Raw genomic sequence first — 288,358 nt, forward strand, 5'->3', positions numbered from 1 at the left:
CTGGCATTTGGTTGTGAATACAAATCGTAAAACATACGGGAAATCGGAAAGCAGTAGCTAGGTGTATAGTGGCGCTATGGGGCATGTTTGCTGCTGGAGAAGACTCACTTGGTCATTATTGATCCTCTTTTTCTTAATCATTGTCATGTTTGCACTCCTGAGGGAGGCTATAATTGGATGGACACTACCAGTCTGAGGGCAGAGGTTGTGTTTGTATGCAAGGCCCATTTAAGACTGGACTCTTCAGTGCAACATATGCAGATATTAGAGCAGGGTCAGAACTACTTGCACAAAAGTCAGAAGATGACAACACTGTCTTAAAGAGCTTAAACTTTATAAGTATAATATTTATGACCCAAAGGGGTGGCCCTAAATGTAAGGTTATTGTAATTAAAGGACTATATATAAGGTTAATTGATGCAGGCATGAAATATGCCTAAAAACCTGTTTGCCTATCTTTCAAACTGAAAATGGGGCATTCACTTTATATACATACTTTAATACATAAAGGCCAGGTCACACCAAAATTCAAAACTGTATAATTTTGCAACAAAATCTATTTATTACTATTGGTCAACAGCACACAAATGTGTTCACTGAATAAACATCAAGACAGCGCTGACCTTTGAGGGAATAGGGAGCTTGCTAATTGCCGTTAGAAGCTAGCTAGCTTGGAGAGCTTTTTTCACTCTTTATTGGAGGGCGTAAACATCACAACACAGAGCAATTAGTAAGAAGCTTGGAGAGCTATTGTGACTCAGTAGTGCACGCGTATTACTAATTTCCTAACGTGTTAGCCCTGCACATTGCCACTACATCAAGCATTTAACACCATCTGTAAGGAGGTGATGTGACTAGTGTTACTTTGTTTTTTTATATTAGAAAACCAGATGAAGTTGCAAAACCAACAATTAATGAATCCTTCTAACAAGTATTATCTGCAGCCAAAGCCTGATACAGCGTATGCCTCTATGTGCCGTACACCTCCATTATCATCCATAAATCATTGCATACACATAAAGAGCAGTAGCATTCATTATGACGGACACAGGAAGAGTAGTTAAGTCTTTCCAGTGTTTCATTTAAAAAATTAACTGCACTTGCTGTCTTCAATGTAATAAGGGAATAAATGGCTCTTGAATTTCTTCTTAACGGTGTTCCACAGCACAGAAACTACTGTGTACATCAGGCTGTAGCGACAGATAAAACTTGTTAGTAAGATTAATTCACTCTTTGTTTTGGAACTTAATAATGATAACCGTTACAATAACAGCAGCCATATCGCTTGGAGTTATAAACACATTAAAAACAATGTGACGCCCTACCTCCTCTGAGAATACAAGTGAGAAAGTATTTTTTGTCACTATGGCTGCATGTTTTTTTGTACAGCGCTACAGCACATATTGACAAAAGCAACATCACTTTACTTTGTTTTCCGTGAATGTACCAACACTGCTGTCACGTACTCTGCTAACTCGTTGCTGCAGTTACAATTATGGGATGTAAATCCCTTAAGAACATTTGAGCATATCCAGTCTTGATCCATAGCAGGGAGGCTGTGTGTATCCATGTGTAAGTCTCCTTCACCATCTCCATAGCTGTGTTAATCACCCTCGCTGCCACTCACTCTCAAGGTCTTAGTGGCCCTCCGTTTAAAGCTGCAGTCCACAATTCAAATAGAAACAGAAAATTGTGTTGCAGCCACATTAAGCAGCTCAGTGAAGCCGTAGTCTTTGACTGAAACAGGGCACTCTGATTTCAGAGGGCTAGGTCATTACTTTGCTAATCCTACTGAAAATTAGTTTATAGGGTAAAATTGATATTCAAGCTACAGGCCCATTAACGTTTAGCAGCAGGGCTGACTCATGGCATGAATGTACACAGGTTGAATTGGAGGATGTCAGTTCATCAGTGATGTCATAGGAATCCATTCTAGAATGGAATCCTGGACCTAGAATTCTAGCACCCCATCATGATGTGTGTTCACTTTCTCTCTCTTGACTCAAAAGACCTGTTGAGACACCTTGAGACAAGTCATCGACCATAAAACTCTCTTACTCAGAAAATCAAGATGAGCGACTGGGACGAATATTCACATATGTCAAGCTCAGTGTTTAATTATCTCCGTCTGGAGGGAGAACTTTGCGACGCAGTCATCAAAGTCGAGGGCGTAACATTTGAAATCCACAGGGTCATCCTGTGTAGATGCAGCCCGTACTTCCTGTGAGTTGGCGATCTGATATATATATATATATATATATATATATATATATATATATATGGGGGGGGGGGGGGGCTTGTGAATGTATATCCATCAAATGAGCAGAAAGTAACAGTTAATGATCTAAAGTCTGAGAGACTAATCCCGATATGTGATGAATTACATACGTTCATGGATCATTAGTGATAAAAACAAGTTTAACACAGAGAAGAAGATATAATGTATCAGCTACAATATTCTCTCAGGTCCAAAGTAATGTGCTTTTAAGCAGATTCATATTGATTAGTAGCATTGAGTAGTTTGTGTGTTCAGAAAAGTGACTAAATTAATTTAATGCAACAAAAAAAAAGTAATTGCACACACTTGACATGGTTAATTCGATGAATTGTAGATGGTGGTGAAACAGCTCCAGAGAGATCACAGAAAGAATACAAAAATAGCATACAAAATGTAATATTACATATTTGTGACATTTGTTTGACAGTGACATTGTTCCTGCTAGTTACACTCTGAATGATGTCCGGCGGTTTACATATTGTACAATTTCCCTTGAATGCAAAATGGTGTAATATGTTGATTTTGTGAATGCTTACTTAAAAACTTTATCATTGTTGTCAATGAGACGATGAGAATGAAAATCTGAAGTCTGTTTCCAATCCTCTGCTGTGTGTTCATTCTGACCCGCAGCGCTCTCTGGAGTCGCTGGTCACCTCCAGACAAAAAGGTCTTCCACATACCCGGCCTGTCTCCGGACATGATGCAGCTCATCATTGAGTTTGCGTACACCGGCTTGGTCTCCGTGACGGAGGAAAACGTGCAGGAGCTGCTGATGGCAGCCGATCAGCTCAACGTCATGGGCGTGGTAAAAACTTGCTGCGACTTCCTGGGCGAGCAGCTCTGCCCAAAGAACTGCATCGGCATCTTTCAGGTCACCGACACCTGCTTGTCCCCCGAGCTGCGGCTCAAGGCCTACCACTTCATCCTTGATCACTTTGAGGAGGTGGTTTCGTCCGAAGAGTTCCCGCAGCTCTCTGTGCAGCAACTCGCCGACATACTTGGTAGAGACGACCTCAATGTGAGCAAAGAGAGCGCGGCGTTCGAGGCCATCCTTCGCTGGATCGACCACGAACCTGAAGAGCGAGAAGCACACATCGCAGTGCTCTTGTCTAAGGTATGTTAACCTTCTGTCACCAGATTTAGTTTAGACTTGCATCTTCAGCATTTGGCTGATGGTGTTATCCTAAATTGCAGCGACGATCAATTAAACCACCTTGGTGGAATTCAAGTCAGAACCAAGACCAAGTCTAGTTTAGGGTGCTTTCATTAAGTTTGTGTTCAGACAGAAGTCACATGGACTGCCAGGTAGTTTTTTTTGGGGGGCGACTCACATCCTGTATCATCAGCACTACATGGACCAACATGGGAAAATGAGATTCCAAAGACAGACAGCAAGTCATGCTGCTCTTTACCTTTTTGTTTAAAAGGACAACGTCGGGCTTCCCACAACAAATTCAAATCGCACCAGTTGTTAAGTCCGCATCAGCGTTCGATTGACAGCTTTGTCACCGGCCCAAACTGAAATAAACTCGAGTACAGTCCATTGAGTTCAATTGAAAGATTGTGTCTTGTTTTTCTCTGTGTAGGTAAGACTGGTGTTGACGAGTACGGACTACCTGAGGTTCAATGTGATGTCCAATGAGCTGGTGAAAAACAACGCTGAGTGCCTGCACTTGATCGGGGCAGTCATCGAAACCCTAAGTCTCATCGTGAGGTTCAGACCCTTGCATCTCTGCAACCCTCTCGCCCGCCCTCGCCTGCCTAACGCCATCCTGTTGGCCTTTGGGGGCTGGAGCGGCGTCGATCCAACTAACAGCATCGAGTCGTACGACGTCAGCGTCGACCGCTGGATCGAGGTGGCAGACCAACTCGAGGGACCTCGCGCCTACCACGGCACCGCCGTCCTCAACGGGAGCATCTACTGCATCGGCGGCTACAACAGGGTCGAGCATTTCAACAGCGTGCGCAGGTTCGACGTGGGCACACGCACCTGGCACGAGGCGGCACCCATGTACCACCGCCGATGCTACGTGAGCGTCGCTGTGCTGGGCGAGTGCATCTACGCCCTGGGAGGTTTTGACGGGCACTCACGACTCAGCACCGCAGAGCGCTACAGGCCCGAGACCAACCAGTGGAGCCTCATCGTGTCGATGCACGAGCGAAGGAGCGACGCCAGCAGCACGACGCTCCACAACAAGGTGGGTGAAGTGAACTAGAGCAATTCAAGAGTAACAGTACGATGGTGACGGGAACAATTTGAAACAAGACTGCGATGTTGTAAAAATAACCAAATTATAAGTTCAAGTTCAAGTTACGCAATTAGTGTTTCTGTTTGAGGCTGTGTTGAAGTAACTGGCCAGAGAGTAGTGTCAGACTAAAGGTCCTCCGATTCTCCCCAGGTTTACATTTGTGGCGGTTTCAATGGGACCGACTGCCTGCAAACGGCTGAATTTTACAGCCCAGAGACCAAGCAGTGGACAATGATCAGCCAAATGACCTGCCAGCGCAGTGGAATTGGCATCGTTGCATATGCAGACTATGTCTACGCAGTAAGTATGAAACAGTGACACGCTAACTGTGTGACGTATGTAGAGATTTGGTCAGCGGTTGTTTTTAGACTCAGATGAGCGTTCTCTTTTGGCGAAGAATTTGGTTGAATCTCATTTCAAACGTCTCACCCTTCGTTTTCACTTTTCCTCCCAAAAGGTTGGCGGCTTTGATGGCTCCGTCCGTCTATCCAGCGCAGAGGTCTACAACCCGGAGAGCAACACCTGGCAACAAGTGTCCCATATGTTGACTCCCCGCAGCAACTTCGGTGTCGAAGTGCTCAATGACCGGCTCTATGTTGTTGGCGGCTTCAACGGCATCAGCACCTGCAGTAACGTCGAGTACTACGACGCAACGACTGACGAGTGGACGGAGGCTTGTCACATGGATATTTCCCGCAGTGCCGTGAGCTGCTGTGTGCTGTCCGGGCTCCGCAACATGGACGAGTACGTTTTCCCCCGTGACTCCCTGTCGGTTTTCAGTGTGGACGACGCGTCTGTGGACGCTGAAGACTCTGAGGAAAACTCCTGAACAGTGCTGTGTGCCATCATCCACCCGGCAAGACATAAAACATAAAATAAGGAAATAAATATTTCTTGTGCATTGAACTGCTGTTCCTCCAGAGATTTTCTTTTAACTTTTAACAACGTTTGTGCAACTTCTAAGTTGTATGTTCTGTGAGGGGGGTGCTGTGTCCCATCTGCAGACACACACACGGGTTAATCCAGAGTGCACCACTGCAACAATAACGCCTTAATACGACAAATACGAATTGTTCTGTTTCGCGCTTTCAGGTTTTCACATCGGCCACCGTATTTCTCCTACTCGCTTGGCACAGCTTGAAAAAGTTTAGCTGGTTGCAATCTTCATCCTCCCCGCTAGATGCCGGCAAATCAAAGGAGATTAAATGAGACTTTTCTGACAGTGACCATAAGGAAATAGACCCTTTGATGTTAAAGTGAAAACATCTCTACAAAGTTATTTAAATTACTGTAATCCTACAAGACTCTAATCAATTGCTTCTTCTTTTTTTCTCGCTGTTTTTGTGTTGGCTTTACTCAATCTTGACATTTTGTCTTTAGAGATAGCTGCTGCAAGATCATTTAAAGCGCAAAATCCAAACAATTAATAATGTAGGTCGCATAATTAATGAAATAACACAATCACCAGAATGTTCATTTTCATCAATAATATTTATTCTCTCGCTTTTGTATGGGCACCAGTATTGAAACACTTTCCAACATCAGACCTTTTTGTCGGAGAAGGGCATTCTGGGTATTCTGCTCATGGTACTTACAGTATACTAGCAGCTGTGCGCTCTTATTGGCTGCCTGATCAGAGACGGGGTTGTGGGCCCTGCAGCGACTCGTTGCTGGACGAAGCTCCTCTGAAGGCCCAGGTCAGCTGCTGGGACGGGTGGGAGGAGCCGGAGCAGTTAAAGGAGACGCTCGAACCCCGGGAGACGATGAGCGTCCCGTTGGACAGAGCAGTCGCTGGACCGATGGACACGGATCGATTTCCTGGACCACCTGAAAGGAGAACAAGCAGTGCTTTACAACAGTCTTTGTTCTCATCAATCAATCCTCTCAAGAGAGGGTAATGATACTTTTGGGTAGAAAAATAGATTACCTTTGTTATTGCTTGAAAAACTGTATCATTTTGTGATAAGTACATTGTCATGTTTGACATAAAAGCAAAATTACACTGTTTACAGTGTGGATTATATGCAAAACATAGCAACATTTATAATGGTTGTGCCACTTTGGTGAAACACCACTGTCAGATTGATGTAAAACGCAAAAAGAAAACTAAGTTACAGCAATAAATACTGCATAACTTTATGCTTGTATGTCAATCGTATGGTCTACACACAGCAATTAAAAGGTGAGAAAATAAGGTGGAGGAGTTAAAGCTAAGACAAAGGTTAGACTGTAATGTGCTCATAGGTTTGCACACTGTGTACATTCCCTTTGCAGACAACAAAGATAGAATGGCAGAGCTCCACTGAGTTTTACTTTGTGCTGAAGAATGAGGACCAGATCTTCCACTAAAGCAAACTTTGACAAACTTCATATAATAATATCTAATAGTAAGAGTATTTTGCATGACACCTTTTTGACCCTTCTTGGTTTAATCACTGCCTTTCAAAGCAAAGGCAGGTCTTTCATTTTTTTATCATTCATCGTTTATTATTAAGTTATTTGATAAAACCATAAAGCCACCATCATAACTATATCTGTTTCAATACTTGGCTCTTAAAGTTTCCAGTTTCACTGCGGGTAAACACAGTTTTACCTTTATTTTTTTAGGTGCAACCTGATTGAGCAAAGCATGAGAGAAGGTAAATTAAACACCACATTGATCGGCAGACATCAGACAAATCTGTTTATTTGCAGTGAATCCCACACGAAGACTAACAACGTAAAGATGGCAGTGTCCTCACATGTGTAGCTGCTTCTCACACTTATCTTGACCTCCTTAAGCCCACTGACACAGCACTTTTATTTAAATAAATGATTGCCATGGTTATCATTCCAAATACTCTCTTCTTTCAAAATTATCAACCATGAGAGTGTGTTGGAAAGGACCATCATTTCGTTGTGTGTTCATGTATGTGCATGAGAGAGATAGAGAGAAACAGACAGAGAGACAATGTGAGAGAGAGAGAGAGAGAGAGAGAGAGAGAGAGAGGAGCATCTGTGCACGATGATAATAAACTGGATGGGGCTGAGAGTAAGATGAAGGCAGGGCAGCTTTAAAGCTTTCTCAGACCATACTGACCTTGCTAACAAAGGCTTTCTACCCAAAGTCATTAACAATAATTGGACCTAATTATATGATGTATTAAAAAAAAAGAGGAGGAAATTGCAGAGGCGTGTTCAATTGAACAGTCATTACAAAGACTGGAAAATGGCACCGCAACAGGTCAAGTGGAACCAGTGCTCAATGTTTTGTGTGTGTATTTGTGTTAGTGCATCTGTGCATGTCTTTGGGTGTGTGCTTGTGCCACATGTCCTTTTACCTCAGGCTGTTGTAAAGGAAAACTTGTTGTAACTATTAAAGCTTAACAGGACCCACATATTAAGATATCAAGAATTGAATAACTGTCTGTCTGTAATTAATTTCATTCCAACACACCTTTGTGAAACTCTGATTAAAATAAACTCAAAATCAATTATTGTCATGCATTACAATATAAAATTCAATCTGCGAAATAACAAACACAGTTTGAGCCACTACTGAGTTGTGTCCCACACTTTTTTGGCATAGGTCATCTATTGACACAGATCTCACATAAAATACCCCTATACCAGAAACTGAATGTCTGCATCTGTAAGCTTGCAACCCCAAAATGAAAACCTCCTGTATAGCAGGTTTAATTTGATCCTAACCGAAACAATGAGGAGACACTCACCATGAATCTCTGTAAAGCCGAGGGCAGCCACAGATTCAGTTGCTAAATCTCTGTAGGTTGCTCTCTATGTGGGACCCCCCTCATTGTCACATAGTTTTCACATCGTCATTTGAAACATGGTCATTATAGGATTATACATTTTAGCTGCTTTCGGTGTAAAAATGTATTTCTGTAATGCAAAATATTTCCATATCAAAGGAATTCCCTTGAGATTGGTTGTATTTAATGACTGTACATTATATTTCCTGCTATGTGTTGAATATTTTTTCGGAAATGGGGTCCTTATATTTAAATTAGTGTGATGCGTTTATTTGTTGATGAAAGACCAGCTCTGGACTGGATTATTATCATTATTATTTTTTTAAAGATACAATAGCATCTATTATTTTCATCTATTCATTCCAACTCATTTCAAAAGTCTAGGAATGGGGTGTGTTCCCGGGTTGGTGGTGAGCTGAAATAGACAAAGTTCATGTTTTGCTCATTATCTTGTCATTCTATTTACTGACAGCAAAGCCGAGCAAAATAAAGCTTTCAAAATATGTAAAATAATAGATAAAAATATCTGTATATTATTGAATAGTAGTAGGATGACTGTCTTTGTTTGTCCATATATAAAGCCAATGCATATTCAGAATAATGAGGAATGAAAGAGAAACGGAGAAAAAAGGCAATGACTGTGTGATGGGGCAGGCACAGTGAAGGTGTGCAGGATTACCTTTGGAATATCAAAGAGCGCCTGCATCAGAAAGCAGAAAGGGTTAGGCCTTCCGTCATCAAGCATGCTCTCTTAATGATGAGGCTTTCACTCCTGCACTGATGAGGGAAAGAGAGAGACCAGCGGTCGGTTAATTGGAGTCAAATTCTGCATGACTGAGTGTGTGTGTGCACGTGTATTAATGCGTGTTTGTACATATGTGCACGTGAATGTCGGGGTGTTTGTCTGTCTGTAAGAGAGAGTGTGGAGTGTGTCTCCATTTCAGGCCGCTCCGTGCAAGGAATGCCTGATTTCACCTCATTTTACTGGGTTTTAAAAACACCTTTTTTTCGCCTGTCTCAGTCAGTTGACCTAAGGGGAGAGACAGACACCAAGCTAACAAGATGAATTTAGTCAGGGAAGCAATTGAAGGGCGACATATTGACAGACACCGAACACAATTGAATCAAATTAGTCCATGGTGTATTTATTTAGTCCAATTAGTTCCAGGACTAATGTCAGAAAAGAAAATTGCCAATAAACGGCTCACCTCCACAACACCTCATACCTTTTTCAGGTGAGCTAAAGGGCAAAGTTAGATGCATCCTCAGTCTGACAAATAATTGATTGTACCATTTAAAAGATCAAACACTGTAAATTCATTGGTTTTTCAACTTACTAATCACCCCACAAAGACAGTGTTACACCAATTGTCACACACAGATGGCCATCCCGGGCAGTGAGATTCAACTTGTGGACAGCCACCACAACCAGTTTGCGTACCGAGCAAACAGATCTACGGAGGACGCGGTCTCCATCACACTTCATACGGCACCCTAACACATACGTCAGGATGCTCTTCATTGACTTCAGCTCTGCCTTCAACACCATCATCCCCCATAAACTGGTGCAGAAACTCAAAAACCTTGGACTTTCTACATCACTCTGTTCATGGATTCTGGACTTTCTCTCAAACAGACCACAGAATGTCAGGATAGGGAACCTGACATCGACAACCACCATCCTGAACACTGGTGCACCGCAGGGCTGTGTGCTCAGCCCGGCCCTCTTCACCCTCTTCACCCAGGACTGCTCCCCCTCCTATTCCTCTAACACAATGGTGAAGTTTGCTGACGACACCACTGTGGTGGGACTCATCTCCACCAACGACGAGACACACTACAGACAGGAGGTCCAACATCTGGATGAGTGGTGCTCGGACAACAACCTGGTCCTGAACACCACAAAGACCAAGGAAGTCACAGTGGACTTCAGGAGATCCAGGAAGACCACACCCTCTCCACTCTACATACGTGGGGAGGAAGTGGAGAGGGTGGACAGCATCAAATTCCTGGGGCTTCACATTACTGAAGACCTCACTTGGTCCCTGAACACATCACACCTGGTGAAGAAAGCCCAGCAGAGGCTCTTCTTCCTGAGGAAGCTAAAACAAGCAGGCCTGCCCCCTGAACTTCTGGTAAACTTCTACAGAAGTGTGATTGAAAGCATCCTCTGTCAGTGCTTTACTGTGTGGTATGCCAGCTGCCCAGCAGAGAACCGGAGGGACCTGGCCCGGGTGATTAGAACAGCACAGAGGATTGTGGGAGTTACCCTCCCTGACCTGGACACTGTGTATGCTGGCCACCTCCAGAAGAAGGCCAGCATCATCTGCAAAGACATCACACACCCGGGTCACTCTCTGTTTGCTCCACTGCCATCAGGAAGAAGATAAAGGACTATTAAAACCCGGACGCACAGGCTGAGGAACAGCTTTTTCCCCAGAGCGGTTTCCTCCATCAGCCAGCCCACCTTTCTCACCTGAGCCAAAGTTTTGGCTGACATCACGGCAAACCCCCTTCACTTTAATCATCAGCAGGTGCCAAGCAAGCCATGTGGGTTGTAGCATTTATTCACCGACAAATGGTCTAAATTCTAGACTACAACGCTGCACTGCTACGTTTACAGCTATAACGTTACTGATTAACTTCATACATGCGCTCTCTCTCTCTCTCTCTCTCTCTCTCTACTAAACTTGCTATTGATATGCCTCACACAGCAGGTACTAGTCGTACCAACACATCAGTGGGCTGAACGGAGAGAGTTCACTAAATTGAATAAAATCACATGGCTACTGCTTTTTTAATTTGAAGAAGACTAAACCCAAAACCCTCATTTCGCCATCATTCAGAGCTCAGTTGCCTGTTTCATCATAGAACATGGTTACACTTGTCTTTTTAATTCAATCGTGAGCGGGGAACCCTGGGGGGGACCTCCCAATTGCCACCGGGTATATTTCACACTGAAATGAACACTTTTGTTTTGAAGCCGCAAATCAGGAAATCAGCAGTAACTGATGAAAAGTATTTACTGACATATTTTATGTCCTAAAATAAAACCTGGAAATCTCTTCAGCTTGTGTTAACCACATATCTTATTTCAGAAATGTAACCAAAAACCTTTTTAAGGAACTCTTGGAGACAAGGGAACCTGAAGTGCAAACATCCTAACTCATTTTAGGACCTTGGGACTCATTCTTGCAGCACTCTATGAAGAATAACGAGACATTTATTTACAATGCATATATTCACAACTGGATTTGCTATTCACAAGTGAGTAATTAACAGATTCAGACATTGCTGTATGCCGATGAGCTTTATCTTTTTGTGATTACTATGGGACCAGATTTGTCTATTTTACATAATTATCTGAAGAAGATCAGTGCTGGATGTCTTCTTAACAAAAAAACAAACTGAAATTGAAGTTGGCTTTGCCCCAAATTAGGCCTTCTAACTTGGGGTCAATTGTGAAACATTAGCTTATCTTTCAAACAAATCGTCCGTGGCTTTGCCTCCTTACGTCTTGACTTTGTATTTTCGTTTGAGCTTAGACTCAGTAGCAGTTTTACAATGACTTCAAAATTGTGCAGCACTATACAAACTACAACTCCACAGTGTTTTTATAATACCTTAGTGCTGGCTTCTTCACACTGACTCGGTGTGGAATTTAGGATTGAATTCAGAATCACTCTAGGCACTTTTCAGGCATTACACAGTTTGGCTCCACCATTTAAGCTGCTGTTCCCATACAGATCCACTAAGCCTCCCAGATCATCAGAATGAGGGCTTCTGGTTTTTCTTGCTTTGTGGTGTCTACGCTTTTGCTGTCCTGGGTTTCTCTCATGTGGTCAGGTCAGCAAACTCTGTTGAGTGTTTTTTTAGTCAAAGGCATCTTATTCATGATTCCTTGCCCTCAATTGCTTTTATTCAAATTCTTTTAGCTCATCTTTTATTTAAATGTTCAATCGAAAACCTTTTTTATCGTCTTTTTGTAACTGGAGAGCAAACTTGTTTTGCAAAGGGCTAAATAATTAAAATGGTACTTGTATTGTATCCCAACATGAAACCATTTGTCTGTGGGTAGAGACAAAGTTTTTTTTAATGATGTCCACGACTCCATCATCTTTAGGAATGTTGTGATTGGGAAGCATTTTTAAAAGCTGTGGCATAATTGTATACAGGTTAAAAAAAGAACACATTTCCTTTCATATTCTGTGGCTGCTTGTCTTTTTGTTTTTCTGATACTGTGGAGAAACATTGAAAAAAAAACATGGTTTTGGTGAAGACTGGCCCGTTTGTCATTTAGTGAGGATTACATTGGCAGATTGCCTGCATGGTTTAGAAGACCAGAGCAGAAAATATCTGAAAGTGGAGGAAATTATGCGAAAGACACAGCAGTTCTATTAAAAAAACAAATGGAAAATCCAGAGACTGAAGGCAGTGTTGCCTATAGCTTCTTATCCCAGATACATTCTGGATGCTGACCTTAACTTTAACATCACATCTCAAATATTACAGGATCATCATTCTACCACCTGAGAAATATATCAAAAATAAAAAAAAATCACATCACAAAACCGATTATGAGGTACTGGTGAACACATGAAATTACTGCAATGCTTTTTTCACAGAATTATTAAAACAGTCAATAAGAAGACTTCGCCAGAGTTCTTACCGGTAGAAAAAAAGCATAATTACATTTCTATAGTTAAATCCCTTCATTGGCTTCTCATTCAAGAACTCACTTCAAAATATTTCCGTTGGTTTTTAAGGCACTACATGGTTCAGCTCCACGGTATGTTTCTGACTTGCTCACTGACTAGACCCCATCAGACCTCTCAAGTCCTCAGCAGTTTGTGTCTCGTGTGAAACCAAGGCCTAGTCAACACATACTCGGGTATTTCTGTAAATGTAACTTTTTATATGCGTTTTGTTCTGTCGCCCACACCAAAATGACGTTTTAGGTTAGTTAAAAAATAGCTTTTTTAAAAGATCAGATACTCTGTTTTCAGTTTTGATGCGTAGACAGGAAAGACAGAGTTTTGGCTTGTAATGCCTCTCCTTTGTGAGGCATCACTAATGAGGCAACGTGTAGTGACAGGGCGGCATTAATACATCCATGAATAGCAAACGTGGCTTAATAATTCTAACAGGACGTTTTACATGTTTACAAATAAATGTACATTGAGTCTTCCACTATATTGAGGAGCAGAGGTGATGGAGGGGATTTCTTTTTTTTGAAGAAAGAAGGAGGAAAAACAGCTCTTACTGTAATAGGCCCAAGTCAAAGGTGAGTTTGTTACATGTCTTACGGACTTCACCAACAGTATTTGTAACTATCGTAGTCACCTGTCATTACAAATATGCTTATTTTAACCAAAACCACAATCCCAACAAAGAGTTGGGAGTGAGAACATGTTGGTACAAGGGCAGACTAGCGAGAAGGTGAGGTGGTGACTTCTGCTTAAATGAGAATTGTTTTTAGAAACAGAAATTAAATGCACTGGCGGTGAGTGATTTTATTTTATTTTATACAGGTCAATGAGAAAGCAAATGTATGCAAAGGTTCTTTTGGGCACTTACTTAGGGACACTGAGGACACGAGATCCACTTTTATAGAGTAGTTGACTGTTGAAAGGAAAATAGTTTGAGGAAATGTGCCTGAAAAAATCCCAGACTGCTTGAAAGTGAAAGATTTTCAAAAGTTGCCAGATGATCAAACCCTGCATTCATGTCATGAACGTCCTCTGAATGTGTTGACAGCTAGTTCAACCTGAATATGATACTTGAATTTGATATTAGCACTGGAACTATACAAATACAAAATTGTATTTCAGCTCCAACAAAAGTCGGAAAGAAAGGCATCGCTGGTGTTGCTGGTTGGCACGTAGTTCAGATACCTGCAACATGCATGGACCCAAATGCTGAGTTGTTTCTGTGCAGTGATGATTCTGTATATTTGAGTTGAAAATCAAACTGAAGGAGGATGTTTAACAACTGGAGGGAATGGTCCAGTTTAATTTGTAGTGATATAGGGCTGTTGCCCTCACATTCTGCATTAAAAACCAGCGAGTTGGCCCAGGTTTGTTTATTTTGAAACCCTTCAGGACAAATCTGTCTGAGGAAGTATGTCTACCGCCTGTGAATCACAGGCACAACTCAGCCCGATGACTGCCTACAAAATGCAGAGAGAACAAAACCGATCCACAGCATAGGTGACATGAAATAAACTCCACAGCAAGCAACAAATAAACTTGTAGAAGAAAGCAGGTTATTTATTGCCCAGTATGTGACTAGTAATTTAAAGCCAAAATCAGTTCCATGAGTCGACCAGTGTAAAGTACCTAAAGGTCTGTATTTATGGTGACTAATCAGTTTGTGACAAAACACTGGCTGAAGCAGTTTTTCTCTGCTGGTATCAGTGACAGCTCGACAAGGTTCTTTCTTATATAAAAGCTTGGACTTATCACATTTGCACATAGAAATTGGAGCTTGCTTTATCAATGCATGCATAATATACGTGTCTGCAGCTGAACTGGTGGTTTGTGTTTTACATAAAAGGTTTTCTGTCTTTCTTTATTAGGATTCACGAGTATAAGCATTGGTTATTCATCCACATACACTCGAACACACGTATGCACACTATAGCCACATAAACCCAACAAACAAAACAGCTCATCGCATTGAAATAACGCTGAAGTACAAAAAGGACCAACATTTCCATTCAAAAACTATAAATCAATCACAATTCCTCAGCTTTCATAGCAAAGCAGATTTTATTATTCTTCATATAAATGCAATTCATAATAGTTAATAGTAATTCTTAATAAATGTAAATCCTTGACTTAATGAATATGTATTCATCCTGGGCTTTCACACATTTAATTACAAGAAAACAGGCTATTATTAAAATACATTTCTCATTTTCTGCCAAGGTGCATTTCTACTTTCACCCAGGTTTACATTTCATACTTATAGCATTTATTTTTATAGTTTAATCACACACACACACACACACACACACACACACACAATTCAGTTATGGTTCCTGAAATGTTTGGAGATACTGCTTAATTTATTTTGGAAATTTGAACAGATATTAAATATTCTCTTGAACAATAGGCAATGACTTTTTTTTAAGCACACTTGTTTTAGCTATAAGTAGCATTAATCTTCTTTCTATCTCCAGGAGAGCATCTCCAACTAAAGTTAACAAAGCATATGGACAGTTAGCCAACTCAGTCTGTCATGCATGTTTTCAATCTCTGAAGTCTAAACAATGTTAATGGAATTGATCTTCTCTCCAGTAAACCTTCTGTCATGCATTATTTGTATTTGTTGGTGCAATGGCCAGTCATTCTCCTCCTCATGGGCTTTGAGCAATCTGTAATTCAAAACAATAAGAAAGGATCAATCACATCAGCTGCTGTTTATAAAAAAAAAATAGATTAACTATTTTTTAGTTTTTTAGTTTAAGTCAAGTGCTAAAATTACACAAATGCCCTTATCTAACCAACAACAAACTACTGATAATTATTGGGTTTTCCCTAAAGTGCTAGGAAGGAATTTGACTCCACATAACCATTATGATATGTGGCAAGAGTGCAAGATGAAAAATCACATCACATAGCATACAGTCTGGAGACGCGCCTACGGCCATCCATATTGCTTGTGTCAGTATAAAATGTTCACTAGTTAATAATGTTACATTAAGCATCGCAAGGATTTACAGATGTAAGCTTTTACGAGTCTTTAATCACAGAAATGTAACCAAATCATAATTTTCACAAGAAACAAATTGCCAGCCTGGCTTTAATGAACTAAATTGGTTTTCGTCTGTTCTTTTGCGTTGGGCCGTCTGAGCTGAACCGATGACAATTCACATGAGTTAAAGTTTAAAACAAGAATTATTTGTTCTGAATCAAATTGTTTAGGCAAAGTTTCCAATAATGAGTAGATAACCTGACAGCTCTCCATGGCATCATGGTCCTAAATAGAACATGTTCTTTGTCATTTTTAACCTTTTACTTTTAATCTGTTGTTAATTAAAAACATAGCTTGGTTAAAAGTACATGACATCACAAAGCCTTTGCATAATTGTGTTACCGAAACCATGTTTAAGAAAGAAAATACACCTTTTAATAATAACCTGCTGGTGTGGAAGTGGGAGACAGCTGTTTTTGGATAGCTGGTTGGACATTTTAATGGCACTGTGAGAGGTAATTGCTTTTGCTTCTGATGCTAATGGCTTGATCGGTATTTAGAGCTTACACTTACTTCTCTCACTTTATCAAATTAATTGCATTCTTTTTTATAGTGATATTTATTCCAAAGTGAGGCGTCTAGCATTCTCAAAACTCTTTTAGTGACTTGTATTATCTACATTCCGAATGATGCAGAGGTGGTGTTCTTTCTGTCCAAAAGGAATACATTTCATTTCATCTTGGGGAATATTCAGAGAATATGTGATATTATTTGTTGAAGGATGCTTATTTATTTAGTATGCCGTTAAATATAACTGATACCTCTTATTGAGTTTGTCAGTTTTAGGCATGTATTCAAATATTCAAAAAAATCTGCCGATTTTTATTTGAACCAAATATTGAGATGCACATCTTCAGACAGAGAAGAATAACTAATTGCTGTTTGCTTGGAGTCAACACCTGCCTATCTGGCTCATGTGAACCAATGAACAAGGAGCAAGGAGCATTTTGCTCTTTTTTTCTGAACTCCCAGGGGTGGGTGATGACAAAGCAATGCACCACAATGCTGTGGAATAATTGGGCTACAGTTGGGCAAAGCCTGTCACTCACCCCTGCACCTGAGAAAGGCTTGTGTCACATATTTGGCCTATGTCAAAATGTAAGTTTCCCCACAGTTTAAATTGCATGACTTTCCTTTTTCTAGTAGAAAAACAGAATACGATTGCCTCCTCTAATATTGATGTGCTCTAAAATTAGCTTCACCTTGTCTTACTTGTTCCCACAACCTGTAAAGAGGAACTGACTGGTTTTGTCAAGTACTATTACCGACAACATTAAAAACTGAATTCAGCTTAATTTTACATGTACTGTTACATGTACTGGTACTGTAATTCGATATGTGTGCCCAGGCACTACAATGTATTCGTCATTATCACCTTGGTTCCAGCGGCCACGCAGGCAGGGCACCAGCTGGGATGCCGCTATTGTGAGCTGTTGCTTTTTACAATCTGGGATTGTGAGCTGAGATTGCAGGACTATAAAGGTATAGTGGGAATCAGTATTCATGTTAGCAAGGTAAACTAACTAGCTTCCACTTTCAGCGTGGAATGTCGTGGCTCTCAAAGTAGACGAGGCGAAGGTACTTAAAGATACCAAGGCATTGCCGTGGTTTTGTATTTGGCGACTCACATCACGGCAGCTTTGTAAAGGTAGGGGTCAGAGGAGAGCTATTCATATGTTTGCAATCTGCTACCGCACCACTAAATGCCACTGAGCCAATACTTTTTTAAAAGGTAGAGAAAGTGTCTTGTATTTCGTATATATGTAATCACGCCATGGAGAAAATGTCGATCAGATTGTGTGGTTGGTTGCACATGTGCCCAAGATGATTATGTCAAAACCAAGTATCAGTGTATCATCTCCAAACTCTTCAAAGCCAATCACAGCTGCATATTAAACCAGTCATATTTTTCTGCCCTTTCAATCTCAGAAACGGGACCTTTAAGATCAGCACAGCAGCCGGACAGACTTGCTGTAGAGCTCAGCTGCAGACAGAGAGGGAGCAGTGTTGCCATTGAGGATTCTCTGTGTACTCAGGGGGATTGACGATATCACAGGGTTTTATACATATCAGCTAGGTTGTTGTTTTGTAGGCCTGATGGATGGCTGTTTGCAGCGGTCATTTTTTAGCCTTGGCTTTCACTCTAAAAGCAGCATATGTGTGAAGGCGCGTGTTTAAAGGCGGGTGTGTGAGATTGTGTGTACGCGTGCCGGCATGCTTCTTGTTTGCGAGTGTGTTAAAAGCTGAACGATAGTCCCCATGATTGATGCTACATGTAAAACTAAAACTGGCCCCGCCTGAACACTGTAATACATTACACTTGATGACAACAACGTGTCCTGAGATGACAGCAGGACGCGCCCCAATACCAATAAATCCATATTTCCCCTTGTACTCTGCTCATTTATTCCCTTTTCTTCATGCCGAGGCATCATCGCCAAGTCACACAAGAGCAGGTTTTATCCTGCTTTACAGAAGAGGGAGAGAGGGAAATCTTTCTGCAGGGATAGAGGGAGGCTCAGAGTGAGCGAGAAAGCGCTGGCGATATATCACGAACCAGGGCTCACTGGAACTAGTGGTTGTTCGATTTTTCACTTCAACTGTCAGTATTATTTACAAAAGAATCTGTCCACACCACAGAGGATACAGCAAAGAACAGCTTCTCTGACATAGTTTTGTTCCTTTTAAATGGGGGTCAATAGAAGGGCAGCTATATAACATAAACACAAATACAGTGCTGGTGTTACATTTTGGCACAAGCACAACTACCCACCAGATAATGCTGCTCCACTCTCAACTGGCAAGCTGCTGTATGGTCAGAGCGGATGCAGGTATATGTCAGCTCAGGCCACGCAGTTTCACGCTCGCCTATCTGTGTCTAAACACACAAGTTTAGTCTCACACTAATGGCTTATGGCTTTCTCAAATCTGATTGTGTCAGTATGCAAAACGAATACGGTTTTACCTGCACTCACTGTGTGCACAGCATTCTTTGTCTGCCTTTCTCTTTCATCCAGTGGCTCATTTGAACTGACAGCACACTGAGTGTCATTTGATGTCAAGCTTTATTCCGTCTATCTTCTTGCTGGGTTGCTCTTTTGTGCGTTAGAAACTGTCAAAATGATATTGTAAGCGTTGTACTTCCAGTCTACCCTAAAATCATATTCACACAGCCCTTTATCTTCAGTTAGGTCTGCTTGAGTAGGCAAGGGCCCTGAGCAAAAAACATTAAAGTACTGAGCTCCGTGTTTTCACTATAAACTGAGAAGAACTCAAACTCTTTGGACTTACTTTAAACTTCAGTACGTGAACTTTAAAGGGACATGACTAGGGCGCATTTTAAAAAGTTTTATTGTGACTTGGACTGAGAATCATGCCGAGCAGAACCAAAGTTTTAATGACTTGACAACAACACTTTACTGCCATAAAAGACTTCAGATATACTGGCAAATGGCTGTCTCTGAACATGCTAAAAAGGTTTCCTACGCAAACATACATCAAAGCTTTCATATCTACATGGGTGTAGACATGCAGGAACACACAGGTAAATGGAAAAGCAAAGCATGAAAGCCCCCCAAAACACACTCAAACACATCCAAATGACATCTTAAACATAAGCATACATTCACATGATAGAGGGAAGATTCCTCCGCGCACAGACACAGAAACACACTTACACACATGCAGTGATCTGTCGTCCTTGTTGTTGTTTTTCTGCCTTGCCTTTCATGTTCAAAGCTTAGTGTTTGATTCCTGCATCTCCGCTGAGGATAGAGGGAGAGAGCATAATCTGTGTGACGGGGTAGAGGTGAAGAAAGAGAAAAAGAGGTGGCAGAACGAATGAAAGGCAAGGGAAAATGTTTAATTGAGCAACCTTGGCGATCTCACATCCTCATAACATGATTAAGACTAACCTGGCATCTAAATATGGAAAAGGGATATGTTCCTGTAGGTACATTTGCCACAGGCCTCCATATTTAACATGATCATATTTCAAAATATTTGTTGATTGCTTATTCCACGTGGGTGGATACAAGCAGGGTGTTTCTGCAGCTGGTCAGACCTTCAACAGAACGAAACTGAGGCCACATCTAAATGAGAAAAACTCTTACCAGCTAAAGAAGACCTTTATGCACGACTAACAACGTGACAGGAGAATGTCCCAGCAGTAAAATGTTGGCGTAGTGTGGATGTGAGCGTTCAGTTTCCCCTCAGATTGTAGCCATCAACACAATCATCAGCAGAGATGATGGGTCAGGAGAGTCTGTGTGACCATAATAAACAGAGTCAGCGTGAAGTCGAGATGATGCCCGGCAGATATTAACAGCAAATAGGCTCCAGATTCATCTCTCTGTCCTCACTGACACACACACACACCCACCCACACACATTCACACAGACGCTCGCTGCTCCTCTGGCGCAAGGCCAAACTCAGCAGCGACGGGGTAGAGGGACAGAAGCAGCAGTTGACAGAATATCAGCAAATGGCAGCACGTGTATGGAAGAACATCAGTGTGTGTCCGTGTGTGTGCGCGCACGCATGCCACATGCCACATGCTACATTTGTATGTGTGTGTTTTGACAAAGACAGCTGGGCTTTAAACAGGAGTGGGCTGTTGGATAAATCAATGAGACAGTGGGGTGGCCACCACCTCCCCTGTTACTCAGCAGGAAGGACCCCTATTCCTGTGTCCAGGACACATCTCAGTGTGTGTGCGTGTTGGTGAATAACGGCCTGCTGAGTATTTGCCAGCAGGTGTTTATGGATCCAGCTGTGGACCGCAGCATAGTCCACTTTAAAGCGATCAGAAAAAACTATTTCTCGTCAAACTTTTTCCTTGTCTGATCAGCATCACTGTTGTTTTGATTGTCTTTCTGTTAATGTCTTCCCATTGTTTTGTTTGTGTTATGAACATTATTAGGAGAAGTGTTCAGGAGCTAGAACCAGAAATGAATTGCCAAACAAAAAGAAGATCTTGGGGTCTCTTTTAAAATACCTCAATTTTGTGGTTCTCGTAGATAATTGGGTTTCAGAGTTGAATAACATTGAGCAGAAAGCCTGTTCTCATATAGTTTTAACCTCAGTCCTAGGAGTGCAAATAATCCAATGTGAGGTTAAGGTGAGCACCAGTAGTACACTATCATAGCAGCACTATTGTAAATATAACGGAAGGGATGAAAAGGAACAGAGTCTGGCAATGTTCTTGAGGTGTTTGAGGGGGTTTTCAAAAGGTACATCTAGATTTGCAAAAGAATATCCTACTCAGAAAAAGGAGAGGTGGGTTATGCCAACTAAGAGAACCTCAGCCTTGTAGCTGCTGTTTTATCTGCACATCACCAATGTGGAGATTGGGGGAATTCCTAACTAGAATTAACTTGGTTTCATCTGCGTATAGTATGGGAGGACAAACCCTATCTGTCAATGACATGAAAAAGGTGTCCGAAAAGATGATGAGGACTAAATCCTTCGGAGCACATCGTGACCTCACCAATGTGAGGTTTATGTGACCGCTCAGGGAACATTTGCAGATCAGACAGATGAAAATGAAGTAAACCCGTCCATGGTACTGTAGTTCAATCTGAATTTCAGAGATACTTGAGCAGCATGTTATTGTCCATGGTATCAAAAGCAGCTCTTATTGTGTGTCCAGCAGAGCATTTTATTTTTTAATGTTTTTTTTTCACATTTCCACTTCCCAAAAATCTAAATGTCTTGTGATACAGTCAAAGGCACAATTTGAACTTTCAGGTTCGGGTTTTGCGGAAAAGTCTAGAGGGAATGTGATGTGTACAACAGGCTTTCAACAACAGTTGACTTTGTACAATTCTTTAAAGTTCATACTTATGCTGTTGAGTCATTTCTTCATCTATTAATCTTCTTTTTACACAGGGAACTATTGAACTTTTATCCATTTCCCCATCAGAAATGTACAATTCAAATTGACTCTCATTCTAACTTCCGGTGATGGACATGCATTCAAAAACCCTCAGTGATGTAGATTGTTTGTGCAATTTTCCTGTCATTTGTAAGGGGAGTATTTTCCTGGAAATAGTTTTTCTGAAATGCCGTAAAACATCAAAACTTAAATAGAACTTAGGTCTGTTTGCTTGGTGAGTAAGGTTCAATCAGACCCTGGTGGCGATCAAACAACTGAACTGAGACTGCCTGCAACGTCGGGTCTGTTTTCATCAGCAACGTTGCAACCCAATTGGGATAAAATAATTGGATCATATTGTACCTTTAGACTTTGCAAATGTTATTGGACGGAATCGATCACATTCTGATAATAGAACGGGTCATTTCGAGGGGCTTTTGACGCTCAAAAAAATGTATTCACTATTTTACAGCAACTTTCAATTATTGTGTATCCCATCTTGTTTCCCGGGGGCTTGGTGTGTCCTTGTAAAACCCATGTTAATAACAATACAAGAACCTGCTCGAAACATCGCCTTACAGCGGTGTCTGTTAACGGAAATCAAATTAGTTCTTCTGTGGTTGAATAAAGGAAATGTGCATGGACTGGAGGAAAAAAAGACAGAATGACTACTCTCTATTCATCCCATTTGTATGTAAATAAAACTTACTCACTTACTTTTCTACTGTCTACAAATCCAGGACTTATTTACAGCCAAGGTCATAGTATGTACATGTCATCACTTCAAAGGGTGACTTTGTATTACAGAATGTTTGCAGCTATAGTAGCATCTCAACGTCTTGCTGTGTAAAGTCATTGACGTCACACTACTTGCATGGAAATTTGAGTATTCTGCCATATCCTTGGCCAAACCAATGCAACTTCTTACAAAAGCGGGGTTGTTAGTCAGCCACCTGTTGCTATGGTAACATAGACAGACTATCAGATAGGTAGTATATTCAGAAATGCATTTCCTCTCGGCCAGCAGGCATCGTCTTTTTGTTTGACGCCAGCGACATTTCTCTCCTTGGGGAGATGATGAAAAGCAGATCCAAGCTGTAAGAGGATGTGGGGGGAAAGTGATGCAGGGTGCCACTGAAGAGCAGGTTAGCCCACCTCAACAGATACAGTATGGTTGTTACTACATTAAAGAGACACTCGTGTTGAAAGGCACATGTTTTCCCTCTGTAACTTGCTTGTTCTGTTGTGCCCATTCACAAAAAGATGTATTCTCTTTTCACACTCTTTCTGTCCTTCAACTTGTGACAGAGGAGAGGCTTGTGATGTGCCAGTGCTGAGGTCATTGATGTCACCTGCACTCTTCCTCTTCTCATCTTGGCTGGATCTCTCTCTCTTGTTGTCGCTCTCCCTCTGCCTCTCTCTCTCTCTCTCTTACAGTTGGGCCAACGTAAAACCCTCTCTAAGCAGTGTGATGTTCATGCTTATCTTTAAGTGTGTCTCTCCCTTTGTTTGGACACCTGCATGCTGTCAAGGACAGGCAAAAGCGACAGTGGCAGCCAGTGCTAAGAAACCAAAATGCTTTGATTGCGTGTCATGCAGACCTCAAAAGGTTTGGCGGACCTAGCACATCAAAGACACAGAAGAGCTATTCCACATGGTCCAAGTCAGGTGCCTGGGAACACCATAAAATAGGTTGTTTACTTTACCACTTTTACTCTCTGCCAGGAAACAGTTTCCTGTGTTACCTGGTGCTGTGGACAAATCTTTAATATGACTGAATCATGAATACAGGTTCTTTCTTATTCATGGTTCTATCTTTGCCATGCCTCTTGGACCACATTCATATGTTTTGAACACCCCCCCCATATTCTTATGTATTTATTATTTATTTATTTTTATTGAATTGTTTTGTTTATTCATCACCTGGCACATGTTCATCTGAAATTGCAACTTCAATATTTAGGTTAATGTTTGGTTACAATGAGTAAAGCTCATACGGACACTTCAGCCAGCTAAGGGGTCCTTTTGGGTAGGAAGCGAAGGGGAGCGTTATTCTTGCTTTATTGAGTAGACCGGAAAAGCCAAAACAATAAACCCCACATACATCAACATATACTCATTCATTACCATTTGCATATGGTTTGTATTATTTATTAATATTAATAATCCCTGATGATCAGTGTCAAGTTTCTTGCCAAAAACTAAATTACAATTTTAAATTTGAACACATCTTGAGAATATTATGATTTACCTTTGCCCAATACTAATTTTACTGAATAGAACTTGAAAGCATCATAACGTAACTCAATGCAATATTTGCACTGTTGGGATCTGGTTGAAGAAGGTTTGATTATTAGCAAACATTAATTATACATACCATAATACTTACTAAATGCATGTAAGCGGGAACATTTGGAGTAACTTTTTGTAAGATATCGTATGAACCGTTGGTAGCATAGGGAGTTGTCTGTGTTTTCGTCTTAGAATCCTTTAACAGTGTGTTTTCATTTCTCGAAAGTTTATTTTAATATTTTGGTTGGCTAAAAATCCCGGTTGCTGCGTGAACTTCTTATAAACATTCTTACAGCCTCTGGGTTACATCCCGCTAGAGTTGGTGATAATGGAAGGAGAACACACAAGTTAAACAAAGAGACGAGAAACAATGGGGCAACTGGTTTCCAGAACTCTGTGGCATGGAGCAAAGCTGAGCTATGTTACTGTACCACGCTGTAGTTGTGTGTGTGTGGCTTAGTAATAGTAAAGAGAATCCTAATTGCTGCGAAAAGACACAACAACTGTTTATTTTATCACTCACATACCCAGATTAACTCAGTTTCGTCGGCTGTGGCACTGCTCCTCTAACTGATAAAATGCAGTTTACTGGTTTTACACAAAACTAACACAGGGAGGGGCCCATGACCTGGGACACCACAATCAATGTAACATGTTAAACACAGAGACAAGCAGCAAGCACAATAATTGTGGTAGTCTCAACTCAGCATTTAACAGGACTCTGCGGCCTGTTAACTTCACAACACACAGTAAAGCTTACAGTAAAGTCATGGCCATGAACCTATCTCTTCCCAGACAAAAGCCTCTCACTTGAGTTTGCTTCGCATAGCAATTAGATGTGTTTAAGTCCGTTGACGTGTCCAGAAGTTTCCTCAAAATTCAAACACTGAAAGGGCCGTTATATCGTTAACGGCGGCTGGTTCTCGAATGGCAGCGGAGGAAAGCAGTGACAACTGAATTGGAAGAGAACAGGTAATATAAGTTATCCTTCTCTTACATAAAGAAGCCCTCCAGATGGCCAGTCCACCGTTGGCTAGTAATAGTTATCTTAGCATAATCCTTTCAAATGCATATATATTTGAAGTAGATGACATCTGTTAGAAAAAATATTTGACGGCTTAAATACAGTAATTCACACTGTTGAACTACATGTCACTCCTAGTGATGATGTCTACTCTGATCTCTTATTAAAAACTTCAGAATTTTGTACGCTTGAAGTATAAAATGCAGTGTTTGATTCTAACTTCCTTTAATGTAACGCCTTGCAATACTTCAAGGAGTTGTTTATGTTGAGTGTGGATGAACAGGTGGATCAGATTGAGTGCAAAAGCCTGGGGCCATGTTTTGTTATTCCCAGTCTGTCCTTGAAGTGATAATATAACCGAGTAGATTTTTTTCGATTATTTAAAGCGTAAAAGTCTAATAGTACACCTATTTGCATAGATAAATTGAAGTAAATTGGGCAAAACATGTTGTTTCTATATTAAACAAATTCAAGCGTGCAGTTGGGTTGCTTTGTGGTGGAGGTGTAAAATTTGGTGAAAATAACCACTGAATAATGCACAAACGCACAGACACACACACACACACACATAGAGTCAAAAGAATTGTTGTCATCAAAATGATACATACACACAAAAACACTATGCATCTCAGGAGAAATGTTTATTTTCAGAAACTGTCTTTTTCGTTTCCTCTCGCTCTCCTTCAAAGATCCTTGCCTCGCCCAAGCTGAGTGAGTCGGTGCCTTGCCACCATGGAGAGTTTGAAAGTTAAAAGACGGTGTTTATTGTTTCTAAAAGAATAAGAGAATACGCAGACATTTTCTGCCACTGCTGTCTTTTTGATGTGCAATCTTTGTTTATCTTTCTGCAGGGTTCTAGTTTACATTGGAGAATACTCAAATAGAATCCGCTTACGCTTTTGTATGAAATAAACATCAAATGTGATATGCTGTGCTCTCATCTTAATTGCACTGTGCTTTTTTTGTTTTAAATACATTGGACATACATAAAAACAACAATACACCGGATTTTCACAGAAATGCCAATAACACCAATTGTTTCACTGATCAAAACAATATTCCAATAGTGTGTTATCGAAAAACATTCATAAACAATCTCATAGGGTTCCCATTGATAGCTAGGGACTCACATGGTGAGCATCATGCTGTAGAGTTTTTATTCCAAAATTAGATATCGACCATCCAAAAAATGTGGCACATGGCACTAACGGAATGCTGCAAAAACAAAATAATGTATACTTCTTTTTTTAATATTATTTATCTCTTACTCGATAAAATAGTAACGTTATCAACTGGATGCTTGTTTTCTTAAAGATAGTGAACCCTGAATTTCAGTCAATTGAAAATACAAATTTTAGAGACTGCTAAGACCAACTTTTACAAACAATTGCAAAAATCTGTGTGCGAAATCGAAGTACTGTCTGTTCTCAGAAGGATGTTGGTATGGTGGCGCAGAATGTAACACCTGTGTTTCACGGTCTGTATTTTCACTTGTCAAATACAGGTGTACACATTAACATTAATTATGGCTGCACTTCAGAGTTACAGCCCTGGCTCAGTGTACTGGCTTGAATTAATCATTACGTTGTGAAATACACCTGTGCTTTTTACTAACAAATTAAAGTGGCTGCCTTGAAAGATGAATAATAGACAGGTTTGAATGTGAATGTGAATGAAGGGAGGCAGAAAACATATTGCTACAATGTAATGATCACAGACTGTATGAATGCAGAGGAGTGACATAGTGACGTCGAATACGGTTATAAATCAAGTGGTAGACTTCTTTTTGCAACCGGAGGAGTAGCTCCCTGCTGGTCAGAAGAGAGAATGCAAGTTTTAAGAAACTTTTGCATCGGCATTGCACGGCGGAACCGGATGTTGCCGCCTGGTCATGATATGATAATTTTCACCATTAATTAAATAAATGGTGAAAATGATGGGAAATAATTTTAATTTGTACATTTTTTGTTTTACATTTTTAAGGCAACATGAGTTTAGGCATAAGCCCAAATCAAGCACCGACATTGCACGTTGCACATTGCAAAGCACAGGTTTGTTTTTTAACCGTGAATGCACACTATGATGTTGCTTGGAAACACCACAAGGAAGAGAGCAATTCAACTAAACCAACAAAAAAATCAACAAAGAAAATCGCCATGGAGGCATTAAGACGAGATATAAAAGAAACAAAAGGTCAAACAAAAAGAAGCACACATATTTAAAATCATCAAAACAAAGTAAAATGAAATAATAAAATAGCTAAAATTGAATAAACAGATGAAATAGTAAACTAAAAAGTATAGTGCAGCTGCAGTACAAGATATGAATAAACAGAATGCTGCTTCTCCATGTTTAGTTTTGGCTGCTGGGACAGCGAGCAGACCTGTCCTAGACGATCTGAGAGGTCTGGACGCTTCATAATGGAGCAACAGATCCGAAATGTATCATAGCCCAATACCATTCAATGCTTTATAAACCAACAAGTCAATTCTTTGACAAGACCTGAGAACTGGAATGACGCTCTGACGCACCCGTTTTGAAAGTTATCAGCCGATTGAAACGGCATTATCAGTGGTTATCGTTCTATTGTTCAGACGGGCCACGCTGCACCTACAGCACAGTGAAAGTGAAACGTCAGTTTGGGAATTGAAAAAATAAAAACTTTCCAACAACAAAACTACTTGGTTAGGTTTAAAACATCCTAGATGTGGTTTGGGTTCAAATAAGTATGCTTGTTATTAACAGTTAGCAGGCCCCTTCTAACCCATATCTTTGACGCTGATAACCGCTAATAACGCCCATTCAATCGGCTGATAACATTGAAAGTGGCTGCCTGAAGAAGCTACAGCTGTCTGATAGTTTTTCCATAGAGAGCAGTTGGGCCTGCTGAAGATAAATGGACACATTTTTCTAAATCCTACTATGACATAAGTCCTTTAATTCTCGATATATTCTGAGGGTGGAAGTAGATGACTTTATAATTGTCTTAATGTGGATTTTTAGGTCTGAGTCGATGACTCCACCAAGTTTTCTGTGCTGGTTGTGGTCTTCAACGTTAGTCATTGGGGGGCAGCACTGTCTTTTAATTGTTCTTTCGATCCAAAGACAATTATTTCAGTTTTATCTTGTTTAATTGATGAAAAAGATTTGTTTGATGCACTTACTCAGTGCTTGTATGGGACCATAGTCACCTGGGTTCTAAGCCAAATTCAGGTTTATAAATTGCACAACATTTCCAACATTTCCGTGCATCATTATTACACATTTTAGGTTTTTCCCTTGTCATTTTATTATTTTATTTGTGTCATTTAATGGCATGTCGTTACTCCAAAACAGTTGCTGTTAACGAAACCACTTAGTTAAGTTGAGGAAAAACATCAACAAAAGAAGGTATTCTGTCCACAGAAAGAGTAGCAACAATGGCAGTACTGACGCTGTGGTGTGGTCAAAAGCCTGAGTGGAAAACATGGAAAAGCAGCATTTTCAATGACTTTGCTTACAAAAATGGAAGGTTTGATATAGGCCTGTAATTGTTCATTGGTGAGTTGTCTAGATTGTTCAGTTTTCAGGGCTTGTGGGAAATAGCCTGAAAGTAGAGAACTGTTGACTAGTTGCAATGGTTTACCCTGCGTTTGTCTGTCCATGGTCTGTCTTAAATGAGCAGCTTTATATTGTTTGCTTTTCCTCAGGTAATATTGCTAAGCTTTAGTTTGTCTTTGAATAAAGATGGCACTTCCCTTGAATATGTGTGTGCGCCTGAGTCATGAGGTGTGCACACTTATCACCTCCAGACATAATGCAGTTTGTCATAGGTTAATAGAGCTAGAACTGTGTAATATTTTTGCATTATTGTTGTGGGCTCTGGTGTCCGACTTTTGTCTGTGTGCCTTTTAATGACTGCCTGTATTATTTTGGCACAACTAGATAGACTTATCTGGAGCTGACTCATCTGGTGTGGCTGCTGTGAACAGGCTACAAGTTCTGTTGACAGTCACTGAAGGACTGTGTGTCTACAAATGAATGCACATTTGTCAGTGATATACTATGTTGGTTTCAGTCCATATAGCAGAGGTATTCAATTAAAATTCAACGAGGTCCAGCTCGATAGAATTCGTCATGCAAAGGACCGGAACATTACAATAATGTCTAACTTGCGCTATGATTTAGTGCCATATTGAAGTAGCCTAGCAGTTGTATTAACGTCTGTACGTAGTCAACAACTGACTGTCATTTCAAATATAGAAAGTTGAAAAATATCTCAACAATATTTATTGTCAGATTTCAAATTGAACTGGATGAATTATAAATAATACATAATCTCATAATAAAAAAATAATGTGGATGGATTAAATAAATAAAATACATAACAGAAATATTTTTTTTAAATGTGCATCTTCAAATAAAGTACTTCATTTTAGAAAAATGAACTGAACTAAATTGTCCCTCAGCTTTAAATTCAGTTAATTCAGGTGTGAAGTGATCAAAAAAGCCACGATATTATATTCTTCTCATCTTCCAAAAATGTGTGTGCAGGGACTTTATCTGTGGTTATTGAAACCGCTTGTTTCAGCTCTATTCCCCACTGTTAACATCATTGTTGGACAGTTAAAAATGTTACATTAGGATTCTGATCATATTGGGCACTCAGGTTTTTTTTTTGTGCCTTCACTTATGGTGTGAGTGGGTACGTTTGTTCAAAAATATTTGTGCTTTGTCTCATAGCGGCCCTTCACATTGCCACTTTTAATAATTGTCACAGTCTATGAACGTATGAGACACACTGGTTTTAAACTGCCCGTGGGAAGACTGAAAATGTAAGAGTCTCTCCATTCTTGGTTAAAGGCTCTGGTCTTGTTGTCCACTTTTCTCCTTTTGGAGAACGCCGTGGGAAATAACTTCTCTGACTCACGTTCTCTCCGACTGTTGGTTCTCTCTCCCTGTCTCTGCCATGTGGGTGTTTATCTCACTCGAGTTGAGAGTGATAATTATCGGAATTCACATATTTAATTGGCTGAGTAGCATCACGTGAGATGATTTACAACTCATGCAATTGGTCGGTGTGTTTCCTGGACCACCGAACGAGTGCCGTAAAGGCTAGAAAATCTGCGCCGGTTAAAGTAGAGGTGCGCTGTCAACATTTTATAATTCTCAATTATCTATCAGTTTTAGGTCTGGGTCCAGATGCAACGGTGTCTGGGTCCAGACGCGGACCGCGGTCTGCCTGTTCGTGACCCCTGCCATATAGCAAACTAAACACACATGAAACCTCCCGTAATGAAGCAATTATGTAAAACAATGATAAGCAGTGATGAAAAGATTCTTCCAGCTAAAAGCTTAGTCTCGAGCCTTTGATGTTGCCAAACTCCAGCCTCATTGTGCAATAGGCAATGACACCACAAATGAGCCACTATCTCCTCTCAAAGTACAAACACATTCACGCAAACGCACATAACTGCGCACTCAACTACAGAGAGAAATATGCAGGAACTGAAAATGCTCAGCATGCACACAAACACACAACCATGTTCTATCAGTCTCCTGGAATGGTAGTCATCCAGATTATTGCGAGACAAAGCGGAGACAGAGTCACGGGTATGAGCGCATGCACATCAAAGCCAGCTTGGTTGATAGTGATCGTAGCTCGTGGCTGCATGGAAATGTGCAACGAGACACATCACTCTCAGTGTGATATTGGTCCTTGTGTATGCGTGAAATTTGTCATCCAGCAGTCCATCATCCATCTATCCAGTTCACCGTCTTATATCTTACGAAGGACTCTGTCAACGACGTGTGCGTGTGTTTGTGTGTGTGGTGTCGCCAATGATTCCCCATGGTGAACAGGCCTAAGGCAAATGTGATGCACCTTGATTTCTTCTTCTCTCTTTGCATCCCCCTTCTTCCTCTTGACAGACATACAAATGTGCATATTAAACACATTCACACATTTTGCTGAGAGCTCGATGAAGAGATTGATACTCTGTGCGGTACATTTGAAGCTGCAGCCAGTCAGCTAAGCATACCAGCTCAAACCAGGGGGAAACAGTTAGCCTGACTCTGTCCTATGATAACACAATCTGCCTACCAGCACTTCTTTAGCTCACTAATTAACAAGTTGGCGCATGGCTATAACAGAATCCCCCCCCAAAAAAACTCAATTTGTCCTTTTGCACTTCATTATTTCACTAACACATTGCAAGTAGTTTCTGTAATCACATCACTTGTCCCAGTAACACAGTCGTATAAAGCACTGTAAAGGATATTGTTATGCTGCTGAGCATTTTGTCTCTTCCTTAATATTTTAGTAATTATTTTAGTAATTTTGCCATGACACATAGACTTCAGCAGTCAAGGTAACATTCTGTTGCCCTAGCTCATTGTCACTTCAACTGTTGGACACACATTTTTAAAATGTATAAAATGGCAAAGGAGGATGGATGCTTTTATGAGCGGAGTTGTACTCATTGAATTGATGTCACATCAAGACGGGAAGAGTACAGTGAAATGTCAGCTGGGTCACTGCCCAATGCAGTACACTCCAAAAGCAATCTGTGATAGCACTCGTGGACATGCACACTTCAATGTGATGTCAAAAGAATCGTGACTCCTTACGGATAATGGAGATAAGGCTTCACGGTCAGTTTTGTTACACAAATAAAGAGAGGTGTCAGACTGTGTAACGCAGTGGCAGGCCGTGTATTTTATACCTGTCTTCATTGCTGTCCTATTACAGTTGAACCTCCTCCTAATAACCTCATTATGACGCCACAGCTACGGGCTATTATTTGTTTCATGTAAAAACCGCATATTCACATAACACTGCAACATTTGACAAGTGAAACAACATTTTACATGAAGCTCAACACCTATGAGGGCTACAAATACACTAACTGCAGAGTGCAGAAACATGAATACGCGCATGAAGGGATGCTGCGTCATTAACGGACAAGGCATAGTCAAAATGTATCCAGCAAAACTGCAGCGCTAAAACACGCATTCCGTCACACAATCAAGAGCAGGGGCCATTCAATTATTATTAACATCAGAGGGGACAATATTAACCATATAAAAACGCTGCTGTTCACTATTTAAAGACAAAGTCCATCTTCCTTTCTTTGTTTACAAAGAGTTTAAACCCACAGTTGTATAGTACATCGGTGCGGTTCAGTTCCAGCAAGAGGTCCTTCTCGATTCATGGACAACAGTGATGACAGTCGAGCCTCCCCAGTTGTATTTCTTGAATACTTTTTAATGCGTTTGAGGGCTGAAAATGTCCGCTCAACAGAGGCAGTAGATATTGGGATTGTCAACGCCCAACATTCCACGCTAGTCCACTGACTAGATTCACTTGTAAGTCTGAAGGCCTCCAGGCAGATTTTTTTTACTTAGAGACAGCGTAGGGGCAAAATCTGATTGGATAAAAGAAGATTACTTAAAAATAAGCTGTGCTGGAAGCAGCGCTGGAAGCAGAGCAACTGAGGAAGACAGTAGCTATGCAATGCTAAATATTTAGAATACATGTAGTGTATTTATGATAAATAATTAAATTATGAAATAGCTATAACTTTGTGATTCTGTCTTGGCCAGCAGAGAAGGCCTTGCTGGCGCTGACGGCCCACCAATGGTATAACGTAAATACTGCTAACCATCTGTCAGAAATTCTGAGCTAGATACCAATGAAAAGAAAGCACTGCTGAAAAGTAGGACTAGTTGGTTTTATAAAGGTACTTAACAGTTTCTGAGTACTCAAAACTGGTGATTGACAGGTATCACAGAAACAAAAACAAGGTTTCTGCATTTTGTACGTGGATTTTTACCTTGAGAGAAGAGAAAGGTTTAGGTACAAGGAGTGGAGGGTAGAGGTTCAGAGAGAAGTAAGAAAGGGCTTTTAGAATGCGCTCATGGCTGCAGATGAGAGGAGGAGAGGTGGAAGGAAAAAATGAAAAGAAACCTGCCTTTTTCAAGGATAAAAAAATGAAGAGGGGAATATAGTCAAAAATATTAAAGACATTCCCTCCTCTGCTCTCGAATAACACTCAAGGTTCCTTTAAAATTAGAGTAAGGCCAGAAAAAGTACTACAATGAGGGGTGAAGGAGACCAGCAGTCATTGCAGTAGACTAACCACCACAACCTGTCATTGAAAAATGGGAGATGGACAAAAAAGATTATCACTGTGAAAGAGCAGAGAAACATCTAATCTGGTGCTACAGTATTTCATTTTGCCGCTGTTGTTTGTTGATGTATTCACAGTGGCAGAAAAGCATTTGTATTGGAGGAATGTTTTGGATGTTTTGGAAAAAGACTTGTATATTTGACTAAAGTTGGAGGAACTTTATGCAAAGAAGGAGAATGTAAATAGGGAATCGATAATCCTGTAAATGCAACAACTGAACATCAAGGGGACAGTGTGTATTTGAGTGTGTGTGCATGCGGGAACATGTGAGTGAAAAGACAGAGAGAGAGGTGAGAGAAAAAGCTGTGAAATCGTGAAAGGTGATTTTCACACGTCGCACATTATTCAGTGTCCTTTATTCATTCTTATTGGCACTGACGTATTGTGTGTACTCTTTATGTATAGATTCAAGTGTGTAAGTGTGTGTGTGTGTGTGTGTGTGTGTATCTTTGTGTGTTTGTGACAAGGGAGACAAAAGCTCCAATCTCCATTCATGGGCCGCATTCTTCGAAGGACACGGTGTAACCTTAGGAGAACCCGAGGACCAGGCTGTGCCCCCACCGCTTCCTCCCTGTGCTTGTAGAAGGGAAACTACTCACACTTCGGGAAAGATGCTAATTTTAACAGGACATAGTCACTATTAAACACACCTTTAGTACAAGAGATGTAGCTCAGTGCTTTACATTAAAAAAACACATTCAAACAAGGGCACATAGACAATAGAATTTGACAATAAATAGACAGTAGATTCTAAAATATGTACGTAAAAATAAAAGACAGAGACCATCATGAATAATACAAATTAGAGAATTTGTAAAAAGAAAAAAAAACAACGAATTAATTACAGCTGTATTTTAAAAATGTTCATAGAGCCGACATCACTCATACCTTTTGGTAAACGGCTGTGCTGCCAATTTTCTCGTGCGTATAATTTTGTGTATATAAAAACCCAGCAGTGGAAAACTTGAAAGCTCATTTAGGTTTTTAAAACGTTGAGTGTCTGCAATGTAGGCCGTACACAAACCATTAAGAACATTGAAAACAAGTCAAATAATCCTAATAATCCTCCTTTGTTTTGGATAAAAGGACTGCTGACGTGTTGTGATATGATTTGGGAGATCATAGGCCTTCGTCTGCATCATTTCAAATCAATAAAAGTTCTTTTTAGGCAAAAAAGAAAAAAAAAGGCGAACCTGAAAATCTTCAATTTGAGGTGTGTAACATTCGTTTCAGCATTTACCAGTAACATATACAATGATATGTACACATATTAACAAAGCTCACATTTATTTGTGTTATTATGACATTTAAATTATTCAAATAGACCTTGTAGTTAGAGATTTACACTCTCTTGACTATGGGTATGACATTTTCGAGCAGAGGTCTCAAAATAGGCCTTGGGTTTAATTAAGAGGTTAATAGTCTAGCAGCACAGTTCTGAATGAGTTAAAATTTCCCAATTTACTTTCAAAAGGCCAAAAATGGCATTGCAACAATCCAATCTAATTTGAAATAAAAGCAGGAATATGCTTTTCAGCATCTTTATATGATAGGAACAGCCATACTTAGGCAATGTTTTTTTGGCAACACCTTCAAAAGTTGATATGTTGAACATGTTAGCTGACAAATGTTTATTAAGACAAGTAGCAGACATGGAGAGCAACACTAACATGTATTTAAAGTTATTGTATTGGCCAACTGATGAGTCTAACCTTCAATATTCTTGTAGCTCTCTTCTGTTCTACGCTACTCTTTAAGAAAATATCCTTGCCTTCAGCTGCAAAATGCTCAATAATGCTAACCAACAGCTGGTCGCTAACTTTGTCTTTTTGCCGTTTGGTGCTGGACATGTAGAATATTCTGTCACTTTAGAGTTTTTTTTAACTGTCAATAGCTGCCTGATGTTGATGAGAGTGAAGAAAAACAGTTGTTGCCCGTAAAACCAAAACATGAAAAGGTGCCAAAAAGCTCAATCGAGCAGAGAAGATCTGTGAAGTCTGGTGTCTGGTGCACACCGTTCATATTACACAACAAATAAATTATTAGAACAGCTGTCATTTCAGCCAAAGCTAATATCAGCCCAAATATTAGCCAAATCAAGCCAGTGCATTAACTATTTAAAATCTGACTTATATTACTGTGCAAGAGGAAATTAATCTCAGTGGAGATGGCAGGGTAATAATTAGAAAAACGTATCTTTATGTTTCATCCTGATCTGGCATTGTGGCATATACTGTATGTTCATATATACATGTAGGCTCCAGGCTGCTTGTGATCTGTGTTGCTGCCCTGTGTCCATCTCCTGTTTCACTTTTACTCTGTTGTGAATTTTTAATGAGAAATCAAGATTTTGAAAAATGAGCCCTGTAATGGCTCTTTGAACCACACCGCTGCCTCTGCATCTTGAAGGAAACTTGCAGTAAACACATCTACCCGTAATTGCATAGCTAATACGCGCTTTAGTTGAATGCCAATTAGTTTCATCTGTGAGCTGAAAAGAGTTCTGACAATCAGCGCGTTCCTGTAGCATGAGACAGAAATGGGAAGATTTTCTTAAAGCTACAGAACACGAAACTGTGATTTATTTTTTCTGTGTCCAACGTTTAGCAGCATTAATCTTTACTCATTGTTTCATCATGTTCATAAGAGAAAAAAAAAAAAAAACATTATAATTTTCATTGACAACATTTACACTGCAGGCTCACTTTCAAACAGAGCACCTGTGGGATGCAACCAGGGGAGATGTGACTGAGGCAGTGGAGTGTGGTGCATCTGTCTGGGCTGGCATGCAGCTGTAGCTGGCATGCTACTGCAGTCGCAGCTGCAGGTAATTGGGTCGTCAGTAGTAATGTCTATTTATCTCTCCCGCAGTAATGCTGGCACGGCTCCCTGCTGATGCACTGGCAGAACATTCTCTGGACCAGCCGGCGTCATTGCACACCATTCGCAATTAGCCCCAGTATATAGTATATACAGGACAGCAACACAATCCAGGTGTAAATTCTGGACAGAATACATGTGCCTTCTGATGACCATCTGTCTGTCTTTTGACTGGTGTGCTGGCCTTGCCCCACTAATTTGCTTGCCTGCATGTTCTGCCCACCATTACTAACTACACTGACCATTTTAAAGACCACATCTGTTCTACCTCCTGAGTCTGCTTTTAGGTACCAGATCTGTGTGATCCAGTGTTACAGACAAGAGAGTGTGAGAGAGAGCGAGAGCAGAAGTTATTATGTTCAAAAGGTTAAGTCCAACTGGAATCAAACTGCATGTTTTTCTGCTACAGCCCTGCTTTATAAATACCACGTCCTGTCCTTTGGTTTGGTTCTATGGTGGTGTTCCCTATGTGCATATAGCAGTCAGCTGCAGTTGCTTAAAAACGTAAACTTAAAAACACACAATGCTTTTTGGCTAATGTATCCCTTGCATGAAGCAAATATGTTTTGTGGCACATCAGCTTGTTCAATTAGTTGCTATAGATCCACCAGATATTTGGTTAGCAGGCCAGAGACAGCTGTTGCACATTCAACAGCTTAAAAACTGTAGCTGCAATTGTCAACATTGATCAATTTAGATATTAATTGGTGTGGCCTCTAATGCATATATGAATGATTTTAACACGTTTTTCGCAGCCAACCTCACGTAAATAATAAAGTTGTGATTTTTCTTTCTTCTGCCAAATGGGAGCTGCACTGTAGTGCTATACAAGTTTCCAATACACTGTGTGGTCAATTTCTTTTCAGTGTTACATGTGAATAATTCTACAGTGGGCCATATGAAAGGTGAATACACAGCAAGTGCTTATTGAGTTACATGTTGTTTTGCTGTGTTGAGCAATAAGTAGATCAGTGTGCCCACATGTCCCTGAAGTGGACAGCTAGAAAGATGTCTTAAAACTGTCCTCATTTGCTTCAACATTTCCTCACTGACAGGTGTATGTGTCTTAGAGTGTGTGTGTGTGTGTGTGTGTGTGTGTGTGTGTGTGTGTGTGTGTGTGTGTGTGAGAGAGAGAGAAAGCTTCATTGTCCCTCACTGGCAGCTATTGATTGAGTCTGTGGGACAAGATATCACATAGCAACCAATCTCAGTTTGGATTATGTCCTCTCTCTCTCTCTCTCTCTCTCTCTCTCTCTCTCTCTCTCTCTCTCTCTCTCTCTCTCTCTCTCTCTCTCTCTCTCTCTCTCTCCTACACCTCTACTCTACTCTGGATTCCTTTCACTCAAGTGGACAGATCCTCAAGGTGGAAAGAAGCTCACCACACATCCCAAGATATTAAACTCCCCAGTGAATCACGAGCAATCATTTTTAGAGGCAGCCAATTATACAGAGGGGCTCTAAACTTTGAGGACTTCAAGGACTTTTTAAAAGTCTACAGTAATTTAAACTTGGCTCTAGCAGATATACAGCACCTCTGTAACATGTCATAAATAACCAATGTCAGAACTGGCTCCATACACTTTATGCTCTTGTTAGAAAATTAAAAGCACTGACCTGCCCTGACACAGTAAATACACGTACCTTTTGGGTTCTTTATGTTTTGTTTGCTTTGATGGAAATGCAAGCCTGCAGCCACTGTCACCCTGCAACCAGAGCCACATTGTTTATTTGTGACATCTTTTGCATTATATGTGTGGCCCCCTTTACCTCATATGCATGTAAAGGAATGAAACTACCATCCTATCCTGGCTGAACTTCATTTGAACTTGCGTGCATCTACATGATAGATGAGGCACTGCCACCACTGAGCAATTTGCATGTAAAGATGCAGCTGGACAAGTACCAACTGTAATTTGGTGGAAGCGTTCCTTTGGACAAGCACCAACCGTCCAACAGGCTTTCATGAATGAGTGAGTAAAAGCAATTCACGACAACCTTACAACCAACAATGGCAGTCTGCAGTTCCAAGCACTAAAAAACATAAATTCTGCCCTATTTCTCAACCGGCATCTTTACAGTACCACACAAATAACATGTATATGATGAACAATGTAGCAGATTCTGTGAGGTTGTACTTATGGAAACAGTGGTGCTTTCAGGTAAATGCTTACCCTAGTATGGTAACACGCTAAAATGCAGCTCAGGCGTAATGTTTACCATGTCCATGATCATAGTAAAGTGTGTTAGCATGCCAGCATTAGCTAATTAGCTCTCAACACAAAGTGCATAGGAGATATTTGTTTTGTATTTAGCTATAATGGTGCTAGCTGAAAGGTTAAGGAACCATCAAAGTTGTCACAATTCATCCTGAGGGGGATTTTGAGGTCTGCAATAGGCCTGTGACCCTGTAAAATGTTTATTATGACCCCTCATCACAGGTTAGCGCCTTGAAGAGTGATTTCTCCTTCTCAACATGATATTGTGTAGCAGATATCTTGTGTTTTCTTCCCCGTGATCCAACATACTGCAAGGTCATTGGAGCCCTACGTTGGGAATCACAGGCATACAGTAAACTGTTGCCTGTGATTCATACCAAATTCTGTGAACATATATATTGATTTAAAAAAAAAATGAGGAGCTTTGTTGGGAGTGGTGTTTTCGAGATGATTGTGGCTTCTTTTACAGATTGATATAGAGTTGATAGGGTGATAGATGAGTTGATGACCTGAACTGCATGTGAGTTGTGTCATGCTTTCCTGTGTCATACATTACATGCTGTTTGTAGCTCTTTATATGTATATACCAGACGTATTGACCTCTAGTATCTCCTATAAAGAGACTCTGATAGAGAAATGAGTCCCACGTGTATGCACTATAACCAATGTATACTACTGTATTTGTAATGTTGCACTGACATTAAAAAAACATCTGTGAGAATTATTGGTGAGACTGTAAAGGCTCACTGCCATTTAGTATGCTCTGTGATGTTAATAACACTCCTTACACGAGAAGAGATGTCGTTTCATGAACAATTCACTTGTAAGTGATGCATAACACACTGTTTCCTGCAGGTTTTTGTGCTCTAGACGGTGTTGCTGTTTCATGTTGCTTAAAAGCGAGATGTTGTTTGAAAAGCTGTGAAGAAAATGTGCAGAATATCAAATCACAAGATTAAGATTTGTATTATGGGTTGGGCATATAAGAAAAAGCATTTCCCTGTTGCGAGGCCTGTCAATGTGGTTCAGTCGTGAGGCAGAGGAGGTTTAAAGGATCTCTTCAGACCTCTCCCTGCATTTGTTGCGAGAGCATAAAAGACCACGCTTTGTATTAATGTCCAAAAAAAAAAAAATTGGGAATGAAAAATGGGAACAAGACAAGAATAGGAGGTCAGGTTGGAGGCGAATCTTGTTAATATTGATACATCTCTTTTCTTCAAAGGCTAAGCCTGCCGGCCTCATCAGTACCGCACGTCTCTCTCACTCTTTCACTCTGACAGGCAAGGCGCAAAGATATTTTTATTTGATCAAGATCTCCTCACTGTTTTCAGGAAAGGAGTTTTTTTTTTTTTACTTTAATAAGATTTCCTTGAATATTAAAAGGAAAATGAAGCTATGTTAATAATATAAGGGAGCTTCCCTCTGCTCATATGTGGCAATAATTAAGTCCCCGGAGTGGTGTTGGGGAAAATGTGTGTCTTTGGGTGTGTGTGTGCATACTGTAAGCACATGTTTAATAAGGTAATGTCAGTTGTTAACTATTTTTAATGAGTTTTGCACAGAGCTCTTCATCTTCTCAAAATCACAATTCAGCCTTCATGTCTATTACACAGAGAGTCATTTCCTGATGACGACAGTGTGTATGCTCAGTTGCAGCAGCACCTGCAATTAATGGTAATCGATTATGAGACTGCAATGGGAGGAAAGTTTCAATTTAATTGCTGTCTTGGTAACAGAAGGTTTCCACTGGTCATAGAATATTTAGCCTAATATGCAGACTGCACTAGCAATGCCAGCTCCAATGGCAAAAGCAAGTACAGGTACATGTCAGATTTAAGCCCAAATTAACCGTGAGCTGCTTATGGATATGGGCCCCACTTCCAAAATTAGGATAAAACTGGCCATGCATAGGTAATCCTACCTTAATTGGGGTTTGGCAGAAATGTAATATGGCACACGTGGTAATGATCTGGGGGCTTGATTGTGCAGACAGGGTCCAGTCACGGAGTGAACAGGATTTTTCTAACAATGTGCCTTTGTGATGTGATAGTCCGATATTTGTGGATGCCATAAGCTGTGAATTTGGCCAAAATAGAGTAAATATTATTATTTTGGATACTTCCCAGTAGAGTCCTTGAATTTCAAATATCCTAACTGTCATAATAAATGTATACTTATAAAAATGCCACTAATGTAATGATTTTAGGGCAGGATCATTTAAATAATGTTATTCTAAAATATCGTTGTAGGCGTTGACATTTACATTCTGATTGATCTCTCTATACAGTAGCTTTCACTGTTAGTGGCGGAGTCCGCCATTCCCATGCTGGATTTGAATTGAGAGATTTCTCTCTGTGTTTTTGTCCAGGCTTTTCTCTCTGGTTTGGAGTGGGCATAAAAGATAATGATGTGTCCACATTTAATAACATTATTTGTGTCTGTATGTGTCACTTGCAGTATGGCTTTCCTATTAGATACTGGTCTGCAGTATTGGATATTTATTGTTACAAATACTGGTATAATACAAGTACCGATCCCCAAAAGAACAGTAAATATTACTGTCCAATGCTGGAAATCAAAACAGGCTGAATCTGGACGCCAAGTGGGACTGGAATGATTTACAGCTTTTTTGAATGTGGCTCTACACAGTGCATGAAGTTTTGCTTTGCAATACACACTGAAACCATAAGTGTAACCAAGCTTGGTGAGGCGCTAAATGTCGAAAATGAGATTTTCCAAACTTATGAAGAGACATCCAACAGTGTCCTAAACTTCAACTCGCATTTCTACAAGTTTTAACACATTTTGCTGGTTTGTGAAAATCTGAAATAGTTGTTTGTGTTTATAGTGGACATATACTCATATTCATACTTTTAGTTTGGGTTTCTACTACAACATATTTTCATGCCTTAATGTGAAACGTATATATTTTTGTCATGCTGTCTGTCTGAATATACCTGTTTTAACCCTCGATCCGCCTGTCTTTTTTAAGCCTACTCCGGAAAAAAGCCGTACCTGCTCTGATTGGCTTGTTGAATCATATATTTGCAGATCTAGGCAGCTTACAAAAATTCACTGGGTAAGTACTCAGATACCCAAATGTATGTGCACATTACAAGCACTGAAAAGGCAAGTTTTCACGATGTCCCATCAAATTAGATTTCCTGCCATTATATACTGAGCTTGGATACCGATTTGTAATTTTGAAATACATTTTTAGTGCCAACACTTGCATGCGCGATTAACTGTTTTTAGTCCCTCAAAGCTTACATCTCTTTCTTTTTTCTGAGTCTTATTATCCCAGAGGGAGAGAGGCTGTTTAATGCTAAGTGCCAATTACTAGCACTCCAAGGTTAGCAGGCCAAGCTACCCCACACTCCGTCTGTACTTTCTGTTCAGCAGGCCACAGCCCTCTGAACCAGGCACACTCTCCCTGTCTGTCACTCTGTCTCCTTATCTCACACTGTCGTCCGTACTTCCTTCCCGTCATTCTCCCTCTAGCTCGCTCACATGATCAGCTTTTATCACGCTTTCATCTGGTAGCTATCATACTGGATCTTTCTCTTTCCCTTCTGGATGATCCCTGTCTCTTTCTCTCTGCCTAAAAGATGAGGATGGAGAGTGTTCATTTAAACGCACTGGAGCATTGCTGTAATAGATTAGATCCAGCAACTGAGCCGAGTTCCTCCACATGTGCGCATACGTGTCTCTGTGTCTGCCTGGGTCTTTGTTGGTCTTTATGCATGCTGCCGGTGTGGTGTGTGTGTGTGCATTCAAGAGGATCTGACATATTGCAGGAATAGCAACTTTCTCTTCCCTCTGTGTGTGTGATACGTGTTACAGGTCGTATGCTTCCCCTCAGCAAACAAATCAAATAAGCCCTCATCTCCCAGTGAAGCTCATGCAAAAACGACAGGGGTGATTGACAGGTGCCGTGGGCGCTGCATGCACACACAGACGCACACAACCAGAACTCGGATTTATCTGTCACAGCGAGACAAAACAGCATGGCTGTGAGTTAGATCTCGACTTGGCTTGCATTATGCATCCAAGCATGTGTGCACTCGAGTGCTAAAGAGAGGAAGGGGACCAGCTCTAGTTAGAAGGCGTGACATCCGTGATTTGCAGCAGTGGGATCCAGGTCTCCTTCCGACGAGCATGGCCTTTGTTTCCTGTTTCTCACTAGACAGGATATGACCTTGTTCAAGGGAAATTAGGCGCCTTGCCCTCCTGGTAATAAAACAATATTGTCACGATGTAGGTATGAATACACACGGGCACGCACACATCTACACACTCTTACCAGACCAAAAAAAAGACAACTGCGCCAGTGTGAAAGTGTGTGGGTGTGAAGTGAAACAGAGATTGATAAAAGCTCCGTGCTCTGCTGAAAGAACATTGAGATAATACCTCAGGACCTGCATAACCATCAGTGTGTGTGCGTTGGAGGGTGGAGGTCTTTCCACTTTCACAGTGGGCATCGAAAACAACATAATTCACCAAGACACATGAGGTTTTCTCGTGTGTACCGCATGTAAACGCGAAAGTACAAGGGAGGTGGAGTAAGAGGAGTGTTCCTGAAAGGAGGGTAGGGAAGCAGGGATTATTGGGAAAAAACTGATTTTGGGTGATTCAAAAATTAGATTTAGGTTTAACTTAAACCTGCAAATACTGATTATTTGTGGCCACTTTGGGGCAGCAGACTTTGTCTTATTCAGAGACAGCCCCAAACCGGGTCTGAAGGGGATACTACCATTTCCTCAGAGCGATTACGTAGCTAATGCACAGCATTGGGCAGGTAGATTATTTCTTGAAATATTATCCTGTGACTGTATACTTAATAAATTGTGACCTCTCAAAATATGAAGTCTTTTTTATTGACTTCTCAGAGAACACAGATGGATGTGTTTCAAACGTGCAAACATTTTTTAACATGACAAGAAATCTGAAACATGTTTAAGTCCAGAGCTGTATCATTAATGTCGGCTCTTATTGACGTAAATAGTTCCCACATATACATCTGAAGAGGTTACTTACCCAAACAAAAGACACAAGCGAGAACAGAAGAGTAAATCATGCCTCCATGTGTGTTTTCTCAGCAAGAGTAACATTAAATGAGAAAAGTTAGTCTACTGCAAAATAATTATTTGAAAGCAACACAGAATGCCTGAGATCCATCCTGTAATCTATTCTATATGTTGAACTGTCACCTGCTGCCGGAATTTTGTGTATAAAGACATTTCAACCATGAATTGGTGCATAAAAATCAGTAAGTCTTTGACTGGGAAGTTGTGAAATGAGATCTTTTCTGTGATCCCTGTTCTTGGAACAGAAAATTCAGGATTTTCCTGTATTTTGGTTAAATCGTCTGTTTAACTCACTAATCCTTCTTTCTGGAGTGTCACTCTAACCTAAATCTCCTGGTTCTCCTCACTTATCTGCTTTCATTTTCCCTTTCTATCTGCCAATACAGACACTTTTGTGCATTTATGCCCAAACAAACAAATAAGCACACATGCAAACGTTGGTGGTGTTTTGTTGTTATCCAGCTGCCAATGCTGTGTTGTGTATATATATCTAATGACATAGCTATGAGCACTACCATACAGTTAACTCAGCATGTGGTCAAGTAAAGGGTGGAATTTGGTGCGCCGTGGGATTTATTACACCGGCTGTGCCCAGTTTGTCAATGCAACAATATATAAATCAGTAAAAAAATCGCCCACCACACAAAATTTGAAAAAGTTAGAATAATTTCACAAAGGCTAGCTCCAACACGTATTGATCGTCTTAATTGTACAGCCCCCTGTCTAAATCGTTGTGTTATTTTCATTTTCTAAAGCACATCACTGAATCCTCCCCTCAGATCTTTGCAGGATAAGATAAATCGTCTAGCCTCACTCTCATTGAGTCATTTTCAAAACAGAAAACATGCAAAGAGCATTGCGATGCACAAAGAATTTGACTCAGTATGGCACTGGTATGCCTTTTAACTCTCCTACACAGTGTGGCAGAGACTTGGCCTACCTGGGGGAATCATTGATCTCACAACTGGAGGTTGAGAGAGAAAGAACAAATCAGTGTGTGCGTGTGTGTGTGTGTGTGTGTGTGTGTGTGTGTGTGTGTGTGTGTGTGTGTGTGTGTGTGTGTGTGTGTGTGAAAAAGGTAGAAAGAGAGGCTGAAAAGGGTGAGGAAGAAGGTAATTCTCTTTGCAGTAGGAACAGAGAAAAGGAAATATAAGAAAGACACGAATAGACAGAGGCTGAATAAACAGACTACAGACAAGTGAGGAAGGAAAAGAGGAGCAGGGGTTTTCTTCATGCAGCCTGGTCTAATAATGATACACCCATGCAACAAAACAGCATTGTAAATTATGTTTGTCGTGAAACAAGTTAGCTCCCCAATTAAGTTTGCTTTTCACAAACACGTTTGTAATCAGTCCCGCGGAGGCGTGAGTAGGGAGGAGGTCAGGGTGGTGGGTCAAACACAGGGCTTTTACACAGGAAGTCCACCGTTTGTGTCCCGTGTTAAATCAAAAGTCAAATTTCACTGACTTTAATTTACATCTGTAACTTAAATAACACAGCTAACAAACATACTTACTTTAAGCCAAACCATGGTGTTTTACTAAACATGTTTACTAAACAAACCAGGTTTTATTTGTGTTGCATAAACATGACCAAGTAATTGTTTTGCATTTTTGTTTAACTTTAACCACTTTAAACTGCTGCCACATTCAAGGGGAAAATACGTTTACCTCGAAAGACTTTGTGAGTCACTGCAGCTGGTCCAGAGGCAACCTACAGTATAACAGGCTTAGTGGGAAAGATCAGCAGGCAAAACCTCAAAACTGATTCGCTCAACGGCAAACTTAACTTCCCCCGAAAAGTCCCCTCTCACTGCCAAGGTGGGTGAATGGGATACTGTTTGCAAAGTTATACAATGATTATGCAAACGTTTTATCCAGAATTGCCAGCCTGCTCGGAGCCATCTTTATTCTCCAGCAGAGTGTGAAAGGAAAGGTGTGGGGCAGGTGGAGAGTGGCCAGGTGTAAAGGCCTTAGTATTCTACGTACAACAGCAGTATCTGAAACCCTTTTCTGTTAGTGGACTCAGGAGAACTGTCTCCGTCATTTTTTGTGTCTTTCTGAGAGAACAAAACTGACAATCACGCAGACTGACAGCACAGCGTGAGACCGCGCAGACTGAAAGAGCGTGGCTTTTCCACACAGCATGAAAAAGTTCTGGATTTAACGAATGTTCAGTGGTAGAAACCGCCTTGTTTAGACATATAGAGGAAACTTTGTGCAAGTTAGAAAAATCAGGGGAATCAGGATTCTCTAATCCCCTACAGAAAACCAGGTTTCTCATTTACATGAAGTGTAAGAAATCAGCTTACTGGAGAAAGTCGACTGTAACCCGTAAACACAATGATGGACAAGCAGAAAGTGGCCAGGTGTGCGGAGGAGGGAAAGTCAGCAGGGTTTGATCTTCTCTCTCAAGTTCTTTCTTCATATTTGTTTGTAGTACCAAGTCAAATACTGTTAAAAAATAAAATTTCAATTCATTTTGAGATGAGGCTTTTGCCACATGCACGTCTCTTTGTGTTGTGAAGACTCTTGAAAAGCACAGAGTGCCTATAGAAAGAGTATGTGATGCACCCTATGATGGTTATTCGCCCTCCTTCAAATGTGGCCCTTTGGAAGAGCGTCATTGACAATTTTACTTGAAATGTGGTTCGAGAATATCGTGTGCGAACTAGTCCATTTGAATCATACTAAGACAGTATGGGAACTGCTGCAACACTGATCACATAGTAAGGCTATCATCATTAGTTTGTCATCAATTTAATCAGCAGTTTGTTCAGTGCTTAAGCTCAAGGAGGACGCTTACGTCAATGATAAACCCATAACAGGACCTAGCAAGTCAGTTAACTCATCCTTGACTGTTTTGCCTAGTGGTGCAGCTGAAGAGGGCTGATCCTAATTTGTTGATATCAAAGATGCATTTTTTTTATTGTCGTGTGCTCATGTAATTTTCTATTCAAGGAGATTCCAAGATAAATGGTTCGGCTTTTGTAAGCCTCAATGTGAATTGTGTGTTTCCACTGTCATCATTTAACCATTATGAGCTACTCTACCAGATGTAATACTGTAAGAAAGTGACAGACTTCTAAAGGTCATTTGCTCACAAGAAAATACATGTTTTGCAAAGGTTAAAAAACACAAATATATAACTATATGAATTGAAAATAGTTGTTCCTCCCTCAGATCCTCCTAGATCACCTCATGAACCCCCAAGGCAACCTGAGATTCTGCTCTACTTACTATGGTAAGTAAACCCTTTTCTCACTACTGAATAATCTATAGAGGCAGCGAGGCCATACATGATAGACTTTGACTTCCCCTTTACTGGATCATTGTGCGAGTATGACAAAGCAAAGGAAATACACACAGAAGACTCAAAATACCGGGTTGGTGAGTGGGAGAAGGGGTGGCGGCAGACAGAGGAAAAGAGTCATCCAGGGCAAATGGAGGGAAGCAGAGGCCTCCCTTGTCACCATCTGTAGTCTAGTGGAGAGCATAAATCCTGCTATCTGTGTCATGCATACTGTACCGCTGCTGCCACTGCATGAGAGATCATCAGCTAACACACAGGCATTCACACACGTAGACACTTTCACACAGACGGACACGACACACTTAATGTCTTCCACCCCTCTTAGCCCCATCTGTCTACGTCTGTTCCCCTGCTCTTCTCTTTCATGCGCACATAAGCACTGTTGTCACTGTGACAGACACAAACAAACAGGGAAATACACAGCAACCGAGCATATCGATGCACACACGCACACACCTCCACACACAAACATACAGGAACATACTTTGCCAGCCTTTATGGTATTCAGGCAGAATGTCTTTTTCATTTTGGTGTCCAATTTTTTGTTTTCCTTTTTCCAAGCCGTGCTTTTTTTTTCCTCATTCATCTCATCCATTGTTTGATATTTTCTGGCCTGATCATCGTCAGCTCGTAATCGGCACTTTTTAAGTCTTTTCATCATCCACTTTCTCCCCATCTCTTTTCACCCGTTTGGTAATCCTCCCTCGGAGTCCACCATTCTGCCACATTCAACTAATATTAATTTTGCTCAATGACCACAGGGTGAACTTGTATCCTGTGTAACCTACCTTTGGCTTATTGAAGTGGAAAGCATGGCATAATCCCTCTCTGTTTTCACTTTTCTCTCTCAGCTGTATTCTGATTCATTGCTCTTTTCCATTCAGATCATGTCTTATATACCTCTGACATTTATTTTCATTCCTGCATTCATTTTATGCATTTCCTCCTTAACTTGCCTTGTATTGCAATCACCCTTTTATTTTCCCATCCATTTCCCCTCTCTTTCTTCGTGCCTCCCACTTCCATCATGTTTTTCCTTTATCCTCACCATAAACATCTCTCTCTCCTAAATTGCCCGGCACCCTCTTCCTTCCTGAACCATCTTTAAATCCAACTCTCCTTTTTTTCTCTTCCTCTCTTCCTTTTCCCTCATTCCCATCCCATTCTCACCTCTTTTTTCCCTTTGCAACAGCGGATCAGGGAGATTTACATTCAGCACCACGGTCAGCTCCTCACACAGCGACAACAAGGAGTTGCAGTGCCACCTGTTGGCTGGCTTTAGCACTGCATATACATGACGATAGTGGAGGGAAGTGATTGTTTTACTCATAACACAGGACAGATAACTTCCACATGCTAATACATATGTGAATAAGGCTGCAATACAAGACTGACCTGGGCCCACAAAAGTCAAGTTAGAGAGAACAAGCTCTAACTCTGAATACTACATAGAGGAGATTCTGCTGGGAGATCTATGAGAGAGGTTAGGCTGGCAGGCCTTGGTGTAATAGCAACCATATATTACCCTGTAGTTTCATTCCATTACATGTCGGGGCTCATAGATGCAGTGCAACTGCGAGGCGATTGAGCCAGAATGGGGATCTCAAGTCTCATTCCGTTCAAGGCAGCCAAAGGGAGGAAACAATAGCATCTGCTCTCCTCAGAGACAAGGAATTTAATCACAAGCATAGCCAAGGTAAGATTTGAATGTAAAGTAGCAGAGTGTCTGTGTGTGTGCGTATGTGTGTGTTAGAAAGTGTCTATAAAAAGTAATAGAGATGTTTATGTTGGCATTTAAACGAATAGCAAATGTCAACAAGGGAGGTGGATGATACTTGTTGTGCGTAAGTGTGGGAGAAGTGGATGTGTTTGTGCGTGAGCGCACAGTCATTATTGACACCAAAAGTTCAGCAAGCCTCACACAAATCAACACACACATGCACACACACACATTTGTCTACACAAACACACACACACAGGGGCACTGATCCACTGTAGGGATTACCAGTGATCCATGACTGGGCTCACACTGGGCTGTACTGGTTTGTGTCTCTGTCTCAGGGTCCCATCCAACTGGGATACCAGTGTGTGTGCACAAACAGTTTGTGCTACGGTGAAGTTGTTTGTGTGTTGTGTTATCTGTGGAGGTTTTGAGAGAAAGAAAACGTGGAAGAAGACAGGGGAAAGGAAAGAGGGGGAGAAATCAAAGCAGAGCGGTGGCAAAGAGGAAGCAGAGAACAACACAGACAAGAGAATGCGCTCTCTTTCTCTTTGTCTCCATCCCTACCTCACTCGCCCACACACAGTAGTAAGTACAATGATCACAGAAAGGTGATCTCAAAGCTTAGCCAGTCAGAAGACAGTGAGTCGACAGAGAGCCACAAGAAAAAACAGGGAGACAGAAAGGGTTTTGGATAACCATTCTCCAGTTTGTATGTTTATAGAAATGAGCAGTTTTAATGGGAGCAAGGAAAAATGCATTTTGTTTTGCATTGTCCTCACCCTCAGAGCAGCTATTGGTTTTCTTTTTGTTTTGAACAGCTGACTTTCAGTACTCGGATATCTGAGCCTGCTGCCAGTACTTGAATATCCCAACCCAGACGATTCAAATAAATACATGCTTTTAACTGTTTTCATGCAGTGAATATATAACTTTGACAGCCAAATGCTGGTAGTCTCAACCATTATAGAGTCTGGAAGCTAAGAATATATATGTGTGTGTGTGTGTGTGTGTGTGTGTGTGTGTGTGTGTGTGTGTGTGTGTGTGTGTTTGTCTTACCGTACTGCACAATAACAGTAAGAGTTATTATTGGTTTAAGGTTTTACTAAAAATATTGCCACATTTTCTAACATATGAAATAATAAAATGTGGACACGTTATTAACCATTTTGGCAAGAAATCTTAGGATCCCCAGGAAAGAGTAACATATTCCTTGGAAGTCATAATTTTAAAATATTTTTAAAAAACATCAGCCCTAATTAAGGCATTACGTACTGTCTCTGCCATCATCCAAGCAGACATAACATGAGATATCTAACTCTCGATTGAGAGCTTCCAACTGACTTGTCATTATTGTGGGGGGAGTGCATTTTGAATATGTGAAGGGGAAGAAACAATATATATATATATATATATATATATATATATTGTTTTTTTTCTCTGTGTGTTAGTAGTTATATTTATTGGTTGCTGTTGTAATTAGGAAAAAATCTAAAATCCTATTAGAAATGTGAGGTTAGGTTTGATGCAAACTTTATACCGCTGCACACTGGTAGGTACAGTAACTCCATTGGTCGGGGCACCCGGCAAATCAGCAGGAGAGAAGAAAAAGCGTCTGAAAATCCATTCAGCCACCTTAAAATACGACTTACACACACAGCTGTGCACAGTGAGACCGACACACTCTGAGGGCAGAGGAACTCTGTGTCGGCCTGTCACAGAGCTCTGGCCACAGTGGGGCTCACACACACTCACATCTACGTGCACCTTGACCACCCATCACTGCCCTCTGATTACCACAGCTTCCACAGCCACCCTCACTCCTTCTCTCCATCCCTCCTACACACTCCAATGATTCTCCCTTCTTTCTCTGCTCGCCCACGTTCATCCACTGCCCCCCTCTCTCCACCCCCTACCTCCCTAAACCCCCCCCCCCTGTCCTTGCCCAGCTTCCACCTTTTGTTACCGCTGCTTGCTCCCTCATTTCTTTTCACACCACATTCTTTCCTAACTTTCCTCTCGCACACATTAACATATAAAATGCCTCAACTGCTTGCCAGGCTTAAGTGCGTAGAAAGCAGAAGTGCTTGGTGACTTAATCAGTCAGATGCATAGTCACTTACCTGCTCATTCACTCACTTGATTAGTCTGCTGCTTGCTCACTCACTCATTTACCTGATTACTTTCTCAGTCGCATTCATTTATTGAATCATAAACTAGACTTTCTCACTTACTCACCTGCCTGTTCAGTTCGTGTATTGACGTTTTGTTTGCATCGGCCACCCAACGTTTGCTAAACCCCTCCTCCAAACTGATTGTCCAATCGTAGCTCAGTAATCGTAACTAGGCCCGTTTGGAGGGTGGAGTCATTTTCCTAACCTTCGCAAAACCATAAACACAAAAGCAGGATAATAAGCTGCAAGCTTTAGCATGTCCAGCTATCTGTCTTACTACCTGCAGTATTATGTAAGAGTTATTTCCAATGCCAAGGAGCACATTATTAACTGACTATATTAGTTTCCGGTAAAAGGCCTGTTCATGACCAGCACATCCACTGAGTAGTGAATTCCTCAATGTGTGGAGGCTGGTCCTGCATGCTATCAGAACGTAGGGGAACGTAAGCAGCTCTGCACTGCTCTTTGTTGGACTGAGGGAAGTGTGTACCTCCCCCAATGTTACGTAAGACAGCGAACATTTACCAAACACATCAGTTAGTCCTTATCCTAAAAGCCATTGTGAAAAGGGAAAACATATTGTTTGAAAATTTAAATAGATATGTAAGCTAAGCTGCCAACCAGGATTATGCTAAAACTAAATAATAGTCTGAGCCTACATTTTTTTGTTATCTTACTTGCAACGCTAGCTCTATACCACAATGCAAGATGCTGTTTATTTATTTTCATGTCTTCCATGTCTACGTGGATCATTAGCTGATCAGCTGGGACACCTAGCTTAACCGCCTATATTTTTAATTCCCCCCTGAAGGAAAGGGTGTAATTTTGAAAAAAAAGTTGCAATTGTAAATATGTTTGCTACTTCAGCACAACGGACAGTGCCGTGGATTCATCAATACGCAGCACAGTTACTGATATTTTAGAGCCATGGTCGGGGCCATAGATTCTAACTGGCACAAACCTCAGTCGGATAACGAATCAATGAGTCAGGCAGAGCTGACTAACATATTCAACTAAATAACCCCTCTGCCCTTACACTCTCTCTGCTACTAGGGGATGGAGGAGGGTGGCAGCAGGTTGACAAGGGGCATGCATTTTGGTCATTTTGCATCCCTCTTGAAATCGTCCACTGAATATAGCTATACAGTTATAGTTAAATAAAATCTGTCGGCAACAATTGTAATTCCAGCGGGCATAATCTAACACTGTTTGAATTAATAGTATTATAGATTCATGAATATATTATTGTGTCAAATATTATTTAAAGAAATTTGAGTGGTGAATCTGCCACCATTATTATTGTTGTAAACCGTGTAATGCAAGTGTTGGAAATAATGGACAGTCATGGCAGCAGTATAAGGGGTGTGTGGTTTAGCAAACAGCCAGTTGTTGGCATAAGCTTACTTATGTGACACACACACAAACACCTATTTCAAGCAGTTAAAACGGCGGAGTCACAGTCAAAGTCCTGGTTTTGTGAGTAAACGTGTATTTGTGTGTTTCCATGTGGGTTGTGAGACCAGCACCCCGGCGTGTGTGTGTGTGTGTGTGGCCTGGTGTGTTCATCGATACATAAACAGAGACACACAGTCACACTAAGATATGAAATGTTTTTCTTCCCCTGGTGCTCTCCTCGGGGTGTGTAAGTGATTAATCTGTGTATGCTGTGTACACAATCTTTAATTGCCGAGGAAGGGTTCCGACCTAAATTAAAATTCACTTTTCAAACCTCCCACAAATACACTGTCACTCAGTAGATGCACATGCAGATTGAATATTTAAATAAGACACCCAGGTACACTCACTAAAACAAAAATGAACGAAAAGTATTCAAAGATACACATGTCTTGAACTTCAGAGCGTTTATCTTTTTCAGTGTGTAATTAATCACCCAGCATTTATACTACCACCATCTTGACTCGTCTGCTGCAATGCTCTGCTTGTCAGCTTGTCCATCAGTGTAGCGCATAAACTCTCCGATGTTTGGGCAACTGTTCAACAATTTTGGGATCTTACGTTCGTCCTCACTGGAAAGAAAGACAGAGAAGAGCAAAAACAAAAATGACTGAAAAGACAAACAAGTAAGCGCACTATATCACAGTGAACGTGGGAGAGCAGAGGCATACAATACAACAGCATCCACTTGTCCTGGATTGTGTGAGTGCATAAAAAGACATTGTTATGCACGCTGGTGTGATCCCATTTTCAAGATGGTCTCTAGTTTATGACTGTATTTTTTGTTGGTCAGTGTTTTTATGAAATGTCTCTGAAAGCACTTTAGTCAGCAATTGTTGTAATTAAATGTGCTAAAAAAAAGCTTCACTGAAATATCATCAATTTAAAAAATCTTCATGTGCTTCCCTCTTCTTCCATTTTTCAAACAGTAATGTAAAACATAATTAGTCCTCATGCTGAGCTAATTGATGTTACCATAGTTCAAACAAACAAACATTCCTCCAATTAGCATTTCTAGCCACTGCTAAGCTGGTAGGGCTGCAAAAGACATTTCAACAAAATGTGAAGATACATATTCAATTCTGGGTTGGACAACTTGAATTAACTTTTACACATTTACAAACAGAGCATTGCTGCTCTCCACAAGTACTGAAACACATACTACTATTTCTCTATCAACCTAAGTGATGAAGCACTGCTCTCCAGCAATATTTATTTAGAAAAAAATCTGAATAAAGCAGGTCTGTTGAAATGAAGTACACAATTGAAATTAAGGTCTATAATGACCTTAATTTATTTTACCTGGTGGTTAAATATTGAGTTAACTTGCCTGATTTGAGTTCAGGGATCATCAATTCTGCGTATCATCAATTAAGCAGTACACTTTTACTCTTGTGCAGTTAATGAAAATGTTCACTGGATCTTAGTGTTGAGGTGAAAACGCAAAATACACTATTACACCTCATTGCTTTTGTGCAGTGAAGCAGTGGATGGATGATACGGTATCTGCTTGTCTATACTTCTATGAAATATAAGGGTGAGTTTTATCTGCTGAACAGGTCGAAGGACTTGTTGTTCTTCTGTTGTCTTCCTATTCATAGTTTATTGCTAGTATGGTCTTTATATTCGTCATGCTTTAATTAAAAGTTAAGAGTTAAGCATCTGTGGACAATACAACACAATGGGCTTCATTTTGGGTCTTACTGCGACAGAAATTATTTAAATGTTTTTTTAATAATATTACAGTAAGTTCTCATAGTTTAATGAATCCTCAGTTGCAGCTGTGTCAGTTGAAAATCAGTTTCTAGAAACTTTTTTTCAGCTGACAGGGCAGACCTTGTTGATAGAGCTGTGTGGGTGTGACATTTACACAACTTGGATGTTGGCGATGTCAACAAACAACATACTAAAAGAATGTTGGATCCTGCCTCACACTCTGAGAGGTGAGAGAAAGCAGCAGACACAAGGAATATGGGAGGGGGTGTATGAAAGGAATACAAAGAGTGACAGGGTGTGGGGGACAGTGTAAAAGACACTGGGACAGCGAGAACAAGAAAAGCGATGACAGCTGGTATTCAGAGTGATATGTCAAACCTGACAGTCTCGATACTGTGAATGTCCGTGTTTGTGTTTCTGTGTGAGCGCATGTGTGTGTACGTGACTGAGCTTACATGCATGTCGGGAGTGGACAAAATATCAGAAACATTTGTAGTTTATCAAAAAATGATGGCCGCTGAAGCTCATAATGTGCCATTGAGGTATTCAATGTATATAGATATCCATTAATGCTAATTGTTGATGTTTTAATGCTGTTTATGTGGTATTTATGGGAGAGGATCCAAACATGAAGCCACTTGTTATCCCTCATCCAAGGTGGGGGACCACCGTGTGGACATGGACTGTCGGTAGTACAAAGAGGGATTTAGCACACTCAGATGGGCGCATGTAAAGGAATTTTTAAGGATTTTTTACTAATTGCAGGGAAGATATTGGTAAATATCCAGTTAATTACTTGCACAGCAGGTCAGCTGAATATGCGCAAAATATGAAATGTGTCTTACAAACAAACAATTTAATATTTTCTAACAAAGTTTCCATTAATAAATGAATCATGAATATTTACTTAGATTAAAATGTATCTTAACAACTGGTGCTAAACTCAATCAAATGTTCCACATAATTAGTACCAAATGACATGGTTCATCGAAAGATACGTCCTTGGGAAAAGACGAGGGAAAAATAAAGATATAGATACAATTTTGTGAGTTTTGTTTATCATTATTATTTATTTAATGTTAAATTCCGTCTGTAATCCCTGCAAAAAATAAATTAAAATAATATAAAATGAGAACAACTGAAAACAGCTATAACAATATAAATGTGTTTACAACATGATATCATACTGGAAATATGAAGCGTCTGGTAAAAAGCACATTGCCAAAAGAGATAAACACGATAACTGTGTCTAGCAGCTTTATCTCCTCAGGCAAGGAATTCCAGATTCAACTGGGCCTCCCAGCGAAAATCCGGTCATATTAAGTCCTCAGCGTGGACTGCTGGAAAGCCAAGAAGGCTCTGCACAGGGATCGCAAGCTGTACTATGGTTCATAGAAGGTCAAGAGCACAGACACATAGCTACTGTTTTTACCAGCAGGATTTGTGGAGTCCTAAAATATTAAGTCAGTCAGGTTGGAACAAAAACAGACAAGCAGCTATTGTAGAGTTTGTGGTGGATCTCTAAAATTGTATCTCCTCACCCTTACAGCAGAGCTACTTTTCCGATTCAGGACACAATAAGTTAGTAAATTAATAATGGAATTAAAATTGTTTTAATGTTTTGGGGATTGTAACATATGGGGCACCGAACAGCCTTGAACCCAGAAGCATGACAAAGACAGCCAGAGGTGAGCGAAGGTTTTTGTCAGCTTTAATCCAGAAACAGGGAAGCTTAACCTGGCAGGGGGCAGGCAAAGAATCATCAATTTAGAAACAGGCATTGGGTTCAGGCAGACAGAATAAACAAGGTTGGAATGCTAGAGCGGATGCGAACTAGAAAAGCTGATGTACTACTACTAACCGCCATATATACTACTGGGCTGATTAGGGGAAGTGGGAAGCAGGTGAGTGGGTGGGGAAGCTCAGGTGGTGAAAATGTCAGGAAATGGGTTACTGCCGGGCAGGCAAGAGTGGCTGGTCCTGGAATAACAGAGCAACAGAAGGAATTGAGTTGATCCAACGCCTTCTCATGGGAAGGCGTATATATATAGCAAACCAATTTTAAGGACATTTTGTGCCTCATGTCGATGCATTTTAGGGTTGTTGTGCGTCGTTTAAGCCCCATTCTCATTCTCAACTCGTCACATACGGACGCACGATCACAGGTTTTTATAATGTGGTTAAAGTTGGACATGCAAACAAAACTACATATAAGAATGTTTGTTACTTAAATTAATCTACGAGCATGAGTAGTAAAGAACTGACAGAAAAGCGGTCGGTCTTGCTCTTTATAAAATGTCACCTGACTTCCCGGAGCACTTGCTCTAAAGGTCTAATATTGCTGCGGAGTGAAATGTGAACTGATGACAAACAAAATGACAATTGGCATGTTATTCATACACTATTTGGTTATACCAGGCTGCATTATCACGCTGGAATTGTGACGATTATTGGTTGCAAAATTCTTGGCAGCAGAGTTTCCAGCCTTTCACTCCAGCTAAACAGTCAAATATGGTGGCCAGCTTAATGAGGTCACTGAGCTTAACAGGTACAATACTGAAAATAGAGGCAGGGACACTGAACAATGACCAAGAGCAAGCATCATAACCTGAAGTATAATGTGGTCCAAAAAATAACTCCATTAATTAATACCAAGGTAATTTACGCAACATTGTAGACAGTAGTAGAGAAGGAAAAACACGTTTAAAAGTGCAAAAGATAAAAGGTAAGAAGAACTTTTTTTTTTTCAAAAAGAACATTTTCGAATGCTTTATTTCTCATCATCCTTGAAGCTCACTTACATTATCTTTTCAAATTGACAGAGGTCCTAGGTGTCAGCTAATGTAGCTTTTTTGTAAGCTTTCTGATTAGTTTGAGGGTCAAGTGTGTGTGCTACTGCCTCTGTAACATGTACTACCAACAATGTAGTGCTACACTACCTAAAAAAGAGAAGGAAGCCATCAACATTGCTGACATACTTGGGAGGATAAGAGTAGAACGGGAGAAAGCTGTTTTATAAGAAGGGAAATACATTAAACAGGTAATTGAGGTAAGAAGAAGTCAAGGCAACAATTTCAGGGTGGAACCACTTGCAAAATGTCTAGTGTTTTGACTTCTCACTTCTCATCCTTGTAGCTAGATCAGGCCATTTGTAATTGACAAATGTTGTGGCTATTTCTGCCTTTTTCTGTAATCATTTTGTTTGATTCAAGTCTTTGGCTCATTATTTTAGTTTTGCTGCTGGTATCCTGGGTAATTTTGTTCTAGCTATATATAGTGCAACAGTACCTGAAAGCAAGTCAACGTTTGGTTTAAATAATAAAGTAGGGGCCTATCAAATATTGACACGGCCAGAAATGTACAAGCTAGATGAGAGCAACATTGCTGTCCAAGCAGAGATATACTGCTTTTTGGGTGAACTCGAGGAGAGCAGGAGATAGCTGTTTCAAAACTGAAATACATAAATGTGAAGTGAGAAGAAGAACTCAAAGTAAAGTGAAGTTCAAAGAAAACTCAAATAGATGAGAAAACGCTCAACAGGTACTGTAGTTGACTCAAAAACTGGTTGTAATACGGAATAAGACTCAAAGAAACCTATGCTATTCCACTAGCTACTTAGTACTGTGTGATAGACTTAAGATTTAAGACGAGCAAGGAGTCGAAATGTCAGGCTTGGCAAGAACGTGCTGAGATTGAGATTCACTGCCATCCTTTTAATCACAAAGTCATACTGAGTGGGACACTGCCAAGTTGTGTACGTACCAGTGCGAGTGTGTACTCTTGTGTATATCATGAAAAGAGAGAGGTACCTTTAATGGAACCCCACATCCATCTTATCGCCGCTCAAAATTTAAATGAGACATTTTCCCTTCTTGCCTTTTAGCGATGAGGCATATTAATAAGCTGAGAAATGATGCTTAAAGGTTAGACTACTTTTTCTCTTTCATACCGGGGGAGACATTGCATGTGAGTTATTTAAAGCGCTGGAAGGCTTTAGAAGTAGTGTGTGTGCGAGGTGAAGCGGGAGGGCATCAGAGATTATACCAAGTTGTGTGGATCAAGTAAGAAAGGTTAATCAAACACTAGTTAGAAGTCCATTCCAGTGGTGACAGTTTTAGCAGACAGCTTCTCTATGAAGTATTTCTATATGCTTGAAAACAGCTTGGCGTCCGATCCAGTCTCTTGCTCCCTCCCCTCCCTCTCCTCAGTCTTTCTCACATCTACCGTCTCTCTTTTCATTACACTCCTTCTCTTCCTTGCCTTCTCTCTTTGTCTCTGTCCCTCCGCTTCTCTCAGTCCTTATCAGAAGGAGACAGAATGGTTTCGCTGCACAGCTCAGAATTACTCCGTAAAGGCCACGAGCGACTCGTTTCCCTTTTCAGAGAGCGCTTGTCGTTCCTTAATCTCTTTTAATTCTCATATTCCCTCATTTGCAGGTGGGAGCGGTGACCTTGGAAGGCAGCATTACTCTCTGATCTTGTTGTCACTTTTACAACAGATCTCATTATCACCTTGGCTCAGTGTAATGGTGCCTTACTTGGCAACTTCTCACACACATGATTAAAGCTCCTGTGTGAAGTGTGAAGCTCTTTGGTGAGTTTTACCGTGATGATGAGACGGACTCATACCTGTGTGCAGGTGTATATTTTCATGTCCATGTGTATGTGTGGGCATAATAGTGCACCTATCATGTGTGTATTTGTGTGCCTGATCATTTATATCCATCCAAGGCTAAATCAGGTGGGCATCATGTCAAGTAGCTATACTTCAATCAGGCTATTCAGCGCCAAAGCGCACAATTTCCCTCGTGTCTAAATGTTAACTGTGATTTTCAAAGTGGGAATACTGCTAGATATATATTCCACTATACAGCTACTTTAATTTGATCTTCTTCCATTGCATTCATCAACTGTGTCTTCAACTTCAAAACTCTGGGCAGGTCTCCTTTCTCTTCATGAATCTGAATGATCACAGACCAGGTGAATAGACCCGTCTCAGAGACTTTGTACAACTGCCAGTCAGGAGATCAAATCACAGGTGCTTTTGTCATAAACCCATCTGGCATTCATGCCCACAGGAGGAGCCCAGAATTTGTTCCATTCTTTCATCTACGCTAACCTCTCGAGGAGCCACCGTTGTTGTTTTGAATGAGCTGTTGCTCTCCGTGTCTCGCCACACACACCGAAACCACGGCCGTAGCTACCAGTAGCTCCTCACAGGACGCTGATGGGTCCATGCTCTGGTGGTCCAGACACAAAGACATTACTTGAAGCCTGACAAAATAAATTAAAACAGTAAAGAAGCGAAGAGACGAATATCTGGTTATTTTTCTAAAAGCGCCATTAAAAACATCAATGAGTCTGTGGCCATGGCTGTATATAGAGAAGTCTGTGAATCCGTGGATCTTTTTTGATGTACATCAACTTTCTAGTAAGAACACTGAAAAAGGCCTCATTTAAATAATGATGTCCTCAAAGTTTTAAAATTCCCTAATAGCTGAATCAGACCCACGGGACCACACCGCAATGCAGTCTAATATGACATGTCCGATTCTGCCGGTTTCCTGCTATCTGCTACTTTTCTAAATTCAATGTATGACTCAAATACTCAACTATTCGGTTAGTCATTTGTTGGGAAGGTGTTCCTTTTTACATTTTGGAATTCGGATTCTCATTTAAAACACACCAAACCTTTTGGAAAATGCATATTATTCAATAACAATATTGTAGAAAAACAGAAAGCATGCCTTTAATTGTCTGACTGTAAAATGTAAAGTTTGCCCGCTTTGTTTCCCCATTTATAGCGGATGCTGTGTGTTTCAACTCGTGTAGCTTTTTAAGTGCTTTAGAAAGCTCAAAATGTAATTGCAGACTGACGAAAAAATGATCCTGGACATATTTTGTGCAACACATAGTTGCTTTTTGAATTTTGAAAGCTGTCTGTCTGTTAACTGTCTGATTTTGTCGCTATTTTGTGCTACAACCGTGCAACATGCAGTCACAAAACTTTACAGGTGTGTATTTCAGATCAGAATAAAGGCTGAGTTTGAATTTGGGTTTGGTCTGAGCAAGGGTGCCAGAAGTAGAGCATTAGGAAGTGGGGAAGGGGCCATTGGCCCCCCCCTGACTTTATGCCCCTATAGCCCGATTTGGCATTGCAGCTGGTGTGATCCAATAGCAAGACTGTCTCTAGTTATTTGTTTGTATTTTATTTTGTTGTTTGTTTAAAGCTGTGTTTGTTATGATGTTATCAAGATATTTTATGCTTATCTTACCAGCTGCGACAGCAAAGCTAGAATTGTTTTCACCTGTGTGGTCCTGATGAAACCTGGGAACTACACACAGAAGCAATTTTCATTACTTTGCTCGGTGTTTATATGTATTTGGACAGATTTTGAAACCGCATAGTCTCACAACCGTGCAAGATGCAGTCACAAAACGTTATAGGTGTTTAGTTGAGATCAAAATAAAGGTTGCGTTCAAAGGTGGTTGGGATCTGATCGAGGGCGCCTAAAGTACGGGATGGGGAATGGTGCCCCGGCACCATTCGACTGGTGTGATCCCATTTTCAAGATGGTCTCTAGTTTATGTCTGTATTTTTTATCGGTCAGTGTTTTTATTAAATGTCTCTGAAAGCACTTTGGTCAGCAATTGTTGTAATTAAATGTGCTGAAAAAAAACTTCACTGAAATATCATCAATTTAAGAAATCTTCATGTGCTTTCCTCTTCTTCCGTTTTTCAAACAGTAATGTAAAACATATTTAGTCCTCATGCTGAGCTAATTGATGTTACCAGAGTTCAAACAAACAAACATTCCTCCAATTAGCATCGTATTTCTAGCCACTGCTAAGGTGGTACTCTCAAGATATCAGCACATTGCCAAGCAACGTTGGTGTGTGCTTGCACATGACTAGCCTACACACACATGTGTATCTTAGACACGCATATATTTCTGTCCAGTTCATAATGTTGGAACGGCTTTATCTGTGCAAGCTGAAAGGGTGTGAAAGCAAAAGCAATAGGCAGATAATTATGCCTCTTCCACTTGGAGAGTGAGGTGGTATTAGGGAACAAATGACAAGCTGTGAAGAAATTGGGAAGCAGAGGGGAGCGGAGGAAGGCAACAGAGAGAGAGAGAAAAAGAAGTCAGTAGACAGAAGTGAGACTCCCATGCAAGAGACTTCTGTGAAGTCTGTGCCTCTGCTTCCTCGCTTTTTCATTTATTAAAAAAAACTTCAAAAACTGACACATTTGAGAGAGATCATTTATTCCACATGGCATTATGAATACTTTTCTCTTTCTACACAATTTGACAGAATATTGAATCTACACACAGCTCTGTGCCTGCTGTTGAAGAGACTCTAACGATGATCATCACTAATATTGATTTTCTCTGCTTGAGAAGTCTTTTTTTAAATCACAGACGATCTTTATATAGGGCCCTATCCCATCCTTTTTATTCAGTAAAGACATAACTGTCTAATCTGTACTCCGGGATTTGGACCTATTGTTTTTACATGTACACACACACACACACACACACACACACACACAGACACACACACACACACAGGCAGTAGTTGACAGAGTTAGCAGTGGCATGGGATTTCGGTAGAATGTGGTGGGGCTCTGCGAGAAAGCTTTAATGTGATCCTCAAGAGATGATGTGACTGAGACTCAGCTGTAGAGCCGATGAAAACAAAGACAGAGAGAGTGAAGAAGCGAAGGCAGAGAAAGAGGTTAAATGTTTGTTGAGACAGATGCTGTGAACTTGTGCGTCTTGAGATATATAGACAGATAAAGAGATGTGTATGTGCAAAGACTGACCCAACTGTCAGAGAGGATGTGTTAAGAATGAAAAGGAAGCTGACAGAGAGACCTATCTCAGCGAGGAGGATTTAATCACAGTCCCAGCAGTTAACCAATAACACCATCATCCTTTTTCTCACCCTGTGTCTCGTTTTCTCCACCCAGCTCTGCGGTTTTTTCCCCCTGACACAGACTGTTGATTCCAGGCAGCTTCCTCCTTAATGGAAAACTAAAGGTGCTCTGGCTCACTCCGCATTTGTCTGAGTCTAATGCAATGACACTCCAAACGGAGCTTGTTATTCCATTATCACCGGTGTGTCTCTGTATCCCAATGTAAGGTTTTTTTTTCCAACCATCAGAGTCACAAAGGATGAGTCAGTCATGGTGTGAGAGCTAATTCGAAAGACACGTGTCAGACATCAGCTCTCCTGACCAAGTCCGCCTCTCATACACAGACCCTGAAGCAAGACCCTCAAATAAGCTTGAAATATTCCCATCAGAGAGTATTGCAAGAATTTCTTTCTTTGGAAATATGTGTCAGTAGCTCGTAGCAAGACAGAAAAAGGCATCTGTATCAAGAAAATTACATGTGATTTTTCTGCCTTTGCGCTTAAAAAAAAAACATTGTTCATGATCTCACCTCATTGTCAGATTAATTGGTTTTATTTGTGAGCATTTTAAGACTGAGTAATAAGCGAGGTGGTTTGAACCAGTGGAGAGCGACACACATGAGTAAACAGTAAAACATGAAGGTTAATTGGAAGGAGTGAAGGAGGGTAAAGGCATCTCATTGGCGTTTGATAGAGTTAATTGCTCTTTCACAGGGGGCTATTGTTAAAGTAGAGGGATGTGTTATGTATAAGGTTACGTAAAGTTCAGGGTCAAATATACACCCAGGAAATTACAATTATAAGGTTTGTGAGACAAATAAGTCCCTGACACTCCAAAAGAAATATTTCCAATATGATTTGGACTTCTTTGCATTTATGGTTGTATGTGAATGTGTTTCTGTATATATGACTTTCTCAACTAATGTCCAGTGTTCTCAATTACTTACCTGTTAACATATGCAATGCTAAATATGTCAGTCATTAGTAATCAGTAACATGAAGCATGAATGGCTGGCTTTAATGACTTTCTGTGGCACAGAAAAGTCAACAAATGTGGATGTTATTATATGAAATTTATACTGTAACAATGTATAATATTTAAATACAGTAAATGTCTTTCCATTTCACAGACTTTTAGAGCCCAGAAATAACAATGTAAATACTTTAATATTTTAATTGTAAGGCAAATTAAATAATCAGGTTACAGTGAAACCAAACATAAAGTGTCAAAATACACTGGCAACAACATTGTTTTTATGAGGGACACATTATAGTGTAATGATATGGTCATAATAGGAAATGATAGGACATTGTGTTATTAAACAGCTGTTCTTCTGTGAACTTTTGTATATCAAGTTGTATCTTATTGTGTTGAGGTTTTGCATGGCTGCTATCTTGGCCAGGTCTCTCATGTAAAAGAGATTTTGATCACAATGGGACTAAAATAAAGTCAAATATATAAAGGGAATAACAATTTAGTCATTTTGAGGAATGTAAGAATGAATTATGGACTATAATGACATACTAAAGGGAAGCATAGCATATATTACACAGCAACAAGTGTTTAATTAGCCAATATCATACAGGACCATTTACGTAAAAAGTTGGCCACCATTACACATTATGTGCTTTGAATTGGTCACAGTTTAGTTTAGTTAGAGTCCATAAACCCATATGCGTATTGCTTTTAGACTAGACATTGTGCAATTTAGTCTAACATTAAATAATACTCCTGGAAAAACACACCAGCAACACAGCTGGAAACTTGTTTTGTCAGCATCTCCTGTAGTTAGTTATTGGTAAGAGACACGCTTTAGTGTATCAGTTTGGGGTATCAGGGTTTGAGTTCATCAGCACTCTGCCATTGCATGTGTTGCTTTCTTCTGGTCTGGCCAGCTTTTTTCTGTAATGATGCGAGAAACAAAGAGTCCATCAATAATGAATATGCTGGGCCCCTTGGGGGGCATACAGACTCCTGACGCTCTTCCACTAACCAATATGACTGCCTCCCTACAACATTCTGAAAGAGAAGCAAAACTAAGCCGTCATCAGTTGAACTCCACTGGGACTGAAATCTCATGATAGGAGAATGTCAGCTTATGTCAGGCTTCACATATATTTTGGCTTGGTGCTGTACTACTCTTTTATTAAGTAACATGCACAATCTCTACTTACTTGAGTGAAGCTGCCACGCGTAAAAAACATACAAAACCATGAACTTGAAACAACCCTAATAACCAGTACTTTCCAAACACCATGTTCCTTTTTTGTTTATATTTCTTTTAGGTGAATTAAGGGCCAAAGTACGAGCCTGAGGTGAATCTGATGCTGTAAAAGGTTTATCTTTGTTCAAAACAGTCCATTATGTAAATGCTGGAATAAAGTCTTGATTTCTCCAATCCAGTATTAATGTTCCTTTGGAGTGTTTGAGGCAAAACAATCCCTTTACCAGCCAGCCAAAACACATTGAATTATTTCCTCTTACAAGGCAGAGTTTATATAATATCCTCACTGCTTGGTACAGTTGAATTTATGCACTGAGAGAAGCTGTGTTCCTCTGTGTTCCTCTCCTCTCTTCTTCTATCCTCTTCCAAAGGCAGAGTCTGTTCATCTGGAGGAAGATAAAAGGATGACATTTGCTCATTGATATAAATAAATGGAGAGAGAGAGAGGAATGAGGCGAGGCCGTGTAGGAGGGATGATATCCTTGGGGCAAAAGAAGGAGTAGGAGAGAGGGATGAGCCGACCACAGGGAGGAGAGGAGGTGGAGGGTTAGGGTGAGATAGGAGGTTGAGAATGAAGGGTGGATGTGCATGGAGAGAGGAGAGAAGAAAGAAAGGGAAAGAGCAGCAGAGGGAGACAAGAGAAGGCATGAAAAACAGAAAAAAGCGAGCGAGTAGATAAAGAAGCTAGAGGAGAAAAGAGTGATGGCGAGAATGCACAATGCGAAAAACAACAACCTCATTTTGTGAAAATTAGATTTTCCACCACATATGATTGCAACTATCATCAAAGGGTTCATGTCACTGAGTGTGTATGTGTTGTATGTGCAGGAGCATGCATGTGTGTGTTAAAAAATGTGCACTTTTTGTTGCTGCCTACACGCTTGCATATACTGTACATTTGCATCCATGTCTTTGATTGTGCTTGAACGGTCTGTTAGCGTTTCTTGGTTTTTATGAGCTCATCTGTCATCTTTACCTACAAGCCTGCATGTTTTTATGTGTGTATTATAGTATGTGTACTGTATGTGTGTGCAGTCTTTACCTCCTCCACTTGTGCTTCTTGAAGTATATTTATATGAAGTACCAGTTAACCTTTATTTCCTGTCCAAAGCCATGGCATCTTCACATTTTATTAACTGTGGCAGGTGATATATTACCACACTTCCCACAGTACGATTAGATCCCCCCTCTGTTTACTCCCCTTATTCCTCTTTCCCACCACTCATCCTTATTCTTCCTCTGTTCTACAACCTATTCTCTTCTTCACCTGACACCTTTTTTTATTCTTTCCCTCCTCCTCCTCCTTCCTCTTCAATGCATTTCCCTCCTCCATCCTACATAACTGTATCCACCACAGTAATTACACATAAGAGGATGGTGGACAGCAAGGAGGAAAAGAATGGAACAAAAGTGCAGCGAAAGAAAGAGAATATCTCATTGTAAGTCACTTTTTGAGAGACACAAGGAGAAAGAGAAGAGACTTCCGAAGAGAAACCGAGAATTGAAAGCGACAGAGGAAAAGAGCTCAAAGGAAGGGAGACAGGGAAGTGGTGTGGTGGGGTAAGGGAGGATTTTAATGCTCTTTAGTTTGCCATGGAGCTCCCCTCGCCAGGTAGGCTGCCAGTGATGGCTGTGTCAACATGGTCTCCAAGACACATTGAGGACTTTAATGATAGCAGAAAGAGGGAAACGGAAAGATGTATAAGAACAGAGAGATGCACTTACTGTTGCTATCATACGGATGAGACATGGTGCTCAATGTTCGGCAACATTATTTCCTCTCCGAGGGTAGTGTGAGTGATGAAGGTTCGAGGTGATGACGTCTTAAGGGACGGATGATGGCCTCGTGGCAAAGATGGACGGATAAAATGGAAAAAAAGACTTGAAGAAAGTATTTTGTGCCGTAAGTCACTTTCTGGTGTACCTTCTAACCCAGAAGTGTGTTCTCTATTAACTTCAGATAAACAATATGGTGTGTATAAAACATTACATATTGCATGACTCATTTTGTAACTCATGAACCTCAGGGCATGTCTCCGGGGGCGGTTATGGCCCCCACTCAAATCACAAAGCTGCCTGCAGCCCAAAAACTAAAAGGCTTATATGTCTAAGAAAAAGCACAATACTCTCTCAAGGACAGAAATAGAATATTTACTCAAAAGACAACGGCATTAATCATTTCTGTCGTCAGGTAAATAATGAAGGTTGCGGGATCGAACGTCGCGCCTTAGTATCTTTTGAATTTATTTTAATGACTTTGAGAAAGTGTTTTAAAAGTCTTCTTTTATCGCACCTTGCTCAAAAAACAATATGTCATGTGGCAGCATTGCATTATAGACTTTTGGTTACTCTCAGTTGAGAAATTGGTGTCTTCTCAATAACTTCTAGATTGAACTTATTTTATTAAAGCTACTGCCAACTAATATATACATATATATGTATAGTTAACCTGACATATTTTCGCTGTGTGAAAACAATGGATTTTAGAATTGGTACTTTTTTGGGACCCCCAGCACAGGATTTTCTTGTTTTACTTTTCTGATAAACTTTCAAAATTTATCGTGACAGATAGACAACAAATAGAGAGGAGTCATGCGGTCGGCAAACTGACTCATGAATTTCAGTTACACAGTTACACAGCTATCTAAAGTTTGACATTATCTTACGTTAGACACCATAAGGTATTGGTCATACCAGATCAAGTAAGGCTATATCAGCAAAATACCTGGGTGTAGTAGATTGAGCGAGGATGCGTTTTTCTGCTTATGACTTCAACTTTTCTAAGAGGAGGGTTTTGTTATTTGTTATTTCAAAAGTTGCATAGGGAAGATAAAAGGGAACATATTATGAGAACTTACTTTTTTGAATGCATGTAATGTGCACATACATCTGGAGTGCCTACCAACCCCCAAAATGTAAAATAAGAAAACCCAGTCAGTTTTTTGTTGCCTGGATCAGCAAATATATGATTCAACAACCCATTCAGATTTGGCTCCCCTTGCTATGTCACATGCAGGCTCATTAGAATATGCTGCCTCTGTGAACTTACATGTTTAGTAACCTGAAAATGAGCATAATATGTATCCTTTAAAACTGGCTTATCTTTGAGTGGATTTTAACTTTCAGGCCGAATGTAAAGTCACGTAGATGAACACGTGACTTACATTCACATGAAGAGCAGAAAAGGGCGTGTAAGGCCATTCAAACTCATAGCTGGCAAGTTGCTTGCCCAGCCTAACTGTTGGGAGGGGCCTACCTATCACACTAATTTGACAGACAGGTTTTGGATGGGTTTTGGTCCACTGAGAGTCGGCCGCTCACTTGTCCAGTCAGTCACCTTCATAGAGTCTGACACCAGACTGCTTTCTGCTAATTCAATCTTCACATCCAATCACTTTTCATTTTCTCATAAATCCTGTTAGATCCCGCCTCTCTCCCTGTACTCCTATTAGCTGATTGTGTTTTAATTCAGAGCAGCGAATGAGCTATTACCAGTCGCTGACACGTTACCCATGTAACGCTGGAAAGGAGCAGAGCAGCTGTGACAGTTTATGCTCATTCACTCACTCACGCATTGAACCCCGTGCGTGCACACTCGCTAACGAAATTAAATACATTTACTTTTGGAATTGTGATCAGCCGTGCTGCCCAAGTCTGACTCTTAACAGAAACGCTGAGAGACACAACACTGAGCAGATGAGCGAAGCCATCTTCTCCTGCTTCTGTGATGGCAGGTTCAAAAGTGTTCCACCGCTCTGATCAAATATTCAGAAGGTAGCTCAGAGTGAGAGTTTCTCTCAAAATGCAGACAAACAGCTTTTTTTTTTTCGTCTGAGGGGAGACACAGAGCTTTAGTTAATTGCTGTTGGATGTCAGAACATTATCAGTGTCTGCTTGGCAGCTAGATAGAAACCTTATCAGCATGATAAGAAGAGAGAAGAGGATGCAGAAATGGGGAGAGAGAGAGAGAGAGAGAGAGAGAGAGAGAGAGATGCAAGAGGAGAAACAGAGGCGGAAGGAAAGAGTGAGAGGACATGGGAAACAAAAGTTGGAGAAGGAGATAAGTCACATGAAGAGGGTAAAATAAAAGATATTCTAGTTTTGTCTTATCTGTGAAAGTGGAGATGTAGTAACTCCTTCGCTCATCACCAAGCTGCTTCTGATCAGCAGTTTGACTGGTTGCCAGCCGGCAAACATCAGCAGTGATGAAAAATAATATTAGACTGAAATAAAACAGCTCTATCGGCCTGTTTTCCGACTGTTTGAGTTCCCTTTTGTAAACCTCCCCTCAGTCCCAGTAGAATCCTGCATTTGACTTTTAGCATTTACATTCTCCATCTTCTGCTCTTTCTCTTTAAGCTTGCCCTCTATTTCTCTCTCCTGCGCAATTACTTTGTCTTAGGCAAGTTTTCTGTTTCCTGCTTTTATCTGTTTCCTATTTTTCCCCTTTCCGTGCTGTTTGTGCTGTTTGATTTGCTTTTCCTCTTACCCATTTCAACTCTTGTGCTTTATATTATTCTCTACCACCTCTTTGTATATCCTCTCATCCTTTGCTGCACTTTGCTTGTACTTCTCCAATCACATTCTGATCACATCTTTATTTCAAAGATGCCAACCCTCCAGGAGGCACTACACTTTCATGTGATGAAACTTGCTTATAATCCTTTCAAAGCTGTAAATCCAAGGCTGAATATTAACCCTCCACATTATGACCTTCTACTTACACAACACTTCTTTGTCAGTTTTCTGACTCGTAAAGTACTCACTGTTCTTGGTTTACCAACTACAAGCTGCAAAGCAAACACCACTAGAATTCACATTTCCACACGAGGTCAACAGTGGAAGTGAAATGGACACATTGTCAACATGATGAAAGTGCTGTATGTGAAGAGTCCAGTATATTCAAATAATTGCAGCGTATACTATGCAGTGTGTACTACCATCCGTCTCTGTGACCCAGTTTATGAATTAAGTCTAACTTATTTCTTAACAACTGAGCAGGTTATATACAGGTCAGCAAGCCTTTTATCCTACAGCTTTCAATCCATCACTTCGACTTGTTGATAGTGCATTTAATAGCTGTTCTAGTTGCCATGGTTGCAGTCCCAGGTATTGTCCAAGGTACTGTCATTTACAGTGACTCCACTTCCTATGATGCTGGAGAGCCTTCATTGTAAGGATGTCTTCTTTTACAATTCTCTGTCACTTTCTTCTTGTTTTTTCGCGAATAATCTTTTTCTCTTTTTTTTCTGGAATTAGAATTATCGTCCATTGTCCTGATTGTGGATGCCGGCTTGATGGAAGACAAACGTCTGTTATGCTAGCTCTGCTGTCTTAAGTCTGCCCAGGAGACTGTCCAACATGCCACCACCATGCAAACATGTGGCTATATAATAAGAAGTGAGTGATCCCTTTCCTTTCACACCGCCCATATGAATGCATAATATAATTCCTTCCTGGTGTACGTCATATGGGGCCATCTCTACTGTCACTTTGTGCCCCAGATACAGGAGAGGGATACATTGCAGAGTCTCTAGTTATGAGTTAATCCTCTCTCTCTCTCTCTCTCTTGCATTCATGCGGTTCTGTGGTTGCCATCTTCACAAATTTTCATTAGCATGAAGCCCCGGTCACACCAGTAAATGTCAAAACGAAGGTCATCTGTGTGTGTGTTCATAAAATATTTGGAGACATAGTGACTGCTCTCAGGGTTACTGGTAAACTATCGTAGCTGCTGAGCTAACGTCTGACAGATAGGAACATGATAGCACCAGCCAGTCATAATTAGCTCTGCAAGCCTTCATATTCACTGTACATATTAAGATTGTTATCTCTTCATGTAACTCTCAACAAGCAAAGTGAATAAGCATATTTAATTATACTATTATACTAGTGCAGTCCTTGTTCAAAACAGACCGGGCTGAAGGCTTGGCCTGTGCTCTTGCTACTTTCAGCTTTCTCATACAAACAACTTCACTCTCAACACTGTGCTTCCTTGGGTCGTTAGCAATACACCTGCCATGACATAAATGTGTCACCCACTTAAGTCACAGCTACTCACGGTCAGTGAGCAACAGTGGAACACTCTGATTCACAGGAGAAAACAAGAGAGGCAGACTTTGCTGTTAGGTCCCAACTAAAGGGTCCCCGAACATCTATATGTTCATGATGATGTTTAGATATGAAAAGTATTGAATTATGTTACTATTCTAACTAATTCTACTGCAGATGAAACCTTTGCAGCGCTACACTCACCTGAAAGAGAAATGTTACTGGTCACGTTGCAGATTCAGATTTGACTCACAAAATATAACAATTCAAATATGATGCATTTTTATTCATTAAACTATCCAGCATCATAATAGAATTGCAAGCTCCACGTTGAACAGAGGTAAATACATTAAATACATTGTGTTGATATTGCCTCTCTTCACTTGAAATAAACATTTGAATGCAGGATTTTACAGTGCAGATTTGCAGAATTAATAGTTTTACTAAGAATTGTCAACAGGATGTAATTTCCAAATAAGCAAATTAGTCGCTTGCTTTGAAATAACCACTGCAGTTATTAAGTAGAGCATAACATTAATTAGTGGAGGTATTTTGCTGGCAGTCAGTAACGCAATTTGGGACTATGGCTCACGAAACAGCACAGAAAAGCCAAACCTAGTCTGACTAAAAGCGGTGATCTCCGTCTGCATCAAATTGATTTAGTCAAAACATTTTCGGAACGGTTCAGACTTTCGGAACAGTTACAGGAAACTCTGGCAGGCTATCGTCAAGAGTAGCGTAGCTCCTTTTAGGAATAACTCAGTGCGTAGTGTTGGCATAGTGGGTAGAGTATGTGTGGTAGAGAGAGAGAGTGAGAGAGAGACTGATGTACGCGCTCAGAGCAGACAGATGTTACCGATTGGAGCAGAGGAGAAATAAGTAGTAAAATTGTCAAGTGGCAGCACATATGTTATTTCAGTTTGTCTAAGCATGTCTTATGAATTCCTGTTTCTTGCTCCTCATCCGCTGGGTAAAGCCCCGCTGAGCCCCGGAGTGAGCATCAATGTTGGCCCCGGAGGCAAATTACAGTCTCCCCTGTCCTGTGCTTCCCGACCATGGTCTGGAAACTAAAGCAGGAATTAAACTGGAAAAACACAACCAAATGAGCCCTGGTGGCACATGAAAATGTGTCAGAGATAAATTATAATTTGTCAATGTTGGCACATTTTCAAAGCAGAATGAATTCTGTTTTCATCTTGGTTGATTTCCTGTTAATTTACACTATTCTCCTCATAGATCTATATTCTAGTGAAATCAAATCCTATAATCACCATAAGGCCACAACAGTCTACGTTCTGCATTCGAACACATTCACTTTAAATTATACCCTTCATCTCTTTCATGCATGGTCTGCTCTCTTTTGAAAGTGAGTTACAGGTGTTGAATTGCTGGAAAGCATTGAAAGTATAACTTCAGCCTTTTATCTGTTCATAATGCAACGCAGGCAGCCATGACACCTAGCCTAACCCAGATAAATACTATAATTATCACTCACTCACCCGTCTGTTGATCGTCTGTTGTAACCATCATGCTTACTCAAACACAGGAATGCACACATACCAGCACATACACACTCACACACACACACACACACGTGTTGATGTGTCACATCTGTATCCATCATAGCAATTCAAAGTGAGATTTAGTGCAGCGCCCTGGCAGGGTAACCGCACTGTGGGCGAGTCCATATTAAATTGTCTACTGAAGTGAGCCCTGGTGGCACATGGGGAAAGGAGGAGACTAAATGTTTGGTTCAACGACTTTATAAAGAGTCATTTAAAAAAAAAAAAAAAACACAAAGATAGATTCTGAAACTTTTCAATTATTTACCAAGAGGTCCAGAGGGCCCGTTTATAAACTAATCAAATGCACGTAAAGGGAAACGCAGCTCACGTAGATGATGATGACAGGATGTAAGTATAGTTCTTGAGTGTGCTCACATAATTGCAATGTTAAACTAACCGGATCAAATGTATCCAATGTAACAAAAGAGCAAACCTTGGTTTGGTCCCTTGTCTCACAGGATATCAATTGTCTGCCCTGATGCATCACTGCATGGCTAACTACTACTGTACGTCAAAGTTCATATGACAACTTATCACCCTGCTGTGGAGTACACAATAGAGTTGTTTCTATTCACAACTGCTGAACATTTAAGAGCATCCGAGTAACATATGGTCATTCTTAAAATGAATGGCATTTTCCAGTAATAAGAGGCAATTAGGGCATCTTAGTAAAGTTGTCACTTAGAAATGCACTTTCTTCAGTTGCACTGATTGATCTGCTTAGTGAGAGCAATAGAATTAATTGAGTCAGAGGAGATAAATGGCTGTGCACTGATCATCCAGTGACTTTCAAACCATTGATTTGTCCCTTATCTTGGCTAATACGATGCTGTTAGAGGACAGGGTGGCAGTGGTTATTTAGACCAAAGCCACTTAGTGTTGCCTGTTTCTTTGGCTGCAGCTGATTAAACCAATAACAATTTAATTATCAAACATAATTAACACCAAGATAGTTTGTTAGTTGAAGCATCAGTAGCAGTTGTCAAAGCAACAGTATCTATGTTGTATTTTGGATCATTTCCTCAGAGGTTATGGATAATTCTGCCCAGTGGCAATGTGACAAGGGTTTACATCCCAGCATGCATTGTTTTTGGGGTAACATTTTCCCAGAAAGATGGGGGCTTGTTAAAGCTGGAACTGTATTACGAGTAAGAAATAAACGTTGGATATTGATATTACTGGATAATCTAAATAAGCAGTTGTTGGCTCAACTTAATGTTTTAAACGTGTCTACTTTGAACGTTTAAACCATTGTTAACGTTGTTAACCTTGAAACAAAAAAATGTGGTTCGACAAAACGTCATTTTACATTTTAATAAACCGAACAGAGGTATGATTAAACTAATAGTATCACTATTAGTAGTATTAATAGTTTCCTCAACTTCTGTTCATAATAAATCCATCATGTGTAAACTGAGTGGCTTCAACTATCTGTTGGTGTTTTTTGATATAGGGACATATCTCGTATGTTTGATCAAGTGATCATGGTGCGTCTTCTGTGTCCTCTGCCTGTGTGCTTAATGTGGCCATCTTGCAGATGGATAGGCCTGCATGCTGGTCCTTCTGTAGCCCTTCTAAATAATTTGGGAGCTGAGACCCAGTCTTATCCTTGAGGCATGTCTATGCTTACCTTTTCAAAGCAGCTGGAGGTTACGCAAGAATTGCAGGATCACAAGATCAAACATTGACGTGAAAATCCATCTTTGTCCGAATCAATAATGGTTCTGTGAGGCGCTTTTGGAAGCTACGGGCGCAGGTTAGGTGTGTGTGAAGCGAAGTGGAGTGCACTGTTTGTTCAAAACAACAATGGTGGGCTGCTAAAGAGGTTAGCGTAGACGCTGCAATCGCTTATTTCTTCATTGTAAGAAGAGCAAAAAAGGAATTCTGTCATTGGAAAAGTTGTTTTCACTCTTCTCTTCTCCTGACTGATTTCGGCAAGAGTTTGATTTACCTGCTGCTGGTCTGGTCCAATTTAAGTGTGCTTGCAGCTGAAAATGTGTCAGAGATAAATTATAATTTGTCAATGTTGGCACATTTTCAAAGCAGAATGAATTCTGTTTTCATCTTGGTTGATTTCCTGCTAATTTACACTATTCTCCTCATAGATCTATATTCTAGTGAAATCAAATCCTATAATCACCATAAGGCCACAACAGTCTACTTTCTGCATTCGAACACATTCACTTTAAATGATACCCTTCATCTCTTTCATGCATGGTCTGCTCTCTTTTGAAAGGTGTTGAATTGATGGAAAGCATTGAAAGTATAACTTCAGCCTTTTATCTGTTCATAATGCAACGCAGGCAGCCATGACACCTAGCCTAACCCAGATAAATACTATAATTATCACTCCTGCCTCTCACAGCTCACCCGTCTGTTGATCGTCTGTTGTAACCATCATGCCTACTCAAACACAGGAATGCACACATACCAGCACATACACACTCACACACACACACACACGTTTTGATGTGTCACATCTGTATCCATCATAGCAATTCAAAGTGAGATTTAGTGCAGCGCCCTGGCAGGGTAACCACACTGTGGGCGAGTCCATATTAAATTGTCTACTGAAGTGGGCCAGATTGTGTTTGGCAGTCTACCCATTCATCTACGCTAATGCCCTTTCTGCCTCCATCCATTTCATGAGCTGAAGGGGACTGGAGAGTAGAGGACAGGGCCCAGGAGAAGAACATCGGGGAAGAGGAGAAATGAATGAAAGTGGAAAAGATTTTAAAAAGTAGAATGTGAAAGGGGGTAAATAATGATAATGGACTAAGTGGAAGAAATGATTTGTGGACTGTGACACCTAATGACACGATTATTTTTTTGTTCACTTTATGTGATTAACTATATTGTTATTTCAACATTTGTCAGTGTTTTAAACGAGCAAGCCCGCAGCTCCTTCTGTAAGAGCAATACGGACAAAACAAGACCTAATGGAATGAAACGGCATGCCATGTACAGTACATAGCAGCAGCTGTATTAACAAGGCTCTCTAGTAATGAGCTGGAGGGGGTGAAAACACATGCATGAGTGGACACATGCACGTACACACACACAACAATGTGCTGAGACACTATCAGCATGCTCTCATTTTGCCATTACCACTTTTAAAGTGTTTGTTACTATGGCAACAGTGTGATTTATTTCCCAATTAAGAGTTAGTGAACTTGTTCACTTTCGGCCGGTAATATCAAGCTGCACATAAATTACCTTCAAGCGTAAAGCGGTCTATTTGCTATTAAAAACAAAGGAATATCACCATTTCTTATCTCCCAAACAAGTAAACTTCTGTATCAAGAGTTTATTTCTTTGTGAGTTTATTGTACAACAACAAATATTCTTTAATAACTCGGTGTCACATCTAATTGGCAATTAATGTGCTCGCTAAAAAGGATGGAATTCAGCGGGTTTCACATCCAATAACAACCCCTTTCATCCATCTAGCTTAAAATGAAGATAAACAATGCACGGATGGACGAGAGAGTCGGCAGGCAGGTGGGAACGTAATGGAATCAATTAGGCAAACACTCATGATTTATATTCTGTGTTGACAATAAAGAAAGCTTAATTTACTTTCTTTCACGCTCTTACTGATATCATTTGTTTGTAATGTTTATGCGATGATAACATATGAATCCCATTCCCCTTTGAGACAAATAAATCGAGCAACAGTGTTTGATGGGAGTGCATATATGTGTGTATGAAGCTGAAGTAATAGTTATTTCGTACTGTAAAATATGAATGCATACGAGCAATGACTCATGAACATAAAGGCAATTTCTGTATGGATCTGGTTGGAATAGATTGTGTGTACTTTCTGTTTGTATGTGTCTCTCTGTGTGTAATTTGTCTTCATGTTGACCTGAACATTTTGTGCATGTCTATCAGTGTGTGGATGTGAGAAGGAAAGAGCATTGCTGTTTGCAAACGTTTGTCAAGCATTCTTCTGTAATGAAACCCCTCTGCTCTTGTTTCTTTTTTCCCTCATTCTCTCCCTCTCTCTTCTCCTCCTCACTGCAGTGTTTTTGAGAACTAGAACTCGTCTGGCCCTTATTAATGTCCCTGGCATTCGCTTGGCTCTGCGTCTCTCTTTTCCTCTCCCCAGCCTCTTACAGCTTCATCCCACATTCTGCCCATGCCATCATCGTACACAGCTTCAACTGCAATTAGCTGTATCATCACGCATTCACACACACACACACACACACACACACACACACACACACACACACACACACACACACACACATACACTGCATAAAGCATTTAAGTCCAGATCTTTGTTCATAGCACCGCTCTTCCCATCCTTCACCCCCGCAGCCCTCTCAATAATGATGGACTTGTTGGACAATAATTAGACATTCAGTTGCTCAAGAGAAACACTGGAATGTCATAATCTCTTCCATTGGGGCTTTATTGTAAGCCTATTCACTTTAACCTTCGTGGAATACTGACACAGCTGTTGGTGTATTTCCATATTTTACGACTGGCTTTGCCTTGGTCGCTGTGGAAAATAGATTGTTGATAAGGTTGCCTTCAGTTTATTTCTTTGGTGATTAAGATAAAGTCCTATGTGAACACTGATCAAAGTTTGCTTCTGTTCGTGCGATGTGGTATATTGGAAGGCAGCCATATAGGATTGTGTACTGCACAGTGTTGATAAGTTCTATCTCTCTGTACAATCTGATACCGTTTTTTGGCCTGCAAAGGCTACGAACCGTCCCAGTATCTTATTAGCTTCAGTATGAATCTTTTATTTGCGTCTCTATTCCAGAATCCTTAAGATAAAGTCATTACCGTTTTCGCTTTTTCAATCTTTCCCTCTTTTCACGTTCCCAGATCACTCCCGTTCTATTTTTCATCACAATTTTATTCTCATTTCATACCCTCAAACACTCTTTAAACTTGGAAGAAATGAGACCCACGTCTCTTGGAGAGAGAAAAAAAACTAGGTCTAGGGTGATCACCAGAAAGTTTCTGACACGCAGAATCACCCTTAAGCTGGTGTTGAATGTTTCAGAGCAGGCTGGTCTCTTTTTTCTGAGGGGGATAAGACGGCTCTTGTGTCTGCTTGTCTGCCGGGGCTTTGGCGGTAGAGGAGAGGCAGCTACCTGTTCTGCTCTCCCCTCTCATCTTTTCACACTAATTAGAGGGAGCTGGGTTTAAACCTTAGTGGGGACACACATCCTCTGACTGCACACAGGTGGGTGGGTATAGTCATGTATATTCATCAAAGTGTTTCATGAAGATCCTGTTTCATTCTTAGTGTCCAGAAACATATTTTTAGGTCATTTTATTAATAGGCGACTGGTGAAATCCAATGTGCCAACTCCATGAGTGTGCATGCATGTGAATAGTGCGCAGTGCAGTGGCAAGGCACCGCAGGCGATCATAAGGAGGGGGCTTAAGCAGTGGGCTCTCTAGGCCTAATCACGGCACGCATTTCAAAGGCGAGAATGCCAATTAAAACTGATAGGGCTCACTGTGGGCTTTTGGGTTGCCATTGCGAGGAGCAACACATCAAATATGAAAATCGATCAGTTCCCCGGCTCCTGGTCAGGGGAAGCGGTTTGCCAGCCAGCGATCCAAGAGGAGCTTCTGATAAATACACAGGCTCGACAAGGCGGTTTAGCAGGGGCAAGGGGGAAAGACATGCAGGGTCATGGAGAGAAGACAGAGATTTGTGAGTCATCAATCATCATGTGTGTGTTGAGGATCAGAGGGCCTGTGATCTCAACTTTACTCTAAAAGTAGGTGGAAAAGTAAGTGAGGGGGACTTTGATATTTGCTATATAAGGGGGGATGAACTGCAGAGTGTCGGGATGAGTCAATTTAATATTCCACGCAGCTTACTACTATTTAATTTGATTTGTCATTAAGAGTCCAAATCATACATGATTTGATATAATGAGAGGCCGTATATTCCACAGTTGGTCAAGTTAAAGGAATAGTTTGATGCTAAGGTGACATTTCTCTGCAGAAAGAAAGTTCCCTTTGATACTTAAAATACATTAAGGCAACACGACTTGTATAATGTTTCTTAATTAGTAGTTTGAATGAAGGACTTTTACAAGTTATTTATTTATATGTTTTTTTACTCGTACTTTTAAGTAACCTCCTCTAACTTTCAGCAAGAAAGCAACAAATAATATTTTCAAAGTGAAGGTGCATTAATTTAATGGAGAGACATGAAACATAATCAACAATTGCAGAGGTTCAATTTCACATTTATGTACCTAATATATAATGACGACTATAATTATTAAGTTTTTCTATAATCCTGCATCAGAAAAACAATTACATTACAGTCATTTAGCAGACGCTTTTATCCAAAGCGACTTACAATTCAGATTCTATCACATTCATTCACCGTAGGCACAGCTACGGGAGCAATTTCTGGTTAAGTGTCTCGCTCAAGGACACATCGACATGCGACTAGCGGAGCCAGAGTTCCAACCGCTGATCCTCTGATTGAAGGACGGCCCTGCTCTCCACTTAGCCACCATCGCCCATTAAAATGACATTGAGTCACAAACAATTTCAGAGAAAAAGAAATGGACAATATACTTCATCACCGATATGTAATCAATATGTAAATGTAGATGTATTTAATTGTAAAGGGCATTCAATAAAGATAGTGAAATGGTTCCAAAAGGATCTATACAGAGTGCAACACTAATTGAAAAGCTTTAGAACGTATCTCCGAAGAACAGATTTTTCATTTCAATGTTGTGCGTGTTATTGGTGGCGTGTGTCTCTTAACAGGCAAAGATTCCCACTGCTGTGGTCTACCTCACTGAAGTGAAACGCACAGGCTACACAGGAGCAGAATGTCAAAGCGAGCATTTCTTGCCACCATCCACAGTATAACTGCTGTAGGTCACACTCTGCCGAGGCAAATTAAGGTGACGTCAAATACCTTGTGATGCGTGCGTGTAACTGTGTGGAAGGAGATGTGTGTGTGTGAAGGCTAATATGCTCTGACAAGCTGATAACATATTTCTTGTCATATCGTTTGGCATCATTAACTAATAAAGATTGATTGCCCTTTGTTTCCTGTCAATGAATCTTTGTACTATTGCCTGGCCACTGTGGTGTGTGTGTGTGTGCGCTAAAGAAAGACAGAAGGAGAGAGACAAGGGAGTGTTTTTGAAAAGCTCAGGGCTTTCCTATCCACAGATCAGACTCTGGCTGGATCCAACCTTCTCCCATGATGCTTTGCAGGCGGAAATTTTGGAAATACTCCAGGCGGTGGCTAAGAGATAGAGGGAGAATTTAATATAGGATGAGCAAAACTGTCACATACACACTTGCACATTCATACACACATATACTGCGTATCTAATTGTGAGTGTAATTACATAGCCAGTGGTTTGATAATAGTTGACTAATCTAAAAAGTGAAAGTTGGCCTGTTAATACTGTGGCATCCAAACTTATTTTGGTCCGACTGCAAAATATTAAAAAAAAAATCAAAGGGGCAGTCCAACGATTTCCCACATAAAGATCAGTTTACTCATCATGAGAAGTATAGCTACGTCTGTGAAAACCTGTTGTATGTTTCTGGCTCTATTCTCTGCTCTAAAATCGTTGAAAGATGTGAACATTTACCAATAAGGGGAAGTCTAACGAAAGAGACCGCAGAGTTGCATTAGGGGAAATGTAGGATCCAGTGTTTTTGGAGCATGAGCCACACTAGGGACGGAAAGATGGGATATGTACACCTCTGCTGCTTTGATTTTGACCACTCTTTTATACATTTGTCTTTCACAATTCCCCCAACTTAAGAGAAAAGTGCGATACCAAATTCCTGGACTACCCCTTCACAACAAAACACTATAACCATAAATAATGTCTGTGTGCATGACCTCAAACAACTGTACTCATAGGAATCAGCATACTCACAAGTTGGGTTTTTGGCCTTCCACTATCTCCTCCTTGGGGATGGGGTAGAGAGCCTCATATGTACGCTTCTCTCCTGAGCCATGAATTGCGTAGGAGTTCATCTTGTTGATATTGGGAGGTAAGTACGACCAGGGGAGCAGAGCCTCACCCATCCACCTGTCCCCTGTGATCGTGGCATTAAACACCATGGGCAGTTGTTGCTGGAGAAAGAAGGCAACAAGACAACAATAAGAAATACTTAAAAACCTAACTCAAAGTACCACTGCCCCGTTCAATAACTCCCTCAACGTCTGCCTACCTGGAATGCTTGGCCAACTCCCGAGAGCAATAATATCAGGTGCTGTCCATGTCTAAAATGAAAACACAGTTTGTATGTTCGTTTGATTTAAGATTGTCTACAAACATATGGTCACATGGATGTTACAACAGCTTAGCTCTGTACTCACGGACAAAACTCCACTTCCAGGTAATTTTCTGTGGTACTGTCAAGGAAGAAGGACTCCACAACTGAGGCGATGAAGAAGATAGACCATTGAATCAAGAATAATAACAATAATCAAATAATTTGCGTCATATATTTTGAGTTATAACTTAACAATACTATGTAAAAAAACTAACAGAGTCATGTACTTTCAAGTAAGATATGAAAACAAGCACACCGGCTAACATGCTCATTATCTCCCTAGATTATAATGGGGTTGGTTTCCAATCTAATAAGTAACATTAATGAGGTCAAATATGTGGGGCTCATTAACCAGAAATCGAACTTACTTCAGGTCAATTAGATAGGATTGTTATTACTCAACCTCATTACAGGGTTTAATTGCTGTGTCACCATAATAATGATAATTCAATCACTATTATGGCCTCATAAACAGAGGTAGTCTGTAGCCTCATTGGACTATAATCATAATTGTACAACACCTTTGAGACTTGCCTCAAATTGCATCATACAGACTAAATCCCTAAATCATGACTGCAATAACAATGTTATTGTGGGGTGGGAACCATAACAGCGACACCTGTACAATATTATCCAACCTCTTACAATAGGCCGTAAATGTCTAGGAAGCGGTGTAGTGCACTACCATACATACAGCATCACCGGAGCTCCATACCTTCTCACCCACCTTCATAATCCCAGAGTCCAGGAAAGGGCTGACTCGGGGGACCTGCAGGGGCTGCTGGGTCATTGAAGAAGGGACCAAACATCTCTATCTTCAGCCCTCCTTGTCCAGGAGAGAAATTGATCCTGATAGGGTCATGATTCACAGGATTGCTATCCCAAGTGTGCTGGATGAAAAACTGCATTTTCTTAAAAGGACTGAAAGAAAAATTAAATCAGAATGAGAATCAGCTATGCAACATAATCACACGGTGGAGAAACACCACTACACACTTACAGAGATTCACAGCATAGCAGAATGTGGATAAGTGTCAGACACTGTAGAAGAGCACCAACTACCCCCATGTTGTCAAAGCTCCAGTAGTGTGGACTCAAATGTGCTCCAGCTGGGCTCTTTGTGTCTTAATATACCCTGCTCGGCTCTTTAAGCAGTTTATTATCAAATTAGGTTATTGTGAAATGCAGTTCTGTTACTCAATAACTTGTCAAGATAGTAAAGTTGACTTCCTGATATGAAAAAAAAAAAAAACTTACATGGTGTCCTTGTAGTTTCAGATTAGACCTTTCAATTCTTAACAAATCAACAAACTATCGAGAGGACGTTATTTACCATCAGAGATTCAGTAACGTAACCAAACTCAAAATGTTGTAAGCTAATCATGTGACCAGTTGGCCGAAAGCTGACGATATCGAGCAAATCTTACGTTGTATCAATGTTACCAATGTTGAAAACAATATCTATTTCCACTTGGTGGAAAAGTCCAACAAATACTCAAACTGAAACTAAAAGATCGGATTTCTTGAGTTGACACAAAAATAAATCCTACTGAAGCTTCCTGACACAGCGTGGAACTGTTCTACCTTCCTGTCGTACAGACGGAACTATTTCTGCGGTGCACATCTCCATTGCCATTGGCTGTTATTTGTTTGCTTCAAAACGCACGGCGCAACCGAATAGTAACGTAAACAATTGTGGTTTTGTGGAGTTTGGACTATAACCGGCAAGTGACAACTTTCTTTGCTATAGTTTTGTTTTTAAGCTAGCCATTTGTTTAACAGACCATAAGCTTAAGTTAGCAAGTTGTTTTTGTTTTAAGCTTAGCGTTAGCTGAGATTGATTAGCTGCCCCTCAGCTAATGCTAGCAGCACAAGGTAACGTTAATGAGAACGCAAGCTACCTAATATTTACCAGCTTTGTGAATTCGTTAGCGGAGTGCATGTGTTTTGAGACAGTTCAACTCCCACACAGCACTTTTGCCTTGAAAACAGCAGTGACATAATTAGCATAATTAGTGCATCTGATTCTAAAATAACGTTAATGGCACGTTTACATGATAACGTTAAGGGTATACACACCATATCGTTTCTAACTTGCCAATGCAAACTGTTTTGATTGCATCTAGGCAGCGCCTTCACCATGGAAGCAGAAGTTGAGTTTTTACGTGATCAAGGTAAGGACAAATCAGGGAGGACACACACTAGCAGGTTGTCTGCTCCATCAGAACCGTCCAGCCCAAAGCCGTCTCAAAAGATTAGTCCTGTTCCACTGGAGCGTAATAACAGCCCGTACATGCAACATGTGCCATGACTTCTTTATCATTACTGTTTGATGTCTACTTACACGCACACTAAATTGTAGATCATGAGTTTTTAAGTTAATGTTAGTTTAATGTCAAGGTGCTTTTGTGGGTTAGGGTTAGGGATACTCAACTCCAGATTAAAATGTCTGTTTTGCTCTTTTTCTACTTTCTGTTATTCTGCTAAGAATTATTGCTGAGTGGTATTGTTTTAAACTAGGACCCCTTTCATGAAAATGTGCCTTTAGTTTTGTGGAGAAACTTCAGCTCCGAATAGTAGACCAACGTGTGTGTGCGCTTGTTTGTTTGTTTGTTTGTTTGTTTTCAGTCCACAGACTAAATTCTGCTCTCAGCCAGTATCAGTGTGGACACCGCACTCAGTCGACACCATCTCTGGTACGAAGACATCTGTTAATAACTGAACAAACTGACAAAGTTTTGGCACATTATTTGGTATCTTCAGTGAACAACTTGTATTCAAGTGACTTTTACTTTGTCGGGAAATTATTTGAAAAGATATACCGTGTACATATGGAATTTTTGATGAATGAGGATTATTTAGAAGTAGAAGTGAACACTCCATGATGCTAACTCTCAACTCCGGCATCTCTGCTCATCAGGCTGAGGAAGCAAGACGGGCAGAGTCTCCTTCACCCTGGATCTCGGATAGAAGGTCAGGTGCAATAATTAAAAGTCTTTCTTGTACGACATATTCTTGTTCCAAGTCAGAGTTATGAGGACAACAGCCGTCTATGGATATGTGCGCACTGGATAGCAAGTACTTTTTGTTACACAAGTGGCATGATTATCCATCTGTGTTACAGTATAATGGCTCCTCTGATAGCGGAGTACGATCGGCACATGGGTGAAATGACTGAACAGCTGCAGAAATACCAGGTGACATAACACTTAAACAGTGACACACAAATTCAATTCGTACAGGGAAATTAAATATTGTACAAACTCACAAACATATTGAAGATTGGTACTTCATCTGTGGGAATATTATACATATACTGTTGATATATACTAAGGTAATGGGATGAATTAGTATAGCTCTTGAAATGTGCTTAATTAAATAGTAGATAGCTCAAAACTTTACATTTTGGAACTGGGTGATCTCTTGATCTGACCCTACATCCTAGATATCGGTTTGCTTTAATGAGTAATATATATTTTTAGGGAAGCACCCTGATTCTGAACACAAAATTCGGGAAAGCACAAATAAAGAGATGGAAACAGCTATTTTTTCTTCCCAGAGTTGGCCCTTATTATTTTGGGGGTAAACATGCCATGATTGATACAGCTGTGCATCAGCTATTTTTCTTCAAATCCATTCATAACATCGTGGCCACAAGATAAAAATGGACTGTATTATGGTGGCAACACGTTCATTTCACCAGCTGGTTGTTTCATTTACTACACATTGTTGAAAAGTGATCGCTATTATTTGTCTCCCACAGCCTCCCACATTTTGCTGTAAAAAAATATTCCATGTATGTTTATTTGTACATTGACAACTGTTAATATGTATTCCGTTAACAGAAAAGGTAGGATCCAACTCTTGCATGTTAGAGTAGCATTTCATCAGCTAAAGGATTCCACTATGAATAGCATTTATAGCAGTTTGACATTCTTTATAAATGACAGGAAAGACTTTAGATCTGAGAAATCTCTCTCGGCTGAGAGGTTGAGCTCCATCATGTTGTAAGTCTGTAAGTTTTGTTTCACTATTGTGATGAAAGCTTAATAAAGTAATATAAATTGTAAGCCTCCTATTTTTCCAAAAGTATTTTGACGAATGAAGTAGATTCTGGAGTTTCAAATATTCTTTTAACCATTTTAGTTTGAAGGTATAGTCCTCATCCCCGAAGTTCAGTATCTCCACGCCACCTTCGCCCCTCTAACCTGCTAAAATCTCCTTTCTAAATGATGGTATTTTTTTTCCAAAATGAAATTAATAAAAGCTTATTCATTTCTTTACAGAGGGATTTTTGGATAAAAAGAGAGGGTAGGATAAACAGACTAGAGATACCACCTGTTTTACTCTGCCTAACAAGGACAAATCCCTTTGAAGCCACATATTGAATGTTTTTTTTGTTTGAAATCATATTCCTGCATTCATTAAGACCCCAAAAAAAATATGATTTCTCAGGTATTTAGTACTTTTTATACTGGTGTATCACATATTAAAGTTTCTCCAGTCTTATACTGACAAAATATTTCACTTTTTGAAACACTGACTCTTAAGCCAGATGCCAGGGAGAAGGACTCGTATTGATTTATTCTGATCGTCCTCACAAAAATTCCTAGACCATGAAAATGATAACAATGTAAAATATGATTTGAGAGAAATTCAGCAACTATAAGAAAAATAACCAGAGAACTTGGGCAACCTTGGCAGATTGATCTGCAAAGTGAGAATGCTTTGGTGGAAATAGCATGACACAGCTACTACTACTGTGTTCCGACAATGGTGATGGATGTCTTACCAAAGCCAAATGTTTGACTTTAACATGAACTGATGCTCCGCTTTGTCGAATGCCTTATGAAAATCCCCAAACAAAGTTAAAGCATCCGATTCTGCATATTCAGAGTAATCTATTAGTTCCTGAATAAGCTTGATATTACGCTTGATTAGACAAGAAGCAAGTTTGAATTTCATTTATGATTTCACTGAAACCTTTTCTGAAGCATCTGGCAAAGATTAGAGAGAGCATTTCATAGGCTATATTTAGTAATGTTATTGGTTTCCAATTATCTATCAAAAGATCATCTTCATCTGGTTTGAGAAGCCGTGTTGTAATACATGGAAAATTCCGTTTTTTGCTTGTTCGAGGTCCCCCAGTTAAAGTGGGATAGAGGTGGCGTTCAGACGGTTCATAAAACATAGTTGAGATGTAAAGTGCAGTGTGAGGATGTGGCAAAATATTTCATGGATAATTCTATGTCGATATTAAATTCATTTGATGCCGTGAAGGTGGAAAAATTGCATTGCCAATGCATATTATGTTTGACAATACAACATTTGCCAGATTCAATTCCATGTCGGGTAATAACTACGCCCACGTCCGTTCTGCTATCTGAATACAGGCACCGAGACGGATCATTTTGTTGGTTGAACAGATACCGTCTCTGTACACCTCCAACATTTTCTCTTAAAGACACTGATCTTTGATCTTGTGTTAGTCTTGCATTACTTTTGAAATGTGCAAATCCGGACTAGGATTGATTCACAGGTGCCCTAAAATGTGTGAGGATGTGTCTTAACTAATTCATAACAAAGTGTTGGTCTACTTGTTTATATCAACAGGGGCTGATGTTAGATGTCAAAGTGAAGTTGGAGAGGGTTGTCAAGGAGAACGAAAGGTAGAAAAAGTTCCACTGGTTTTAAAGTTTAGAGAGTAGATACACAAGAGGAGATAAAAAGCAGTCATTTATCACATCAGTCAACGTCAACCAAGCGTTTCTGTCATGGCATATATCCTTGAAGAATGTAAGATATTAATCGGTTATCTATAATTATTATACAGTTGAGTGACTGATTGTATTTCTTTGTCTCACCAAAAATGTGTTAACAGTGAGATAGTAGAAGAAGTAATAATGCTAGTTTAGTTGTTACTTCTTTCTTTGTTGATAATCAAGGCATCTTGACCGTTCACGTTACAGCCAAATATAGTGTTCTTGGTCGGCTGTAATTAAGGTTGTGGTGTTTTATTTGAAATCAAGAACTATCTCTCATATCATTAGTTTTTAATATCAACCCCTACCTTTGCCAGGCTACATGCAGAGCTCAGGGAGTCTGTTGAGAAGCAGCTTCAGGCCCTGCCGGTGGCTTCAGGAGTGGAGGGCGGCGTGCTGACGGAGGAAGCAGTCATCAGAAACCTCCAAGAACAGGTCCAGCTGTGTGAACAGGTCAGCATATGGCTATGACTAAACATATACTGCATGTAGATTAAGATCACATTTAGTTTGCTGTCGTACTGGGAGTTGGATGAGAAGAACAATGTGTATATGTTTTTATCTCTGTGCATTAAGTTGTTCTTTCAAGGTGTGTTAAAAACGACACTGTGTAACTGCCGTCAAGCATTTATCTTAAATGCTAAACTAACGCTACAGTAGCACAAGTGGAGAAGAATCAGCAGGGTGACCCAATAATGTGAGTAATTCAGACATATTTACCTTATGTTTGGTCATACGCAGACAAAGTAAGGCTGTAATAGCAAAACCCCATTCATTTGTAAGACCATGAATGTCATATTACTTCTTTCAAAAGTGACAGTCTTGCTTTAAATGAATACGTTAATCTCGCTTGGTATAAGAACTGGAAGCAGAGGGAAACACTCATCCTAGCTCTGTCAAAGGTGCTTCCCGACAACTTAAAACTGTCATATTCCCATGTTGTTTCTCGTGTGTTTTAAATGCGTAGCAATAAAAAACAAAGACATAATGGTTTATTGAGTAGTTGACTCATGCATTGGAGTTGTTAACTGCCAACAACAACAGTTGGTCCCAGTGGCTCAACACTGCACGGCCCTTTAATTTAGTAGTGACTCGCTTGCTGACAAGACACATAACATAAAAGTAAGACAATTTTGGAGCAGTTTTACAGACTTTAGCAGTTTTCAATGCTGTTAGTGTCTGTCCTCCGTTAAGTTATCGTGTCCTGATTCAGTCCTTGAATGCACGGACATGGATGCAACTTGTAGTAAGGTAGCAATTACTTTCTGACACGCATTAATGCCTCCGAGTGTGTATAAACGTGCAGGCATATTTTTGTGTGTAATTGTTTAGGAGCGGTTGCAGGCTATGGAGCTGTGGCAGACAACAGCCCAGGAGCTGGACCTCCTCCAGCAGACCTACCAGAAGACTGTCTCTGATGGACAGATCCACCATACTCACAGACAGCAGCTTACGGTTCAGTATTTCCACATAAGCATTCAGGCCTTTTGCCACTAGATGGAGCCATTATCATACAAATGAGGTTAATTAGAGCAGCTTGGCCTCAGTTAATGCTTGATATAAGCATGAGGTAATTAAAAGCAGTTAACTTTTATTGAGTGCCTCTTTTTTTTCTTTTTTTCTGTCACAGGATCAGCTTGTTCAGTTCCAGCAGCACACACACCAACTTCAAGTGGCCAATCAGCAACTGGAATCAGTAAGTGATGGTTAATTAAAAGCTTGTTAAATTATGGCCTCCTAATTAGCCATGGGATCGAAATGCTGCACACTGCTTCAAAATTAACCCTGCTCTAATAATTAATCTTGTAACTAAGTGAATCGGTTTTCCAAATCACTCTGGTAGTTATCCAGAGCTGTCGTGTTGTATAATGGACTGTCCACTCGCTTGGTAATCCTCTAACTACTAGCACATACTGTTGTGCACTAGTCTCTCTCTCTCTCTTACCCACAGTCACATATAAATACAGTCAGAGTCACTGTTTAGACTCTATTTAGACAGTTATTGGAGATACGGCATGTTGTGCATATATTCATTTACATACATTACAAACCCATGAACACACATACACATGCAAGCCTTGTGCTTACTTAGGACAACATACAGTGTGCAGGGAGAGGGTAATACTATATCCCTCTGATGCATTTTTAATGAGAGGGCTAACCCTGGGCTTCCCCATCTCTGACTCCTCACACAAGCAGCCTTTTTTATTCGCTGTTTGTAAGAGCGATTGATCTGTAGCCATGAATCTCCTCTGGGTTTGCTCGAAAATCACCAAAACAAATTTGAAGAGATGTGTTTTTGGTGAAAGTTGTTTTTTGGGATAAAGTTTAAGTAGTGTGTTTGGAGTCATGCCACACAAATGGCAGTCTTGTCTCTCTTGCCACACACAGACTAACCAGCAGCTTCTGAAGACGGTGACGGAGCAGAGCACGGAGATGGAGGAGCAACACAGCCAGCTCAGGTAACTAAATACATCAGAGATTGAAAATGACTGCTGCCAGCTATCTTGCTCCGTGAATGTGCTCTATGAGGTAATTTTGACCCCTTTGACAACAATCAATTTCCCTCTTCAGTTGTGGACTTTTAATACCACAGGTTGCACCAGTGGAAATAATAACTGTAGGACAAATGGGTACATGCAGGATGCGCAATTAGTTTTGTGTGAAAGAGTCAAAGTGTGGTTGAACCCCTTGCTGGGAACTACAGGTTGACCATATGTTCCAAAATAGTGTAATGTGCATTATACTTTATGATCGGAAAAGGCCTTCACTTCTAAGTTAAAGGAATAGTTTAGGAGTCTAGCAGTGTGCAGGAATAGGGAAATTAATTATTCGCTTTTTTGTTGAAAATATTGATAGCCCTCTCATGTATTTACTTTAATATATAGCTACAACCAGCACCCTGATAAAACCTGGAAAAACAGCACAGCTCTGTTCAAAGGTAATTAAATCCATGTGTGAACACCACCAATGATCACAAGTGAACACGTTGCATCTCCTTTGCTTAATCCAAGAAGAAGGTGAATGCGTTTTTCCAAAAAAGACCAACATTTTTTTGTAATAACCAAATAACGTATACTATATATTCTCTAAATGCAAGATGGCAGTCAGGTTTCTATGTTGTTACACTCTTGGACTCTTGTTCGCTCTCTGTCCTCCTGGTGTAGGCAGGCCAAGGCTGAGCTGAGGACTGCCACGGCCAGAGTGGATGAGATGACCAAATTGCTACAAAATATCCAGGACCAGGTGCAGAGACGGGTGAGAGAAGATAAAAACTAAATCTACAGAATAAAATTTTACTGCAGAAGAAAATTGTTCGTTCCACCAAATGGGAGTAGGAAAGGTTGTGAAGAGATACTTGATCAGGAATCTTAAAGGTGAACACCTAAATGTTATTACCATGGCCTAGAAAAGTTCAATCAGTACTAAGAAAATGTAACCACATACTTGGGAGCATTCCCCTGGGTGCTTTCAGTGTCATCTTTCCCAAATCACTGTCTGTGGAGCTATCTTTGACTATCTTGATGACATAACACATTTGAGTTTTCGCACTCTAGTTTAGGGATTGTGGAGAGAGTCTTGGACCCTAAGAATTGTGTGTGTGTGTGTGTGTGTGTGTGTGTGTGTGTGTGTGTGTGTGTGTGTGTGTGTGTGTGTGTGTGTGTGTGTGTGTGTGTGTGTGTGTGTGTGTGTGTGTGTGTGTGTGTGTGTGTGTTTTTTAGGAGGAAGATGTGGCAGAGGCTCAGGGCCGAGAGGACGCAGCAGACAGACGACTCCAACAGCTTCAGGCGGCCTTGAGCCAGCTAGAGGCCAGGTGAGCGCAAGTCAAACCGCTCCTTTGTCTGCAATTGTCCTTTTCTGTAGAAGAGTTTCAATAATTTATGAAACGTATGCACCATTGTGAGATCTAAATTCCGATGGGGGCGAGGAAATTGTATAAAATCTTACTAAAGTGTTAAGAATTTCAGCATATTTTACAAATGGCTCACTAGACACGATCACACCACCTTCTGTTTTTTTTTCCATTTGACTTGAAATATATAGCAGTAGCCCAAAAACAATTTCATAAAAAATAGAGCTGTTGCTGAGCTTCTGGAAGCAGTGGGACGTCAGAATATTTGGGAATCCATGGAGTTTTACATCAAAATGACAGTGCCACAGAGCAGTTCCCTATCTTTTCCCCTGCTGCTAGTACTCACCCGTTTTTCTCCTCTGCCAGACTAAAAGCTGCATCTCACGAGGCTGAGGCAGTTCGCAGAGATCAAACTGTGTGGGAAAGAAAGGTGGGGGAACTCCAGGCACATTGTACCACCCTAGAAGAGGAGAAATATGAGGCCCTGGCCAAAGTCCGAGAGAGTGTTCAGGTGGCTGAGGAGGCTGCGTTGCAGAAGGACCAGGTGACTGCAGTCATTGTCTATCTCCTTCCAATCTCTATCCCTTCCCCGTTTTAAAAAAATATTTTTCCCTGAACAAGCCTTCCCCTCGATCTGTAAAGCTGCAACATCCTTTGACAATCAATCCTCTGTGTCCACATCTGTTCAGCACTTCGCCCACTAAAATGTGTAGCTGTGTCTCTTCATCCTCTTCCCTCAGGCCCTGTTAAGAGAGAAACAGAAGACAGAGGAGCTTGAGAAAACAAAGGAGGCCATCAAACAGTTAATCCAGGATGCTGCAGTCCGCACCAGAAAAGAGGTGCGGAGTTACTGACTGTCTGTGTAGACGTTGAAATAGTACTGAAACGTGAAATAATGTCAGCTGTCTGGATTAGGCTTATTTTACTAAATGCCCTTGATTTAATTTGCTCTTTGTACGACTAAAATCAGCTTTTATCATACCAAATGTATTGCATCATTATTAAAAACACCGGATGGTGTCAAGATATTTGGTGCCAACTCTATACTTAAATTATCAAAGAAATGAATATCTTTAAAAACTACAGCAACCCCAGAATTTCTGATTCATAATTAGCCTAACATGGAGGCACAACCTCTGACTGCACTGATGTACTAAGCCAAAAGCAAAGCACTGCTCTTTCCCCCTGCCTAACCTCAGTCAGAGACATGGTGATTAATGCTCAATTAATGGGTCTTCCTCATCAAGCCCTTAAACTGTTTAATCCTGTTAATGCAGCCTAGTATGACTGCAGCACTGGCTGTCATCTTAGTCTCTGGCTAGACTTCAACAAATGATGTCATTTAAGAGAGTAACTGTTGATGTGTTTGACTTTCTGTAAATTAGAGACCTTCCCTTGAATTTGCCCTTTTAACTTCCAGGACATTTTCTTTTGGAGTTAGAGGTTGATGTTAAACATGGCAGCCAAAGCTAAAGTTGTTGCCCTTCATTTTCCATCCCCCTCAAGAATTAATCCCAAAACTTGCTTACGTTGGTCGACCGACCTCAGACTTACCTGAGGTTTTAAGTACCACTCGGGCAGCTATGCGTGAGGGTTTGAGTTTCCCAAAATAATGGTGTTTCCAGGCTTATCAATTATTCAGCTTGCTTGGAACATTGACCACGGTGTTGCCACAAAAACAAATACCAGGCGCTATCCACAACTTTTGCGAATAGAAAACCAAAAAAGAGCCTGTATATTGTAGCCACACAAGGACGCTTGTGCATGTGAACAAAAGAGACACATGCTGCAGATGGTTTCGTGCTATTCCACTGATGGACAGCTGGTGAATGTGATGTGCTAAGAAATGCAGCAATATGTCAACAATGCAAAGGAAAAAGTAGCAAGCAAACATGGATGTAGACAATGAAGGGGAAGGTGAATGAAGGTGTCAAGGACTTTCTCTTCAGATGCTTTATGAGGAATTAAAATGCATTCAACATTAAGTAGGTGTCAAGGATACACACGGAATGATTGTGTTTTCGTTACCTTTAGAATGAGCCGTTTATATCTACGGGTCCTCTTCACAGAGCCAGCTGCCATGTTCCTACAGTAGCCCTGAACTGACGAACCAAACACTTGCTCTAGATAAGGCCATTTGCATTTGTTTTGTTTTCGCGCCGGCCACCGTAGTTCTACTACTCACTTGGCACACAAGTTTCAGTTGGTTGCAATCTGCAACCTCGCTGCTGGATGTTGCCAAATCCTACACATTGCACCTTTTAATTCAGATTGGACAAGCAAGCCATACGAAGATTTTTCATCTCCTTGCAAATGCTATGGGTACATGCAGCAGCCTACTCTTTATCTGTCTGATTTTTCCATTGCCTCCGATCTTTAGTGTTAAAGGAAAATGCTTGGTTGACACAATGGAAAACCTCATTCCTAAATGTTTTGGTCCACACAAGAGAATCCTCACAGCCTCAGTGCGTTTGACTGGTTCATTTCAGGTGATTTTAATCATTTGAACGTGCTGCCCAAAGGTTTAAAAAAGCACAGTCAATGAAAAAGTCTGAATATGGTAACCTTCCGCACTCATGTTTTGACTTAACTTTTGAGTTAAGTCCCCAACTCAAGTACCCTTTTTCCATCTAATAAAAGTGACTGTCTATTGGATATAATTGCAAAGCGATCGCACTGCCCAGATCCCAGTAATCATGCCCATTTTGGAACTGTGTGACACTATCTTTAACAGGTGGATAATGTGCGTAAGCAGTGCAACGTTCAAATCCACCGTATGGCTGAGGAGCTGTCTGCACTGCAGCTGGTAAGAACGTAGCCTGTTAAAGACAAATCCCTTTCAACATTACATTAAGTCCTTTTTTTTCAGACTCCACCTGTCTGCTCGTGTGTTTTCTATTTTTTTTTTATTCCGACTCTCATTGTTCTCTCTTTCCACCTCTCTTTAGGAGTGTGCAGATAAAGAGTCTCGGATTGCAAAGTCCCTGCGAGAGAGAAAAGCTGTAGAGGAGGAGCTGGAGATGGTATCAGTGAAACCACAAGAAAGACGCTACTAAACTAATCTCCCGAGTTCTGATAGTGTTTGATTGCGTGATTGTAAACACGTTTTTGTTTTAGGTTTATAAGGAGGGCAGGGCAGAGCCAGAGTTCAGGAAGATAGATGCCCTTCACCAGAGGTGTCTAGATGCAGATAGGATGAAGGAAGACGTGAGCCTCACTCTGCAAAGCACACAGAACAAACTGAAAAAGATGGAGATGGAGTAAGTGTAGCTTTGCATTGTATGTTTGCTCTTCACTAGTTCAAACTCAACATATTCTTGTCAGGAAGTTAAGCACTCCACCTTTACTCCATTCCTTCTCACATCCTCACAACACTCACAACAGCAGGGGGAGGTGCCCTACGTGGCTGCCAATAGTGATGCATACAAAAAAAATAAACCATTTTGTCCTCTTCTATGTCTCTCTCACTTTTTCCTTTCTTGATCCATCTGTGCTTGTGTAGCTACAGTGAGGAGCTGTTACGGTGCCAGGAGGAAGTGCGGCGGCTGCAGGGCTGTCTGGCTGCAGCCCGGGACGACTGTGTGGGTGTAAGCGAGGAGCGGCTCCAGCTGCAACAGGAGAACTTGCAGCTCCGCAAGGAGATGGATGAGCTGCGCAAGGCTACCTCGCTGATCCAAAAGAAGGCAAAACAACAGGTAACCTAATGATAGATAGAACGGGAAGGACATGGAGGAAGAGGGGCTCTATACCAGAAATGCAAGAAAAGAAAAGTTTAGATAAGAGTTAAGTTGGATTTTTGCAGTAAATGAAGAAAGGGAAGGAAGTGACTCTGCAAGGCAAACATGTTAAAAGAGTGCTCTCCTATTAGAACGATGAACAGGAAGGATGGAAGAAGGGGGTCAGTGGAAGGGACATAAGGGGATTAGAGGACGGACAGCGGGCTAAAGGGGAATTATTTACATAAACAGTAATTTAGTATTGCTCTTCTATAAAGATGGCACTTCAAATGTTCTATATTGCAAACTTCAGGCACTCGCATGTAGTGGAGCGGGAGTAGTGCAAAGCAGCCACTTGCGCCACACACACACTGCACTGTAATCAACCAGTTCAATAAGGTGCTGACATTTCTTTCTTTTCTGCATCTACTTAAGTCTGTATTTAAAAGCATGGTATTCACAAGGATAATACAATTTTGCCACACAATGTGTAAGTACTACACAGGGTTTCACACTCAAATCAACGTTCGCACGATACACGATTGATGCTTGATACACAAGTATCAATCTTACACTTTTAGCATAAACGATGCTGGTATTTGATCATAAACCAAAATATTGGACAAAATTCATATTTTGACCCGATGATGACGCCAGATTTTAAAGTTATGGGTTCACTCTGGAGACCATGCATGTCAGTGTAACATTTTGTGCTAATCCATCTGATAGGTGGTAAGAGAAAACTTACAGGACAATTCAGGGGATCACCAAAGTCAGTAGGATTCCTTTGAGGAAGAGGAATGTCTCTACACATTGTCATGTCAATCCATCCAGTAGTTGTTGACGTTTTCCAGTCTGTACAAACCTGGTCGACCAACAGACTTGTCATTCATAGAGGCCCTAGCATGGCTAAATGCAGCAGAGGCAGAGATAGCCTTAGTCCTGAGCCCCTCGATCCTACAATACCATTAATTCAACTCATTAACTTGTATTAACTTCTTTAGTTACACCATACCTGCCTGTCAATGCCCACATCTTTCATAACTCCCCACTTTCAGTTTGTAATCAGCCTTTTATTGTACGAATCTGTTGTCTCAAAGCCCAAGCTGAGATAACACTGAAGACTTTGTCAGGACTTTTTTTGCAGACGCATAAAGCTCCCTGATGACATTAAACAACTGTTACAGACTGTTTCAGGCTCAGAAGCAGTACTCACGAACAATTAAACTAATTGTTTAGTTTGAAATCAGTGGAGTGCCCTTTTTAAAGAGATAGTTTGGATGTTTTGAAGTGAGGCTGTATGTGGTATTTACACTCAGTCAGTGTATTACCTTCAATAGACGGCAGTCAGCACTCCCCCAGTTTGGAGAAACAGACAGGTGTACCAGAACGGCAGCAAGTCAATGTACTGCTGTGGATATAAGCTACCTAATAGAAAGGTTCACCTAAAAAACATCAGTTTAGATATATACTATGATTAAAACATTTACCATTCTGGAAGCTATTACTGCAAGAAATATTTAGAAACTGGCAAAAAAGGTGATAGGTTAAGTTAAAAACTGTAAAACACTGAAGATATAATACATGTTGCAATACAACACGTCATGCTTACATAGTGATACAGGCTAATATTATACAATGATAACACGAATATCATGAATTTTTATTGTGCATGCGTTTCTTCTTCATCTACTGAAACGATGTTGGACCAGCCAGGTGACCTTATACACCCCACCTGACTGTGCTGCGCTCCCTCTAGCTCTCACAGATGGAGCAGGAGTACAACCTGAAGGAGCAGGGACTTGACGCACGCGTGCAGGAGCTGGAGGAATGCAGCCAAAGCTCCAGAGCTGATCTGACGCGCCTCCTCACAGCACAGCAAAAAAGTACCCAGCGCTGGAAAGAAGAGGCTAAGAACCTTGTACAGGCCTTCGAGACTAAAATCACTGGCCTCAAGTAAGAACTTGTGAAGATAGATTTAACTTTACAAAACGTGCACTGAGAAATGTGCTTCAGGACTAAAATGTTGCCTGTAAAATCCTTAAAAGAAAGGGAATGTAATAGGCCTACTCTAACGATATCTGTCAGTGTGGTGTGTTTTCCTTGTGTAGATAAATGTGAAGCAATGTGGTGCACAAAAAGAGCTGGCAGGCTGAGCAAAAGATTTCTGGTCAAATAAAAGCGTACGATGATAACCAGTCGAATGGAAATTAGTGGATTTCTGACAGACTGTGACAACAACACTGTTCCGATCCCATTATGTTTCAATGTACATCAATTTTTACTACAAAACATGCAATTCAATACTTTCTTCTGATACTGCCTAAGGATAGCACTGGACACACTGGATAAAGGGCAAAGCAACAGCTAAAGTGAAGCAACGAAGATTTCGATTACAGTTGAAACAAAAATTGCCCTCAGCAACAGCTGTTCTACACTGTCAAATAGTGTATGTGTCGAATGTAGAATTACTTTATAAAAAGCATTATTAATGTTTCATCTCTGTGATAAAATAGTTTCTCTTTTTACGTCTATTTCAGAGCAGAGCTGAATCGGCAGAAGCATCGTTCACACGAGCTGGAGATGCAGCTTGAAACTTACCATAACACTGTTGCTGAGGTTTGTGTAACACACACATGCACACAAACATCCATGCAGCTTAATTTTCGCTACAAGAATTTCTGAGAAAATTCTGGTCGTGCAAAAAGAAAATGAATATATTTGTCCTGCATTGTAGGACGCCATCCTCTACATTTGTAACAGTGTGCTCAGAAAAGCAGCTACAAGAAGCAGGAGGCATTTTACTAGAAGCCTACAACATTAGTGTCAGAAGTACCAAGCAGCGTTACAAAGACAGTAGGGGAATTGTTTAAATTCATGCAGTCCATCCTATGGACTTCAACACAATATTGGACTGTCACACATCTACTAACAGCCTAAAAATAGTCTTCTACAGTAATGGTTAGTGATAATCACACCATATGTTCTTTGGCACTTCAGTGCACAAAAACCTTTAACATATTGCATTTCATTAAATAATTATGGTTTGACTCTAAGTAACTAATTGGTGTGTGTGTGTGTGTGTGTGTTTGTGCAGTATGAGAGCCAGCTAGTAGAGTATCAAGAGAAGACAAGTCGTCTTCAGAGACGACTGACACAAGCTGAACAAAAGGCAACTACTGCGACACAACAGGTATGGGTACTCTTGAGTCTGACATGGAGAGATGTGTATTTACCAGTTTCTTATCTCATTTAATACTGACATTAATTTATTATGCTTTATGTTTTTTTAATTTTATTTTAACAGCTGAGTATGTTAGCATCACAGCGAAGGAAAGCAGCCATGGTTGATCCAGAGACTGTATAGCAGTGACTGTCACCGTGCTATAGGAACAACAGTTTTTGATAATATGATATCAACATTTGGCCAAAGACATAAGACAACAATTGTGTTGTCTGTGAGCTGGTTATTTGAAGGCAATGTGTTCTAATGTTATGCACTAATATTCCATGGATTGAATGTGTCTGATGTGTATTGTATGTAAAACAAACTCTTTTACCACTACAAAATAAACACCTCCAAATACACCCTGGTCTTTGTTGTGTACACAGAAATATGGTGAAATGGAAATCCAATGCTTAGGGTCCCTCTATGGCATGGCTTTTTATTTTGTGGGGTTAAAAATATTACACCCCAATTTTGGGGAGCCTGGGGGTCCCCTGATGATATCAATCATAACATGTGTTTGTTGTCTGAGGGTTAAATGCTTCTTCGCATTTGTCAAGCTGCAGAGATGCATAGCGGAAGAGAATTGTGCTGCTAGGATACCGTAAACCGAGCAGCTCCGGGGCGGCAAAACGTAACGTTACATAGTTAACGTTATAGATAGTTTTATCTCGATTAGTTATAGAAGCCATACCAAAACATTTCGTCAGAGCTGAATATATGATACGGTAGGCATGTTTTGATGTTTGTTTTTATTTTTTTAGGCATGTTTGAATACCTCGCAGAGATTTTCAGCAAGTTCAAAAAGTTTAACTTAACGTTACCTTTTAACGTTAGCGTTTATGAGCTAACGTTAGGTTAGTTAATGTTATCTTTGACAACAGTTAAAAATCCAAGGCATTTTACTAGAATACGCTGTTTTATTCAGTTTTCAAGTTATTTTAGATCGGTGACACAACTCTTTATTTCTAGGGCAGGTTATCGTTTCAAACTTTACAGACAAAAAGGCAAAATATGACTAACTTAACGTTATATATGAAGTTAGTTGTGAAAATAAAATAATTTGTCTGATTAAAATAACCTTTACTGACGTTACTACTTTACTAAGTTTATAACTCCTCCGTCCTGCTGTGCCTCCACCGTCTCAGAGCCTGTAAGGACACATGCCATGGCCTCACCAGACCCTGAATCTCCGAGATCTGGTGAAAGACGGGAGTCCAGAGGTAGGCCCACCTAAGACAGGGCGCTTTAGGTTTTATGAAAATGTGTTAGTTATGTCTGACGTGTTGTATTGAATAAACAAGCTCAAATTGTGACAGCAAGCTATAGCACTGACACTTCCTGTGGCAAGCTCAGCTGAAACGACTTGCCCCGGCAGTTTGTTAATTTACAGCCGTTTGGGAGAGGTGCCCCAGCAGTTGCCGGTTTTAAGCCTTTATTTTGTAAGTTATTTGACAAAATGTGACAATACATCAAGGTCCTTGAGAGTATGACTGCTCTTAGTTGTAATAGTTCTCGTTAAAAAATGCCGAATATTAGTATTATAGCTAATTGTTTGTGATTAAACTAAGCTAATATAGGCTAACGTTAGTTGGCACTTCCACTGCCTGAAAGTGTGTATCGTTGCCATAGCAACAAGTGCCAACTGACGTTACCTTATATTAGCTTAGTTTAATCAAAACGGTTAAACCAAGTACAACTACCAACAGTCGAACTCTAATATGCTGTCACATATTGTCAAAATACAAAAATGCCCCCCCCCCCGACCGTGGCAACCGGTGCGGCAAGTCACATGGCAGCTGAACTTGCCACAGGAAGAGCCACTGTTAGCGGCCGCTGCCACAACTTGAGCCAGCTCCAACTTGTTAATTCAGTGTCAGTGGTAAACTTAAATTGCGATTGACATACTGTCCCAGAATGGCTGCAGCTCCCTAAACTACCGAGCGCCACCGCCATCTCACCAAGGCCCCCAGTTGTTCAAGACACACAGGTGAGGCTTGGCAAAAATATGATCAAACTGACAATATGAAACACCATCTCCTGCACACTCAATGTAGTACTTCCTATGTATTCATGTAGAGTCTATCATCCTTAGCTCAGTCAAAAAGTATTTACGGTATGTAGATGTTGGACTTTTGTAGCTGTCACTTTCTTCGCCTTTATCTAGGCTGTGCTGAAAAGAAGATGGAAACAACCCAGCATCCACCACTTAAAAGACCGTGAGCGGATGTATTTTCCAGGCTGGGACACTCAGTTGCCTTCATCTCAACAAACAGAGCAGCCACACAGGTGGCGTGAGAAATTGCATGTTCACCTACCTTCTCTGAAAACCAGGACCAAGGTCAGTGACGGACATGTTTAAAAAGAGAACAAGCTTTGCTTGAAAAATGTCCATATAGTGCATGATAGACAGATTCCTCAAAAGTATCTACACTTAAATTGAATCATAAGTATAAAATAAAGGCATTGCTAAAACCCAAGACTACAATTAAAACTGTGGCAAATGCATCAAGTTTCCACTTATCAGTCAATAACTGGTGACAAATTGTAGTGTAATGTCAAAATGGTCTCGGATAAATGAGGCTCTTCAGGCAGAAGCTTGACAAAGCCTTTGTTTAAGCCCCAATTAATTGATCATTGACTTTGAATAAACTCTGTGCAGGAGGAAATTAATTTTTCATTGTGTCTCTTCTCAGATGTCCCACAATGTGGTGTCAACCCCTATACCCCCCAATTTGCCCATTTCTCTCGAGAAATACTTGATAGGGGTGGAGAAGGTTGACTACATCAACAGCGAGGATTTGGAAGAAGAGGAGAAATACTTCTACTCCAAGCTGATCTGCATCCCCTTCTTTGCAAACTTCAAAAAGTGGAAACCGTTTTACACCTGGCGCACCAACGTTCGCATCAAGAAGTTTCATACGGTCAGGACGTCAATCCAAAGCAACTTGTTTATTTTGAATCAGGTATATGACAGTGTGTATAAATTGAGGTCTGGATTTTCTCTTAATCTGTGTTAATGATCTTGAGTATGGAATTTCATTCTCTGTAAATTTGTTCACTGAGCAAAACTCTTACAGGTTTACAACATTTCATTACTTAATTAACATTTGTATATGCAATACAGTCTCTAAGTCTTGGACTGATGGACATCAGGAAAATGTGTCATCAAATGAGTGACAGAGACTTGTGTCCCATGGAGAAAGAACACACTTACACGCTGCAGGAGTTCCAGGACATCCCGTTAAAACATCTACAAGAGGTACAATTGTACATCTATACATAAATTTGTACAGATCTTTGAAGTGTGCTTCCTCAGCTGCTCATTGCCCGTATTTGTTCATTATTATCAGGTGTTTAATGACTTATGGAAGTTCCGAGACCTGGTGAAGGATCTGACAGCTTGTGCATTCCGAAACTGCTTGACGGAATTTCAATCTAAAAGTTCGTGCACACTGTGCATTTGGAGACACTGGAGTGTACATGCCTAGACCATAATGTTAATAGTTTGATTGTATGCTTTGTGTTTCACAGTGTATTATTGTAGAGAGACGTTTGTTCCAATAGCCAAAAGGTAAGTCGTTATCTTGTATTTGTTTATCTTTACTTCTCTTTGCTTTCTGTATCTATTTGTGTACCAGACATACCTGCTTTTTAAAATCACAGTAAGCATTTCTACATGTCACGGTCAAAAAACACAAGTGTAAAAAATGAAATGAACAATGGCTGAATTCTAGTTAACTGTTATGGATTACTTGGGCACTAAATCTGTCAAACAGTGCAGTTGGTAATGTTATTAGTAAAGCCGGTTATTCTCCTTTGTGACACATCAAAACGTTTGCTGTGAAAAAGGCCTGTGACACATCCATCACATTAACCCAGTTAAACCCTTCTCTGCCCCTCACCTACCCAGCTTCATCCGTATTGTTGAGTATATGGTTGCAAACACCTTGAACTTCATAGTTGCAAATACAGTGGCCAACATACTGGCTGTGCTCCAAGAGAAGGTATGTGGAACACCCAGCCATGCCATTATTCAGAGTTGGAGCCTGAGATCTGAGGTTGACCCTACTGAAGAAGAGATGAGTCAGAAGGTAGGGTATTGTTTAAATTCCAACAATGGTAATTACTATATCCATCAAATGGGTTTTCAAGCACGTACAGACCAGTGTTGAGTTTTGGTTTTGGTTGGTGTGTGTGTCTTAGTCAGAAACATGCTGTGGTCAACCTATGTTCACCTCTGAGCTGATGCTGGACCTGAATGCTTTGACCTACGAACCCTCTGAGGAGGACTTTCAGGTTAGTTTTCCAAATTGTTACGAACTGTTATGTTTTACGCCATTTAGTACCCATTTAATACCCTACAGTATCTCTTTGAATTCCTACAGGAGACTTTTCAAGAGATGGTTGTTTTTTTTATGAAAACAGTGTTGTCAGTGAAAGGAATTCAAATAGATCCTGTTTTACTGAAATGGACATTCCCTGGAGTCTTCTGTAAGGTAGTAAAAAAAATCTCAACCTCAACCCGACAGCCCTGATGTGTATATTCAGCATTGTTCTGAATGTTACTGTGGTTAATATGTCAAAAACATAAAGGTATTGCTAGACTTTACCCTGTAATTGATCTTTGATTTGTAGTCAATGTATGAGTTTATATTTGCAGTTGTTGACTTTTAGAAAGCGAAAGCGAAATACATGAGGCGAGATAATTCCCGTTTGGAATCAATGATAGCGAAGGATGACCAACTTCAGAGTTCCATCCAGAAAATCAAGGTCAGGTTTTTACTTTGCATATAGGTTTCTATCTCTTGAGGTTGCACTTTGTCTGTACAGTAATGTGTATGTGTATGTATAGGCCTGACTTGTTTTTCCCCTTAGGAATCATTCCAATTTGCCTTTGACGCAGCAGAAGTGTACTCACAGACATTCGAGCGTTTTCATCCGCTCTATATAGAGAACCAGAATCTGGATCTGGATGCATTGCAGCAAAAGGATCACGGTGATGCACTTTACATCAACATAAACATTGTTTTTGTTACAGATCCCACATCGAACACAAAGAGCTGGTTTCTCATTTATAAAACAGTGCATAGGACCCACACTAAATGTCTCGGGTCTGTGCCTTTGGTGAAGTCTAAATAAAAGTACACCTCTTAGCTTTCCTCTGGCTTAAAGATACCTCATGGAGTTACATTAAGTGTTTATCACCAAAACGCATCAGTGTGTCTATTTACATCTATTGTTTGCTAGCCCGCAGTATTCTTCTTCACTTCCTTTGTTGGGCACATTGCTACATTTCTTGATGTGCTACGGTCACCAATTGGCTATCAGCAGAATAACATCAATCTGTTCCATCAAGGAAAAATATGTTATACATTTCGCATAAGATCTAAATGTGGACACATTTATGTCAATATGTTTGCATCTTCTAAATCAGACTTGACTTGGTCACAACAATAAAAGAAAATACAGACATTCAGCAAGCAAACATACACACATTGTAGTTGGTAAAGCATGCAAAATAGCACAGTTCTTTAAACCGTTGGATGTTGACTGCTTTATCTCACAGATGTGTCCTCTTTTGGAAAAGCACTGGAGTTATACCACAGTGAGCTTAAGGAGTTCGCAGCCATCCAACAGAAAACACATCTTGGCTCACTGCTTGTGGACAAAACACTGCTCAAAGAAAAGCTTGTGTCTTCCGCGCTCCGCTGTCAAGAGGTGAGGACGAGCAATGTGCAAACACATACAACGCATCAGTTTATGGTTAAAGGGTTATGGAGCTTTTGATTTAAACAGAGGGGCAGTGAGGCCATTCTGTATTGATACAATCTCACTGAAGTGAAAACATAAGCAAGGTCCAGGGCCTCGGTGAGTGAAAAACTTGGGAGAAAATATTTTCTGACAAAACCGGATATTCAAATAGCGCTACTGCAAAAATCTTGAAGGCATGTAGGAATCATTGTTCTGCTCTGAATCTCTGCTCCAGGCCATCCACCAGAAGCTTACCCAGAAGGCTCGGATGAAGCTAGATGCTACCATTGCTGAGGTTTTTGAAGTGAAGTATGAACTAGAGTCCAGTCCCTCCACCACAGCTGAGTTAGCCAACTCCCTCACACTCTTGGATACGATTTGGGAAAGGGTAAGACACACATTTAACATTAAAAGCAGTTTCTAGTTTAGCAAAATCAAGAAAGTTAATTTTACATGATGTACTCCTCAACCAAGTATCCTCTCTCCTCTTCTGTCCCCTCTTCTCGCCTCTTCTCCTTTTTGACTTTATTCTACTTTCTTTTTCTCCATTTTTACCAGATTACGGTGCTTGAAGCGGAGCAGGAGACATTATGTCAGATGTACAGTCTGATTAACATGTACTCAGTTCCCGTGCCAACTGAGGATCTGCTTGATTTTGCCACCTTGCAACCCTACATTAACGACCTGTACTTCATCATCAGTGCTGCATTACTAGAGAGGGGCTCCATCGCTGACAAGCTGCGCAGCGCCCTGCAGAAGGACCTCAAGGAGCTGAACCGTGAGGTCATACAAATCAAGCTTAAGTCACTGGTACGTGGATACGTTTTAATCATTTTTCTATTAACCATAGTTTGGTTTACTCAAGGTGTGTAAATATGTTGTTGATTTATTTGTACTTGTTTGCCTTGTGGTTTCTCATGCGTAGGATCCGCAACTCCTTGACATCAATGCAGATTCCTCCCAAGTGCATCTGCTGCTGGAAGGCATCCAAATGTCCATAGACAAACTGCAGGCCCAGGCCCACGTCTACACCTCCTACCAGAAGACATTGAAGGTGCTGTAATTTTTAAGATCCTTCATTCATCCTTCATTCAAAATGATTCTAGCAAAAAAACATGTCTCAAGTCGAAATGATTTTATTTTGTTTTGAAAAACTGGGTCTAAAGCCGAAACTGTCATTTTGTTTTAACTTTACCTGCAAACAAGCCAATTTACGCTGCCCAAATTAGTTTCCACCCTCTACCTTCTGATAAATAAAGGTGGAGGACACCAACTTTGACACCCTGGAAGAGCTAATTGCAGAGTTTAGGCTGAAACAGCTGCTGTGGGACTCTCTCGAGAAATGGGACTCTTTGTCAGATGGATGGAGGGAGGTGAGTTGTACTCAACACACTGTATCTGAAGGCCTGGACACACATATGCACAGACACATGTAAATAGCTCTTCCTCTCTTTTAAGTTTGACTGTGTCCTTCCATATTCACCCATCTCCAGAGCACACTTGAGGAGCTGGACCTGGAGCAGATTAGCTCACAGATCACAACATACAGCAAATACATCAACCAGCTGGAAAAGGGCCTGTCGAGCAACAATGTAGTGCCAATTCTTAAGAAGAAGGTGGAAGTCACGAAACAGAGGGTGGGTAGCTGTGACTGATGTGTGTGTGTATTGTCTGTAGTGTGTGGCATAAAAAACAAAATGAATGTTATTAATGTTGAAATGATGTCATAGTCAAATATATACTGCAGAAGTTGAATTGGTTCTTGAGTACAGCTTTATGTCTCTATCTAAATGATATTCATGTGTTTTCCGTCAGCTGCCTGTGATCACTGATCTATGTAACCCAAGTATGAAGCTAGAGCACAGGAAGATTCTGGAGTCTGTTGTGGGGATCTCCCTGAATAGGAAGGAGTTTACCTTGGCTGCTTTGGAGAAGCTCAATATCTTCTCCTATGGCCTGAAGATACAGGAGGTAACACATGCTTAAAGGCTACATAATGACCTTCTCTTGCTTTAGTTTTGGGACCACAGTTATTGCTGACTATTAAAACTATTAAGGAACTTTAATTTCTTGTTCACTTTGGCGGTCCCTGTGGAAAAAAACTGTCGTGTTTCTGAGGTCAAGGATAGAAGCACACAAGCTGCTTGTACTTGATATCTTGTCTGTGTATCTTATCTGGCCTGGATAAACAGGAGTAACACATCCCTTGACTTTTAGGTGTCAGGGCAGGCTTCAGGAGAGGCATCAGTGAAGACCATTTATACAAAGGTGCGGGGAAAGGGAACTGCCTTCCAACTACCTGAATATGTATATGCAATAGAAGTGTAGTCTCTACCTTCCTGTCTGCTGAATATCATTTGATTTTAATCATGAGATTTTGATGCCCACACAGCCAATTTGATGACTCATAGTGAATGACTCAACGATTGCATCTTCGCATACAGAGGATTTAGCTTTTTGTACATTTGCAAAGATGCTCCTTAGTATCATATAAAGCTTAATCCATATTTTTTTTTATAATTAACACTTGTGACCATAAGTGCAGTGGGTGTGTCATCGTAACTTTTGAGGATTTTGTGGCTAGTGCCTAGTGGCATGTTATGAGCTGATGGTTGCAACATGGTGCGATTTGGAGTAAGTGGATATGGGAGAAGCTGGCATTGATAATAGCCAATTAAAATCAATCACCAGCTTTTGTTTTCTATTGATCCTTGCTGCTACCATGCAGCTCTAGTCTGGAGTTGTCCACTATTCAGGTTTGATACTTTAACTTCAACCTTTACCCACTGCCCTCTCAATGAGCCATGTAGGTGACGGACATTTGGTGTAACACGGCGTTCACTGTGCTGTCTCATGGGGACTCTAAAGACGTCTTCATCTTGGGAGACACGGATGATATCCAGGTGGTAACATGCAGCACACAGTCTTTTGTAGCACACTAGTAGTGTTTCGGTACTAATTGTGTGTGTTTTCATGTTTGTTTTACTGTGAAGGTACTCCTGGATGACAGCATCATCAATCTAGGCTGGGTGGCATCTTCTCGCTACGTAGCTCCCATCGAAGATGTGGTGAACATTTTGCTGGAAAAGCTGACCCACTTCAACCAAATACTGGTAACGGTTTTGAAAAGAATGGAACATAGTGATCTTTCGTTTGGCTCCAAGTGACTCTTCTCTAGGCTTCTCTCAATGCAAAATGCAAATTTTGACTTTGAATTTGGTCTCAAATGTTACACAGTAGCGCTCCCTAGTGGCTGCAAACGAGAAGACAAAGTTCTTTTGCTTTGATTATATTTAATGAGTGCTATATTCTGGTTTATGTAAGGCGATACTAACAGTATTACTATTACATATCACAATTGGCCTTTACCTTTTAAATTCTCTTTCTTCTGCTCACATTGTTTTAACAGCCCTCTGCCCCTCTATTTCTTTCTTCTCGCTCTCCTCTCCTACCATCCTTGCCAGGATGAGTGGCTTACATGCCAAAGGAACTGGCTTTATCTAGAGAGTATCTTCATGGCCCCAGACATCAATATGCAGCTGCCTGCTCAGTCCAAGATGTTTTTCAAGGTGGACAAGTCTTGGAAGGATATCATGGCAAAGGTCAAACTGAGGCCTAATGCCCTTAAAGCCGCCATGCAGCCTAGTAGGTTCCCATAAAGCATTGATGGAAAAATAAGACAAGAAGACATGTATATGTGGTAGGGCAGACAGAGTCACACAATTGCATGTGTACTCTGTTTATGCTATGCAGATCTGTTGGAGACTTTTCAACGCAACAACACTTTTTTGGATAAGATACAGAAGTGTCTGGAAAACTACCTGGAGTCCAAGAGATTAATCTTCCCAAGGTATACACACATACTTGGTTTGTTACATACTAGAACGGGGCTTTTACATCATACTCTATATTCTTTTTTTTATCATCCTGTTTTTTCTTCCCTTTCCTGGTTATTTTTCCCTGTGCACAAACTACATTTTAAACATATGACTATAATATATACAGTGTGATTCTCTGCCTGTTCTCTCTTGACAGGTTACCAGTTGTTACTCTAAACATCTCTTCCCAGTGAACACTGGGTGATAAACACTATGATCTGGATCCTGATGTGTTGTGTTAAATGCCCTGATAATTCCTCTACCCTCGCAGGTTCTACTTCTTAACTAATGACGAGCTGCTAAAGATCTTGGCCCAGACAAGAAACCCCCAAGCAGTGCAGCCCCACCTTAAGAAGTGTTTTGATGCCATTACACGGCTAGAGTTTGCTTTACTGCCCGAATCTTCTGAGACCAATACAGAAACCGTGCTGGATGTTGGAAAACAGGAGACAAACTACAGCAAAGTCATCCTGAACATGGTTTCCCCTGAGGGAGAGAAGGTCAGGTTTGAGCAACCTTAACACCTTTGGTCATCATGCTCTGTTATATATTCTGTAATTATCTTGTTTCAGTGCTTGCTGAGAGCACGAGTTAACAGAAATACATTCATGTGCTACCTTCCTTAGTCTATATTCTATAACAATATTTAACCCTGTCAGCCATCTCAAATGAAGTTCCCAAATTGTGCCAAAACTTGTGTGAGCAGTAATTAAGGCAAAAACTGGACATGTCAAATTCTGAAAATTGTATTTATGATATAGTATTGTTTTAGAAACTACAAATTTGTTAAGAATTTGTTGGTTTGAGAATTTAAGTACTTGACTGGTCTTGTACTGCTGACTTTTTTCTGCTCTGCACTCAGATTTCTTAGTACCCACATGAAGACTAGCCTATCCTCACCTCATTATACCACAGCAGTCGTTGTGATATAATTGTGGTTGACATATCAAATTCTGTAGGAAGGATGTTGAATTGCTCTGATTGCCGAGTTGCCCGCTATATCAGACATCCTCATTGGCTGATTAAGAGTGTCTCTTTGCAGCTGTTTTGCCTCTCTTTGTAGTCTTTTGTGTTTTTTTTGTGGTGGTTTTATGTTTCTTTGTGGTTTCTTTTACGGCTTGTCAGTCATGACCACAAGGGGTTATAGTCACCATTGCAGTCCATTGATCACAGAAGGCAAATGAAGGCTGTGCAAATTGACACAGGATTCCCAGTGAACCCGTAATAAAAAAATGACAACTGACCTTGTTCTTCTGTGTGTAAGCTTAGGTGGGTTTGACTAAAGGTCTTAAGGCACAAGGCAATGTGGAGGATTGGCTTTGCAATTTGGAGGAGGCTATGTTCTCCTCACTGCGACGCCTCAGCAAGGCTGCCATTGCTGACTACCAGGTGAAGTCTCGAGAGGAATGGGTGGTGGCTGGACATCCATCACAGGTACACATACGCAGACACACACGCAAACATTAAATGGATCAGTGCTTAAGTAATAGACATTTGTTCTATAGTTCTTGGAGTATAACTCTCCTTGGGTTTGTATTGCAAAAATATAAAATCATTGTGATGCAAAGTTACCAATACATTTCACTTTTACAGAGATATTATTTTCCTAACTATTAGAATTGTTGTGATTTTTCCTTTAACTTACTTTCAGGAGCTAACAAGATATTAAAGGGACCGTGTGTAGGATTTAGTGGCGTCTCACGGTGGGGTTACAGATTGCAAACTACTGATTACCCCTTCGCTCACTCCTCTCTTTCAAAGACTGGTATCATGAGCCGCCGAGTGCAAAACCTTTGTAACACCTTTCACCTTGGTTTGTCCGGTTCGGAGTACTGTTGAAACATGGCCTTGCAACACAGTGGACTCCATGAAGAGGTCCCACTCCAATGCTACACACTGGTCCTTTCTATAATTTCAGGTGACGCTTAGTCTTATACATTTGTATGCGGTGAATTAACTTCAGTTTATGTGTGTGTCCACCAGGTGGTGCTGACCATCTCCCAGATGATGTGGTGCAAAGACATGGATGCTTGCCTAGATGGAGACCATGACCACTTTGCTGCCCTGCAGGAATTTGAACTGACTAACTTTGATGTAAACCACACCAATTAACACTACTGCTTGCCTTTTCCTCAAACAAATCACTTTAGTTTGCTCCCTTTCTTTTTACTTTTCAGCTTAACAGTATTAATAATACTTGTGTGTCTGTGTATATTCCAGAGGCTGAATGCCCTGGCGGCATTGGTCCGAGGACAGCTGCCTGCTTTACACCGTAATATCATCACTGCCCTCATCACCATCGACGTCCATGCCAGAGACATTGTCACAGAGCTTGTCCGCCAGAAGGTATAATAGGACAAACCAACACAGAAACCACCAATCAGCTTAAATCAATGTCTGTCCTTGGCTTTGTATGTAAGGTGCAGGTATTGAGGGAGGATTTTTCAGGTTATGAGAAAATGTTTGTAACAACTCACTGCCTTAAAGTAACTTCAGTCCTCTATTTCAGGTGGACACCAGGTGTAACTTTGAATGGCAGAGACAGTTACGCTACTACTGGGACATGGACCTGGACAATTGTGTAGCCAAAATGGCCCTGTCCACTTACATGTATGGCTATGAATACCTGGGAGCGTGTCCTAGACTGGTTATAACACCACTCACGGTAACACATTAATACACTTTGATACTGAGACACACATGACTTATTCTGTCCCAACATTAATTTAAAGGCTGCATAACACAGAAACCTTTTCATGCATCGTGTTGAATGCTACTGCAGTGAGCTCAAACTGGGAACACATATGTTATCCTCAGTTACACAAGCCTCCACCAGCTGCAGGGCTTCATAATAGATCATTTTACTTCATTCAGATTGTTTGTGAAGCCACAGACCGGTATGGAAAAGACACAAACAACCAAGCCACAAGCTAACAAACAGAGCTAATAGTGTAGCCTAAAGAATGTGTGTCTTCTAGTAGGTAGAGCTGAAAATGTGACACAGAAACACTGCATATTGTGTGTGTGACTGTTACTCAAGCTGTCTTTTATCTCTCACCCTGCTCAGGATCGTTGTTATTTGTGTCTGATGGGGGCTCTCCAATTAGACCTTGGAGGAGCACCAGCCGGGCCAGCAGGCACGGGCAAAACAGAGACCACCAAGGACTTGGCTAAGGCCCTGGCGATACAGTGTGTGGTCTTCAACTGCTCTGATGGACTTGACTACAAGGTCAGCCATGAAGTGTATTCTTCTGTAACCCACATCCTTTTTATTACTCGTTCTGCTTCCCTTCTTTGCTTGTTGGTCCACTCAGTTCTGAATTATTTGTTCCTTTACTTCTTTAACCTCACTCTGACTGTACCTGCTAAGTGGTACCACTAGAGGGCACTATTGCAAAAGCGGTAAAGTGCCAGTGCCATTTAAATTGCAGATACTCTGTTCGGAGCCTTGTGTGCTTCTAAAAGATTGCCTTAAACCAGATTCAATCCTTTCCTCTATGTTCTTAAAATTATTCTCTAATTTCCGCCTGTCCCAACAGTAGGTGTTTGAGAAACATAGGACAGTTGCATGCGATAGTATGATAATAGGTATATCCTACTGTATCTGGCTGATAACAACCTAAAATGTGTTATTAAGGTGTGTTTTTATTGCATTAACAATCTAGTTAAAGGCACATTCAGTGTTTCATATGTAAATAAAAGGGATGCCTCATCAAAATTACAATCCCAAGATTGGAATCTGCTATAATTCTGCCAGTTTTCATTCATTATGTTTAGTTGACAAACATACACAATGCTGATATTTCATATATTAGTAATAACCTTTACTTATATATACAAATATCTGTACTTTATAAACCCCCAAACTTCAGATTAGGACTATGAGACACATTGTACATTTCAATTTAATGTTAAACAGTACTTTGTCTTGCAGTGCAGCAAGGTTGGAGTCAGTACAGCTAAAAGCACACGCTGTCAAGACGGCTGGAAAGCCATTCTCTCTATGTCTGCTGTTTATTTGTTAGCAAAACATCTGTGTGTTGGAGTTGGAGAGGGCTTTGATTTAGCCAGGCTGGAATCAGCCAGGTTTTATGTGTTAGTGCTTTGTTCAGCTCTGCTCCACTGAGGCTGAGGAACATTTAACTTTAACATTTAATTCTGCTGTTCATGAGATATTAATAACTTTGAATAGTGTTTTTTGTGTCACCCATAGAATTGAATTACAGTGACTACAGTGTCTCACATGATCTTAAAGGAATAGTATGGATTTTTCTAAGTGGGGTTATATGAGTACTTCATAGTCGGTATGACCGGCAGCAGATGGCGAACACGGGAGCCCGTTCCGACAGGGAAACTGAAGCCGTTATATCTATCTATGCTCTCTTCAAAGCCACTGAACTCCATTGACAAAAACTGTAGTTTTACCTTGCAGAACATGGGGGATGTTTCTCTACCGCTGCCTTGATTGGCTTGTTTTTTTGTGTTATTTTCTGACTTTGGTTAATCCGAACTAACCATTTTAAACACCGAAGTTACACAACAGCACAAACAAACTAACCGATTGAGGCATCGGTAGATCAGGAACTCCCGTGTTCTGCGAGGTAAACCTGCTGTGACTTTGAAGAGAGCATAGATCGATATAACTGCTTCAGTGACAACCCAAACCGGAATTAATATTTGACCAGTAATTTGTTTCTCTTTTTCTCTGTCTTCCAGATGCTGGGGCGCTTCTTTAGCGGTCTTGCTCAGTCGGGTGCTTGGTGTTGTTTTGACGAATTTAACCGAATTAACATTGAAGTGTTGTCTGTCATTGCTCAGCAACTCACAACCATACGAAACGCCAAAGCTGATAAGGTACACACACACACACACACACACACTCATACACACCACTTTTGTTAAGACACTGCATACCTTATATGGAGAAGAATTTAGAACATTGTTCTGCTTTCCTAAAATTCTCAGTAACACCAAAAGATAAACTTTACAAATCTCAGTCATTCACTTGACGTTTAGATACTTGATTATATTTATAGTAATATATTGTGAAAATTCAACAATTGAGCTTTATTTGTTTTCTGTGATTGTTAACAAAATACCTATAATGAGATCGATCAATGGCAATGATTTCAATGGAACATCAAACAACACGATAACCTTTATGTTGCATTTGATCACACAAAACTCCATTAGATCAGGAGCCAGCACATATTGCATACATTAGAAATGAATTGGGTCCATAAATCACCGCCACACACAGAATTGACTTGTAGAGGAACCATTGTGCCTCACTAGGGACATTTTAGGTGAGTTAATGCATATGGTATACATTCTATTATGTTAGCCTTTTAACCTATAGTCCTGGCTGCAAAAATATAGTTTTAACTTTTTTCCACCAGATTGAGCCAGTTTGTTATGTTTGCCCTATTAGGCAAATACATGTTATTTCCTGGTTTCCACTAGAGTTATTGCTGCTGTATTATGGAGCACTGCAGTGTTGATATCACGATAAAATGCATCAAAATCAATCTTGTTGCTAATCAATGACATATCTCATTGTGAAAAAATCCCCTAGCATTTAGTATACAGAAAATATTCACATTTTTGTGGTGTCTTTTACAAAAAACAAGTGGCATTATGGTATTTAAAGTGTGAAAATTAACATATATTTGTTAGTTCTCCGGACTGATCTTGATTAAAAGTGAAAGTGGGAAATAATGTTAATATATAATATTTTTAAAGCAGTTTGTTTATCTGCCGCATTCAGAAAATAATTACATTTTTGTGTTTTTTTTATACAACCTTGGCTTTATGTAAACGTACTGGTATTTAAAGGGTTAAACTCTGATAATGAATAAATATCGGTAAGCGATGACCAGGGCTGAACTTGGTGAAAGAGGGGAATAATATTGATGTATCAATTATGGCAGTTCTTTTAGACACAGACATTTTTGTTCTCTAAGGACACCGGGGCAATTTTTGAGGCAAAAGTGAGGCACAGTGGTTAAGACATCACACTTGCTCATGAACGAGAGCATTTCACTCAACTCTGTGTTACGCAGCTGTCAAGGTTTCAATTTGAAGGCCGGGAGATCAAGCTGGTGAGGACATGTGCTGCATTCATCACCATGAACCCAGGCTGTGCTGGACGAACGGAGCTACCTGACAACCTTAAAGCTCTCTTTAGACCCATAGCCATGATGGTGCCAAACTACGCCCTCATTGCTGAGGTAACAGGCTCTTTGCGTGTGCGTCATTGTATTTGCTTGCTTATTTTCCCGTCATATCTTTTTATCATTCCCTTGTTTCTCTCCCTCCCTCCAGGTGGTTCTGTACTCAGAGGGATTTGAGTCCAGTATGATACTAGCGAGGAAAATGACCCAGATGTACAAGCTGTGCTCTGAGCAGCTGTCCCAGCAGGACCACTACGACTTTGGCATGAGAGCCGTCAAGTCCGTCCTGGTCATGGCTGGGTCAGAGAGCATCACACTCACACATACACTGACACACATGTGCATTCATATAGAGACAAACAAATCATTCACCTGCATAGATGCACTCTATGCAGAGATTGTTGAGTTCAAATGGATATGTTGCTGAACAACACATGTCATGTTTCAGTCCATTGCAGAGACAAAGTCAGGGTGCCCCCGCGTCCTGAAAAAAAAATAGGAAAACAGTTGACCAATTTTCCAGTCATAGGAAACACATTGAAAAATGAGAGAAATACCTCAAATGTCCTGGAAAATCGTGTGTTGTCCTGGAAAATGATTTACAAATGTTTCCCATTTTTCTTTAGCGGAGAATGAACTACTAGGGCTAGGCTATCCAAAACTATAGTGTTGCCATCTGAAAGGGTTAGGTTATATTCAGGATCATATTATCTTTCAAAAGTGAACATACCCCCAAGTCACATGAAATGGTAGCGCATGCAGGTTGGGTGACATTGCAACTTAAGTGGCCCAAACCCTGAATAATGTAAGCTACAGTATCCTTCGAATGTAAATATTAGTCACTGCTGCCTGGTAACTGTGGTAGTTTTTATTATTATGTCATTTTATGATCAATTTGTCACAATTTCTAAGCATTTGACATTTGATTTCATAGATATGTTAAAGCCATAGACTGCACATCTTCCACAGAGAGGAACATATTAGTATATGTCTGTGATACAAGCTAGATCATCACTGAAAATGTCCTGGAAAAATTATTTCTTCAACAAAGTGGGAACCCTGGACCCTGGTCATCCTCAGTGAGGGCATGCTTTCTGCTAAACTCTCATATATTCAGAACATATTTTATCAAATGCAAAAGCCTTAAATGATCAAATACTGTACCAGTGATTACTTGAATTTTCGCCTTTAATCAGAGTGAAAACGACTCATTTTGACTCTGATGAAGACACCGTAGTGTCAAAATGTTTGTCTGTTTGCACAATTAAAGGCTGCAAATCAATCAGTGCACTCCAGTTCCCTTGGAGGTTTGCTGTCCTAGAACTGAGGAGCACCTGATTCAGCTCCAAGCTGTAAGATGCACAAAGAACCTCGTTTCAACTAGATTTGAATGGATGTTCTCGACAACTTGTAGTAAAAGTCATGCTTAATTTGCCGGTTGGTTATTAGCTGGAGCTCAGGGAACTGTAATTAGCTTGTGATTCATTGTCTGTCTTTGCTTACATATTACTTCTGTGAGTCTGCTTGCTCCTCACTAAGCACACATTCATTCATCTCCCACTCTAATGTCTCTAATTGTTCTACTATGTTTTTAACAGTCTTCATTGCTTCTATATTTGTAATGAGTCTATATCCATTAATGCCGATAAGATAATTTCTCAAATATTATTGATATTTGTTTTAAGAATAAAAAGCATTTTTTTTAATGAAACTGACTAGTTAATCAATGTAGTTTGTAGTGAACAACATGTTAACTGAGGATTGTTCTGCCATATGATCAAGATATCGTGTAGGATGAAGAAAATAGAGACTAAACAAACAAGTAAACAGGCGTTAGGACCTAAAGAAGAGAACTCCAGGATAAAGCAAAAAAGGCACAGCACAATTTTAGGATTGCCAATAAAATATAGCTCGTCATATTGCGTAACAAGTATTTGTAAAATGGCAATGACTTGATGCCTGATGTATACAGTAACGCAATTGATGTGTCTGTTCTTAGGTCTCTAAAGACAGAAAAACCCCACCTCAGTGAGGATGAAGTTCTTATCAGAGCCCTGCTGGATTCCAACCTGCCGAAGTTCCTCACTGATGATGCTGTGCTGTTTGGGTATGCCTATCTCACATGTTGGTTAGGAAGCACATCTTACTTCTGGTGCTCCAAATCCACACATACAGAAAAGGACACGCCATTAATATATTACACCAGCCTGCCTGCACAATTAAGATAAGTGTGTTTCTTTTTCTACGTTGTTACATGTGAAAACCTTACGTGTGTTTTTATTATGCCAACAACCCCCTCCAGTGGTATCCTATCTGACCTCTTCCCCGGTGTGAGTATTCCTGAGCATGACTATGGTGTGCTACACATCGCTATCCAGGAGTCTCTGGTGGAGCGAAACCTACAGCCACTGGCTAGCATGACCAAGAAGGTACAGTGGGGGAAAGTGATCTTCCTTAATTTATTTATTTTTTATTTCCTTATGAGTATTTTTAATTCTGTAAAACACTTCACATGAAGTATGTACATTTTAAAAGATTAGGCTGGTATTATTCTCTATTTTTCTGAACATGAAGCGGCTGTGGATCAATAGGTAGAGCAGGTCATCGTTAATAGAACAATAGTTAGGCCAGTGCATGATAGCTTGTATATATGTTTTATAATAGTAGTTTGACAACATTTTAAGTCTATGGCACAGAGAAATCAAGCTTTGGCCACACAGGCAATAGCTGTAGGTTAAATTCTTTGTCTTTGTACTATCTTCAGATTTGTTAAAATGATAGATTATGGCCAGTCGTCCTCAAAACCTGCCCTCATTCCTCCTTTCTTCTTCTTTTTATACGACCAGGTGATCCAGTTGTATGAGACCATGTTAGTGCGTCATGGCGTCATGTTGGTAGGGCCTGCTGGTGGAGGTAAGACCACTGTCTACAGCGTCCTGGCAGACGCACTGGAGAACCTCCATGGCACAAGGCACGCGGCTAACGACCCCTTCTATCAACATGTCAAGACCTATGTTCTCAACCCAAAATCTGTCACAATGGGAGAGCTCTACGGAGAGGTACGGCAAACAATCGAAAATATTAAATACACAACAGCTTCTTTACTTCGCTCTCTACATTCATCCATTATTTTCCTCAACCCTTCAGGTTAATACATTAACACTCGAGTGGCGTGACGGACTGATGGCACTGAGTGTCCGTGATGCGGTCAGCGACACTAGTGCTGACCACAAGTGGGTGGTTTGCGACGGGCCAGTTGACGCCCTATGGATTGAGAACATGAACACAGTGCTGGATGACAACAAGATGCTCTGTCTGGCTAACGGCGAGCGAATCAAGCTTACACCATCCATACATATGGTGTTTGAGGTTAGAGCTGACCATAGTGAATGGAGAGTTTCATGTTTTGTCCATTCAATAAGCAGTTTTCTATTTTCATAGTGTCAAAGACAGGTCCAAGAATAAACAGCTAGAGCTTGAATACGAGTTTGATGCTTTCTGTTTTAGGGAATATATACATGGTTCCACAGAATTTTGTGGTCCTAGATTATCTTATTATCTTTCTTTTACTGTGTTTTTCAGGTCCAGGACTTGGCCGTAGCATCTCCAGCCACTGTCAGTCGCTGTGGGATGATTTATATCGACCCAAATGAGCTCAAGTGGATGCCCTATGTCCAGACATGGATCAGTGGTCTAGAAGCCGAGGTTGTACATGTTGTATCTCTGTCATCTTTATAACACTATTTGAAATTGCAAAATGTCTTTTGGAAGTGGCTAAAAGCACGCTTATTGTAATTGAGGATCTAATCTAATTTTGTGTTGTGAGACTATGACTGTGTGTCCCTGACTGTTTGTGCACTGGTATAGGAATGGTTCTGTGCTTTGTTAGGCATTACAAGGAGAGGAACTTAATAAGCTTCAGCATTAAAGTTCATGACAGCACATCACATCAAAGTTAATACCTTGCAACATTTAGCCCTGAGCCTTTTAGCATGACTTAACACCACAGTGAGAGTGGATCTTCTCTCCCCTGAACTTTTGACTCTCACTCTCGTTCTTGTTGTACATCTCTCTCTCTCTCTCTCTCTCTCTCTCTCTCTCTTTCTCTCTGTGCCAATGTCTAATTGACTGAGACTAGTCTGTTTGTTGACATTGTATTTATCTGAAAATCTGTCATATGTTTACTTTCTTGTGCCTGCCTTTTCCTATTCGCTCTCCACATTTATCTCCCACCTTTGAGTATTTGAACCTCTTCATTACGATACTTCAATCGTTTTTTTAAAAAGCAACATATTTTGGTGAAAGTGACCTTCTTTTGTGTTTCTGCATTTTTGCTTTGTCTGGGATAGCTTTGATTACACAAAGACATTTGTGGATTTGTTAGAGTTTATTAGAGTTTTTAATTTGTTTTGAATTGATTTCCACTTAGATATTTTAACTGAGGGAGTCTGTCTCTCTGTGTCTCTTGGGGACAGGGAGGGCATTTGGCTGTCTTCTCTGTCTAACACTCTGCTACAAATTGGTAGCGTTTATTCAGCACCTGCTCAAGGAATAGTTCAACACATTTTTGAAGTCAGCTCATCCCATTTCTTGCTCATAGATGAGGAGATTATTACCACTCTCATGTCATGATGTGCCCCCTTGCTTACAGTCTTTTATTCTAAGCTCAGCTAACTGTGTCCTGGCTTTATTTAGCAGACAGATATGTCAGTGGTAAGGGTTTTCTAACTCTTGGCAAGGAAGTGAACAAACATTTTCCCAACATGTCCAACTATATAACTCTAAGTCAAACTAACCAGGTGGCCTCAGTGGTTATAATGTAGATAAAAGTAAAGATCACTGCATAACCTTACCCTCCTCTTACTGCATCAATCTCTTCACTCCATGCTGTCTCTATAGCTCCCAGGCCCAGTGAGAACATACCTGCTGGAGCTGTTTGAGCAATACGTGGAGAAGGGTCTTCAGTTCGTTCTGAAGTACTGTACCCAGGCAATTCGACAGGTGGACATCAGTAAAGTGACCACTCTGTGCTCCCTGTTGGAGGCACTGCTGCTGGGCAAAGGGGGGCCAGACCTTCAAATGGTACATTAAACACAAGATTTAACTGTCACTTTAGTCTATTTCAGTTCTCTCCATGGACCTGGTCTATTAGTGCAAATGAGGACGTTTGCACCATAACTTAGCACTTTAATAACAAGATTCTGTTTTGTTGTGGGCAAGGTCAGATGATAATATCAGCATCTGCACAAACCACACACAACACTAATACTTTATAGAGTGGACCACACAAATACATACAGTAAATAAAGGTTATACATAATTAGAACCATACTGTTACTACTACTTATTACCATACAGTTTCTTCCCTTTTTCTATTTGTCTGTGTGTGATCGTGCCAGGAATCCAAGCACCTCAACAGTATATTATGTCAGACCTTCATATTTTGCTACCTGTGGGCAATCGGAGGAAACCTGACCATTTCTCACTGGGATGCTTTTGACACCTTCATTCGAGAGCAGTTTCAAGGCAACAGCAATGCTAAGGTATATACCTGTGCACACACCCACAGATACATACAGATATGGATTTACAGGATGGAGGGTTTTTGGAATTATACATATCACACTGAAAAACATGTCCAGTGTTGCTGTTAAAACTCTGACAATCAAAGCATTTTTGGTAACATATGTCTATAATGCATTTTAAACCTACTTATAATGTATTATAATCTGCTGTGTCTGTACTGTGTATAGCTTTAAGCACTCATATATATTCATAATAAAGCAATTTATAAGGTCAAGTATGACAATATATAAATGCCGGTCACTCACTGACATTGTTTTCCAGGATCATAGTGTATTATAATTCCCATAATTGTAATTATTATAATCTTTTTATAATGCATTATAATGTGATTATAAGTTGCTCTAAGTGATCAAAGTTGCTTTAAGTTAAGTGGAAAAAAACAGCGTTTGCTGGTATAAGCATGAAATATCTGAAAAGGCCTGAAGGTTAGCTCATATTGTATTACATCAAAGTACTCTTGTCACAGGATGTTCCTAGCTGGAGCTCAGCTAGTCTGAAAGAGGATTGTGATATCAGTCGCTCGTGTGTCATGAAAACATGAAGAAAAAGCATCCATATTGTACATTTTAGTAATGCCTTGAGTGATTTACAAGGAACATACTGGAAAGGTAAACCATATCATGTTATCTTGTGCTCGGTTATAAAAGGCCCTTGCATATCACTATCGTACCTTGCCAGCTTTGTAGAATTATGGATTGGTCGTTATAGAATAGGCTTTAGGCTTTATTGTCCCCGAGGGGTAATTCATCTCCACAGCACTGTAAATGTCAGTCAACAATACATACAACAGCACACACTCAGTTCCATTCAGGCCCTGCTAAATAGACCTGGTTTTAGGATCTGAGGTTGACCAGTTGGTGGAAGAGTGCGGTATATTGGAATGAATGATGGTCTGATACAACAACAGGTGGAGGTGGCAAGATAGTTAACAAATGACTGATAGCCTTTGGTGGTTTCTTTTCGTTCGTGTGCTGGTCGGAGCTGAGTCTATTGACCAGTTGAGATTGTCAACTGTTTGGTTATTGATGATGATGGAATGCTGAGTTGAGGAGGGACCCATTGTGATTTTCTTTGTCTTGCTGACATTGAGGTGAAGATGGTTGTCTTCGCACCACTGGGTGAAGTGTGCAACTGTGTTGTGATAGTCCAGAGCAGAGAGGTTACACTTGAGATGGATCATAAGATGGTGCCTTTGAATGGTGCTAAAAGCAGAGCTAAAATCCATAAAGAGGATCCTAACAAAGTTGCCTGATGAATCCAGGTGCTGGAGGCGAAGGTGAAACAGGCAGTCCACAGCGTCCTAGGGCGACAACTGGCAGAATGACGTTCAGCAGCATCTTCTCCAGGCACTTTATTATAATATAATGGAGGAAGGTGGAAGCTAGTGTTAGGAGTTCTTTAGCCTAACAAGAAATGTAAAGTTAATTGTTTGAGAGGTTTGTCTTGGTTGGTAGTAGTGGCAGATGATTGAGGGTAGGAACATGACTCACTTACCTGAAGGTGGGGTTAGCATGTAAGTGAACAGTTTGTGAAGGCGAGCTGAGTATCATCTGGAACATCTCACACGCTTACACATCCTGTTCATCTCTCTGTGCATAAGGAGCTGATGATGTTGTTTTTTGTGGTGGTGTGTAAATTTATTTAGGTCAGAGAACTGTTTGTGTGTATGTTGTGTGTGTACCAGGAGATGAAGGCCATGCAGCCAACTCCCAGCTGTTAGCTTGATGTAAAAGAAAAGGCACACACATGCTCACACATCAATAACAGCAGCATTCAGGGAAACAAATGGGACAAAAAGTAATTCACATGCCGCAGGGCTACAGAGACTGCAATCAACAACAGAGTAAAACAAGTTTCTGAAATGCCTGTTTTCTAAGGAGGTTGTATAGTCATTACACTATATTTGCCCAGTTTCATGTGTGTCAATTAATGTGCATTTATGTGTGCCATGTAGCTCCCGAAGCACGACACCTTGTGGAGTGCGTATATGAACTTCAACCAGAACCGTCTGGAGCCATGGGACAACATAATCCCTTCATTCAAATACAACAGGGAGCAGCCCTTTTATCAGATGCTGGTCCCCACCACAGACACTGTCCGCTACGGCTACCTGATGGAGAAACTGTTATCTGTGCAACGTTCTGTACTCTTCACTGGCAGCACTGGAGTGGGGAAGGTAAGGATTCATGGATACAGTAGGGACATGAGCAACACCGGGACATACTGTACTTTAAAGGCCAGTTTCTTTACGTAATGGCGCCGTTGTTCTTTTATTAAAACAAAACGCAAAAGCTTGACTATTTTCTGTAAAATACAAGGTTTCTATTTTTTTCACAGCCTGGACTATGTCAATGATTAGCAACAATGTTGATGTTGATGCATTGCATCAAACACATAATACAGCAGAAATAACAATAGGCATAACCAAGAAAATTGCATGTATTTGCTAGTGTACCATTAGACACCAAGAACTTGAACACCATAGGAAAAAGTCATTCTGTGATTTGGTATCTAAAACATTTTTTGGCAATAGGATGGCGATCTGTTCTGGACACTGCTTATAAACCCCCTTATTGACAATATACCTAAGACAGCCATACATCCTCTGAATGTCCAAGGTTTGTGGTTGTAAAGTTTCAAGAGGCTGTAATTACAGGTCATTTTATACAGTGAAGTTTTAAAGAATGGTCTCACTATGTTAAATGGCTATTATGGGGACTAACAGCATCACACATGAATACAAGCTCATTGGATCCACAAGAGTCTCAGCTTTCCAGTCATACCCAATAGGTGAAATTAACACATTTATACTGCATGCAAACACTGCATTGGTTTTAAAGTGTGCATGTCTGTAAACGGGATACTTGTGGGTACCCATTGAACCCATGTTCATTCTGATATCTTGAGGTGAGAGGTCAAGGGACTCCTTTGAAAATTGCCATGCCAGTTTTCCCTCGCCAAACTTTTGCCTATGTTTGGACCGTTATTCAGCCCCCTTCATGACAAGCTAGCATGAAATACCAATTAATTCATTAGTTCATCTTGTTTGATATGATACTAGTGTCTTCACTCTAGCTTCAATAGACAGCTACAGCCTCCAAAAGACAGAATGTCAAAATCTTTTACCACACCTATTTAGATCAATTTTAAAATACGCGAAAAACAGTGGACGTAGAGATGATTTCAAAATCAATATGTAATACCCCTAATATAGCTTTGGTACTGAGTTTCTACTATAGGGCTGTATCATAATAGTGCTAAGCCATAGATCCGCAAAGTTTGGTTAAGAAAAAAATCTAAAAGAATTGTTGAAAAGCTTTTGAAACTGAATCTTTCAGTGTCACTGGTTAGACAAGAAGTTATCTGTGTCAGTGTTGGTGATGTATTTTAATGCGTCCGTCCCTTACAGTCAGTGGTGGCTCGGGGCCTGCTTAACAGTATTCAGGAGCAGGCAGGATACCTCCCGGTCTACATTAACTTCTCGGCTCAGACCTCATCCGCCCGCACACAGGAGATCATTGAGTCCAAACTGGAGAAAAAGAGCAAAAACATTTGGGGTATTGACTCGCAGTTGCATTACCACACTCATATACTGCAATGTAGAAAGTCTGTGCTAAAACATTTATTGTTATTGCCATTAAATGGGATCTGTTCTTCTAGCGATCCATGTATCTATCTGTTCATACAAAGTGTTCATGATTCTGCTTTTTCAATCCATCGACATACATTAACATCCTTTCTTGCCATTTGTCCATCTTTCAATCGGTACATCTGTTAACGTTTTCCTCCTTCTCTCCTCATCCTTTCCTTTTCCCTCCCTGTAGGTGCTCCTGGTAACAAGAAGTTAGTGGTCTTTGTGGATGACCTGAATATGCCTAAACTGGACAGTTATGGCTCTCAGCCCCCTATAGAACTCTTGCGTCAATTCCAGGACTTTTCTGGCTTTTATGACAGAAACAAGTTCTACTGGAAGAAGATCCAGGTATTGATATATCTATAAATACAGTAAGATGAGGTACAATCATAAGATGCCTTTGACAGTAATGAGTTATGTATGTACATTCATCTGACTTTGGCTGCATATCAGAATCAGAATCAGAATCAGAACCGTTTATTGCCATGGTATGTTGAACATACAAGGAATTTGACATGACGGGAAGGTGCTTAACATTTAACAATCAACAACAACAACAACAATCAGTGCAAGTATACTTCAGTAGATGGCTGTTATAGAGTCCTGCGTATAGCTTGTGGCTGAGTCTAATTACAGACGAGTAAACATGCTCTTCAGTATTCAGTTAGGAAAACTTGTTTGCTGTCCGGTGGGAGTTAGCTGTCAAATTTAACCAAAAGGATAGGACCACTGCAGTGCTGCAGTTACTGGGCTCAGCTGTTAATTGGCCAGACTACAATCTAAAATCTAAGTGCTTACTAAGGCCCAATTCAAGTTTCCTGTTTCTACAAATGTAAACACAGAAGATACATCCTGCAAACAAAACAGTTTTAGAGTTGTTGTAAGACAAAACTAGTTTTTCTTATTGTTTCCAGTCTTTATGCATAACAAGGCTAAACCGCCCAGGAGCTGTACTCTGTACACACGGAGCTGAAAATGATATTAATGTTCTCATAACTCTGGGGAGAGATGGCAAAACAGCCGTTTTCCCCACATTCCGGCTTTACATAAGATATACAACTTTCGATACACACACACACACACTCACAAAACTGATTGTACTTTAGACTGCATGTGATGTCTGACAGTTACATTTAGATGAGTGTGTGTGTGAATGTGTTGGTGTGCATAGATGATGTTGGAGTTGCACATAAGCAATACATTCAGGATATTGTGTGTTAATGCACTGCGCCACTTTGATCTGGAAACAAACTTATTATTTAAGTCATTGCACTTGTGTTTCCATTCACACAACATTCAACTAATTTATCCTCCCTGTGCATGACATGTACAGCACAAGACACCTAAAGAAGGAGAGACTGCATTTTCAATCTTGCACCCGCCTGCCCTCACAGGCATTCTGCCTATTTCTGTAGCTCCCACTGATGCTTCATACGAGTATTTTAATTACACTGGCAACATGCAGCTTACTTTTATGGTGCCCTTATTGATCATTTTAATCTAAAGAAATGCTAATATAGTTACTTAATTATCTACTGCTTTCCAGATGCTGAAATGACAAGTGTCATAGTAGTAGAAATATTGTTATTATTTACCAATCAAATTGGATTAAGGGGGATCCTTGTTTAAATGAAATGAATATACCTAAAAATAGAGAGAAAATGCTGTTTACTAGAAGGCTATTAATTTACATTGATCTCTCCAATAAAAATTGCCTCTCATCTTTAATGACTGGAATTTCATCCAGCTAGATGCTAAACATCTGCTACGACGTGCATCAAAGTACAACTAATTAACCAATAGATTAGTATATGAAAATGAATTGATGCTGATAGTCATTAAATGGCTTAAGTAATCTTTCAAACTATATCTGGTTCCAGCTTCTCAAATGTTTCCCATGATTTCTTATGTTTGATGTCATTGTGAATTTAAATTGTTTTAAGCTTTGGACTATTGGACAAACCTTTTTATCTTTCCACTCCAGGAAATGACCATTGCCGCAGCGTGTGCTCCTCCGGGAGGGGGGCGCAATCAGGTGACCCCCCGATTCATCCGCCACTTCAGTATGCTGTGTCTTCCCACACCGTCAGAACAAAGCCTCAAGCAGATCTTCAAAGTGAGGAGACGCATATACACATCCACACACAACTACTCTTTTGAGAGAATGAGCTTTAAAATGACTTGGATTGAGGATACATCACACACTTCTACACAGACAGGCTGTTACTTTTCCAACTTATACACACCGCCAGGCCGTCGGTGAGCGTCAGTCGCTCTAGTTTTTGCAGTGTGTCCCGTATTATGTACATGTACTTTTTTCTATGATAACTGACGCTTGCTCTATCACTCTCATACATCCAACTCACCCAACTCCCCACAATTAATCACACATTAATTCCTCCAGGTCATTCTGAGCGGTTTCCTGAGTGAGTTTTCCCAAGCGGTGAAGAACTGTGCTGGTCAGATTGTGGATGCGGCTGTGGAGATTTACACCCGCTTGAGTGTTGATCTGCTGCCTACTCCAGCTAAGTCCCACTATGTCTTCAATCTCCGGGACCTCTTCAAGTGTGTCCAAGGTGAGACAAGCACAGACACAATCACATACAGATCATTGGACACTCACAACTGCTAACGACGACTAATAGCCCTGAGCCCAGTTCATGGGCTGGGCAGTTGTGGATTCCCATATTGACTTCTCTTTGGCAGCTTTGCGGTTCATAACTTGGGCTCGCCAGAAATCTGGCCACATTCGATTTAGTTGAGAACATATTGATTTTATATTTTAGCAACGGAAATATGAGAGAGAAAAGGATAACATGCGTACAACTAAAACACAGGAAGAGTTATAAGGCGTTAAGCGATTAGTTATCACTAAAGGTGCATTTTAATATTAGGTATGCTCACACCTCTCTTTTCCTCAACAGCACAAACTAAGCCTTGCTGAGAAAGACTGACAGATACAGAGAGTTTTTTAGTCTTTGTACCTCCACAGCTTGAGGGCATTACTATGATTTCTCTCTTCAAGCCACATTAGCAACATTTATAAGCTCTGTCTCAGCCCCATGCTCCCAAATCGTCTGCTCCATCACCCCCCCTGCCTTCTTTCATCCATCCCTCCCGCTCTTCCTTTACCCAGCAGGCATCATTACGGCGCAAAGATGAGCTGAAGTGACTTCTATGACTGCTTTCTGTACACCACTTGTTCAACATTGCTCGTGTGAATTACTCAAACACACAGTTCCCCTTAATAATGCATGCTGTTAGTGAGCAGTAATAAACTGACACCCACTCCTCCCATTCCACAGTTTGTTTAACAGTATGTTACACATTCTTTAGAAATATACTGTAGCTTTTTCAGAAACACTTAATTCAGAGATATACCTGCTTTTTAGTACGTGTTTGCGAATCCTGCTTTTGTTTGGAGCGATGGTTGTGGATCTTCTCAGAAATTAAAGCTGCGCATCGGCAAGATGCAATACGCTCATGAATGGTAGGGCCATTGGAGTGGCAGTGTGGCGATGTGACATGATCAGGGGGTCAGTAGGCACATCAGTAGCCTCAACAAAGAGCGTTAAGTTTTGAGGACAAGCGATTAGACAAGCGAATATTATCCACATCTGCACAGTGACATTTAAGCTGCCTTCTATACGGTCTGAGTTCTCTGGTGTGGCCTCTAGTAGAATCCTCCAGTAAAACTCATTGAACAGAGGCAAGTACTTGAACAATTACGTTCACGGCAGAGCCAGGTGTCTACATGAAGGCGTGATTAAGAAGCAAGTATATCTCCGACCTCATAAGACAATACAGTATGTCTGTATTTTCCACTAAGCCCCTTGAACTTTTTGGTCCTGTGTATTATGCATTAAAGATGAATTAAACTGAACAATTATCCATTCCATATATCTTCTTGTTAACCTCTCTCGATGTTCAGGTATATTGCAGTGTGAGCCGATTAAACTGAGACACAAGATCCAGATCTTACGTCTCTTCTGCCACGAGTGTCAGCGAGTGTTCCACGATCGGCTAATCAACAACCAAGATAAAACCTGTTTCAACACCATCGTCTCTGAAATAGCCAGTAAGAACTCACTCTCAAAGACCATCCCAAAAATAACTCACTTTGCTAAAGGCACGAACTGTTTGAATGGTGCACATGTTCGACCACTATGTGTCACTCTACCTGTTTTCTACTTACTATGCATCTTTTTCAATACCCCTCCTCTGACCCTCTCTTCCTTCCTGCCAGGCAAATATTTTAGCATTAACTTGGAGCCATCATACTTTGTGACTCAGCGTATCATATTTGGGGACTTCATCAAGGTCAGGTTCTCTCTTCTTATCAAAAACGCCAGATGAATTTCGATAACACCGGATGTCTATGTTAACACCGAAATACCTAACAGCCTGTATTTATTCCCATTTCTCTCTATCTAATGATCCTTGTAGGTGGGTGCAGAGAAAGAAGATCGTCTGTATGAGGATCTGAGAGATATGGAAAAGATTCAGGCCGTTCTCCGGCACTACCTCCGTGATTACAACACGACCTTCTCCAAGGAGACCAAGCTAGTGTTCTTCCAGGATGCCGTCGAGCATGTTTCCAGGTGTGTTTATGGGAACTTGCACCACTGAATTGACAGATTTTTTTGTAAAGTGACTTCTTAGTAGATAGTTAAGGGATTTTAGCTGTAGGTGGGGCAAACAGTGAGTTGAAAATTACTTCATTGGAAAAGTTACACTAGAGAAAGAAATATCTAGAAAGACAGTGACATGCTCAAGTATTGTTTGTCTCTTGAAAAACTACTATGTAGTGCAATTACAATTTATTGTTTTGAATTAGGCATAGATATATTGCATATGTCGCTACTAAAATGTTTAGATGAGCTTTGATGATTAAGTTGTTTATTTACGTAAAATGTTTGTACATCAAGACTGACAAAAGCTGTTTATCAGTAGTATTGTATCTTCTTTAAAGGTGTAATATAAAACTTTTCTGCATTAATTGCATCATTTGTCATGTTTTGATTTAAGGACACCCCTCATGGCAGAAAATGACATGTTGTTCTTTTAATAATAAAAGTGAGTAGTGACTAGGAAGAGTTACAGGGTCTTGCTGGAAGATTGATACATGGCTCACATGACATTGAACCTGTGACCTGTATATATCTTTACATTACACAATACATAACATTTCCTGCTTTTTTGTCTGCAATTGCTGATTTGTTTTTCTTCTCTTCTAGGATTTCCCGTATAATTCGCCAGGAGAGAGGCAATGCCCTGCTAGTGGGGGTGGGAGGTACAGGCAAGCGGTCACTCACTCGGTTGGCATCCCACATGTGCGGATACCGCTGCTTCGAGATCCAACTGAGCCGAGGCTACAACTATGACCGTTTCCATGAAGACTTGAGGAGGCTCTACAAGATGGCAGGTGTAGAGGGCAAGGATATGGTGTTGCTCTTTACGGATACTCAGGTACGACGGAAGGACTTGGCTTATATGAAAATAATAAACATTTGGATCCCTGCAGATTATTTTTTTTTTTTTGCACATCCAAGGATGTTGTTTACTTTCCTGTTGTAGATTGTGGTGGAGGAGTTTTTGGAGGATATCAACAACATGCTGAACTCTGGCGAGGTGCCCAACCTTTTTGAGAAAGATGAGCTGGAACAAGTGCTAGCGGCCACCCGCCCTAAAGCCAAAGAAGCTGGAATCAGTGAGGACAACAGGGATGAGGTACACCCAGACACAAATGCTTACTGACGAAAACATACATCATTCTGGCACTGTATATCTACAACATGTGCAAGCAATGGGTTATGTGCCAGACTATCATTTGGCCTGGCACAATAAGACAAAGGGTCCTTTTAGAGAGATATGGATGAACTGATCTAAAACAATACCAGATATGCCCATCCAATGTTTAAGATGTTCAGATAAAATAAAGAGATCATCAGTATTAAAAGCTGTCAGTAGCGAAAAGAAGATAATTAAGGAAGTGCATAACATTTCAGAAACAACACACATACACAGTGTTTCCCACAAAGGGCCAAAATAGCTTTAGTCTGGCCAAGAGCAGTGAGTTAAAGTCAGTGCCCCTGAGGGAGCTGTAAGAAAACATCGGCCCTTAATGTTATCTGTCTGTTGAGACCAAACCGCCGGAAATTATGGAATTTCTGCATGTCTTTGTGTTGCCCTCAGCTATTCCAGTATTTCATCTCTCGTGTACGAGAGAAGCTGCACATCGTGCTGTGTATGAGTCCCGTGGGCGATGCCTTCAGGTCCCGATGTCATATGTTTCCTTCACTGGTTAACTGCTGCACCATCGACTGGTTTGTGCAGGTATGTTGAGATGGTCCGTTTGGTTAAGGTTGTGAAATGAAATATGATTAGGTAATTATTATCCATAGAAGGCCATATATATGTTTTTATGACTTTCATATTGCTGTTCTGTTGAATCAATGTGCAAATAAACAAAAGCTTAAATAAAAGATAGTTCTGAATAAAAGAAGTTAGTTCTGGCTGCAATCCTTATCTAACTCTTTCCTCTTTTCACGTTATTTTTTGTTACTTAGTGGCCCTGTGAGGCACTTCTCTCTGTCTCTCAGGCCTTCTTCCAGAATGTGGATTTTGGCAGTGAGGAGCTGAAGCAGAGCGTCTCCGCCATGTGCGTGGAGATACATGTTAGTGTCACTGACATGGCTCAGCGCTTCTACTCAGAGCTGAGACGCCGATGCTACACCACACCTACATCCTACCTGGAGCTCATCAACCTCTACCTGTCCATGCTAAAGGAGAAGAGACAGCAGTTAGTTCTTGTAAGTCCAACCAATACAGTGCAATACACGCAATTATCACTACAAGTGATTACTTGTCGTGATACATTTTTACTTGACTTTGAAGAGAAAATAGCTAGTTGCTCTATCTTATCCTTAGTAGTTGTTAATTTTTGTCAGTGTTTAGCTTCTTTGTTGTTGTGGCACTACATTTTTTTCTTATTTTTTGATCATATCTCCATGTAAAATATAGATAATCTAACTTTGGGTTGGGGTTTTTATGCATAGGCCAGGGATCGTGTGAAGAATGGTATGACCAAGCTGCTGGAGACCAATGAGCTTGTGGACAAAATGAAAGTAGACGTGTCTGCTCTGGAGCCAGTCCTTAAACTAAAATCCATGGATGTTGATGCCCTCAAGATGAAACTGGCTGTAGTCCAGGAGAGCGCTGACGAGGTCCGTATGTGTGCTTGCGTACGTATGTTTGTGTGAGAGAGATTGAAGTAGTACTAACACAGAACTTTCAAAAGTGTGTCTATTGTTTCCTATAAGGTGCTGAAAAAGCATGATACCCTTTTCTCATTGCTGGAGTATATGTGTATGTATCATCCAGAAAAATATCCATTCCATAGGTGCGTAAAGTAGTGACAGAGGATGAGGCTTTGGCCAAGGTCAAAGCTGAAGACACCCAGGCCATAGCTGATGATGCTCAGTGGGACCTGGACGAGGCTCTGCCAGCCCTGGAGGCTGCCAATCAGGCTCTTAATTCTCTCGACAGCGCACACATCTCTGGGATCAAGGAGTTCACCGAACCTCCAGACCTAGTGAGGACCGTCATGGAGGCCGTCTGCATCCTGCTCAGCTGCGAGTCAGTGTGCTTTTCTCTCACTTAAAGAAAGTTTCTTCCTCAAATAAGTTTTATTGTCTGTCAAACTTATCATTACATTACATTATTACAAACTTACTTCTCACTAACTATGTTACATCCTAATAGTGGATACCTAAATTAGGGATGGCAGGTGCCATTTGATAGGGCTTTTTCATAGTAAAGTCAAAAGAGCATGGACCAGACATTAAAGGGATAGTTTGGATTTTTTTTAAATGGTGTTGTATTAGATACGTACATAGATAATAGATAGATGGCGGACGCCACTCCTCCAGTTTGGAAAAACATGGGAGCACAGCGATGTACTGCTATGGACGGGGGAAGCAGCAACATATACTTGAGACGCCTAAATGAAAAACCCACTGAAATAAATCAATATCTGTTTTAATTTATGCTATATTAAGGAGTATCTTTTATTGCTTTGCCTTGCCGTCAGGCAGCCCTTTCCGAAGGGGAACTTACAAAAACAGTAATTTTACCTCACAGAACACGGGAGTTGCTGGTTTACCGCTGCCTCGATCACTTACTTTGTTTGTGTTATTATGTGACTTTGGTGTTTTAAAGGGATGGTCAAGATTCAGCCACACAACAACACAAACAAACTAAACAAACTAGCCAATAGAGTTAGTAGTAAACCAGTAAATCCAATGTGCTGCTAGGTAAAAATGTGTCAGTGGAGTTTGTGGCTTTGAAGAGAGCATAGATGGCTTCAGTTCCCCATCAGAAGATATTTAGACTCCATCTGAAAAAAGTGTCTAAATCTTTTGGATCAAAAGTGAATACTTGTATGCATACCCACTCCAATGTCAATCCAGGATAAGAAAGAAAGAATATCAAACAGGTAGATGTATTCAACCCACTGCCTGTGTCCCAAAAAGATTGATCAGGCATCCTGATTTCATCCCATAGATCACGATGATCATTATAATCACAATGTTCTCTGTTGTTTTCCAGTCACTGTGACAAATGTTTTTCAATCCCACATATTTTTTCATGACTCAGTATGCATCCCTCTGTCAATCCTTAAATGTCATCAGTTATTAATCTGCTGAATTTCTGCACTAATCCAATCCTTCCCAATATCCCACCTACTTTCACCTTTTAACACCCAATTTTTGTCCCGCAGCAGCACTATCTAGAACTCTCACTGACTTAGCACGATGACAAGTTACGTGACTATGATTGTGTAATATTTCTGTTGATAGAATACACTCTCCTATTTAGTTTCTTTTTGATGTGGGTTCTGCTGTGACTCGTTCTGTTAAATGTGATTTATAATCATAGCATGTACTGCATGTCAAAGTTGAATTCACACATGTTTGTTACAGTATCATGACTTAAAGGAGTTTGCATTACAATGTGCTTTGATTATTTGTAATTAGTGGTTCATTCTTATATCATTGTTAGCAATGACAGTTCCAGGTTGGGTTCGCTAACTAATGCACCAGAATCAAAATCAGTTTATATCATTTTTAACACGTGTATCTCCTTACAGATCGGACTGGCTCAGTGCCAAGCAGTTGCTGGGAGATTCCAATTTCCTCAGTCGTCTTACAGACTATGATAAGGACAATATCAATCCTCAGATCCTCCTGAAGTTGCAAACATACATCAACAACCCTGATTTCATACCTGAGAAGGTCTGTTTGGATTTCTTGACAAACACTTTGACAGAATTTTTGATGGAATATATTGTCAATAATTTATGGAACATAACACAGAATATCTGCTACTTGGTGAGATTCCTTATTGTGTTACTGCCGTTAGGTGGAGAAGGTATCCAAACCCTGCAAATCAATGTGCATGTGGGTCAGAGCCATGGATCTTTACTCAAGAGTCCTCAACGAAGTAGGCCCCAAGAGGGAAAATTTGGCTAAGGCACAGGTCAGTAACATACAGTAGAGTGCAGTATGCATACAGGTTTCAATCATATTACAATTTAATGGAATGTGCTTTACATACTCTTGCATTAACTCTCAATGCTGCTTATTTTTGTCAAGTCTATTACAATCAAAGCGTTCTTCCACTAAACACCAATCCATTCTCTGTACTTTTACAATCTCACGGAGGACTTTCCTGCATACATTGGACCAAATAATAACAATAAAAAATTGACAACATTTCTCTAAATAATCCATCAATGGTATTTTCCACCGTCCCTTTCGTCCTCTATTCCAACCAATGCAGGGAGAGCTGGATGTGACGATGGCAACCCTGAGGGAGAAGCAGCAACAACTTCAGGAGGTGGAGAGCCAGATCAAAGTCCTACAGAAGCAGTTTGACAGCAGCGATAATGAGATGGAGGATTTTGGTAAGGGGTGTGCCCAGTATAGTTTACCACTTAAAAACGCTCCCTGAGTTTTAAAGTGCCCAGCTACTGTATATTTTAAATGGACTAATGTTTTAAAATCTCGAGAGATGGAGGACATTCTACCAGGAAGTTCTCAACTTTAGATATCTGCCGTCTTTTTCAGATTTTAAGGAGGTTTTATTACCCATTTGAATTGAAGAAAATAAAGTCTGCCAGAATTTACCTTGCTAATATTATTTTCTCTCTCTCTCTCTCTCTTTCCTTCTCTCTCTATGACCCCTCTGTTTCCCCAAAGTTAACACCATGGCTCTGAATCAGGCTCGACTGACCAGATCAGGGAAGCTTACTTCCGCTCTCGGTGATGAGCAAGTACGCTGGGAAGAAAGTGTTGCTTTGTTTGAGCAAGAGATCATCAACGTGGTGGGGAATGTCTTCGTTGCAGCTGCTTGTGTGGCCTACCATGGAGTGTTTACTTCTCACTATAGACAGCTGGTAGGTATAGTGTTAAGGATTACTCTGGTATGCAGAATGGACAACTTGTAGGTTCTGTATGAGAGTACTATAGAGTTTACACCTTAAAAACCCAATTGTGTCTCATTATTATTATTATTAACCAAAGACAAAATGAATGCACATATCCATGTGTGTGTGCCCCCTCTTCCCAGCTAACTGACCAGTGGATAATACGGTGCCAGAAACGGAACATCCCCATCAGTTCCAGCTTCAGCCTGATCAACATTCTGGGAGATCCACTTGTCATCCGCCACTGGAACACAGAGGGTCTGCCTCGTGACACCGTCTCTACGGAAAACGGGATCCTGGTGACCGAGGGCCGCCGCTGGCCTCTCATGATCGACCCGCAGGATCAGGTGAACTACAAACTTATTCCGTGTGTTTCAGGCGTGGATCGATTTCTTATTAGTTGTGATTGGTCAATTAATCAGTTTTAATATTTGTGTTCCATTTTCCATTCATCTATTTAAGTGTCACATATTGTGTCATGTTACGATCATATAAATGTTTACCCAATGGGTTGAAAAAAAAAAAGTGAATAATGTTTTATTACACACATTTCTTGGATCCCTCTGGATTTCTTGTGAATTAACACTTTGATTACATGGTTGCGGTACTAATGTAAAGAACGGAAAAATCGAACTTCTTGTCAGACACGATCACAGAACATGTACAAGATGGAAATAGTGTTACAGCTTCTGTTTTTTGGCCTCATTTAGCTTACCCGTTCTATGTCTTCTTGGCCATTGACAAGTCCAATTTTCTCTCCCGTCCATCCCTGTAACTCTATCTTTTGTTCTTTTTTAGTACAACTGCTCTTTCTCTCTTTACATAGAGAGAATGAAGCAGATATGGGTCTGACGGATATTCAAGTTGTTTGTGACCATCCATGTCTGAATGTGCCTAATAGATAGATTATTCACTGTGGATGACTATACACTCACACAACATTGAGCTCAATCACATACTGTGTGATGGTTTTATCCCGCTGCGTTACCATTGCTACAGTCTCTCTTTGTCACTTTAAGTGCTACCATTTATTCTTATTATATACAAACAGTGTAAACAGGCCATCTTTTTGTCACATTAAATGAGGGTTATTTCTTTCACTCTCAGGCCAACCGATGGATCCGCTCTAAGGAGGCGAAGCATGGTCTAAAGGTTATCAAGCAGACAGACCCGAGCTTTCTCTGTACCCTAGAGAATGCCATAAGCATAGGCATGCCTGTACTGCTAGAAGAGGTATGAACACACAAATAATAGCACACATCATTTACAATTTTGGCATGTAATTGAACTGCCCATTTACCTCCACTGATTAAACATAGATTGAACTTTGTGACCTTTACTGGACAATCTTGTTCATTAAAGTTGTATTAGTGTGTGCACATTCCTGCATTCTTATATTGTGTGTGAATAGGTAACGGAGACTCTAGATCCAGCTCTGGAGCCCATCCTGCTCAAGCAGACATTTACTGCTGGTGAACGGACACTGATCCGACTCGGAGATTCAGATATTAACTATGACAACAACTTCAGGTTCTATATGACCACCAAGATGGCCAACCCACACTACCTACCAGAGGTAAGGACAGCACAGACACTCCTCCAAATCTCCACATTAGTTTCATCTGGTATCAGCAGTTGTGCATCAGAGACGCAATGAAAGTACACTATGGAGTCTTGGATTAGACTATCACCAACACACCTCTACTGTTTGCCTCAAGATTTTTTTTTACAAAAGAAATTCTAAGCATTTTTACTGCTATGGCACACAGCTGTTTATTGGCTTGCAGAAATGCGTTGCATGTTTTGTGGACTAAGAGAACAGTGATACAAAGAGCCTGTGTGCCTGGGTACAATTAGTTCTGGCTTCAGGTGTGTGTGTTCGTTCGTTCGTTCCTGTTTCCCTACAGGTGTGCATCAAAGTTACTATTATCAACTTCACCGTGACCAAATCTGGCTTGGAGGACCAACTGCTTAGGTACATACATGCACAGACACACATGGCAAAAAAAAGATTGCAACCTTCCCAAACCACATGGTCCGCATTTACAAACTTCTATACAATTCTATGTACCCCAGTAATGACTATTTGCACTTTGCACTTGCCATAATCTCTGTCTTTTTTTGACTACTGTAGTGATATTTTATTAATTTTCTTTCCCCCACATTCTTTTCTCTACTCTGATCTTCCTGCAACCTCTAGTGACGTGGTGCGTCTAGAGAGTCCACATCTTGAGGAACAGAGGAATGAGCTGATTGTGCGCATCCACGCTGACCGCAGCCAGCTAAAAGAGATCGAGGACCGCATCCTCAAGCTTCTCTTCACCTCTGAGGGGAATATACTTGACAACGAAGAGCTAGTTCAGACTCTTCAGGAGTCAAAGGTAAATATCATATGGATATTGTCATCATCTACAAATACCATTTCAACTTTTGTTTAGATTTGTACTTGTTATAATCATATTGTCCTATTCTGTTTCCCTCCTTTCCTCTACCACATCTGTTCTGTTCTTGTTTTGCTGCTTTCCCCCTCTTTTCTTGTTTGCCCTGTCCTCCCTTCTTTCACCATTCCTCAGGTGACATCAGAGGCCATAAAGCATCGTCTGGAGGAGGCAGAGGCCTCTGAGCTGATGATCAACTCTGCAAGGGAGCGTTACCGACCTGTGGCCACCCGAGGCTCAGTCTTGTACTTTGTTATTGCCAGTCTTTCTGAGATTGAGCCAATGTACCAGTTCTCCCTCAAGTACTTCAAACAGGTGAGTGAGTAACCAGGCGTCATTGTACAAGCCACAGACAAATCTCCATCTGATTTTATTTTTAAGCTTTTGTAAAGCACACATTATCAAACAACTTCAAGACTGCCTTTAGCATACTTATGTTCCTCTTGTTCAATATCTTTCCATCCCATTCTTAATGTTCTTGACTTTCTCCACCCTCAGCTCTTTAACTCCACCATTGAAACGTCAGAGAAGAGCAGCGTGTTAGAAGATCGTCTCCAGATCCTGCTGGACCAGATCCTGCTCAACTCCTACATCAACGTGTCCCGTGGCCTCTTCGAGCAGCACAAGCTTATCTACAGCTTCATGTTGTGCATAGAAATCATGAGGCAGCGTGGGGAGATTTCCGATGCCGAGTGGCAGCACTTCCAAAAAGGAAGTGTCTCTTTGGAAAAGGTGAGGTGGGAAATCAAGTAAAAAAAAAAAACAATCATGCTGGTACATTGCTGGTGTCAGAGGAGAATCTATCGAATGGGAGATGGGGTGGAGACTCAGATGTGTTCATCGAACTATAAAGCAAGCAATCTCTGTCTGTCCGTCTTTCTCCCTTTCTGTGGGTATGTGGGTATGTCTTTAGCATATCTCAGGAACCATTCTTCCAATCTTCTTCACACTTGGCAGGTATATTGCTTTGGACCCAAGGGAGTGCTGTGTCTAATTTGATGCAGTTTGGAGACACTGCACGTTCAATATTAATTGAATAAACAAGCAAACAGCGCTATGTGCAGCAGCCGGGGCTCGAGTCAAGCAAGTCGTCCACAATTTTAATTTAATCTTAGCGCAATGCTACATGCTAACTTGGATTTGTTTGTATCTGTTTTTACAAAGTTATAGCATAATTTCCCCACGAAGTCCAAACTAAGCTACGTTTGAACTTACACATGCACTTGGTGCGACAGGCTGCAGAGTTATTTAGAAGAAAGATCAGCTGAATAGCTGAACTACATCAGTTCAGTCCATACCAGAATGGTCAACTGTCAGTAAGGGGTTTTGACCACTAAAGCCAGAACAAATCATACATTTTGTTCTGACTTAAGTGGTTAAATTGCCTGGAGGAATAGAGATATAACATCCTGTTTTTAACTGCCATGAGCTGTAAATAAAAAACAAACAAACAGGTGTTTTTATAATTAGACACAAATAGAGAATTAGCACAGTTTGTTGGCAGGATCCTCTTAAATGTGGATAAACAAGGTGCTTTTTTCTTTTCTCCTTCTATAAATCCCCCCAAGTTGGCCTGTAAGCTGTGACTTCACTCTCGCCCCCTCTTCTTTTTTGGGGATTGAGTTGAGAGTCCTTTGTCACAAAGTGTCTGTCAGGTTCTCTCTCTCGGCCAGCTTATTGCTGCTGAGACTGATGGAAACACACACAGTAAGCGACAGACAAAAAGAATATATGAGAAAATCTGTCAGTGAAGAGGTTGACAAAATAATTATGTCTGTGGAAGAGAGATAAGAAAAGACGAATATCTGTGTTTCTCAGCTGTCCTCACAACCTGTAAGTAACATGCTAATAGTCCTTTGTAATCAGTGCAAGCGTCTTAGTAACTCAAAATCTGATCTGAGCTTGTTTACATTTCAATGTTTTTCTTTTCTATATATTTCTATGTAATCATTGTCTTCCCTCTCAAACCCCTGTGAGAGTCAGAAGGGTGTGCAGCTGAGGCACCATTGGTTTGGGCAATAAAGAAGGTCAAAGGTAGAACTGAGCAATGAATAGAAGGCCCTTTGAGTATTAGCTAGACACTTTTGTGACCACAATGACATGGGATACTTTCCCACTTTCATCCACCATTTGTTTCTCATTTATGTGGCATTACTTAGGCTGGAGATGCTGCCTGTCAGCCCTTGTGATCCCTTCCCTCTCCTTCCACTCTCTGTCTTTTGTATTGCAGCTTCAATACATCCATCATCTTTGCTTCTCTTGCTAATTTTGAATGCATCTCAAATTTGTCAAATCCCCTTCTCTTATCCGCTACATACCTGCCTTGTTCTGAAGCATTCTGTCTTCACACTTTTATTGACATCCTTTAAGTCTTCTTCACTGCCTCTCTACTCGAGGTCTGTCCTCCATTTCTTTCCCAACTCCTTCCTCTATGGCCGTCATCGTCTCCTGTTCAATTTGTTCTTCTTTCAGGACAATGCAGAACGTCCAGATGTGCCATGGCTCAGTGATTTTTACTGGCACACGTGTTGCGAGCTGGAGGACACACTGCCTTGCTTCAAGGGCATCTCCAAGGAAATCACCAGAACCTATATCCCCATCGAGCTAGGTAAACCCAACCCAGCTGTTATACAATCAGCATATTAGGTGCATAATGTTTCTAAAAAGCATGTTGTAAAAAGCTAGAACATTTGACCCATTAACAAAATCACATTTTTCACTGTCAGGCTTAAATATTCTTACTCTTGGATATTCTATCATTCTTCAACCACAAAGTGATTTATAAAGAAGATTTGTGTAGCATTAAATGACGCCGCTCCTTTAGGACGTTTTCAAGCATCTATTAATCCAGAGACCTGGGAAGGCTATGTGTCAGAGTTGCGTCCTCTTGGGGAGTCCAAAGGAGTGCAGCAAGGGAGTGGGATCAGAGGTCACTGGAATGAAAGGTTGGGGGCCTTCCAGAAGCTAGTCCTGATCAAGAGCTTCATTGAAGGAAAGGTGAGCCTCGATGAAATCTGTGGAAAGATATTTTCTAAACCTTTCCATAGCTTTTTTCTGGCCCTTCTTTTCCTGTTGTTATCTGGTTGACTTCCTCCCCCCTCTTGTCCAGGTGGTGTTTGCAGCGACAGAGTTTGTGATTGTCAGCCTTGGGAAGCAGTTTGTGGAGAACCCTCCAGTAGACCTGGCAAACCTCTACAATGACATGTCCCCTTCCACACCACTGGTCTTCATTCTCAGCGCAGGATCTGACCCTATGGGGGCCTTCCAGCGCTTTGCAAAAGAGAGAGGTTGTCTTGACAGGTAAAAAAAAACAACTCAAAACAAGATAGACGGATGATATATCAGGTTGGGGTGTTGTGACAGAATTGAGTTGAATATATCCAGGCAATGGCGAAGGTGTTTACAAATGAACACAAGGGTCTTTTGTCTCTCAGGGTTGAGTCCATATCATTAGGTCAAGGCCAGGGGCCGATAGCAGAAAACATGATCCATGCAGCAATGAAGACTGGCAAATGGGTCTTTCTGCAGAACTGTCATCTGGCTGTCTCCTGGATGTTAGCCATGGAGGAGCTCATCAAGACCTTCACTGAGCCTGGTATTGTTATATTAAAACAGTGTTTAAACACTTACAGCATGTAACTGTGCACATGATCACACAAGGGCAGAGCAGCGTGACACCTATTTACGAAGTGACCCATTTGTGATTGCATTTTGCCCTGTCGCTCCTGTTTAATGCATGGTGGCTGAAAGTCCAGCTAACTTGAAAAGAAAATACAGGAAACACTAGCAACACAACATAGCCAAGCTTTCTGGGACTAAGTGATTGTTTTGTTCAATGCATGTTACTCTGTGTAGTCACAATAACACTCACTATGTATTTTTTTATTTTGTTTATGGCTGTGAACAACATTCCCTTCTGTTCCTGTGCAGACGCATCAATCCACGAGAACTTCCGTTTGTTTCTCAGTTCCATGCCTACCAAAGTATTTCCTGTTACAGTGCTTCAGAACTCTGTCAAGGTGAACACACATACACACACACACATACACACACACTCTGCTACTGTATGATTTCACATTAGTTTACTGAAATTCGTTTGAAGATTGTCTGTAGTGGTCTCCATTGTTGTTATTATTACTCCAAGGTACTGAGGCTTGACATCATTATTTGACCCGCCCCTGGCGCTGATTGGCTAATTGTTAGTTTGTTCCCCCGCTGCGTTTATTGGTCGATTACCTTTTAATTGAGATACCACTGTTACTTATCACGACGCCAGACAAAATCAGTTGATTCAAGCTCGGTGGAGTGGGCAGATTCAAAGGTGTGCAACCAGGCAAAGAAACAAACGTCCATGTATAAAACATACCGGCACAACCAGGATGATTAGATTGACCCAAGCAAGGCCCCAGAGGTTATGGCAGTCCAATGTGGTTTTCTCTATCGCAGCCATCGAGCCCTGTGTGCCTCTGTGTTGTTGTTGCCAGGTGACTAATGAGCCTCCTAAAGGCCTCCGAGCCAACATGCGACGGGCCTTCACAGAGATCTCCAGCAATTATTTTGAAGACCACATTCTGGGACGCCAGTGGAGGAAGATCATCTTTGGAATCTGCTTTTTCCACGCAATCATCCAGGTTACACACTGTTTCACACACCTCACACATTGCTCGATTGTTACGGTTCTGTGTGCCTGTACATGTTTTACTTTCTCGTATTCTGTTGTTTGTGTTTGCGTGGGTATGTGCCTGTGCTTCTACACATATCCTTATTTGTGTCTTGTTTTGCATGTGTCTTAGGAGCGGAAGAAGTTTGGTCCTCTGGGCTGGAACATTCGCTATGAGTTTAACGACAGTGACAGGGAGTGTGCTCTGCTCAACCTCAACCTCTACTGCAAAGACGGCGCGATCCCTTGGGACGCTCTCATCAACATGACTGGTAGGGAAGCTTTCACACAGGGATACGTGTGTGTATTTGTATGCAAGTCTATCTAAATGCGTACACAATTGTATTTACAGTCAAGCACATGTTGATGTATTAGGGGTTGTGTGTGCTTTTGTTTGGTTCTCAAAATTCAACATTGTACAGTGCAATGTGCAAAGCATATGATGGAACTTCAGATTGGTTGGATCACTGTTGTTTTGTCAACAACAGACACAGTATTAATTCAGTTGTATTATTGTCACATATACTGGGCACACATATGGACACAAATGAAATTTAAATTTTATTTAATTATGTTGATTTAATAGTCTTTTTCCTGGACCTTCATAGCAGACGTCTTTATAGTTATTATAAAGAAGAGGGAAGGATCCCTTTCATTCGCAACAACTCATCATATCGCTAAAGTTAATTTGTTTTCCTGATCTGGTTTTCAATTACACCTTCAATTCTGTACTGCTCTCAGTCTCAGTGGAGCGTACCACTCCATAATCTAATTGATGTCTCTCATTGTTGTTATCACACTACTGTGTTATTAGTTTAATCCTTAATTCTAACAGTCCTTGTGTGCCAGAGCTACACACTATCTGAAGGAAAGAATTTGGGCTCAAACCAAGCATTCTATTGCATTTCCTCTTTTAGAAACAGTTCCTCTACAGTGCAAAAAGAAGTCTGCCAGCTTTACCACGCCTGCAGCTTTCTAAAAGCTTCAGCAGAGATTTGTCTGATTATTCACCCCCTTCCTTACTTTCCTACATAACTGTGTCTTCGAGAAAGTCTGGATTTTAAGCGTTGGATTGTTTGTGTTGAATATAGTTGATATAAACGTACTTTTTGCTCTTTGGTAATATTTACTCTGCATGGCTGTCTTTTCACTATTCCTTCCTTCGTCCAAACCATTCCCAGCTTCCTGAGTTTGTTATTTCAAATGCCTGTGGTGTACAGATAATGGGTACTTTGGCCTCGGTAGATGTTGATGGATGGTAGCCAGCTGATCAAGATGAAGGACAAGGTGTGAACCTGCCAAGCTGAGGAGGGGTCAGGAGAGCAGGACAAACAAAAGAAACAATAGACTTGGCAGTCTCAAGAAAAATGCTAGTAATAAAAATGAATAATTTGAACCTTCATAACTTTAACATTCAAATTCTAAATTTAACATTCAAGTGGGTTTTTTTGCATGTCTTTTCATTCTGTTTGAACCCGGAATCTTTGAATAGTTGCAGATGGTAATTAGACAACGTTTATATCAATATTATACTATATGTAGAATTAGGTTCCAGTGGGAGCTGCTTAGGACTGTTACCAACTCGTGGGATCCAAACATTTCCTTGGAATGGTAGATGACACTCTGATTGGTTGAATTCATGTTTCGCCTAAAATGCACCTATGATTAAATGAATGGACTGAATACAACCCCTTGGTCCCAGAGTTGGAAACGCCCTAAATGTACTTGTGCCATGTTCTTTAAACCATGTGCTATAGCACATGCATATATCACTGATGGAGACTGATAGCATTATGTGTTCGTTGTGTCTGTGTACCCAGGTGAAATCATATATGGCGGCAGAGTGACGGATGCCTGGGACCAGCGCTGCCTCAGGACAATCCTCAAAGGCTTCCTCTCGCCTCAAACCCTGGAGCCTGGCTACGCCTACTCCGCCTCAGGTATTTTTCCATCTTAGGGTCTCTCTTTCTTTTTCTTTGTTTACATACAAGGCATGGACAAAATAACAGGAATACATAACATATTATAATATAATCAATATAGCAGGTGTGCATTTTGAAATGTCCATTTGTCTCTGTGCATGCTCATATACTGTATATTTAGTTTGGTTTAATGGTTTTCTATCTTGTGTGTTTAAGGTATCTACTACGCCCCAGATACAGAGGAACTAGAACAATATAAGAAATATATTGAGAGTCTTCCAATCATAGATGATCCTGAGGTCTTTGGCATGCATGAGAATGCCAACCTGGCCTTCCAGGTGAGGAACAATAGCATTGTCTTACAGAAAGAACGACGTACAGATCACAACCTTTCTCATATGAGCAGCTTATGTTGTGAACTAATTGACCCATTTTTTAGGGTAATGTGTTGAATAGCTCATTTTAACCAGTGAATGCTATCATTTATTGGCTGATTCATGATTTTATTTGGAAAAAAACATTTCTATTCAGAGAGCATGAGAGTGCAACTGTGAAAAATCAGTAACGTTTCACTGTGGGTGTATTATGTATTTGCCTCCAAAGCGTCAAGAAACCATGACTCTAATCAGCACCATACTTGATGTAACTCCTCGCTCATCAGCCCACCATGGAGCTAAAAGTAACGATGACATAGTCTGCAAACTCGCTGAAGCCATCCTAGCCAAGCTACCAGGTACACACACAAAAACAGACATGCCACTCATGAGATACACATGCAAAGAACCACATTACTTTGTGTATCTTAATAAACTCCTTATCTAACGCAGTGTTTTTCCATATATATGTTTCTTTGTGTTATCGGTTTGTCTCCCTGCTTGTCTACCTGTCCATGCAGAGCTTCTGGACATGGATGAGGCGGTTGAAACTTTGTATGTCCGAGATGAAAACGGCCGCCTTAACGCCCTGACAACTGTGTTGGAACACGAGGCAGACCGATTCAACCACCTGCTGAGAGTGCTCAAGGTGACTCACTGCTAGCTCCCAGAAACACAATCGAGCTTCCTCTAGCAATGTTTGCTATATCTATCCAAGAGGAAAAGTGTTTGTTGTTGTAAACTTTTAAATTCTTTTAAATGGAGAACTTTTAAATTCTCCATGCACTCTTAAGAAAAGATACATGTATAGTGTGTTAGCAAGTTTATGGAAATTAAAACTCACCTTGAAGGAAACAAGAATGCTTTTAGTCCTATTTAGAAAAGAAAAGAAAGCTTTTTTCATCTGTTATTACAGATGAAAAAACAAAGAAAGTAAATTAGAAATATTATCCTGGCAAAGGATAAACCTTTTTACAAGTCACTGGAGAGGAAACAATTTAGATCAGACTTGGAAAATGGATTACCAGAATTATTTTTGTCATTTTCCTCTCAGGGCTTCTGTAGTAAAATGATCTTAGAAAAACAAAAACTAAGGATGCATCGATTTTTTCAGACAAAGTACAAGTACTCACATTTGGGTACTTGCCGATACCATATACTGATATGAGTACATAATGATACCATTTCAGTTGATTTTCCTCACTTTCTGACTAACAAATTGTTGTTACAACAACATGATGCTGTTACTGATATATATCAAAATGTCCAGATTGCCTCTGTCCTTTACGCCACCTCATTGTGATGTATGATTTTGTGTGTGTTTCCCAGATGTCTCTTATCACTCTGCAGAAGGCCATAGCAGGACTGGTGGTGATGTCAGAAGAGATGGGCCGCATATACACAAGCTTCCTGAACAACCAGGTTCCCGCCCACTGGGCAAACTCTGCCTACCCTTCTCTCAAACCCCTGGCATCCTGGGTCAGAGACCTGGCTCTCAGGACCTCCTTTATCCAGGTTTGGAAGAGAAAGGAAAATCAATTCTGACACACACATATTGGCTCACTTATGCACTTGCTAAGGTTGAGTTGTATTAAAATGTTGTTTTAAGCCATTTGTTTTAATAACGAGCATGGAAAAGCAATAAAACTAATCAGGGATTCAGGATTCAGTTACTTGTCCTGGTTGAAGTCTCTGTATCACCGACTCATGCACACTGACATGACAGAGAAATCTCACCCTGCATTCTGGTATGTTTGTGTGTGTGTTTGGCACAGTGAAAACACTGATAAAACATTCTGCATTCTTCCCTGAGGCACATATCCTCTCTCTCTCTCTCTCTCTCTCTCTCTCTCTCTCTCTCTCTCTCTCTCTCTCTCTCTCTCTCTCTCTCTCTCTCTCTCTCTCTCTCTCTCTCTACCCTTTCCCCCTCCCCCCCAACCAACCAACCAACAATGGTTGATCTCCCCTTACTTAAACTGTTCTTCCGTGAGACTGGTCGGAACACACTAAATTCACTCACAGACATACATTAGTTTATGAAGTGATGTGTAGCCGCTGAGTCAGTTCACCATGTTCACCACCTCAGAGGAGAGAATCCGCTTCACTACCAGCCCAAGTTGAGTCACTGTCAGACTCTAATAACAGGACGCTTGCGATGCACCCTGCGTTGTTAAACAAAACGCATATTTAAATTATTTATAGATATGCAATTTTAATTAAATTTTTTCTTGCTAGACTTGGATCACACGTGGTCAGCCCAAATCTTTCTGGATCTCAGGATTCTTCTTTCCTCAACGCTTTCTTACAGGTAAATGACTGCAACACCAAAATATCTTCTGTTTTAAATGAACTCCAGCAGTAAGGGGACATAAACATAATATGTTTAGTTTTTAACTACTCAACAATATCCTGATTTGTTGCTATTTACATGCGTTAGATGTTGCGTAAGAACATGATGAAATATGTCTTGTGTGCTCCCCTCTGCCTTTAGGGGTGCTTCAGAATCATGCCAGACACTACAATTTGCCCATTGATGAGCTCAACTTCCGCTTCAACTTGGTGCCGGTGTACCGAGACCAGGTAGCGGTCTGTGAGGCGCTACGCACTCTGCCTAACATCACTAAACTGGACATGGATGATGAGGTACTGAAGAGGGGGGTTTATTGTTAAATGTTTGCATGCCTTCCCCGTGTTGCTACCCCCTCATTTCCTGTCATCTCTTTAAGTAGTGGCTAATGCCCCCAAAAGACATGATCATGAATAAAAAGAAAGATAATTTCAACCATTATTGCTGAGGCAAATAATGGGGCAGCAGACAACACCACTGGGGATGGGAATAACAAATAATACTTAAAAAATAAACTGGTTGACCGCAACAGGAAACACTAAAATTGTGTCTTCTGGTAATACAGTTAGCGACAGTTTGCACATTTCCTTAAAATCACACAATGCACTGTAGAATTTACATTTGCAGTTGTTTATGTCCCTTCATCCACATTTTACCAAAAATGTGTTCTTTTTTCCCCCTGAACTTCTTTATCTTTTTGTACTAACACAGCTAAATTGAAAGTGCAATTTGTTAACTGATGGTTGTGATGTTGTTTTGTACAGTCACGCACAAGTCTTTGCAGGGAGTGTGGATGGGCTGTCTAGTCCCAAAGCAGAGCCACCTAAATGTACTTAAGTCTGTTGTGTACTTGTCTTTACCCGGTGATTCTATATGTGTCTTTTCTAGATCCATAAACCAAGTCAAGTCAGTCACTATAGTTATTTTGGGGGGGGGGTATATAAAACTAGTCTTCAGATTTGTTTTCAGCTTAAATTGTGATTCATTCAATTTTCCTAACAAAAAACAAAGTTTGCCAGGCAACCAGCGGAGACCCCAGAAAGTCACTGCGCCCAGGCAAGCATTAATCAGCACATACTTAAGCTCCTGTTAAACCATGTGTCGTTTTGACACTTTGGTATGTAAGAATAATGAAAGTAAAATCCTTACAGCTTCAGTAACATAGCTGTATTAAGGCAAAGACAATATAATATGTTTGTTGGTAACTCAGCCTCTACAAGGAGCAGTGACGGTCAGAACAATTGTGAGCGTGTGTATAGTCCTTTGCTACGTGCTTTTACTGTGAAAACACAAGAGGCAGCAAAACAGTAGAATGATTGATGACCCTGAATTGATATATTTCACTTACCACTGCTCCATCTCATTGGTGGATACAACAGTTACCGGAGCCAGAAAACGGTGTGCTCGTGCACGGCATGTTCATGGATTCCAGTCGCTGGGACGATAACAACATGGTGATTGAGGACGCGTTACCTGGAGTGATGAATGCCATGCTGCCGGTGGTGCACTTTGAGCCACAGCAGAACTACGTGCCTGAGCCTGACCTCTACCACGCTCCTCTGTACAAGACCTCAGCCAGAGCTGGGACTCTGTCCACCACAGGTACATACTGGCTCACACACGGGGACTCTCATTTACATACTGGTTTAGATTGCACTTCATGTTCTTACATTTTTGACATTTAGCTGACACATTTTAATATGATCAGACATGAGGGCACCTTACCAATTTTGGTGTCCAGAATCTCTTTTACCATTCAAGCAATGTAATAGATAGCTAATTTGATTTGACTTATTCCTTCACCCTTAATTTCTGTCTCCATCCAGGTCACTCAACTAATTTTGTTGCAGCAGTAATGCTTCCCTCAAATCGACCAAGCGACTATTGGATATCAAAAGCCTCCGCTCTGCTGTGCCAGCTGGATGATTAAGTTTTTATTCAAGGACAAAAAGGAATTTAAAATGTGACCGAAACGTTTACTTATGCACAACCTTGAATTGACACTGAAGCTTTTGTGGAATTATTTATAAAGTTTCTTTCAGATATGATTTATGCTAAATGTGCACTTACTTTAAATACAATGTAATAAACACCTCCGAGCTAGCCCTGACTGATCTATCTGCTCCCTTCATACACTTGTGTACCCGTGGAGATTAATATCAGTTATATGCAGCAACAAAGTCTAATCCCGCTGGCACTTAAAGATAAGACATCCGGTGTAAACAACATATAGTAGAATGCCATAGCGGAGAGATCCATTCAAGCTGTTTGGTAAGTCATTGGATGAATGTGCTTACTGAAAATGACGGTACACATGTAGCCTCAGGGAGAGAAAAGATGGAGGGATGGATGGCAGAGTAGATACAGGAGATGGATGAACAGAGATGTGTGGCCGGACACAAATGTTAATGGTTCTCAAAAATAACAAAACAGGGAATAGAAAAGTGGGGTCAGTTGAGACAGAAGGAGTGATGATCATCAAATGATGAAATGTTTCCACCACAATCCCCACACACATCAGCAGCCTATTTGTGTCACTTAGGGCATGCAGTGCAAACACATAAAATATGGCTTTTCAAACACATTAAGTACACCCACTGCAGTCCTCGGGCAGAGTGCAGACACACTCAATCTCTGTCACGCACACTGCCTGACCACCTTTTACAGTATTTGCTGCACAGTTTCACAACAATTTGCCATACGCGTCACAGTAAATGCTGTGTTACTAATTTTGCCCACAAAAGCCTACACGTAATTGAGGAAAATAAAAAGATATTGATCATAAAAGGTTGTGCATCATTCAGTAAGTTTATAAGAGCCTATATAATATACTATCTCTTTCTCTGTTTATCATTCCCTCTCACTTTCCCACTATGTATACACCTGTACAGACTACAATGTACTTTGAATATTAAACTTAATCCGTCCGGGTTTAGATCTGTTGCAGGGTTAAGGGTCCCTTAAGCTGTAAATGGTGATGAATTGTCTGGCTTTGTGGGGCATTATCAGGACATCTTAGTTCAGATGTGAAACCTTTCTATTTATTAATCTCACCTTTATACACGGAAAATGAAAACAGACAGATTGTACTTGCTGCCCATGAGAGTGAGGTTCTGCACTTTTGTTTTTTTTTGCATTGGGAAAGCAAAGTTTAATTTACATTTCACCTGATCAATCCTTTTATGAGTCAAGATAAGGCATTATAAATAACAGTGAATGTACTGGGCCTACTGCTGTCAGGTTAGGTGTCGTAATAAAGAGGGAAATGACTACATTAACAATGTTTTATTATCACAAACACTCCTCTGTGGATCAGTGGGGAGAGGACACGGCTGATGTTTTCAAAAGATCAGTCCAAAGAGAATGGAGGTGCTATTTTTTAAGTGGGGAAGAAGAGGCAGAGAAGGGGGAAAAAATGATAGAGAGTAAGGTTCAGACATAAAGCAAACATTTAAAAAATGTCTCTCCGGACCAGCGGTTTACATGAATATTTCACAACTAATCGACACGTTTGTAATGATGAAAAGCAGCCTTGTGCTCTCACTGGAGTGATTGGACGTTTAGGCTATTCAAAGCCATTGATTTAATTGAAAGTTCCACCACAGCAGTGATAATACCACTCCTGCGTCTAATACAAAGCTACAGCCAGCAGCTTGTTAGCTTGTCTTAGAATAAAGGCAATGAACAGAGACTCCAGTACTGTGAGCAACCAGTACTGGATATCCATCTCATATCCACCTGCTCCTAAAATGTCTTCATTTGTTTTCTCTCAAATGATGGCTTCTTGATGTATCAGTGCATGGACTGATAGTCATTTTCCAGTTTTTCAGTGTTCCAAGACTTGAAATACCGTAGCATTTGGGTCCTGGTCTAGTCATGATGGTTCAGACACATATTTATGTTCTGTAAAGCAAAATTCACCAAAATTGCATAACTCAACACCCCGCGCGGTCTCAGGACCAGAAAAAGCTCTGGGACACTCTACAGGGAGGGATGTACAGGGGACACTGTCAGCTCAGCCTGTTGACAAATGGAAGGTGTGTGTGTGTGTGTGTGTGTGTGTGTGTGTGTGTGTGTGTGTGTGTGTGTGTGTGTGTGTGTGTGTGTGTGTGTGTGTGTGTGTGTGTGTGTGTGTGTGTGTGTGTGTGTGTGTGTGTGTGTGTTGCATACAGTGTGGTACAATTCTAGCCAGCAACAGCTGTCTGTATGTGCCCAGTAAAACTGAAAATTGGATATGATCAATTTGAACATGTCATCACTCTGCTGAGAAGCATTTGGTGAGTGTGTGCGTGCACACGTGTGTGTTTATGTTTGTGCATGAGCTGCTTCACAACCAAACGAATATCAGTCAGGAGATTGGATCCCTCCTGACTTGACTCTTACATTTTCACATCTGCGCTCACGTCAACCTATCATCTCTGGGTGCAGAGAAGCTTCAAAACTTTGTATATCATAATTTAGTCCTAAACTTGTCCTAAAAGATGCAATGTGTAGGATCTAGACATAATTATAGTTTAATTAAAACTATTGACTATAAAATATGAAGGGAGTCTCTGTGACGTCACCAATTGGTTTCTGGAGAGCCGTTGTAAAGCCCAAAGTTAGCTAACGGCGAGCAACCTGAGACTGCACCCACCTGTCACTCAAAGCAGCCATGCCCTCAATTCTGCATCATTTTAATGGGATGAGCAAACTTTCTGTTGCTGCCAATAGACAAGTTAGACCCAGCACTCCACCTGCCCCCCCCCCCCCCCGTTACTCCTGGCTCGTCACATCAAAGCTGCCAACTGAAGATCCGTCTCCCGGAGCAACTGCACATTCCCATACTAGTGAAGCAATCCCCTGACTGGGGAGGACGAAACAAAAACACAACTAATTCTCTTGTCTGCACTTAAAACTCACCTATTTAAATCTGATTTTAACCTGTGAAGCTAGTTATGACAAGCGTCCGTCCAGTTCCATTGACAACATCAACCCTGTCATAACCCACGACAAGAAAGGAATGAGGAGGGTCACTACTTTGCTGAGTGAAAGCTTTTTTAAAGGTATTATTTAGGTAATTGTTGCATGTCAGCCATTCAAATGCCAGTAATGATCACATTGCTCCTTTATTTTTCTCCAAATAGTCATGTACAGTGGGCATTTACGTACATCTTTTGAAAGAAGAATGAAATATGCTGAGCAGAGAGGCACAGACCACAAAGAAAAAGACACTCAAGTTGACCAAAATACAACACTGGTGATAAAAGCAATAGCATTGCGAAAGTAAACTGACATATGCTCATTTTGAGTTTCACATTTGCAACACAGCTGTTTGAGCCAGTTCAACACAGCTTTGATTTGTCAATGCAGAATGTCTTTTACCCAGAACACAATATCCTCTTTTCATATTTTCAGTACAGTCCCATTTGTGTTTTTATCTTTCTTCAACACACTTTGAACATGATCAGTGCCATTAATGTGACATGAGTAACAATAGAAATGGGGTCAGGTTATCTCACAAAGTATCTACATAAGTTAGTCCAAGTCAAATAGAAGACACTTCTCATATGAGTCATTACGTCTCCTCTGTTCATATATTCTCCAAGATGAAACAGTGATCGAGGTTTTGCATTATTCGTCAATCTATTATAACATTCTTACAGCGACCAAGACCCCTCTTACCACATATGTTACATGAACTTTGACAGGCAAGATGACATACCCAGCATGGGTTTCCTTAAAGAACAGCTTTGTCCTCTCGGTTCATCAGTGCTCATCTGTCAGTCTTCACCTGCAGCTTATAATCATCACAATGTACAACGATAAATGGACCAGAATAGTGCAACCATTCAAACGTGTGTGGTATCAATCTCCTCATCTGACTCACTACAAGAAACCCAACATGTTGAGCTATACCTTTATCATTACAACAATGGTGTATCTCAAACAAAAACTGACCATATTTTAAATGTTTAAACCAAATAAATATCACATTCCTGGCAACACATTTAAAGCGATGTAAAGATTATTGAATCCTGATCAAATTTGCAAAACTGAATAAAATACACAGAGTACTACTAAATATGGTAATTTCAGGCAAAACTGTCTTCCCTTTTTCCTGTCTGTCCATTATAAGTGGATATGATATTTAAATGCTTTGCAGTTTTTGACTAATAGTGGGACATGAAATGTAGTCAATGGGTCTGCACTAGGCCCATTGATTAACTTTGACGGCATGAATTCCATTTCAGTGATATTTCTGCAGCAGTTGCGTACTTGAAAGTAAGTATTCACGCCTGTCTTACCACTGAGGATCAGAGGGGACGCTTCAGTGGTGAGACGGTTTAACACGGATCTGTTACATAAGGTCACCCAGTAATCCTTGTTGCATGTTACTAGAGATTAAAGAAGAAAGTGTTTGCCTTTCACTGAGTATTAGAGAGTGAAAACACAAGGCACTCGGCACTACAAAAGATTAGTACCGAATGCATCTCCACTGGGGTGATGTCCCTTCAGAATTCATTTAAAAATCCATCAGAAGAACAAATATTGTCTTTCAATCACTACTTGCGTTGATCTTCTGTCTTCATTGTAAGTTTTGCTCTAAATTCGGCTACACATTGTGAAACTAGTCAGTTAAACAATGAATAACATGCAAATTAGGAATACATTTTGAATTAATGTGAGTGATTTACTAATAGACAGAGTGTATCATATACTAACTAAATATCGTTGAGTACAAAGGATGGCAACAAGTAGACATGTTGGTGGATCCCTCCAGAAATTACTTCAAGATATAATAAACGAGAAAAGAGCAGAACTGTGTCTCTCATGTCACAAGTATGACTTTTACTGGCAATATTAAAAATAATCTTTTCACATTTAAGGATATAGAACCTGGGTGTAAGCTATACAAAAAGGAAATGAGAGGATTGGTGGTATAAAAAAAAATGGAAGTGCAAGGAAATAGTTAGGATGACTTGAATGGCACGAAAGAAAAGAGTGGTGAGTAAGGATCAATTCAATACCTACGAATGTGACAAGCAGGAGATGTTTAAAGCGTGTCAATAAATTCAGTAGTTACACAAGTTAATTGTCAACCATTTTTTAAACAAAGATTAAAAACAATCACTATTTCCATCTCCTCAAATGTGTTTTATTGATGTGTTTCTTTGTTATATATGATAGTAAATTGAATATCTTTGAGTTTTGAACTGCTGGTAAATAAAACAAGCAATCTGAAGATGACAACCTGGGCTGTGACTATTTTCTGACATTTTTCAAACAAAACAAGTAATTGTTTAATCAAGAAAACTGTTGGCAGATAAATCTACAATTAATGGTATATTATTTGCAGCCTTAGTTTAAAGAGATGTGAGGTGCACAGTGCTGTGAGTTAGTAGCTCTCAATAAGTTCACCAACCCTAATAAAAAAGATTTGATGTAGTAAGTAAGATGTAGATGTATTTACAAATACAAATAGTATTACTAGAATACAGGCCTGAAAAAGCTTTACCTAAAACTGTTTTTGAACTCTCGCAACTGTACTATATGTAACTGTTGAAGACATTAAGACAATTGTATATATGAAGTGCTACTGTTGGGAAAGTAAGTGAAAAATAATTAACAGACGGGAACGCTTGAAGGGAAGGAGTGTTAACAACATATTCTGATTAGACATGGTCCGGTAAATGATGAGGTACAACAGGGATAAAGATGAAACCTATAGATCCTTTAGATCACTAACTACTACATGTGGCCTCAACCACCTCCGTGGCCTACAGTATGTCAGGTGTTGGTGAGGAGAGCCACTTCAAATGGGAAAAATCGCATCATCAATAACCATATATTACTGATAAATATGTGAAGATAGAGGGAAAGGTTTACTTTGTACTGTGACTTGTAACAAACCCTTTAAAATAACTGAAACTTGTGTGGCGTCACATTGTTGTAGCAGGGAGGCTTGTGCAGCACAGTTTTTGTCGTGTCAGGATATTTAATGTTAACTTTGCCTTTCTTTTTCTCCGCTCAGAGAGGGAAGAGATCAGCCTTATGTGAAGTCTTTGGACACAGCCTCAATGAAATTGGGAGCTGACATGAGGATAGTGACGGTGCAGATGATGGAGAAGAGCGAGAAAGCCACGAGGCATAACCGATCCACCACTGCCGCTGCAAACTTCCACTCACTGCAGATCGCCTCTCCCGCGTCATGATCTCGAAAGCGCCTGGCAATGTACTGCACTTCCTCCAGGATCCTCGAAATTTCCGGAACCTGCTCCAGCAGCAATGTCCGCGTCTGTTCTGAGTGGATGTCATGTGGGGAGGAGACGTTAAGATGATCACCGCCACCGCCGCACATCACCACTCCTGAATCAGTGCTTGGTGGGAATGCGTGGTTGTCTGTGCCCATCGAGTGGTAGCCAAAGTACAGGTTCATGTTCCCGTTGGTCGTGGTTGACTGGGTGGGCGCCTGCCCTGGTATGGTGCTCATCGCAATGCTGCTGGAGCTGGTATGGTGCGGAGGATGGTGCGGAGGATGGTGGGAGTACTTGTAGTCTGCGGTGCAGTTGGAACTCACAGCTGTCTTATTTTCCTCTCCAGGTTTCTTCATGCGGAGAAACCAAGCGCACCAGTTAAGTAGGACGACTCGGACCTGGATGAAGAGATGAGATAAGGCATAGAGGTGGAAGACAGGACAGAAGTGAAGGAGAGATCGGTGAGTCATAGACCAAAGTATGAGCAGTAAAATCATATGAAAAATGGAAAGAGAGACAAGGAGATAGAAATACAGAGAAATGTAGAACTTTTACCCTGAAAATACTTCTGTGAAGATGCACATGTGCCATGAGGTATACAATAATAATCTTTAGGTTTTCCTTCCATATAATTCATTACTATTTAATAACTGTGGATAATCTTTTAACAATTAATTACTTTTGTGTATTTTATCCATAATTACGGGGGAATCCACTATTAATCGAGAGCTTTGTTAAATTTAGAATAAAATAAAACCTTAAAGATAAAAATATATCCATATATAACTGCACGGTTATAACAAAATAACTGTACTGTTGGTGAACACTCTTGCTTATGATGGCTTATTACAGACAGTTAAAATCAAGTGTTGCTAACTCATACGTACAGGTAACAACCTAGATGGGTATTAAATGTACCAATATGAATACGTTTTGTGGTTATTTGAAAATAATCCACTGGCTAGAGCAATCAGAATTGGCTGATGATACATTTTGGGATTTAAAAGTTATTTTTAACCTACCCATTTCGGCATTTTCCCTCCATGGGGGTCATGGTGGTGGAACTGCAGTACCAGGACTGTTACCATCACAGACAAGCCCACAATCATCATGGTGCTAGCAAAGTACTGAGCTGGAGAGGAGAAGAGCACAACAATTTCCATTTGGAATAGAAAACAATTAATACAGTGTATCAGTGCCATTTCAAATGAAAAGCCCATGTATCTGCCATGTATCAAGACAAAACATGAGAGGTAGGCACAGTAGTTTGGTAGGACTGTTGCAAAGTCAGTCGGTTGGCTGGTTAGTCAGTGGGGAGTTTAGCCCTTTCAACAAACCTGAGGATATACCACCACAGGGGCTGGTGGAGGGATGACTAACATTTCACATCCCAATGTACACACTAACCAAAACACATACACATGCTTGTGGGCATTTGAAGCCACAGGAACAACAACATGTATCACATATACATGTAGTCAAGCACGCTCCCCCATCCACACGCACCTTAATACACTTAAACATATGACAGATTTCCCTCTAAAAAAAAAAAGAGAAGACATTTTTCCTTTTTGATCCGGTCCATGTCGAAGTATAATTGTCAGAGTGAACGTTAAGGAGTATTCTGCTTCTTCTGCAATGTGTTAATATGTCTACTCCAATAAAGGCAAATCTGCTAATGGCTTCGTTTTACATCACTGAGCTGCCAAATGATACTGAGCAGCATCTCCGTCTGCAGCCTCCCCTCCCATCTCATGGCCGGCGGCCTTGTCTGTTGGGGCTAGTATCAGTATGGTCTTTTACAATGCAACTCTGTTGCTCTTCTACTCTGAGAATAATCGTCACATCTTATGCAATCTGCCACGTCCAGCCGCTCCAGGCTGCCTGGGGTGAATAATATGAGGTGTGAGTATCTCGTCAGTAAGTCATTCAACTGTTTTAAAAGCCAAAAAATCTGTTGCAATGCATAGCTCTCCCCCCGATTCTACATAGTCTCATTCCAATTTACCAAACTGGTTAAATGTACAGTTTTAAAGGGTCAGTCAACATTTTTGGGAAATGAGTGTATTCATATTCTAGCAGAAAGTTAGATGAGAAGATGTATACCACTCTCAAGTTGTGTTCAGACAGAACACAAGGAAATCTTTTGTATGTGGCGCAATTACATACAAAGTAAATGGGATGACATTGAACATGTTTCCCAAAGGAAATTGTGCTTATCGCAGGGCTAAATGTCTCATAAATGTGTAAATACAAGAGCAAAAAGCAAAGAGACAGGAGGGAATTAACAGAAAAAAAGAATCAACACAAACGCACTCACTGTGACGTGTTTCTAGCTAGCTTACAGCTAACGTCTGTACATCGGCAAATCAACATTTATTGCACATATCTGGATGTTGGTCAAATTCACAGGAATGACCTGAGAAAGAAATTTGCTGAGGGAACATGGGGCTGACCCCTTGAACTCCCCTTTACAGACGTCCTTTCAATATATAGCTGGAGCCAGGAGCTCAGCTTAGTATAGAGACTGAAAACGGAGGAAAACAGCTAGTCTCGCTCTGTCTGAAGGTACACAAAGAAAAAGCCTCAAGTTGACGATTTAGATTTGTTACTTTTCAAAAGAGCCAGTCAAGCCGTCAACCCGTTTGCAGTCTTTGTGTAAGATAAGCTAAGGGTTTACAGGCTTCTGGCTATAGCTTTATACAGACCAAACAGACGAGTTCTCCACTCCTGACAAGAAAACGTGTAAACGTGTAAATATCACATCACAGATAGAACTGTTTGGGAGATAAGTTGCTGATCATTTTGTGGTAAATGTTAATTATTTGTCTTTCTTTTTCATCACTTTGAAAGTAAGAAAATCACAATGAGCTATAATTGGAGCAGAAAGGTGCCTTACCAATCAGAGGAACGGAGTCTGAAGTGGCTGGCATGATCTCTGCTACCAGTAACATGAACACTGTTAGAGACAGCAGCACTGTGATGCCTGGAGAAAGACAGAAGAGCAGAAGCACAGAGGAAACATTCTTTCATCACCGTCTCGTTTTCTCTTTCATGGTGACTTGAGAGTACTTCAAATAAATGTAGCTGGTTGCTTCAAAATAGGTGGAAACAGCTGTGGATTTATTTTGGAATATTCACTGTTCTACTCTCGAGGGACTACTGGCAGTTATATATTTACTTGGACCCTGTCTCACTGAATGTCATTTTGACATTTTCAGCTCCAGGTGAAACACTTTGCTGTGTTTATGATGGAGCTTTTATTTATCTGTTAATGAGTAAAATCCAACTCAAAGGCAAATTCACAGCCAAAATGTCAGCATTAGCGTAGAGCAATGACAAATAAATGGGTTAGCAATAGCGTCAGGACTTGGTGGGCTGAGATCAGCAATGCAGGGGAGAGAAATACTGTTTTCTATGCATGTATGATTATAATCATGACTCATTGTCCCTTTGTGTTAGTGTGAGAGAATGTGTGTGTGTGCAGTGATGTACGCATCTGTGTGTGTGTGTGTGTCCTGTCCTGTACCGAGTGATATCTTCTCTCCAGAGTCAGCAGGGAGCAGGAAGACTAGCAGGGCCAGACCAGAGATGAGCACACAGGGGATGAGCAGGTTGAGGCCGTAGTAAAGTGTCCTGCGGCGCATAGTGACCGTGAACGTCACATCGGGATATGGCTCCTTACAGCAGTCGTAGTACAGCTCATTACGTTTAGCCGGCACACCTGGAGGAAAAATGAAAAGGTGGGTCATGCACACAAAACTATAAAAAAGGTTCAGCTCTAGGTTCTGCTTGGCTGAAGAAGACCTTGTAAAAAAAAGCTGTTAATGTGCAGCTGTGGCTGCTGATTGAGTGCTTGGCAAAGACAATCAGTTAACAGTCATTATTTATACTTTTTTTTTAAACACTGTTTGAATCCTTGGAAGAAAAAAATGGAAGACAGAGTGAAAATTAAATGATTATTAATACTCCCCTGTCCTTGTTATTTTGTATTGTCAGTTTCTCCATAATCACTCAAAGATGCCACTTAACCAACATGTTCTTTATCTGAAGGTTTCGACTTAAACCAAGCACAGATAAAGCCAATGCTGAGAATGTAGAAAGATTATGATTTTACCATTAACGTATTGTTTTTGTGCCCATGTGGAAAGCAGCTTGTCGCTGAAAAAACAGCAAATGCACTCCTGCCTAAATTAATACTGTACATAATACAATGATGTCCTGATATAATCTTTTGTATAAAGTAATAATCATCCAAGAACAGTTTCACCTTTAGTATAGCAACATATTTTTGCTGGTCTACAATCACTATAAAGCACAGCTTATTGTGGTTTGTTGTCGGACGGACAGACAAAGCTCCCAAGTCAAGTGATTTCAATCATAAGTAACGTGTTTTCTGAAATTTACAAATTTCACAATTAACTGAATAAGACAATATATATTAAATTTCAAAACCAAAGCAGGGACACAAGTTAAGTTATAGACAGCAGAAAACAGGCAGGTTCCCATTTTCTTAAAACAATGTTTGCCCATATGTACATTGAAAGACTTATTGATGGCTGTATTTGTTCCTCCTGTTCATATGGCTGTAGAGATCCCTTTCCTAAACCGTTTTTTGTGATTGTGAGTACAGTGGCTAAAAGAGTACTTGGATTTGAAAATGAAATGCAAAATCAATGCAGCAGAACCAGAGGCATCCTCTTTTTTTTATTCCATCCTTGTCAAACTTGGTGCCTACATTACCCACAATGCAATTTGACCACAACAAGTTTAGTTGGAGATTTGTGTGTGTTATGCTAGTCGGGGCTAGTGTAGCCTCAAGCCGCTAGCCTAAAGCGGAGCGGGCTACAGAGGTCTGGTAAACTCACTTCTGTCTAACTCCACACCCCCGTACTCTTACATTTTTTTGACTTGTATTCTTCGGACCGAACTGACACTGACTCAAGTGGCAGGCATTTATCAGACAGCACCGTCTGGAGCCACAAAAGGCTTTAGACATAGTTCTCCTCAAGACCTGCAAACAGACTTTGATGTGAGAGATCTGTGGAATTTTCCTTTCAGAAAGACTTGAAAAAATGTGAGCCGATCCTTCAAACTCAGATTTTAATATTGTCAGATTAGGGAGAATGAGGGAGGTCCTTCTAGTGAGAAAAGGCTCCACACATTTTGTGTTTACCTGAGGAACAATCCGTATACTAGTCAGTGTACAATCAGTATCGCAAGACCTAAGTACTTGTATGTGGAATGGATGAGCATAAATTGGGCAGGAGGAACAATCAAGATCTATGTCAACTTGAAATTACCCCACTACCCCTCCAAAAACAATCCTCAATCATTGTTTAATCCATAATGCTCATCCGTCTTGTTGGCATATTCACATTATGCAACTAATCTGCCTTGTCCATCAGATTAACAGAAAGACAATGTCACCTTGGTCAAATAAATCCCAAAACGTGTGTGCATTTGTGCTTATGAGTCATTGTGTAAGAAGATGAATAGTATGCATGACATTGGTTTTGATGAACACAATTATTTCAAAGTGGACTACAGTGTTAGCTTTTCTCCTTGATTAAAATTGTGTGTGTGTGTGTGTGTGTGTGTGTGTGTGTGTGTGTGTGTGTGTGTGTGTGTGTGTGTGTGTGTGTGTGTGTGTGTGTGTGTAGGTGTGTGTGTGTGTGTGTGTGTGTGTGTGTGTGTTTATACGTTGGCATTGGGATGGGAATGTTCCGAGGCACCAGGACAGTGTGTGTTCTTGGCCAGCTTGCAGGCTGGCTGTGCCTGAATTAAATGAACCATCCCTCGGCCAGCTGTCACCACACACGCCCATAACCACTGCCCTCCATTCCCCCAGCCAGCTGGGTACACTCACTTTGTCTATGTGTGTGTCTGTGGGTGTGTGTGCGTGTGTGTGTGTATTCGGTTGGTCTCTGATTAACACCTAAACTTGAGTTTGAGATGATGTGAGTTCTAGAGAAAAACAAAAACAAAAAAGGAAATGAGAGGAGAAGAAAGCGATACAGAGAGAAGGAACCGCTTTGTTATCAACAGAGACAAACAAACTGAGAGGTAGTGTGGACAGAGTTAGAGAAACTCAAAAAAGAAGAATAATAACGGACATAATTGGAAATAATTGAGCTGCAGAAAATATAGGAAAATCCTGGTTTTGTAAAGCTGTAACGTTCAAGGAATAGTTTCAAACTTTATAACTTTAAAAAGGGTATTTGCTCTCAATACCACTCTGTCTGTTTGGTAAATATGACGCTGGATCCAGGAGACAGTCAGCTAAGATGAGCATAAAGACTGGAAACAGGAGGGAAAAAGCTAACCTGGCTCTGTAAGGTAACAAAATCCTCTTAGCAGCACTTCTAATGTTGCTGCTTAACACTTTATATCTTGTTTGTGTAATTTGTGCAGAAGACAAAGTGTAAAAACAACAGGTTATGGGGGTTATGTGCCAGACTCTCTTCAGAGCAGTCACCTCCTGGATTGTTGTTGACACCATGTGGTTGCCAAATAACCAGCAAAAACTTTGGCTAGTCCCATTACAACACAAATCGTCGTTTTCCCCTTTTTCCGGTCTTTATGATAAGCTAACTGGCTGCTGGCAGTTTTATTAAGCCTACAACACAGACACAGGAGTGGTATCAATTTTTTCATCTAATTCTCAGCACAAAAAGCAATATGTGTTTACTTTAATAAGCCTGCTCAACGGTTCTTCTCTGGGCTGGTAATTATACATTTCCAAATGAATCCTGTCGGAAAACAAGACAATTTAAGAAAAGCAATGTAGTTAAATATGTTTTTATAACCAGGCAGAAACTCTATGGCTATTATGTCCCGTTATGTTTTGAATTATCTCATAACAATTATAATCTTGGTAGTTTGTCATTACTATTGAGCTTCCAGGCGGCACTCAAGTAACATTAAAAACATGATATTTTCGTAATTCTGTTTTCTTTAAAAGATAAAATACTTAAAAAAACGTGCAGCAGCAGCAGCAGAACACCATCATACAAACTATTAACTGCTATATCTCTTTAATATCCAATTCCATGATAACAGATTTCAGCAAATTATACACATGGGGACGCTGAACAAGTCTGTAGCATTTGATACAATTTCACCTTTAAATGGCAGATTTCAAAAATTGCTGTTGTAGCAGCAGTTTGCAGCTGGCAGAAGCAGTTCCTGCGAGCAGCAGCAGCAGCAGCAGCAGCAGCACAGCTCTAGTTTGTTTTTACATTTGTTATGCACCTGAATGTGTTTTAGTGTGTCTGTCTATTTTTCTTCTTACCAACAAGATCCCATTCCCCGTTGGGTATGTAGGTGGAGATGTCCACGTCCATCATCTGGAGGTCCAGCAGCCAGCCATTGTGTGTCCAGGAGCCAAACTTCAGGTCACACTTCTGCACATCGAATGGGAACCACCGGACATCAATGTAGCAGGTGCTCTTCAGGATGCCTTGAGAGAAGCACTAGGCAAAGTTACTGTATGCACTTTGCTCAATTTGTTTCAAATCTAATTGATGCATCGCAAAGCAATACATCAAATTGCTGTAAACAAACCTTTAAAAGCGTAATTTTTGGTGTTTTTTAAAAGAAAAATATTAAATGGCAAATCATACACCAAAATACCTTCATTTTTATCGATACATTTTCAGTCACTAAAAAATCTTTATTTTAAAGGGAAAAAAGGGAGGAGTTTTTACAAAGGATTAATTGAACTGAAACATTTGAACTATAATTAATTCATAAATAACATAAAAGTAATCTGAGTAATCAGAATGCTTTGCTGATTTTTGGGTATAACAATCTATGGTTAAAATAGTTTAAAAGGTGAACGTTTTTAGAAGTATAGGTCACACATCATTTTCTTTACATAATGGAAAAGCAGTAAAGTTTGCAAAACTTAAAATCTTGTTTTTATTTCAAATGCAGCATTGATGGTACCTTATTTGTTTTTTGTCACATATTTGTATGGCACAATTGTAAAGGCCCTCTATGGATTTAATTACAGACTGGTTGGCCTGGGACAAGGCAACCAAACCATAGGACGAATGTGACAATGTTATTGAATTTGGGAACAGCAAGGCACAGTCGGTTGTCAAGCCATTTCTTAGTATCTTAAAACAGCTAAGGATAGCCTTAATGTTTGCAGTCCTTTATAATTAAACTGAGTCTACACTTATTCTCACATTCAAGGGTTTTATTGCAGGTAGCTTTAAAAAGAAGAAGAAATGGCATCAAGCCAAGCTGACTGGCAATGATGATGATCTCAAAAGTTTTGATGTGAAAAGGTGTTCACTTTGTTGAGGATACTCTAAGAACAACCATAAACAATATTTATCCAGTGATAAGAGATATTTGACAAAATGAAATTGAAACTGGGTTATTAGTGAAATACAATATGTAACATTGGATATCTCACCTGGTGGGATGTACTGGCAGGATCCTGAAGCATTTACGAGCACGTTTGTATGGAACGTAGCATCAAACCTCTCATCAGCACTGCAGGGAGAGACAATGGATCATTTAAAGCATTTTTTGAAAAAAAGTACCAAAACTAGGTAAACGGGAAGACTTCTATGAAAAAGACGAGAAAGAGGAGTAAACGGGCCAGAGGTCATGAAGTTGGAAGTTAACAACCAAAGCAAAGATGAACAAAAAAAAAATGACAATAAACTGCAAGTAAAATGAAGGTGACAGAGATAGGCAGAGACATGGGGGATTAGTGTAGATCCAGACAGACCATTTTACTTATTAACTTGAACAAACATGGTTGTCTGACATGTCCTTCAAACAGATTATGGACACCCAAAAACCAAAGTACAGAGATCATATTCACAAAATTATACATTTCACACAAGAACAAAAACACCCCTGGAATATTACAACATTAATCTTTTTTCTTTAAGAGAGTCAAACCGAAGGATCTACAGATCTCTACTTACAGTATCTGATAACATACACATACAACATAAAGTGTCCTTCTGCATTCATGGCAAGACACTTCCAAAACTGCCATTTATGGCACCGCTACCTCCAAAGCAATTCATTTTGCTAAAAGTATAAACTCACAGCAGTCAAGAGAAACAACAAAAGCAAATCCATGGTAGAAGTGTAATAACCTGCTTAACCCATTGACAAAATTAATATCATTTTGTAAAATGACTTCTGGTGACTAGTAGTTCTCTTGAATACCTATGTTGAATACACTTATTGTAAGTCGCTTTGGATAAAAGCGTCTGCTAAATGACTGTAATGTAATGTAAGTGTGTTGCTCCATAAAAACAGCCCTACAAAAGATGTTAGTACAGAATATACTGCTTCAATATACACTGGCTCAATGAAATGGCCTTGGCCATCATGGAAATTCATGCCTGCGGAATCTTTTCACAAGTGAAACGTTAGTTGCGTATTGTAAATCTGGATTTAAGTATAGGCATCGCCCTATAAGATCTGTGCTGCGCATGCGCAGTAGTGAAGATTCTTTTTCGCCCCTGCATGGGCCTCTCTTATTTCCGCACTTGAGACATATATTAGCGCCGTGTGACCATTGCTCTGCTCCCAATTTAAACCAGCATTTCTTCAGCTGGAGTAGGCGGAACCAGAGGGATCCACAGCTTAGAGGGCTCCACTTTGTAACTAACCTTCTTTTTTTTTTATAGGCTTCGCCCCCTGAGAGCTTTTGCGACTGGGTTTAGGGCGAAGCTGCTGTAGTCCATGCCCCACTGTGAAATCATGTTCCAAATGCAGACAACAAACACCAGATAAAGAACTGTAGATGCCAGGTAAATAAAGGAAGGGGAAGGCACTTACTGTGCCTGGGTTTAACACAGCCCTGTGTGTAGAACTCATGGCCGTTTTAATTTTGTTCTGAGGGCCTAACGCTCGCTCTGCTGCCACACTGGAAACTGGACTTACCAGGCTCTCTAAACATGGAATTTCCTGATCCTGCAAGCACTCGCTTCACCTGGAGGAAAATCCCACAGCACGGGCTCCTTCTGCACCCGTGGCACAGCTGCATCGGGCATCGCTCTGTGACCCTGTCAGGTCTGTTCACAGACGTGCTCCAAGGCCTTCAGTCCATCAAAATGATAAACATGCCTCCAAATGTTTCCGTCATTGTTAGAAAAATTCAGTCAGTGGCCTCTGGCACTACCTGCGGCTTTTTCCCCACCAGAGTTGACATTCCACGTCCACAGAGCCAGAATTTTTTCTGTTATCCAAACAATATCACGTCTCACCAGGCAAAAAATATTGGAAAGTTTTCCTGGTGTTCTTTTAAAAGTACTCTCACAGTTCTGTTTTTTTTCTATTTAAACATTTTCTTTGTCCCCGCTGAAGTCTTGCTACTGCAATGGCCTAATTTACAGATGGCGATCAGTAAAATGTAATCTTATCTCATAGTTTTAATCTCTCTTCCTGCTTGCTTTCTTGCTTCATTAAAACAGAAATTAATGACTGTAATCATGATTTATAATGCATGCATGAGGAATGTCAGCTTCAATCTGGGTCTGTGTCAGGACTATATTGTCGTTATCGTTAGCGATCACTGATCCCCACTGTGAGCCGCTTAATGTTCCGTAACATCCCTGTTAGATAGCCAAACCTTTCCCTACTCTCTTTCCGTCATGCATGCACCCCCCCCCCCCACACACACACACACACACAAAGGAATCCTCAATCACCTTGAGATCAAGATACAGCTAAAAAGCCAACGCCATCAATCAACACGCCATGTATCGCGTTGTCTTTCCCTCTTTACAAGTGTGATTCTTTGGGTGTGTATGTGTGTTATTCTAAGGAGTCGTGAAATGGGTCAATGCAATAAAAACATCTTACTCCCCTGTTAAATACCCTCTCTTGGAGCGTGACAGTTTAATAATGTTCAACAATCACAGAACCTTTCTCTCGTGGTGCCTTTTACAGTAAGCAACTCTATGAAAAAGCTGTTTGACTCACATAAGCAAAACAAATACCACTTTGGTTTTTTTCTCAAGTGGTATTCCCTTGCACATCAATATAATTAATCTTTTCTAAGGGAGGTTCTCATTCGAGTAAGAATTGCATTGCATCACTTTATTTACTGTATACAATGCTTGCCATTGCAATAGCATTATAACAGACTGTGTAGCATCTGATTTTCTTCCAATTTACTGCATTTTATTTAATGTATTTGTTGCAGAATAAAAAATGGGATGTTCTAGAGCCAAACAAGTTAAAAACACAGAACTGCCGTGCAAGGTAAGCATGTTTTATTCTACTTCATTTGTTTGACAGGCCTTAGGCCTATTGTCCATTTGGACACTGCGTTCCATGATTAGTCTATCTGTAGTTTTTCAGCAATGGAGTTAGATCACTGATATGTACAAGACAAAGTCAGGTGATTCCAATGGATGTACCACATAGGGGTGCATTTTTATTTATTTTTTTCCAGTGAGTCACAGCTGTTTAGTAAGAAGGTAAATGTTCCGGATGCCATTTGTTTACCATGTAGGCCGCCGTCTGTGAATAATGTCAGCAGGTGGCTTGTTTTTGAGGACAGAATTGGACATATTCTTTTAATATGCACAAACGCATGTACACAAAATACACTGGTCAATCAGCTCAGTGGCAAACTGGAGAGATCCTTGAATTGTTCTCAGAAACTGGGCAGGTATAGACCACATTGTGAAAAAGGAGAGACATCATTTATTTTCTCTGCCATAAATGAAAGTCCCATTCTTTAGTATGAAAAGCTCAGAGCTCAGCCAGATAAATGTTTCCAATTAGAACTGTAGAGTTTAAATAAATAACTAAAATATTGGATAGAAATAAAGGTACATTACAGAAATCTCTGTTGACATGTCCAGCCACCTGGCACAGTGTTCTCAGTAGTCTAATTCCCACAGCCCATTGCAGGCAACAGATGCAAAGCCCCATGGGAGTTATGGTGTACGTCCTCAGAGGGAATTGGCTCAATCACCTCATTAAACGAGGCTTTAACAAAGAGTGAAATATCCGTCGATATAATATAGAAAACAAATTCATAAATGGAGGAAGAAGAGAGAAAGAGAGCACAGTAAACAATTTGTAAAAATAAGGATTATGCAAAATATAATGAAATGGCAAAAGCCATACTAATGTGACATTAAAAATTATTTTAATTTATTTCCTGAACTGGCTAGCTTCAGATGTACAAAAGTAGTATTAAATAGTATTTAATCAATACAACTTTAAAAGCAACTCTCACATAGCAGATGTATGAATGCAGCAATTGGGTAGTATTAGGTGGGAGGGAGGAATACAAAACAAGGATAATGAGATGAGACTCGGCAAGTTGTGTGTGAGTATACCTTACCTGTTGTAGAGGAGGATATCTGGGACCCACACCAGATGAGAAGGGAAGCGCAGATTCTGAACCCCAGGGTAGCTCTCTTGATTCCATGAAAGGTAAATGTCTGTCCAATACTGAAACAACAATAGAGAGAGTAAATGAGTGAGACGGTACGGTGAGGGCATTGTCACCAGGACAAAACACATGACAATGAAAGATATGTGAGCAAATGACAGAACAGTTGAGACATAAACAGATGTTGAACAAAAATGAAAAGAATGCCGAATTCAAGACTCATCTGTTTTTGATTTGTAGTCCAGACAGGAGAACCAAGTTGTTTTGTTTTTTTAGTATAGTGTTGTTACAATGCCACGCAAACTGCATATATATATATATCCTATAATGCTTTCCTCTTTTCATGACTTTCAATCCATATCAAGATGATGTGCTAGATGTGGAATGGCATACATATGAGCGTGTGTTTTAGCATTTAAGCACATTCATATGCGTTTGTTACTGTTGTCTCTCTCTGTGTGTGTGTGTGTGTGTGTGTGTGTGTGTGTGTATATAGCAAATGTATAGAAGTCATATAGATGTAGTCACTCAGATGTTGTAGCCAATGGGCACATTCTCTATGGCGCAAACACAGTGCCATTGCTAATGTGTCCTCTGTACACTGGGCACATCTGTTTGCATCTATAAACGTGTGTATGTCGTTGTGCATGCATGGTCATTTGCATATGGATAGTGTGCAATGTGTATTTTTGTGTTTGCATGAATGTGCTCTTGGGATTGTTAATGTGTGCATGTTTCCGTGCACATGCCTATGCATATGTGCCTCTGTCCATATAAGCGACTTTAAAATAAACAAAAATCCTTTACAGATGGTGTCTGACTTGAACAATTTCAAAGAGGTGCCATCTATCTAAAGTGGGCCTGCTGACATATGTCTCCACTCACGCAGCTAATGACTTAATCACTACACTTGTCATCTGTGGGCCTTGGCTGTGTGGTGCTACAGAGCCTTCCTTTCATGTTGTTCTCGTTGGCTTGGAATGCACAACTACCAGCCAACAGAACAACTTACAGCGCACGAACGTCGTAGTCTTCAGGAATAGACAAGGAGGACACGAGGCTACGTAAGGTAACAGCTTTCTAAGATTAGGTTTGGAGTTACATCACAGAAATTTAAGAAAGCGTCACTAATTTGAAACAACTAGGTTCTCATTTAGAGAGTGTGCAATTCAATGTCTGAATGCAAGATTTAGGATGATACATTTTGGGTGGAGGATGCAAATATGCAATGTATTTATCCCTCTTCCAAGACAAGGATACAAAATAGTTGAGCAGATAATTAAATATAGGACTGTGCATATATATAGTGTGCATGTCATATCCTCCCAACAAAGCTGCTGCCACTACAAAGCCTCCTTAGATAATTTGGATAACATAGTGTGCACAGAGGATAACAGTTTTAAGTTTTTTCATGTTACTACATATAAATATAAAATGCATTTTATATATACACACACAACATTTGCATTTAAGTCATTTCTGGATTAAAACCATGCCGATGGTTTTGGAATTCATTGCCCTGCAAAAACAATGGAGGATTTTATTTTCTGGTGCTCACAGCAACAAGTACATGTGTTTAAAATGTTTCAACAATTACATAATTTTCCATAAACACTGTCCTGGTCACTCTAAATAATGTACAGCCCTCACTATGAAAAGTTGTTAAAGGGACTATTTCTTTGATTCAAAGTAGTTCCAGTGAATACTGTTGATCTGTAGATTAAGATTCACAGCGACTCGGCTCCTGGAAAGATAAACTACTGACACAATTTGATAACCAAAAACACAATTCCATTTACCTTCATTATATTCGGATGCAGGCAGAGTTATCTGAGATCAATATATTAAAATCTGGGGAAGACTTTTTTTTGATAAATTGGGTGAACTGACCCTTTAAATGTCACTCTTCCAACAGCCATAAGAGCTGGCTATAGAAGAGAAGAGAAAGGTAACACCAGTTCTTATAAAACTTAAGCTCATTACAATTCCCACAGTTAAAAAACACATAAAAGCCTATCCATTCGGATGTGGGCCATTCAACGCCAGCATAAACCTGTAATCTTAAAATCCTCTGGGATGAAGCGAAAGTGAACCTGGCCCTTCTCTGCCTGTCTGTGAGCTTCTTAATGTACTTCTCAAGTCTCCTTCAAAATCTGCTGCATCTGCAAAGCCCCCTTAAGCCATCACACCAAAGTGGATGCCCGCATTAACGAGGTGGCTTCCTGAATAATTGATTCATTCATAACTTGTAAGCCAGTCAGCAACCAACTCAAAGTGAATGAGTGTAGGCTGTGACATCCTTAAAGAGCTATTCTGACTAGGGCTGCTGTGATAATGAGGCTGTTGTACCTACTTGACTGACCTGACATTTTCCGGAGCATTGTAATGTATATTTCTTGTACCGTTAACTTCATTTCACCTTTACATAATGGGATAGTTGAGCTGTAGCTGAGCTAAGTAGCTTCATTTCCACATGCCTAGATGGCAGTACTTGATGCTGTTAAGATTTGACAATGTAATGGCGTATTCACAAAAGTATTGTACTGCTAAACTTGCACAAATAAGAAAAACATAAAAAAACATGTATTTCTCAAAGCTCCAGGAAAGGGTGAAATGCACCAGTAACTGCGCTGCCAAGCAAATAGTGTCTTAGTGCTCCTGTGCTAATGAGCGTGCGTGGGGGTGTAACAATACTCTGCATTAAAGAGTTTGGAAGGTTGTGCCTTTCCAAAAACAAAAAGACAAAAGAAAAAAATGTTGAGGATATACTGACTTCCTAGAACATGGCTAAGCCTCTTTTAAACTCTTTTAGCACAGTATCATTTACATTTATATGGCCATAAAGTGCATAGGCCTATTAAAAAGGCCTTTCTCGTTTTAAAACGGGTCAGCTGTAAAAAGTCGGAGGTCAACCAGAGATATCGCTGTCTACCAACTCGTGAAGATAATGTGAGCTTAATTAGTTGGCCACTGCTAAAAAAGCAGCTGTCATTTCAGCCAGCAAATTCAATGATAATTTAAATCTGGAGGAATCAATCTGCAATGTTATTTTTGGGCAGAACGGAACACTTGGGTGCATAACAACAGCAGCCAATATAATATATAAAGTCTTAACAATACAGTGTCCTGAGATAATATCTTTAAAAATGTGATTTGTTGACTTCACAAGATATTTTCCTCCTCGTTTTCCTTGGACAGGATGATGGCCTGTTTATCTTGCTATTATGAAGTATCATAAAAGAATAGATGACCCACAACATATCATTTTTGACAGAGACCCGTAGGACACAAACAACACAAAAAGTGCTTGAAGAGGGGACATACCAGCTGCAGCCAGGCATTTGTGATCATCACCTGGTTTTTTTCATCCTGCAGGGGAAAAGGATGGAAGAGATAAGGAGAATAATCAGCATGGAGGAGACATTGCTGTAGACAGATAGTGAGGGGAATTATTCTGCAACGTGAGAGAAAAAATAAAATGAAAACTACACGAGGTGAGATTATGAGACAGATCGACAATAAAGTCAAACTGCAGCTCAATAGACTCAGAGCTGACATGCTCTCTGAATGACAAATGATGCACTCGGCTTTTTCTCTTTTACGACACTCTCGTGATTTAAGGTAGAAGAAGTCGTGTTTTGCCAAAAAAAAAGTAAGAAAATAGGACAAACTGCAATTTGCACAGGATTATTGAACAGAAATGGTGTGGCTCTTCAACAAAGAGATGCGTTTACAGCCATTTCTATCTACGGCGTGAAAACAAAACAAATTATCAGACTCTTCCTCCAGCTGTATTTCATGTATCCAAGGGTCAGTTCATGGTCAGATGGCCGGAGAGAAAATAAAGGGGAAAACATGGACGGAGGCTTGGGGAAAAAAGTAAAGAGAGGAGAGTGAGAGGAATCAAGAGTGAAAGAGAGAATCAGAACAGATAGAGGTTGAGATCATGAGTCAGCAAAGAGAGAAAAACAAGTCAGAAGTAGAGCCACAAGGAAGAAGAGCGAAGACGTTTAGTGTGAGATTGGACTTCTTTAGAGTCTGTTTAGCACAATCCTACATGACAGCGACAAGTTTTACTCCTTGTTGCACACTGGGACGCTGTGTGTCTGACGGATTACCTCCCTCTTACCTCTGGAAAAAATGTGGAAACTGCTCAACAGCATATTCTATCTTCTGTTTCTTCATGGATTATTCATTTTTCATTTTTTTGTACAATCACTTAAGGGATTTATCTCGTTATCCTCTACGCATGGCTCAAGATAGAATTACACTGCAAGTTCAACCCTTTGAAAACTTTTCCTTTATTGTGACTGTAGTAAAATCAAATCACAAAATAAATGAGCTCACTTTATTTCTTTCTATTTGTCATCCCACCTGACCTGATCTAATGTACAGTTTTCTTTCTTTGCACAGTTTCATACAAATCTTGCTCGTTGCAGCCTGCTTCTCTTCCCTCTCCGGACACAATTTTAGAGGTGAAACCTGAAAAATGAAACTTGTTATGTGAGACAGACGCAGAGGAGTGCGCTTAGATTGGATCTTACTGCGCTTAAAGTAGTTGAATAACTAGTTTCACAGTCCTTTAAAGAGGAGCAATGCTTTCAAAATGCCATTGAAGTAACGTTAAGTATGCACAATTTCTAATTAATTAATTAATTAGTAAATGGGATAAAAATGGCAAAGCCACAAATATAGTCCCTTTGAAGGTGTTCCCGAATATGTGTACAGTATATTTACAGGTTTTTGTACATGACTTGAGTTTTTCCATTTCATGCTTTTTTTAAACTTCTACTCCACTACATTTCAGTTGCAGCTTTTACATGTGAGAATGTGAGATAAAATACACGTTTTGGGCTTGTAACCCACCACAAAAAAAGTAAATAGGGGCCCTTGTCACATTTCACATGTCCAGCAGTTCCACCAAAGAGTGATGCTTGCTATCGCTACCATCAGTGGAACAGCATGAAACCCTTTGCAGGATGTGAATCACGCCGCCACATGCTTGCCCGTTTGCTTGCCCGCTTGCACAATACAAACAAATCAGGGACCCACTCGAAACATTGAGTGCTACAATTGGTCAAAAACTTAACAGGGTACCCTTAACTCCAGATGCATTTAAAACAGATTTAAGTAATTGAGAAATTCAAGTTGAAGACAAATCATCATTGTTCAAATCAGCTCAACTACAATTTTGTTTGTCTCTCTCCCTCAGGTTTCTCTCCATCCTCCACAGAAAAAGGATTGGTGATGGGATGGATGAGTCAAACAAGCACCAGCAGACCGCTGTTCATGCCCCGTCTGAAACCAAAAGTCCACACGATGAGTTGTTTGAAGCTGTGTATGTAATTATGTTAGCACGTAACCACGTCACATATGTCACGTAACAAACGCACACAAACCATGATCTTTTCCTAAACCCAACCAAGTAGTTTGTTTAACAACATTAACAACGTTAAATAGAGCGATGATTCATGTCATTTTGGGAGTTATTGGCATACAACCTATTCTGTCGTTTGGTTATGAGGACGTGTTGCTTTCAGTAAATAATTCCATAATTATTCTAAAAGGAGGTTAAACTCTGTGTCATCATAGACAAGCAAAGCAAACATCGCTGCTTTTTCTTCTTGTTTCGTGAAAAACGATTTTCACACAATCTCCACTCCTCTCATCCCCGCCTCCTCCCTAACTCCCTCCACGCTCCAATCTTATCTCCCCCTGTATGTTCTGATCTGTCCCTTAAACAGCCTCCTTTCGCTGCTGCTGAAATAGAACAGCCTCCCATTGTGTGCTTCACAAAGCACGTTGTTCTGTTCTGTTGGTGTGTGCGGTGCGATCAAGCTTCTTTTGTTGTGATTTGTGAGATTTTGGATACTTTTGATCCGAGGCCTGGCTTTAGTCATTTTAACTGCGATTGGTCTTTCTAACTATCCTATGAAGCAGCGCAACAACAGCTGCAGGTGGAGGAGGTGTGTATTAACCACTGAGCAGTGAACAAAACACTAAATGGGGAAAATCTATTGCAAGATATATTATGCAAGATAACAACTTTAAAAAGTGTTGTTTTAGTAAATTCACGATTTGAGTGAAAATATCTTCCTCTAGAGGAGGACCAGCATGTCTATATGTTATGATCTTGACTGAACATGCTTTGTTCCTAAAAAATATACACATATCAAGTAATATACCATTAAAGATAGTATTGGGTATATTTAAAAACATTGTTTTGAAAAGTTGTTTGTATTAATATCAACAGTCACTCAACAGATGTTTGTTCTTTTACTTATTTCTGATTAAATGTATTTGAGACAAATAAACAGAAAGAGATATACAGGTCAATCTAACGCACACTTTACCAAAGTTTAGTTGTCAATTCAAGTAGCCGTATAACTTTGTTGATCCTAACTTTCTATACAGCGCCATCATCAGGTCTAAATTTGTATTTGTCTGATTTGGTTTATGAAAGCCCCATCAGCCTCCACTGTGCAGCTAATTGACTGAATGTTAGCATGCTAACATGCTAAGCTAAGATGGTGAACATCTTAAACACAATACCTGCTTAAACATGTGCTAAATATGAGATTAGGTGGATTTCTACAGTCTCTCAACATGGAGACACAGCTGATGTGTCTATTAATTATTTAAAATTGTGGGTGTTTGTTTTCTATCTTTTTGTTGTTTTTTGTGTGTGTGTGTGTGTGATGGTGTGGGTGTGTGGGTGTGTGGGAGTGTGGGAGTGTGAGAAAGAGAGAGACTTTACAGCCTGTTTTGCAATTGGAACTGGGTTGGTGTGTTGGTGTGTTGGTGTGTTGGTGCGTTGGTTGTTGATTGAGTTCTTGGATGGCAGTTTGTGACAGTGTGTAACTGTTTACCAGAGGGAACCCAAATGCGCTCAGGGCATTTAAAATGAAATGAAACTCACTAAAATAGTTTACAGGCTGTTCTGGGTCAAAAGGATTAAAATATATTTGAAAATGTTATTGAAAAAGTGTCACAAATGTTGCAAATCTGCATCACTGTATAAATAGTTTTAATGCAAAATGTTGGCAGGTGAGTATTTTGCATTTTCGTGTTGTTAATTCCTAACGCCCCTGGTGTGTAAAGACACAGGTAAAATGTCACCCCGGATGATGAGTTTAGTTACAGAGCAGCAAGGTAAATATTTTATTCACCACCTCTAACAGTGTATTGTTAATCCTGTCTGAATGGGGCTTTAGATGAGGAGATTGATGCTGCTCTCATACTGTCCATTTAATACAAAGCTGTTAGCTTTACTTAGCACTGGAAACATGAGGGACACATCTAGCCTGGATCCCTGCAGCAAAGGTGACTAAATCCTACTACCAGCACCTCTAAAGCTTACTAATTAACATGTTATATCTCGTTTGTGTACTCCTTGTGAAAAACAGAAGTAAAAATGACAATCCTCTGTTTCATGGGGGTTTTTGTGATGGACTATTTCTTGACTCTGAGCAGTTGACAGGCCACCAGCAGGGACTCCAGGAAGTCACTGATGGGTTTTTGCCGATTTCTGTTACCTTTCGAACAGAGACAGGCTGTTCCCAGTCTTTGCAGTTTTTGGCAAATTGTAAAGCATTTTGCGTAAAAACACCATATAATTGCAGCTATTTACTTATATTTAATTCCTGTGAGTGTGGTACTTTTATATTATATCATAAGATTATCAATACTGATGTACTAATGCGTAAGTAGCATTACAGTGTTATATTTGACTAAAGTTACTGAACCTTGGCATCTTTGTTAGCTACATAAGGCACATGGTGGCCCTTCCCATACTGGATGGTGACCAGTCCTGTGCTCGTCTGTCAGTCTGCCTGCCATTATTCATGGTGATGAACTCAGTTTGCGGCATTAACCTGCCCCAGTTCCCTGGTTAGAGAGTTACCCAGGAGCAGATGGAGGAATCAAAGGCCACATTACACACAGACACACAAACACGGGAACCAGCTTTGCATTATTTACAAACTGTCCAGTGAGCTTATCCTTTATGTAGCGATTTTGCGAACAATGTCGTTAACAACAATATATAAATAGCAAACACACTCAATCGCATGTCAGCCTTATTCAACAACATACAGCAGATTCAATATATTTATGTTTTTTCTTTGGTTTCTGTACATTTATGGCTAACGTATGTGCTTCGGTCATTCGTTCATCATAATTCAAGCACAACTTTTTGTTATAAACTTACAAAAAGCACTAAAGACTCTTGTTACATTGTTTTGGAAACGCGCCATGTGTTCTCTCTAGAGATTGCTTCGCCTCTTGACTCTGTGTCTCCAGTCTGTCGCTTGCAAGCTCTAAGAATACATTAAAATGTTGTTTCGTATGGATGCTGCAGGGGACTTACCCGTATTAATAATAGAATGAGAATTGTATATTACAGCCCAGCGTATATGGCTCTTACCACCATGTACTTATCATATGGAGACGTACACGTCTTGTGACAGAGCCGGCTCAGGGACGTGACGGAGTGTCGGCTTGGGTTTTTTGGATGAGTGCTCCGTATGTGTGGTGGAGCTTACAGGCAAGAGGTTATGTGTGGGTTGGAGAGGGGTAAGGTGCATGAGACGGGGAACAGGAGGAGGCAGGGCGAACAAAGAACAAACAAAACATAAAATGAGATGCGACAGAGACCAGAGAAGTGTCGGTTTAAGAGCCGAGGGTTTGACATGGAAAGAAATGAAGAGTGACAGAGAAAGAGAGGATTGTGGCCACATTGAGCTACATTGGGTTTCTGTGTGTTTCTGTGTATGTTTGGCACCCTCCAGACATGTTTCATAAGGGTGGCCAGATGGGGCAACTGAAAATCAATAATAATAATAATAATAATAATAATAGGCCTTATTGATGTTATCCTATGTAATCAGGTTTAATAATATATATTTCACAAAGACTGACACGTATAATGTCCATAGCATAACATCATCTAATGCACTTGGAAATGATGGGTTCTGTATACGTTACCTTGACAGCAGAGCATGTTTACCCCTCTATAGGCTACTCACCATCACAAGAAGGTTTAACTGCTGAACCTCCCCAGATGTTGTTTTTATGTTCGTTGTCTTTATATTCTTCATTTTGTTTGTCAAGAGGTCACTATTTTGTGAGACCAAACGGAACAATCGAGCAATTAAAAAAATTAAAATTGTTCTGTGAAGTTATCAACAGAATTATGAAGTTGACATTTGAGAAAATCTATTGATCGCTTGAGCAGAAGTCAATATTTTGTTGGCTTGTTTTCATCAGCATCCGAATTTTCGCAGGTTTTGGAACGGGTGTGAATAGGCTTATAGAGGTTTATAGTGATTTATTTGCCCAACATGTTTGTGTTTGCTCTGAAAAAACAAAGGAGAATATTAATATCACTCATATATGTACAATAAATATAAGGCTAGAGCAGCAGCAAGTTATTTGTGCTAATCCGGTGAAGAAATGGCCAATGACCAGAAAGACAATCTGTATGACTCAGCAGGGCTAATGTATGTGCCATTTTCACTGGTGGAGGCGGAGAACACCATGAACTTGATCCTGTCAGCATTTAAACTAGCCTGTGATTCAGGAGAGACGATTAAGAGCATCAAAGGCAGACTGAGGACGAGTTGGGGCCTGGGTTGGAGTGGAGCCTGGGGCATAGCAAATTGTGTCATCAGCAAAACAAATTATATTTCAGTATTGATTAGGAAGAATTATGTTATCTTTGTACAATGTAAACAAAAAAAGGACTAAAGATAGAACCCAGAGGCAACCCATTCCTGATGGTACGCTGGCTTGACTGAATACCATCAGCAACAGTCTGAGCTGTAAAGTCAGAGTGGAACCAATTAAGCGTGGCGTCATTCAGACCTAAAGAATGTAGTTTGTGGGATTTTATGATCAACTGTATCAACTGCTTTTGAGAGGTGAATGAAGAGGGCAGCAACAAATATCATGTTTTTTATCAAGGGAGAACACAATGTTGTGACCTGTGTTAAGTGGATTATACGCCTGACTTTTTGAATGCTGAACCATTTCTGCAGTTGGTGTTTATTCAACCCAAATAACCAATGTAACAGTGATGGTCAGAGACGTTAACAAGCAGAGGCTCCAGGGAGTCATTGCACCAGGCCAAGATATAGTCCTTCAGTCTTTCTGCTAAGCTAAGCTGCTGCTATAACCTTATGATTAACAGACAGATATGGAAGTGGTATTTATCTTCTCATCTAACTCTCAGCAGGAAGGAAAAGGGGCCTATTTCCAAAAAATGAATTGATCTAGGAGACGCATTGTTGTGAGCGGAATGGGAAAAAGCTCAAAGCAGGAGGAAGACTAAGGAGCAGTGTGTAAGAGCATATCTCAACACTGAGATTAAATTGTCTTGTTGAATGAAAGAAAGGACTGAGGGCCTGTGGTGCCACCAAATGAAAAAGGATCGAGGGGAGAAACAAAGAAGTTGCTCTTTCAAAGACGAATAGTCTCAGTTTTAACTTTAGAGGAAGAATTGTGTGCATCAGCATCGGCAATACCTTTAAAATAAACAAGACAAAAAATCCTGAAAAAATTATTAATAAGAACTTTACTTTCTTTTTTTCACTGTTGATTTTAAAATAAATTCCCCACGCATCCTTGCTTTCTTTTTGTCTCTGCAAACATTCTCTACACCTTAACCGTGCCGAAACACACACAGGCGCACAACACTCACCACGTCAATGATTTGTAGCAGTGTGAGGCCGAGTTCCACAACGATGGGTGCAGAGTCATTTTGGACGGGTCTTTCCAGACGATTGTAGTTTACCATCAGGTCGTGGTACAGCTTCCTTTGGTACACACCACCATGGCAACCTGGAGCAAAAGTAGGATTGAATAAGAAAGTGGACGGAAAGAGTGAGAAGGATGAAAGAGAGGAAGGGGGTAAAAGATAGAAGTTGTCATGGGTTTTACAGGAGGAGAGGAGGGAGGAAAAGAATAATAGATAGTGGAATTATAGGAGTGAAAAGGGAAGAGTAACAGGTGCGAGGGGAGAAAATGGATGAATGTCATGGGTATAAAATCAGACAGGAACTGACACATTTAAGTTCTACTGTTTACGTCTTTAACAGACACTCAATCAGCCCAAACACTTAAGATATACTCCCACTTATTAATGCCTGTAATCTAATCAACACTATTATTGTAATTTGCGGCTCCAAATCCCTCAAGAAATCCTGATTATGTCACAATATGCTGAGCGTAATGAGGTCATTATCAACTCAGTGAACTTTAACTGTGTTGACTGTGCTTTCTTTGTGTCTTAGACCACATCGGGAGGTTTACACTGAACAGCGAAGTGTCCACCTTGAACAGGAAGGAATATTACAGGGCAGTCCCTGAAGCAAAAGAAAACCCAGTCAGTGGTGAAGGTAGCATGTCTTCTTTTTGTCACAACACTGCTAGCATTGCTTCCCTTTCACCAATGCTTCTGTAAAATTTGAGTTAGAGCATCACATTAATTCAATATTAATCGCGGTCACAATTCTGGCTTCCCACAATTAAATGAACATGATCGACTGCAATATTGACGTTTAAAATGCGTGGGGCGTGCAAAACTCTGCTGCATATCAAGTCAAACTCTTGTTAAACAGCCAGGGGACGATCAATATGTTTTGGCTTCACTTTTGGAGAGCTGGAGCGTGGCAGCCTGTGAAAACATTTACTGGATGCTGCAGCTGCAATCCAGAGTAGAGGAGTAATATACTGTATATTACTGATTTTGGTTAAACAAAAATGAACTGAATTCAGGTGACAGAGGACCTTATTTTAAGACTTGATTTGATGCAAAGATTTCTACATTAGCAGCAATATAGCACAACATATAAGTAAAAGCAGTGCTCTGTTTATTTAAACGTGAAAGTGCAAAGAAATAATTTTGTCCCTAAAATCAATGGTTCATCGTGATCTCAGTATTGATCAAAATAACTGTGACTCTCATTATTATTATGAATAAACAAAACAACAAACAGCTCAAAAAGTGGAATAGTTAACAGGTAAGTAATATAACATTGTATTTTGTATGTAACTAAAGGGCATCTATAATTAAACCCAACTATACAATTACTAAAACAGTTCAAGACTTAAGTAGCATTTCAATTATCACAATAACTTCTCATTATATGTCAAATTATTCGATGAAGAGGGACATCGAGCCAGGAGATGCTAGGAAAGATTCAAATTGATCTTTTTCTGAATTACATGCACAGGGAAAGGTTTACATGAAACCATGATTAAATACACATTCCAATAGTTTAATGCAGTTGTTTGCAACTAATTTGACCATCACTAGGTTTCCTAGTATGGTAATCAGAGACTCATAAGGAGAACAGCAGCATTAGTCGTTACAGCAAATGCCTCAAAACAACATATGTTTACGTTCAAGTGACAAAGCGGCACAGTGGCCGTAGTGATTATGACGGGAGCAGAGGAGGAAGTAAGGTGACAGAGCGTCAAAGTCAGAAGTAGGGAGGAGGTCGGGGTAGATTTATGGGTCAACAAAACATTTAATTTTAACATCGTAGAATGCTGTTTCCTATTTCCAATCACGGTGAACGTTGTTGACGACAATCATTTCTGAACCTTGTACCCAAGCCACTGAACCGTTGTCAAGATGTGATACGACAAATGACGTGGCCACCTGTCCCCTTACATTTAATGGGAGAAACTTAGAGCACCTCCAAGTGATGACATCTATACTCCCTACTAAACTTGATCATTGAAATGTAATTTGTTGAGTTTGCACAACGGGCACATTCTTCACATGCGACGAACAGTAAGTTTCTGCTCTGCCTTTGATGTGTTGACCCAAATGCCAGAGTTTCAGTGGTAACGCTTTATTTTAAGACCCATTAACATTCATAAGCAATAAACATTTGATGAATGGTTATTAAGCCACTTTAATGTAGTTGTAATCAGACATAAGTGTTTGTTAATGTATTCATCAAAAACCATAAGTCTCCCCGTGGACTCCTTTAAGTGGAGGCTGGTGTGAAAACAGATAACGAGTGACAATATAGTAAAACACAGGCTGTAATAATAATAAATGTCTTCATGGGAGAGCTTATAATTGTTAAAAACACTGTACATTATTAAACACTTAAAACAGCCTTGCATCTGCTTAAATTGTATTATTATTATTAAATGTTCTATACTACTTTGAAATGCAAAATAGACACGACTCGATAATTTGAAGATCTATAAACAATGGCTTTAAGTTTCCCATCCACACTCTATTAAACTTGGGAGAAACAGCTTCTTATCTGCAGTCAAGGTTGCCATCATTTACAAAACTCCCTCATCCTTCAGTGTCTCATCTCAACTGAAAAGATCTCGTATATATTTGGAACATATTCCAGCAATTACCGAGTGACAGCCAAGACACACGTTCACCGACAGTGACTGAGTGGATGGTTAATTAGCTAATGAGGCATAAATAAACAAAGACAGCTCTCTGTGTTTTTATGTTTGAGAGTGTTGGCGAGTGTCAGATGGGGAAGCCCTAAATCGTGTCTGTATAATGGATGCGAATGGCAGCCAGCAAAAGTGTTGAGAGCCGATGGCGCGAAGAGATTTGAGCCAAAACAAGCTGAACATATGTTGGGCTTAACAGTAAAGAGCTACTGTAAGAATGAACACATCTCTGACTGGGTGGCAATTTGGGATTAACTGCAATTAATCTGTAATAGTATATTTCATTAAGTCAATCCCCTACTAATTGTTTGCAACACATAGTGGATGTATTGCTCTTCTACAATAATTTTATTGCCCTTTAAGTAGCAGCAGTCCACAGTAAGCACTATGTACTTCCTGCCTGTGAGAGAGAAGATGGCAGTCAAATAGAGTAAGTTATAATAATAATACATTCTATATATACAGCACTTTTTTTTTTTAATTCTCAAAGACACTTTACAAACATTAAAATCATCATAAAAAAGCGAAACACTAAAAACACTGTGTGGTACATATAAACAGTTTGTTGTCTAGGGTTGGAGCCCAGGAACATACAGAGTACTTCCTGAAGAAGGCAATTGTCATCAGTTATTATCTTGTCTGTCAGAAATCAAGTGCTGGATCGCTCAACACTTTCTCCAGCTGCATGAAAACGAACACGCATTTTGAATGTCATCAGTTGATTGGTTGAGTGTTTTCCGTGGTTATCATTGCCATTCTAATGCTTCAGACAGGCCAAAATGCATTTACCACATCGTGGAAGTGAAACTTACTATTGTGCAGAAACAGATGATTAGTCATGTGACTGAAATGTTCACTACATCAGAATTTATTGGCCAAAGGTATTTCCATAATTCAAGTTGTGCATCAACTCTTTTTAAACAAAAGCAGAAACCACCTCAAGTGAGCGTAAAAAACATGTTTGCCTTTTCCATAAAGCTTTTCCAAAGCGATACTTCAAAATGAGCATACACGTATGTGAATGGAAACACAGCTATCGAAGAGATGAGAAAAATGTAAAACACTTTGTTGTTGGAAGGAGCCAAACAAATACACTCTGCCTCATTCATTTTATACATTCCATGCTGTTGCATAATGTTATGTGTGTTTAGATTTGGAGGGAGAGACAGATGGACAAATTATTAAATGATTCATTGAAATAAATGTAGAAAAAGTTGTATCCCTTGAAAAATTGCTTGAAAAAGCGTGAGAGTGTAATGAGGTACAGATAGCTCAACATCAGTTTACTACCCCAGTGTACTTAACTTCTCTGACAGTGTGAACCGATAAAGGAGGTCACCAGGGTTCTACGGAAGACCAGATTACTGTCTCATTATGTTGTGTAGCCCCGAGGGCAACTACTGCAGTGTGGAGAATGTAAACAGGAAAAAGTCACTCTGCAGCTGCAAGTGTGTGTGTGCAGCAGCAGCAGCAGATAATGGATCAATCATTTAACAAAATTCTCCAGTCCTACTTACCCACAATGTATGGATTCTCAAATTTGATATGGTACTCATTTTTGCATGATTTTGCTCTTATGGATAGTGTCATTATTCATCCTTATCTCTTTAGGAAGAGGCTTAAATGGGTTGTGGTTGTCAAGAGCATGTAAGCATGGCTGCGCTGTGAAAATCAACATAATGCTCACAGAACCATAACAAACACATTGGAAAATGAATACAATGAACTGTTTTGGTTCAGGGAGGGAACTGATTGGTCACTCTCATTACTTGAATGTAGGGCTGCAACTAACTTTTTTTTTCATTATTGATTAATATAAAAAAATCTAATTTAATAATTTAGTATATAAAACATCAGACAACACATTTAAAGCCGCTAAGTTTCGTAACTGAGTAACGGATTCAATTTTAAATGAAGTCGATGCTTAGTCGAAATTGCATTTCAATTGCAAATGTCTGCAAAGGTCTCTATAGCTTGCACGAGAAAATGATATATCTTGTAGCAGAAGAGATAAGTCACGTTACTTAGATGCAATCCTCAGGCTAACTCTGACAGACTTGCTGGTAAGATTTCACCTTTGTTCAACTTCAAACACTGATCTACTGAGTTTGGAATGAAGAAGTTATTAGTAATCTTTGTTTTGTACAAGATTATCAGGCTTCCGGATGTGAACACATCTTAAGGCATTTCAAGCTTCATGGGAGGTGTTTTCCTTTCTGTTTGTCCAGCAAAAATCCTCATTGTCACACAATTCATCTTGCCCTCAGCGCCTCCCTCTGATGTACAGAATGTCTGCCCGTCGTCCTTGACCAAACCATAGTTCTCCTTCTGTCCTCTTTTGCATCTCCCAGATTGCAACATACCAATACAGACAGAGCCCCAAAGTGGCCTGGAGGCATCTATCAATTTTAAATGGCTACCATATATCTCTCTGTCATGGCATTGGATACCCATCATATTTACAATTCAGAGCCCACCGGGGGCCTCGTTCAATTCTCAGTCATATTGTATAGAAATAAAAAGGAAGTCTTTTATTGCTGTGATGCTGCAGCAGTACACAGGTAATTCACTTTTAACTTTTCGCACACTCTTCAAAATCGTTCTTACTGACTTATTGTCCATGGTAAGCTCGTTTATTTCTTGCCATAAACAGTGACACTCACAGGTGTTCAGTGAAATGCTCAGTTCAGTGAAATGCTTTGTGAATCAATTTGACAGAATACAATCTTGGAATAATCATACAATTTTGTCACAGCAATATCAATGCATATCCAGTAGCAATTGATATGTAGAGGGTGAGATATTTTGACTTTTAGTCCCATTGGTCAGGCTCCAAAAACTGTAACCTACATTTCTAACAGTCCAACTAGAAAGCATCTTTTTTAGTCGTCCCACATTGATGTCTTTCAAACTTAACACCTCCAGCTTGCCTCACAGACTTTCGAGGAGTTTCTTCGCACCATCAGGGTTATTTTCTTGGGAGCTACATGAAATAGTATTCAACTGTGCTCGTATAATAAAAGTTTCAATTCCAAAGTTAAATGAAGTCTACAGGTCCATCAAAACACCTGTGTATCTCTTAGTATCTCTTCCTCTCTCTTCTCAGTTATGCAATAAATGCTAGAGCATTAAGACACTAAGAAAAACATGGACATGCACTCAATATTAAATAAGAGTACATATGAACTGTTTGTTTGGCTGACCGCAGCATGCACACACCTTGCATGATCTAAAGTCATAAACTGTAACTTGGCACAACGTTTGCTTCTCTGTAGGTCAGTAGTAGAGAGCAGCTGCAGAGAAAACCTTTTACACCCCGAAGAAAAATCTTAATCTGGGTTTTCACATTTTTGTTTGTATCATATTGGAGCTTTCAAGGGCCAGAAGGCAACCCCTAACAGCATGCTGCTTGCAGCAATATTAACTTTACACTAAGAGGGACGATGCCAGAGAAGTGTCAAAGGTTAATGTCCCCAAGAGGCCGTTTGGTTTCCAGATTTTAGTCAAAATTATTAACACAATAAATAAAATATATACAGTATAATACACAATTAGCAATTGTCACCACGGCCATTTGAGGGAACGATATGAAAACAAGAGACAACCTGAGATCAATCCAACAGGTGACTAAATGACAATGATGATACTACAATACTTTTAACATATTGTTGTTATAGCTTCTGCATATCCACATGTTGGTTTACACATGATTACACTTTCTTTGACAGATGTTTCTTTGGTTTTTTCACATTTATGTTGCTGGTGCAAACAATGCATTCTTCATTTAAACATATATTAGATGTGTTATTGTAGTGCTCATCTCAAATGTTTCTCCTTTCAACATATGAATAGCTATAGAAAAGTACCAGTAGTCACCTGTTTTGGTCTTTGCTGCAATCTGATGAAGGAATTTAGCGGAAACAAGATAGCATTCAACTCGAGAACACTAACATGCACAAGGTCTATTCCACCAGAGAGACCAGAGAGATTAAATATTGATAAACCTAAGGCTGTCTGAACATGGAGTAGACTTGGCCAAGTTTATAATCAAATCACATTAAAGCAGCTGGTTCACAGATATCTGTAGGAAATCAATAAATATCCAAAATATGAGAAACGAAGAAGAGAGTAGAACAGAATCAATTAAATTACTTTCCGCAAGAATAACAAACGAGGTCACTTTGCTAGCTTGTGGAAATATATTAACATAACACACAAATATGATCAAATTTAAAAGAATGAACCATTTTAATAAACCTTTCAGCAAAGCACATCCAGCAGAAATGGAACAAAATAATCATTAATTTGAAGTTGTGTTTTTGGTTGCTTGATGAATGCAAGTCCAATATTCACTCTCTCTTTAACTCTGTTTTAGTCTCCACCAACTCATGAGGAAAATACCTGACTGCAGGCCCCCCCCCAAAAAAAAAAACATGAGCTGAAAGACGCTAAAGCGCTCAGTAGAGCCATGTGGAACTGCAAAGTGGAGCATTAATTGTTTGATTTCCACTTCAAGAAAGGCTTTACATTTTTGCCATTAATAATATAAGAATATTGACGAGTGCATGTTAAGTCAATTATTTTCAACTCTTTTAGTCTTCATCCAGAACACTGTCTAAAGAAGCTTGATAAAGGAAGACACAAAGGGCCCAAATGCATATTCATAGGGTCTTGATTGAATCAATAAGCCAAATTGTCATCAGGGTGATTAAGGCTATTGTAATCTACAACTAATCAGCCACCATAGAGAAGGACTTGCCTGTGAGTCACCGTGGATGCAGATGAGTCATTCAATTCCATTTTTATTCATTTGATACATGTGCGGTGGTGTAGTGGCTATAGCAACGACAAGCCATCTACAGATTCAGATAATCGTAAGGCTGTATCCAGACTACATTTGACACACTGTACCCTGAGAAGCTAATTGGAAGGACTGTGTCTGGAACAGAGGGTGGACATAACATAAACAGCTAATTGTGTGAACGGCAGAGATGTTGTCCTAGAAAATGTCTAGTGAGTCACCATATCACTCCTCATTGAGGAAAGCCTTCACTTCATTGAGGGATACGATACCTAGACATCTACTTATACTTCCTGATATTTTCATAAACATTTCAAAGATGTTTACTTATGGTGATTAGGGATCTTATAGCATCCAATCAAACTGCTCTTGAATCTATTTAAAGCACCGCCATGTTGTCATATAGGATCAACTACAACTGCACCAATACACCTTATGATCATGCAGAGCAAGTGTGTCTGTTTTCCTCCTTCTCTACTTTAGTCAGGCAGAAAAAAGGTACCAAAAAAGTTTAGTAAAACATGATTGCTTCAGTAAAACTTGTATTTTAAAGAAAAAAAAACGTCCACATAAGCCTACAGAATAGGTCTACTCTAGACTGTAAACCAGGGATATTACAGAGATTTAACCTCCTCTGGGGGTCTTCTAGCTCTGCTCCAATGTAGTCACGCATTTGACAATCCTTTTGCTGCAGATTACACTGAAGGAATGAACGGATCCCAGGCTGCATCATCGCGGGGACACCGTGCTTATTCTGTTCCAGATGTTGTCCGACTATTAAAAAGAGCTCACTCGTGCGCACACGAACATACACTGGCCCACACGCTGCAAGCTTGCACATTTAGTAATGCAGACGTTTAATAAACTGTGATGGTCTTAAGGGATTCCGCAGAACATATAACAGAAATGTACAAAACATTTGAATATGTAGTGAGATGCATGGAGGTGATTCTTTGAGCTCTCTTTTAAATTGCCATTCTGAATGAATACAATCGCATCTTTTTCTTAAGACGCATGTCTAATGAAATGATATTGTACGGACAACTCCAGAGCATGCGCCTTTCACAGTTCTGGAAACGATGCTCCCGTCCCATCAGATGTACAGTGAACAGCACCCAACTAAGCCGAAGTGTGTCTTAACTGCTGCTCTTATGTTTATCAGGTGTATATGTATACAGGTGCCATGGCTGCCTCATTTTATTTTGGTTCCTGCGTCCAGACAGACAGACAGACAACAGACTGAAGGCAAGGCTCCGTCAGTGACCCACCTTTACAGCAGAATGTCGCCAACAGGTAAACTCCAATCAATACAGATCCAGTACACTTCCGAGGCTCCATGGCAGCGATGGAGCGGAACTCCCTCTGTAGCCCGCTGGGGATGTCAAACTTCGAGGGAGTGCAGCCTTGTCAGACTGCTGGTGCTCTCTCTCTCTCGCTCTCTCTCTCTCTCTCTCTCTGTCTCTCTCTCCCCCGACACCCGATGTCTGTCTCCTTGTGTTCCGGTCGATTGTCACCTCAAAAGTCACTTTGTATTCCGCTCTCCTCCCCGCTCCCTGTGCTCAGCTGTATTTTATATCAAACATCTCGAGCGTGTCCTTTGCGCGTTTCCTGTCGCAGCCGTGTGCGTCGATGATGACAGCCACCTGTCCGCTGTCTGCTTCTGCTCAGTGCCGTTAACCTCGTCAAGGTTTGTCCCTCCCAGCCAATTTCGGGCTTGTCCTCGCCTGCTTTATAGGTGATGATGACTAACAGAGGGATGATCACGCACGCAGGGATCCGCAACGGAGGGCGACATGACCCCGCCCCTTCTAGTTTGGAAAACTTTTTTTACGCATGCAAATGTTTTAATTAAACATCTATTCAAACCTTGTTCAGCGCAAAGCTACTCAATTTGATCATCCGGATTTTGGTGGCATCCCTCAGATTTTGTTTTGGGAGTGGTGAACATGATCTCCCTTCCAACCTAGCATATGGATAACGATCGTCTGTCACTGCCTCATCAGTGTCCTCTTATCCTCCTACAGGTGGGAAGGAATATACTGCAACTGAGCAACAATAATAAAGAGCTTACTTTGCACTATGCTGTTTTTCCTCCTTCTTTTTTATTGTCCTCTCCTCTTATACTGTTTCTCACCTCCACTTTCAGTCATAATCTTCACCTTCTCACCCATTAATTTAACTGAACTGTTAAGGTTAATGGTTCTCCAGCCCACTGATCCGGTGCCCATGACTCATGTGCATTAATCTCTTTCTTTTGCCATGCCACCTGCTGCATACTGCGCATGGCAGAAAATAGAGTATTTTCAAGTGAAATGTCTTTAGACCACCCTGGAATTGTGCTTATTTTAGTACAACAAGAACATTTATGATATTTTGAGTTACAAGCATTTTTGGTGATGAATTAAGTCAGATAAATAATTTCGTGTTTGCATGTACCACTGGGTCCATCTCAATCAATCTGTCAGCTGTCCAGTGTTGTGAATTTTGGTGCAGGTGGCCAGTTGATGCAGCAAATAATTATCTCCGACAAGACAGCCTGAGCTTCAGTGTGGCGCTGTCAGTGGGAAGGGAAACATCTTCAGGGCAGCACATTTGACACCACCAAGACATGAGATGGAAGTATTATTGTGTCTTTGTGTGTGTGGCAGTCAGTTGATGGTTGGTGCGATGCAGCGATGATCTGCTTCGTCATCTGTTAGCTTGCTCATATATGCCACCTGTGTCATCGCCTTAATGCTCTTCTCACTCCTTCTTTTGTCCTCTTAGTCACTGACTCTTACTTCCACTCCAGTTTTCTCCTTTCTTTTACCCTCTGCCCATCTGCTATACCCACTCATTCATTGTTGATCTACCCATCTGTCTTCTCTCCTCCTCCTCCTCAACCTTCCATCTCTCTTCTCCCCCTCTGCTTCCTCTCCTCCACTTCTCTGCCCTGTACTCTCGCAGTTCTGTCTCTGAGCATCAGATGCGGTGATGTCCTCAGACCATTACGAGAATGCCTGCAGCGCTATAGCTCTCACTCTCTATCACTCCCCCTCTCCCGTTCACTTCAGTCTCAATCTTCAGTGTGTGAACCCCTGTCTCCACTCCGTGTCTTTCTGTCTGCCTCCGGCTTTAGTCTGGACACAGTGTTGTGCATGTATGAAGACCGCCATCCGCTCACATTAAATAAATGTCCTTTTGGATGAGCCTGCAGGGATTGGAGTTGGTACGATGTGTGTGTAGTTGTGAAAGTGTTTTTCTCCATGTGCACCTGTTCATTTACTGTGCAGTCCTGTATACTATATTAGGGCTGTCTCTTGTAGTTCAACTGAAAGGGCCCCCCTTTCCCTTTACTACACATATATTAACATATACACAGAAACACAGATTCCATTCCATTAATGTCATAAACATGTAAACAACATCTGAAACATGATCATCAAGCATGGCTGGACATGTAGGTCTAGGTTCATGTCACTGAATATGTTTCAGCATACTTTACCATGTTAAATCAATGTACTGTTCATGTATGCGAAGATAAATAACTTGAATGCAGCCTCTGCCAAAGAACATTTTACAGGAAATGACAATCATCACCTACATCTCAGACAGCAAGACAGTTCTAATAACCCACTTTACTGGCTGGTGAACATAGTGGAGCATTTACGTAGCAGCTAGAGAGACAGATATTTCCCTCAGAGGTTGGTGGAAACCGAAATCAGAGCTAAAAAATATGCTTCACCATAGTTGCTAACTTTTTCCTGTCTGCTGTTAGGTGCTGGACAGGTGACATACGTTTGTTAATGAGTTTTTCTCTGAGAACAGCTGCCTGCTACAACTGGAACTGTGGTCGATGAGTGCAGTGAGAGTGAACTGGAACAGGAAAGTACGCTTACCGTAAAGCTAACTCTACTTCTCCTGAAAGCCAGAGGAACAAGCTGAAAGAGGCTGAAACGCTCTGCAGAGCTGAGGAGGAACTGCAGAGTTGGGTGGTGATTCCATATGTATTCATCTTGACGACAATTCTCACATTGCTCATAGTCATTTTGTATCTTATTTTGTCATCTTATTTAACTGTGCCTTTTAAATACAGAGATGAAGCTCTATTCAAGAATGTATTATTTGGATGTGACCTTTATTATATCTACCATAGATACATGTATTTAAACAGGAGTATGAGCAGTGTAGGCTTGTCTTAAAATCCATAACCAATAACACAGTCAATGTACCTCTCAACGTAGCACAAGAGCTGATCCTTCTCTTTGCCTCTTTGGCCTCTCATTACATTTCTTCACTTTTATTTCTCTCGTGTCTAGGTAAGCGAAAAAACATTAACCCAAACTTTAACTTAGACTGTCTACTCTCATGACAGACGAAATAAAAACTGACAGTCACGATCAAATCAGGCTGTATTTTCTTTGAGAGGCAGTATCACACCTAGAGACAGGAACAATATAGGCTATAGCAATGGAGCATGTTTTGCACCACCTAAAATGACCGTATGACATTGTTGGTGTTACTGGCAGTCTGAGTCATGTACTTTGGAAGTACTCACACACACACAGTGTGTATATGTGATGCTATAAGTTATAGCACAGGTGATACAGTCATCGTATTGCTTTGGTCTCTGGCAGTTCAATCAGTAACTGAATGCACGATCAGCTCTCGCCCAGAACCACATAGCCAGGACCCAACTTTGTAATTTCCCCACGATGTTCAACCAGGGGTTGCTTCATTAAGAATGAGACTGACCTTATGGAGAATGTGTGTTTTAGCCTTTCCATCCAGACGAGCTTCAATTTTTCAACAGTGATGACAGATGTGAAGCAGAAAATGTAGTCTTTCTACCAAGAAATTCCCCAGAGTGCTACCCTGATCAGCTTTTCAATCGTTTCATGTTCATTGCTACTGGAGCTGTACAAGAAGAATCTTAGAAAATAAAGTAAGCAAATCCCATCTCAATTCTAAAATAAGGCAACACTGTACACTCTGAATTTTGCCTAGATTAAGCTTTTATTGTGTATTTTAAGTCTGTGTTTCTGTCAAGCAATGTTATGACTTCAATATGCAGTTATTATTGCAGTCGATAAGCACTTCTGGTCTTTTATATAAGCCGCGCTATCTGCCTGGCTCTAGGGAGAGTATTGCCGTTGTGCCTTCTGTTTGCCAGACTGAAATGTCTCCACAGCTATTGCATGGATTGCCAGGAAGGTTTGTACAGACATTTATGGTCCTCAGAGGATGAATGCTACTGACTTTGCATCCAGTGTCACTAGCAGAGCTTTACTTATACTGTAGATATACCATATATATTTGTTGGATTTCCATTTTGTAGAGACATTCATGTTCGTCTCAGGGTGAATTGTAAAAACTTTGGCGATCACTTAGCTTTTCATCTCGTGCCATATGTCTTTTTTATCCAAAGACCTGAAATCTTGTTTAGGAATCCTGAGGGGTTCACACCCTGCTCTGTCACTGCCCGTCTGTGTCACACACACACACACACACACACGATTTGCCCTTCGTGTGCACTCTCATTCTGTCACACCCAGACAAAGAGATACTTGCGTGCACACACACACACACACACACACACACACCCACACCTACACACACACACACACACACACACACACACACACACCTGTCTGCCTGAGTCAGATCTGTAGCTGTGAATAATAGAAGAGTGGGCTGAGGTCAGACTGTTCAAGTACAGGGAAAACAATGGAGATACTTTCACTTAAGCATCCCAGCCATTTTTTAAAAGTCAGAGAACAGAACTAGGCCAAAGCACACAACGCAGTGGCATCACTAGGGACTGCCACTTGTAACAATATTTGGAGGGTGACGAAAGCCCGAAGGCTAGACAAGAAAGTTGCAGCAGCTAATAACCGGAAGGTTGGCGGTTCAGACAGACAAACTCAGCCAGCTGGGAAAATAAGTGCGTAGCAAAGGAACGAGCCACTGTCTCCTCTTGTAATTAATATGATGATGTGCCCTTTAGCAAAGCTGACAACTCAGGGACGCTTAAGTCCAGCTGCTCAGAAGGGGTGTAACAGTATAATGCTATATGACCTATTCACCACCACTACAAATATGTGCTTGAATCTCAATAAAAAGTCAACATTATGAGCTTCATAGAGTATCTGCTGTTCTAATCTGATCGGTCAGATTTGTATTCTATTCTGCCCTTTCCAGGAATATCTGCACTGCTCTGTTGGATATTGATGACAGCTGCTCATCCGGATGACAGCTGCTCATACATCATGAGTGTTTTAACATGGCCACACAAATATGCACCATGGCATCCTGATAGGTAATGTGTTAACTTCTTATTTGTGTGCCCATATATACTATATTTGAAATACTTTTTGTCACATCATTAAAGTCTGTAAAACAAACTCACCTGTTTAAACAGATGTTTGCTGCCTTTTAGTGGTGATACTGTGTCATTACAGCCAAAAACCCAACATAGTTGGTCCACTCCATTGTGGTTTACTTAGTATTTAACAAGCAAGCAGTCGGTGAGAAATTGTGGGGTTATATGAGGTACTTATTATAGTCAGTGTATTACTTACAGTAGATGGCAGTCAGCACGCCCCCAGTTGTGAGAAACAGAGAGGAGTAAGTGCACGGGAGCAAAGCCATGCACTGCTGTGGACAGGGGACATCTGTAAAAAACGTATTTTAGCAACCTAAAAGAAAGGCCCACTGAAAACATATCGGTTTAAGTCTACGCTATACATAGAATATCTTCACTGCTTTACCGTTGCCGTCAGATACTTTACAATTGGGAACTGAAGTTGTTATATTAATCGTTGCTCTCGTAGGAGCATAGATAGATCTTCAGACCTCGATCATTTAGTTACTTTGTGTTATTGTGTGACTTTAGTGAATCTGAAGCAACTCTAACACCAAAGCCACACAATAGCACAATCAAAATAACCGATCAAGGCAGTGGTAGACCAGCAACTCCTGTGTTCTGCATGGTAAAGTCACGGTTTTTGTCAAAGGAGTCCTGTGGCTTTGAAAAGAGCAGATAACGGCTTCAGTTGTCCATCAGAAATATATCCCTTTAAGGACCAGAACATTTAATTGTCTGATGCTTTTGTGTTGAACCCAGTATTAACAAACAACAACTTCACAGTTAATCAAATTAACACAAACAAACCTGCAGACCTCCCCGGGATAGTTGCCCACTTTGCCAGGTTGTAAGCATTAAGTTAGACTCAAAGACAGAACTGGAAAAATGACGTGGTACATTTGATTTCTTTTAATTATCATCATCATTACAGCATCCACAGCTGGCTGGACAACATGGTGCATGTGACACAGAAAATAACTCATTCATGGATTGATATACTGCATGTTGTTGCATGTATAATTACAATGTTATACAAACATGGATAATCAAATCATACACGCTACTATAACCTGCTTATTGCTTTCATTCCTTTGCACTCGCGTGCATGCACCTCACAATGAATAACAAGTTGCATCCAACACTAATGCAAACCATAGTTCAGAACTACTACTAGAAAATAAATATACAATGTTTGTTTGAGCTTCATCATTAAGTCGCTGTCAGACAAGACAAACTGGAAAACAAGACGGAGCTGTTGGAGAGTATTCATGAGTTTGTGTGTGTGTTCGTCAAGGTGTGCTGTAGTACATTTGCAGAGCAGGGGTGAAGATTAGGACAGTTCCCAGTATTGCCACTGTGAGGAAAGCCCACAAGAAAATCCTGTCTAACACCTGAGCCACGAACTTCCAGTCTTGAACAACCTGAATGAGACAGAGAGAGAGAGAGAGAGAGAGAGAGAGAGAGAGAGAGAGAGAGAGAAAAAAGAAAGGTCCACAGGTGTGAATCTGTGTCAACCTGTGCAACATTCTTCATTAAGGACACAATAACTACTTTGTGTCATTTTGATAGCCATTTTTGAGCAAATTAGATTAATTTAACAAATAATAAACTGTAACAGCATACACTAGAATTACTCCTCCACCTCTCAAATGTCATCAATTCATAATTTCAATTTTAATTGTATGAAATTGTCAAAATTAGGATCTGAAATCTTAATGGTACGTCCAAAACCAGGACCTTGACCGTTGTTTAAATTCTAATCAGTTTTGTGAAATATTTGAAGAGATTCCCTCCAGGTGTTCCTGAAATATTGTGTTCATAAAAATGGGAGACACAAACAGAAAACCCGAAAACATAATGCCTCAGGCCATGGCTGTCGCCGGCACAGAGGCATACAAATGAGAAGAGAATGTAAAACAACATGCAAGCAAAGACTTTCTTCCCATGTTTCCCCACACACCTCTCGTATGAAATGCTCCTTTTTGATGTGACGGCTGATGTAGCGAACTGAACTTGTGGCTTTCTCCAGCATGGCCAGCCAGGCTTGGTTCTCGTCCTCCTTCCCTGCGAGGGGGCCTCTCTGCTGACCGCCACTGTGGCCAGGAGCTCCCTTCTTCCCCACACCTTTGCGGGTCTTCAGCTCCGGGCTGCGCATCTCCATATCGGCAAAGTGGAATCTGAGGTAATTTACACAAACTGTTTTACTTTTTTTGCACATTTATCTTATAATGTGTATTGGCAGATATTATAGGAAGAGTTCAACATTTTGGGAAATATATTTATTTGCTTTCTTGCCGAGATTTAAATTGATACAACTCTCATGTCTGCATGGTAAATAATAATATAAAATAAAGCTGCCACCAGGAGACTGTTAGCTTAGCATAGAATAAAGACTGGAAACAGGCGTATCAGCTAGCCTGGCTCTGTCAAAATGTAACAAAGATGCCTACCTCAAAAGTTTGCTAAGTAGCAAATTATATCTTTTTGTTTGTTTTACCCAAACAAACCAAAAAGTGTCAAAACGACAATTTGCTTTTTCCCGAAGTCTGTATTTCTTGGCCAGGGCCAGTCACTTCTTTCTCTTACAGTTATGCTAAACTACGCTAATCTTCTCTAACTCTTGAACAGAAAGCAAATTAGCATTTTTCTCAAAATGTTGAATCATTCCTTAAACTACAGTTGATCCTAAATTACCTGTCAGTGTGCCCCCTCATACACAGCAACCTGGGCAGTCTCTGGAGGAACAGGCTCTTTACCCAGGGGGCCATGGGGTGGTAAGTGGCAGACGAACGATGGTGGACGTTAATGACAAAGACGGTGACGATGATGGAGAAAGTGACGAAGATCATGATGAAGAGCAGGTATTCTCCAATCAGTGGGATCACCTGGGAACAAAGCATTGTAAAGGTTACTGAATGAGTTTAACAGCTGACTGTTAGTGAGTAATGTCGATTAGTTTCTAGCGGGTTTGTTAACATAAATTACACATATTTACTAAGACTAAGAAAACAGCTATGCTATGCAGCTCAGTCACAGCGGTGCAAGCAAAGTGCTAACATTATATTATATAGTGTTAATATGCTGATGTTTAATGGTTCTTAGTTTAGCATGTTAGCATTTTAATGTTTGCCAATGACCATTAAACATAAAGTACAGCTGAGGCTGATGGGAACTTCATTAGTCTTGCAGGTAATTGCTCGGAGACCAAAGTATTGGAAAATCATGTACTCAAGATGAAAAGTTAACCACATTTATTTGAAGTTACCCTGTCGAGACCTTGAATTTTGGAGCAAATTTCACAGCAATCATCCAATGGCTGTCAAGATATTTTACTCAAATAAAAATGTCAACTTCATGGTAACACTAAAGGTCAGGAAAAGAAATCACCAAAGTCAGAACGATTCATTGTTTCCAAACCATCAATGTCTGTACAAAACTTTGACTGTCTGGTGGCACGAGATGAAATGTCACTGAAGTAATTTAAATATGTCCTCTACAGAACTATTGCTTGTTCAGTACTTTTTACGTTGAATTTTAGTATGATTTTATTTAAGATAATAATGGACAAAGAATATGGCACAGTTGATAACGGTGGTCTGGAAAAGTCAGTGATTTTGGATGCAGTCATTGTATTTTGGAGCTCCGTAGGCTTCTGTATTGGACCAAGATGTAGCTGACGTCACTAGCTTCTTACAGTAATTGAGTTGACATGCAGTTTAAGCTGCAGGTAATTGAGAGGGCTGTGTTGTGATCTGGACATAATGCAATTAATATTACAATTAAGATAACTGAATACAGGAAAAAGTCAGATAGATTGAAAAATGAAAGCCCAGTAGAAACTTTAAAATGAACACAGGCTTAGATGTAAACCCCCAGAGGAAACCCACCTTTGAAGATGAAGGGATGATTTCTTCTATGACAAGGAGGAACACAGTGAGCGACACCAGCACAGACGTGGAAAGTGACAGTTTCTCTCCTTCGTCGGATGGCAAATAAAACACCAGCACAGTTAGAAAGGAGAGGCCGAGGCATGGGATGATGAGAAAGAGGGTGTAGAACAAAGGCAATCTCTTGAGGATGAAGGAGTAGGTGAGAAATGGGTACCAGTACACCTCATCCCTCCTGCTTCCCCTTTGTCCTGTTGCATTCAGGATCTGCCACTCCCCGTTATCAAAGAAGTCTTTACGGTCCACATAGTGATCCACTAGGACCAGGTCCACCATGTTTCCATCGTAAGTCCAGGAGCCGAACTTCATGGAGCAGTTCTGACGGTCAAAGGGGAAGAAGGTGACGTCCATGGTGCAGGAGGATTTGTAGCTGGCTGGTGGAGTCCATGTTATGGTACCATCCCAACGCACAATGGCTTTGGTCATCAGGGAACCCTCAAAGCGACCGTCCGCACTGGGAGAAGATAAGAAAGACATAAGGTGGTAAGGAACATTAACACACACACACCTTCGTATTGTCTGATACAAATATGATCTAAGATCAAATAGAGACTAGACATGGGACAATAATGACATACATATTACCAAGAAATCATCATTGCATATCTGTACATGACACAAATATCCCCAAAAATAAGTGATTATTCACTCAATTGAATAGCTTTTTATAGTTTAGTTTAGAAAAGTAAACTATGGTGGATATGAGTTTGCCATTTCAATGAAATATATGGCAAATTGCACCATTTTAAAGTAAATACTACATTTTTGATCAAAGGTGTATTTTCTAGGTGGCAATCTCAATCATCCTAAAAGCCCATTCTTCAGTCGTCACATTGTTGGAGGGCCGGCTCTCTCTATGGGCCCCCTCACCCCACAGGCCCCAGTGCAACCTCCCTGCCTGCACTGTCTATGTGTACACCCCTGGTAAGATGTTGAAAGGATATCCATAAGGAAAGGAAAATTGATGGAAATGCATCAGAGTCATCAGGAAGGGCCTCAGGGTGTGCTACTGATGTGCACAGAGTGCTGCATAACTCACTTTTCATACAGGACGATATCAGGCAGCCAAATAGTCTCTGAAGGCACTCTGATGGAGGTAATACCCCCATAGTCATCTGGGTTCCACTTCAGCTTCACGTCAACCCACTCCTTTAAATAAATAAATAACACTGCATGATAAGTAACATCATTTGACACTAGACTGAAGAAGTCTTTAAGTGCATCTTTTTTCATTTCAGCACCATGGACAGCACCAGACCGTTCACTGCACAAAGCGAATGGAAGCTATGTTTTTTATTGCATCGTTGTCCCCAGTTTGCTTGTTGCCTTGTCAATGTCCATATGTGTGTTTGCTGTGTTTTATTGTTGATACCCTCAATGTTTGGATTTTATATACCAGGGCCTACCAAGAAGAACGGTTAAGGATGCTCTAAACAATCAACATAGGAGTAGAAAAATGTTGATGAAAGTAAATAATAAGACTTATTTATTGAGCATCTTTTATGCTTATATAGTCTAAGCCAATCAGAGACAAGGAATTACCCAACATCTGCCATGTGTTGCATTTTTTAGAAATCCTTTCATTTAAATCAATGAATATCTGCAAAAGAAAATATGTGATTTAATTTAGATTTTTGTGAATCAATGTTATTTGGGTATTTTTTAATATCTCCAGTAGCAATTAACATGTTACGTTTACAAGAATGTATCAATCTAACTAGAGCACTTTTAAATATCAGTCATACATTTTACTTCCAGCAGTTTGATAAGTGCCGACACAGATTGTATGTCTCTTCACATTGCACTTATAGAAATATGTGTACATAAAAAAAAAACTTACATAACATTTGTTAACTATACATTATTTGTCATTCAGTGAAATTATACACCAACAAATATGTGACATTTAAATCTTATATTGTCTACCATAGCATATTGCAGCTAATGAATCATACTACATGTTTATCAAACTGTTAAAATGAACTGATCCTATCCGACTCCAGTCATGGAGAACCTAAAATGTTGCACACTGAACAAATGGACACATGTTAGCACCTTAAATATCCAGTTTTGGAGATGGTAGCATTGATTTTTACCTGATAGAGCCAGACATTTGTAGTCATCAGTTGGTTCTTTTCATCCTGCATGAAGACAGTGAAGACATTCTCTTCACTAGTTATACATCTGTGTGGTGCTTAATATGAACGAGCAGAGATGCTAATGAGAAGGCGAGGAGCAAACCAGAATCTGGAAACAAAAGGTTGAGTGGGATGAAAAAAAGAACTTAGTGAAACAGAAATATATATATTTTTTAAATGGGATAATTGCTTCTCTTGCTTGCCACTACGAAAGCACACTGAAACAGCTTGGGGGTTAAGTGCCTTGCTTCAGGGTACATCTACAGAATTAAATGAGCGAGAGAAGCAAAAGATACTCGGTGACCAATATCACTGGCAATACTTGCATAGGCACAGCTGCCTCGTTTGCTCAATACCTATCGACATATAAAGTACAAAAAAACTAAAGAGAAAGGCATGGAGAGAAGATAAAAGACAGTAATGAATTTCTGGCAGTCAGCAAGGTTTTCAATATAAGCTGTTGAGTTTCTGTAGTGAAAGCTAGCCTTGCAGAAACATATAAAGTTAAACTACAGAAGATAGAAAATCGATGGAATAGACTGAAATAGTTTGTCTGCTCATGAGAGGCGCTGAGGCAAACCTGATTGCATTTACGTCTACTCTGAATAAAAATTGATCTGAGGTGGTTTTTTTTGTTTTTATAACAGTAATTTAGCTAGAATACCAGAAGATGGCAGTCTTCTAAATTTAAATTTTGCATGGCAGAATGTGACCTCTGTGGAGTTGTGGGAGCAGCTTTGTGTGTGTGTGTGTGTGTGTGTGTGTGTGTGTGTGTGTGTGTGTGTGTGTGTGTGTGTGTGTGCCCTTGTCTAAATAATAAATGCAGTCTGGTTCCTCAGCCTGATGGCCTCATTACTTCCTCTGCTACTATGAAAGACTACTTCGGACCACTCTTTTAACCTTTCTTCTTTGCCCTTTTTATTTTTTCTTTTGTCCATTTGAATCCATCAGCTCCTTATCATCCTCCTTGTTTATGCACAAACTTTTGTCCTCAGTGTAACCTCCGTACTATACTTCCTCTGTTAACCTCACTTAATAGCCATTCCTTTCCATCTCTCACACTCCTAACCTGCCTTTCTGTCCTTTGTATTTGCCTTCCTTTCACCTGGTTTCCTTTATAATTTCTTCTTAACATTAAATATTTACTTTCTGTCCTGTCCTAAACAGATGATGAGCCATCTTTGAACCTTTTTTTTTTAGATCTTTTTTTGAATGGACTTCTTTCTATAGCTTCCCATGACTCTTTCTTCTTTCACAATAATAACCTGCTCTGCTTATTCGTATGTGTCTTAGTGATGGTGAGCTTCACTTCCTCCCTTCCGTTCCTCTCTCATTACAAAAGAAGACTGTAACAGGATTGTATTAACCATGTTACATGAAGCAATTATATATTTCTTTTGCGGGGAGCTTCCTTAACAGGTACACAGAGAGGCTGTTTGCTGTGTTAATCTCTTGGAAGCATGAGAGCCTCTATGTCTGGTTCTACTTTGCTCAAGGGAGCTCAGGATATGATCAATGCTGAATCAGTTTAAAATACCCCCATCCATCTAATATTAATATAACACATAATGAATGGCATGGACAGAGCTAGAGCTACCATTCAGGAAAATGAGGTCATGTCCTCAGCATTCTGATTTATTTGTCTTTCTGATTGGCTTTTCAAAGGTCAGCCTGACTATATTGATTTCCCTTCTTTTGTTCTGCCTCTGTCAATTGTACTAAAATGCAAAGTATTCTCAAAGGCTGCATACAAATGAGATGGAGAATCAAAATCTCCACACAAATAAAAACAACTTTGAGAGAATTCACAACAAAAATGGCCTACTTCTTTTTTATTCACTTTCACTTTGTTATCTATTCCCTATAAACGTACTCCCTTTGTCATCTAATTCAATTACAGGAACCTCAACAGCACAAACTGGCCTTAATTAAAGATGACCGTAGAGTGGAAACAGAGAAATGTGATCAGGATCAATTCCACAAAGGTAGTATTCATGCAGGTAAACAGGACATAAGAATGCAGCATGTTCTTCTAGACAGAGCCTCCTGTGTGTTTGCGTATCCAGGTGTTGTTTCCTCACCACATCAACCAGCTGTGAGATCTTGAGTCCAAAGCATACAGTGATGGTGTCGTTAGAGTGCTGGACAGGCCGCACCCACTTCTGGTAACCCCTGAAAAGGTTCCTCAACAAGGAATCCTCCATCTCGGCCAGCGACACAAAGTCTTCCTGCGCTGGAAGGAGCCAGAGAAGAAAATAGAGATGAAGACAACGTAGACAAGAAGCAAGTTTGGGAGAGAAAATCGTATTGTTCATGAGAATATAGCGATGGATATGATTATAAGTAGTGCTGAAATGTGTAGATTATTCTGAAGCTGATGCTGTTGCTCTGCTAACATGCTGCTTTTGCTACATTAGCTGTGTACACATTGTGTTACGCTCAATACTGAGTCTGAACGAATCCTGTGTAGACACTGATGGAGGACTGATATTGCTGCTGTTTGAGACTTCAGATGTGAATTTCACACGTTCTTCTCCTTGTCTTTCCATACTTCTCCGGCTGCCCTCGCCCTCGTCATCCATACCATGTTCACAAGTAAAGCATCTTTGCATGCTAACATGTTCTAATTAGCACTAAACATGCAGTACAACTGAAGCTGATGAGAATGTTTTTAGTTATGCAAATATTTAGTTATAAACCAAATAATTTGATGAATTGAAATGTTGAGCTGAATCACCAAAGTTGTTACAAGGCATCCTGTGAGGGGGGGGGGCAATAGTGTAATTTTCATGTACACAGAAAGATGTATACATGTCAGCTATTTCTTACATGTTTAAGAACATACAAAGACAAAGTCGTGCATGAACAAAGTGAACCTCCCCAGAGTCTCAAAAGCAAGTGGAGAGAAAAATTAAGTCAGGGCCTAAGAGTCGGGCACACACACACTGTCAACCCTGGACTGACAGCTGGCCATGGCTGAGTGAATGCATCTAAGCTCCCAAGGCTGACAAAATGATCATGCTGACATGATCACCTCAGACAGAACAATTGCCAGGGGAGACAAGCTGAGCTCAGAGCGCTTTGTGCAGCCAGGCACAAGACATAATAGTCAGTTAAAGAGTGACGCTCACTCTGAGCAGGAGACAGTGCATTGAAGGAACACTGCTTTCACTTCATCAGCCACCTGGTCAAGAGCAGACAGCTGGGAGATTTCAGGTCTCTTAGATAGAAAAGTACAGAAAACACACTTTAATTCAGTTTGGTTTGACTCAGTTAAAAGTGCATTATCAGAGACTCCTTGGGGGTTTACAGTTTGCATACTTAATTCTACTGATAGCCAGCATGCTCATCAGGAGCTATATGTCCTGTCAAACTGTCCTTGAGCAAGACATTGCACCGCTTCCCTGTTATGCATTATAACTCATGAAAGATGTTGATGACAGCAGCATTTGCCGCTGAGCATTATTTGGTATTTATACTTGAGCTGCACAACATAGGCTCCCTCAGTAACTCTATCAACACTGAGTTCTGAGCACTCAACTGGAATAAGAGGACAATATTTGGCACTGCCAATGCTAGTGTTGCACCAGAGACGGCGGCTGCTAGGCAGAAAAGAGAAGTTTGAATCAATAGCCTCTCAAACAAGGGGAATGGAGCAGAGGACTGGAGAGAGCTGATAAGGGAAGGAGTGAGACGGAGTGACCCAGAGCAATTCCCTTCAGTAACTGAGAGAAACAGAACAAGGGGGCAGGGTAGAGGTTGGAACAGGAGGAGAAGATAACTGGGGCAAGGGGAATGAGAAGCAAAACAGAAAGCAAGTTGAGAGCAAATTCCCATTTCAGCTTGTTTCTTAACACAAGGTTGTGTACTGCGCAAGCAAATCCCTCTCATCTGACATGCTACATAGATTACTTAATACACTATATTCTGCTGTAGTTCAATATTTAGTTTTGGGGTTGATTCTAACTTAATCTATTTATCTGTCCCTGAATTTACACATTCATTATCCACAACAATTTTGCAATAGCTGTATCATTATCCGTCTGTATTTCTTGTTTAAGTTCTCACTTAAAGGGGCTATTTGAAGGATGAAACTTAAGGGTTCAACGTTTAGGATTGCTTTTAGAATTTAGTTTTTTGAATATGTTTTTACAACAGCATGAAGGACATCCTAAAAAAAAGCACAAATGTTTGTATTACACCCTCCAAAATGTGATGGCCCATTACTATGAAACAGTTAAAATGTTGACACATAATTATGATTCACATATATTTGTCTGTCAAATAAATTTGGTCATTTAATTTGTGTTGTTTTAGTATAGTTAATATTTGTCATGCATTTTTATTTTTCTGTCGCACAGTGTCTATGTCACTCTGCTCTGCAGTAAAACAACTCACTCAGTCAATCCACTTATCATTTCAATCTGTTAGAACAGACCCTCTCTCGTTCCTGCATTAGGCCTAATGCAGTTTGTCTCATCTGTTTTGTTGTATCTTGTTGTCTAATTCTCAGTGGATTGTGGATGAAACTCAGTTTCTGCAAAGAACCGGTAGCTCAATGGGTTTGAATACACAGGCATTACTTGTTAGTAGGATCACTTCATTGTTGGGTTTGTTTTTTATCAATAGTTTCTCCTATTTAGTACGGTAAGACAAACATGTATGTGTGTTTTCCAATACCTGTGTGCATGTGCAACCTTGTCTCCTACAAATAGCATAAAAGTAAACTGCATTCTCAATTATGTTTCAAGGGAAACATATAGTACAGTTGCAGTTTTAAACATGTGGTTAATGTTGTGAATAGAAACAAAACAAAAACGCTACAAAACTACTTTGTTAGGTTTAGGAAACGTTCATGGTTTGGCAGATGTATGTTTTGTTTTGTAACTTAAGTTACTTAAGTAACTTAAAAATCAGCATTGAAACTGCGGTCTCTTGGGTGAAAGTCTGTTGGTTTGATTGATCCACCCATCCACCCGTGGACTTCCGTGGACACTTTGATTAGAAACATAGACTGCAGACAACATCATTTTTAGGAGACCAGGCTGCCATGTAAGGAAACGAGAAAACAAGATGGCTTAAGGGTGCATTGACACAAATTAACCCTTATATTCCCTGTCTTTAGTCTCCTCCTGTTTCCTGTTGGGTGTGATAAAATCTGATGTTAAAGTACACAGACTGTTCAGACTCAGATTACCTCCCATTGCATCAGATCCCCTGTGAAGCACAGTTTGTAAGGGCTTGAAATGGCCCATCAGTACGATCAGTCTTCCGATCTACCATCTCTACAGGAAGCAACTCTGTCTCAAGATCATCATCCACAAAAACACAAGGGGCCAAACTAGTTAAACACCACAGGGATGGATTCCTCTACAAGAGCCGGCTCCCTCCCTCAGATAGAGACTGATTGATAGGGGTGTAACGATACACTTATTCGTATTGAACCGTTCGGTACGGGGCTCACGGTTCGGTATGCATTACGAATCGAACAATACGTTTGAACAATATTAAATTGCTTTTGAAAAATAAAATATAGCTGAAATTGGTGGAGCCACTGCGCTCAAACATGGCAACCCACCGGACGTAACGTGGTGTCCTCCCCTGATACGCCACGCTCCTATCACGTGACCGTTCCCGGATGTTCACAAACAACAGTAGTCTTGATTACCGATCGGCTACCAGGTTAATTCCATATCAACAACTGATTAGAGGCGTTGTTGACCGTGTTGTCTTTACTAGCAGCTGTTGTCCAGTTAAAGTCTGCATTTCTGTGGAGGAAGCAGCTGTTATTGGAGCGATTAATGAGCGGCATGTCCAGCGGAGGTATCAGCCCTACGGAGCGGACGTCTGAAGTCACGGTTAGCGGCTTTAGGGAGGACGGGCACAAAACGGAGGACTTTCCTTTTCTTATTATTGTTTATTTTGTTCTGTACTACTATGTACAACAAGTTAACACACATAAACTATAAAGGAACTAAACATGGATTGAGACTTCAGCCACCAGCAGAGCTACGAGTGAGAACAGACAACAACAACACAGAGGGAACGAGAGAGAGACGTGTGTTGAACAGATTTATGGACCCATAATCTAGTAAACCTTTGTGTGTAAGTGTTGATTTTAATGTAAATATGAGGTGAGAGAAATAGAGCAAGACCCCCAGCACTGTAACTAAGTCTGAGAAATAAAACTTCTAAAACTTTCCACCAACTGTGTCTGTTTGAGTTTATAGAAGAAGATTTTAGAGAAGATCTTAAGTATCAAACATGACCTTTCATTATTAAAGCCTACTTTATTACTCTGTCGTATTTTTTTAAAACTAAACAACCAATCTACTTCCTGTTTACACCGGCACCATCACGCCCAGTGTATGTGAATAGTCATGTCATATTCGTTACAAACTCTCCCCGCAGCGTTTAGGAATCTGTTACCTACTGATTCAAACAGGGCTAAAGGTATGTCCCTACTCTGTAGTGATAAACCAGGCTGTACGAACATGCTTGATGCTAATGAGCCCCGTGACACTACTCCTTCACCAGCCCATTTCTCCAGACCATAATTCCTGCTTTGTAAAATAAAACGAAAGCCCAAACAGAGAATCAAATCAGACTCAACCCCTTGAGAGTCTCACCAGCGAGGATTTGGCATTTCTGTTTTTTTGCTGTATTGAAAACGTACCGAAACGTACCGAACCGTGGCACCACTCTATCGTATTGAACCGAACCGAGAATTTTGTGAACCGTTACACCCCTACTGATTGACTCTGTATGTGTGTGTGTGTGTGTGTGTGTGTGTGTGTGTGTGTGTGTGTGTGTGTGTGTGTGGTTGATTGAGCAGAGGTGAAGGGCATACTATTGATCAGAACGTACAGGGGGATGGGGCTGATGATTTGGAAATGATGATGCATTCAAATGTGTCTGTGTGTTTAGGTATTTACTATACAGAGGACATAACAAAGATGGTGTACACACACTGTGCATGCGTGTGTGTGTGTGTGTGTGTGTGTGTGTGTGTGTTTGTGTGTAAGTAAGACAGACAAACTACAGCCATCCAAACACCCCGCCATCTCCTCAATCTAAAACACCCCATGGCTGACACAGTGGTACGATCACCTTGTCCCATCCACCATCTGTTCACTGTGGAACCACAGTGGGATATACCATTGAGGGGGGTAAAAGGATGGGAGGAACAACAGAGGGGAGCTATTTTTTTTCCCTTCACACTGCTGCAAAAGGAAGTGTGTTTTTGCCTTTTCTCAATGCAGTTCTCATTGATTTCTAATGAGATGCTTCCAGACCTTTGGAAAAGAGGACAGTTTGAAGGCAAGAATCAAGAGAGAACTGAGCCACTGCTCACAATACAACAGCTTTACCCATAATACAACAGGACATTTATCTCTGGGGGACGTTATTATGAATCCCACTGCTTTCCTTTTAGCACTCAAGCACTAAGATTGGCCAGGCGCCCATGCTCTACGAGATACCGGTAACCTGATTTGTTCAGGTCCTATCCTGACCCTAATTACTCACTGTCAATGCCCAACCTTAACCAATCATCTCTACCTAAACTAGTTACGCAGGGCAGGTCTTGTCAAGAATGGAGTGGATTCATAATTAGGACTCTGGTTGAGCCAAGACTTTTTACAATGTTAACCCCATCAGTCATAATGTCCTCGAGGCACGTACGTGTGTATGAGCATATATGCCAAGACATGTCAGTTCACAGTAATTGGATGTCAAAGATACTCAGCATCACATGACCAGAGGTGACCACATGCGTGCTAGATTACCGCACACAGCCTACACCTGCTGATTTCATTGGAACTACTTTAAAATAAATAGTTCCTATGGAAACTGTTGTCAACAAGGTATCTGGAATATATCCAGAATAACTGGGACATTATTTATGTAAAGATATGTTGTGTTTGAAATTGTAAAGGTCATTTTCCATTCATCTTTATTTAGTTTTATTTAGACACCATACATGTTGGAAACCAATATTTGAAAACCTGGACAAATACAATCCGAGATATCTGCATGATGCTTGAAGGAAGTGAGAATACAAATTAAAAAAATTGTAATTTGGGTGAACTGAACATTTAAAATCTAAGCATGGCATCAATGGCATGGCATGCCAACCTGCTGGGTGACATAATGCCCTTGCAAGAAGCTCAGTGTCAGTTTAAAATGCGATTCCTCATTAACTTTACCAAGGACTGAGGCTGTCTGGGACAGATTAATGGTCACTGATGGTGATGAATTAATCGTTTTCATCAACTTGTCATTAATTCTCCCTCCTGCTCCCTGTCACTGGCACACAGACAGCAAGAGAGATGCATGTGTAGCAAGAGTCACTCCATCTCGAGATTAAAGGGATGTAAATGATGTACAATAAACTGATAGCAACACACACACACACACACACACACACACACATTAGCCACACACACAAACACAGTAAGAAAGAAGAGAGAGAAGACTGACTTTCTGTAGCATAGCACCACAGTGACACACTATCTGATTCTTTACTTTTCATAACAACACCATACCTGAGCAGCTCTATTATTTTAGGTAATTCTTTTCCGATTCATTTCAATGTGTTTCATTGTCAGATATTGTTCTCTTGCAGCGTGATATACAACCACGCTCAGTCATACATCCCAAGGGGGGCGCTGCGCTCCCGTTCTTTAATAAATAATGACCGTGCTCCTCTCACCTGACCCCGTCATTTTGTCCCGCTGCTCGATTAAAAGTGCAGTCACATTTGATTTATACAAATCTGTTCAGACTCTAAACTGTAAAACAGTTTCCGAATTAAGAATAATTGGGCAGGATGGAACACATTAACCAATCACGCTGCTGGATTAATGGGACTGTAAGGGGATGCTGTGTTTTGATCACGCAACACGATCCCAAAAGCTCACCAAAAACACCCCTATATTTTGGTGTATTTTGTATCTCAAGTCAACTTACCGTTAGTTTAGAAAAATAAGACTAAACATTAGCTCAGCTTCAACAGTTAAAAGACGACTGTGTTCCCCGATTCTTACCTTCCATAGTAGCCTCCCCGAGAGCAAGGGACAAGCACAGCACCGCAACCGCAAACTTCATGCTCCCTCTTATCATCTGTTCTACAACACCGATTGGTTGTATCCAGTGCGAATATCAAATCATTGTACAGTTCACACACAGTCCTGCAGTGTGCACTTCAACATCTGAGTGGGACCTCCGGAGTATCACCGCTGTGTGCTGTCCAGTTTGAATAATAAAGGACAGCCGGTTGTTGGTGGCTTTATATAACACGGTCCGCCTTCACAATGCTGAGCAGCAACAGCTCGTGTGATTTTGTTTTTTTCACCACCTGTTCTGTCGCCAGTTCTGTTTCCCCGCAGCCTCTTTTCGTGTGCGTTTGTAAGTGATCCAGTGCGGAGACGGATGCTGCCGGAGCGGAGCCGGGCTGAGGGCGGGACGGAGGGCTGGCCCGCTAGAGGATGGAGGGAGGACGGATCCCATCCAGTGGTAAATAAATTAATAAATTAAAACAGACAGACAGACAGACAGAGAGAGAGAGAGAGATATACTGGTGTGACATATTATTAAATAAAAGGTTGGATGCAGGTCAAATGCAAGGCAATACAAAATAATAATAAATGAGGAAAGGGCATACCTAATATAAAAGAGTATAATTTAATAGTTTAGGAGCAGTATATATATATATATATATATATATATATATATATAGTATATATATATATATATATATATATTCAAATATCAGGTATATTACATAACATATTTAGCACCAGTGATGGGTGTGGTCATAAGTTAAGGGCTTATAATTATTGCTTTAAGACAGACAACAAATGTGAACCCATTAAGCCACACAACAAAAGTGGGGCTTCAAACTGTAGACAATAGGGATACTTCAGTATTTTTCAACCTGGACTCCTTCTTCCATGGTTTTCTGCCTAAGTGACTAATGGGACAAAAAAAAGTCCTTTCCGTGGCTTCCAGCTGCAGCGCTGCTCCTCAATACTGGACCAATTAAGAAAAATGTGGTCCCCATTAAGTCTCTTCGATACAAGGTTCAAACATACAGAAAGTACCCTTTAATAAGACACTTCAGCAAAGGTCTAAATCAAGTTACTGCACAAAAGTTAACATAAATGGGCAAAGGATTGGGTTGAACTGGGTGTTCCTTTAAGTGTAACAGATGTTGTGAGGCACTGTAGTTTATGAGAAATGACTTAAGAGCATCTTACAGGAAGCAGGGACCTGTATCTATCCTCTCAGAAGCACATCACATGGTTTTATCAGCAGTGAGTCGGCACATTATTGTAAATCATCCGAGTTCAATTTAATGCTTCATTTATTCAGCCACACACTTATCATGCAATGTCACTGCATACATGCATGCCATCATTTCGTAATGTCACAGGAGGCTATGTATGAGGCAACACTCACGAAGAACGTTTTCAGAAAAACTGAATCCATGCCAATGTTTTTATGACACTTGAGTGGAAAAAAGGATCCCAGATGACTGAAAGAATACATTCTGACACATCACAGAATGTAATCTGATTAGAGTTCTTAATGCATGTGGGCTTCATGGACCCTGATTACAGCCTGATTCAAGGTAGGCCACAAGACTGGGAGTGGTTGTGCTTTTATTTTACATATGTTGTTATTCCAAAGCTATCACCTTTCGCTGATAAAAGGTGAAGTGGTGAGGATGAGCACTTATGGCACAATCAATCTAATTACCTGCTGTACAAGCTGAGCGGATGAAGAGATAATTATTGATCTCGCAGAGAGTTGTTGGAAAATTGAGAAATACACATCTCCTCTGGTTCAGTTTACTGCTATGAGAAGAATGGGAGTGGATTTATGGAGGTGCAAAGGTCCGACAGCCAGAGCATTTTACAGAGAACAGACAGCTCAGATTAATTTGAATTGTGTAATTTATTTAAAGCAATCAAATAAGCTGTTAGTTGACTCGTAAATAACTTGAGGCGAGCCAGTGTAGGAAATGGAATGGACTCAATCACTCTCTCTCTCTCTCTCTCTCTCTCTCTCTCTCTCTCTCTCTCTCTCTCTCTCTCTCTCTCTCTCTCTCTCTCTCTCTCCCAGCGTAATTAATTTTCAGCTAACAGCAGCTGGAAGAAGAACTGCAAGGTGAATCATTCTGCACCCACGCACAAACACGCACACAAATGCATGGGATTTGATGGTTCATTCATCTTCAACATGGACCCATACCTCTTTGCTGCACACATGCAGGTCACATGGCACTTGGATGCTTTTGTTGGCTTTGAGCATCTCATTAAATGCTGTCTTGCTCAGGCACCTGATCGCTGCTCAGGGACTTGCCCACGGGGAACCTAGCCTATCTGTCACACACACACACACACACACACACACACACACACACACACACACACACACACACACACACACACACACATCAAGTAGGCACAACCTTCCTGCTTATCTAACACCCAAACAAACTCTTCTGTGTCAGTGCACACAAATTGCTTCAGTCTTTTTAACCAACGCTGGAGGTAAATATACATTCTGGATGGTCTTTAAATTTCAGACTACTTCAGTAATTAGTCTCATTCCACTTCCAATCCATGTTAATTAAGGAAATGAGTTCACATTAAGGTCATGAGAGCTGAGGGGAGGTCTAGAGAGCAATTTATGCCTTAATTATGAAAGTAGAGATCTTGTTGACAGAATGGTCAAAACGACTGAATATCTTGGAACTGGAGACAAAGGTCTTCATGCTATTCTTCTTTTTCTTTCATGATATTATTTTTCTTTCCTTCTTTCTCCAGCTTTACACTAGCTTTGTAACGTGTTTACCCTCAGTTGTCATCCACATTTTATTTCACCCTTTTGCTGTTTGAGAAGGAAAAAGAGTAATTCAACCATTACTTTTCATTATTTGTGTGAAATTGTACTTGTCTCTTTTTGCATTGAATAAGAGTCATGTTTTTATTTCAGAATGTGGATGTGTGGTAACCCAATGCAATACTTTAGGTTGTTGGATTACTCAGTCACTGTAGAGGAGCAGCTGGTCTTTCAGGTAACTTCAACCGGCTGATGCTTAATGCAACAACATAAAGGCATGACTGCCTGGATACACACACACACACACACACACACACACACACACACTGTGCATATGTGTGAAAACAAATGTCCCTGTGCTCTTCATCAAACTGCTGCTGTTCCAGCAACTATTTAACAGTCATGCTCCAGTGTGTGTTCAGTGATCTTTTCAATCCAAACAGAAAGGTAAACAACAATAGAAGCATTTGCCTGTGGCTGTGTCCACGAGTGTGTTCTTTTGCATTTATTTATTTACTCAGTTTGAACCCTTCAGACCAAGGAAACAGAGGCCACCTTGAGTATAGAATTAGGATTACTATTAATTGAAGGTTTACTCCACTGACTACATAGCAAGATCAGTTTACTCGTCATCAAAAGTGAACGCCTACTCAGCATTTCTGAAAATTACCTGATTAATGTCATCAGGGTTGCCTCAGTTTGTGCTTGGAGACTACACATTTATAATAGAAAGCCTTGCGTTACAAACTGGAAGCCTCTAAAGTCACTCATCCTTTTTGGAAGTGACATACTAAGAAGCTTGACTACCCTTTTAAGGTGGTCAGGTACCTAAGAATGAATAGTCTTTTTTAAATTAAAAATCAAAAAGTAATTTAATGAAATAGGAAGGTGAATGTGAGTGTGTGTGTGTGTGTGTGTGTGTGTGTGTGTGTGTGTGTGTGTGTGTGTGTGTGTGTGTGTGTGCGCGTGTGTGTGCGTGTGTGCGTGTGTATATTTACCTACCAAGCACACTGAAATAGACATACTAGTAAGAAAGTGTTATGGTGCATTAGCCTGATGACTTTGAGACTGGATCTATGCATTGCAGTTTCAGCTAAATTTCACACGAGAAGATTTGGAGAAAGCCGACATGATTTTGACTTTGAATCCCTACTGCACAAGCTAATACCTGGGACTTCAGCTGCTGTCATTTGTCATACTGATTTTATGGCACGTTATATTATCCTTCCCTAAACTCCTCCTGTCCCTGCTTTTTATACTTGTGTTTTTATAATTTATTAAAAAGTTGGGAAGTTTATATTTTTTCTTCACCTTGAGAGTGTTTCAACAACAGCAATTACTTCACACACAAGTAAAACAGACATCCACTCATTCACTTCAAGAAAGGGGGACAATGAGAGGCTGTTCAAAGACTCACCCACCAACACTGAGTCAGTATGGCTGAGTGACCAGCAGCTCTTGCAAGGAGCAGCACCCAGAAGAATAAAGCAAAATCTTCCTCTAAGCCTGGTCATCTCAGACAGAGACAACGAGTAAGAGAGAGAGAGAGAGAAAAAGTGGGAGATGGACAACAGAGGGAAAGAGGACCATAGCCTAATTTAGAATAAGTTGTGAATTTCAAAGAGAATTGTTCAGATCCAAAACAAATACTATCTTAATCTGTATGCTTGTGTGCAGGTTGTGTGTTTTAATGCAGATTAACAGCTAGTTCTCTGGTCTCGGACTCTTAAACAGGAAATGTAACCCACAATAACAAGATTTAGAGGATAGAACAAAAGTCACTCGTTTGTCTCTAGTTCATATCGTTTTGCCAGACTATAGGGACTTCCCAGACTACAACGGGTATGTAAAAGTGTATGAAAACATTCTCTCAAACATGCAGCCACCACTGGTGCTCCATGCTACTCTGTTGTTAGACTCCAAAGACAAAAAAAAGCGACACAGAGGATCAGGGAGATCGGAAACCGGGATCCTTTGCTGATTATGACAAAGAGATAAGTCAGATTTTCTGCCCCAGTTGCCATGGCCAGGAGCAGCTGCAGTGGTAGGGTAGCATTCGCTCTGCCTTTCTACTGCTCCATTACCCGAGCCGGTCGATTTTCAATGATACAGAAAAGCAAGGAAGATGCTGCCGGCCCTGCCGCCCCAGCAAATGCTGGGGCCAAAGGAAGGGGGAGGAGGGGGAGGCATACGCAAAGAGAAATGGTCGGAGAGAGAAAAGAGGACATGCTGTTGGCTTCGTTAGCACACCAGTTCATGCATAAAGGCAAGAGGAACAGACACACACACGCATATGAGATGGATAGTAGATATGGCAAAGATTCCCATGACTTTCATGTCATCAGACAATTCATGAGTACAAAGTTGTCATTTAAGGCTTAAGAATAAACTGTACCAACATTTGCATTATATACATATTCAATATGGATTTAATTACATTGATTCCACTTGTTTGGTTTCAAGCACCATGTCGGAAATATTGAAACTCTTGGAAACAACTTGATTGTTGTACACTCAGGGACCAGAGGCAGCAGCGATGACACTATTCTGGTAGGACTCTAAAAAACATACTTGTACAAGGTTTGTTTGGCAAATGTATGTTTCGTTAACTTTCCCATCTCTGATAAAGAACAGTGCACAACAGCTTCCCTACACTCATGAATTGGAAACATCTGGCACCGTCTCTAAAGCAATGGATGAAACTGTCCTATACTACCCTAACCCTTACTCATTAATCATTGACCCGGTCCTAACCCTGAACCCTAACCAGAAAACAAATATTAACCCTTACATTGAATGGTTTACCTTGTGGGGACCAGTATTTTTCATCAAAATGAGTCTGTTCAATGAGAGCGTATGAACAAATGTAGGATTCAATGTGATGTGATTGATAGTACATGTTGTAGTACATTCTGTTGGTCTGAAAGGCCGATGCAGTGTAGAAGTGACGTTATTTGTTGAAAGTCATCACTTCATTGTCAGTCAGCAGTAACACATTAAGATCTGAACTGGCGTTTTCTTTGTCAAACATGTTGTTTGTTTTCTGAAGACAGCTAAAGGACTTTTCAGTGAAAAATGAGGGCATCACAAAAAACACACAAGCAAATACAAGTTACACACACACACACACACACACACACACACACACACACACCAGAGGGACAGGAGTTGGCATTAAATAAAACCAAGTCTGTCATTTCCACTCTAATTCTCTGCCTCTTTTCTGCTGAAGCTGTCACAATAATATTCTGATAGAGAGACAGAGATCTGAGTCAGTGCGACTCACTGTCTGCACTTGTGGATCCTGCGTACCTTGATACATGCACTCATGCACCATCTGCACACACAGACGTACACACACAGACCTACACACTCCTCATGCTCCACCATTGAAGTTGTCACAAAAATGTTCTGGACCCTGAGCTAAAGGTATGACTCAATCAGACTATTTCTTTCCTACATATTTTACTCCCTCTTCTTACACACACACACACACACACACATACTCTCTCTGCATGTCTCACGATGTGTATGCGCATACAAACACACACACACACACACACACGCACACACACACACACACATACTCTCTCTGCATGTCTCACGATGTGTATGCGCATACAAACACACACACACACACACACACACGCACACACACACACACACACACATACTCTCTCTGCATGTCTCACGATGTGTATGCTCATACAAACACACACACACACACACACACACACACACACACACACACACACACAAACCCTGTGATCTACTGTATAATACCACCCTCGAACAGACCAGTATCTGAAGCTCTGCAGTATTCTGGGGGTATAGCTGTGGCAGCTATCAAAGAATAATGAGTCACTCAGCCCTGTCTTAATATGGAATATGTTTCTCTAATATGCTTACAGACACACGCATAACACGCACATTGTTTTTGTTGTATTACTGTATCCATACTAAAAATAGAAATGTGTGCAATGATTCGTAAGGATTCGTAAAAGCCTTGCATGTAATTTATCATACATTTCTGTCACTGGATGTTCAAATATCTACAAAGCTGTTCATATCACAACAGTTGATTGATTATTACACTCTCTGCTTCGCTGGGAATTAAAGTAAAATATGTAGCATTAACAATCTTTGTTCAGATAAGTTAACAGACTGCTTGTGAAGAATATTTTTTTGGGAAATCAGACCTTGCTCTGTTTAACTGTGCCTGGCAAATCTCAGCGGGCATAATTGAAGCTAAAACTGTGCTTTTTATTGCATTATTCTACAAGTAGATGTGAGCGCAGCACTTATTCTGAAGTGTATAAATAACAAGAATTAATACTAAATGAGCGATCAGTGTCATTATAAAAACATATCTATTGCCGCCCACTCCTGTTCTCTGAAGAGCTCTTAGCACTGGGGTCTTTAACAAGATTTCTGATGAGTAGGTCATTAAACATCCGTTATCTTGTCACAGTGCTATCAGTTTGTGCAACCACACATATTTGCGAGGACGATAGGCAGGAGGAATATGTCATTCCAGTTCTCTTACTGTGTCAGATCATAATGTAGATTGCGTGACTTCCCTGAAATGACCCTTTGATTTTCATATATTAAAGAAATAATTCAGTTATTGGCTTTCTGAGTTTTAGATGAGAATATCATGTCTCATGTCTTTGTATTAAAGACCTGGTGAAACAAGACACACACTTTTCAAATTATTATTCAGTTTCCATTTTTTTCTGTAATCTCAGAGCGAAATACCTCTCTTATGTTACAGTATTTTGATGACTCATCTTGAACTTGAGGGCATACTAGATACTTGTATTTAATTAAATGGGATATGTATTGATCAACCCCACCTATCATATAAAATTGCACCTGACTATTAGCTTTCTGTGGGTAGTTTCCATTTTCAAAATCAAAGCAGGGTTGATGCTTGATTTATTCATTTCTCCCTTGTGTCCCTTGCTAATGAATAGTCATGAACTGCTCCGTAACTCTCTACAGCTCTGTATTTCTCTGCTACATACCGTTTTGCACTGACAAATCAAATCGCTAGGATTGGATTTAAATACCTAACCCTCTGCTTCTAGAGGGAAAGCTAAGCCAAGACAAGCTAATCAGCTTCTGGCTCTAGCTCCATAGTTAACACACAAACTTAAGTGTGGCATCAATGTTTCCCAAAATGTTGAACTCACATTTTAAAGGATAATTCTGGTTTGTTCCAACTTTGGACTCTAACATTGTTTTCATCAAAGTAATTCTGCCAATCTGGAACACAACGACATCAAGTTTAATGTGGTAACAAGAGACCCAAGCAGTCAGAGAGGTTTTAAACAGGCCCGACCATTTAGCTATGGTTTCTAACACTATTGAAAGTTAAACAGAAAGATACCCCAAATTTCCGCAATAATCTCTCATTGCACAAAAAACTATGAACGCGGAGGTCGGTTTGTGCACCTTTGTGTCCTCTTCCAAAACAAAGTGGCTATTGGCTAACATGGAGATTTATTTAAAACCTTCATGAACTGCTCATGTTTCTTGCATTCTTAGACTTCTTTTCAGATTCAGACCTCAGTGATTTATTACAACTATAAATGATAGCCCAAAAAATACACAAGTTGCAATAAACAAGGGTTCAACAGAGGTCATTATACAGTAAGGACATCATCATAAAAATGCACTTGGTCCACAATTTTAATCTATTCCCTTACAGAATGAAATGTGAGTGAAGGAGGTGTGGGGTCTCAAACCTTTCATGAATTATTGAGAGGCATGCAGCCTCTTACTTGTTCCTTCTTTCCTGTCTGGCTTGTTGGCTATAATGATGAAAAGTACCACACATGTGGGGTTGTTCACAGACAAATACACGCATATGATACTTATCCTGCCACTATGTACTCTACATGTACTATGAGAATTCATTCTTGAATAATTAACATTTCCCTGCTGAACGAGAAAAAAACCATATATGTTAGGTACTGGACTGGAATGTTAACGGTAAACAACTAGGCTGTTAACCAATCAAATTTGTCCCACCATCCTCCCGATGCTGTTGGATACACAGAAATAAATGATGAAAGTCACAGAGGTGGGTGGAGAAAACAACAGAATGTAGGGATGACTTTTCCTGGTACATGAGCACAAACTTGTATTTGATCCTAAGGCAAGCGCTCACATGCCAGAAGGGTTCAAATCAAGGGTTCTGAGAATATGATGACCCAAGAAAACATATACTAAAACCACGAATAGAGCAGTGAATAGAGCTACACAGGCTGACAGGCAGGTAGTCAAAGCTATTTTCGTAAAGCACACAAAGAAATCAGAGATTCAGTCTGACTTTCAATCTTTGATGATCACAGCGGCACACCTTCCCTCGTTTTATGTTTTGTTTTTCTTGTTTTAAAGTCGACTGTCAGTTTGCTGAAACAAGACAAGGCAGCTGCCACTGTATCAAAAATACATTCTGATGTCAATGTATCCCTTGTGTTTAGTAAAGAAGCGGTATGGACTCAATAATTGTTCAAAATGAGTTGTTGAATTGAGATATTGCAGGGAAAAGGCTCAGATGTCGGAATTATACATGGCCTCGGTGTGATATGCAGTGGTCTCTTTCTGCAGTTCAAAGCTGGATATTGTTACTATTTCCTCATTGCCGACGGAAACAGTGGTCTCAGAAAATGGAAAAATGTCACTGAAAAGCTGTATCTCAAAGAGTGCACACTTGTGTCTGTTGCTTGCTGCTTGTACACAATCTGTAGCATAATTGTGGGATTTTTACAGAGAGGGGTGTTTATGAAGGTAGGCTTTTGAACCTTACAACTATAGCCCCTGAGCTGAATATCTCCCCTTGTGTTTAACACAAAATGACATTGTAACTGTCGCTTTTGTGCATGTGTACGCATGCAGCTAGCCTGAAATATTCACTCAAATACTAAAAAAATAACACTTTGTCCCTTTATTTTGTATCTGTGTTTTTGTTATGGATATGATTTTATCCTTAAAATGGTTGCATTGTTTTTCATTATGCATTTTTTTTATTTGTGGTAATGTTATGTTTGGAAGCAGCATGCAATTATAATATGTTTTTGCAGTGAAATCACAATACCATTGGCAGTATGCAATGTTGTTCTACATCTCCCTCCCACTGTTCTGTCTCAAGTGTGCCTGTGAGAGTTGCTCAGTTTAACATCGAACATTAAATCTTGTGATGTCCTGCCTCCGCCAGCCATCAAAGAAACATCTCTCTGCTGCTGTGGACCACATCTCTGTCTTTCTTCTTTTCCTCTACCTCTTCCTCCTCCAATATCCCACAAGAAAAAAAGGAAAGTCAGAAACGCCTTCATAAGTACAGTTGAAAAAAGTAAGGGAAGGATTTCAGTACATAAAAACTATATATATATGAAATATATATTCAAAGGTAAATCAGTGCACATGTTCAACACACGTGTCCTCCAACAGCAGCACAGGGTTTTTAAAGGAAAAAAGGTGACGTTTGTGTATTCTTATCTTGACTACACAAGGATCATGTGTGCGTGTTAAAGACTTAATTTCAGAGCTTTGTGGATGTGGTTGTTCTTAAAAAGGTATTTGTCCTGATAAGCTTTCTGTGTTTCTCACTCCATCATAACTCTTAATACCAATTCACTCCAGTGTTTACACAAACCATTACAAATATATTTAAAATTGATGCTTAGCTGTTTTACACTCTTTGTCAGCAACTTTGTCAGTGTGAGCAATCTCCCTGAGAGCAACAGAGCTTCAGATAGCACAATATGTGGTCCTACATTTGCCTACTTTTTTTTTTCAAGGCTAAAATTAGGACATTTAACACAATTTTCAATGCTGTCATCATCCCTCTCATTCATTTTATCAAATGTGATTTCTTATCAACCCTCTGCAAACTCTTTATCAAATAGAAGTCTCATCTTAAATCCTTGGCAGCATTAAAAACAAATAATGTGCATAAATATTATACCATTCACTGAAGCAAGCACAAGGTTGCTTTGCTTCATCCATTATCACAATTTGGCTTTTCATATCAAGTCATGATTGAATATGCCATTGCAGCATAGAAAGGCAATTTTCTAAAGGGACTCGGATGTAAATTTGTATTATATGTGATAATGTTTCCTATTAGAATTGAGCACTGTTCCTTTTTGCAAATCCCACAAAAAAATAAACATGAATCACTTTATACATTGTAGTTCCAATTCTGTGTGACATCCAAATTTATTTGACCTTTTTTACTAAAAGCCATTTGTATATGGAACTCCATATAGTATGAAGTTACGCTGATCCTTTAATGTTTTTAATGTCTCCATGTTTCTTCTGAACCTAAATCAAATAACACACTTGAGTACAAATTGGAAAATCAAGCAACAGAGCACTGTTACAGTCAAGGATCGAACCGTCGACCTTGTGGTTACCGGACAACCCTCTTAGCCCAGGGTGTCATGGCCGCATGTGGTGCATTGACATATAAAATGTCTGCTCATCACTCAGTACTGTAAATGTTTGGGGACATTGTACAGCCTGAAATAAAGACGGTGCACACTAGAGCACAAATCACCCCATGGTATTGCTTTGTTGTCCAATTTTGAGGAGATTCTGTTGATGTTGTTGGGATCTGGCGGGAGCGTGTTTGGTTAGCAGCAAATATGAAAAACTAAATTATTGACATCAATATAATGAATAATGTCAATAAGTGTATTAACAATTATTAATAAAAATTGGGCACCAGCCTGAGGAAAGGGACCAATAACCAAATTATAAATTAAGCATCATAATTAGTATTCACTCACAATGTCAATAGTCAAAGTACTATTCCACATTCAGAGTGAACAGTGAAGGTTTCAATTTGAGCGCAGGCCACATATCCAGCTATTATCACAATACACATGCACAAAGTAATCACAGAGAGCTGCTCTTTAAAGTATAGAGTTTATTAAATTCCAATAACATTGATCAAGTCAAATCCTATCTAAAACAAACAACAACTACTATACAATTACGAGCATACGATGTAAAATCAACAAACAATCTGTGGTGAGTGTGTGTGTGTGAGTGTGTGTGTGTGTGTGGGGGGGGGGGGGGGGGGGGGGGTGTGGGGGGCACTCAAAACAAGGCAGATCCTCACCGCCACAGTAAAATACAGGAACTGTTTCTCTATCACACAGAAACCCGACTGGCGAACTCAGATCCGCCAGCCGCGGTTCTGGTCTTTTAACTGATAGTTACAGTTCCCAACCTTACTCGCGGTGACTGATCTAACTTAGCACTATTGCAGCAGTATGGAACACAACAGTAGTTTCTTCACAGCACTATCGGAACTCGGCGGTCCGTGAGCATAGACAGTAACACGTTAACAATACAGTAAACGTAACACAAAACAAAACAAGGCAATAAACACACTATGACCTAACTCTCTCTGCCCAGACATAAAGCATCTTACTGTGAAACGACTTCGTAGCAGTCGATGTGATTCTTCGAGTTCCTCAGTTAAACTCGGTAGCGGAGCTTCAAGCTGCGCGGCCATAAACTCTCTGCGTAGGTACCTTGTACCTTTTTTGTGGTCTGCCAGTCCCATGGTGGTGGAAGGTGTGATGACCCCTCCAATCAACTGAGGCACTGAATTTCTTTTCCTGGCTGTTCTTTGTCTTGCAGGATATTGATCGTCAGCTGATGGGCCACACCTGAGCCCGGTGTGATTTTGGCTATAAAAGCTCACCACCTTAACCAGTGCGTCTCACATGTTCAGAGACCGTGACGATTATTAAAAGCGATAAATGAAGCGCCACTACGAGACAAAGCACAACTCTTTTGAGCACACGTATCCACTCACACCTGAAATGAAGTCACAGAAAATAAACCTAAGAGCCCATAAAGACCTGAAAAAATGACTTGGGCCATTATTTTAGGAAGGTGATGATTTATTATTGCTTTTCAGAAAAAAAGCTCAGTAACCATTCTACATTTTGAGGTTAAACATCATAATAAGGGTTCATCCAGGTATCTGAAACCAACACAACACATGAAGTAAAAAGCATGCTGTAAACTAGTGTGCATTTAGACATACATACTTATTATATAAAATGTCCTGCTCATGTTGTCGCCAGTCTTGTACTCACTCTCTCTCTCTCCCACACACACACACACACACACACACACACACACACACACACACACACACACACACACACACACATACACCGACATACACACAAACACCAATTGCATGATTACAAGCCTCAATGAACAGTTCAGGATATTGTGTTTTGCCTTCAATTTTTTCGACATACTATACTGTGATTTCTTTATGGCTTTTTTCATATTCCTTTTTTCTTCATGTGACTCTACGAGCCATTTCTTCTTTATTTTAGTGACAGTGCAACCATCAGGTGACACGGCATTAACATAACTTGTTATTTTCCCCCATTCTTTGGCTTTAGCAGGTCCCTTCATTCCGTCGTTGACACTGTTAAAACTTATAGACTTACTTTATCCGGGAAAGCAGGACTTCAATATAGGACATATGGGGCAGAATGCGTAGACTGATATGGTATTATTGGGGCGTTAATAATGCTAATTTAAAATTCTCATGAATGTGCACTCATTTATGCATATCTTTACCCTGGTCATTTACATATGTATCTGAAGTTAGGAGTGTTTGCTAAATTTGATGTGGCACATTAAGAATACAAAAATGTTCTTGCATGAAGTCCTGTGACTGTCTAAAGGCTGTTTGATCAATGACAGATGACATAGGTTAACAGAGTCCTCACAGAATTGTTGTCCAATTGTTTTGTTCTATTTACAATAGGCAACAATGAGTTGCCACCCAGCATGTACAGTGTGGTCTCTTCTAGACCAGCCGCCATGTCCCTGTTAGCTGTCCCTGTTCACTACATTACAGAGGCCTTTCCAGCCTCTGGGCTACAGCCATGTGTTTCATGCTCGGATGGCACCATAATTTACCATAGAGGAGATTATCCAGTGAGTCAAACTGCTCTTTGATCTCTTCCAAGTCTGTGTGTTTGTGTGTGCGTGCAGCCATGCCGCCCATAAATTACATTTGTATACAACCATTCTGCATTAAAGATTTATGTTGAATTTGCAGTGCCAATGCATGGATTCAATGAGACATTCATAAAGTTTGTAAAGATTGGTTTGGTGGATAGATGTCCACTGTATGTGTTTACTTTCTACTTTCATTCTTTTAACACAATCTGTATATTGTTATCAAATATATTTACAGGTGGAAAATTAAAAAAAATAAAATAAAATGATCCTAAGAATACTACATGATAGAAGAATGCAAAGGCCCGAGCATTACATTTGTGTTACATAATGTGTGATTATTGAATGTTTCATTCAAAAACAATGGGCATTAATCTTCTGCTTTAACAGCCTCAACTCTTTTGGGAAGGAACCACTGTTTGTGCCTGGTGTGAAACCAGAAGTCAATGTTGACATGAAAGTGACTGCATTTGCATAATCATAACAGTCCTATTAGGACATGCCTACCTGGATATGTGCGGATCCCACCGTTAATAAGGCAGCACACACACCACTCTCTGCAATGTGCAGTGTGGCTGTAAGTTCTCGCCATGTGTGGGACTCTCCCGAGGATGGACCAGGATGATTTCCTGGGTGCCCCCATCACCATCAAAGGACTTTGGATGTATTTCAACTGTTATTCAGTGCTTTAAACGTCTGGATGAGGAGAAATCACAGCTCAGCCATCACCTGCCGCACACTCGCCCTCAGAGGAAAGCTGAGGCAAAGTTCAATGGCGTGGAGGAGGAAGCGTTGGTAGGATAGAGCACCTGTGCCTCATGCCACCTCCACGTCTCAAGCTGCCACAGCATAAATACCCCCATCACTGCCCTCATCGCAGCTGCAGTGAACTGGTACAACTGAGCGTAGAGAGGGCTCCACTTCAGCAGACGGCTTATGTTTGGAGCAGATCGACAGTGTAGAAATGCATAAGGCCGGTAAGGGTTGCGTTCCCCGGGCCTGTCCTCGAAGCCTTGCTGAAGTTTCCTTTGAGGCATTGGAGCACTCCTCTCTAAAGGTGCTGTTATCCAAGACAGTTTTGCTGCTGGCACTGACCTCAGCTAAGAGTGTGTGAACTAACGGTCGGTGAACCCCAGTTGCTTGCTGCTTGGTGGTGACCGCAGCGGGGCTATACCCTCAGAACAAATCGCTCCTTTGTGTCCAAGAGCTTACAGTTCTTTCAGGTTGAGGGTTATACAGCTGGATGCTTTTTTCTTCGACCCCATGCGGTGGACAGGTGTTCTTGTGCTCATTGATGATGACATCCTTGGGAATGTGATGTGCAGGGTGTCTACTGCTTGTCTTTTTGTCCCCTACAAGGTTAGGCCATGGCTCTACCCGGTTCAGTTGCATACTAACTGGGTTGACTGGGGCCCCCTTCTTCTACACTCTGGCGGCCTAGGTTATAAAGAAGAAGATGAGCCTACCTATTCGGGTAGGCACATCATGATTCAGGAAAAAGTACATTTTCAGTAGGCGAACGGATGTTTGTAACATGTAATTGGAGTGTATTACACGTAGAGTCTGGTAGAGGACTCCAACTGTGACTTGGGTTATAATATTATAACCTTTTTTTGCCTGAACTTAACCTAGTAATTTGAACCTACTGCTTGCTTGTGTTACTGGACATTTATCAAAATGCACGAAAAAATGAATCAGTAACTTTCGGTATGAGGACACGCTGCGTTGGGTGGGGCTAAAATGGTGGCAAGGGGTGCATGGCCTACCTTGAATTGGATTGGCTACCCCAAAATCCAGGAGTGCAACTAATAATATGTTTGTTCCCGTATTTTCATATCCAGGAATTACTGACTAATTACAGCATGTAACAACTGACTCTGTCACTGCAACATATCTTTACACATGTACTCTACAGCTGAGAGATCGACCCTCTGATAGATAAATGTCATTATGTGGCACTGTCATGCATAATGATGCAATTTAGATTGTAATTAGACATTGCAACTGGAGGCTTAACTATACCTCTGGTGGCTGTTTTTGTGCATAATGGAAACAAAAATATCACAGCAATCCTCTCATGTCATTGTGATAGTGTGTGTGTAAAATGCTTCACAAGGTAGTTATTAATTTTTGTGGCATATTTAAAACCTCTACCAGCAAATGTTATGCATTTTATTTGAACAAATATTGCATTTATTTAAGTTCAAAGACAAAAGAAAGGCAAAGATCATTTGTACAAACATGTTTGCTCCCTTTAGCACGAGTTGTGCATTTCCTCATCATATAAACAAAAAGTATGGGGATAAATGAAATGCAAAAAATAATGTAATCCAACAACAATATATTTGTGGTCAAAGCAATCAAAAATGATGTCATGCATGTTTTGTGCGTTGCATGTTTGCTCTTAATCGTAAACTTAATCAAAAGTGAAAAGAAAATTAATAGGCTTGAAATTGGATGATAGAATCCTCTCATGAATTAATAGAAATGCTATTTCAGGAGTAACTAATCAAGTACCATTTAATCCAATATTTACCAGGCCAGCCAATTACCTTGTGGAACATTAATCAGAGAGAACATTTATAAACACATGGTTTCTAATTACAAAAAAGAAGAACAGCCTGTCCTTTTTGTTAAAAGCACTTCCAAGTGTGTCAGAAATCTGAACTCTAATTGTAAATGACACAAAAAGCAATGAGCGCGACAATGAGCAGCTTGATGAATCCGACTGGGGAGCGGGGGTGACAATCATCAGTCAGCTCAATAGGGGGTGAGTTGTTTGCTGCAAGAGTTTGTGTCACTTCTACTGGAGGTGGGGGGTTCCCAGTTTTCTAACATCTATTGGATTTTAATTATCTGGCCCCAGTCCTGAAAGAGTACTGGATGTGCAAAGTTTTGATCCCACCCAAACTCTAATAAACCTCTTTAGAACCATGCAGGAATTCAGACTAAGAGGCTGAAACGCAGTAACTAAATATTTTGTCAAAATTAAGTTACGACCTTCATATAATGCCATGGAAATGATTTCAGTTAAGACAGGAAGTAAAATTAGCTCAACAAACAGAGCTAAAAAAACAGACCTCAGTAACTCTGTATTGCTTACCAGGTTGCATTAACTGCACGCTGTTCAACAATCTCTGGGCTCTATAACATGTTGTCACAACAAAACAGAGACACATTTAACTCCTGTAAACTGTCAGTTATTAACAATTTAAATAAAGTTTGTTTTCTTAAACTTCTTTAAATGATCAAAAATGGTGAAAGAACACACTTTTAGATACTGCATCATAACCTTGTCTTTGTCAAGGTTATCAGGAAGGCAGAGTGCAGTTTTAGGTAAAAAATAAGCATTCTTAAAGGGTAAAAAACTTAAGGCATTCTAACCTTTGTATCTCTTATGCAGTTTATCAACCAGTCTGAAAACATCAAACTCTTTTTTTTTCTCAACTTCAATTTTTCTATATTACTGCTCTATGCAAAAGGCAAGAAGCAAAACTTGCACACCAAATAGTCCTTTAGGACTCAAAATACTGTCTTCTGATTGGTCATCTGAGGAACTGAGAGTCAGTTACTTGTTCAGGATTGGTCGAGGGTGACAGTGAACCCTAATCGGTTGGCAGTTATGAGAAGAAACCAATAAGAGGCTGGAAGAAGAGGCCCACGGTTCCCAGGACACACACTGTCACAAACACCCAAAGGAAGATTCGATCGATCACCATGGCGACATACTTCCAGTCATCCTCCACCTGTGAGCAAGGGAGGGGAGAAAACAACAGGTGTGAGAGTGTCAGCGGTGACAAATGAAGGATGAAAATTGAGGAAAGGTTTGATTTAAAGCAGGTGAGGATCGGTATGCAGTGAACGGAAACACGTGATTTACAGGTGAGAGGTTTGTGGGAGTGGATGAAGGAGGTGAGGAGTACACAGATGGACGGAAAGAACAATAGAGTTCAACATTTCTTGCAAGCCAACAGACATGGATATACTATTTACACTGGAGGGAATTTCTATGATAATCGCATTCAAACCACAGCGTTAAAAGAAACGACAGGTGTTTTGACAAAGCTGATTGAGCCACGGTATTTGCATATCAAAGGCTGTTTCTACCCATTGGGAGATTTCACCCGCTGTGTTTAAAACAGAGAAAGAGAAAGAGGAGGGAGAGATTTCGACTCACATCTAAAAATATTTGGTTCAAATGTACACTATTGTTAACTTATGGAGCAAGTTAGGATCTGCAGCAGTGCTGCTCAGAATCACAGTATAACTCTCCCGGGCCACTGCTGTTTAGAGTGGTTTTGCATAAATACATTATGCATTGACACACTTGATGTGTTTCTGCTTTCTATGAGCGGCTGTAAGTGTATATAAAGTGTAGAAACATTGGAATGTTATATTTCTTATGCGACTTGATCCAAAAGTAAAGCTCAAAATAGTCAAATTGCATTTGAAGCAAGAGTGCATAATGAGCATGTTATTGTTGTTGGTGTTAAATTCAACACACACAATACAATAACTCGGGCTTTGTCTCGTATGTGAATGAAGGCTGTTTTATGTGACGGCTCTGGGTGCCCCTTGAGGGAGCTTATGTGATTAATTACAACTTGGGTCGTATTTTTGTAGTTTGGCCATTTATTATTACATTAAAGTCTGACGGGGCAAGATACATAAGCAGACAAGACAGGTTGTAAACAAGTTTAACCAGATGGGTCCAAGTTAATACCGAAAATGGTCTGTAAGCTGTGATATATGTTTACAACATTTAGGCTAGTTTATTATTTCACTGTTTATATTTTCTTTGTGTCCAAAAATGTTTGGCTAACCTGTGGCTTTGTTTAAATTATATCTGGTAGAAAATGTACCCAGCAGATTTATGTATAATGCACAGGTGTGACTAATGCAATTAAGGACAGCTAAATTCCATTCAGCCATTTAGAGTGCTGGCATGCTTACTGGGACACTTGAATACAACAGAGCCATTGTTAATGTTATCATTAACACCTGTGACAAGTTCAAATGTCTGGCAACAATTGACTCTACATTTGAACAGCAGCGGCGCTTGATAAAAAAAAGCCTGCGTTGCATTTGATTTATTTTACTTATTAAACATTGACATTCTGAGGAATCAAATACAATGAAAATATGAACTACTCACTACTTTGGCCTTGTTGCGACTCCTCATGTTCTCAGCAATGTACTTGACGCTCTCGATTGCCTGTTTGATCTCAGGTGACAGCACAGAAAAGGCCACCACGGTGTTGATGCTCTGATGACTCAGCTGACGTGTTATCTTCCCCATGTCTGGTGTTTCTGGGGTCTCCTTCCCATGCTGGCAGGGGCAAGGGCATTTCTTACCAGTGCAGCCATCCACGGAAGAGAACTTACTGTCCCCGAACTCCAGACAGTTGAGAGAGCCTCCTCCAACCTGCTGGGGATCACAGACAGAGTTTGGATTAAGTTTCACTTTCTGCTTCAACTCAAAGTTGACATTCTTGGGTAATTATTTAATATACAACATGTGGATCTGTACAGCAGGTGCAACATTAACAAGGTGATATGAAGTAGATACAGTACGTGTTTCTTTCCAGTGTTTTGGGGTTTAAAACCTTTTGTGAAGGTTATGGTGGTGTATCTACAGTATGATTTAATAATAACACTGTGTGTGAGAGAACTCTTTCAAAATGATTTGCTTCTTGCAGGAAGTTCTAGAAGAGCACTCGAAGATGGAAGACTGTTGTATGGTCTGACAAGCAAGCTATCAAATTGTTAGAAACACTCTCAGTCTGTTGGTGGAGGTAATCCAAGGGTTGCTTCCCAGAGGACTACTTGTTATACAGAAATATGTTTTGATTATTACAGTAGGAAATAGTTCAGTTACTTCCCCTAGCTGCTCTCGAGCTAAATCAAGGACCACTATGATGGTTCCCTGTACCAGAGCTGAAACACAATTGATTTTAGATACAATATTGAGTTGTCTTTCAGGGCTACAGCTGCGGAATTAACTCTAAGCTATAGTGTACTTGTCAAAGCCCACGTACCTCTTCCTTATCATTGATAGAAACAGACAGGAACTGGACAGCTATGGAAGTAAACTACCTTTAAAAAATGTTTATATGGTATCTTGAAGGGCCAGAATATTGGACATTTACATTGGACATACACACCCACTTGACCAACTGTGAGGAGGTGAGAAAGGTGTGTGACTTCTCTCTGTACCGTAGCTTTATTTATTTTTGTTATTCTTGATACACATATTTTTTCATGTGTACACTATGAATGCCTTGCAGGGGAGACTGCCTGAAAGTGTAGAATATTCAATAACAACTGTGCTTGGTGTGGTGCTGTAGTGCTATTACTCCTGGCCTCTAGTTGGCCTTCACAAAGTGATGTAGCGCAGGGTAGCCACATCAAGATGAATTAACAACCTAAACTTTCTGTGGTTTATAGAACAGGTCCAGACATGACACTTGGGTCAGAGCCTAAGAGCTCAGGTGGACTAGATGTTTTGGGATGGGAATGCCTTACCTGCATCAAGCTATTCTTCCGTTTCTTCCCTCCTTTCCCTCCTCCTCCGCCTCCTCCTCCCCCTCCAGCTCCTCCTGCCTCCCCACTGATATCCAACCCCCCAGGCTTGCTGTCGTCGTCAATCGGTCTCCGCATCAACATAATCTTCGGCAGCACTTTGAGAAACACAGAGCGCACCCAGTCCGGCATAGTGTGGGTCATTGGCGTGCGGTAGTGTACATTCAGCACGAACACGGTGATGACGATGCTAAGTGTGACGAAGATCATTGTAAAGAGCAGGTACTCTCCAATGAGCGGGATGACCAGCGAAGTGGAGGGGATTGTCTCGGTGATAACGAGCAGGAAAACAGTGAGGGAGAGCAGGACGGAGATACAGAGCGTGACCTTCTCTCCACAGTCGGACGGGAGATAGAAAACCAGCACTGTAAGGAAAGAGATGAGGAGGCAGGGGATGATGAGGTTGATGGTGTAAAAGAGGGGCAGCCGCCGAATGTACAAGGAGTAGGTGATGTCTGGGTAGATCTCTTCACAGCAGTTGTACTTGATATCATGCTTGTAGCCCGGAGCGTCAATGATTTCCCACTCTCCGCTCTCCCAGAAGTCTTTCAGATTCACCTAGGTGATGGATAAAGATCTCAAAATCAAATCATGCAATGATTTAACACCAGAACAACATTCAGGGTCTGCTTACCCCTTTCGGTCAGTACAATACATATAATGCTCATGGATTTGGTTTTTTACAGTTTTTTTCCTGATGATGAATATGGATTTGTTGGAATGTGCAAAACAAATTAAAAGAGATTTTCACCTGAGTTTCATGTCCACATGCACCCAAAATACTGTATGCTGCTGCAAGAAGACGCTGATCACTGTAGTTTACAGTAAATAAGGCAGTTTTGTGATGTCAACGGCTCTTAACAGCTCAGAAAATCGTACAATATTCGGAAGTGAAGCCACTGATTATCCACCAGTCACTCTAAGTAACCAAAAAAACTATTCAATTTTATTCTCATAACTCTTCTTGTTCGACTTATATTCAAAACACACAATGATAAAAGATGTTAGAAGGGGAACTCCAGCGATTTATTGCACTTTGAAAAAGTTATACATACATTGTACCTAATACACATCCTTCATTAAGCCCTCCATGCATTCTAAATTAGAGTTTGGTTGATTTCTGGTTCTGTCAGTCAGGAATACAAGCTTACATCGGTTTAATTTTATGCAAAACGACTGAACCGGCATTTTTTAAACGGTTTGAAACGTTTTATTCTGGCCCAACACTACCCTAAATACCCACATCAGTGAAACTCCTTGTCCCACGCTTATCAGGCAGGTATTTTTTTATTAAAGGTAACCCTAATGACACCATCAGGGTTATTACTTCAAGACTGTAGAGAGCTCCTTCCAGAGCTACAGAAGACATTATATAACTGTTTTCAAAGACTGAGTAGTGCTCAACATTCCAGGGTAATTTACCTTGTTGTGTAAAATCGGTGGAGTACCCCATTAATGAAAAACCAAAACAATGATCTCTACAGTAAATACATGCAGTATCTATATGGATGAGTGTAAGCAGTGCTTTTCTTGTAGGTAGGACAAGACGAGAAAGAAAGACAAATTATGAAATTGATAAATAGTTGATAGTTACGCCAGACTTGGACACAGTCACAAACACTGACCTTAGACCCAATAAGTACCAGGTCAATCTTGGCTTTATCGTAAGTCCAGGAGCCGAACTTCATGGAGCAGTTCTGATAATCAAAGGGGAAGTAGGTGATGTCCATGGGGCAGGAGGATTTGAAAATAGCTGGAGGAACCCAGGTGATGGTACCATCAAACTTCAGTAGAGCCTTGGTCTTATCTTCCACCAGGAAATCACCTACAGCGCTGTATATGATTTGTGTGTGTGTGTGTGTGTGTGTGTGTGTGTGTGTAATAAAGCAGTAGTCCCATGGCAGAGAGGATATGAGGAGATATGATACAAGCATATGTAGGTTTTGATTAGGACACAAAGGTTAGAGGCAGAGACATCAAACAATGAGAGGAAAGGTGAGGAGAAAATGAAAGCGAGAAACACAAGAGGGGAGAAGATAACAGGTGAGGTTATGGAGGTAAGAAAGCTATTATAGGATAGAAAGACAGAGTACAATGAAACTGCATTATGGATTATTATAAAATATAAAATTGCCTTTGATTAACATTATGAGTCACGATTGTAAGTACGAAGAAAAAATGATTTTGAAAGACCAGAGCAGAGCACAAACAATAGAATAGTGTATTTGAGTGTAATTACAGTACACTCTGTTGAATAGGGCAGCAGCTAGAGGTATACGATGCCTCTGTGCTTCAAGGAATTTGTAATTAATGTAATATTTTGATGATGTTACTAACACAAGTTCTCATGCTGAAATAACAAATTAATGATTCACATTAGTGGTTTCTGATCTGTCATCTCTACGGATAGTGGTCAAATAGTGGTTAGGGGACATCATTATGTGACATTATGTAACAACACTGTCACACTGTCATGCTTTTCATAGCAATATTTACAAATATACAGACACAGAGCAGCATTATCATTCATTTGCCGTCGGGTTTCTCATTACTGGATGAATGTAAGTCCAATATTCATTTCAATTTTAGCTCAGATTTGGTCTCTACCAAAGCCTAAGGGAAACATCTGGCTCTTAAGCTGCTAAATGCTCCACTATATTCACCAGTTAGTCTGCTGCTGGAATAAAAAAGGTTGATGAGAGTGGTGAAAATGAACCAAAGCAGTGAGGTTGCGGGGCGTGAAACCAAAACAATAAGCTGAAAGAAGCTAAAACACTCCATAGAGCTGAGGGGAACTGCAGAGTTGGCGTATAATTATTTGCGGTTGAAGCTGAACTACAAGCTAATGATGATAATGATGATGAGTCTCACTTGTTGTAGAGCACAATGTCGGGTCTCCAGATCTTGTTTGATGGAACTCTAATGAACTCAATCCCATCAAACTCTGCCGGCATCCATCGCAGCTTGTAGTCATTCCAAATCTGAAAGAGAAGAAGAGAAAAACATTGAGAGCATGTTGGGGAGCCAACCATACGTTTTGAATTTTGCATTGTACACTGCAGACAGGATTAGTCACTTGAGACATTCCCCTTCATGGGAATATTCTGAAATGCATATTTATACTGTAGTCAGAACTTCCTTTGATGTATTACAGCAGAGCCAAATAAAGATAATGTAGCAAAAGATCTAATGTTTATTGACAGGAACATTAGTGCTTTCACTGCTTTTTCACAGAAAAAGAGCCACAATGTAAGTAAGCAAATAGTATCACATCTACAATATATCTGAATAAAGAGCAGTTCAAAAAGGAGCATATGTCAGGGAAGCATGAAAGTAAATAGCTCACTGACAGAACACTGACTGCATTCCATTCAACATACCTGCGGGTAACATTTCATGAGCCGTAGATCCATTAGTCTTGGCTATTTGCATTGCATTCAAGATGAATAAATTCATTAGCAAGGCAGATTAATATCCTGTTATGCTATGGGAGCTGTTTAATTAACCACTTCATGCTACACTGGCTTTTTCATTTATCCATCCAGGGAGTTTATATTATGATTGGCTGGAGATGTAGTTCCTGATCGTCTGAGGTTTATTGCTTATTGTTACAAAAATAAATTATTCTACATTTATTTTCTATGATCATGACAGCAATGAGAAAAGCATGCAGTGGGTCATTTCTTGTTAAGTGTAACAATAATCAACAAAGTGAGTTTTCACAAATTAATGAATTTAAACAGGAAGTTAAGGGAAGAGAAGCACAATTATTATTAATATTATTATTATTGTTATTAATATTATTATTATTATTATTATTATGTGGATTTTGCTCTATTTTTCTTTAATTTGGGAATTACTATTTTCACTTCTTCTAATGTATGTAATATATTTGTTTATTGTTGTTCCTTTAACTAGATATTAAATAAGGATACCCCACATAAAATCCATTATGTTTTGCATCTCTCAGTTCTGAATAGTGAAACGAGTTGTAACAATATTTCATGCTTTATTATTTTGAGTGCTGCTTTTGTCTGAATCTCTGGCAAGCAACAGAGCAACCAATGATAAGTGTTGATCCCATCCCCGTAGATTGATTAACAAGCGAGTCTCAACCTGAAATTCATACGCAATGAAATACATAAAAAAGCCAGCCTGCAAATTCACACTCGGTGTTCGCTAAAACACAGTAGGAATGTATGTTTCACTGTTTAAAATCAACTTCTCTTATCCCTTTCATAAAAGTAGTCAATAGAGCTTGGTTTTAAGGAGCAGAAAGTGAACACATTTAGAAATACTGTATGCTGTTACAGAAGGAATCCCCTGCAGTGTCACTGCAGAACAGATGCAATAAATTCATCAAGGGGGGGCTTTCTAAAATGGCTAAAACTGTAAACCCACTGGCTGCGAATCAAAATCTTTATCAGTGACTGTGGTGTTTACACAGCGTCTCATTAGTGATGCCTTGTAATAAATAAACAGCTCAGCCATTACCAATAAGATCATCCTATACAGGCCTTTCAATGCGTTTTAATTTGAAAGCTTAAGAGATCCCAGTATAGCCACCATTGAATTGCATCAGCATCCAACAGCTGTTTGGCCTCAATCAGTCACTGATTTAAAAGGGCAATGTCTATAATGTTTACGATAAATTGTAGCTTAAATTGTGTTGGTTTTTTTCAAAAATAAATTCAGATTTAGTACAGTGAAAGGAAATAAAAAATAACTTAAAGGTATCAGGCAGCTTGGAGGATAGAGACAGAATATGTTACTTGGGAGAATAGCTGGCTGTGGGAGGTCAGGAGTTCAGGGTCCATGGCTATGGATCTGCTGAGAGACAGTGCGTGACCAACCATAATGCTGACATTGATCACTAGCTGATTGCATTCAAATGCCTATCTGAGGTATCCTTGTTTTCTTGTTCACTTGTCTCATGTTCTTTATTTGTTTGACTGTGTTTAACATTTCAGTGATGTATGACATTCACACACACACACACACACCTAGACACACACAAGCACACATAGGGAGAGTGAGGGACAGAGTGTGGCATCCCATATTGATGTCTGCTTTATATTTATAGGTAACATGTGTTAACATACCCCTCCTCAGTCTTACCTCTGTCTCTTTAGAAATGGGGTTAGGTCAATGAAATAGTGTGTGTCTGTGTATACGTGTGTGTGTGTGTGTGTGTGTGTGTGTGTGTGTGTGTGTGTGTGTGTGTGTGTGTGTGTGTGTGTGTGTGTGTGTGTGTGTGTGTGTGTGTGTGCTTGTGTGTGTACTTACATGTCTGAGCCATAAATTTGTTTCCATTATCTGATTCACCTCATCCTGCAAAGACAATAAGAAGGAAGACGGCTTGTTAACATGAAGAACTCTTTGTGTGTGTGTGTGTGTGTGTGTGTGTAGGTGTGCGTGTGTGTGTGTGTGTGTGTGTGTTGGTACATCAGCTGAAGTAAAGCAAAGTGTACACCATGTGGAGTTTTAAAAGAAAATAAAAGTAAATTATATATCCAGGAAGAATTATTCACAACATTTTCAAAGATAAATGGAATTTGTCCTCTAATCTTTGTCCTCTGGAGCTGGAGTTGATTGACTGAAAAGGTTGACTGTGAGTAGGTTAATAATAGATGGAGAGGTTACAGATGTCACTTCCTCTCCACCTCTCTCTGTGACCCTAGTTCAGTTTGATTTGCAGTCCTGTGATTTTCAGAATTCCACATAAACCACAACAATATATCAGCTGCAAACACCGTGTACAGACACACACACACATACACTCACCCAGTGCACATCCGCACACTCACCTTTCGATTAACCTCACCTTGCCGAACAAGCCGATATATCCGTCCAGTCTGAAAAAGGTTCCTGCAGGCAATCTTCCCTTAATCTGAGGATTTCCATTTTGAGCTGAAAACCTATTTTCACTGGGGGATGTGCAGCAACCCCCCCCCCCCCCCCCCCCCTCCACCCACCACCATCCCCCTCCGCTTTAAACTTAACATTGCCAAAGCAAACCAGCAGTGTAGAACAACACTGTGTGACATTTTCACAATCCGTGAAATTGAACAGACTAAATAAAGACTGTCTTCACTTTCTGCTTTCACTTCTCTCGTTCTGCAGCTTATCTTTTGCCTTTTCTGTATCAAAGGTATGAAATATGATCAACATGCTCGTTGGAAGACGTCTCGCAGTTCACACATATTTGGGACGTTGCTATTAGTGAAACAACATTTTGGTTGCATACTTTGCTCATACACACTCATAAAACGAAATATTAAGAAAGGTATGAAATGAATATGCAAAGGTGCTCAAAACACCTTTGACATCATATTGAACGGAGGATTTATACACTTTGTGGCCATGTTATGATTAGAATATCTACTGTGTGTGTAGCTTACAACTTTGACCAGCTGCGAGATGGAGACCTCGAATTCCACAGTGACGGGGTCAGAGACATTCTCAACTGGTCTGATGAACTGGTTATATCTTCTGAACAGTTTCCTGAAGAGCCGGTCCTCTGCTTTGGATGAAAAGCAGTCTGGAGAGACAGAAGAGGCGCAGAGACAAAGAGGAGAGGAGCAGACAGAGTGGTCAGTGACTGGATAAGTGACTGTGAATAAGAAAGGATGAAGAGACTGAAAAGGGAATAAAATGCTAAATATAATTGTCTCTAAGAAGTCATAGATTTCTGAAAGGCTAATACTGGCAGTGCTAATCAATCAGAGAACTGTAAGAAAAACAGACCGAATCGGCCTCTACCAGTTTTGATGCAATATCACATAAAAAGGTCTTTTAAGTTTGTAGATGAAAGTTTTATGATATTTGATGAATCGTCTATAAAGAAGTCTCTTAGGATTAGAACTCCTTGGCTTAGATCATCGTAGTTAAAAGTCTACTTTGAACAAGTCTGTGACAGGAGTTAACTTTTGGGGTGTTTCTTTGTGGATTGGGCAGCTTTATTAAATGGAGTCACAACATTGAAAGCTGTTAAGTAAGGAAGCACAGAGCAGACATCTGAATAGTATGATATCACATAGTCTGTTTTCGTTAATACTTTAGGATCATTGCTTCACTAATTCATTTCAGTTTAAATAGTTATTGTCATTTCTGGAAACCATTGTAACTAACAAGAATTCATGAATTGATTGACCACCATTGCAATTTGTGTGCAGTACGAGTACCACTTTAAAAGCCCCAAGAGAAACGGTTTCTGTTTTTTAGGAGGAGTTATGGGCAGGTGGTATACAACCACTGAATTTAATTTAATAAGCCCAAGTAGAAAATCTCAATGGAGATAAATGATGTCCTCTTCTCTAGGTGTTGGCAGTTGAGGGTGTTCCGCCTGTATGAGTACAAGATTTGATGTCTGTACACATAACCAAAATATGAAGGGTCTTATTTACTAATCATCCAGGAAGGAGCCTGGAAGGCCTGAGGCACAATATCAGCATGTCTACCTCGTGAAAAATGCACGGCGAGCTATTTTAACTTAGTGCAGAGGAGTTGAAGACTGTAGCCTGAGGACAAGAGATGAAGTGCTGAAAGTTTTTCTCTTTTTCAAGCCCAGGTGAGGAATCGAGTTGTGAGAGAGCCGCTGCTTGTTTACTATGCTTTTCCCCATTCTGTATTCTCATTTATTTCCCTTTAAAGAATATACTCAGCGTTACTTAACACAAATATATTGCACTCTCCTTGATAATGTAATGATGGTATGTCATCATGTGAATTCGAACTGTAGCAAATTTAAAACATTGTCCCATAGTTATATCCCAGAGCAAAATGTATCCAAAATTGACCAACAATCAAAAGTGAACTAATAAAAGTCACAATCGATTATTATCGATTATCAAACTCCATTTCTGATATTTTTAATGGTCAGCCTTTTGTCACCAACAGCCATTCAGTATATTTACATTCAATAATTACCTCTCCAGTGTTTTTATTTTTTTTATGTGGCGGAGTCCGCCATTCCCACCATGGTTGAAATGACCTTCCTCGTATCAGGGATTTACAGGAAATAGTGTTACAATTTAAAATTCAATCTCATTTATATCAGCCTTCATGTTTTACTGTACTAATGCTTCACATTAAAATAATTACTAATGGGGTAGCTTTTATTGCAAAACAGCCACAGGAAAAGCAATGTATTTGTCACCACAGATTGTGATGACCGCAATCGTTCATAAAAAAAGCATTCATAGTACAAGACACCAGCCACTTTCTGGATCTTTCTGACAGAAAATCAGTTTTAAATATTATATGAAACATTAGTGGAAAAACTGGTGGCTATTTAACAAAACCTAAATGGCGGATTAAGTCAGGATTTTCCAGTTATCCTGACTGAATTTAGCCATGACTTTTATGAAAGCAGTCACACATAAATTACCATAGAGATTTATTCTGTGCCTTATCTGTTCAGTCAGAAGTCACTCCAATTAGACCATTAAACCAATGTGTCTTTTCACAGTTATTCCATGTTTTCTGTATGTACTTTGCTCTATTTTATGATTAATATTTTAATTTGACAGTGATCTTCGTGGAATCTCTACGAATGACTTATTTTTCGTATAGATATTGCTACAAATGCTGGATGAGACCAGTGTTTAGTACGTTTAACACCTTTATCCGAATTACTTACACCTGGTTTAACCTAGTCGCACCTCCTCAACCTGGCTTGGACAACTTGAAAAGTATAGAGCCAGGATGCACTGACTAGACTAGGTCAAGCCTCTGTTTCCGGTTAAATTTCCTATCAAAAAGACCATCCAAAAACCTAATAGTCTTAAGCACTGACATAAACTAAACACCAGGAGCTAGGCTGGGATGTATACACAAGCTACTAGCAGACAGCCTGACACTGAAACAAGCTAACACACAGACTAAATACACAAGGAACTAATTAACTAATGAAAGTCAGGTGTGGTGGAAAACAGGAAGGGGAAAAAGACAAAGTAAGAAGATAAAACAAAAGATGACATATGGTGAGAGTAACTTTTAAAATCAAACAGGAAACAGACTAAACGACCATGACAAGGATTACAACTTTAAATCTAGTTATGACATTAAATAACAGTGCAACTGCACTCTTTACCAAGATAAACCTGTTTTTGTTTGTTGTGTAATCCATGAGCGTTTTCAAAGTGAACCATATCAAAGCGACAAGTTGAAGGTTCCCCACACAGTTTGCTGCAGTGAGGCCAACTGAGTCACAACAAAACATACTTCTGCAATTTGTGGAGGTGATCACCCTCTTCCTCCTTCAAGACCCCCAGTGCTCCTGGAGTTCTCACACAGATACCCAGCTCGCTCCCCGTCACCCTGTGAAATATCTAGATCAATACCACATTCTTCTCTGTTGGGCAGCTCTCAAGGTTGCTGGATGGAGGCGAGGATGCAGGATAGAGCTGCAGTGAAGAGGAATCATGCAAAAGAGATAAAGACAGCAAGAAAAAAACAGACAAACGAGGCAATAAACAAAGACAAAGAAATATGGGAAGCAGTAAGACAAAGAAGATGTCTTTGCAGAACTCAAAGACAGCAGATTTTTCCGTGAGGTACTTCTGTTGTTACCCTCTGACCTCTTTTTAAATATATACTCATTTGACTAAAACCAGCCAAACTGAGTTTGGGATAGATGAGATGAAAATATCTTATTAAAATGGACTTCTTTGGAGAAGGCCTTGAAATCCTGATGATGAAACAGTGCTGACCCTATTACATCAAGATCCTCCACTCAAAGGCGAGAAATAACCCTGTTCATCGAGACAACAATGACACCAAAAAGCCAGCTGGTTCTGAACTCCTGGTGACGGCCCTCTAGAGAGAATGACAAGGGAAATAAGAAAACACAAACACAAGGAGAGGAGAAGAGAGGACACTGAAAGCAAAGCCTTCTTAATAAGATGTCACTCAGAAGATTATGAGAATCCAGACTTCATAGCGTCTGTCTAGTAGCTGCCTAGCATGTGCAAATGCTATGCTAAATAGAGTTTAAAAGGAGGATGGGACCAAACACTTCTCATCCATGTTTGGCAAAAAAAATAAAAAATGCACAATACACAATGTTGACAGCAATATTTTTTGAACAAGCACAAAAAAAATAGAAGACAACAGAAGAGAGGCGAGAAAGGAAGGATGGAAAGAAAGGTCATTTTAATTAGAAGATAAAAGAGAAGAAGTGGAGAAATTAGATGGACTAAAATGGTGCTTATTTAAAAGGCAGCGCTGATCTATGCTACGCGTCCACTGATTAAACCAGCTCTTTGATCAAAACCAACACACATGCGCACACACACATATGCAAACGCACACATTTAACATGGTCAGATACATTTCACGTTGAGAATCATAAAAGAACCAATTATGAAAAAAATGAGCTACAAATTTTACCCACTTTCATCTGGATTTGTCACATTTCCTCCCTCTCTCTCTCTCTCCCTCTCCCTCTCCTGCTCTCTCTCTTTCTCTCTTTCTCGCTCTCTCTCTCTCTCTTTCTCTCTCTCTTTCTCTCTCTCTCTTATTAGTCAACCAATCTCATTCGACAGTTTTCGGTTGCTGCTTTCAAACAGGCTGCTTGTAGAGCTTGGCCAACATGTTCAAGCGGTGTACATGGGTCTGTAGTAGAGTGATACTCTGCATTGAAGAAGTGGTGTTTAAAATTAAACTGTGTTTTTAGCATGTCCGGCTCACTAGCTTACTACATACAATAGTAGTAAGCTTGTGCTACTTCAAAGGCCAAAAACCATATCATTAACTTGCTGGAGTTAGTATTACTTTGCGGGGTGCATCCACTGTGTTTCTCGCCTATGTGCAGGCCGGCCCTAGATGCTATGAGAATTAGGTTTTCAACCAACTCACAGTTAATATTAATTCAAAAGCTGTCGTTTTTACCAGCAAAATTGAACTTAATTTACTCGCGCATGGAACATGAACAGCGGTCTCCTGGACCAGTGTTTGCTTTAAATGTCAAATTTGATGCAATTTGGACATTTGACACATTCAATATTAATTAAAAAAAACAAGCGAACAGCGCTCTGTAGCTGCAGGGGTTGGGCTTCAAGACCCACGGCATCTGAAGCCTCTAAAGTAGAAGTGCACAGTAAGTATACAGCTGAGTTGCATATTTTTAAAGTGCTTTGGGTGCCTTTTGAAAGTTGTAAGTAAGACAATGTGTCGATAATAATAAAATAATTAAAACATCATAAATACAAATCTGTTTTATTCAGCGTCTTTTAATGAGCAAGGCCCAGGTGGCTTATCTTCTACCCTTACTTTTTTTTTGCCTGAACCAGAGTGTATTTCACTGGTCGTGAATACCCCGACTTGGGTGTGTGACACAACTACTATATATGTCATGGCAGGTGTATAGCTCAAACCCCAAGGAGGCACCTTGGAGCTTTGTAATTCATCACCAGGCCTTGGCATGGAGTTGACGGGTAAGGGATTGGACATTCCTTTACCCAGCCATTTGACATGTTGAGTGTGTTTGTATGAGCTGTAAGCAGCAACAAATTGTTTTGCACAATTTTCTGTACTGTCACATCAACCATGTGCTGTGTCCTTCCAGAGACATATTTATACTCATTGACTTCCTCTGTCCTAATATAATGATAATTCAAACATAGTAAGCTGTCTGATATGTCTTTTGACTTAACTGTATAGCTAATGGTTGAGCTTATCTTTCCCATTGGAATCCTTTTTAAGAAATCAGGGAAGAAAAATAAGCCAACTCTAGCTTATGATAGAAGGCAGGATAGGAGAGTTGTGAGTTTAGAGTGAACTCAGCAGCATGTCCAGTTAATATACTCAAACGTTAGAGTATCAATTATTCAACTAGCTATGCAGAATCTGTCAAAAAGCATTTAGAAAGCAAGTTCATTAAAATATAGATCCCGTGAGATATTTAATGCACCCGAGACCAGAGGGTCAGGAGGTCAGCCCAATAGAAAAAGAGGAGGACGATGATGAAGAGTGAGTGTGAGGTGAAGGAAGAGGGGGGGAAGGGGAAGAGGGTGAAGGACGGATAATGAGTGATGGAGAGGAGGAGACCATTTTATGGGCTGTTTGAGAGGATACTTTCAGAGAGGCATTTAGCCTTCATTCTCCCCTGAGCATGCAAATGCTTTTAAAAGGAGAGTGAGAGCGAGAAGAAGAGGCAGAGAGAGAGAGGGGCGTGAAAGAGAAAGTGTGTTTTCACTTTAATATCTTCATCATGCACAATGTTTGTATTGTAAACACTGTATGAATGAGTAAATGCTTTGCCATGAGCTGAAATGCTCTGCTTATACTATTTGTTTTCTTTGAGTTGAAATGAGCTGAAGTCAACTGACAGAGATTGAAAGGGGGAGATGGGGAGAGAGAGGGGGAAGAGACAGCAGAAAAGACGGAGATGGAATTGAGTAAGATGAAGTAGAAAGCTGATGACAGCAACAGAACCTGAGAGATTTGTGGGTGAGAAAGTGTGTAAAGGGTGCAAAGAGCCAGAGAATGTAAGATAGTGGAGCAGGGATAGGACTGTGTGTGTGTGTGCGCGTGTGTGTGTGTGTGTGTGTGTGTGTGTGTGTGTGTGTGTGTCTAGTAAAAGGTATAAGAAAAGATGTGATGCGTAGCAGCATGCTCTTTCTCGTTGCAACTACCGTGTCAAAACCTTGCAATCAACTTCCCTTCATGTTTCTTTTCTCACATTCTTTCATTCTGTCTTTTTTCGGTAGATAAGCTGTAATATAGGTCTAATACAGTGCTATTAAAAGCCTTATGAAATTCACAGAAGACCGCACATGTATCAGTGCCCTAACACATTTTCATGCGGAAAGAAAATTAACTTTTTTTCACGTTCAAAATGAGCAGATCAAATAGAAATTGCACATCTTTCCCTCAAGGCGCATTCCCCAAAAAGTGGGTTACATGAATTTGAATATGTTTCATATAAAAGAGTCATTCAGCCTTTGTAGTTCAATATCTCAACAGTGATTTAGAAATGTACAATTTCTTTGGTAATTTGGTGTAAATGAGACCCTGAAGTGGCCATATTCTTCTTCCTGGGGTTTAGGAAATGTTATCTAGCCTTTAGAGAAGCCAGAGCAAGAAAATTGGGCATCAAAAATGTGCCCTCTTTGGGATAGTACACATATTATATTGCACTAAATATGCTATTGTAAAAAGTGTTAAAAGTGAAACATGTGTTGACATATATGTTCAAAAGATGATTAAAATAGAAGTTTGTTTTACGGAAATAAAAAACGCTCCCAAGCTTTATGCGTAAAATGGTGAAATCGAATGATAAGTTGGGTGTTCATGAAAAAAGACGATACAGCGTTGTGGAGCGAGCGCAGTGTGAGGTGTTCTCAACACATTTATCTGTGACTCAGTTTTTGTTTAACCACGCCCCCTCTGCTCTGTGTTCTGCTCTATAAATGTTACAGTGATATAAGCCTTGTTACCACGCAGCTACACACACACACACACACACACACACACACATCTCATCACCACAGTTCACTGACTGGATCATCAGTCATGCATTCAAATAAATTAAGAGAGCAGCTTCTATTTGAAATCAAGGGACAGCATCATGAGTACAGGCTGAGGTAACACATTCGTAGTAGCACATTTTTAAACCACCAGAAGCAACAGAAATACTGTATATGTGTACGTGCTACTTACTCTGTGTTCATGTTTTTTCAAGGCACTGGGGACCTTTATGTGCATATCAGTTGGTGTAGATGTGTATGAGGCTAACATTGTAGCTTACGGTATGGTCACATAAGCCCTCTGTTTGCCAACATTTCCCAACACTCAGCCCTGAAAACAAATGTGATGTCACAGTTTTGATGTGGGTAAAAGATAAATGTTTATTAGAGCGACCGCAAATTGTAAACAGTCTGTCAGAGAAATGCTACCGTTACAGTATTGTCTGGTAGTGTAATGTTGTCCCTTACATGGTGATGATACACGGAATAAACAGAGTGCGTCTCTGGTTTACTGTCCGGATGTGGAAAATATGTTTGTATTCTATTAACTTGCTCTGCCAAATATGTTACAGAGGAAACATAATTGAAAAAAACGCGGATGTGGTTTAGAGGAAACATTGGTAATGAATGTAGGGCAGGATTACATTCATTAGCAATGTTTCCTCTAAACCATATCTGCGTTTCTTTCAACATTTAATCAAGACTACAATCTTTCTTTCACCTTAACCAAGTACTTTGGTTTGCCTAAACATATCCAGAAACATGTGAATGTTGTTTTAGTTGACACAAGTTGATACTAGAAAAAAAAAAAGATGTAAAATATGTTGACAGTTTATAACATTTTTCACATAATAATAATAATAATTAAAAATAAGTTTCTTTATTATGGTGATGGTCTGCTAAAAATGTATTCCATGCAATATCACAGTTATACAGAAAGTATTTATTAATACAAATTTGGGTTACTTATTTTATGATTGTGTAAAAACATCTGTAAAAGTGAACTGAGATTTGTAAGTGTTCTAGAATTTGTAAGCAGTCTTAAATTTGTGGACGTGTAAAATGATCTGTAGATTTATAATGATGTAAAACGTAATTATATACTTTGAATTGTAAGTGTACTCTAATTACTAAGCGTTCTCAGATCTGTGAATTTGTAAAATTATTCAATGGGTGAGAGTACTTAAATTTATAATAATGTGAAACAATTGTTAAATGTGCACTGAGATTTGTAAATTGTACTCTAAATGGTGACAATATACTCAAAATTGAAAATGTTAACTAAACAAACCACTGTAAAATTCGTCACACAAAAAGATCCTCACCATCAGACTAAATGTTTGGAAGATGTCAGCCACAGCTTGCCTGCCAGCTGGCTAACATTAGCTACTGTAGCTGCCCCCCTAGTGAATACCAGTAACCTCGGCCAAGATGGTGCTACTTAATTCCCAGAAGTCCCTTTGTCTTTAGCAGTGTGTCTGAGTCCATTAGTACATGTACATATTGAGATTCAGGTTCACAACTTTCCACAAACATTTACAAATGATTGAAGTACAACCTTGGCTTCTGAAAATGCCAGGAACAAGAGAGTGAGGGAAACACACACACACACACACACACACACACACACACACACGCAGAGACACACCCCCCAGCCAAGCGGGTCATGCATGGAATGAAATATGTGTGTGGAGCCTGATAAACCATAAACCTTGCACCATCTTGCATAAATCAGATAGCTGCTATTTATGCCTTTAGAGAAAATGTTTACGTTACTGCTTTGAAATGCCGCGGCATAATTACTGTCTCTGTATCTATTCCCCAGAGTGGCTCCAGGTCACATCTCTGCCTCAGCAGCGGACAATGATTAAGTCTGGGTGCATTTCAATAATACCAAGTCCCTCCTTCCTTCTCTCCCACTTCCTTCCTTTCCTTCCTCCCTCCCCCTCCCTGTCCTCCTTCCTGCCATTAATCTTTCCTTCGTCCCTCTGTCTTCCTCATACAATCAATTTCAACTCAATGTCTACAGACAAAGCTGCTTATTGTACCTTATTTTAAAAAGGATATATATATATATATATATATATATATATATATGTATGTTATTTTCTTTACCAAGCTCCACCATCAATACAACCATAATATGACTCCCACCCGATCTTGACTTACTAAACTAACCAGCTAAACACAATTTGTACCCCAAAAATAATCCTTTTGATAAATTCAGGATCCATCAAAATAACCTAAAATGACCACACTTCACAAAATATTCTCACTGAAAATATACTTCAGTACAGGAGTAAGCACAGTAATTAAATAGATACAACTTGTTATTCATACCATAATTGGGGTAAAATGAAATAAGGTTGTAAGACTTATCCATAGAGGCACATGACAATGACAAAGGTTTTTATTAAAATCCTGCAGAAACCCACCTATCTGCCCTCTGTCTGAATAATACAGTGGTGGCACAGGCCCTACACAGCCGTAAACAGGAAAACAGATCCTGTAAACAAATTATAATCTGTTTTGGTTTCCTTAATTCATGATTTACGCCTCAAAACTAAATTTGCATTCATCTAAATTCATCTCTCGGATTTTCTTCCGCATTTCATTTTGTTGCCCTAGTTAACACGGAACCGAGCCATGGATGAGGCATATGACACGAGAATGACGACATAGATAACAATTTCAAATGACTTCACAAGGCTGATGTTGACAGTTTGGCATTAAATCGTTGGACAATTTAACGACTATTTTGTCATTTTCAAAACAACCAAACTGAAAACAAAGTTATTAGACTGACTATCGATGACTATTGATCTAAAGTCAGATGAACTTCTTTGGCTTTGCCGCACTGGACATAAACTCAATAACGTTATTACTGACTTCCCGTAGCTGAAATATAAAAAAAAAAAACGCGTTCAGCTGAACCATCACAGAATCTCCAAGTTAACTGTCTAGTCACTGGCGCGTAAACCTCACACCTTATCATCACCTGCTCTTTTAAACCAAACACATCTGAAATGAATACGTATCTGAGAGAATCAAAACTACATTATATATACGCCTAGCTTGCATCCTACTTACCTTGCGCCATCAAACCCGCGAGAAGAAGCAGCAAAGTCCATCTCGCCGCCGGTTGCATCTCCCCCGTCTCGTTTCAGGGATCTTCTTCACTTTTTTTTTTTCTTCTGAAGAAACTCTGTCTGTTCAATCGATGAGCGAAATAAATAATGTGTAATGGCATGAAAACGTGCGTCTCTCCCCTGGTACCGTCTGTCTCGCTCTGCCGGTGCGCTCCTTCCTGATCTGATCCGAACTTGACTTCGTTCGTCCCTCCCCTATGAGTGCAAAGCTCCCCTCTGGCGCATCCATACGGACTCCACACGGGGAGGAAAGAGCCGCCCTAACTTGCTCTGAAGGATAAAAGGCGTAATTTGATTCCGTGGATGACAGGAAGAGAAATTGTATCTGTAAACACAACAACAATTTAGCTTATATTAAGGAGAAATGTTTGGCACAGGTATCTATAGTAAAGGCAAGGGTTGCACCCACCGCGGCGCAGTTTTCTTTAGGTTTGAACAGAACAAAGGTCGAGTAAAATATCCTTAACTCACACGGCGGGACATTCAATTGCCGGTTAATTGGTTTGTGGCTGAGCCATAAAAAAGGCCAGTAAGTACAATAAGAAAACAGAATAGTGTCTGACTTAAAAAAAACATTTCAGTAGTCGGCAGTTGCTCTGTGTAAATGCTCCGATCTCCAGCTGACATAGACGTGGTAGAAAGTTTTCGTGTGATGGTAAATGCAGGACTGAATGATCTGTAGCCCTGCCTGGTATGTGTGGAGATAGCGATTGTGATGATTTCAGCACCACGGACAGCGCCACTGAGTTTCAACGAGAGCTGTCGGTGGTGCTGAAGTCAGCTATGTTATACGGACGTGCACTTTATTTAGAGGGAGATTTCACGTGTTATTAGCATTTTAGACCCTGTTTCTTTAGCATGAAACGATTAGGTGCTGAAATGTCTTTTTGAAACATGTGTCAGAGTGCCCCAATGAGTTAAAGTACAATCTTTGCATAACTGCGGATTGTTTGCGTTGCTAAATCCCAGATTAGAGATAGAGCGCTTGGGCATGCTGTTTCCTTTCCCAGCCACTAAACTGCAGCACTGTGCTGCGCTGAGGAGGAAAGTGTAGCTGCTCCGAAACATCGTTTCTGTCTCATTGAGAAGGCTGCTCGTATTATTTGCTCCCCAGGTGCCTCCAGATCGCGCTGATTATGTTTAATTTTAGCCCGCGATTTTCCACGCTTGGTTTGACGTCATCAAACAAAGTAATTAAGGTAGTAATGCTCAGCTGAGCAGAGCCGAGCCGAGCCGAGCCGACACACAAAAACCTTCAGTGAGTGGGTAGAAAGTGGACGAGACAATGGACACGCAATGCTTGGGCGTATGTGTGTGTATGTGTGCCTGTCTGACACTTGTTTATACATGGAAGCACACCACACACACACACACACACACACACACACACACACACACACACACACACACACACACACACACACACACACACACACACACACACACACACAGACGTGCACATTTGTGTTCTGTGGTTTGGCACTATGGAGTGATTTTGGAACTTTTGCCACTCTACCAAGTTCTGTTTAACATAATGATTTATTGTAGTGTTCAGCTTTATTCTAATTGGTTACTAGCTATAGGGGCATACTATCAGACAATAGGCCATTGGGCACACCACTACCAACCTAGTCCTGTGACTTTCCAAAAAAGTTGATTTTTATTTGATCTTGAAAATGCACTAGAGATGTTTTAGTTTGTTGAAATATGTGACCTATTATTCAAAAAATACAATAATTTGTTTAAATCATGTTCTCTTGATCTGTTTCTTATGCGTCCCCTCATGTATACGGAAAATCAAGGAACACCAACAAATCACTGATATTCATCCAATACACCAATAATAATATTCAATTTAGTTTAATTTATTATTATATGTTAAATGAATTACAAAGGTTAATGAAAGTAATGCAATATGAGCCTGGATGAAACGATTACGACATCACAATTATGGTATTTAAGTGAAAGGGGGCGGCTGCCTCGGGTGAAACTCTACCATATGTGGCATGTGGGATGTAAATATCCTGTTAGTATATGTAGCATAATTGTATTTACACTAGCGTTTATGCACACAGACTTTATGTCAAGACCTTCCCTTCACCCTCAGGCAATATTACCGAGGATAAAGACAATCTCACAACAACATCTGAGTGTTGTCACAACAAACAGTATCGCCTCATTTCAACACAAGTAAAACCATCAAAACATTGTATATTTCTCCTTCTCTTTCTTATTTAGAGTTTACCGAGTCTAATCCCAAACGCTGCATAAAAAGGATAGATGAAGAAACAGAATAAGCATGGTGGGGATAATGTGTTTTTGCTGTTGCTTGTGTCGCCATCTGACAAGTGCTGAGCTCACAGTGTGGCGTCACGACACGCTTGTCTTCACCAGCCTTATTAGTGAAGCGGTTGAAAAGGAGGAACTACGTGAGAATCAATGTTTCTGCCAGGACTGTTTAATGTGACGCACCATGGCCTGTGCTGCTGCTCTGCCCTGGGCGATGTTTAATTCATGTTGTTCATAAAGGCTGGATGCACCGAGCCCAAAAGCCATTAGTGTCATCCTCTTTTCTCTCCACAGCGTCATCTCTCCATTTTAAACTCCCTCTCTTTCCAGCCTTCATCCCAACATTACACAAAATATCTTTATCAATCTGGGTCCTCCTTTTTTATTTTACCATTCTTTTCCTCTCAGTCCTCTTTTATAATACATTTGACTTACTTGCTGAATATATTTCTTCCTTCCCATGCTTTCTGATGCCCTTCTCCTTTCACCTCATATACCTCCAACATTCTTCCCCCCACTGCACCTGCTCTCATTCATTCAATGCACACTGGTGCCATCTCTCTGCCTTAAGTGAAACACAACATATAAAAATATCTATCTCCCTCGCTAGAACTTTTAGACCATCTTGAATAATTCACATGCGTCTGCACCACATCCCCTGACCCCGAGAGAAGTGCTTTTATTTTCAACTCTGCGTAATGAAATCTGGATGGCCTTTCTTATTCTCCCTGACATGATCATCTCACTGAGGTGGGGTTTAATGGAGCGGCGGTGATCAGAGGCTTCTGGAAGCTTCCAGGAGGCAGGAAGGTGGATATCACGTCTTCTTTATATGGTGAGAAAAGAAATAGGAGTGGTGGTAGAGTAGAAGAGGTCATAGATGCAATATGGACAAAGCAGAAGGCATGACTTTCAGAGAGGTTCAGTGCAGCTGCATCCAGGAAATCACATCAGTCAGACTCAAAGATTAGCCAAATAGTTGCACCATGATGCAATACATTACGCAAGTGAAATGTATCATAATGATAGAATACATGCACTTAATCAGTTCATCACATGAGGTCATAAACAGATGTAATGTACAGTTTTGACTTGTCAAATACGCTATATGTATACTTTATTTAACCAACAGCTGTGTCCCCCAAAACTTTTTTTTAGGTTCTGAAACAAAAAGTAGGTCAGGATTTTTGCATGCATCACATAATTGTGATGTCCTATAAAAGTTTCTGCTAATATGTCCGGGCTTGCAGTCCATATGTAGTCGTTTCTTCTGCACTCGGCTGACCTCTTTCTGGTTGTGATGTAGAATAATGTAGAAATGTGTTTGAAGTGTTTTAATTTAAAAACTGTAAGGTAAAGTTCACCAATGGACGTATAGTGAATAAGGAGGAATCTGGGTGTAATCTAGATGAGAATGTTGAAGGGGGAATTAATGTGAAATAGAACTGCTCTGCTGAGTTGTGGAAAATAAATACCAAAGATACTTTAGATAGATAGAGGTTTTTTTTTAAACAAGTAACTTTTCTCGGGATCTTTCTTGCAGCGTTTATGCAAATAAAAAAAGCCGCTTAAATTATGTGTTTCAATCAATCTCAATACTTTATGGGGAGTGGGGCCGTCAATGGCTCCTTCTGTTGCACACATGTATAGGGAAATTAACAATATATTAAAGGAACTGTTGGTAATCTGCTTCAAAAACATTAGTTTTGTTTGTAAAACTGTGGCAGTACTAAAATAAGCCTGTCCAATCATTTCAGTCTCATGCAATGTAGTGATTGGAGGGGCTACCTGCCTGACTGCCTGACTACCTGCCTGCGTGTGTTCTGTCCAAGCACTCATCTTTCGTCACCGGAGAGTCTTCCACAAGCTGCTAGCTTGACCGCTATAACAATAGCCATGTTTGTTGTTTTAGTGTTTGTTTGTTTTTGGGGGAGTGGCTTTGGAGGGAGGCCTGAAGGGATAAGCTTCTTACTATATTTAGCAAACTTTTGGCGCTAGTGCTACTAGCACTTTCATTGGAAAAGAAATGGCAACACTGGGCTGGATTTTTTGGTTGGATACATTTTTTTTATCTAGCGCACTCGTTTCTCAAGATTACAAACCCTGGCTGCAATGAAATGAATGTCTTTTTATTGCTTCAATGGTGGCTTAATTGCCACCATTGAATCTTAAGTATTCACATGAGAGCAATCTTTTCTATCTTTCAAATTCTCAAGAAATTTAAAAAAGATAAAAATAAAAGCAATCAACACTTAAGAAGTGTATATTCAGACCAAGAGAAGCAACCTCAGTAAAGACTTAAAGACTAAATAAATTATATCAACACATCTGGTTGTGTCAACATAAAATCCCATGAGGACTGCCAACAGGGGCAATCTTGTTTTTGAACGAGGGATTATCAGCTTAATGCACATGCATACAGATAAATACAGGTGGAAGAGCTAATACAAACACCTACACAAACACATCTGCTCATTTGTCTGATTAAGGAAAGCAATCGTTTGGTTGACTCTACCCACGTAGATCTATAGCTCTACAGTGTCAGTGTACTGTTGTGTATCTTTACACAACAGTACACCTACATAGAGATGATTCACCTCAGCAGCAGGTAACATATTTTACACTGAAGCTAAACGTGAACACACACAGAGACACACACACACATGCTTATCTTGCAAGACTAATTTCCTCTGGGACAGTACATGTCATATGGTCTGGCGCAGGTAGTCCAAAATATATGCTGACTATAACTGGAATAAATCAAATTGGGGACACCAATGTTTGCCCCAAATTATATCTAAAACTCCCAGATTACTAGTTTAAAGTCCTGAAATCTGTCCTCATATGTGTCTTATAGTCTTCACATGCACACAGTCACAGTCATGCAAACCACTGAGCTCCACAGGTCTCAGTGTGAGGAGATTGCAAATCAGGGATCGTAAACTGATGGGTATAAATCCTGAAATAAATGTGGCAGCTCACCGGTCTGGCAATGCTTTGACTGTTATAGCTTGTGATAGCCAGGGAAGGAGTATCTGACACTCACGTACTCGAGCCACAGGCAGGAGGAATATTTAAACAAGCTCAAACCTCTGTTAGTACATCATAAGTGCTGTCTAAGAGCATCGCACTCATTACTGTCTGCAAAGCTGGGTATCTTATATTCATCGCTGTGGTGGCAGAAGAGGAAGGGGAGTATAATTAGAGACCTAATGGAGTGTTAACACTGAGGATGTTTTTACATGGTTTGGATATCTGAAATTAACTGAAACGCCAAACTTTAAACTCAGCTGCCAAGGACAGCGCATCGGTGATGTGCAGACTGTAACGTTTTTTGAAAGAATAAGTCTGTTAAATATTCAGAGTTGCTCATAGGACAGAGGCATTCGTCTTGCATTTATTTCTCATTGCAGTGTTTCTTTGCTGGTGTCCTCTCCGGTCATCTTCAGACAGCACACACACACGTTTACACACATGCAAGCTGACGCACACAGCGGTCAAGTAGTGTGTGCTGCTGAAAGTGGGTTATCCTGTGGGACAAGCTGACTTAAGCCATCGTGCTAAGCATGTGATATCTGGAGGAGCCACAAACACACAGTGAAAACTCAGAAAGTAGTAATACTGCAGGGTCATCTGGGAGCAGCCTACTGCTGCACTAGCACAACTTTATCTTGGCTGTTTTGCTCTCTGCTAGTTTTCACTGAAGAAGATACAATACTTCTCTAACCCACATTAATAATTGTATCAAAAATCTATTTCAATTTGTTACAGTAAGAGTGAATGGTGCAATCAGTTGATTTGTAGTTCCACACTGGTAACAGCAGTCGATAAATTACTGTACTACCTAAATTACAAACACAGAAATCTACACTGAAGGCTGGTATTTGGCGCACAGCCTGTCCCATGTTCTGAGCTATTTGGGCGTGTAGCGTGAAAAAGGACAGATAATTGGGTTTATCACTGGCGTATTTTTAGTTCACATTTCTCCACACGCAATTTAAAACAGACTGAAAAGGGGCGGAGGGAGTGAGGGAGTGGAAGAGCAGAAAAAGGGAGAGGAGGAGGAAGATGAGGACGACGAGGATGGAGGTTAATAAAGGGAAGAGAAAGATGGAATGGGCCACAGAGCCTGGCACGTGTCCAGATTTGGTGGAGTGTGTGTGTGAAGGAGCAGTAGTGTTTCTACCCTCAGGCACCAGTGCGGGTAGACGGAGCAGAACAAGCCCCTCTGGATGACTGAAGGGGTGCCCAACAAAACATGCTTATTTAGGAGAGCAACCTTAGGAAACTTTAGCTACGCAGGGAGCCGGATTATCCACCATGATGCAGACCTCTGTTAACCCCGGCAAACATCACAGGGCATACGAATATAAGTCTCATGGTTGTTGTGTGGACGGAGGCATCCCGTCATGTTGTTACGTTTAATGAAGAAACACATAAATGTAAGTGCTGGAGATTCTATTAAGTGGTAGTCTGAATGATAAAACAAAAAGAGGAATATTATTTGACGATTACCTAAATTGGATGCTTCGTTTACATAAATGGATAAGACAAGCTATGAATAAAAGCTTTGTTGAAGATTTGTGTTGAAGTTAAAATAATAGGGAATACTACAGGAATAGTTCATCATTTTGTGTAACATGCTTATTCCCTCTCATACCTACAGTTAGCTGAGAAGATTGATACCATTCTCATGGTTGTCTGTTAACTATGAAGCTACAGCAAGGAGATGCTTAGCTTAGCTTAGAAATGGGGAAAATAGCAAGCGTGGCTCTTGTCCAAAGGTATAGAAATCTGTCTACCACCAGCTCTAAAGATTACTAACTAAAAAAATGTAATCTTGTTTGTTCAATCTGTACACAAAAACATGTTCATACGATACCTTGTTGTTTGACAGGAGCTGTGTCTTTGGAAATAGCTGGGCTAGCTGTTTGCCCAACTCTATTTCCAGTTTCTGTTCCACTTTGATGCTAAGTTAAGCTAACTATCTTCTAGCTGTAACTTTATATTCAACACACAGACATGAGTGATTGCTGATCCACATTCTCATCTCACGAATGTGGTAATAGAAACTAATCCTTTAAGGCCAATGCAACAATGTGTTTAAGATCTTTTTGAAAATGTAAACTCATCTAGCGGTATGAATATTTTTGTAAAAGCTAAATGACAAGAGTTGAAGTCTACATCAATGCACCAATTTTTTTAACCAAGCTATTTCTACATTAAGCTGCCTTTGTCTATTCATGGCACCTTCATGAATATTTGGCTTAAAAGAGTGCTTTATTTTTCAGAGAACTAATTATTGGAATTGGAGAGAATTTTGCGTTATTGCATGATAGCATGCTGCATATTCACTGGGAGCTGTGGCTATTGAAAAAGTGCACTTCAGTCATCACAGCTACTGTGCCTTAACAAACGGACAGAAGGCTTAGTGTGAACATTTTGTGTTGGACAAAAACTGCTGATCTGAAAAACTAGCTTCACTTACAGTAAATCAAGGCTGCAGCAGAGATCAGATGGGGTAAGGGGGTGGCTGCAGAAGGTAGGACGGAACGGGGAGATGGAAAGAGATCAGTTGAAAAGCAGCGTCCTGGAAAAGTGCTGCTCCGTGAAGAACTGTGACAACATTCAGAAACCATAGTCACAGTTGGAAGACAAATGAAAGCAGTAACTCGAGTTAGTTCATTGTTGTAGTTGTAGTACGGCAACACTTAAGCATCAATTACTTTTAGATAACTATTTGATCTGTTTCACCAATGTATTGCTTTGAGCAACTAATTCATTTGTCTATTTCTTACCTTTAGCTAACTCAACCATTTCATCTTTTAGCTAACTATGCCAACTGTGTACCCATTACCTTTAGTAAACTACTGGGTCTTTTAGTAATTTTAAATACCTTTTACATTTAGATAACTATTATAACTCTTTATTCATTACTTTATATTTCTGCTTGCACTCTTAGTTGTAACACGGTTGTGTTACAGCTGACTCGATTATGGATGGCTGGATATAAGCTAATGCTAAGTTGCACACAACAGCATTACATTACACAATCTAATACTACAGTATGTCAGCTGGCCTGCTGCCTTTCCTCTAGACACATCCACATCACATCTGTCACCTTTTATGCTCCAGTCAACCTCATATTTATAGGGAGAAGCACCTGTTAAATAGCACACACACACACACAGACACACACACACAGACACACCAATCAGAGGGGGCACAGTAAATATCTGTTTTGTCGATAGCTGTCCACAGCAGCAGAGGCTCACAGTATTTTTGCTGACTTCAGGAATCAGCGCTTCACTTTTGCTGAGATAAAGGATTTGGGCAGGTTAAATCTTATCATAGTGTATTATGTGTGTGCGTGTTCATTCAGTGGTAGTACATTAAAAGAACCAGTGTGCTCTGTCTTCAGAGGCTGCCGACAGTTGGAAGGTGATGTTATTTTCACCTGATATTACCTTTTGGTTGGCAGATGGGGTTCACAAATTTGGGCACATGCACTCGCAAACACACAGACACACACACACACACACACACACACACGTGCCTGCAATGGAACAAAAGCGCATTAGTGCTGTCGAGCACATTTCCTCTTCTGTCAGACTGAGGAACGAGGCTTTCCCGTACACACACATAGACACACAATACCCAGGATGTCCATTAACGGGATGTGACTCTGAATGTGGGTTCAACCTTTTTTTCCACTTCAGATAGATCCACTGACCAAAGCAAAGGGTGTGTGTGTGTGTGTGTGTGTGTGTGTGCGTCTGCACTCTTGTAAAATAAAATGTCTCTATAAATTGTCACTGTGGTTCATTTTATCTCACCAATAAAGGAAATTGACATGAATAACATTTTACAAAGAACAAATGTATGTTGACTGAATATGTGTTTCAGAGCAACGCTTACACACACATTCACAAGACTTCACACGCAAATCAAACACAACTGCTTGTCTTCCGATGCCGTTTGATCAACGCATGATGAAAGTTCAAAATGTGATTAAGGTCATCCAGATAAAACATGTCACAGATGACATTCTGTGTCATTATACTTACTATACTTATTCTTACTATACTTTTGAGAAGTGTAAAAATACTTGTACCACTTTCTGCCAACCCTGTCTGCCCCCTTCTGAGTGCTGAACACCTCCTTGTATCGCTTACTGTCAGGAATCAGACAATTCTTTTAACAGTCAGTTATCCCATAGAAGCAATAATATTATTTTGTCTTCCTCCAGTTTCTCACCTCCTCTCTTTTACTATATATATATAACAGTGTCTTCGGGTACAACATGGGGATAGAGTCAAAGAAAGCTTGTAAATCATTTTCATTTTCACATCCTTCGATTGTACATGATCTTTTGTGAGCCTGTGGAGAAATTGATGGCAAAAAGAGTGTGCAAAATATTACACGTGAGACTTGACTGAAAGTCTATTTATTTGGAGTATTTCTTTGTACATTTGTAAATCTCTAACAAAAGCTCAAGAATATATAGTTTCATTTTCTAAAACAGCCCAGTGATATTCCGAAACACCAGGGGAGGGAAGATTTTAGCACACTTTACTCAAAATGAAGCACCAGTGGATTTGTTTGGAACTACTTTTAGACTGATACACGTTTGGTGCAATTGTGAATATTTACAGCAGCAGGACGGTGTTTGTGGGGTGTGGTCAAAATGAATTACAGTTGTTGTGTCTTTTATGGTAATAATGCAACGAGTGTGGAACTTTAATGAGTCAGAGCAATAACATTGGTTTATCAACAATACTTTAATATAGTGCAGCTATTCATATTCATGACTATAACCTTAATTTAGACCAACTTCAGGACTATACCAGTTTTTTTTTTTTTCATGTTCAAGACAAATAACTACTGTCTGTGGATTTTAACACAATAAACACCAGTACTGTTGTATGTTTCACTGTGATGCATTAGCTATATTGAGCAATTTTCAAGTGTCTGCAAGTTGATTTTGATAACAAACTAAAGTAATACGACACCAGTGGGCCCATGGAAGGTAGCAAAAATGCATTAAAGAATGACACTTGTATTAATTGGGAAATGCTTGTCGGTAATGTAATTTTTAAGCACACAGGAATTACTGGGCTGACTGTGCAACACTATTGGTATCGTCTTTAAGTAAATGGGAAGATGTGAGGAAGAAACTGGGGAACATGTGACTGAGGGAATAGCACTGGCCAAGCACATAAAATACAGACCTTTTTATTCAACATGTAATAGAATACAGTCAGTGTCATATTTATTCTTAATACTGTATGTAACCTGGTGCTGCTAAAAGTGGAAAGTGATAAGGAGAACACACATTCTTCAAAATAAACCAAAGCGGTAACGATTACAACGTTGCTCAGGAGGTGGATTGTGGAGATGAGGCACAGTGCTCTGGAGCAGAACATGAAAAAGGACAGAGCGAGAGAGATGATGGATTAATATCTTTATGAAGAGAAAAGGTGGATAGGACACATTGTTCTTGCATTGTTACAATAAAGCTTGGTTTGAGGCAGGAGAAAATGTGGTCCATTGTACTGTGCCAATAATTCGTATAATGTCTTATTTTTCACATCAACAGTGCTGCAGAGGAGAACAGAGGTATTTTTCTTTTTTTTATAGGTCCACTGTTACAAACACAGCCAACGTAGCTGGCTGCATGGATTAGGCTGGGTATGTATCTGATCAGAGCAAGACCTGGTGCAGCTTCTCAGTTATAGTTTCTATGGGAGACGTTTATTTGGTGGTTTTCTATCTCATGTCACACAAATCTTAGAAATCTCCATACCTATGAAAAGAAAAACACAAAATAGTAAATAGAAATAGATTAGAAGACATGCAATAAACACCTGCTCCATGAATGCTGTGATGTATCTGACAGCACCCAGGATATTTTTGAAATGAAGATACATTTTTGGGGGTTTGCATGACCACAAATAACTACTACAGGTTTGGCTATAATTTAGACATTCATCTCTTCTGATTTGGCACATTGATTTTAGTTTATTGATTCTGGCTCATAAATTCCTTCAATTGTTAGCAAATTGTTAGAACGAGAAACAAGCTGAAAAATGTCAAAGCCATTATCAACTATTTTTCATCTGCTTTAGGCAGCTCATTATTCATAAATAACAAGATACTTGATTCTACCATACTGTATCTCAACCGAGTGCCCATTAATCTGCATCAACAATCAGACAACAATAGTACAGGTTGAAATCACGCCATTATCTCATCCACTCTGCTTGGAGCTTTAATGAACTCTAACGCCGTTTAGAAAGATAACACATGTACATTGGCATTGATCTGGTATACAGAGAACAGTACGTTTATTTCATATTTTAGACATTTAAATGACTTGTTTTTGCCAGATGTGTTGAGATGTGCTTTATTGTATGTTTCAGAGTGTGTATGCGACTCACTCTGTGTCATCAGCTGTCGGTATGTTATAGCTTTGGAACAGCGGCTGCATGAAGAGCCCCAGAGTTCCCACCAGACACACCAGGATGAAGATCCACAGGAACAGACGGTCTATCACCATGGCCACGTACTTCCAGTCTTCTATGATCTGGAACCAAAACAACAAGTTACAGATTGTTAACACAGATCAAATCATGACTACAAAGTACGTTTGCAGGAACAGACCTTCAGGGAAACACCATGTTTTAACTCTAGAAGAACATACACTTGTGAGGGGTCTCTAAAGGTTTGTGTGCTCACAATCCACCTATTTTACAGTTGATTGTTTGCTAGACCCGTCCCCGAAACAGTGGCCGTCCAATTATAGTTTAGCAACTACTACCCACAGTAGTAAGCCACGGAGCACATCATTAACTAACTAGTCTATGAGGTTAAGGGTTACGTCTAATTTGAAAAAACACCCGTTCATGACTAGCACATCTACTGTAGTATTTCCCACTGTGTGAAAAGTAATGTTAGAAACTAGGTCCCGAAAGCTTAAATTTCAGCAGCCCCAGCCAAACTTACCTGAGATATCTAAAGTGGGGGGCCTTGTGGTAATGGTTAAGTCTGCCCCTAGTGTATTTCACTGGTGTTTCTGACTGTGAATAGCCATTTACTATAAAAAAATTAAGGAATATAAAAAAGGCAAAACGTTTTTTTCCCCTGTTCTTAAGTCATAAGGTGAGAAAACTATTTAGATAAAACTTTTCCTCACTTGCCTTTCTGGGCTTTCATAAATGCAAAAACGACAAAGCCACTGTATGTGGATTATGTTGTGGAACAATTTGTGGATTAACCTGCGGATCTTTTAAGTGTGTCGAGATAATCGGTGGTACGTTTAAGAATAAAGGAAGTTGTTTCACCAACTTGTACGAGGGAAAATGGATCAATAAAACACGTTTTGCTTTCACCTACGAGCGGTGTCGGTGCGAGCTATGTGCATAGGACCAGACACACGTGTCAACTTAAGGTTTACACTCTGCTAAAGGTTTGGATGCTACACCCCATGTCTTCTGCAACACCAATTTTATAACACAATATGGTATGTAGCCCTTAAGTGGATATTTAAGCACTTATATTGGGTTCTCATTTTAATACAAGCTAGCTGGAGACAATAAAGTCAGCCGGTGACAGCGTTTCTAACAAACTCAAGGAGCTAACTCTTTCAGCTTAATATTAGTGATGAGAAGCTGTGTCTATGAAGTGAGGCTGCTTGATGAAGAATTTGCCATGAACAATTACAATGTATATTAAGTGTGAGAGTTTGGTGGAATTTTAAAGCCTATAGCCACAAATTTGGCGTTCGGGTTAGTCCGTCAGTTTGTGTTTATATGAGAGTGTGTGCATGGTTTTCTGAGGTTATCTGATATTTTCAGAAATAAAATAGATGGATGACAGGTTGGAATACTGTGACAGAAGGACAAAAGCAAATACTGAATGATTTAAGACATGTCATCACCCATCTCCATAATCTGCTTTTATAGGTCTCGTCTTCCCTCATTCTTTCCAATAATGTATTCTGTCTTCCTTTTCTTTCATCCTCTGATCCTATCTCTTCCTGCTCATCATCTCTTATGTATTCTTTTAACCACGGCTTTATCTCCTCACCCCTTCATCGTCATCTTCTGTCTTCATATGTTCAGCGATGTATCTCACTCCATCCACTGCCTCCTCCACATCTGCATCCCACTGAACAGCCGAAGGCCTCCGGAAGTCTGAAAACCCACCACCCCCATCTGGGATGTCGTCCACCTTCCAGCAAAACTTGTGTGCCAAGTCCTCATTCACGTAGAAAGAGTCGGCATCTGTTCGGATCCCACCGAGTCTGATGTTTGAATACTGCCTCTTGTCTGTGCCGCTCTGGGAATTATTTTTCCCGATGGTACTCCGGTTTGCATACTTCTTGCGGAGTTTATCACGGACGTTGGAAGATCCTGGACGCCTCATGAAGAGGAAGGTGGGGAGGCGGACTAAGAAGAAGCGTTTAACCCAGTCGGGCATGTGGTGGGTGGATGGGGAACGGTGATGCACATTGAGGACACAGACACTGGTCACAATGGAAAAAGTGACCAACACCATGGTGAACATCAAGTATTTACCTTTGAGAGAAAACAAAATCATGTGTTACTCTGTAATTGAATAAGTCTCAAACAATTGGGGGCACGATGTCCAACATGAACAAATAAGTCTCGATTAAAGGTCCCGTATGACTCACCTTTTTCAGGCTCTACATTTCCACATCTCTACTTCCATCAGTACAACAACAAAATCACGTCACACTCACCAATTTGCTGCTCTGAGGTTCCAATTTTAACAGAAATACAGTTTTCATTTACTGAGCAATTCCAAAGGCTCCCACTTTGCTGTTCTTTAGTTTGTTGTGAAGTTGCTGTCAATAATAGAGAGGACTTGCTACACATGTTTCACATTAAAAGCCTGCTGGAAAAGGACGGGATTATGCCCCTTGAGGTTTTTGATGCGAGATTTAACAGCAAATAACATCAATAGCTAAATAAAATGGGAGTCAATCAGAAAATTAGGATTTATGATAAAAACATACTTACAAATCAGGAAGTTACTGCACCCGAGCAAACAAATTGTCCAATACATAATCTCCCTTAAACATTACAACTTGTTACACTTTGGCTGTTCTACAGATTAAATAAATGAGATATTATGGCTTTATTAATGATAGGTGCTAGTAGACGAACAGGCTAGCACTTTTATCAGTTTATTTAATTCCCAATAATGCAAGACTCATCTGTAAGTAATGGTTCACACCCCTAACTGCACACAGCAGTACAAAGATGCTAATAAATATCACTGACCTATGAGTGGCACTGCGAGAGAGGTAGGTGGCACTATCTTCGATATCAGCAGCAGGAACACAGTGAGAGCCAGCAGCACGGAGATGCACAGCGTCATCTTTTCCCCACAATCTGATGGCAGGTAGAACACCAGGATAGCCAGCGATGTGATCAGCACACATGGGATGATTAGGTTAATGGTGTAAAACAGTGGCTTCCTCTTGATCACAAAATCATAGGTGATATCCAGGTAGGTGATGTCATTGGGGTCCTCGTTTTTGCGCGCGGGAAGCGAGACGATATCCCACTCTCCGCTCGGCGTAAAGTCATCACGGCTGGCAAAGTCGCTTGTGAGCATCAGATCGACTTCTGTGTGGTCGTAAGTCCAGGAGCGGAACTTGAGAGTGCAGTTCTGCTGGTCGAAGGGAAAGTTCTGCACCTCGATGGCGCAGGCCGACTTGTAGATGGCTGGGGGAAGCCAGAAGATGTCTCCTGTGTTGGAGACCACAGCATTGCAATAGAAGGAAACCTCATACACGCCATCAGCACTGCGAGAGGTCGTGGGTGAGAGGTAAGATCAGAAAGTGGATGGATTCAAAGTCTGCTATTACAATCAACACATAAATAAGACATATTTGAAGTCGGCTAACTCTTAAGGCAGCACTGTAGACCTGTTTTCCCTTCATTGCAATGATAATAATCAGACAAACCCAAACTCTTCCCCATGAATGTCTGACGTAATATTAAAAGTAGACATTGATTAAGCTCTTACTAATCCCCTTCACTTTACCAAAGGCTTGGTAGGAAGAGAATTCAACATTTAAATTACAAAATCCCCATTGAGTAACGTGCTTTTCTTTCGCAGATTTTGTGCTTGTAAAGCCCTGACGTTGTTGTAAAACCTCTTAATAGTATAGAATGATATACACTAACTCCATTAATACCATACAGTAATCCATTAATATGACTCCACCACACACACATAAACACATGCTGTAAATGTAGTTGTATTCTTCCATTACACTGACTGATCTGAAAAGATCCAGATCACCTGAAATCAAATATGTACAAATGGGTCTTCTCTTTGGTGGGATGACATGCTGCACATACTTACTTGTTGTAGAGCACTATATCAGGAAGCCAGATGTGTTTGGATGGTATTCGTAGTTTCTTGATGCCTTCGTACTTCTCTGGGTCCCATCTAAGCCTGTAGTCATTCCACTCCTGCAGAGAGAGCATTTATAAACTCCCTTACTGACAAACACAGCAAAATAGTGTATGTTGAACACTGTATGTGCATTGGACAGTTAGATCGTACCTGAAACAGCCACAGGTTGGTCGTCATTATCTGTTCTCTCTCATTCTACAAGAAAACAATAGTCCGCTTGTCATTGTCATTAGTGACTAAAATGCAATGGGTGTTTCAAAATGCCTGTGATACATCTTGTTTACATTTTGTTTGAATAAGCAAACCAATTTGCCAATTGCTGTAGGCAATTAAAGTGTGTTAGGTCAGAGTGTTCATCTTTAATTAAATATTCCAAAAACATTTTTTTATCCAAACAAGCAATTTCAAGTTGCCCATTCATCTAACCTGCATTACCGTCAATGTTTTATTACAACACACATCATAATATAGTGTTCATTCAGAGCTGTTGTGATCTTTATGTCGCTGTATGGTTTGAGTTCCATTTAAGGAAGACACATCCACACAGTCATGAGAGCATCACTAATTAGGATACATGAGTGAAAACACCTGTGTGGGGGACTACGGGCAGGGGCTTCGCTGCATAGATAGCCCAGTATGACTTGATAAAAACATTAAGTACACCAGTTCAGGTACAGTATTACATTATCATTTATTAACAAAGATCTTTAAAGGAATGAGAACAGAATTATAAACCTGATAAAAAAAATAGCACTCAACATCTATTATGTTATATAACTAAAGCATGTTAGTTTACATGTTAGCAGCACCATAGGCCATAGCATGTTAAATTAACAAATAAATACATAAATATTCAGCTGTGAGCTTTTTTTATAACCTTTCATAAGCCTAATGATGACCATGACACCAAATGTTTAAGCATAAAAGGTTACTACACGTGTGTTTACGATTGATCCAGGGAAGAACATTTGAACACAGAATATTTGAACCAACTGTGGTGTTATTGTGACATTCAACGTGAAATACAACGCTAGTTGCTCTAACTAGAGCAACGTAATGACCCCAATGTAAACAATTAGTGGAATGTGTCATGTTTACTCATAGTGACCGCAGCTGTGTCCTTTCAAAAGAATATGTTATGTCACTGCAATCAAATTGATAATGTAGGTAGTGTCTGTCAGAACCTCAACGCGCCAAATGTGTGTTTTCGTATATAAAATCATACTTACGACACTGATGAGCTGCGACAGAGACACCTGAATAGAGATGGTGACCTGTTGGCTCTTATTGACAGCTGGTCTGATCAGTTTGTTGTAGCGCTCTGGACCCAACAGATAGTTCACCAGCCGCTCCTCTGCATTCTCTGCCCTGCTGCTGCCTATTCAGAACACGGAGAGTGGGAAAACATTTCATTTTGAAAGAGCTAAAAACCCATTTCAAATCTTAACAATACAGGTACACTTGCATGTACCTTTAATGCTCTGCTAGAAAGTACTTTTCTAGGGGTAGTGTGTCTCGCTTGTTGGCTCATTGAATACAAAAATGTCACCACATGTTTGCGTGTATGTTGCAGTTCCAAGCGTGATATTCATCGCAGTATGTTTTCAGTCCAGTGACACCATGAATGATGAACAATAAACAAGTTGGGTGTAAATGAAGTAAATTTACCAAAGGGCGGAATCACGTGTTCTCTTTAAAATGTGAGTGTGTGTGTGTGTGGGGTTGCGTGTTGCAGTCTCACGCTTTACTGCAGGGTTTTAGAGCAAAATAACAAACAAAGATCCAGTCATGCATCCATCACTGTGAGAGGATCCCTGCAGCTTTGTGTTTCCTCAGCCCGAAATCATTGGTTACATAAAAGTGATCGTATGAATAAGTCAGAAGCAAAATGCTTTTGACCCACTCTCCTGGCTTCCATAGCCATTATGTCTCCATCGTCAAACAAACTGACAATAGCGCAGAGAGCGTTTAATATCCCCCCTCTGTGCCACATGAATTGTTTTTATAAGAGAAGGCTGAATGAGCAAAGATGTTCTCTTTATACTACAGCAACCTGCTCTTTCAAGTCACTGTCAATGTTTTCAGCTATTTAAAAGATGTAAGAGAATTTAATTGAACTTAAAGGGACATCACTCTACAGTTTAGAGGATAAATAACTTTCCATCAAGTAAAAACCTAAATTGTTTATTGGTGCAAGAGATTTATTAGTTAAACTGAAGGTTAGCCTAATAGTTGGAGAACTTAATCACATGTAGATGCTATCTTAAGTGGCATCAATGTATTTAGAGTATGAACATGTGTGGTTAAGGAGTTTTAAACTGGTTATGAAACAGTTTCAGTTTAATACCGACGCCTCTATATGACCTATATTAGCAAACGAGACCATCAGCAAGAAGACTATGGCTATTTCTATATAGTTACTCTTCATGCCTGTTGCATGTTCCGATTCCTCATGAAATCCGACAAAACGATCTACCAGAAAAGCTCTTGTTTACGTTTTCCCGGGTAAAGTTTTGCAGCCAGTTGAAAGCAAGCAACAGTACATTTTCCTTGCGACTGTTTTATTTTTGACATTATGTTTTGTGGTTATGGCTGATAATTGGGGCAAGATCAGCAAAAAGGAAGACAAAAAAAATTGACCAAAGGACAAATGTAAATGCATGAGCTAGCCCGATAAAGATCTATACAACATGAGGCGGTGGTGCTCATGGAAATACTAACGCCTTTGTCAACAGGGGCAGCAAAAGTGAAGACAAAATTGAAGTTTTCTACAGGATTACGGTCGCTGTTTGAGACAGTTTGAAACACGTGGTCAACAGAAGAAAACAAAAAACTTTGTCTGGTTTAGAGAAAAAAACATCATGGTTTGGCTTAAAATTACTACAAAATTGACAGAAAAAGCCCGCAAAAAAAATATGTTTTGGCAAACAAAACAACTTGGTTACATTTAGGCAACACGGGTACTTGGTTAACACAAGACACAAACAGCAGTCTTCTGGGTGAAAGACCTGTGTATTGTTGACCCATCCACAACCCCAACCTTTAAACTAAGCAGACTTCCACGGACTTATTTGTGATACATCAAAAGCAAACATAATGACAAAATACTTTCTCTCAAAACAGTATTCTGGCAGACCCACTTTATTGAGATTCATTGGACAACATCCTTTTATGCATGCATGAGTAGTTCCAGCTAAAGGTAATAGCAATTACTTTTGGAAAGAGTACCCCAAAAATGTCGCGCTCTTATAACATGGTTTGACTCACGAAAAAAAAAAATCCAAATCGATGGAGCAGAACCAGAGACATTGTCTCATACATTCTTTTTACTTGATAAAACCTGGCGCCCACATTTCCTACAATGTAACTTGACTGCATGTGGTTCCGTTCGGTGAGAGATTTGGGTATGTTATGCTGATAGTAGTTAATGTAGCCCCAAGCTGCAAGCCTCGAGCAGAGACGAGGAGCGGTCAAGGAGGTCTGGTGGGATGACTCATTTCTAACTCCAAACGCTCTGATTTATCTTAATTTTCAAACTCGCAGTCTTCAGACACGACACTCAATGCTGACTCAAGTAACATCACTTGGGGCGATTTATCCGACTTCACAAAGCTCCCTCTTGAGCCACAATTAGGCCTTATACAACTTACCAAGACCTAACAGACTTGAATGTGTAAAATGTAGTTGTCTATTATAGCCTACTTGGACTGGTGTGTTTTTTGAATCTCTATGTTTGGTGACGGCTTCAGTTGAAACACAGATGCTGTTACTGAGGAATGGTGCCAGGCATCATTGCATAGTACAAGGCCTGGTCAAGTCTTCAAACACTCACAACAACATGCTGGCAGACGCAGCAAAGTACTATCTGCCTTCTTGGTGTATTACATCATTTAAATAATTCAAACCTAGATTTCAGGGTAGCTTTGCCTTAATGGATGTTACAGAGAAATGCCTGACTATGCTGCTCGACTATGCTGCCTGTCATACCTGATCTCGGTCAGATTCCACTTGTTTTTGTAGAGCAGACATGACTATTGATGGCTCTGATTTATTTTTTCTGTCTTAATAATTTTGTCCTTTTGAAAGATAAGTCTCGCCTAAAGCTAAAGCAGAGCCTATACAGCTAATACAATTTCATGGTGCCTTTATGCAACAGTCAACACTCTTTAGAGGAAACCCTTATTAATCAACGTTAGGTTAATAAAAGGAAGCTCTTCTTTTAGGACAGTGGTGGCGACATCCAAATGTTTTGCTTAAAAGAAGGGAGACGGTGCGTTCTTGGCAGTAGGTAAAAAATAGCCTTCCGTAAATTATTCAAAGAGCCCATCTGCTTTTACTCACAAGTGTTTTAAAAGTATGATCACGACGCACAGTTTTTAAAACCCTGTCTCTGCGGCAAAAGTTGAGTGTTGGCACAAAAACTCAAATTTGTTGTCAAAGACATACAGCATCATCTCCTCTTGGCGATATAGAAAGGTCCTTTGTACATCTGAGGTAGCACATAGGTAAGGCAGGCTGTGTAAGGTCATTTCCTCAATGCTTTTCAAGGCAACAAGAACTAAACATGCACATAAACTATTTATAAAATACACATAAACTACACATGATGGGTTTTGCACTCAAAGCATTTCGAACGTGGCTGTTTCTGTTAGGAAATCGTGTTGCCTTAATACAATTCCATTTCAATAAAAGAAAGTGATTGAGTGGTTTACGACCACAATGATATTCCTGGCATGTGGGAAAGAGTTTGATCGTAGGGCAATAAAAATGGTCAAAGGAAAAAATGAAAGACCTGCCTGTTGTCGACAGTTGTAATCAAAAATGCATAAGAGCGACCCTAGCTAAACTGACAATAAGATGACAAGCTCTCTCTCTCTCTCTCTCTCTCTAGAGCTAAAGTAAGGTAGAGAACACAAGGTTAACACTGGATTGGTTCAGTTCTCCAAGGTTGCATTATGATCGCTACAGATTTCCCTTGATGTATCTTTCTGCTGTTTAAAGAATATAAAGATATTTGTGAACATGTATAGGCTGCATGTAACTCCCAGCTGTTTATTTCAAGTAGGGTTGTGCAATATGGCCAAAATCTTTAGTCCTGATACAGGTATCATATCATGATTACAATATATATCCCGACAAAGCATGTTTTCTTGTGGGTATGAAATAACTACATGATATAGCCTATTTTTGAATAACATAAGAGTTTCAAGTGGCATTATAGAGAAAACGTCCTGCGTTTACATGAGTGCCCACACATTCAGAGTAATCAGATTAAGACAATAGCTTGATTTAACGACAATGGCGTATACTCCAATGAGCAGAATTCTTATCAATAGTTATGCGCTTATCAATTTTGACAACATAACTGTGTATCTCGATATATGACTTCTTCCCAATACATTTCCATTGAATCGATACATACATTGACGATAAATGATCATACTGAATTAGCACTCGTGTAACACAGTCTACACCAGTTAGTGTTGTAAGAATCCAATGACTTATTTGGACATGTGCTAAAAAAAAAAGCAGCAGTTTGTTCAGTCTGTCTGCTTCAAGGTTTCTCACAGTAAGATTTAATGAACCACTGAAAGCAAAGAAGCATTTGGAATAATATAGCTCAGTACATGATTAAAAGTTAATATCAAATTAGTGCCACCTTTAATGTGACCTACCTGTGCATGAGTGTGTGTGTGTGTGTGTGTGTGTGTGTGTGTGTGTGTGTGTGTGGTGGGGGGGGGGGGGGGGGGGCAGAAAGAGAAAGAGGGAGAGAGACTATTCATTTGTAAATTCATTTTTTTGAGAGACGTTTTCATGATGGTGAAGTGGTGTGTACATGGACAGCGTCTTATTGTTTCAGTCAATATACAGATGCTGGCTGAAGCACACGAGGCCATTGCTGTACGTCTCGAGACTTTCATCAAAACAACAGTTTTACTACGTCACCTCACTTAGATACACGTCCAAACTTTGGGAAATTTAAAGGAATAGAGAAGAACATACCTGTGTGCGAGAGAATGAAGAGCAGGAGAACAGTGTTGGCAGTCATCTCCTTTCTGATTCCTTGAACAAACTTGGTACTTTGTTATATTGTCCTCCAAAAAAAAAAGAAAAGAAGTGCCTTCACTGTGAATAGCTTTAATCAGCAGTGTTTATACTCCGTCGTGATACGGATCTGGTGTCTTCGCTTCTCTGCGCTGGTTGACACACACGTCGTCTTTTGCCTGAATATTCAGCAGCGCAAAAATGACAGAAACTTCTGAAATATACTAAACAGGACATTTGTTTAAAATGTTTATTTGCCAAAGATTACATGGTCTCTTATTTTATAGCCGACTACTATAGGAGCTGGGTTGACCATTGTGCACCGCCGCCTCAGCCACAAACCATCCACGATTACATTTAAACCGCTCTCGATCCAAATCCAGAAGTCCAAATAAGTGTACGGGTGTTGTTTTCATGCCGCACCCCCCCCCCGAAAAAAATCTCTTTACTTCTTCATTCGTGGATCAAACCACCAGCGCTCTCCTGCGTTAGGTTCGCTCTCCTCCGATGAAGCGCGGACAAGTTCTAGTGCGTATAGAAATTGCCGCAGTTGCAGAAAGTGCAGGACGCACTGACAAGACGCTCGTTGTGCATTTGTTACCTCCGGGTAACTACTTGCGGTTTATGTCGGAGGCCAGGGATGAATTAGCCTACTATGAAAGTCCGTGTTGCCCGGAGGTGAAGTCGGGAGGAGAAGCCGGATGTGTGTGTGTGTGTGTGTGGGTGTGTTGGGGGAGGGCGGGGGGTATGGGGGGATTGAGTTAGTGTGCTTCTTGAGTTGCGGACCGGAGTGAAAAAGATTCACGTCATGGCTTGAACTGATGTTAAGCGGCCAGTCTGCTGGCCTCTGTTCTGCCAGAGGTGCTTTGATAGCCTACTTTTCATGGCACTGCGTGAACCCAAACTTGAACAATACAGAGAAGAGAACGCATAAGAGACCACAGCATGGCCGCAAATGTGTAGCCTACACCCATCTGATAGAATCGGTTTGTCTAAATATGATTATAAATCTATTTTAAGCTGATTTAATATATAATATACATACAGAAAATATATTGTATTGTGTTATTTATATATTTGTTTTATTTCCATTTGTTTTGTTTAAGTAAATGCATTATGTAAGTGCATAAGCATGTAATACTACTTTCACTTACTGTTTAATTGAAATTATTACATGTAATTGTTGTAGTATTTTTTTCTATGGACCCCAGGAAGAGTATAGCTGTTGTACTGGTAACAGCTAATCAGGATACTAATAAATGAAATTAAACGTTACATTAAACTTTATTTGAATTGTCACATACATATACATTAAATCGTACCTCTGTATATAACCAATCCTAAGCATTTAGGGACAGTGGGCAGCTGTAGAGCAGGGAGCAACTTGTCTTGCTCACAGACTTGCAGACAGGGGGAGACAGGGATCAAACCAATGAACCGGTGATCATAGAAAGACCTACCCCCTCCACTGAGCGGTCACCCCAAATCTGGTTGATCCCTGTAACAGCAACTACCAAAGTTGCAGTGAGCAAGACATTACACACAGGCACCGTGCATCTGGAAAAAGAAGAGTCAGCATCCTCAAACTTTTAATCACAACTTCTGTCCAGAATGTTTTCCCACAAATAAGTTAAATAGCATTGTTAAAACGTTCCCCCTTCAGTAGAAACTCAGTGTCGAACTTTGGACATACATCATTCTACACAGTGAAGGTAAAACAATAAGCAAAACACATTTTCGTGCAGAGGCAGGCTATAAAAATCACAAAGAAATACAAGAATGTGAGTAGTGGCAATTGCAGTAACCACATATTTCTTTATTCATTATGCACCAACAAGCAGGCTTTGTGTATCTCTAATTATTCTCAGGGTTGACAATTTGCTTTTATTGAGAGATACTTTACTTTGAAACGTATTGAATGGGTTCTGTTAAAAGACACTCCTAGAGGAGCTAATATCTCCAGTTCATCTTACTATCTTACATCATCTACCATCAAAGGCACAGTAATGTTGCATACGTGTGTGGGCTTGCCTTTACAAAAGTATTTTTAACAGTTGGACCAGGTGCACGTGGCAATGATTTGCAATCTCGGTAAGAGGCGAGTCATGTCGCAGGCCACTCTGCTGCAGAAGTCACCGTGAAAAGAGAGAAAGGATCGGGTGTGAAAGCAATAAAGAGGAGAAGACATGAAAAGGCAGTGCCGCTTTTGAGATATTTCTGCTTGTTGCTCATGAATAACCCATTGCAGATTCAGTCGCATGACAGTCGCGCATTCATGACTTCTTCTTAGCCAGGGGGATTGAGACGTTTGTTTAAAACATACAATGCACAAGCAGGATATGTGAGAAAATAACCTTATGGATCTTATTCTGTCAAAAAAAAATGAGCCATTTTCACAATTGAATCTAAATCAGAAGACACTTTTTTTCACTCCCATTTCCACACACACACACGCAACACCCTAAAACCATGCATTCACAAAATCACCTAAAAACAAAAATAATGATGTCAAAAACAATGACTGATGGGAGATTTGTCCATTATTGATGGGTTTAGCATGTGCATGACTCTCTCACAGACCAGGCCAAATAACTGACACATTAATCCTTTACACGGCCCAGTGGATATTTCAATCCACCATAATGGAAATTAGTGTTTTGTGATGTTAACTGGCACGAGGGCCCCACAGCTCACGTCCATTCACAACACCCTCCCTCTCTAACTCTGCTTTTCCATCACTACCTTTCTCTCTCACACAGGCAGCTTCAGGCTGCTAAATAACAGTGCCGAGATGATACCAGACACATTTATATATTTCTAGTGGGGACACACTGTGTTTCGTGGGAACAATATATCAAGTTGTTACTGTTAGAGCTCTATGCTTTTAATCTTTATTTATCCAGATAAGGGCTGCTGAGTGTGCAAGTTGGAAAGATTGCTGAGCTTGCAACAAACAACGTCCCTTCCAATTCATGAACTCACTCACACACAGTCACAACTGGGTGAGAGTGCTAATATTATCCAATGAATGGTTCAATCTGTCAGAAAATAGTAGAAGTCAACTCCCAAAAAAGCATCTGAAAAATCCTTCTAATACAGAGATCCAGAGTTTAGCTGTTCCAATATTAAACAGAACATGAGTCAACTTAATTTATACCAGTGTCAGTCTACCTCTAAAAGCGCCCAAAAGAAATTTAGTATCACATCTTCTAAAAATTGTGGGACAGGGTCATTTTTTTTAAATGAACAAAACAGAAGCAGATGCGTCATATCCTGGCTTTATATTCCTGGGTAAAGCGGCAGAAACTTCCATCTTAAATTTCACATAATGCAACTCAATAGCATCTTTTCACACTGCCTAATAACACATCCATGTTTTTAATGCCATACCTTTACTTTTTTCTCTTTCAAGTGCAAACCAGAAGCAACCTGGATGATGGTTTTCTGAAATAACACCATGGTTCTGAAAAGCAGTATCTATGGGTTCATGAGAACTAATCTAGAAGTTGTGTTCAGGGCAGACAGCGCCGTCGAAAACAGTCACTCCATCTTCTTGACGTTGAATCCGAGCTAGAGGTGTCCAAGAAATGTAGGCCTAGGCCTCTGTATGAGGGCTTGAGGCTGGGAAAGAGGAGTAGATTTGAGTGTCAATGGCACAGTGATGGTGTGGGATGTTGTGATGATGTGTGATGTATAAAACAACCCGTAATGAGAAGTAGACTCTAGGAAAGAAGCCTGCAGAAATCCACTGCTCCCCTTCACCTGATAGGTATAGTTGCACAACTATACAAGCTAAACAAAGAGGCATTCACGAGGACAACATATTCTTCATGTTTTCAACAATGGTGACTATACCAGTTACCATACGACATGCAGGCGCATTCAGCTGAATGCCGGCAGATAGCGAGGTCACTTGATAAACATCTGTAAGCATTTGACCGCAGTATGAATGTTGTTTTTCAAAGGCTAAACGCCAACAAATATGGACTGAAGCTTAATATTTTGTTAGATAAAAATGTTGTGAATTTTGGAAATGATTAGCCTTATAATTCTTCATCTTCCCCCCCCCCCCCCCCCCCGATACATTTGGACTGAGACAAGTAGTTTTACAGAGATAAAGGACTTAGCGCCACAGCACTGGTGGTGTGTGTGAGAGGGGGAGAGATAAGTTATTAATAATAATAATTAGATAACAACTTTACATCTCTACTGGGAAACAAGAGACAAAAAACAGTGGCGTGTGTAGAAACAATGTACCTTGTTCATGGGTCCATGTATTGGATTACAAAGACCTACTAAAATACACCTTCTCATATCCTGTTTATTTCTTCCAGTTCTTTTCTTGACAAATGGTGAACAAGCGACACACCAATGCAGTCTCTTAGGACGTTGACAGCAGTGTCGCAGCAATCTCTGAAAGACAGTCGAGGGGATATGTGGGATATGCACATTGCTTTTTGATGTCAGGTTTAGTAATCCCTTCCAAAACACAGGTTCAATTTACAGCAGCCATGCTACAGCCAACAAAAGGCAAACGCTCCTCGCAGGAATCCCAATGACTGTCAAAATGAAGAGAGTGGTGGCTTTTCCTGTAGCTGGGATCCCTGCATCGCCAACGCTGGACACTGCTACTGTAGAGAAACTACCAGAGTTGACTGTTGAAAATGATCTCATAGCCATCATCTACCATCATGAAACTGATAACTAAAAATATTAGTTAGCTTGTAAATGTTGATGAATCTGAAAAGAAGTGCAAAGAAACATGTTCTTCTCACCTTTTTAGATCCAAGAAGGCATCAACGAAGAGTTCATTATCATCATCATCAGTTTTACCAGCATTGTAACTGACCCCAGGCTGGACCAACAGTACCAATATTAATCCTACAACACACAATCCAGTTGAACTCAGGAAGAAAAACTGTATATGCTTTAACTCTTCCATAGGGACTGAATACAACACTATACAATCGTTAGATTAAAATATACTTTGAGAGCTTAAGTGTTTCTGTACACTTGTACACTCAGTTGGCCTTCAGCCTCCTCTGAATTAAGCATTGAAATCAATTGTGTAGTATTATCATCTAACGCATCTGTATTTACAATATGCTGCATTGTCAAATAAAGACGAGTGTCGTCAGAACTTGATTTTAGCAGGTCGAGAAGAAAAGTAACAAGCAGAGGATTTTAGCACATGTAAACAACTCAAAGCCTTGTAGACACATGGTGTGGATAACATCACTTCACTGCCACCAAGTGGACTGTCCCAAAGGTTTCTTTTAGTGAAGAATTACATTTTTTTTAAAACTGAAAGACAAACAGGAGGTGAAGACAGAATAACTGGAAAACACCGTTTTAGAAGAGGATGTTATACATTTATTATTGAACCTGCTTTTGAAATCCAAAAGACGGGGTAAGGGATTAAAAAAATCATTGCACTACTTAATAAAGTATTACTAGTAATTACTCTCATACAAAATGTACAAATGTTTGTTAAAAATGTCATTATCGTCATAACAGGCCTTCAAATGATTTTGGTTACAGATATAATACATAATGAAACTACTATGACACCATTTTAATTATAGAGTTTCATAGTTTAAAGGAAAAATATTCAAACAACCCAACAGCTCGCATGGAAAAGATTAGCAAAATAAATTGATAAGCACTAATCATACCGGCGGTGCCGTTTTCTGAAAAGACATAAATAGTGGGAGTGAGGTAATTGCTATTGTACCAAGCAACAACAAAAAAACTGTCCAACATAAAACAATCCCAAGACACAAAATGGATGCATACGGTCACAAATATGGCCTTTTACCCCAAAGAAAAAAAGATGACATAAAATATAATTCCCCTCCATTCCCATGGATATTACACGAGTTTATACACGGACAACACTGAAGGAGAGTTTCATAAAACAATGCTCTTCCTGGTTCTCCACTAATTCACTGTCGTTTTGCATTTTCTGGGAAACAAAACTCTGGTTTGAACAAATGTATTCGTCTGATGAGACGTCTCTGGATAGAGACAAGTTGCAGCTGCAGAAAATAAAGTTTTGTAAATGCCTCTCAGATGCAAGACTGTGCAGGTGCCTGGCTGAACTTTCCAAAACAAACTTTTGTCTAAGCATCTCTATAAGGCCTATGTTAGGCTGCCATCTTAAAACAAAACACCAATTGTGATAAATAGCTATAATTCCATTAGAAAGCCCGCTCTGTGCATGAGGTGAACATCTCTGAGTTACATTTTCACATGCCGACATGGGCCTTACAGAGATTAAAGTATCATTGAGAAACTGATGTGGCGTGAGAATAATATAAAGAATTTACATCTTGGGATACTGTAGGTACTGGAAGTCAATGTGGAGTACATGTATGTTTTTAATGCATTCAAATATTTGTTTTCATACACAAATGGACTGTGGGAAAACTGATCAGTGGTTTGTTCAGAATATAATAATAAAAAAAAAAAAAAAAAAAAAAGAGTGTGTAGGTCTTAACTCTACGTATTAAAGTGCTGAAGTGTCACATCCACCATCTGGTGAAGCAGTAGATTAACTGTGACCTTTAAAGTCTCTTCAAACTTGTTCCCTGTCAACGAGGGAGAAATCATTGATATCTATCAACACTTAACAGAAAGCTGCTTGGCTACTAAGATCGATAAAGACAAATGTTTTCAAAGGCCTCATTCCTGTAAGAAAGCTAGTCAACTGAGCATGTATGAATATTTTGGGGACATTTTTAATGAATGTTTTGTATTAACCTCGTCAGATCTGCAAAATCTAACTGAATTCACATAATGTGCCTTGGAGGAGAGCTTGGTGGATTCTTTGAGAAAAGAGATAAATAATCCTGATCGGTTTCCTTTAAGTAAGGACAGAATGTATCACAAAAAATGGCTTTCAGTAGCCGCCAGCCTGGACTCATTTAAGACGAGAACAATGTGGATGGGCAGACACGGAGTTACACTTGTAGAGCGCGTTACTGATGTGTGGCTTAGAAAACAAAAAGGAAACATGATAAGAAAGCATTGCCAACTTCAATGGAGGTTTTTCTGGTCCTTTGATTTTAAACTTAGATTTTTGAACAAATCTTGGATATAAATGTCTGAAGTTGCCCTCAACCTCCAGAGAGTCTAATCTTTCTGAAATGGAGTGGAAAGAAACGCGATTAAGGAAGTCAATGCACTGTACCACATGAACTGTAAAGATACCACAGGAGAAGTAACACACACACACACCCACCCACACACACACACAAGCGCAAGGACACACACAGGCACACTCACACTCAAACACACGTATGGAGAAAATAGTCTATTTTTCGTTGTTCTAAAGTAGCTTTGCCGCAGTACACAGTATCTTTGTTTTGCCCCTTACAGACTGCTGTCACACCAAGGAATGAAAGAATACATACACAGGAATTTAAATTGACTGATATTGTTCAAATGCAATTATAATGAGTCTAGTAGAAATGAGCCAAGATGTGAATGCTTAATTATAACCAGAACAATAACAATGAAATTACCATATTCTTTGGGCTGCCAATTCAACTATACCGACGTTTTTCAAAGACGTCTTTTTTCTGTCCAGGGCTCATGAGTTTAAAAAAAATACACATATACATGTCCACCTGCACATGACACTGAGTGTATGTGTTTCAAAGGCCATTTATAGTAAAGGGGTAACCATGAGCAGAAGGCGGAGTAGTAGGGGTGTAAAAGTACAAAACAGAAGGTCGAAGGAAGTCCAGCGATAAATTGAGCAAGAGTCAGTAGAAAGTTGCTGATCCCAAGTGAGAATTACTGTTCAGTGTCCTGGATGAAAAAGAGTGAAGGTATAAGGAGCACTGGTCCCAGTTATGTGGCAGAACGTGTGAGATGAAGCGTATGACAAAAGGAGAGAAGTTCACTGATTGGTTGGTGCATCCAAAAGGGAGTCAGGGATTGAGGGTTTTGGTCACTCTGAATCCCGCTGGACCTCTGAGGCGTCGGCTCGACAGATGGGACAGGTTCGGTTCGCCTGGAAGGAATGAAAAAGTATGGAGATGTGGGTTAAACAGTGAAAATAGATACAAAACACCACAGCATATGTATTTACATACATACATACATATCAGAGTGAGACCTGCTCCACAGAATGTATGAGACAGGAATTGATGGTACAATTCACATTGTTAAATTAAACTATTAAACTCTCAACTTATTGTTCTGTTGGCTAAGCTAGCAAACCGTCTCTTTACTGTCAGTTAGCTAGCGTGTTAGTTCAGAGAGCCTTTTTCTCCCTTCAATTACTGAATGAAAAGATGTACAACTCTGAAAACCTAATACCAGGAGTAATAAATGCCCCGGTACTAAAATAATGGAAACAAGCGCAGAGAGCTATTGTAACAGACTAGCAGAAGTATGTTCTGGCTGGCTAGCATGTTAGCCGTGTGCTCATTATCTACGGTAGTTCGCCCACTAGTCTTGTGAGAAGTCACTACTTTCCAGCTTCCAGAATAAAACAAATGTTGCGAGAAAACATGGATGAATGTCACTGTGCCACTCTCTGGTTTGACCGGGCTTCAAGGGCACAGTGGAAAACAGTTAATACATTTGAGTTATCCAAATAGCGGAGTGTCTTCGCTCACCTTAAGCCACTTGTCTACACACTTGGCGTGAAACTCGTGATTACAGGGCAAGACCCTGAGGAGCTGGCGAGACTCGAAGTCACACATGCATACCACACACCTGTAAGACAAAGCAAAGTTGTTACTATTTAAAACAACATGTTGTACAAAATCATACCGCCTCAAACCTAAAACCAACCACAAGAATGATTCATCACAACACATAGATTTTTAAAAGGCAGGAATGTACTGACAGTGTTTGTTCAGACTGATGGTTGTTGGAGTTGAACCGGTATGATGGGAGCTGTTCTATGTCGGCCTTAGTTAGACCACGGGGCTTGGCCTCCCCTAGACGTTCTGCAAGGTTCAGCAGGGCCTGAAGGTTTCACACAGAAATGCAAAGTTTAGAAGTTCACAATGGAAAAAGTATTAAAAGCAGTTAGAAAACGGATTCTCTACTCTTGATATATATATATATATATATATATATATATATAGAAAGAGAGGGAAGTAGAAGAAGTCACTTTTAAAACCTAAATGATATCCTAAGGTGTATCACATATTAACATTATTATTGGTTGAACGTTGTGGCAGCAGTTTGTCCTACCTCATAGTTCTCAACCTCTCCGTCGTCCACATCCAGCTCTAGATTGATAGTGGGGGCCACATTTGGGGGCACGGGAAGCATAGACCTGTATGTGGTTGAAGACAAGGTAAACAAAATTTAGTGGACCGCATTTGTTACGTGTCTGAGACATACTCAAATCTACTGCAAATATACCTGTGTAGTTCCAACATAAATTTGAGAAAGTTAAGAACACTTACAGGAAGTAAGGCAGGAAGCTGGGGTGGTAGGGTGATGGGGGTACAGCCTGCTGAGAGCGGTAACGCCGGCTTGTGAATCGGCGAGGCATAAAGTGGGGATAGGGCTGTGAAAGACGGGACAGAGAAAATAACATGAATTAATTCCTCCCAGCGAAAAGGCTTCATTTTACCAAAATCAAACATTGTGATCCAAACAAATGTGGTCATGGTCTTGAATGTACTCACCACTGTAAACAGCTCATGCGACAGGGGGTCATGGTGCGAGAGGAACTGGAGTGGTGTGGAGGGCGGCAGGGTGGAGTGAGGCTGGTGGTGATGGTGGTGGTGGTGATGGTGGGCGTAGCTGAAGCCTCCACCTACTGAAAGCTGCTCTCCCAGAATATCAACCTCATTTTCGATCCTCTGTAACGGCTGTGAAGAAACACGCTATATTATCGATCATGGCAAATGGATAACGAGGCTTCTGATGGGATAATAACTGGGCCAAAGATGTTTACAAGGAGTTTTGTAGGCTTTTTGTTTTTGCTGCTAAATCAGGACAGCAGACATTTCAATATGATACAATGTTATTTTAATACTATTTCTGGGGTAAAAGACATCCCTCTATTATTTAACTACAACTTCAGAAGCATGAATGGCTTCCTTTATGCATACCATGGTCCTTGTGTTGCCATTTTTAGCACAGAATGATGAGAGCTCATATAAATAAATACCAGAAAAACTATAAATCCTACTAACTCATTCACGTACCGATCGTGGCTGTTGCGTCTGGAAAGGCAGGAACTGTCCGGGTGTGGGGAGGTGGGGCGGGTGGTGAGAGAGGTGGGGTGGATGGGGAAGCAGGAACTGAGGGTCACTGGACAGCAGCGAGGGAAAGGCATAGGGCACCGGCAAATGTTGCATTGAACAAGCCTGTAGCATCTAGAGAAGAGGTGAATAAGAAGAGAGAGAAAAGTTAGAAATGCTTGTTTTTCACCATTGTGATTGTAATGTGCCAAGTCTTGCCACAAGGTGGCAGCCAATACCTGAAAGATTAACAAACCCCTTTAAACGGGGAAATGTTCTGCAGGTCTTTCCTATATTTTACCCACTTTGCTTTTTGTGCACTTTGCTTTTTCTTTGCTTGATTCATAAGAGGGACTGTACAGCACAATGCACAAAGTGTACTTTCTTATCAACAAACAAACCCACACACACACTCCTACAAGATGCACACTGCTGTGTTCTTCTCACCGGGTGGTAGTGTTGTCCAGTGCTGAAAACCACACTGCAGGCGGGGACTTGTTGTGAGGAACAGGTAGGGGGAAGGTGCTGGCCACTACACAAAGGTGCTGCCAGGCTGTGCGGAGGGACTGGGGTCACTGTGTAGGACACTGGTACACTGCCCTGCTGCAGCTGGGGACAAAACACACCAGTTAATATGCAGCCACACACACACACACACACAAGTCTCCTTGTGATCAAACACGTAAATTAAAAGTATTTGCAGACTAACCTGTTCATGCAAGTCCATGACCATGGCTCCTTGCTGCTGTTGCGTTGCATGATGCTGTTGCGGATGATGATGGTGAAGGTGATGATGGTGGGCAGCCGGGTGCAGTAGTCGTGGCGACAAGGTGGGAGGGTGGAAAGCTCGGGGCTCCTCCAAACCTGCCACTCCGCCTCCAGCTGTAGGGGGCTGGCCGTAGATGCTGGGTGTGTGTGTTGGGTATATCTGGTGTGTGGCGGGATGGGGGTTGTGGTGGTAGTTTTCATCCTGGTGCTCTAATGGCGACAGGCGAGGTGCAGGGCCTTGGGTGGAGGGGTGGTGATGGGGAGGCATGTGACGGGTGGGTCTGGCGAGACGGCCGCGCTGGCGCCTTGCAGGCGGGCTAGAGGTAAGGAAAGAGGGACCGTTTTACATTTAGGACTGTCAGTTAACCAACTCCGTTGCAGACATCAAGAAATCAACTTACCTGCGCCTGTGCCGAGCAGGAGTGAGGCATCTCTCCTGATGGTAGTGCGTGTGGGGGTGAGGTTGTCTTCGACTTGGGGGTCCTGACTCCCAGGGGCGGATGGGGGGAGATGGGGTGGATGGTGGGGGGGCAGATGAGGTCAGCTGTTCCAAGACAGAATGACTGGACAGCCTCTGGCGCTTTGGACTGGGGCTTTCCTCACTCTGCAGAGGGGAGGGGTAGAAAATGGAGGAAGAAAAAGAGGAAAGAAGAGTGGGAGAGAGGATGAGTGTTGCGGTTAGCGACCCATAGCACTCGTATCAAATCAATTTCACGATGCTCAACAGTCCTCCAATCCATACTACTGCATGGACACTAACTTCTTTTGTGACTCATGGCATTTCCTGTATGATCCAGAGTGTGTGTGCGTGTGTGCTTATATGCATTTGTGTGCAATGCGTGTGTGTGAAAGAGAGCATATTACACCACCAGCGCTCTGAGGGTACAAAGTCACTTCCTCTTGGAGTGAGGAAATGCAAATGCTAGACAAGTACTCACAAGCCCATGTGCGAGTCATACATACACACCCTCAACTGGAGAGCTCAACAAATAGACGTCAGTGATACACACAAAGGCCGCGAAATAGCTGAAAGTGTTGTCATCAAGATTTAGACTGACTAAGGAGTTATCATAAACTCTGTTTCAATCCTATCAACTCACCTGTGAGTCACTTCACTTACAGTCAAACAGTGACTCTCACACTTGGCACTTGGAGAGGCAAGAACACACACGCTCACGTATCAGTTCTTAGTCACTCTCCCTAACACAGACCGTCGCTACGCTCTGAGGAGCACAGGTTCTTTGAGAGCCACACACACACACACACACACACACACACACACACACACACACACACACACACACACACACACACACACACACACACACACACACACACACACACACAATTAACCCCCCCTCTACTTACTTGATCCCTGCTTCCACCTCCCCTCTTCGTGGGAGAGACACGTTGTTAAAGTGTGATAAAAATGACTCAGCGGCTGTGACTTTTAACGCACACATACAGAGACACAGACACACGCACAAAGCTCAGCAACCTTGAGAGCAGTGTGATAGCTAACAGGAAACAGCTGGAGAGCAGGCTGCAGAAACACACACAGTTATGGAAACGCCTGCAGACATGCGCAAATTCACATTCACACATGGGCAGCTGCCACTGTTTTGAGTTGTACAACCTATAAAGAACAACACCTTCTGACGCTCTGCAGAGCAAGATGCTGCAGCTCTAACAACCCTCAACTAAAAAGTGTTTTGACTGTAGGGTTAAAAAAAAACACACTGTACACTAATGGCTCTATCGCTCACAAGCACTGGATGTGACCTGCGCTTGAGCAGCTTGTGAGAAAGACCAACAACAACAATGACTTCATTTTCTCTTGACCAGAGAGGACCATGTGATAGGAGAGGGCTGGAAAGAATGATGGAGAGTAGAGATAGAATTAGACAGATGAAAGAGAGGAGAAGCCTCAGGGCGCACCAGACCCTTAATGACAAAATATATTTGGGTCATATGGGTTACGCACCACGAATTTACCATAAATTACCATGCCTGAGAATTTGTGTCCAAAATGACTGGTGCATCAGCGAGCCTGTCCAGACCCTTTCAAAGCATACATCTTAATGCTTCCCATAGGCCAACATACATAATATTCAAATAAACAATGTTTCAGGCAATACGTATGGGGTAGTATCGTTACTATAACTTTAAGATCTCTCAAAATGCTACATAATTAACATCCGACACAAAAGGTACTTTGTAATGTTCCAACACAATTAGGTTGTCTTACTTATCAGAAGACCTCTGCACATAAAGTAACATTTAAATGATACTACATATTGCTTTTGGTCAATGAAACAAAAAAGTACGGTGGTCAACTTCATCATTAAGTAAAGCCATGCTAGCTTTTTATTGGATCAAAAGTGACATAGAAGGCACACTCCGTATCTATGCCCATTTCTATACATGCTGGAGGGCGCCAGCATTCCACCCCCACCCCCACTCCCAAACCACTCTGCTCCTCTCAACAGCAACCCCCCCCCCCCTCTTACCGACACCCCGCATTTCTGTACCAGCCTAGCCCCAACACCAACACCCTAGGGACATCTACTGTGCCCATTTTCATATCTAAGCCAGCTTCCTCCATCCCAAGCCTGACATATTCCCTCCTCACACCCACCCTCCTCAACAACCTCCTCCCATCCCCCCCTTTCCTTCCATCAGATAAGCTGAACCCCCTCCCTCCCCGCTTTTTCCTCTGTCTGTCCTTTCTGGTCCCATCCTGTCCTGTCCTGAGACCCTGGCCTAAAATCTGAGGGGACAAGACAAGAAGTTCTTAGACAGGACACACACAAACAAACACACGCACTCTGTCTTAACACATGCAGACTATTGCCCATTAGTATGAAAGTTTGATGGGCCTGTCTACCCGCGTTAGTGGGAGGAGAGCGGTGTCAGACAAAGGGGCGAGAGAGTGTGTGTGTGTGTGTGTGTGTGTGTGTGTGTGTGTGTGTGTGTGTGTGTGTGTGTGTGTGTGTGTGTGTGTGTGTGTGTGTGCTTTCTCAAGCAATATGCCTTAACGTGGCCTTATGTTCTAATAAGAGTGTTTGTTATGAACTTGTATACACACTTCTGGTCCAAACATGTTTGCAGTAAAGCCAGAATAATGGAGGAAAAAAAAAAAAACATGCTGACTCTCAACACACAAGACACACAGTGACTCCCGGCACAGCCAAGAAACATTGTGAACTGCTCTATGGCTGATATTACAGCACATTCGGCTGTGCTCACAGTGTGGAGACCACACACACACGCACACCCTCCATTCCTTTCACTGTGTCCACATTCAGCGTGCACACACCAGGCTGGGCAGATATCCTGAAGCACAAGTACAGACACACCCTACCACATTCTAGTTCTGTATCTACTCGGACACACACACACACACACACACACACACACACACACACACACACACACACACACACACACACACACACACACACACACACAGTAACTGAGGCCAGCAGCTGTTGTAGCTTCGCTGTCAATGCTGAGAACCAAAATAAAGAGAGGCCCACAGAGTGAATGAAAATACTCACCTAAGACATACAACTGAGCCCAAGTTTCCCTTTTTCCAGCTTTCATGCCCTAGAAATTGTGCATGAATGCGCACACTGAGCAAATATGGTCATTTGCTTTTACAGATTCATTAATATTTGCAGACATGCTTCCACTAACACTCAAACACTTCTCCCTCCCCCACTTATTTTCTTTCCATCAACAAGATTTCAAAGCCCATTTTGTTTCCTCTGCCACTGTTCCTCCCTTCCTCCCCCTCCCTCCCTCACTCCTTCTCCTCCTTCCCCTTCCCTCACTCCAACCAAGTCCCACAGCTGGAGCTGAAATCATTAGCAATACCCCCTCCTTGTTTTCGGCCTCCCCTCCCTCCCTTCCTCCCTTCCCTCCAAGCTTTCTGCAACACCTTCCGCAGCATCCTGCCTCCCCTCTTCTCCTTCTTTCACCGTTTTTTTGCTTCGTCTGCTCGCTTTTTAAAAACAGGCCTTCGCTTGTGACGATGACTATAATTTACTGAAGTACACTTAAAATTAGGCTTATATGAACTACATGAATGGGTTTCTATAATACTGCCATCATTTACAAGGCAATGTTGACCTAAATGATCAGTTACGCTGAAAAGATTTAATATGTACATTTTCTTCCCTCTATAGCTTCTAACAAAGAATACGTACCCTCAATGGAAATGAAAAACTATGTTAGTGTAGACAATATATAATATATATATTTATTATCAGCTGATGAAACAAGTTTCCACAACTGATCATCAGCGAATTACTTAAAAACATCGTCAGCTCCTACAATATCCTTTTAAATCAAATGAAAACAAAGAAAAAGAAAAAGAAAACGTGTGAAGCAATGTGAGCACGACTGCCCATAAGAAATGTGCTTAGACAACAAACAAGCACACTTTACATGTCTCCACCCTTCGGGGGGCATGGTTGCCACAGGCATGTGCTTCAGCAGGCTCTCTAAACTTGTGTATTAGTTTAAATGAATACCGTATAAATATACTTCAGCATTTGAGATTTGCAAACTGTGCTGTGTTTGAGTTTCTCAAGGAGGTACTACTGTTGAAAGTGTATACATAACAAACATGACAGCCTGAAAGTGCAACATACTGAACATCATCAAGTGTTTCTCCGAGCTTAAGCTTCAACTAGAATGACCCATATTCTGCCCAAATGCCATTTAAAATTTGTCGGTCGTCGTTTGTTTTTTTAAATAGATGAAACTGAATTAGTTTCATTAAAATAATACATTTCTCTTTTACTCTAAAAATGTATAATTCATTAGAAAGCTGTGTTTAGCGGCAGCGTTTAACGCATCAGTATTAGACAAGTAGTTCTCACGTACTTGGTATTGGACAAAAGGTTATTAAAAACCACACTCTTTGACCGTGGATATTTCATACCACAATGAGTCAAAGTCATAGGTTACTAGAGTTAGAGTCCTTGACCGCGGCAGCACCAAAACAAAAATAATTCCAGTCATGTTTACTGGCTACAACTCAGCCTCCTACACAACTAGGAATTCACTGTGGTAGCACGAGACTCGCACATTATTATTAACTGCATATACATTGTGCTCTCACACACACCTACCTACCGACCCACCTACACACCGACCTCCTCACCCACCCTGGTCGGGTACCGCGTGAAGGCCTCTCGGGCCTTCACCCAGCATCAGCTGAGAGAAAATGTAGTCTAATATTCAGTCACAGGATCTCAATCGGGCTGCGCAATAGTGTATTTCTGAAATACATCAATGTATGCATCATGTTTTATCGTGTCTGTTAAAAGGTGTTTGGCTTACCTTGTCACTCTCCTCTCCATATGCATGATCGGGGTGGCAGTGGTAGGATCCGCCAGAAGCTCCTACACACAGAGACGATAAAAGGAGAACACACGGTCACACGGTGAGACAACATACGCCTCAAGTCTGTCAGGTCTGGTGTTTATTTCATACACTGCACATTCATACAACATGTTTTAGCTCAGGGATCCTACATGTTCTACAGTTCATAACTGCAACACATCTAATTTTCATGAATTAATTCATGTGGTAGATTTGTTTTGGGATGTCAAATACATCAAGATATCAATAGAAATGTGTAATAACCTGTGTCCCCTAAATTATTATATTCATTAAAGCATTCAGTACTTGTACAGCCTGTGAAGTTCAGTAATATTCCCCAAACAATAATTGCAGAAAATGTGGGATTTTGACACTGCCAACGATTAATCAACAATGTAATAAAATGAATGATTTGTTGTTGTTTTTTTATGCAATTCCATTTGGACGACCAGGCGGTGTGCATACTTACACACTCAACTACGTATTTGACTAGCATGAGTGTATTTGATTAGCATGAGTTTAGCTATTGATGTGTGTATTATTTTACAATATGATATCCAAAACGTGTTGGTAATGCTTTTAGTTAAAATTAATAGTACTGTTATACCCAGACTTTGTGGGGAGACTCCTATTATTCTACACAGTACATTTAATCTATTTGTTGTTATTGTTCTCATGCAACTTGGATTTAATACACAGCAGCAAAAAAAACAATGACAACATGTTTGTGTGAAGGGGTACTGACCATGTGTACAGCACAAAAGTGACCAAACACATATGGCATACACTTAGATTAGAGGCAGTAGATGTAGGTTCACACACACACACACACACACACACGAAATAAACCCAGTAATCCTGGATTAGAGAAGCTGATGATACCGCCGCTTGCATCATGGCTAAGACTTTTACTCCTTTGTTTTGCCACAATCCTTTCATCTTTTTATCTTCTTTTCTATTCAGTCTGGGTTTTGTTTTTCCCTTTGTCATGGGCATGAGTTTAGCTGGGGACGTCCTCACCACAGATGGTGGCAGTGGTATACCAAGGGTAAGCACTCCCAAGGGCACTCCAGACAAGTCTACCTTTACGGTAGATATGAAGAGAGCTAAACTAGAAGGGAAGAGATGCAAAAAAGGCCTTTTGAAAAGAGCGTTTTTTTTAACCCCTCAGCTGTTTGTGGGATCTTTCCTGCTCACAACCTCCTTGTTTGAAGAAAAGATGTGATTGACAACAAAGAGGAGAGAGAAAGAAGAAGCAGAATTTAGTTTTCACAAATGAATTCTTTAAAACAGCATTTCCTATCCAATCCCTTGAAAATAAATGGATTGCAAAGGCTGAGTTAAGTAAAGCTTACATTAGTGTATAGTGAAAACCGGCTAAAGGGCTATTTTCACCAAGTAGATTTGGGACGGAGTGCTGGTGAGGCATTCATGGGACTTGCCGGCTGCACAGCACTTTCCTGTACGATACTTATTCACCGGTCACAATAGGCAGAAATCCAGCTCCCTCCCTGAATATGGTCTCACTTGCAAATTGTCAGAGACCGGTAAATTGAGTCAGAGGCGAGTCATTCAGTCGGAGTCACTCTGTAGAGCACAACACTGAGGCTACAGAACAGGTTTAAAATGTTTCAATGACATCACATCCACTGTTGGACTAACAGACTGCACACAGCACAGTACACAGTACACAGCACAGTACACAGTACACAGCACAGTACACAGTACACAGCACAGTACACAGCACAGTACACAGTACACAGCACAGTACACAGCACAGTACACAGAGTTTAGTTTCTACACGTAGGGCCTCAAGGAAAGCTGAACCGTATAGCATTATGAATTTCAATGTGTGTGGACACAATACTTTCTTCCAGGAAATTTTAGAAAATGCTAATGGTGGCTATTTCATGAATATTATAAACTTTAAAATATGTTAATACTTTAAAACACACGCACTGTCTCGTTAAGGTAGATACTGGAGACTTATGCACACACAACAGACACGCTGCAGGCAAAAATCAATGTTACACATGTTGGTGGGGAAATAGTAAAAAGAGTCAAAGGATGAGGATGGATGGAAAAGAGAATTCAATAAAAAACACTAATAACTGTCAATTTGAAACTATGGGATTTAACAAAGAAAGGCAGGCCCTTTTAAGTAAAGGAAAAGCAAATCCAAAATAGACGTGTGTGACTTTAAAGCATTAGAAGCCTCACAACAAGCTTTCATTTACAGAAGCTATTGTAAGAGTACTCACGTTTATTGTTACTAACCACTACATTGGGCCATTTCTACTCTGAGAAAGAGATTTTCCAATCCTAGCAAAAATAAATGGGATTTGCAATGTGAAATGGTATCACTTCTCCAAGCATGGTGGGAAAGAAAACAAGCTTAGAAGGTGTGTACATGCTTTAAGCAGACTAATTTGACCACAAATGATCGCAAATTGTAAAATTGGAATGAGACGATGTCCATTATAGAGAAGGGTTTGATTGCGAGCAGGACATTTTTTATGCTCTATTAACCAGACAATATAAAAAGTTTGGACTTAAACTGCTAAGAACAAAAGAGCACTACTTTACAAGTCTCACAAAAACAGCACACCACCAACTTGACAAAAAAGGTTTAATCCTGTACAGAAGTGTCAAAGTTACGGGTGGTATACAAGTGGAGCATGACACAAATGCTGAAGAAAAAAAAATGAAGTAATCAACAATCAATTAGTTTAAGTGACAGCGTGAAGAATGAACTATGTTTACGGACCACAAAAAAAACATTCCTGTTTTCACAACCAACCACACCCTCCCAATGGCTGCAAGACTTCAAATGTTTGGGAAAGTTAAGGAAATGATGGAGGTACAGTTGATACCCATGTTCCGTCTAAAGCATGTGAAAGCCTGTAGAAGAGAAGAGGATGTTTTGTAAAGAGGGTGAAAGACAAGGCCGGCACAACGGCGACGGGAGGTGAGGATGAAAGGGGGGGGGGGGGGGGGGGGGGGGGACTGGCCGGGGGAAGACAATGTGGCGAAGAAGAAGAAGGTGGCGTTACAGAAGAAGACGACAACGATGGAAATGTACATGAAAGGGTGAGAGAGCACTGAGGTGGAAACGGAGATGGGAAAAGATAAAGAATGGAGGCAAAATGCATAAGGAAGACGACTGGAGGCGGAGACAGCAGTCAGAGAGAGAGGGAGGGAGCAGGGTGGGGGTTGTGGCTTCCCCTCTTGACTGCTATTGATTTTCTGTAAGCCTCAGAGTGCATCAGCTATTTCTATCCATTTCCTCCACCTCTCCCTCCCTTCCTTGTCCCTCACTCTCCCCCCCCCCCCTGCACTCAGCAGAGACACCCTCCTCACACATCATCCTCCTCCTCCTCCTCCTCCTCCTCAAACTCTCCATCACTTCATCACCATCCCTCACTGCCACTGATCTATTTCCCTATCTGCCGGCCTGTCGCTCCCTCTCCCATATATTCCCGCTTCTTTATCTCACAGCATACACATTTCCTTGCTTTCCATATCGCACCATCTCGGCCCGTGATCTCCATCACCCTCTCTGTTGCAGACTTTCTCTATTAAACTTCCCTTCTCATGTCAAAACAAAAAAAAAGTGGGCGAAAAGAAAGCGCGGCTGGATAGATAAGATGATGGATAAGTGACAAGCTTACTACAAAACAAATCACCAGCTGAACAGTAACAAATGGGAAAATGGATGGAAATCTTGTACCAATTTACATACAGAAAGACAATTTAAGCCAGGCATATGTGGAACACGCACACAGACACAGACACACACACACACGACGCACCTCTCACATCACCCCGCCTTCTGAACACATGTCACAGCACACTTCACACCTTAGTGCAAAGCAGAGTCGAGTAACGAGCTGGCACACAGGCTTTAAATAGGCGGCCATGGAACGTCTGCCCAACCATTACCTGCCTAACACTGCTTCACACAGGCCTGATGGCAAGCTTGAATGTGTGTGAGCGTGTGTGTGCATTTAGAAATGGGACTGATTTTACCTCTCTCCCACTTCATTGTCCTCCTCCATCTATTTATTGTTCTTTCCTCCTCGTTATCTTTCTCATTATCTTCCTCTCTGTACCGTTACTGCTGCAGTCCGCGAGGTTGCTCCTCCACCCAAGTCTTAAAACTGCTTATACATCCCATAGAACACGCGCAGGTGTTCACACTCATGCACTCATACTTGATTGTGAAGTTATTACGTGCAGCGGCCAAAATGAAAAAAAAACAAAAAAAACACAGGAAACATAAAGATGGAGACACAAAACCTGTTTCCAACCCTAGAGAGTACATGAAATAGAATGACGAGGAAAATAAATGCAATACTGTTGTATATCCTTCCTTGACCAATCAATTACAACTGGCTTGATTCACACAACACCGCAAAAACACACACGGTGTGCAGTTGTTATTCTGAGTTATTGAGTATATTGAGTTTACAAGACTATGTGAGCTACAGCAACCCAGTATACATCCCTTCACGAGTATCAATTTATACGGTTTTAACTCATCTACACATAAAAACAGCCTAGAAAGCCGAAAACAACATTGGTTTTGCATCATAAACATGTTTCTTTCTAAGTCAGAGTCATTACTGCAAAACATAAGAGTCCTTTTCCATTCAAAAATATGTTTTGCTTATTCTGTATGTATGCATGCGTTTCTTACACTCCTGTTCCTGCTCCAGGCCCACCCAGGCAGCAACTAAACAAGACGTGTGCACATAAACACACACACATTCACAGCAGTCAGTAGAGGCACACGAACATACACATACTCCTTCACACTCCTTACTCGTTCTCACTCCTCCTCACTGTCCTAACTATCTCCCTCCCCTCCTTATTCCCCCAATGAAAGACAGAAGCCAGCTGAGACGGCGTGTTAGAGGAGAGAAAGTCATGGACAGGAAGGCAGAGACAGATGACAGTCTTAATTATTTTTCTTCTGTCATAAATCTCAACACTATCACCACAAACTGAGCTATCAACTCATTGAAACTACATTCTGAGGAGCTGAACGGCAATAACGTGTCAGAGATGTACCGGCTCTGTGTCTTTGGGGCAACCAATGAACATTTTATATATATATATATTATTCAGTCAATCATACCATAAAAATGCCATAATAAAGACACAGAAACATACACACACACAGTCATTTTTCTACAACAGGTACATATGTGGACTGTGTGAAAATGTTTGGCAAAATCAGTGAATTTAAAAACAACAAAAGACGGATATTGTCAGTCGGTTCTAGCAACCTCAATCAACATCTACAGACTTGTAGTGGGGTACTTAGTCCACATACATGTGCATTGCCAGCTCACTTTGCATAACGGTTAAAACAGAGGCAGAAGGAGAACAACAAGAGGTGGATACAGGGAAGGACACAGACGAGTTATATAAAAACGGTTCTGATTCTGATTCTGTTGAAATGACAAAAGAAATGCTGAAGATGCAAACGAACTGTTGAGACAAAGATATTGTAACAAAAGCAACAAGCGTTCAAAATGCAAGTGTGAGCGAGTAGAGTTTTGATTACGTAGCGCGAGCTCAGAGCATGAACGGACGTGTTTACACTCTATGCGCTGTGATATTCTCCGAAATGCCAGAGGGCTAACAAACAAAATGAACTGTGAAGAATCAAAAAAGACAACGAGTGTAACCCATAGATATGTCCATAGACTGTAGAAGTAACCAGCAAAAAGCAATACAATCAACCTCCACAATGACGAGGAGGGATTGTCATAAACTGTGAACTCGTATCTCATGTACTACTTTATTGCATGTGTACAAGCCACGTAAAGGAAAAAGTCAAGTATTAAATGCATTGTAAAGAAACGAAGGCTAAATATCCTGTAAACAATTTGATTTGGCTGGCAAAAAAAATATACTCAAATTAAGATTTTCAAGACCACCCGCTTCTAAAGCATTTCAAATCCAAGTCCAGTTGGAGAGAGGCTGTGAGAGAGCTGCACAATTACACAAACCTAGCTGCCGAAAGACCGACTCCTTCAGAACTCCAGTGGACATTGGAACCAGGGATTTGCACCAATGTCACAGCTGAGCCACCTCCATTAGAGATTCCCAGTTACATCGACAGGGACATGAGACTAACATGCAAACAGCAGGAGTAACTCGTACATGCATCTCTCACACATACGTTTTACCTACACTCAGAAACGTACTGCCTCCAGTCCAACCACCTATGCCACCCTCTGCCTCCATCGGCTCCCAGCCGCTCTCTTCTCCAGCTCAGTTTTTGCACCGACTGATCCCGCCCTCTTGTATTTTCCCTACGTTGACCATCTCTTCCCTCTGAGAAGTACATCTTTTTTTTGTCAAACCAGATCAGAGCCCCACTATTGGGTTTAAAGCTAATTTGAGGGCACTGTCCTCTACCCCCAGGACCTTCTCTTGCTTACCAACGTGACCGCTTTGTTGTTTATTTGGAGTGACAGAGTAGCAGGGGAGCACTGCTACTTGGTCGATCCAAGTGAAAGAGTTTCTCTTCAAACTGGAGGGGGGGAGGGGGGGGGGGGGTGCCTGGGAGACAAGACAAAGGAAAGTAAAAGAAAAAACAGAGTGCATGTTTCCACCTCTGTTGCTGGCAGAAGGATGGAGAAGATAGGAGTGGAGGGTTAAAGGTAGAGTGGCAGGAGTGTCTGCCCCTCTGCTGCTTTGGGCAATCCATTAAAACAATCCCTCCATTAGACAAATGGGAGGGAGGAGGCCAGAGAAAAATGGACCGGAGGGGTACAGAAGGGTTGACTGATCCAAAGGGGAGGGAGAAATGAATGTGGCTAAGAGAGGACAGGCATTGACAGAGGTGGGTAAGAATAAGGATAGGACAGCAACTACTACAGAGGAGGATTTATCCACACGGACCAATTTGGCAGCAGTTTTAAGCATTTGTTGGGAACTTAAGCTCGAGTGCTTCTACATTTTCTGTGCTCGAGTCTAAATTGGGCAGACGCGTGCTCTCTGAGTCTTTTTTTTTACCTCATTAGACATGTTAACTTCCTAAAAAGGGTAAGCAAAGTCGTGTAAATAGTAAATGAGATAGAATGTCAAAAAGACAAAAGTGTGAGCACTACAAACTGTATAAAACTAGCATGAAAGCACGAGGCACAAAAGAGGCCAGACGTTTGAGAAGGGACTACTACAGAGAGAAAAGGAGGGATTGAAGAGTACAGGATATCATTAGCTTTCATGCCGAGCGCAGGTGACTAGCACAGGAAGAATGGACTAAGTATCTCTCCATCTCGCTCTCTCTCTCCCAACAAGCAGGACCCATTCTGGAAATGGAAAGCAGGGAGAATAAAAAGGTGTGTAGTGTTGGGAAAGGTCCGGCTGGCCAGCTGCTTTGCTTGAGTGAGAGAATATTCAACTATAAATTAGCCCTGAGGCCTCCTCTGGCTAAGTTAACAATGGAATTGGCACTCAAATATAAAAACAAAAGCAGTCCGTTTTTGTATTTATTTCAAAATAAAGCAACTGCTTTACCTTTAAAGCGCTTCACAGCTACAAAATGAAGCATAACCCTTCCTCCACCACCGTTGCTCCAAATACATACAAACACAGACCTGTACATTTTCCATATTACTGTCCTTTTGTGTGCTGTGCGTTTCGGGGCTAAATGAAATGAATCCAGATAATGAATCTCTAGCCAGTGCCTACCCCTCTAGATCGAAATCCATTTGGATGGAAATACAATACAGTCATTCTATCCATTGATTGGTGCTATCCTACATGTCATTGCCAAGCTACTATGACAGAGTATGGGTCGTAGGTCACAGCAGACCAATACATTCTGCAGATGACTACTTCACCGCCATTGTGTTTTTTGAGTCTTATTTTTAACCCTTTGTCTCAGTTCTTCCTGATCTCCCTTTCTAGCACTAATACACAAACATAGAGCTTGATGGTTTCCCTCAAAGCCAGCAGGCCCTATACAAAGATAGACACATATAACACAAGCGGCTAGACAAGCTATAGGCTGACAGTCCAGAAGGGGTCTTTGACTGTGGATGTTGTTTTCTTACTCTCCCAGACAGGTAATTCCAGTCCCAATACACAGTTGCTCAGTCTCTAATGCACATGCATGCAGCCACTTTTTGTGACAGTAGAGACAAAAACATAAGAGGTATAAGTGTGGAATTTGGACTGGTAAAATATGGTTTTGTGCATTAAATTAGATTTATTTCACAGTGTAGTTGAATTATGTGCCCAAAACTAAAATAAACACCTGTAGTGACTAAGTTACATCATGAGTTGCTTCCTGAGTGAAATGACTGGATTCGTAGTCTGTGCATGTAGGATCAGAATGAGTAGTCAGTCTGCGCAGGATAGAGCAAGAAAATCCCTGCGAAGTTTTGAATGAGCAACAATAAAACATGTCTCTTAAACCCCTCCTTTCATTAAGCCTCTTCATTTTGACAGCCAATAATTAAAATGTACACGCCAAAATGTTCTGCCTCGTACCATAGAGGTGAAACTAAATTAGGCTCACAAATAGTACAAATTGTACTAAATGTAGACAGAATACTGATGGTACATTCCTTCCTGTTTTCTGGGAATACCCTTCTGTGTCGAAATGTGTGTAGTTTGTGTTAAATACTGTTCGTTTGTGCAAGAATCCTGGTCTATGTGACATTTGACAAAGCCAATGAAATGTTCATCACAAAAAACAATCCGTCTTATGATGATTTGTACAGCTTTTTGTTTAATTATGAAATTAGCAATAAAGAAATATTCCCCAAAGCACCACAGAAGGCCACCACCAACAAAGCCTTTTTCCAACCTGAGAAGCCCGTTAGGTGTGCTGAAATAAAAGCTTTCCCATTGCCTTGTTGAAAGTGAAACTCTAGCTGTGTCGTTTCTATGTTGTTTGGTATGCTGCACTGCCAACACTGCGAGTGGCCTCACATGTATTCTCCATCT

General features: G+C 40.4%; 9 protein-coding genes across 9 annotated transcripts in view; 3 read left to right on the forward strand and 6 right to left on the reverse strand.

The window, feature by feature from the left end:
- Positions 1-2,071: 2,071 nt before the first annotated feature.
- On the forward strand, positions 2,072-5,356 carry LOC306696421 (kelch-like protein 10; the record flags this gene model as incomplete). The annotated part of the gene is made up of 5 exons (XM_079160025.1): positions 2,072-2,223; positions 2,909-3,392; positions 3,865-4,476; positions 4,678-4,827; positions 4,985-5,356. The coding sequence occupies 5 exons, from the start codon at positions 2,072-2,074 to the stop codon at positions 5,354-5,356; spliced, it is 1,770 nt and encodes a 589-aa protein (XP_079016151.1).
- Positions 5,357-77,886: 72,530 nt separating this feature from the next.
- On the reverse strand, positions 77,887-81,172 carry cUnh4orf33 (chromosome Un C4orf33 homolog). Its single transcript, XM_079158800.1, has 6 exons — positions 81,034-81,172; positions 80,761-80,954; positions 80,077-80,137; positions 79,929-79,980; positions 79,631-79,830; positions 77,887-78,981 (listed from the first exon to the last, which is right to left on the reverse strand). The coding sequence occupies exons 1-6, from the start codon at positions 81,099-81,101 to the stop codon at positions 78,885-78,887; spliced, it is 672 nt and encodes a 223-aa protein (XP_079014926.1). The 5' UTR covers positions 81,102-81,172; the 3' UTR covers positions 77,887-78,884.
- Positions 81,173-81,678: 506 nt separating this feature from the next.
- Positions 81,679-96,918, forward strand: sclt1 (sodium channel and clathrin linker 1). Its single transcript, XM_079160286.1, has 22 exons — positions 81,679-81,761; positions 82,164-82,207; positions 82,662-82,729; positions 82,954-83,006; positions 83,158-83,230; positions 85,647-85,702; positions 86,113-86,248; positions 87,128-87,250; positions 87,426-87,491; positions 88,187-88,257; positions 88,963-89,053; positions 89,518-89,609; positions 90,015-90,192; positions 90,389-90,487; positions 92,383-92,454; positions 92,597-92,671; positions 92,766-92,908; positions 93,151-93,343; positions 95,124-95,320; positions 95,905-95,983; positions 96,462-96,557; positions 96,672-96,918. Exons 2-22 carry the CDS (start codon positions 82,174-82,176, stop codon positions 96,729-96,731), a joined length of 2,055 nt encoding a protein of 684 aa, XP_079016412.1. The 5' UTR covers positions 81,679-81,761; positions 82,164-82,173; the 3' UTR covers positions 96,732-96,918.
- Positions 96,919-97,758: 840 nt separating this feature from the next.
- On the forward strand, positions 97,759-145,775 carry dnah6 (dynein, axonemal, heavy chain 6; the record flags this gene model as incomplete). The annotated part of the gene is made up of 79 exons (XM_079160027.1): positions 97,759-97,813; positions 98,507-98,580; positions 98,758-98,931; positions 99,287-99,514; positions 99,718-99,852; positions 99,944-100,034; positions 100,125-100,164; positions 100,504-100,684; positions 100,797-100,889; positions 101,469-101,589; positions 102,160-102,311; positions 102,580-102,732; positions 102,903-103,154; positions 103,270-103,398; positions 103,604-103,717; positions 103,838-103,981; positions 104,160-104,315; positions 104,562-104,612; positions 105,155-105,247; positions 105,338-105,457; positions 105,809-105,989; positions 106,098-106,194; positions 106,494-106,722; positions 107,492-107,656; positions 108,206-108,316; positions 108,443-108,568; positions 108,732-108,887; positions 109,290-109,451; positions 110,939-111,076; positions 112,285-112,452; positions 112,547-112,695; positions 114,395-114,502; positions 114,698-114,824; positions 115,242-115,454; positions 115,543-115,764; positions 115,978-116,100; positions 117,295-117,477; positions 117,795-117,938; positions 119,936-120,157; positions 121,391-121,538; positions 121,806-121,963; positions 123,600-123,731; positions 124,020-124,191; positions 125,547-125,693; positions 125,862-125,935; positions 126,062-126,216; positions 126,853-127,084; positions 127,193-127,345; positions 127,811-127,951; positions 128,185-128,427; positions 128,674-128,841; positions 129,018-129,253; positions 130,767-130,911; positions 131,039-131,155; positions 131,459-131,582; positions 131,878-132,074; positions 132,248-132,451; positions 133,212-133,337; positions 133,516-133,680; positions 134,012-134,079; positions 134,305-134,485; positions 134,678-134,857; positions 135,041-135,274; positions 137,015-137,150; positions 137,367-137,539; positions 137,652-137,842; positions 137,977-138,137; positions 138,473-138,561; positions 139,027-139,173; positions 139,336-139,474; positions 141,023-141,142; positions 141,341-141,462; positions 141,728-141,857; positions 142,020-142,147; positions 142,828-143,013; positions 143,734-143,806; positions 143,990-144,141; positions 145,225-145,447; positions 145,672-145,775. 79 exons carry the CDS (start codon positions 97,759-97,761, stop codon positions 145,773-145,775), a joined length of 11,754 nt encoding a protein of 3,917 aa, XP_079016153.1.
- A 6,102-nt stretch (positions 145,776-151,877) lies between these two features.
- On the reverse strand, positions 151,878-184,052 carry chrna8 (cholinergic receptor, nicotinic, alpha 8; the record flags this gene model as incomplete). Its single annotated transcript, XM_079158889.1, has 10 exons — positions 151,878-152,480; positions 153,105-153,214; positions 154,982-155,068; positions 155,612-155,806; positions 159,377-159,544; positions 160,511-160,590; positions 164,426-164,535; positions 167,801-167,845; positions 175,176-175,315; positions 183,983-184,052. 10 exons carry the CDS (start codon positions 184,050-184,052, stop codon positions 151,878-151,880), a joined length of 1,608 nt encoding a protein of 535 aa, XP_079015015.1.
- A 6,297-nt stretch (positions 184,053-190,349) lies between these two features.
- On the reverse strand, positions 190,350-197,329 carry chrnb3a (cholinergic receptor nicotinic beta 3 subunit a; the record flags this gene model as incomplete). The annotated part of the gene is made up of 7 exons (XM_079158795.1): positions 197,227-197,329; positions 195,104-195,148; positions 194,047-194,156; positions 192,948-193,461; positions 191,755-191,945; positions 191,021-191,237; positions 190,350-190,481 (listed from the first exon to the last, which is right to left on the reverse strand). Exons 2-7 carry the CDS (start codon positions 195,128-195,130, stop codon positions 190,350-190,352), a joined length of 1,191 nt encoding a protein of 396 aa, XP_079014921.1. The 5' UTR covers positions 195,131-195,148; positions 197,227-197,329.
- A 24,302-nt stretch (positions 197,330-221,631) lies between these two features.
- On the reverse strand, positions 221,632-241,213 carry chrna6 (cholinergic receptor, nicotinic, alpha 6; the record flags this gene model as incomplete). The annotated part of the gene is made up of 8 exons (XM_079159952.1): positions 221,632-221,757; positions 223,167-223,436; positions 224,537-225,151; positions 226,219-226,426; positions 227,465-227,574; positions 229,880-229,924; positions 230,995-231,134; positions 241,156-241,213. The coding sequence occupies 8 exons, from the start codon at positions 241,211-241,213 to the stop codon at positions 221,632-221,634; spliced, it is 1,572 nt and encodes a 523-aa protein (XP_079016078.1).
- An 11,726-nt stretch (positions 241,214-252,939) lies between these two features.
- On the reverse strand, positions 252,940-263,007 carry chrnb5a (cholinergic receptor, nicotinic, beta 5a; the record flags this gene model as incomplete). The annotated part of the gene is made up of 7 exons (XM_079158892.1): positions 252,940-253,089; positions 254,592-255,082; positions 255,812-256,338; positions 256,905-257,014; positions 257,109-257,153; positions 258,188-258,336; positions 262,962-263,007. The coding sequence occupies 7 exons, from the start codon at positions 263,005-263,007 to the stop codon at positions 252,940-252,942; spliced, it is 1,518 nt and encodes a 505-aa protein (XP_079015018.1).
- Positions 263,008-268,359: 5,352 nt separating this feature from the next.
- rnf38 (ring finger protein 38) overlaps positions 268,360-288,358 on the reverse strand; it is a 22,973-nt gene continuing 2,974 nt past the window's right edge. The window contains exons 3-13 of the mRNA XM_079158994.1: positions 279,344-279,405; positions 274,393-274,595; positions 273,933-274,308; positions 273,671-273,832; positions 273,188-273,358; positions 272,663-272,848; positions 272,438-272,541; positions 272,220-272,304; positions 271,867-271,988; positions 271,634-271,733; positions 268,360-271,023 (exon numbers count right to left, since the gene is read on the reverse strand). Coding sequence (XP_079015120.1) covers positions 270,961-271,023; positions 271,634-271,733; positions 271,867-271,988; positions 272,220-272,304; positions 272,438-272,541; positions 272,663-272,848; positions 273,188-273,358; positions 273,671-273,832; positions 273,933-274,308; positions 274,393-274,595; positions 279,344-279,405 — 1,634 coding nt within the window. The 3' untranslated portion in view covers positions 268,360-270,960. The remainder of the gene's footprint in view (positions 271,024-271,633; positions 271,734-271,866; positions 271,989-272,219; positions 272,305-272,437; positions 272,542-272,662; positions 272,849-273,187; positions 273,359-273,670; positions 273,833-273,932; positions 274,309-274,392; positions 274,596-279,343; positions 279,406-288,358) is intronic.

This window comes from Pholis gunnellus (assembly GCF_910591455.1).
Source record: "Pholis gunnellus genome assembly, chromosome: 5".
Lineage (NCBI taxonomy): Eukaryota > Metazoa > Chordata > Actinopteri > Perciformes > Pholidae > Pholis > Pholis gunnellus.

Coding starts and splice junctions, on each gene's coding strand:
- cUnh4orf33 (XM_079158800.1), bottom strand. CDS start 81,101: ATGGGGGTAGTTGGTGCTCTTCTACAGTGTCTGACACTTATCCACATT. Junction 79,981..80,076: donor CTGGAAGTGGAGTTTTGTCC/GTGAGTACAGAG, acceptor TTTTCATTTTAG/ACATGGACAGCACCTGATAT. Junction 79,831..79,928: donor GAGTTGGCCAAGCATTCCAG/GTAGGCAGACGT, acceptor TTCTTTCTCCAG/CAACAACTGCCCATGGTGTT.
- sclt1 (XM_079160286.1), top strand. CDS start 82,174: ATGGAAGCAGAAGTTGAGTTTTTACGTGATCAAG. Junction 90,488..92,382: donor CAGTCCGCACCAGAAAAGAG/GTGCGGAGTTAC, acceptor TATCTTTAACAG/GTGGATAATGTGCGTAAGCA. Junction 93,344..95,123: donor AAAAGAAGGCAAAACAACAG/GTAACCTAATGA, acceptor CGCTCCCTCTAG/CTCTCACAGATGGAGCAGGA.